Source organism: Eubalaena glacialis, chromosome 18 (assembly GCF_028564815.1).
Source record: "Eubalaena glacialis isolate mEubGla1 chromosome 18, mEubGla1.1.hap2.+ XY, whole genome shotgun sequence".
Lineage (NCBI taxonomy): Eukaryota > Metazoa > Chordata > Mammalia > Artiodactyla > Balaenidae > Eubalaena > Eubalaena glacialis.
The window spans coordinates 29346887-29628142 of NC_083733.1; the positions used below are offsets into that span (position 1 = coordinate 29346887).

Sequence of the window (281256 nt, forward strand, 5' to 3'; positions counted from 1 at the left end):
GGGAAGTCACACTAGAAGAAAACTGGAACAGATATTCTGAGCCAAACCTCCATAATTGCATTAGACTTCACTCTCACTTCTCCACATTCAGCTCTGAAAATTCCAAACGGTTTTTTGTTATACAGAGAATTATATATATGGCCCATCTTCGGACCACAGTCTAGAACATTCCTACTGTAAATGAGTTCTTAATAAGTATATATTCAATAAAATGACGTGAGGTTTAAAAAAAAGGCGCACAAATTGAATATCCATATTTTTGTTTTTCTCCACATAATACAAATGGTTTTATGCAATTCTGATACGGTGGTGATTTCACAATCAGTCAACACATAGTGCAACACCTTTAAATTTTAATGAAAAAGTAGATAATCTACTTCAATTACAATTTCAAGAAAACAGATGCAGCTACATACTGACTTTACATACGTACAGAAAAACTGGACTTTGAAGCCCTAATGTTTCAAAAGTATTCATTTCCCTCCATACAAACCTAGTGTATTCTGCAACAGTACTACTGATTTTAAAAAAAAGTGAATACACTTTTCAGATGCAACGCTTTGTGTTTCATTTGTACAACTCACCAAGGTGGTTTTCGCTCTCAGCACCTTGGGTTCACCAGGACGTGATCCAAAGCAAACCAGCCTAGAAGTTTAAGGAAAAACCCCTTGTAGCAACCTAGTTACCTATTCTTTCCTCTCCTATGAAGAAGCTGTCCCCACCCGCATGATTCGGAACAGCGTGTTGATATTGTTGCTTCGAATCGCATCCCGACAAGCAGTGATCACCTGGTTCTTTGGTTTTCCAACTGTAAGAGAAGAAACATCAAATCCATATGAGCCAAAAGATTATTAAAACTGAAATTATGAATCAGAGGCTATCTATAAAAACAACATAAAACTAGGGTAGAAAAGAGTTATAGGTAACTACAAATTTAACCAATTTATCTTACCATTCCCTAAAAAAGATACATACCCTTGTAAGGGACTTTATCACAAACCAAGCTTAGAAACTATCTCACACCTAGACACCAAGAGTCAGTTTTAGAAATAATCTTTGCTAAGTGGATATGAGCTTTGATCCTTTTCTATAAAAGGAGGTCAAAGCACTGACCCAAAACAGCGGATTCCAGGTATAAATCTCTGGCTGATATTTCTGCTTCCTTTGGTTTATTCTGTTGTTCTTTTTGTAAATTTTAAGTTGGAAACTTAACTCATTAATTTTCAGTCTTTTTTATTTTTTTCTAATAGGAGTATTTAAGGCTTTCCTCTTGAGTATATGTCACCAGGTTTTTCTTTAGAGGATGTAGCAAGATCTAAGACAAGGAGCTGAAAGTGTTCTTTCCCTCTGAAGTCTGCAGACTAAAGCCAAACAATAGGCTGACTGAAACTCAAGTGAACGGTGCTAACTTCAGTATGAAAGGCATCTTTATAGATACAAGCCCTGATATGAATTCTTGAAGCTACCACCATCTTCAGTAGTTCTCACCCCAAAATTACAGACGAAATACAGTGCTACAAAAAGAGACTTACCACGTAGACGACCTGCTCTTTGAATCGCTTGATTTACTGCTTTGAGGCTTCCCAACAGCTCTGTGTGGTTGTTACAGCGAATTTTATATCCATTGAGCAAATCTTTATTAAGGTCATATAGTTCCATATACCGATTCTTCATTGTTTTCCTGTGTACATCAAGAGAAATTTAACACCACTGTACCTCAATATGGCAGGCTTAAATGAAAAGACTTGCAAACTTCTTAGACATTAAAAAAAGGAACAAACCAGATTTTTAGCTGTATTGTCATTAAAACAGGGTAACTGCTAAAGTCTGCTTTGAAAACATTGAGAATTTTCTATGAAATATTCTGTTTCTTCCAAATAAATGGAAGACAAGTGGCCTTCCTTGGTTATTGATCTATGGTTTGTTTGAACTTAGGAACCAAGAATTATCATGCCCATGATATGAGGAGTGGGGAAAAGTGAGTAAGGTGATAGACTACCTTCCAAGCTTCAGATTAATACTGACAGTTTCTTATAAAGTTAAACATACACTTACTATACAACACAGCAATCACATTATGCCACATTTCACCCAAAAGAAATGAAAATAGGTCTGCAAAAAACCTGTATGCAAATGTTTATAGCAGCTTTATTCTCAATCACCAAAGTCTGGAAACAACCCAAATGTCAATTAATTGGTGAATGGATACACAAAGTATGCATATCCATACAATAGAATACTATTCAGCAATAATAAGGAATGAACTATTGATAACTTGCAACGATATGGATAAATCTCAAAGGCATTATGGTAAGTGAAAGAAGCCAGACCCAAAAGGCTATATATTTGTATGATTCCATTTATGTGACATTTAGGAAAAGGTAAAACTATAGGAAGAGAAATTAGATCAGTGGCTGCCAGGGCCTGGAGGTTAGGAGAGGTACTTGATTCTGGTAGTAGTATAAATTTCCCCAAATTTATTGAACTGTAAACCTAAAAAGGGTGAATTATCTACATGTATATTATAAATTATATATCAACTAACCTGGCTTTAAAAAATACAAACAATGTATATCTGATAGTCTCTAAATGAAATATAAATAAATCAAGAAAAAAGGAATTTAGAGGTTGCTGGTCACTTCTCTCCAGTTTAGCACAGTCAAATACCTAAAGCCAGCAACATCTCTTTCACTTAAAAAAAAAAAAAAAAAGCCAGAGAGAGAAAAAAAGGAGGAGCCCTATAGATAAAGTTGGCCAAAAAAAGCAAAATTCTTATATACCTCAGAGAAAACAACTGGAAGAAAATGAACTGGAAAGAGGTAAAACTATCTCAATTTACAAATAATACAGTGTACCTCTGGAAAAACTAAACTATAAGATAATTCAGTAAAGTAGTAGACTATAAAAGCAACACAGAAAAATCAATAGTGTTCACATAGACAAACAAAAAACAGAAGATATAATGTGGAAGAAAGAGCCTATTTACAATTGCAAAAAGAAAATACCTACATCTAAACTTGACAAGCAATGTCTGATACCTACGTGAACAAAACCATACAACTCCTGAAACACATAAACATGCCTTGAACAAAATATAAAGACATACCGCATTCTTAGTAAGACTGAACATCACTGTAACAATGTCATTTCTTCCTAAGTTAATAAATTTAACTGATCCCAGTAAAACTACCTACTTTTTTCTGGAGCTAAAATAACTGATAAAGTTCACAGAACAAACAAGCATGAGTAGCCCAGAAAACCATGAAAAAGAAGAGCAAAAGGGTGGGGGAGGGGCACCTAGCCATACCAGACATTAAAACATACAAAGCATTTTTAAGAAAAGAATCGTACTGTCAAATGAAGAGATAAGACGGACGGATAGAGCAATATAGAAAATCCAGAAATAGACCCATTGCATATGGAAATACATTATATTATTATAAAGGCAGCATCTCAAATCAGTGGCAAAACAGGCTTTTAAAGTAGTATTACTGAAACAATGTGACAGTCACATAGAAAAAGATAAAACTGAATTTATAACTTACACTGAACACCAGGATAAACTCCAACTCTAACAGACTTAAATGTAAATATACAAAATACTAAAAGAAAGTATAGGTGAATTTCTCTACAAATGGGAAGTAAGGAAACTTTTGTAACTAGAACTCAAAATGTAGAAGTACCAAGGAAAAGACAGATCAATTTGACTACATAAAAAATTTTAAAAGCTTTTATACTCAAAACCAAAAATCTAAATAGGCAAAAGAAATAAACAATTTACAGGGAATTCCCTGGCAGTCCAGTGGTTAGGACTCCAAGCTTCCACTGCAGGGGGCATGGGTTCAATCCCTAGTTGGGGAACTAAGATCCCTCATGCTGCCTGGCGTGGCCAAAAAAAAAAAAAGAAAGAAAGAAACAATTTACACACAAAAAGAAACACAAATAAGCCCTTAAAATAATGAAAAGATGCTCAATACTGCTCATAATAAAATAAATGAAAATTAAAACAACAATGAGACCATTTCTCACCCACTGAATTGGTAAGTATCCAAGAGTTTGCCAAAAGACTCCACTGACAAGACTAAGGGAAACAGGCACTCTCAGAGGAGAATGCAAAATGGTATGACGGCTATGGAGGGGAATTTGGCAAAATCTTGCAAAACTGTATACACATTTATCATTTTCCCCAGCAATCCCATTTTAGAACTTTTCCCCAAAGATACCTGAGTAAAAATATGAAAAGATTTATGTAACAAAATTATTCACTGCAATATAATAGCAGAAGAGCAACCCAAATGTGGAGAACTAGCTGAATAAACATCCAGAGAATAGAGTACTGGGTAGCTGTAAAAACAAATGAGAAGTATCTCTGTGTACTACTGTGGAATGAACTCCAAGCTATATTTTTAAGTGTAAAAAGCAAGGTGGAGAAGAGTAACTTGCTATGATTTACTTACCATGTGAGGAGATGTGTGTGTGTATATTTAAATTTTTGATTGGTTATTTATAGTGAAAGGGAGGAAACAGGATGGAGGTGACAGGAAAGAGAAGTTAGACTTTTCTGCACATGTTTTATAGGACTGACTTTGGACCCATATAAGGTTTTAATAAATATGTAATAAAATCAAACCAAAAAGGAAAAAATGTCAATCCCCTAAAATTGACAGCAAAATGAACCAAATGAACCTAACTGTGTATCACACTTGTAGCATGATCAAAAAAAGAGGAGTTATTTCAAATGACTTTAAAATATAGTAATTTGACTAAAACTCCCTACTAGAACACACTCTAAAGACACAAAGAACTAGAAAAAAAGTCTTACACCATTTTCGGCAATCATATTGTTGACAGTAATATTGGTATTATCCTTAAATGCTGTGTGTGTACCATAAGATAAAGCCAATAGTTATGCTGACAGTGGTTAGAGACATGATTTCCAATGTGAGAGAGAAGAGATATACCGTTAACATCAAAATTAAGTAAGAGCCTGTATTCATAAATTTGAAGTGGAAATAGCATGAATTCATGATATATTTGCTCATTGAAAAAAATATATACATTTCCTAGCTTTATCTATTGAAAAGGTCTCAAATCAATATCCAACCCAGTAGCAATGAGCATCTCTAATGCTCAGACTATGATCTCCATTTCCCACTATAAAGGACCAGGACTGAAGAAATAGCTGATTCCAGATTCAGAAGAGGATATATACCAGATAAGCCTAAAACACCTTGACAAGAAAACAAACTAATGAAACTAATAGGTCTGTCCAAAGGTATTGATAACTGCAGCCAACCTGAAAAGGCTTCTACTGGCCAAAGACAGGACAACTGAGCCATCATAAAGAATAACTGAAATGGACTGAAGCACATTAAAAATGTTAATAGGATTTTAAAAATCTCATTGGTCAACTTGGAGATGCTAGGGAACCAGCTCATTATTTTAAAGCTGATAAATAGTGTGTCATTCCAGTACAAACTGTACCTCAGGGAACCAAATAATTCATTAATTCATGAAGGAATGTTACTCTTTATAGAAGTACTTCAGCCAATTTACAAAGAAAAAATAACAATTAAAATATCACTATTTTGCAAACCCAAAAAGAAATAATTGATTTCAGCAGTGATCATCAACAGCTGATAACATAATAAAAAGAGACAACCAGACGTTACATGCATCCTCACAGAAGTACATAGCACCACTTATGAAGCATTCTTGCTAAAAAATTGAACCTGAATCTGATCAATCCTCTATATCTAACTACCATTTTCACAGAAATACAGGGGACAGAAGAATACTACTAAACATTACCACAGGATACAATCAACAAAATCCAAAGTGGGAAACTAAAGAAGAAGGAGAGAGTTAGGAGAAAAAGTGAGCAAGCAAATATATGGATTAAAAGAGATTTATCAACCAAATTCAATGCATGATCTTTGGTCTTTGAATCTTGATTTGAACAAAACAACTTAAAACACACAAACACACACACATACATTTGAGACAACTGGGGAAATTTTAAACACCGACTAGATATTTTGTGATATTAAGAAATTATTTTAGGGCTTCCCTGGTGGCTCAGTGGTTATGAATCCGCCTGCCAGTGCAGGGGACACAGGTTCAAGCCCTGGTCCGGGAAGATCCCACATGCCACGGAGCAACGAAGCCCGTGCGCCACAACTACTGAGCCTGCACTCTAGAGCCCGCGAGCCACAACTACTGAAGCCCGCGTGCCTAGAGCCGGTGCTCCGCAACAAGAGAAGCCACCGCAATGAGAAATCCATGCACCGCAACGAAGAGTAGCCCCCGCTCGCCGCAACTAGAGAAAGCACGCACGCAGCAAGGAAGACCCAACGCAGCCAAAAATAATTAATTTTTTTTTTAATTATTTTACATTTTTCTAAGTGTGATAATGGTATTGTGGTTATTGTTTTTTAAAGGTTCATTGTCTGAAATATTTGTGGCTAAAATTATATGATGTCTGGAATTTGCTTCAAAATAATACAGTACCTAGAAGAGGAAGAAGGTGAATGTGGAGATGAAACAAGATGAGCCCTTAGTTGATGACTACTGAAGCTAAGTAGCTGCTATAGAGGAAATCATATAATTCAATCTACTTTTGTGTTTGAAATCTTCAACAATATAACTTTCAGAAATCACTTACTTCTGAGCAAGACCATTTTAACTATCTGCTAATGATTCAGGCCTTTCAGGAAAAAACAAGCAGCACCTTAGGCGAACTCTTGCCTCTAAAATGCACACATAAACTTCACCTATCATTGGTGAACTATTTTACTGAATCCACCTCAGTACATTTTATTGCCAAGATAAATTTTGCATCTTAGCAAGAAGCTAGACGTGCACAAATTTGTTTTTAACTTTTTATTCTAAAATATAATACATATTCAGGGATTTCCCCAGTGGTCCAGTGGTAAAGAATCTGCCTTCCAATGTAGGAGACATGGGTTCGATCCCTGGTTGGGGAACTAAGATGCCACATGCCGCGAGGCAACTAAGCCCACACACCACAACTACTGAGCACGCGCGCCTCAACTAGAGAGCCCGCATGCCGCAAACTACAGAGCCCACGTGCTCTGGAGCCCGTGAAAGATCGCCACAATGAAAGATCCCGCATGCTTCAACGAAGATCCCGCGTGCTGCAACTAAGACCTGATGCAGCCAAAAGTTTAAAAATTTTAAAAAATATAAATAAATATTAAAATATAATACATATTCAGAAAAACTCACAAAACAAATGCTTGTTAACTAGGTCAAGAAATAGGACATTGCCAGCATTCCAGAAGCTTCCTAATGTGTTCTCTCTGAACAGAGTCCCCTCCTCCCCTAGGAGAAAATACTATCTTAATAATCTCTTCCCTGTATTTCTTTATATTTTTATCATCTATGTATGCTTCCCAAATGATATAGCTTAGTTTTGTCTGTTTCCAAACTATATAAATGGAAGCATTTTGTACATATTCTTTTGAGTCTTACTTGTTTCAATCTCCATTATGTTTGTAAGATTTGTCCATGTTGTCACATGTCATCCAGATACATGCATTCTCATTGCATGTAGTATTCCATTGTACAGACATATCATAATTTATCAGTTATATTAGTATGGATTGTTTCCACTTTGGGGTTCATATGAACGATGCCTTTATGAACGTTCTTGAACTAATATCCTGGTTTATATGCACAAATTTCTCGAGGTTATAAACCAGGAGAATTGCTGGGTCATAGGGTATGCACATTTTCAACTTTACTGATGATGCCAAGTTATTTTCCAAAGTCTCTGTACCTATTTACACTCCTACTAGTAGCATCTGAGAGATGTTACTCCATATCGCTGACGCTTTCAACCACGTACCTGTCCTGGCCATGGTAAATACTCACATGTCCCTCATCAGACGAGCATCCTCAGCTCGAACCAGCAAACTTCGGATCAGATTAGAATTATCAGCCATGTCAGCACTGAGCTTCTGATGCACTGAGTGATACTCATCCACCTGGAGACCATGAACACCCAGGAATTAAAAAGACCTCACAGGGACTTCCCTGGCAGTCCAGTGGCTAAGACTCTGCGCTTCCACTGAAGCAGGCACGGGTTTGAGCCCTGATCGGGGAACTAAGATCCCGCATGCCACATGGTGGCCAAAAAAAAAAAAAAAAAGCCTCACAAACGTCTTGAAAACTAGATAAATTGAAAAGACGCTATGTATTATATACCGAGGCCCTTTTCTTTTTTTTTTTTAAATTTATTTATTTATTTATTTTTATTTATTTATTTTTGGCTGTGTTGGGTCTTCGTTGCTGCATGCAGGCTTTCTCTAGTTGCGGTGAGCAGGGGCCACTCCTCGCTGCAGTGCGTGGGCTTCTCATTGCGGTGGCTTCTCTTGCTGTGGAGCACGGGCTCTAGGCGGGCAGGCTTCAGCAGTTGTGGCACGTAGGCTCAGTAGTTGTGGCTCGCGGCTCTAGAGTACAGGCTCAGCAGCTGTGGCACATGGGCTTAGTTGCTCCGCGGCATGTGGGATCTTCCCGGACCAGGGCTCAAACCCGTGTTCCCTGCATTGGCAGGCGGATTCTTAACCACTGCACCACCAGGGGAGCCCCGCCCTTTTCTTTCTGCCATTCACTTGCCCCATCTTAACTATCTCCTGGGTTTCATCTCCTCCTGTGCTGCCTCCAACACTCAAAATGACATTCGAATGTGAATCTTTCCCATGTCTTAGCAGCGTGAGCCCAAGCAACACAAATATTAACATTTTAGAGATCTGGGGTGGGGATGTTGTTATAAGTGGGGACAAATCACAATCCTTTTCTTTTTTGATTTTGGGTTCTTGGAAAGCACTAAACCAAAAAGCAAAGTAGATACAACAGATAAGATGAAAGGCTAGCAAAGGAAAATGTTCATTTATTGTTTTTAAAGTGTCCCTCCAAACCAAACACAGAAAGCAGGGTGGTCAAGAGCTAACCACTCACTTTTATAAAAGATATCCTTTTAATTCATGAACTCCCCAATACTAGCTCAATTTTTATTTTAAGAATTTTCAAAAGTTCTTTAAAACATGACTATCATGTAACATATGCACATTTGTAGTACCACTAATTTAAGAGAAACATTTCAAACATTATTAGACCACAATGTTCTCTCAAATGCATCCACCAGGTGCCCTCACCTTAACTAGCACCTTTCGTAATTCCTCGAAATAGACAGGGAAATCGGCTTCTACCTGAAGGTCCTCAATAGCAAAAAATGATGCCATCGACTGGACGATATCACCAGCCAAATCAATATCATCAGTATTTATAGTGATCTATCCAGAGAAAAAGAGACAAGTTAGCATCCTTGGACATTAAAGACAAACTTGGCTGAAACTACCTGAAATTTCCCATATTCAACACATTAATTGAACATAAATGTATATGTGGTGATAAAGATAAGGTCTAGCCCTCAAGGAAATTACAAACCAAATTACTTCTAGCAGCAGGCAAAAAAAAAAAAAAAAAAAAAAAAAATCAATCCTCTTGCCTTATAAACTGAACAGCAAGGTCATTCAGACAGTGAAAATGTTTTGTCCTCCTCTGTGTTCCTAAACCATCCCAAATTAGGCAAGGAATGGGTGAAGGGAAGGGGGGAGAGAGGCAGAAAACCGCTGTTCTAGATTATACGCCCATGTCAGAGATGATAACACTAACAGACTAGGCTGAAACACGTGGTTTTACGACCTTGAGATTGGTTTCACCTGCCTCACTTTACACTGAACGTTAAATGTTACGTGAGAAATCTGTGCCCGTGACAGTAAAAATTACCTCTCCACTAAGTTTTATTTTTATACACAGCTGGCCACCATTCCGTAAGGATGTGAAACACACTTGAAATGGAACATTCTGAATGTTAGTGTCCTCTGGTAACAGAAAGTTCTGGTTGAGCCACATAACAACCTTAAAGATGAACAGGATGAAATGAATTTCCATTTTTAAAGTACAGTCATTATTAAGAGTTATCCTGCTTTTTAGTTTTACTACTTGGAAAAACAAAAACAAACAAACAAACAAAAAAAACCCAAAGAATTATACTTCACCCCCACCAAGAAAACACTATTCACACTCCTTTTTCCCACCCCATGCATGTTCTTAAGTAACATTCATAAATTATGTCCGGTCCCACAGCATGTGTAATCTTATATGCAACGTGGAAATGATTCAGGTATGAGGCTAATTCTGTTTACATGATAGCTCTTCTGTGGCTATATCCTGCTTAAAATCATTCCATTCCACTCTTTAAAAAATTTAAATGAAGTTTGCACACATACAGCACAAACACAGAGATACATCCACACTATAAGTAAAGAATTAATTTTAACATAAATAGTAATACTTTACAGTGGTTTGCAACACAGGTTCCACATAAGATCCACCTGTGAGGCCTTTTGGAAGGGGCCACCTGTAGAGTTTCATGTTTCACAGGCCAGGAAGAGGCCTGAGAATCTACATGACTAAAAGCCTCACTGAGAATTCCAAAGTCCAGCCAAGGTTAAAATCCACAGGTATTAGTCCTTTAAACTTTACAAAATGCTATTATACCAATTATGTAATCCTCAGGGGCCCCCTTGTGAGGTAAGACTATCCTCACCTACAGATAAGAAAACTGGGGCTCAGACTGGTGAGGGGAATTCCGTAAGATCACTAAGAATTTACTAGTTAAGGTAGCACTTGAACCCCAAAAATGTTCCCATTTCCAAGTCCCCACTCTCTTTCCATTCTGATGCACGCTCCTCTTGGAACACTAGATCCAACCACACTAAGACTGTAAGAAAGAAAGGAATTGAAAACTGGGAAGAAGTCACCTGTGACTAAGGATTGCTTAGGTAAGTAACTTTGAATAAATTATTCAAAATAAATATTTCTGAATTGATTATCCAAAATAAATATTTTTGAATAATTTTTCAAAATGGGAGAAGATATTTTAGCAACATTTTTGGTACAGGTTATAAACAATCCAACTCCAAGCTACATAACTCTTTCATGTCATATTTACTGCTACCAAATAACACATTCATGTAATTTCCCCCTTTCTACAAAAAAACATCCAAAGGATTCTAAAGTGCAAAAGTGTTGAAAGAGAAAAGCCAGACACTCACCCTCTGTGCCCGTTCTGCGATGATAAAGTTGACGTAACTGAGCGGCTCACTGGCAGAGTCCGGGCTGGTCAGCGCATACATGGAGAAACGGGGGAGTTGTCTTGTCAACTCAAACACGTGAAACTGGGTGCTGTGGCCAACCAACGGAACACAAGAGAACTGTTTGTGTAGAATTTATTTCAAAGGGCAAGGCCCAGAAAATAAATGTAACGTCACTACCAGGTCATCAAGCTGACATTTAAGGGTTTCAATAAAGAAACTCCCCCCGCCCAAAAAAAAATTGAGGGTTAAAGTCCCATATGTAATGGTGTTTGGGATTTAGTGACATCATGAGTCTGTGTACATATTGGGTTGGCCAAAAAGTTCATTCCGTAAGATGTTACGGAAACCCCGAACGAACTTTTTGGCCAACCCAATACATGCCTGCACCAAGGGTTTAAAACACTCTAAAAGGAATGTGAAAAGGTTTTTATCTTCCAAAAATCTACTGGCTTTCTTTCACTAGCTGAGGTTACATATGACTCTCATGTAAAGGTGCAACCTAACCTTGTAGTCTTAGTGGCCAAAACTAAATCATCCTTTAAATGTACTTTTGGAACTTTTGTGGATATGAGATCATCTGACTAAAACCAGAAATAACCATCTTAAACTTATATACTCGTTATTTTTTTTGAAAGGTTTCAAATTAGAGAAATAAGAGGTCATAGGAAACCTTGCCTGGGTGGGAAGAACCCTTAAACGGCTTCTCCGGCCCCAGAGAATCCATGACATAATGGGAAATCTACACATTTTGCTCTCTAACTGCTCTCTGGAAATGAACTGTGGCTTGCAAAGGGTCACCTGCTCCTGTAACCCACGAAGGTTTTCAAGTGCAGATCCACAGGGACATCTTTGGGAGGTGTAATTGGGATGCGGATGGAGCTGGAAAGGTTGTGAATGCTGGGATGCACCACGTGGCTTTCACCTAGAAAAATTCCCTCTGCAAAAATCAATACTGCTCGGATGATGGTGTCTGCAGGGAAGAGAGAAGACAGCAGTCCAAGAACCACTCCAAGATGGCACAGGTGCCAACACACCAGCTCTAAGTAACGACTTACCATTAGAAGTGGAAATGCACAACTCTGCATGGGCAGCCTGCGCCTCGCTCCCCAGATTGACGGAGAGGGCAGTGTGGAGCTTGGTGTTGGCCGGGATGATGCCCCGATGCCCATCAGCCTCATTCAGTGGACTGCTCAGTTCGGCCTGCAAAACACCCCACCCACTTCCAACTCAATCAGCAGAACAGTGAACTAATGTTAATTTTAAATAACATGGCTATTTAGCTTCAGAAGACAGATCCCCCATCATCTCATTCACCTGATTCTTTAGACTTCAGAGGACTCACCTCATTAGTGCTCTCGCTCTAACCTGGCTTTTTCCCGAAGGAAAATATTCTCATCCCTTCCTGTGGTTAGGGTCTGCTGTCCCCCAGCATGTCTTTTACATTTTTCTGCATTTTTTTTAGTAACTAAAGAAATTCACTTAGTATAGCAAATTCAAATACAGTTATGCATAATGGGACAAATTAAAATCCTACTCCCCAGCTCAGCCTCCAGCCAGTTTGGTACCTACATGTACATATACACACATGCGCGTGCACACACACACACACAGAGCTTCTGCAGTTGTCAATTTTTATGTTATTTGTTGTTGAAAAAGATAAAAGTTACTCTATACATATTGTTCTCCCTTCCTTTCATTCAGTAACACCACAGATACCCTTCCGTATCAGTCCCCATATATATACTTCATTCTTTTGAGCTGCTTAATATTCCCCAGCCCACAGTCCCTACTACTGATCAAAAGTTAAGTTGCTTCCAACTGTTCCCTGCTACAAATAGTGCTGCAGTAAATGTCTCTGAACACTCATGCAAATATTTCCATAGTTTAGCTGCCCAGCAGTGGAATTTCTAGGTTAAAGGATACACACCCTCTTCATTCTGACACTAGCGAAAAGGCAAACCGTCTGTGCTTCCACCAGCGGGGAGGGGGAGCCCACACCGTGGCAGATGCTGAAACTCTTCTTTCACAGCTGCCAATCCTCCTGGTCATTCTCAACTTCTCAGACTCCCGTGGGCCCTCCACATTAGGTCCTACCTTGGCATTGTCCTCATAGTTACGGAGCTCCAGCAACAGGTTCTGCTTTTTCTGACTCAGCTCTCGGATCAGGTCCTGCTCTACGCTGGTGTCCATGAGGTTCCCTCTCATCTCGGCTGTGCCTGGCAGGTAGCCCCGGACTGACAAGAGGAAAAAACAATCACCAGACTGAGGGATAAGCCCAGGTACAGCCAGGTCTACTTTTAAGTCATCAATTACCTGCTCTTAAAACCTAAGTTTTCATTTCCCCAACTTAGGTGAATTTATTAGGATGAAAGGATATCAACACAAACACTTTAGAGTGGAATTTTCCCGGTATTCGGACCCAAATCAAAATCTGACTTTTCAAGGATTTTTCCTATCCCGATTTACTTTCCCCATCCACCGAGCAGCAGATTAACTGAATATGGCCATCCATCCGGTAATCTCCCTCCACCACACCAGCAACTGCAGAAGAAAAGTTGTCCTTAAAGATGACCTCCCCAGTTCGGTCACTTCGAGCATCGACCTAAAAATAAAACAAGAACTTGAAAAATAGCTTATGCTACAGTTTTTTAAAAATAACACAAAATTTTAAAGTTGAATCAGCTTTAAAATCAGCTATGGTCTAGAAGTTTTCAAGACTATTCCATGGGACCCTGTGGCTTCTCAGGACGTACCTACAACCATCAGGGCCAAGGGGCCGCAATCAGCTCTGTTTTCTTTTTCTTATTAAGTAAAAGCTGTTTTACATACTGGCCTGCACATAGTATTTCCTTTGAAGAAGTGGGTTGCCTGAGAGGCAGTACATTTAGAATATACAGAACAGTGCAAAAGTCCAAACTGCCTGGGTTTGAATTCCAGCTTCGCCACTGGGATCTTTTTTTGCCTGTGGGATCTCGGACCAGTCTCTTAACCATTCTGTGCTTGGCCTCCTCATCTGGAGATCAATAATAAGAACATGAGGAAAATAACTGTATCCACACCTCAGAGTTGTAATGAGGCCTAAAGGAATTAACACGTGGTAAGCACTCAGAACAGGGCCTGGCACATAGAGGCATACAAGACATGTTAGCTCTATATACAAATTTTATCTTTACTATATATAAATGTATACAATATAGTTATAGCTAAAGTTTGAAAAATGCCAACCTAGCCCAATCTTCCACCATATAACCTTTTGTAATAGCCCTGTTTAAGAGTCCCTCTTCTGGGACTTCTCTGGTGGTCTGGTGGTCTCAATGCAGGGGGCCTGGGTTCGATCCCTGGTCAGGGAACTTAGATCCCACATGCCGCAACTAAGAGCCCGCATGCTGCAACTAAGACCTGGTGCAGCCAAATAAATAAATAAATATTTTTTTTAAAAAAAAGAGTCCCTCTTCCACGTACACTACTGAGACACCTCAGAGAGCCCTACTATCCTCTGAGTCTCCGCTTCCCAAGGGAGGCAAATAACTAACCAACCCATCAGAAACAAAAGCATCTCAAAATGACAATGAAGGATAACCACTTAAAATGATGACTTTGTTCTAAGCAAGAACATATGCATTATATTAATAAAAGGCTAGCTACAGAAAATCTAATAGAGCAAGCATCTCAGTGACCACTATTTCTTTCTTTTCATAAACATCCTTCTGGACAAAACTTTGCAATGAAAAACTACACTAATTTAGGTCACAGCTTACTACTAGCTCCTACCCCTTGTCTGAAGAATACCATGCTCTTAATAACAACATCAGTTAAGCCTGAAAATTATGGATGCTAAAGCCTGTGAAGTAATGAACGGCCCGTATTAACCAAAGCTCTTCGCACATTAACAGAACCCTCGAACTCAGATTGAACTGAACTTGCTTCTTTCTAACTACTCCATGGCCTTCAGCATTGCATTTCCACAATATTTAGCAAACAAGAGGGTTCATTTGCTAACTAAGAAACAGGACTACGAATTTATATTTCTGTGGATTTTCTATTCTTTTGCTTTATCCAACATGACGGTTTTGCCTTGGAAGAGAAGATGAGCTGCCAACTCAACAAATGACCTACTAAAGAAAAAGTCAGTTGGCTAGTCACATTTAATTTAGCAGTTTTGTACCTATATTCACCTATTGGATCTGTATATTTTCCTTTTAATGCTATTTCTGTTAAGTGCAGATATCAATTTTTCTACTTATATAATGAACTGTATAGTTTTCTTATCTTTTTTACGCCCTACAACAGATTATATAATAGAAATTTCTTAAAATTTTGAAAGCATTTAACGAGAAAAATATCTAGGTCCCGAGTCAGATCTGAATGTTACTTTTGATAACTTCTCAAGTCAAGTAGTTTCTAATTCTCAAATCAACCATAATAATTTATATTCCTCCAGAACAGGGTCCACTTTATGGATTTTCAAGTTTCTTAATCAACTACATGGTCTTTATCATTTTTAACACCCATTACCAAAGACAAAACCAAGTGGAGAAGTAGCAACCAACGTAACAGTTTTTTAGAATCTGTTTTTCACACAACACCAAAGGAAGGTTACAAGGCACTGGCCAAAAGTAAAGAAAAATCAAAGAAGAAAAGATACAATTAGCTGATCTCCTCCAGGCAATTGGCACTGACAGATGAAAGAGCTAGGGCAAATGGTATCCATGGAGATCCGACAGCTACTGAAGCAGTTGCTAACAAGATAATCCTGACTTGCCAAAAGACTGTAGGAAATTCTGATTTGAAGTTAAAAAAGGAAAGAAGCAAAAAAATTCTATTTTGAAGTTCTAGCTCAGAAAACAATATGCTAACATAATTCTTCCCATTAATTCTGTTTTTAGTCAGACTTGAAGATTTACTAGAAAAGAGCTATACACACAGTTCACTATTAGCTTATTAAAAATCCTTTTTTTAACGTGCTTATGCCTAGGATCAACCTGATTAAATTGATTCTCATTCCTTCAAGGAAGAGAAAGAACCTTCCTAGAGATTTTCCCCCAAATAGCGCTTATGAGACGGAAAGGACACTCACTCACTCTGCAGTGTTGATAACTAGAGCAAGGATAAAAAAACATGGGAAGATTATGAAGTTACATTTGAAAGCACAGCCAAGGAACTCAAGTTTATATTCTCGTGTTACTGCTCTGAGTCATACAGCCAATGTATCTCAGACAATTATTACTTTAAATCATACTTGAACTCTACTGTTTAAACTTACCTTCCCATTGGACCAACCGGTTATCAGTTCACACACTCCATCAGAATTAAGGTCAAAAGCATGAATGCTCATGGCATGATTTTTGGACTGAAAAGGAATTTCAACAATTAGTACATAAGTCTCTCAATAAGTATAAAATCCCTGAATCTCAGAGGCTTAATCATACTAACTTTAATTCTCCAGTATCGGGCTGTTTTGTCATAAACTCCAACTGTGCCATTGGAAAGGGCATAACCAAATCGACTGCCATACATGGGACAAAGAGAGGTGATTATCTGCAAAAAATAATGATTAAACACACAGTTCATTAAGGCTCAATTTAGTGCAAAGTGTGGCTTTATAAAACTGCATGCCTTGCTATAAGTATGTTAAAATTAGATTTAAATGCACTTCCAATCCATTAGAAGGGAATGCATTCCCCTTCTCTATGATCCATGTCATCTATTTCAGAGTTGGATAATCAGAATTAAATAAACTCACAAAATTTACTGTTTTAGATTGAGCATATGTAGCAAGTTTCAACAAATTAGTATTTTTTAAATAATAAAACTAAGGAATTAAGGAGGGAATAAGCTGTGTACACAAGATCTGGAATATGTACAATAGATGTTACACACACTAACTCAAAATGTTTTAATGATTATTCCAGTTTCCTTAACTTATGATATCCTACAGTCTAAATTTTAAAAGGACTTGTAAAATCCACAATTAAACATCCTTTAAGTGTATACTTTTCTATGACATAATTTATTGTTTGCTAGAGATGAAAGACATTTTTTAGAAGAAAACATAATCCTTTGAAAAGCAAAACCCCAGCACATGGATTTCTGTATGTATCTAACAATATATATAATGTATATATTATACTGAAATATTTACAGAATTATTAGAGGATTTAACATACTTAAGAGGATAAAATTTTAGATACTGAAAAAAATTATCCTTAAAAGTTAAAACCAAAGTTTAATGATATCTATGATCCTGCAGATCTACTTTCTAATTCTGACATTAATACAAGAGATATAAAGAAATAAATTGTATAAAGCAGAGAATAGTTATGTAATTTCTTCTACACCTACAGCTTTTCTATAAAACCACCCACTTCACTTAACTCTGAATACAAAGTGCTGGGTAGGACTCCAGAATTATTATAGCTCAAGGCATTCTTTTGGCAGTGCTGTTCAACTGCCAAATAAATTATAATTTTGCTGATGTGTGAAAAGACATTTGAACTAGGAGCAAAATCAAACCAAGAGGACGGGAAAACAGCCCTGAAATGAACAATCTTATGAAGTCCACATTTTTGTAAATTTAGCCCGTTTCCCTCGGTCCCTTAGTCCTTCATTAGCTCACTAGTTTCTTCTTTTGCGGACTAGAGGATCAAGAGGCACCTCAAATCCCTTGCTCTATTTCATGTTCTTCTGTCCTTTTCCAGGATTTAGGAAAGAGGTGTTTCAAAAAATGCACTCCTCTCACATCTAGTATTGACAATAAACAGAAATCCAACAACACCTCAATGATTCCCTAAAAGAGAAAAGATTTACTACAAATTTTTTTTTTAAACAAAAAAATTTTTTTTAATTTATTCATTTATTTTTGGCTGCGTTGGGTACTCGTTGCTGCTCGCAGGCTTTCTCTAGTTGCGGCGAGCAGGGGCTACTCTTCGTTGCGGTGCACAGGCTTCTCGTTGCGGTGGCTTCTCTTGTTGCGGAGCACGGGCTCTAGGCGCGCGGGCTTCAGTAGTTTTGGCACATGGGCTCAGTAGTTGTGGCTCGCGGGCTCTAGAGCACAGGCTCAGTAGTTGTGGCGCACGGGCTTAGTTGCTCTGCGGCATGTAGGATCTTCCCGGACAAGGGCTCGAACCCGTGTCCCCTGCATTGGCAGGCGGATTCTTATCCACTGCGCCACCAGGGAAGTCCCGATTTACTACAAATTTGAATGAAAGGGAAATGGTAATGCAAGACACAGCGCCTACAGGCCAGTGATTCTCAAGTTGTTTTTTTAACAGGGTGGTGGCAACCCCCTTCAAGAATCTAATGAAAGCTAAGGATCTTCTCTCTAGAAAAGCACACATTAAACACATACACATAAACAAAACCGCCCCCATATGGACACACATGTTCAGACTGTTGCTTTGGCACTCACTTCTCCCCTTCATTTTCCTCCATCCACAGCTATTAGTTTACAACCATAATAACTATAACTGCATAAAAAGTATAGTAAGTCGAAGTAAAAATCTATAATAAAGGTAAACCAGTTAAAATCATTGGTAACACTTTTATATATCAATATCCACGTTTTGCTTTGTGGTCTCCCTTTTGTAGTCAGGGAAATAGAAGCCTGACGTCCCTAGACAGCTTTGTAAGTGGCGACAAGCGAGGATGAGTGGCCAAGGTGAGTTCTGAGGCTGGTGCCCTCAAGCTTTTCTGATACAGACTCCCGAACACCACCTGATTCAATTTTGCACAATCCCATCATTTTGATCTCCAAGACTTCCTTCTGTTGTTGTTTTTTTTTTTCTGTCCATTTACAATGGTCACAAGCCATTGCTCCTTTATATCCCTTTCTCCTTCCTTAATTCAGAATATCCTAATTCTTTTTTCTGTTTCCATCTTGCCCAATCCTGGAAAACCAGCAGCAAATAAATATCCTAAGAATACCAAAACTACAAAGGATAAGAGTAATCTTCACTGTTTAAAAAAAAAAACTCTTTAAGAAACATCTCAGGTTCAATTACATGAGTCATTCTAATCACAAAGAAACTAGTCAAGTTCTCTAACATCTGATTTTTAAGTTTACCTACAGAAATGTGCCTAAGAAGTACTTAATTTGAATTAAGAGAATAAGTATAAAAATCTCATTTACACACTTTATTCAATATTCAACCCCATTTAATACACATGATGATGAGGAGGAGGAGGAAAAGGCACAAAGCTTCAAATCCTGACCATGCCACCTACTAGCCATGAGCTTGTGAGAGTAACTTAACAGAGAAACTTAACATGTTCCCTCATCTGTAAAATGAGAACTAATAATACCTTCATAACAGGGTTGTTGTAGGATGAGTAAGTTCAGTGCCTGGCATATTTCAGGTGCATATTTCAGGTGCATATTCAGGTGCATATTTCAGGTGCATATTTCAGGTGCATATTCAGGTGCATATTTCAGGTGCATTTTCAGGTGCATTTTCAGGTGCATTTTCAGGTGCATTTTTCAGGTGCATTTTTCAGGTGCATATTCAGGTGCATATTTCAGGTGCATATTTCAGGTGCATTTTCAGGTGCATTTTCAGGTGCATTTTTCAGGTGCATATTCAGGTGCATATTCAGGTGCATATTTCAGGTGCATATTTTAGGTGCACAATAAATGGTTGCTATTATTATCAGTAGTATGTATTAGCTCATTAAAAGAAATACCTTTATGTGCTCAATAATTTTTCTCTATTTAATCAGTCTTTTCAAGATATATCTTGATAAAGGATATTTAAATGCTTCTTTCCCTGTAATGCACAGCTCTGTTTAATCTCCACAGTTTTTACCCTAAAACTGTCTGGGTTGTGAGAAGATGTCCCAGCACTCTCCTTTAATGTTACATTTGACTATGCTAATCTGTCAAGGTTATCATAATTCTGATACCTTCTTACACTTCTTACCTCTGTTTCTGTCATTTCTGCCACAATCTCATCTTCTTTAAAAACTCGGATATCAAAATCCTCAGATCCAACAAGAAGCTGAAAGGAAAAAAATCATACATATTTAGTTCAGCGAGTGAACACAGCAAAATTTCCAAAAATAAAACAAAAAAATCGCATGATACTTCATATGTTGCTACAGCCACCCAGGAGTTCCAACTTCCCAGTAATGTGATGCTCAGAAAGGTTCCTTCCACTGAGAAGGTCAAGATTCAGTCAGTGAAGAAAAAGTGGTTACTATAGATCCTGCCATGTGGGCTGCACCTCCTACCCAGAACAAGTTCTTTCACCAGGCACCTGAAAATGTTCTTGGTTTGGTGTCTGTCTGCCTGCAGGTGGAAGCCCTGTTTCAAAAGCCAGAGCCCAGCATCCGTGGACAAGTGGAGGGTAAGTCAATGCCCAACACAGTACTTCACTGGCTGCTCAAGAAGTTAATTTCTAGAGAAACCATTAGAATAGTTTAAAAAGGCTAAGAGCCAATCTCTAAAACTTTCAGATTCCTGAAAAAGTTGGCCAAAACTGAGAACTAGGTACGATTTAAAAGCATTGGAATCAAGTTATAAGACTGTGAATGTGACTGCGATCCCATCAAATGTTCTGCCTTCTCTCCCTGTCAGGTGTCTTTGAAACATCATGGTCTTGATCTCTGTATTAGACAAACACAAGTAAATTATTGCTGAAAAGAGAGGAGAAAGACAAATGAGGCCAGTTAGCTCAACATTTAGGCAACAAGCACCAAAATCAACTGTGAGAAGCTAACAGCTCTCTCAACACTAATGTCACCGTCATGGGAAAATGTATGTACTCAGCTGAGAAGTATATACAAGTGAAGTATCTCCTCCCGCACATACCTCTTTCTTCCCATCACCATCAAAGTCACACAAGGCCAAGGAATGAACATTATCTCCAGTAACCTGAAAATAAAACCAAAATCATTACTATGCCATCTTTTTTCACTTAATCCAAACACAGGAGCTACATGAAAGAGAGGATGATACAAACCACTAACTTAAAACTCCAATTACTCATATCCTGTTTTTAATGTACAGAATTATAAACATTGTTCTATTTTGTTTCTATTATTCATTACAGTTAGTGGTAAAAAACAAACAAACAAGACCTAAAGAACATTAAAAGTAAAAACGTTTAAGAGTACTAAAGAGAGTATTTCGTTCTTCATACCGTCCAAAAGAGATCATTTCCTTCATGATCGAAACCCTGCAGAGCACAATTTCCACCAATAATTGCAAGAGGAGAGGAAATGTCTCCCAATGTCCCCAGCACAATTGCACTGGCCCCATCTGCTACCTAAGAAGGGAAAAAAGACAGAAACTCTCAAACAATGCTGCACGGGCACACTGGAGGTAACATATATCTCTCTTTTTATTTAGATACTCAAAGTCGTCTGTCATCATTTCTGAGAAGCCACATGGTCTCCTGAGAGGCAGGCCAGGGCTGTCCACTGAGGACCGTGTCTGTGGCTTATGCATGCTCATGCAAGGATGAGCACAGACCCAGGATAAACTCAGGCCCTTGGTCTCTCACACTAACCTGCTACGATAACCTGCTACAAAATCCCAGGCTCTCTTGGAACACCAGGTTCTAAAGGCCAAATTCCCCAGAGAATCAAGACTTATGCCTTTAAACACCCAAACTTTTGTAACCTATTTTAACTATTTCAGATGGAAATCTTTTTAATACTTATTACTCAGTTCTCTTACTACTGCTCTTTTTAATCGTAAATTATAAAGTACTAAAAACTACAAACACTTATAGACCCACCATCCAGAACTAATAAATGTCTTGACTTCTTGAATAAAGTACATAAGCATAATTTAATTTATTTTTGGAAGATTCGAGGACATCTTTGTAAACACTGTTTATTGTATAGGAAAATAGTCCTTACTTACATAATCTTTAAGTAGGAAAACTATAAAAAATAGATTGGCTATAAAAGAGAGAAAAGAATTCATAAGAAGCCAAAACTACTAACTGGTCAATCAATCAATCAAGTTAAAAGGTAAAAAAAATAAACTGGGAAAAATAACTGCAATATATAGGACAAAGAGTTAATATTTCTCGTTAATAAGAGAGTTAATACAAAGTAAATAAATAAGAAATGGGTAAACACACTCCAAGCAAAAATAAATAAATAAAATAAACAGGAAATTCACAAGAGAAGAAATACAAATAGCCAACAAGTATGAAAAAATGTTCATTCTACAATACATCATTTTTCACTTTTCAGATTAGCAAAGATGAAACCTATTGTTCGTTAGGGTGTGATAAAACAAGCACTCTCATATTCTGAGGGGGAGGTGGGAAAACAGTAGTCTTTCTAGAGAGCAGTTTAGCAATATCTAACAAAAATTTCACTTAGAAAAGGTTTTTAACTCAGCAATTGTAAAGTTGAATTCTTGTGATCATTAATTTTATGTGTCAACTTGGCCTGGCCATGGTACCCAGATATTTGGTCAAACGTTATTCTAGACGTTTCTGTGAAAGTATTTTTTAGATGAGATTAACATTTAAATCAGTAGACTCTGAGTAAAGCAGATTACCCTGTAGAATGTGGGTGGGCCTCATCCAATCAGTTGAAGGCCTAAATAGAAAAAAGACTGACCTCCCTTGAGGAAGGAAGGATCCTGCCACCAGACTGCCTTTGGACTTGAGCTTCAACATCAGTTCTTTCCTCTGTCTCTAGCCTGCTGGCATACCCTGCAAATTTTGGACTTGCCAGCCTCCACAACTGCATGAGCCAATTCCTTAAAATAAATCCATCTCCACTCCCTCTCTCTATATATATACACATCCTATTGGTTCTGTTTCTCTGGAGAATCCTAATACAGTCCTAAACTCAATTTCAGTCTTATACAAAAATGCAACAGTATCTTTGTCACATTGAAATAGGCAAAGATTTCTTAGGACAGAAAGAGCACTAACCATTAAAGAAAAAATAGATCAGCAAGACTTCATCAAAATTGAAAACTTTTGCTCATCAAAAGATACCTACCGATGGGAATAAGCCATGTATTGAGAGAAAATATTTATTTTACATGAATCTAACAGAGAACTTGTACCCAGTATATCCAAAGACCATCTACGAATCAATAATACACCCAAACTACCAATAAAAAATAGGCAAAAGACTTAGATGATTCACAAAAGAAGACATACAAATAAAAAATAAGCACAAGAAAAAGTGTTCTACATCACTGGTCACAAGGAAAATGCAAAATGAAACCACAGTAAGATACCACTTCACACCTACTAAAATGACTCAAATTACAAAGACTGGCAACACCAAATGCTGACAAGAAATGTGGAGCAACTGGAACTCTCACACATTGCTGATGGAAATGTAAAACGGTACAACTACTCCTAGGTATTTACCTAAGATGAACTAAAACATATGTCCACAAAAAGACTAGGACAAAAATGTTTACAGTAATTTTATCCATAATTGCCCCAAACTGGAAACAACCCGAATGTCCATCCCACATGTCCATTATCAGAAGAATAAACAAATTGTGGCAAAGTCACACAATGGAATTACTATTCGGCAACAAAAAAGAACTACTGCTAGGAACTTCCCTGGTTGTCGAGTGGGTAAGATGCCATGCTCCCAATGCAGGGTGCCCGGGTTCGATCCCTGCTTGGGGAACTATAGCACGCACACATGTAGCAACTAAGAGTCAAAATGCCACAACTAAGAGCCCACATGCTGCAACTAAGAGCCCACGTGCTACAACTAAGACCCAGCGCAGCCACAATAAATACTAAAAAAAAAAAAAAAAAAGAACTACTGCTAAATGCAACAACAAGTATGACTCTCACAGACGTTAAGTGAAAGAAGCCAGACACCAAAGAGTACATTCTGTATGATTCCATTTGTATGAAGTTCAAGAACAGGGAAAACTAATCTAAGGTGACAGAAATCAAAACAGTGAATATCTATAGGGAATAAGAATTGACTGGAATGGGGCACAACAAAATTTTCTGAAGTGATGAAAATGTTCTACTGGGTTGGCCAAAAAGTTGTTCCTTCCGGTTTTTCCATAAGATGCTTCCATAACACCCCCAATATATTTTTATTGGGGGGTGTTGACTACAGGGATCAAAACACATTGAACTGCACACTTAAGGTTTGTGTATCTCACTGTATGTACATTTTACTTCAATAAAAAAATACCAAAGGAAAAAAATTGCATTTCTAAGAACTTACCCTTAGGAAATAATCAGAGAAGTTGGCAAAGACATATGCTTATTAAATTATCAATTGTAATAGAGAAACTATGGAAATAACATAAATATGAAACAATATGGAAAGGGTTAAACAAATTATGATATATTTTAACACAATGAAATACTATAGAGCCAATAAGAATAAAGCATAGATATATAGTAACTTCAATATAAAGCTGAATACAATACAAACTTCAATATAAAGTTCAATACAATACATATATTTCTGAATAAAAAGGCCACATGTACTATCCAGGGAGTAGAAACAACCCAAATGTCTATTAACTGATGAATGGATAAATAAAATGTTGTTTATATATACAATGGAAAATTACTCAGCCATAAAAAGAATGAAGTATGATACATGTAACAAAATGTCCAGAATAGGGCTTCCCTGGTGGCGCAGTGGTTAAGAATCTGCCTGCCAGTGCAGGGGACACGGGTTTGAGCCCTGGTCCAGGAAGATCCCACATGCCGCAGAGCAACTAAACCCGTGCGTCACAATTACTGAGCCTGCGCACCACAACTACTGAAGCCCGTGCGCCTAGAGCCCGTGCTCCGCAACAAGAGAAGCCACTGCAATGAGAAGCCCACGCACCGCAACGAAGAGTATCCCCCCTTCCCCGCAACTAGAGAAAAGCCTGCGCGCAGCAACAAAGACCCAACACGGCCAAAAATAAATAAATAAAATAAATAAATTTATAAAAGAAAATGTCCAGAATAGGCAAATCTATGGAGATAGAAAGTAGACTGGTGGTTGCTTAAGGATGAGAGGTTGGGGGAAAATGGGGAGTGACTACTAATGGGTATGGGTTTCTTTCTGGAATAATGAAAATGTTCTATAATTGATTGTGGTGTAGTTACACAACTCTCTGAATAAACCACTGAATTGTATACTTTAAATAGGTGAATTGTATGGTATATGAATTATATCTTAATAAAGCTATTATAGAAAAAAAGTAAAAGGCTACATGTATATAGTATGATCCCATTTTGTAAAAAAAAAAAAAAATTCACTCACAAATACTTAGTAAAAAGTTGGGATAAATCAATTCAAGAGTTAAATGCTATTTCCAAATGAAGAAACCATGCGTAATTATTTTTATTTTGCTTCTATATCTTTTCTATAATAAATTTGGATTATCTGAGTATTAAAGTTGCCTGTAGATGGCAGGCTACAGTAAGTGCTTCTCCTAGAAACTACTATACTAAACTTTAATGCAAAGCCACCAGGAGACCTGTTTGCTGGCTCCCTGGCTGTTGGCAGAACTCTCAATGGCAAATCTTGACAGATGGTAGTAGCACAGATATACCTCCTGAGAGATAAGCTGGAGTGTCAAAAAGTGGTTACCAACCATGACCAAATAAATAAGTGTCAAGTACACAAAGGAGATGTAAATGGCAAAATCCGCATGTTTTTTTTAACTACACTACAACAACCACATAAAAAACCAAAATAAATGTCTGATCTCTTTTAATCATAAAAAAGAAAAAGTGGACACTAATGGGTAATGGAAGTTTTATGGTTATAAAGGGGTATACTTGCCTCTCTGTAGAACAAATCTGAATTATTGTAGACGTCATAAGCCAGAAGATTAGTCTGTGTCCCCACTAAAAGAGCATCATAGCCGAGTTCAGGGTTCAGTACTCCTGCAGCCAGGCAGCTGACTGCCTGGTTAATGTTGAGAAGCGAAATATCAGACTCCAGGGGGCTCTGGAGGACCCTGGAGGCACTGAAATGCTGGCTCTGGGCATGAGGGTTGTGAATAAAAACCTAAAACAAAAACAGTTAATTACATCCCCTTAAAATACCAAAAATGTAAAATTAACATACATCTTTTTAAAAAAGACTCAGGCTGTTAACAGATATCAACATTAACAAGAAGTGACTTTAATCATCTACAAAACTTAAAACACCCATACACAGTTCTGTGCATGGCTGGCCTTCAATCACTGCAAACTGTGGAAACCCAGTGGTTCTTAGCCTTATAAAGAACAAGGTAATAGCCAAGATCTAGTTGTTGCTTCCCAGGGCAGCTTATATACCACCCACCAGTAGAGTGTTAAAGCACTCTTACAAACCATCATTTTCCTGGTCAACCTATAGGAAGCTGCTACCAGCTACAATGTGATTGCTACACACGAAGATCAGAGAAAACAGAATAATAAACACTTCCTTTAGTATCTTCCATCCAAGCACCTAACTAATTCACTTCCTAACCCTTAAAACTGGTAGTTTTAAGGTCTGGTAGGTAATAAATTTGTCTTAAAAACCTAAACTGTGTCACACAAAGCAAGCTTCTTGAAGGCTTTCATACTCTATACTAGTAAGACAGAATTAAATAATTAGCTCAAAGTTAATTAATTTAGCAGTTTCAATTATCATAAATATAATCATCTGAGTATCCCTACAAATCTTTAAATTTCCTTGGGCTTCTGTAAAAGGAGGTTTAGACTAAAACATGCATTCTCAAGAGGGGTGATACTGCTCTCAGGACAGGTAGTTGGGTTTGGGGTTGGGGGGGATCTTAGACATTAGAATGGCTTGTAGCCTCCAAAGGGTCTTTATAAAAACAGATATACTGTATATCTGTAGTATGAAAATTTCATTAGGGAAACTTTCATTTTCTGAAAAAAGCTCCATGGGAGGCAATATGGAAAAAAAGAAAAGGATGAGAAACTGCACTAGAGATGCCTTAAGCCCCTACCAGTTCTAAAATTTGCTAATTTTAAATGAGCATTTCACCCCTTGGTATAAATCTGTAACCAGGCGAGGCCAGTTTGGCTGCTCACCACTCAAAAGGCCAATACTCGAGAGGCAAGTGTTGGTGGAAAAGGAAACTTTGCTTTACTCAAAGAGGCCAGCAACCTGGGAAGATGGTGCACTAATGTCCTAAGACCATCTCCAAGTTGCCAGTTAGGAGACAAAGGTTTTAAAGGCAGTGTGAGGGAGGGGTCCACAGGGTGCATGAACAGCTCGTGCACAATTCCTGGATTGGTTGGCATCAACCTGAAGTTTCAAGCATCACCTATCTTCTGGCTTCAACCGGTCTGGGGTCTACGTACTTGTGATCAGCAGTTTTCATCTGGTAGGAGTCTGCTCCCTGTAAAAACAGCTTAGGATTGTGTGTCAGACTTTTATAGCTTTCAGGGAACTGGGAGTTGGGAGTTCCGGTGACTCTTTATGGCTGGTTTAGAGTCTAAATTGTTGCCAGTTTCCCAGCTCAACAGCTTGTTTCTCCATCTTCACATTCCTAACCATTAACTCTTGAGCCAGCCTTCTGAGACTCAGGGGAGGCCTGGGAGACTAAAGCTTTTCTACAAACAAGAGGCAGGTAGAGGACATGGAGGGGAGGGGTCTGTCCCAGGAAGGCCCCATAGGGTCCTGCTTGGTTACAATGCCTGCTTTTCTTTGATAATCCTCAATCCTGAGGAGGAACAGGTGTGGACCAAGAAAGGAAACAAAGTTTGGGATAGAGAAGTTAATCATAAACTCAGCAGAGGAACTCAGTTTTAGGGGACTCAGTTTTAAATCCAAGCAGGATTAGTTTTAAATTATTATCTAAACAAGGTAACCTATTCGACAAAAAATAATTTTTAAAAGATTGGTTAGAAACATAGAGATAATGTGTGTAGCTACTGAATATTGTGTTCACGTTCTCATTTGTGTAATACTTTACAACATGCTTTTATAAACATTACTGCATTTGGTCCTCACAACAACATTTGGTCCTCCTGATATACAGAGGAGGTCAGAGGGGTTAAGGCCCTTTCCCAAGGTCTCACCACTGATAAGTGACAGGGCTAAGATGCAAGCCTGGTGTCTGGCTCCAGTAATCTCCAGCCACATCTTACTTCCTTTTATAACAGTTCTGAACAAAAGAATTCTTACAGAGTCTTCTAGTAGTTAGACAGGCTGAGAAAGAACAGGAGGAAAAATAACCTATGGACTTCATGTTCACTGTTATTGGGATGAAAAGAGTTTGGAGGTTGCTGGCAAAAGCAAGAGTCCCAGGAGTCTGGTTTCTCCCTAGTTCCCCTCCTGCTTTTCGCTGCATACAGCAATCAGTGCCCTAGAGACTCACCTGTCCTTCAAGCTCAGCCACACAACAAATAGACCACTCCCAGTGCCTTCAGCCAAAGGACTGGCTGAAGTTCACATATCTGTTCTGGCTGAGGGGGTGTTGCTGACAGTATAAATTCCAACTAGGCCCTCCAACTTCATGGTGAGAGGAAACATGTCCCCCGATGAACTAATGTTCATCCTGCAAGAAACCCCTTTTTAAAACATCCTTGCTCAGGTTCAGAGACCAGATCCCAATAAGTCAGCCCCCCATTCACAACAGAGTCCCACTGAAAATGACAAAATCCTGTTTCTAGAGACATGGGCCCCGACAGTCAAGGAGGGCTTTAGCCTTACCTGCAATGTTTGTTTTTAAAGGAAAATGTATTTGTGTATTATTTGGATCATAAAATAGTACCAATTTTTTCTTTAAGTCTAAAGATAAAAGATCAGGTCAGAACTTTTCAGATTTGTTTTTGAAGTTCTGAATATAAAGTGTCCAATTACACAGGACATAGGAACTTCTCTCTCTCTCCCTTTTTTCCCCCGCATCTTCAGAAAGAGCCTTAGAATCAAGTGCCCCTGCCTCCCACTCTAGGTCACATTCTAATGAAAGTGGTTCCATAGAAACCTCTGCCTGATCTTCCCACTTCCACTCCTACACTCCCCTCCCTGCATCTCTGTTGCAGCACCAGCCAGTAATCCTTTATCTAAAACATAAACCGAATCCCATCACGCACTTTATTAAAACCAAGGTCTTTACCGTGGCCTACAAGGCCCTATATGACCCAGCCGCTGGCTACCCCACTGCTTCCCTCAATCCATTCCAGCCCCAGCAACTTTCTTGTGTTTCCGGAACACACCAAGTATATCTCTACCTCAGGGCCTTTGTACTTGCTGATACACTTACTCCACCTATCTGCAGGGCTTGTTGCCTCATTTGCTTCAAACCTCTGATCCACAGTTATCAGAGGCCTATCTCATCACCCTGTCTAAAATAGCAATCTCCCATCACCCCCAACCCCTGACTCTGTTTTTCTCCCATGGAGACAGTGTGTGTGTTTCTGTTAACTATCTGGCTCCCCCTCTCAAAGTAACCTCCAAGGGGATGAGACTTGTCTGTCACCTTCACCGTTGTAACTGCAGAGCTAAGAACAGTGCCCAGCACATAGAAAGCCCTCAATAAATCAGGGGCTGAGCTAATATCAATGGGATCTTTTCAGCCCACTTATGTAGCTGCTATGCACCTACAGCAGAACCAATACGAATTTTTGGTATTTGTCAGTGCCTACTAACATTATTACGTACGAGGCTCTGTGCTAAATGCGTTCCTCCATTATACAACTTAACGAAAATGAATCATTACTTTTTACTTATGTATCCCAAGGCATGGCATATGAGAAAACATACAACATAGGTGGCAGTGTCTCGAGAACTATAAATCATTATATAAATGTTAGCTTATTAAATCCACACTGGGTCAGAGAACATGCACTGTAATCTCATTTCTACCGCTTTCCAGTTGAACAGCCTCAAACATTGCTTTGAACCTCTCTGAACCATTATTTCTAATCAGTAAAGTGGGAGTAATAAGAAAATAACAGCTAACAGTTAGTGACCACTGCCTAAATGCCAAGCGCATGACATGTATCAGTAGTAACTTACTTAATCCTCTTAGCAACCCTATGTGGTAGATACTAAGTACCTTGCCCAAGGTCATGAACTTAGTAGGTACCGGAGCCACAATCTACGACACCTGTGCTATATGGCAGCGGTTGGCAATTTAGCAAGGATGCTGAGATGATTAACGTAATAAGGCTTTGTACCTGTTAGAAGTTATTACACTTGGTGTCATAGTAGTCCATGTTTTGGGGGCATGCCTCCATCAACACACAGTATCTTGATTTGCCTTGTCTGCAGTCCTTCTGGACTATAAGCTTTCTGAAAGTCAGGACTCCAACTTTATCTCTGAATCCCCAAGATCTAGCACGAAGGAGGTGTCCAGTAAGTCTGGTGAATGCTGAATGACCATATCTTTTTCGTCTCTGTGATTCCCACACCTTGCCCAGCACCCGGCACACAGTAAGCCCCTAAAAGGTACTTAGTAAATAAATTATAGGAAGAGACGCGACTGTACATAGATAAAGGTCGAAAGTGCAATTTGAATCACTTAAGTTAAGGGTCTTTGTGATTTTTTTTTCCCCCGTAAAGTTGTTTGGCTCTGAGAGGCAGTCTGAGATAGTAGGAGTTCCAGAGCGAAGGGCAGAGGCCCTGGGCTCTAATCTGGGGTCTGCCATTACTGCTAACCCTGACCAAGCCATTCCCCCTCTGGGGTCTTCTCTTCCGTAAGCTCCCTGTCTGTAGAGAGACACCAACATTGTCCGAGTCTAAGTGCCTGAAGACAAGTTAACTGCTCAGAAAAGCCGTTCTGCGTGATTATTCATGATTTGTGCGCAGGACGGAGAGCTACGGAGGCTACCAACCCGTTGCCGGGCAACCCTGGCTGGGGGCGGAGCCTGAGAATGAGGAGCTGGACTGCACGGACCTAGCGGGCGGAGGTCGTGGGGACTCCAGGGGCCCGGGCCCCGTGCGGGTGGGAACGTGTGGGAGCGGTTACCTTGCCTGCTTGGGTAGCGGCCGCCAGGCACGGGTGAGTCCCGTCGTAGCGCCCTACGGCCACCATGCGGGGGCTGATTTTGTGGCGCAGTTTCAGGGTGAACACAGGCAGCAGCATGATGGCGACAGCTCAGGAGAAGAAGGCTAGTGGTCCGTTACCGGTGCAGCGAAGCCGGCCTCACCCGCGGCGATGAAGAACGCGGGGACCAGGCCGGGCGGGAAACAGCGGGACTGAGCTAGACCCCCAGGCCGCCGGCTTTTTCTGCGGCTGCGCAGGCCCGCCCACCTAGTTCTGCGGCTGCGGGGTCGGACGTCAGGCTCGGCTGAGACTGAAGCTGGGGCTCGGTGGTGGAGTCGTGTCTCTTGCAGCTGTAACTTAACCCGCGTTGGATTCGACTCAACTAACAGGTCTACAGTGGCGGTGTCTGAGCCAGCGCACCCCTGGGGCTTCTTCTAGCACTAAACCAAGCTGCTGCACCGTTGCAGACTACGCGCACGTCAACCACACTCCAAAGGGTCATTAATTCAAGAAATATGCCTTGAATGCCTACTCTTGTCCTTACTTTAGCTGTTATGTTGATGCCCACAGTAGTCACTAAATATATCGACCCTTTAAAAAAAATGTTTTAAACTCTTACCTTTAAATGGTCCATGGCCCTTTGTAAGATGCTCTTAAGTTTTAAATGCGAACACGAAAAATTGAAAAGTCATTAAACTTATCGACATTCATTCAGATAATTTTTGAGGGTTTACTATGTGTCAGGCACTGTTCTAGACAACAGAGGTATGGTAGTTAACATGAGACAAACCTCTGCCCTCCCGGAGCTGACCTCCATTTCGGGGGAGACAAACACTAACTGAGAAATACATGTGGGAGGTCTTTTGGTAGTAAGTGGTAAGGAGGGAAGAGGGATAGAAGTTTGGAGGGAGTGCAGTTTTAAATAAGGTGGTAGGGAAGAGACCTCACTGAGAAAGTCACGTCCAGGCAAGAACTTGAAAGAAGTAAGGGAGTCAGTTTTGAGGAAGAGTGTTCCAGCAGAGGAAATTCAGGTGCAAAGGCACTGAGGGATCGCTCTGGCTGCCTTCTGGAAATAAACGTTTAGGGCTGAGGGACAAGATGAATGGGAAGCAACAGACGAGACTGAGAAGGAAGCCAAGTGAAGAGAGTGTTGCCAGGAGTAGGAAAATAACCGTGTCAGATGCTGTAGGTGGGTCTTGAAAGATGGGTTCTAGAATATTCTTGATATTTGCCTTTTGTAATTACAGCCGTACAAATGAGCATCTTTTTTCAAGCGTACTGGGTTGGGGGGGGGGGGTCTGTGACTAGTTGTAATCTCTTCTGGAGATAATGTCAAAAGACTAAACTTGGGCTTCCCTGGTGGCGCAGTGGTTAAGAATCCGCCTGCCAATGCAGGGGACACAGGTTCGAGCCCTGGCCCGGGAAGATCCCACATGCCACGAATCAACTAAGCCCGTGCGCCACAACTACTGAGCCTGCACTCTAGAGCCTGCAAGCCACACTACTGAAGCCCGCACGCCTGGAGCCTGTGCTCCACAACAGAAGGCCACCGCACTGAGAGGCCCGCGCACCACAGCGAGGAGTGGCCCCCGCTCGCTGCAACTGGAGAAAGCCCGCGCACAGCAAAGAAGACCCAACGCAGCCAAAAATAAAATAAATAAATTCAATAAATAAATTTATAAAAGACTAAATTTGAGGGCCTCGATGGAATGTAAGGCCTGAGCCAATAGCCCGATAAACCCCGTCTGATAGGCCCTGCCTCTGACTTCTCCCAGCTCCTTTCTGCCCCAGTGTCTCTGCTTCACTGCCTAGACCCCACAGTCCTGTAGCACTTACCCAACCAGCCCTGTAATGGAAATTGCCCTGGGTCTGTCCTCCTGCCTTTTACCATCAGAACTTTGTGAGGTACCCCTCCCCTCAGCCCCTAGACTCTGCCTCCAGGGAGGCATCAGCTCACTGAATCCACTCCATTTTGCTAATAGCTGATCACAAGGCTGACAGGCCACCCCTCCCAGGAACAGCTTGAAAGGAATAAATCTCTAATAGAGGTCATCTCACAGTCTTCATTATTCTGACAAACATGTATTGAGGGTCTCTGTGTGCTAGTCAGTGTTCAAGTAGTTAGGGACACCATGGTATACAAGAAAGACATAATCTGTGCCCTCATGGAATTTACATCTAAGAGTGTATTCATTTGCTAATATACCACCATAACAAAATACCACAAACTGGGTAGCTTAAACAACAGAAATTTATGCAATCACAGTTCCAGAGGCTGGAAGTCCAAGATCAAGATGCTGAAACAATTGATTTCTCCTGAAACCTCTCTCCTTGTCTTGCTGCCTCTTCCCATGGTTGTCCCTCTGTGCATGCACCCTTCTCTGTGTGTCCAAATTTCCTCTTCTCATAAGGACACCAGTCTGATTGGATCAGGGCCTGCCCTAAGGGCCTCATTTTAACGTAATCACCTCTTTAAAGGTCCTAACTCCAGATAGTCGCATTCTGAGTACTGGGTGTTAGGACTTCAACAAATGAATTTGGATGGAGGGGTACACAATTCAACCTGTAACAAGGGGACAGGGAGAAACAGACACCGAACATGAAAGCAAATAAGATCACTTTCTCTGAAAAGGCTGATGTGCTGAGGCTCAGAAAAGGCTTTTCAGAGGAAGTGACGTTTGAACCAAGAGCTTTATGACAAGAAAGTAGCAACCATTAGAAGATGTGAGGGAAGGGCATTCCAGACAGAGGGAACAGCAAGGGCAAAGGCCCAGGCTGCGCACGTTTGAAGATCAGAAGGAAGACAAGGTGGCGGGAGCCTAGCGAGTGAGAAAGAGAGGCCAGGAGGGGCCACAACACACAGGACCGTGAGCCACACCAAGGAGCTTGGGTTTTAGTCTTTAGCAGGCAGACAAGTCCATGGCCTGCTGGAGATCCACGTAAGGCTGGTCTTGGCCTCCATCCACCCGGTGAAGCCTCGCTCACTCAGTGTACTGCCTTGGGGGCCTGCAACTTTGCTTTCACTCTTCCCAACAGGATAGTACCAGCAGCAGTGGCAGCCATCACTAACATTTAATGAGCATTTTCTAGGTGCCATTCTGAGTACTTTATATGGATCACCTCTCTTAATCCTCCCTATGAGGCAGATACCACTGTTATCCCATTTGACAGATGACAAAACCTTCCCAGAGTCACCTCCTCCCTTCATAACTCTTCACTGGCTCCCCATTTTCAGCTACAGTAAGTTCAAGCTCTTTGACAGATTACACAAAGATCTCCAAGTTCTGACCACTGTTGGCCTCTGCAGCCTCTGCTTTTGCTGCCTCTTGCCTCAAGCTCAGTCCCTTCTCAGCTGCTTTCTTAGCCTCTCTGCCTTTGCTCACACTAGCCCTCTGCCTGGAATGTCCTCACCCTCACCTCATAGGTCGGACAGCACGACTCCAGGGAGTCGTGTCTGACGGTCTCTCTCACAGCAGCTACCACACTTGGGAGGGAGCCTCCCTTCCTCTCTGTGCTTTCATGGGTCCCCCAGCAGTCATATCATTCGCCATACTGGGGGTATTTGAGTCTTTGCATCACAACCCTAATTAGGAACAGCATGGATCCCCAGAAGGGTAGAGAATCCCCATCCTCCCTGCCAAGCGCTGATCAGGGCAGGGACTTGGAGGCCTTCCAACCACAGCCAGGAGAGGCTGGCCTACAGTCTTCTCTACCTCTCACCACCCACTAGGGATCACTGGCTTTTCAGAGGGGACACATCTTCACATCAGGGAGATCTGAGGCTCCTGAGAACCCAAGACTTGGAGGGGAGGAGCCTGTGGGCTCTAGGTTGGCAGCATTCCATAGCAGGTAAGCCCACAAGCCTTGAGAGCCTGCAGACCTGGGTTTAAATTCCTCGTCGGTCAATCACTAGTTGAGACTGGGGCCCATCATTTAATCCTCACGCTCACATTTATTGAGTGCCTTCTCTGTGCCAGGCACTTAACACACTCAATGAATCCTCGCAGCCACCCTGAGGGCGATTCTGTCATCATCCCATTGTACAAGAGAGGAAACTGAGTCATGGGCAGTTTTATAACCTAAGCCCAAGGTCACACAGCTGGGAAGTGGCAGAAACAGGAGGGCCCGCCCAGGTGGTCTGGGCTCCAGAGCCTGAGCTGCTAACCACTGCACGTCCTGTCTCCTTCAGTCAACACCCTAAGCCCCAGTGTCTCTTCTAGAAAAGAGAAAGATTAATAGTACTACTTCTGGGGAATGTTGTTGTGAGAATTAGACCAACGAATATAAATAAAGGACTTGAAGCAATGTCTGGCACTTAATAAGGGATCCCATAAATGGTTAATATCGTCGTTATTATAAGGTTATTATTATTACCTATAGCTGAAAAGGCTGCTTTTGACTTGTTAGGGTTGCTATTGTAATAAAGTTCGTGTCTTTTTTCTTTTTTTAGCAGGTAGCTTTGTTCCAAATATCCTCTCAGCACTGGGGTTAGAAAAACCAACCTCACTAGTCAAGGTCTGGTGGACCTAGGTGAGACCAAGAATTTAGATCCTGACTTCCAGGGGCCATGCCTGCCACCTGCCTCTACCTCTGTGTCCTCACTTCGCCTATGCAAAGCACCCACACTAGAGGGTGTGCAGGTGTAAAGAATGGAGGCTCTCACACATTAGGACTCAGGATTAAAGGCCTAGACAGAGGCGGGGTGAGAGGGCCCCCAGGACCTGTGGCCTCCACTAGCCTAGTCACAGGGTTGACGTCTGGGAAGTGGACTGGGGCAGGGGAGCAACTGGAGAAGGATATTTGCCTTCATCTTTACGCACTGTGGTGTTGGCTGTTTTTATAGTGAGTTTACTTTACTTTTGTAATTAACACGTACGCACAACTTGAAAATAAAGGAGTGTGAGGGTGGGGACTGTCTGTGAACTTCAGAGATCCACAGCCTCTCCCCCACCCATTGCCCCAGAACCTGCTGATAAAGGACCCCAGCTTTAAGTTTCCCCAAACTTAAAGGGAGTGACCATTAGGCCATGGAGGGGCAGGGGCCGGGGACCACTGGGGCACAGCAGACGGCACAGAGCCTGGCTCTGTGAGAACGGTTCACAAGCAGCCCTCCTGGACGCTCCGTCCCTCCGTCTTTCATCACATGACTCCCTGGTAACTCTGGGAGGCGTCTGCTGGGGGCCGTGAAGGTGAGGCCATTCATGTGGGTCTCTTCTGTCAGCCCATTTCACACATGTGAAATGAGGAGTAGAAGACTCACGTGCAAAGCCACTTCACAGCATGTCACTTACACAGAACAGAAACAGCTAACCTTTGGTCAGCAGACAGGGAAAAGCTAAATAATAATAATAATAATAGGAGCTAACATCTGTTGGACACTTACTATGTGCCAGACTCTAAAATATTTACTTGTATTTTTATCTCACTTAATCCTCATAATAACTCTATGAGAGAGGTAATATTTTTATCCCCATTTTACAGTTTGCACAAACTAATTTCAACTCCAATTTTCCTCTACTCCCCACCTTATTCCACCCCAACCTGCACATTTCACTGAACTGGTAGGAAATGCCATCCATCAGTGTTAGGTACCCCCCCATCACCCACTTTACCACACCCCAACCTCAGAGACCCATCAGAACCAGGGAGGCCTACTGATGCCAGAAAATGGGGGGAGGGGTCTCCGACCCCCAGTCTCCTGTGGTTGCTGCCAATATCCTTGTCCAAGGTCTCAGTGGTTTCTTGTTACGGGGGGTTCTCTGATACTTCCATAGGACTTGAAACGCCCTGGAGAGGCCAAAAATCCCAGCACCCAGGGTCCCATATCCCTCGAAGCATCATTGCCTTCTTCTTGGGGCTCTTGCCACATCCCCAGGTGAGGCCGGGGTCCACAGTGGTGCTCAGATGCTTGTAGCTTAAGTCTGTGAATAACCTCAGGAAGAGATGCTGAAAGTCAGACTAAGTGAGAAACACTTATATTAAAATGGAACTTTTTCATCAAAATTCATCAGCTGTACACTTAAGTAATTTTATGGTATGTAAATTATGCCTCTAAGAAGTAGATTTTTTTTTTTTTTTTTTTTTTTACGTTTTGAAATCAAAATATAAGATCATGTCGCTCCCTTACATAAAATCCTCCAATGGCTTCCCATTACAAGTTGAACAAAATCCAAACTTTTAACTTGGCCTACAGAACTCTGGTGTCTGTGAATCATCCCAACACACCTCATGGTCTCACCTCAGGGCTTTTGCACTTACAGTTCCCTCTGCCTGGAATGCTCAGCCCCCAGATCTTGTCAAGCCTGGCTCCTATGTGTCAATCAGATCTCAGCTCAAAGCTCCCCTCCTCAGAGAGACCTGCCCAGTGCCCCAGCCCTCGCTTGCTCCATCTCTCTCACTCTCACATCATTCTGCTTTATTTTCTTCATAGTGTTTCTCTCTTTCTGAGATGATCTTCTTTATTTATTTCTTTACTTGTTTTTTTTTGTCTCTCCACATTAGAATTCAAGTGTCTTGCCCACTTTTGGTAGGGGAGCCCAGTACATCCCCACCCACACCTCAAGAGAAAGAAAGAGAAATCAGGCAGATGGAGGTCAGTGTATTACTTTTTCCTTTGTAAGAAGTGATAATGGAGGGACTTCCCTGGTGGCACAGTGGTTAAGAATCCGCCTGCCAATGCGGGGGACACAGGTTCGATCCCTGGTCCGGGAGGATCCCACAGGCCGCAGAGCAACTAAGCCCGAGTGCCACAACTACTGAGTCTGCGCTCTAGAGCCCACGAGCCACAACTACTGAGCCCACGTGCCACAACTACTGAAGCCCGCGCGCCTAGAGCCCGTGCTCCACAACAAAGAGTATCCCCCGCTCGCCGCAATTAGAGAAAGCCCATGCACAGCAACGAAGACCCAATGCAGCCAAAAGTAAATAAATAAATTTATTAAGAAAAAAAAGAAATGATAATGGAGAATGTGACTTCTATTTGCCAGAAAATGGGCTTCCTAATCCTGAACGCCAGAATCAGGAGATTTGTTCATCACTGGAAAACTACAGGCCAAGTCCTGGGGGCAAGCCTCTTTCACCATCCTTGGGGGAGTAGGCAGGCCAGCTCTCGGGAGGCGGCTGAGCTGCACACCCCAGGAGACAGGGCAAAGCAGCAGAAGCAAAGGACACCAGGACTGTTGTGCAATGTTCTTGCTGCCTCCGCAAAGGATGCTCCAGCCTAACGTCGTCCAAGTGTCTTCAACAGTTCCTGGCACATAATGGATAATACTAAATATTTGGTGAATGAATGATGTCTATTCAAGTATGTCAACATTCACGTCTTAAACAACTCACTTGGCAGGACTTACTAAACCGCCTTACAGTTCCTTCCACCCGGAATGCTCAGCCCCCAAAGCATTTCAAGCCTGACTCCCATGTGTCAATCAGGTCTCAGCTCAACGCTTCCCTCCTCAGAGAGGCCTGCCCGGAGCCCCCATCTCTCTCTCTCATGACCCTGGTCCAATCTGTAGGACCGGCCTACATAGCTTCTCCCCACTGAAAAATTCAAAACAGATTGTATGGTTTTGTACTACTGGGCATTGAGAAGTGACGCCTCTTCCTTTTTCTTATTTTGTACCATGACACCCACAAGACCATGCTTGACATTCTGGGCGTGATCTGAGCACGATTCATGATTCTGGGTGAGCCAGACGCTCCTGAAGCGAAGAAGGGAAGCCATGAGGGAATGATTACCATTTGCACACATATGAGGACCAGAGTTATTATTTTTTTATAGAAACAACAATAAAGCAATGCTTTAATGCATCACATTCTCAGTTATTCAAAGACTTAGTAAGTTACATTTAAAGACCCTTTAAGAAAGTAAAGATTTTTGTCTAGCAGGATTCAAATATTATAACAGCCTTGCCAAACAATTCGCTCAAAGAAACAGATTTTGATTAATTTTTGTTGATGTTCTTTCTAATACTCTCTGGCTTTAAGCATAAACTTCTGATTTTGAAATCCTTATGTAACCTACATGAGTTGTGATTTTTTTTTTTTTAATCTGCAAATCTACTCTCCTTAATCTTTTTGTTGTTGTGATTGATGAAAAACTACTCCCACTTTCATCTCCACCTGCCAAGCCCACGGTGGCAAATGGTATTGATTGATGGGGAGGCGTGACCAGAGGTGAGCTGACAATGACAAGTCAGCTCTGCCAGGGCAACGAACACCCAAGAGTCTTCAAGTTACTTTGAAATTAGAGGAGGCCACACAGGATGCAGGAAGCCCAGCATCCAAGGAGCAGAGGAACCGGTTCCTGGCCCAGCCCACCCCCAGGGTTCAGATCAAAGCTGATGGCTGGAGTCTGTCCCAGTTTCCAAGGAGTGTGGTCTTTATAGCCTCCTGGAGCCATACGCGGGTGTGGGCACTGGACGCTGGCTAAGGCTTGTCTCAGCTTTCGTAACCACCTATTTGGGCAGGAAAACAACCTCTGGGGCACCTGCTCTGGAAAGTTTGAGTTTTTCTACCTTCTTAGGAGCTCCTGTAGCTGAAAGCAGTGTGCAGCTTTGCAGATCTGAGCATTCTTTTTTTAATATTTATGTATTTATTTGGCTGCGTCAGGTCTTAGCTGCGGCAGGTGGGATCTTTCCTTGTGGCGCGCAGCCTTCTCTCTAGTTGTGGCACGCGTGGGCTCCAGAGTGTGCGCGGGCTAGTAGTTGCAGCACGCGGGCTTAGTTGTCCCACAGCATGTGGGATCCTAGTTCCCCGACCAGGGATCAAACCCGCGTCCCCTGCGTTGGCAGGTGGATTCTTAACCACTGGACCACCAGGGAAGACCCCGTATCTGAGCATTCTATCTTCAGGGAGCAGAGCAAGCGGAAGGGAACTCCAAGTTCCATTTCTACAATCATGGCATTTCCCAGTAGGAAGAGGCCAGAGGGATTGCCAGCCCGGGCTTCTAACCAAGGCAAGAATCACCATCCAGCCCCTATTTGAATACTTCCCGTGATTGAAGGGCTTATGACTCACATGGAAGCCATTACATTTGAACACGTTTCTCAGAAATCTCTTACTTATATTGGGTCACGTATCCGTCTCTCTATAGAAATAGACAGATTGACTTCATCACTATCCCCATGTGGGCTCCTCAGGTGTTTGAAGATTTATCATCTTCCCTCCATGGCTTCTTTATGCTGAACACCCCCAGGTGGATCCTTCAAGGGTTTGGGAGTTTGGGGGGATGAAATTCCTAGCTCCTTTACCTACCTGGACACACTTAACCATTACTTCTTCCTTAAGGAGCCTGCTTTGAGAGGAACTTTAAAGCAAATGGGACATATTGTGAACCCTCTCCTCTTACACACAGACGTCCTTTCCCTCCACCTGCCTCAAGCTCCCAGGGACAAGGCCAAGGTGTACCACACAGAGAACAGGGGTGTACCACACAGAGAACAGGGGTGTCAGGCAGCCGTGAAATTCTCCAACAGCGACACCAGGAAACAAAGATCAGGGCTATTTTTTTGAAAAATAGACAAAAGCAAATGACCAGAGTGCTAAGGCTTGATGGGTCCCTGCAAGACACAGAAGACATGCTCAACTGGAATGGCGAGAAACTGAATGACGGTGTGGACAGGACTTGGGAAACCAACACGGGAAAAGGAGGCACCTATTATGGGCTGAATTGTATCCTGCCCCCCGCCACCAAAAAAAGGTATGTTGGATTTCTAACCCCCAGTGCCTCAGAATGTGACCTTATTTGGAGTTGGGGTCTTTGCATAGATAATCAAATTAAAAGAGGTCATTAGGACATCATAATCCAATATGACTAGTGTCCTTAGAAGAGGGGGAAATTTGGACACAGACACATCCAGAGAGAACGCCATGTGAAGATGAAGGCAGAGATCAGGGTGATGCTTCTACAAACCAAGAGACACCAAAAATGGCCAGCAAACAACCAGAAACTAGGAGAGAAGCATGGAACAGATGCCACTCTCAGACCTCAGAAGGAACCAACTCTGCCGATACCTCAATCCCAGACTTCTGGCCTCCAGAGCTATGAGACAATATGTTTCAGTTGTTTAAGCCCCCCAGTTTGTGGTACTTTGTTATGGCAGCCCTGGAAAATGAATACACCACCTCTAGGCCTAAAGACACAAGGGAAGGAAACTACGTCTCAGGAGCCCAGTGAGGGTGCACCTGGCAGGAGCTGTATTCATAGAGATGGCAATGCAAGGAGGGAGCCAAGCAATAAAGATCCCCACTGCTCTCACCCCATCCACCAAGTCTCCTGCAGCGCCTAAGCCAGTGGAAGCCATCGGGCAAGGGCGATGGGAGATACACATGGAGAATCTACCTACAGGGGGGCGTTGTCCACACTTCTCTTGGGACCTATCTATGTGGGATCCTCAGCTCATAGAGCAGGAAGGGTACTCAGGGGTACCTAATCCAATGCTTTTATTTGACCCCCAAGGAAACCAAGTCCCAAAGAGGGGTGTAGCAATGCTGCCAATTAAATGCAGAGACTAAAATTCAACCCTCTGGATTCTGAGTCATGCAGTCCTTCTGAATATCAGGGCTGCTTTTGGTTTTATTGTTGTTGTCTTGTCCTTTGACTCGCATACCCTAACCTCTTTAGCACAATGTCTTTTTTAAAATGTTTATTTCTGATTTGAATAGGTAATACTTTGATATCATAACAAATTAAAATCTATCAAAGCATATGCAGAAAGATGTGGACAAATTGGAATCCTTGTGCACTGCTGACGGATATGTAAAGTGATGTAGCCACTATGGAAAACAGTATGATGATTCCTCAAAAAATTAATCATAGAATTACCATATGATCCAGCAATTCCTCCCCTAGGTATATATCCAAAAGGTTTGAAAACAGGTACTTAAACAGATACTTATACATGAATGTTCATAGCAGCATTATTCACAATAGCCAAAAGTGGCAACAACCCAAGTGTCTACCAATAGATGAATGCATAACTAAGATGTGATAAATATGGCTATATGTGATAATATATGACTGAACATTATTCAGCCGTAAAAAAGAATGAAGTACCAAAACATGCTACAACATGGAGGAACCTTGAAGACATTATGCTAAGTGAAATAAGCCAGACCCAAAAAGACAAATATTATATGATTCCACTTACATAAGGTACTAGAATAGACAGATTCATAAAGAGAGAAAGTATAATAGAATAAAGGTTACCAGGGACTGGAGGGGAGGAAAGAATGAGGAGTTAGTGTTTATTTATTTATTTTTTAAATTAACACTTTTGCTCTTTATTTTTTTTAATATTTATTTATTATTTATTTATTTATTTTGGCTGCGCCAGGTCTTAGTTGCAGCATGCGGGCTTCTTAGTTGCTACATGCGGACTCTTAGTTGCAGCATGCATGTGTGATCTAGTTCCCCAACCAGGGATCGAACTCAGGCCCCCCGCATTGGGAGCGCGGAGTCTTAACTGCTGGACCACCAGGGAAGTCCCGGGGAGTTAAGAGTTTAATGAGTATAGTTTCTCTTTGGAATGATGAAAAAGCTCTTAAATAGTGGTGAGAATTACATAGCACTGTGAATGTGCTTAATGCTACTGAATTGTATGCTAAAAATGATAACATTTATGTTACGTATATTTTACCATAATAAAAAATACATATATTTTTTAAAAGTGTCATACAATAAAAAGGAAGTCCCCCTCTCACCCCCATCCTCGCCAAAATCCCCTCCCTGGAGACCTCCCTGAGACCAATTTCCTGGGTCTCCTGAAGATGGTCTGTGACTGCATAGGTAAGTCCTCTCTTCCTATGTATACCCCTCTCCCTAGCTTTTGTTTTCTCCATAAATGGTAGCATACTAGACTCAGGGTTTTATATTTTGCTTTTTGCACTTAACAATATGCTTTGGAGAGCATCCTCATTTTCCTTTTAAGACCACAGAGGGTATTCCTGCGCAAAGCCTTTTACACAGAAAGTGTTCACATAACATTTGAAGAGGACAACATTTGCATTTTAATAAGGCACAATGTCTTCACTCCAGAGAATGAATTAGGAATGAGAGAATTTCAGAAACCTGCCGAGTATATAATGAGAGGTGAGGATACAGTCTTTTCAGTTCAGCTTAACAAATATTTATGGGGAATTCCCTGATGGTCCAGTGGTTAGGACTCCACGCTTTCACTGCCAAGGGCCTGGGTTCAAACCCTGATCAGGGAACTAAGGTCCTGCAATGCCATGCAGCGCAGCCAAAAAACCTTCCCCCCGCAAAAAACAAACAAAAAACCCCACAAATATTTCTGGAGGCCACACCAGGAAAAAGGTCCTTTGTGAGATGCTGGTGTAATAATAGCCAACAGCTATAAAACTCCTAACATGTGGCAGCTTCTGTCCTGCGCACATTAACTTATCTAATCCTCAACCTTATGATGTAGGTGCTATTATCAATGATTTCCATCTTACAGGTCAGTACTCCCAGGCATGAAGAGGTAAGTGACTTGCCTAAGATCACATAGCTAATGAATGACAGAACCGGGACTGCACCCACAGAGCCGGCTCTAGGGCCCTTGTTCTTTTTCACTATGCCCGCCACCCTGCTGCCTCTCAGGCACACAAACATCTATGGAATTTCTTGCCAGGCCCTGGGCTTTCTCCCCAGAGAGATATAATGATACCTTTGACAAAAGCCCCAAGCTCAGGGAGTTAATTGCAACAGAGAACTGATGCAATTAAAACAAAACAGAGAACTGATCGGTGTTAAAAGAGAAGAACATATGGAATGTTCTGGAAGTTAGAGGGGGGATGATGAGGAACCCCGAAATGCCCCATGGAGGAAGTGGCGTCTGGCTATGAAAGGAAGCAATGTTTATGGACCAGCTGTCCCACACCAGACGCTTGATATGCTGAGTGCTCCCAACAACCTTACTATCACCCGCATTTCATAGGTGAAAAAAACGGAGGCTCCCAGAGATGCTTTAAAGGGGTGAAGGGACTTCCCTGGCTGTCCAGTGGTTAAGACTCCGTGATTCCAATGCAGGGGGCACAGGTTCGATCCCTGGTCGGGGAACTAACATCCCACATGCTGTGCAGCGCGGCCAAAAAAATTTAAATAAATAAATAAATAAATAAATACTTAGAGAAGTTGACTGTTTGGGGATTTTCTTCCAAGGTGATAAATATTATTTTTAAAACAGTGGGGGTGAAGCCAGGATACTCTCCCAGGCTGGTCTCTAGGGTGGGGTCTGGCTACCAGCCTGGCAGGGTGTTCCCGATGCCACTGACATCAGCCCTCCTCTGTAGGGCTATGTGGGATCTTAAGTCAGCTTGGTGTGAATCACAGCCAACTAACAAGCCAAAAGCACTTTGAAGATGACATTGCCCATAAAAAGGGCTGGTTCCCACAGTGCAGAGACGGTTTGGCTGCGGTGATGACAATGTAGGAACAGGGTAGGGTTTCCTAGGAAGAGCAGCCTTGAGCCAGGAGGCTCAGCTTCCAGGCTGTTCCAAAAATTTTCTTCTCTGGCCCCAGAGGTAGCCACAATCTAGGGCAGAGTTGCCCAAACTTCAGTCTTCCGTGCATACTCCCCCCAAATTTTGCCATAACTGCATTCTGCCTGTGCTATAATTTACTTAGTCTTTCCATTACATTGATTCAGTTAAAAATTATTCATCCTGGGACTTCCTTGGTGGCGCAGGAAGTCTTATCCAGACTCTGCGCCCCCAGTGCAGGGGGCCCAGTTTCGATCCCTGGTCAGGGAACTAGATCCCACATGCATGCTGCAACTGAGAGTTCACATGTCACAGCTAAGGAGCCTGCGTGCCGCGACTAAGGAGCTGGTGAGCCGAAACTAAGGAGCCCACCTGCCACAACTAAGACCCGGTGCACAGCGGTAGCCAAGAGCTGCTTGTCTGCTCTGCATGGCTAGGTCTGGAACAAGAAGGCTCAGACTTCAGCTTCCTGGTCTCCTGTGCTTGAGCTCTGGTTCCAGGGCCAGTGCTGCCAACCTTTGCCTAGATCCTGAGGGGCACAGAACCGTGGCGGTCTGCCCAGTGTGGTGTGTCTTGGTGTGGCTTTTCAGCATTGTGCAGCCCAACTGGATCTGACCCTCCAGGTGACAGTGACACACACATAGCCCTAGCAGTTTGCAAGTCAGGAGAGGGGTATAGGTTTAAATGCAGGTGGTTTGAAGGAGAGATGTTTAATAAAGGCTTTGATTTAATCTTGAAAAAGAAAGACCTGGAGCAACCTAATTAATTAATTATTCATCCTAAGCACAAACCTTGTGCAATTACAAATTCCATGTGTTAGTTGCATTTCTTTCTAATACGCATTAATGTCAATTAAAACTACTAAAACAACAACGTTTTTCAGCACACCATCTTAAAGCCTCTCCCTTTTGGGAACCCCAGGCTAGAGCACCTCTCTCCCTGGTGAGCAGAGGATTCACTAACCCCACTCCTCCTCTTGATCTTGAGCAAGTCCCTTTGATTTCTCTGGGCCTCAGTTTCCCCATCTCCAGGTTCCTTATAGCTCTTACATAATGAGGTGGTGAAATGCACAGATTCAAGCCATTCAGCCTGGGTTAGAATTCCTGCCTTCCCTTTCTTGGCAGTGTGAGCAAGTCACTAAACTCACCTCTGGCTCAGTTGCACCATCTGTGAAATGGGGACTACTGCACAGGGCTGTTGAGGGACCTTCTCTAAGGACCCTACTCTGACCACCTTATTGTATATGCCACGTGTCCCCTGCCCCCAGCAAATTCTGGTCCCTCTTATACTTCTCTACTTGTCCTTTTCTCCATAGCAGTTATTACCTCCTAACAAACTGTAGGATCGATTGATTGATTATGTTTATTCTTTTTTTTTTTTTTTGGCCACACCACACAGCATGTGGGATCTTAGTTCCCCGACCGGGAATCGAACCCATGCGCCCTGCAGTGGAAGGGCAGAGTCTTAACCACTGGACCGCCAGGGAAGTCCCATGTTTATTCTTATTTTCCTCCTGCTTTTCTCTGAGAATGTAAATTCCCTGAGAGCTGGAATATTCATCAGTTTTGTTCACTGATGTATCCCAAGCACCTAGACACACATGTGCTTTTTAAATTTGGGGAGCTATTGTGGTTATCCTGCAGTTTGCATGTCACCATCCATGACAGAGCACACCTGTTTCCTCACCGCCCTCCCACACAGCATACTTCACATTTTGGGATCCCTGCCAATCAAATAGATTTTTTTAAAAAAAATGTTATCTGGTTGTAGTTTGCATTTGCATTTCTATTAGTATAAGTGTAGATGAGTATCTTATCATTTGCTCTAAGAGCCATTTGTATTATTTTTTCTATCATCTCTGCCTGCACTTATATGAATGGTCTAAGTTTTCTCCCACAGATCCAGCCCTCCCACAGGGAAACCCATGGCATCGATCTCAGGCTGAGCCCTCTTTGGACCCCTCAGAGGACTGAAAAGAAGAGGATCCATATCTTCTGGTACATCCAGATCACAATCATGCTCAGTGACTCAAGTCTCCTTTTGGGTTTTCTAGCTGTAAACCAAGGGTGATCATTTACCACGGGTACCAGGAAGGTGACTCAGCCCAGGCCCAGGGCAGCCCCCAGCTCTCCAACCAGCAGGCTGCAGGTGCCTGTCCCACTGGCAGGCCTGTCCTCAGACTTTGCAGCACTCCTGCCGGCTCACCCCAAGAAACAGAACTTCTTAGTCCTTCTGGGTTTCTATTTTCTCCCCACGTCTTTAAAAAGCTGTGGTGGGAACAGAACACTTCATTCAAAGGAGGCCCTGAATTGCCCCTTTGTGCTGCATCAATTCCAGGAACCAGCTCAGTATTCTCTGAAAGAGAAAAGACTTGGACAAAAGCTGGCATCCTAAGAACCCTGGAGGCCAGGTCCTCATTAATTAGCCACTGGCATCTTTGCCTCCTTAATATGCAAACAGAGCTTCTGCTCCTCGAGCTCCCACTCAACCCAGCTCTGCGTAGATGTTGATTTTAGAGGGGGATATTTTTCCCTCCAGCATTTGCAAGGAGAGTTCCACAGACCAGGGCTTTTTCTACCTGGGGACGTACGTGGCTGAGGATGGTATTTCCAGGTGTCAGTCATTATCTTGACCATGCACACATGGTGGACAAAGCCCGGGGTTCGGAACAGATAGACCGGGGTCCAAATCCTTGCTCTGCCCCTTCCTGGCTGGATGACCTTGGCGGATGACCTCTCTGAGCCAGTGTGTTGTCATCCCAATATGGATCTACAATATAGTACCTACTTTGCAGGTGAGATGCTGGTGTCTTGGGATGAAGAAAAGATGCAGAAAGGGTGTTCGGAGATCACAGAAGAGGTATTCATTGGCCAGGCTTTCCTCGAAGGAGATGAGACCAAGGGAGTAACCACTGAGTTCTGGAATGATACAATCAAATCCTATTTTTGGGGGGGTGAAACTCATCAACTTCTTATAACCCTATTATTCTCAAGGTAAAAAAAAAAAAAAAAAATCCTTGCCCTGGCTCCTAAGACCCATGTAAGCTGGACCCTGTACCCTCCTAACCAGCAATCCACAACTTGGCCTTGGGCTTTGAGGTGCCAGAAGTGTGGGCCTCAATTCAGGTCTAGGAAAATTTAGAGCGCCCTCACCCCTCCTCCAGCCTCTGATCCTGGAAGCTCCCTTGACCTGGAATATTGCCCCACTCTTGTCTCCACTCTGGCTAACCCTTGCTCAACATTCAGCTTTCAACTGAAGCATCACTTACTTGGGATCAGGGGTGGGGTTCCTGAAACCCAGAGTGGATTATTGGCTCCTTAGACCCCCTGCAATTTCCATCTTGTAACGTGCACTGCATATGTCATTTCTGACTCTCCGTTTTCCTTGCTGGGCTGCAAGTTCCGCAAGGATGCATTCCGAGAGCCGACACTGTGACTCCCTGCGACTGGACCCACTGAGTCTCTGGGCAAGGACAGAAAGGGAACAGAAGGGAGGGAAGGAAAGGACAGGCTGCTGGGGAAGACAGGGAGGTACTGGGGCTTCCCTGGAATCCCACAGCACTGCTATCTGGGGAAGGTCCCCTGGAGATGGGGGGGTGGATATACAACTTGGTGGCACTTTAAGGAACAGTCCCATTCTGAACTTTGGTGGGTATTTCACTCTTGGAAGCCTCAAAATCATTTTCAAACCCTAATTACCCCACACATTAGAGCCCCAGGGAGCCACCAAACTTGGCCTCAATCCTCCCATTTGCAAATTAGAAAAACTGAGCCTCACAGTTAAAAGCTTGCCTGGAGCCAAAAAGGAAATCAGCCTAAAAGGCAGCTCATTCCTCAGGAAACCACCTGGCGGAGCAAGAACTGGAAGCAGAGAGTACTAGGGGCCTCAGTTTACTTCCCTGGGTGAGGAGATACCCCGCACTCTATAATCCCTTAATTCGCTACTGTGGATTTACTTAGCTCAGGGGCCACCGAGAGGCAGCACCCAGGCGGGTCACATTCGGCCCTCAAACATGTGTTGTGAAGATCTCAGTGTTTTTTATTTTTATTTTTTATTTTTTAAAAAATATTTATTTATTTATATTTTTGGCTGCGTTGGGTCTTTGCGGCACGCGGGATCTTCATTGCCACGTGTGGGATCTTTATTTATTTATTTTTTAAAGATTTATTTATTTTATTTATTTTTGGCTGTGTTGGGTCTTAGTTGCGGCACGCGGGATCTTCATTGAGGCATGTGGGATCTTTCGTTGCGGTGCGCGGGCTTCTCTCTAGTTGTGGCGTGTGGGTTTTCTCTTCTCTAGTTGTGGCGCGCAGGCTCCAGGGTGCGTGGGCTCTGTGTTTTGCAGCACACAGGCTCTAGTTGAGGCGTGTGAGCTCAGTAGTTGTGGCGCACGGGCTTAGTTGCCCCGCGGCATGTGGGATCTTAGTTCCCTGACCAGGAATCGAACCCGCGTCCCTTGCATTGCAAGGAGGATTCTTGGACCACCAGGGAAGTCCCGTACGGGATCTTTAGTTGCGGCATGCAGGCTCTTCCTTGCAGCATGCATGCAGGATCTAATTCCCTGACCAGGGATCAAACCCAGGCCCCCTGCATTGGGAGTGCAGAGTCCTAACCACTGGACCATCAGGGAAGTCCCCTCAATGTTTTTTAAAGATAAAAGATTTTTTAATAAAAATCTAGATTTGAGAGTTCTCTTGAAAAATCAAAAGGTCTTGCAATACTGGCCAGGATTCCATTTTCACATGTGCAAGGCTGGCTAGAGCTGAGCAGTGACTGCCTCCTTTACACAGGGGGTGTGTTCACCAATTTGCCACAGTCCCCACTGCTCCCTCTTGTCTCCCATCTGGCTCACTTCTCTCATTCATGAAACCTGCTGAACCCCGTAGGTATTCGAATCACAGTTCTTGAAGTATCTCCTCCCCTTTAGTCACTACCTGCTAGCTACACTGGCTTTCTCTGGGTTTCTCAAAAAAGTCAAGCTCTTTTCAGTCACAGGGCCTTTGCATAATCTGTTCTCTCTGCCTGCAACACACTTCCCTCCACCAGTATCAGCTGAAGGTTACCTCCTCTGTCTGAATTGGGTTCCCCTTAATGGATTTGTGATTATCTCTCATATCACATATCACAACTTATAATTATTCATGTGTGTGCTTATTTATTTGTCTCTGTCTCCCCTACTAAAATAGAAACCCAAGGAGGGCAAGGATTGCTTGGTGTTATTGATTGCTGCATTTGCAGCATGCAGCCCAGAACCTGGCCCACCTTATGAACTTGGTAAACATTTGTGGTATGAATGCATGAATGAATGCTGGAATGCATGAGTGGGACTCTGCCAGCTCCATGAGCATCCATTCAATGACAAGGGGCCAATCCTCCCTGTCTTCCGGCAGGGTTAGTAAGAGGATAGCATTTTTCCAGCCTCCCTGTGGGATTCACTCAAGCCCATGTTGGGCAGGCCCATGTGTTCCCTTTTTCCAGAAGCTCTGGGATGAAAGGTGAGTGAAAGCACTTAGGGGCATTTGCATTCAAACCCAGGTACATTTGTCAGGCAAGTACAGAGGACTAAAGTGATCAAAGGGATGATGAGATGACAGAGCTTCAAAACGAGGCTTCTTCCAGATCGAGAAAAGGAGACTTGAATTAAATCTATAAAATCCCAACTGGATGCAGAGGGAGGGATGATGGACACCCAACCTCAACTGTTAGAAGGAGAGGTTCCACCTTGAAGTTTAAAAGAGTTTAAGGCAAATAAAAGCCACACACACACCCCAACCTATTTTGCTCAGAAGGACCTTATGATGTTTCCTACCCCAAGGCAGAGGTGGGATGGGCCAACAATAAAAACAGGTTTAAGAAGGCTTCAAATTGCTTCAAATCTGTCAGTAGGTGACAGATCTGAGGCTAGGTTGGAGGCCCTTTTACAACCGTGTGGTCAATGTTTGGCCAATGTTGAATGAATGGGATGGCATGAATGTCACAGCAGCATTCCTCTCCTGCAAGTGCCCACTAGACCCTGATCAAAGCGAGAGTACTGAGCTAAAGGGATTCAAGTGATCGCATATTTGATGCTTCTGGTATCTCCAAGCTGTACCTGACTCATGTTGAAAAAGTTCATCTCCCAAGCTTGGGGGTCAGCCACTCCAAGAGAGACAGCCACAGGGAAAGGTTCAGGGAGAGGATTGTGACGATGAAGTAGGTTTGACATTTCGTGCTGGATTCACGGAGAGGGGTCTCTAAAGAGGACAAAGGGATGAAGCGTCAGGAATAGGAATCACCAGGATCTGGTCAATGATCTGCTCCTGAAGTCTCAAATCCCAAGAGGAAGAGCTCCTCATCCTTGGCCACCCCTCAGCTTCTCCTGGCCTCCTATGGCAGCTCTCCCCTCTAAACCCCAGTAAAACCAGAAAGATGAGCCAGAGGACGAATGTGGGACTTGCAGGTGAAAGCCAGGGGCGCTGGAGAAGGCTGCTTGTGAGAAGAGACAGCCAGTTTCTGCTCACCACAAAAAGGACTTTACTGAAGACTAATGCTCCCCAAAAGGGGATAGACCTTCTCCAAAGGTAATGAGCTCCCTGTCACTGGAGGAGTACAAGTGAGACCCCAGAGGCTATTTTCATGGCACTTGTAGATGGGATTCCAGCATCAAGTACTGACAAGGTTCTTAATGGGTGGTCTTGGATGGCCTTCAGAGGGAGGGTATTCAGAATCCCTGACATTGTATGCAAAATTTTTTCTGGGTGAGCATCTTTTTTTCCCTAGGGAAAGTGTTGATAACTTTCTTCAGCTTCTCAAAAGTGTTTAAAAAAATTTAAAAACACTAAGAAGAACTGATGAGGTCACCATTTCCCAAAACTGGCTGCACACCAGAACATCTGAGGAGTTAAAAAAAAAATAGGAGACCCTCCCCAGATCCCACTCCAAGCCCACTGAATCAGAATCCCTAAATATTCGTTTTTTTTAAAAAGTTTTTCCTGGATAATTCTGATACCCTCAACCAGGGACTGGTCTGAAGTCTCTAGAAAATAGTAACCAAAAGTCTTAGTGAATTTTAAGGGACTCTGCACTCCTGAAGCTTTAGAACTCTGAGACAGAGGTCACAAAATAGGCCTATGGGCTGCTCTGGCCTATGGATGTGTTTGTACATGAGGAGAGTATTTTAAAACAATAAACAAACAACTTTGATTACTGTTTAAAAATTGCAATATTTCACACATGTACACAAAATCCAGTTTTCCATTTCTCCTAAAAAATTAGAACAGATGGCAAAATTTGACCCTCATTCCCAAATCCCAATATTCAACTGGAGCTTAGACAATTAGCCACAGTCCCCAGCACTGTCTATGACTATAATCAGTTGACTTTGCTCTCATGCATTAACTACCTAGCTCCCAAAGTCACTTCAGTTTGAGACCCCTATTTGAGGTTTCCCCAGAAAATCACCAGCTTGGGAGATCCTACGGTGATTCCCCAGTTGAGACAGGGGCCGTCTGCTCCTGGCTGAGCTGGGGCTTGAGGGGCCTCAGGTCCACACTTTCCCCAGCCCCCTGCCTTCCACCCTGCTGACATCTAGGAGTTGTCCTGTCACTCCAGCACTGGAGCCAAGGACTTCAAAGCCAAACAAGATCCAAATTGAATTGGCACTAATCCTCTTCAGTCTCGACCTCTTTTCTTCTGCCAGGCAGAACCTTCCTGCCTCTGCTGGCTTCCTATTAAAATTAACAAGCATTGCAGGCAGGCATCAAAGGCAGGGTTGTGCCTTTAATATTCCAGGCAGGCCCAGGCTGTGATCCCAGCCCCTCCCCCTCTTGCCCTCTTCCAACTGAACCAGGGAAAATGGTTCCGCTGGGAGTGCCAGAATCAGAACATTGGCCATCCTCGTCTGTTTGATATTTGCACCAAGGAAAATTCCAGGGCCAGCAGAACATCTTCACAGCAATTTTTTTCAAAGTGCCCTGCAAAAACTGGCCAATTATTCTTAAGAGGCACCATTAGAAAAGTGTGTTATTATCCCCATTTTATTAGCAGGGAAACTGAGGTCAAATGGCTTGTCCAAGGCCATACAGAGAAAGAGGGAGACGGAATCAAAGCAGTGGCAGCGTAAGTCTATGTCCATCTAAGGCTCTCTCAGACCTGTATCTGGCCCAGGAATTCAAGCACACCTAGGCGCTCCTGCCCAGCTGGGTTGTCATGGCCACCCCTCCTGGTTCTCACGCTGGGTTTCCCAGACCCAAACTTCACAAAGACATTAGTAACCCCACAGGTGCTGAGGGGAGGTGACATGCTCTGTCATCAACCCCTGACAATGCAGGAAATGACTGCAGTGGATAATTATTCTCCTCTATACAACCCTCAAACTGTTGTCTTTGTTTTTTCTCGCTAACATTAATTGGGGATGAGCCGATTATTTTCAGAGAACTATGTATTTATACTGGAGAAACCAACAAATTCAATAACTAGGGCACTACGGTTCTGAGTTGTTAGTGAAATCCCTGCCAGGTGTGGGGGCCTCTGTAGGTTGAGCCTTGGCTCCTCTATCTAAGGGGCCTGTTCAAACAGAAATCCCCAGACCCCAAGGATTTTGGAACTGGAGAAAACATTGATCTGGCGAGCCCAGAACACACTGCAGGGGCTGCAGGGCCTGGGCTGCTGAATTGGCTCCCACATCTTTGGAGGAAAAGCACAGCTAAAAGTGCCTGCAGACAATTAACAATTAGGGAAGTTTCTCCCAAATGTGGCTTTGATCCCAATGCTGTAGACATTTACAGACTGCTTTGGTGCTGGCTGAGGGGTTACTCCTTTAGAAATCTTAGAGACAGGCATCTTCTAAACAGCTGTCTCTTTACCTGCACCCGGAACAGACCACCAGCTATGGCACCTCGTCGCTGTTTCGGGGAAACTGTGGCCCGGGGCAGGGAAGTGAACTTGTGAGTGAGCAATCCCAGTGAGTGAGTTTAGAGGACTCAGTTGCCCTGACTCCCCGGCTGGGCTTCTTGCCCCAGGAGAGAGAAAAGAAGAAACAAGAGAAAAAGTGAGATGTGCAAAGGTAAAGGGGGAATGAGAGAAAAGAAGGAGGAAAGAGGAAGTGGAAGAAGAAAGGCAAGCAGGAGAAGAGGCAGAGGGAGAGATGGGCACAGAGGCAGCCGCATTTATTTCACCATCTGAGCACACACGTCTGTGATGCTCACCAATGGTTTCTTCTCCGGTGTCTCAGCTCCCCAATTACACAATTCTTCTTTGTACCCTTGGGTAAGGCAGGTGGCACCGTGTGAGGCCCTCGGCGGATGCTTAACCCAAGCAGGTGGTTCTGCGAATGGCCTCACTCCACAGTCACCTAAGAGGTTTCGAAGGCCCTGGGAAGTTTTCTTCCTCAATTCATCACGTGGCCCAGCTGATTCGCACTGTGGATGGACTGGTGGCCGGGACACTTCCCCTCTGGGGCCTCAGGCTCCCAATCTGTAAATGGGGTTGGGATTGAGACAAGGTCTGCACCACATTATTGCCCTTACAGCTCTGGCACTCTAGAATTATGTTAATTCCAGTAATTCTTCTGTTTCCCTCACTTCTTTTTCAAGAATTCTCCAGGGCTTCCCTGGTGGCGCAGTGGTTGAGAGTCTGCCTGCCAGTGCAGGTGACACGGGTTCGAGCCCTGGTCTGGGAGGATCCCACATGCCGCGGAGCAACTGGGCCCGTGAGCCACAACTACTGAGCCTGCGCGTCTGGAGCCTGTGCCCCGCAACAAGAGAGGCCGCGATGGTGAGAGGCCCGCGCACCGCGATGAAGAGTGGCCCCCACTTGCCGCAACTAGAGAAAGCCCTTGCACAGAAACGAAGACCCAACACAGCCATAAATAGATAAATAAAGAAAGAAAGAAAAGGAAAAAAAAAAACTTTAAAAAAAAAAAAAAAGAATTCTCCAGAAGCATTACAGAGCAAATCCAGAACACCTTGCTAGGAATCAATTTCAACCCGAAGGAAGGGTTCCTACACAAAGGGGATAAAGTGCAGAAGCCTGAAATGAGCTTTGCCAACTGGGCCCCAGTGGGCTTGCGGAGGACTTAAGGCTGAAGATGCAGCCCCCTCTACTCTCACCCCCTGTCCCCCAACACCTTGAGTGGTTTTCCTGAGTTCACACCAGATGTTCATCTTTATCAACCAAGGTCACTTTGAGCCTCCAACAGGGGAATTATTAAAAACCAGCAATGTGGGAAGACAGAGACTTGCCACATGTCTGAGAAAATAATATATAGACTGATGCCAAAGTGGGATTGCTCAGCGCTACGTCCTACCGAACGATGGAGGAATGCAGCATTTTAGGAAGAAGAGCGGACCACGTAGAGAAGATATGAGGGACCAAAAGTCTTATGATAGTATGCTCAACCTTGGTAGTAATTAGGGAAATGCAAATCAGCAGCCAAGGATATGCCATTTCACATCTGTCACACTGGCAAAAATGAAGGCTGGCGGTACCAAGTATTAACAAGGCCATGGAGAATTGGGCACTTGAGTACATTGGTCATGGGAGTGTAAACCCCTGTGGTGAGCAATTTGGAAAGACCTAGTAAAGCAGAACAAGCATGTCCCCTTCAATCCAGCAAGTCCACTCCTATGTATACCCCCTACAGAAACTCTGGCACATGTCACATACAGAAACACTACACGTGGATATTCACTGCAGCAGTGTTTATAACAATGAAAAAGTGGAAAGAAACACCTAAATGCCCATCAACTGGATAAATTGTGAAGTAGTCATATAATAGAATAATATAAAGCAGTTAAAATCATAAATCTCAAAACGCTGAGCCAAAAAATAAAATAAAAAATTGTAAGAGGCTACAAAGAGAATGATGCCATTTTATAAAAGGTTTATAAACCTGTAAAACAAGGGTGTGTAATTTTTATAGATACATATGCAGTAAAACTAGAAGAACATGCATGGGCATGATAAACGCTTCATGAAATTTGTTGCCGGGTTTGGTGATGGAGTAAGAATGAGATTTGGAAAGTTTACACAGGGGCTTTCCACTCTGATTATTTTGTTCCTTTAACAATTGAAATGAACAGGACAATGTTAATATCTGATAACATTGGAAGGTTCTGTATTTAATTTTCTATTCTTATCTGTTTTTGAAATCATCCCGAGTTTAAAAAATAATTTTAAAAAGAGAAAACACCACTATGGAGAACAGTATGGAGGTTCCTTAAAAAACTAAAAATAGAACTACCATATGATCCAGCAATCCCACTCCTGGGCATATACCCAGAGAAACCCATAATTCAAAAAGATATATGCACCCCTATGTTCACTGCAGCACTATTTACAATAGCCAACACATGGAAGCAACCTAAATGTCCATCGGCAGATGAATAAAGATGAAGTATACATATATAATGGAATATTACTCAGCCATAAAAAAGAAATAATGCCATTTGCAGCTACATGGATAGGCCTAGAGATTATCATACTAAGTGAAGTAAGTCAGACAGAGAAAAACAAATATCATATGATATCACTTATATGTGGAATCTTAAAAAAATGATACTAATGAACTTATTTACAAAACAGAAACAGACTCACAGACTTCGAAAACAAACTTATAGTTACCAAAGGGGAAACGTTGGTGGGGAGGGATAAATTAGGAGTTTGGGATTAATATATACACACTACTATTTATAAAATAGATAATCAATAAGGATCTACTGTATAGCACAGGGAACTCTACTCAATATTCTGTAATAACCTATATGCGAAAAGAATCTGAAAAAGAATGGATATATGTATATAACTGAATCACTTTACTGTACACCTGCAACTAACACAACACTGTAAATCAACTATAATATAAAATTTTTTTAATGTTATTTAGATTCACATGTAATAGGTTTATTATTGTTATTTTAAAGAATTAATAAATAAATGTTTTGAGAAAAAAAAAAAAGAAAGCACACTGGGCCTGAGTTCCAATTGGGATTCCAGGGGCAGATCTGGAAGTTCCCACTGTTCCCCTGGGCAAGGCCCCTAACCTGGAAGGCAGGGCTTGTGTTCAGTGGTTTTCCAACTGGTCCTAGCAGCAGCAAACCACGCTCCCCCGAGCCCCCAGATAAAATCATTATAAGAGGGATTGAGGGGGTGGGTTGCATAAGACAAAACAGACTTTAGAAAGAGGAGCTGCCCTGTTTAAATAGGGGGAGGGCAGAGGGATGGGACCTAGCATCCCATCCACAGAAGCCCCGGCAACACACCTCTGTGAAGCCCTGGGGCTCCGAGCCTGCACAGTGCGAAAACCTCCAGTCCAGCCCCAATATTCCATGAGGAACCCAGAGGTTACCTAGACGGGGAGAAATGAAGGGCTGAGACTAGGGTGAGGCAAGGGAGGCACCTCGGGGGCAACGTTTAGGGAGATACTCACTTTCAGGGCCGTTCAAAGGCCGCCCTGAATTTGTGTGTCCTCACAGAAACCCTGCTTGCTTTCTCCTTTTCCGATAGCTATGGACGTGCTCACCACCCCTCCTGGAAAGCACGCTTGTGAGGACCAGGCCCTGTGTCTGGCTCTCTTACTCCATCCGGAGGGCTAACCCAAAGCTAGGCACATAGTAGGCCCCAAATATGTTTGCTGAGTAATTGATTAAGGAAGGGAGGGAGGGAGGGAGCGATGGAAGGAGGGACGGAGGGAGGAAGGAAAGAAGAAAGGGGGGGGAAGGGAGGAAAAGAGGGAGGGAAGGAGGAAGGAAGGAGAGGATGAAATAAGGAAGGATGGACGGACCCGAGTCTCCTGCCCCCTCTCCAAAGCCCTCATCTGGGCTGCCAGCCAACCTGGACCAGCCACTTTGCTGCTAGGGGCAATGAGTGTGAATAATTGTTGACTGTGGCTTTACTCATCCTTCCTTGGGGCCGTGTGCAAAGCAGAGGGTTTCACTTGCCCAGTGGGTACTGAATTACAGCTGTGGAGCTGGAGTCCTATGTAATTAACCAGCAGCCTCCAGCCCTGGAGACTCTGTGACGCCTGCCCAGGACGCAGGTGGTTGGGCACCGAGCAAAGGAGCTTGTCTGAGGTTGTACAGCAATCAGACGGAGGACCCAGAGTGGGAACCATGTGTGAAGGACAGCAGCCCACGATCTTCACTATGCTCTCTCTTGCTAGAGTGTGAAAGACTGATGAGACGTGCAGTCAGCGTGAGGACAACTAGACCAGGGTTCACTTTCTGGATGTTAATGGACAGTGAAGCTGGGAGGCAGGGACATGCAAATTATACCTCAGGGAGGTACCATTACACTTCTTCACACTTACCAGATGGGCAAACATTTCAAAGTCTGAATATAGTAAGTACTGAAGGAAAAGGTAGGCAAATGGTGAGTCTCAGAAATTGCTAGAGGGAGTGTAAATTAAGCTCTTTGGAGAGCAATTGCCCCTTATAACCTAGCCATCCTCCTTCTGGGAATGAGTGAGTCTTGTACACTCATGTACATGACATGAATGGGCATGTTCCTTGCAGCATTTGTTTTAGAAAGATTTTATTTTTATTTTATTTAATTCATGTATTTATTTATTTTGGCCGCACCTCGCAGCTTGTGGGATCTTAGTTCCCCGACCCGGGATCGAACCCCGGGCCCTCAGCAGTAAAAGCGCGGAGCCCTAACCATTGGACCACCAGGGTATTCCCCAGCAGCATTTTTATAATAAAGAAAATGTGGTATAAAGGGCCCAGGGCAAGGTCAGATGCAAGAAAGCCAGTCAGGAAATGAGTCCTGAATCTTCACGGGAGGTGATGGTGGCTCAAACCAGGTGGCAGAGATGGAGGCAGACAAGACATTGGTGTGCTTGGAGGTGATGCCCGGAGCAGGAGCTCATCTGGGGAGTCTGAGATGCTGTCTGACATCTACGCGGAGATGTTGAGTAGCAGTCAGAAATATGAGCCTGGAGTTCAAAAGAGAGGCCCAGGTTGGGGGTGTAAATGGGGAGTCTCCAGCACATAGGTGGTATTTAAAGCCATGATCCTGATAATTTTTTATGTCATAAATAAAAGAGCTGAAGCAAACATGACCATGTTGACGAGCTGAAGCAAACATGACCATGTTGACATCTGTTAATTCCAGCTGGTAGATACAGTGGTGTTTGTAATACTGTTCTTTGTACTTTTTAGTATGCTTGAACTTTTGTAATAAAATTAATTAATAAACAGTAGAGAAAGCCACAAGGTTCCAAACGGCTGAACAGTCCTGCCTTAGAACTCAAGAGTGAGTGCTGGCAATGAGTCAAGGAGCCAGGTTCAAATCGCCCCACCACGAACCTAAGCTGGGTGACCAGGGCTTGACTCTGTCTCTCTGGGCCTCTGTTTCCCCATTTGGACAAGAAGCTGGCCCATGACTTCTCAGGGTTCTTCCAGCACTGACCATCTTGATTCAAGCTGGTGTCCCCTGGGGCCCCTGCCTGCTTTGATTTTGTCCACCCATGTCTTATGCCTAGTCCTACAGAGGAAGCTAAAAATACCCTATAAGAGGGCCTTGTAGGTGGAAGGTCAACTCTGACTCCAAACAGATGCAAACTGCAGCAAGGGAAGTCAGAAAGGAAGGGCAGTGCCCCATGGTCCCCAGGCCCTGGGACCCAAAAGGAACTAGGCTGAGCTTAAAAGCTGGGAACCCAGAGACTAAAACTCTTCACAATATTTACTGCTGATGAATGCATCCCACTCAGGACCCTGGGACCAGTTGTAGAAGAGTCTATGAGCCTGAAACATACAAATGGGTGAGTGGCTGAACCAATCTGTCAGCTGTATTAGGCACAGATAATAATAATATTAATAGTGAAATAATGATAATATTTATGTGTCAGATTCTGAACTAAGTGCTGAATATGCATTCTCTCATTTAACCCTCACAATGACAGTGCCATGGGGTTATCGTTTTCCTGAGCCACACTTTGCAGATGAGGAAACCGGGGCTCAGAAGGGTTAAGCAACTTGCCCCCAGTCAGGCAAAAGAACCGGGATCAGGACCCAGGCAGCATGATTCCAGATCTCAAGCTCTTGACTGCTCTTGGTGAGCGACAAGACCCTCTACATCTCTTCAACAAGAGCTGGAGAAGACAGCCTACATGTAACTCTACTGAGTCATTTATTCATCCTCAGCTCAATATTTATGGAGCACCCACTGTGTGGCAGCACTCAGTGTGCCTGGCCACACGGCTGCTGAGATGAATAAGCACAGCCTCTGTTTGTGAGAAGACTGTGGTCTAGAGAGAGGCCAATTTATAAACCAGCGTTATAAAAACCAATGGCTCCAGGCTGCTCCTGGGGAGACACCTATGTCCAGAGGGCCCTGTACGGGAAAGGGTGGTGACCCAAGCGCAAAACGTGAACCAGGGTGTGGAGTGACGGCACAGGACCTTTCTCTGCCGTCATCGTGGCTGAACCTCCATTCCCAGGCCACGAGTCCCAGAACTTCTGGCAGAAACTGCTGGATGCAGGAACAGCGGGTGTCTAGCTTTGACCTTTGTGGGAGGGGGAGAAGATGACAACGCAGTCATTTAGGTTAAGAGGTGGAGTGTTAGCTGCTCCTCTGGAACAACCCATTTCATCGTTCTGAGAAAAACCACTTGACTTTTCGTATGGAGAGGCCGTAAGTGGAGAAGGAGATATTTAGGGCTCAGTGGCTCAAAGGAGCTACAAGTGCTGTGTGGCCACAAAACAGCTGCCCAAGCAGGACTGCTTCTTTGCAGAGGAGCTCTTACCTCAGGGCCCCCGGGGGGAGTGGGAGGAGGCCCAGCAATGGGATTTCAGAGATCCACAAGTCCCTTGAACTTGCGGGGGGGAAATGTCATGTATTTGCATTTTTTTTTTTTTCCTAGGTAGAGCTTTCATCAGATTTTCAAGGGCCCCTTGAATCCCCTGAGAAGGCTAAGGATCACGCCCCTGAAGAAATACAGTCATACCTCAGTAGCCACAGGGTATGGGTTCCAGGACCCCAGCGGATATCAAAATCCACGGATAGTGAAGTCCCGAACAGAAGATGGCGAGTTCAGTCCACCCTCCGCAGCTGCGGGGTTCACCGCTGTGGGAATGGAAGGCCAGTTGCACTGATACTTATTTTCTAAGTGCGGATTTAAGCCGTGTCCCCCAGCCATTCCATGTTCCTGGGGTGGCGTGTGTGTTCTTGTTTTCCTGCTGCCATGCAGAGATCAGGAGCTGAGACCCAGAAGATGGCCAAAAGGGCAGACGGGGTCTGTGGATGCGCTTCCCCAGGCCCTAGGGGACACCATGTAACAGGAACTGGACAGCCCAGGTGCAGTCAACACGGACTCTACCACCTGATGCTACACATGGTTGTTTCAATCCACACAGCCCAGAAACTGGGAAATAGCTTCATGCTTGGGGATTGGATTTTGATACTATCATTCAGTTGAGGCCTTAAGCAACACTGCAGTGTCAGTCATCCAAGGAAGAAGCAACTCCTGGCTCACAGAGTGGGCAGGGAGGAGAGACGGCTTCGATACGGGGGAAGGGAAATCCTTTCCTTTCTCTGGGCTCACTTAGTTGGGCCAGACCTTCCAAGGCATTCATATCTGCTACAGGGCACACTCAAGAGTGGGGGGCAAGGGGGAAGAAGCTGGGCCTTCCAAGAGATGGGCTGGGACTGGGTTGGGAATGCAAGCGCAGGAAGGCAGATCCAGCCTCTGGGCTCTGAGAGCAGCCCTGCCGGGTCGTGGGTTTCCTGGGCTGAGATATCCTCCAGCCCTTCTGCACCATTTGCTGTTTTTTGTTTTTTTGGTTTTTTTAATAAATTTATTTTATTTATTTATTTTTGGCTGCGTTGGGTCTTCGTTGCTGCACGCGGGCTTTCTCTAGTTGTGGCGAGCGGGGGCTACTCTTTGTTGTGGTGCGCGGGCTTCTCATTGCGGTGGCTTCTCTTGTTGGGGAGCATGGGCCCTAGACGCAAGGGCTTCAGTAGTTGTGGCATGAGGGCTCAGTAGTTGTGGCGCACAGGCTCTAGAGCGCAGGCTCAGTAGTTGTGGCGCACGGGCTTCGTTGCTCTGCGGCATGTGGGATCTTCCCAGACCAGGGCTCGAACCCGTGTCCCCTGCATTGGCAGGCGGAGTCTCAACCACTGCGCCACCAGAGAAGCCCTTTTTTTAAAATAAATTTATTTATTTTATTTATTTATTTTTGGCTGATTAGCTCTGTTTTTACTCACCCCTGGCTCCCCAGTGCCCAGCACAGTGCTGGCCCTTGGAAGGTGCTGAATGAATGAATGGGCCTGGATCCCCGACTATGTTGTGAACTCCTTTGGGGCAGGGACCATTTGGGGACCACTACAATGTTGCCCCTCCCTACCCTTCCCCAGTGCCCTGATGACCATGGGGCTGAATCCCTTTCTCCTCACTAGAAGTTCTCAGCTCAAACCCATGGCTCCATGGGTCAGGCTGAGGCCCTGGTGGTCCTTGCGGATGAGTAAAGGAGAACCCACTAACCTACACACGGGAGGAACTATCTCCACTGGTGGTGGCCAGGACCACTTTTTGGCCTTTCAGAGTGAGGAGGAGGGGGCGAGAACACAAGAGGCTAGTTCCAGGCCCCTCCTAATGTTTAGGGGGGCAGAGCAAGAATACAAGTGGGAGGTCCACATACTACCCGGCTAAAATATTTTAAAGTTATAAATCAGATAAACAAATAAAATACTTTCTATCCTCCTACCTTAACACTGCAACCTAGAATGCAGAGGTGCCTGGAGATCTATCCTATGGCCCCAACCCCCAATCTGTGGCCCCCCTCCCTTCTCTCCCCACTCCTAGCTCCTTCCTTCACACACCCCTGTGAGCACCAGCCCACACATCCAAACTCTGTCTGTACCCCCAGCAAACAGCCACCCACGGCCACCCCTCAGGCCTAGAGGGACACACACTGGCTGCACATCTGTCCTTGGGAGCCTGGGGAAGAGGACTGAGCAAATCCTTAGAAACAAGCAGGCTTGGGAAGACAGAAGATTCCAGCATCCAGGGCGCTCCACATGTGGTCTAGAAAGAGAGGTTACAGGCTCTGAGTGGGCACCTGCCCCTGACTTTTGGGGGCATGGCCAGGAGGGGGCCTCAGCGGGGCCTTCTAAAGCCAGGGCCCAGAATAGGGGCCCCCGCCTGCCCATGGTAAGGGCTTTTATAGTCAACCAGGGGAGACAGATGAGACCCCAGGCCAGGACAGGAGCAGCCCCTGTGAAGGAGGGAACAGAAATGGCAGATAATCGTATGTGTAGGACTTGGAGAGGGGACACAGGTAGCTCCCAATCTGCACGATGTGACTGCAATCTGAGCCTGAGCCTGGCTCCCTGACACCTCAGCAGGTGGCGGGTACAGCCACCTGCACCCTTTGTGAAAAGCCACCTAAATGACTGTACTGCTCGCCCTCTCCTCTGCCCTCCTCTGCCGACACCCAGCCCATGGCTGGGCTGTGTGCAGGGCGTCTGGCCCCAGGGAGAGGTGGGGTGAGCCCAAGTCTACACCCACACAGCCATAAATAAGAAGCCTCTGGCAACTGCTCACTCAGCCTCATTTCCCCAGCTGTGACAGCGCCGGAGCCTCTCAGACACCTGGACCATGGACCCTGGGGAATGCACCTGCATGTCTGGTGAGTAAGGATGCCCATCCTGGGATTCTGCGACCTCTCGCCAGCTTCCCACAGGGAGCCTGCAGGACTGTGATTAATGCTTCTCTTCTTCCAATTAGAAGTACCAATGGGGTTTGTGTCAGACTGGCCACCTCTGCGGCAGCTCCCGCTCTCTGTTGGATACCAGCTTGATTTGCTAGAATTAATAACCTGGCTTAGGAATGACTGTGGTGGGACCTAGCGGCGAGTCTCTGGGAGCAGCCACCAGAGCGGGGGAAGAGCTCTGGCCCAGACCAACCTGCTTCTGGTCCATTGCTCCCATCCACTCCTGACACTTATTATTTCCAAGCCTCAGTTTCTTCATCTGAAAAATAGGGTTACTTATCCCCAGCTGCCCACCTCCTAGGGTTGCTGTGAAAGGGTTAAAATCATAAAGCATCTGCAGATGCCTGGGGAGTTATTAGAAGCATATGTGGACCCCCCAAGTCTGAAACTGCTTAATTCCATGGAAGCACGTTGGCCAGGAGAAGTGAGGTCAGGGTTCAGAGCCACCTTGGGTTTTATGACCTTTGGAAAGGGCATCAAGTAGTCTCACAAGCCTCCCTGGTTCCTAACAGGACATGTCTGTCCCCAAAATTTGCCAGAAAGACAGAAGCTTCCAGCATCTTGAAACTCAAAACAAGAAGCGGGATGATTTTTTTTTTTAAATATAGATGGTTTTATGATATGGAAACAAGTGGTAGCTGTGACTCTCACTTTGGGCTTGTTTATATCCTTTGCCCTTCCTCCTACACGTTCAGGATTTCCATCTTGCCTAATACCTTGAAAAGGTGAGGAGGTGAGGATTTCCATCTTGCCTGATACCTTAAAGTTTTCGACAGTCCCCAGGGGACCTTGGGCTTGGCCTAACTTAGTGGTTCTCAAACCTGATTGTACATCGCATCATCTGGGTTGCTTTTTTATTTTTTTCTATTTTTTGTCCACACTGCGCAGCACGTAGGATCTTAGTTCCTTGACCAGGGATCAAACCCATGCCCCCTGCAGTGGAAGCGAGGAGTCTTAACCACTGGACCGCCAGGGAAGTCCCTGGGTTGCTTTTTAAAAAATACTGATTCAGGCTTCCCTGGTGGCGCAGTGGTTGAGAATCTGCCTGCCAATGCAGGGGACACGGGTTTGAGCCCTGGTCTGGGAAGATCCCACATGCCGCGGAGCAACTAGGCCCGTGAGCCATAACTACTGAGCCTGCGTGTCTGGAGCCTGTGCTCCGCAACAAGAGAGGCCACGACAGTGAGAGGCCCGCGCACAGCAATGAAGAGTGGCCCCTGCTTGCCGCAACTAGAGAAAGCCCTCGCACAGAAACGAAGACCCAACACAGCCAAAAATAAATAAATAAATAAATAATTAAAAAAAAAAAAAATCTCAAAGGCTGGCCCTAGGAATCTGCATTTTAATAAGCACCCCCAGGGACTCTGATGTGGCCCCCCAGTTTCTGCCCATGGATTGGGACTGGGAACCACTGGACGGTCTTCACCACTGGGGTGATTCTCAGCAGCATCTTCAACCTCTTGTCCCTCCACTGACCAAGGGCAGCCCAGACCCCCGGTCACCAAGACGGCCTGCAGCACGCCTGTGCGCCCGCTCCACCTCGATGCTCACGTTTGTGGCTCTGTCCTTTCTCCTAGGAGGAATCTGCATCTGCGGAGACAACTGCAAATGCACAACCTGCAGCTGTAAAACATGTCAAAAAAGTGAGTCTGGTGACCGGGGCCATGCACTGCTGGCGGGGAGCTGGGAGTCTGTTTCTGCCATCCTCAACCCTCCAGCCACGGTGGGATTGAGGGGGTCCTGGATGGCTTTACCCATTTGGGAGGGATCTGAAATGAAAGCTGAGTCCCCCGGGCTGCAGCTGACCTGGGGGTGAGGGCATCCTCAGTGTTTCAGGGGTTTGGATAAGAAGAGGGCTGAAGGGAGGTTTCAGCCTGCCCAGTAGTGAAGGGAATGGCCTGGCGTCATGAGCCCTTGGATCTGCCACTGTCCAATGGCGGTGGGCCAACCCCTTCCCCTCCCTGGCCTCTGATGGACTCTGGGTGACCCCTGAGGTCCCTTCCAGCTCTAACATCGCACCACTTCCTGTCCCAGGTTTTTTGCTCATGTGGATCGGAACCTGTGTGTAGCATGCTCTTGTTTTTCTACTTCCTTCTAAGTGGTGAAGGGGGAAGTGGTCAGATAAGAGTGTTGACCCAAAGCTGATCTGTCCATCTCCTGCCCCTTCCAGGCTGCTGTCCTTGCTGCCCCCCGGGCTGCACCAAGTGTGCCCAGGGCTGCATCTGCAAAGGGGCCTCGGACAAGTGCAGCTGCTGCCCCTGAAATGCATCCACCGTGCTGGGGACAAGGCCTGGGAAGCATCTGTACAGTGCATTAGTCGAAGAGTTGGAATGACTGTACAATAGGTTTTGCTTTTTATATATTTGCCCAAGTCAGGTGGCGGTGACATTCATATAAAGTGCTTGGAGCAATAAAGTTTTCACTCGTGGTTGTCTGGTGGCTCAGAGCAATGTTTTACCCTAGCCCAGCAGGACCAAGAAGGGCTGGTCCCATGAAGATACAGTAGGCGCCAGCCTGTACCCATTCTGCAGATGGCTGCTAACCCCGAGATCCTACCGCTCCGCCTGAGGGTTTTCTCGTGCAGCACGAGCTTGCCTGACGCATGCACAGGGCAGGCCGCTCCTGGGAACAGCCCTTAACGGATGACAAACAGGAGTTAGTGAATTCATAACATCAGCATCTTTACCCTTACAAGGGGACAAATCTGAGTCATGTTCTACACGGTCCTCCAGAAGTCCTCAGCAGCAATGAACTCCGACAGCCCACGGAGGTAACCTGCTCATTAACATACTCCTTACTGGCTTCCTTCCTTCTCTGCCTCACTTCTCCATCCTCTTTCCAGGGCTTCCTGGGATCCCCACGCAAAGAAACTACTTGTACAGGGTCCGCTTTCGGGGTAACCTAATTTTTTTTTTTAAAGTAAGGTTTTATTTATTTATTTATTTTTAATTTATCTTTTGGCTGCATTGGGTCTTCGTTGCTGCGCGTGGGCTTTCTCTAGTTGCGGCGAGCGGGGGCTACTCTTCGTTGCGGTGCACGGGCTTCTCACTGCGGTGGCATCTCTTGTTGCGGAGCACGGGCTCTAGGCGTGCGGGCTTCAGTCTACAGGTCAGGCTCAGTAGTTGTGGCACACGGGCTTAGTTGCTTTGCGGCACGTGGGATCTTCCCAGACCAGGGCTTGAACCTGTGTTCCCTGCATTGGCTGGCAGATTCTTAACCACTGCACCACCAGGGAAGTCCAGGGGTAACCCAATCTTAGCCAGGTTTGCCTGGAAGAGTGTTGGCCCTGAATGCCTTGTGCTAGTGGTACTGTTTAAGGGACTTCAGCACTGAACCCGCCAAGAACTGGTAAGAGGTCTGGGCAGATCTAAAGAAAATCCCCATCGCCAAGGCAGTGAGGGTATTAGCTGGCTCAGTTATCTGGGCTCACCTTTAGCACAGGGTGACTGGGCAGACATGGACACTGACATTCTAGCATCTCAGAGAAGTCAATGTAAAGAGAAACGGAGGTCTTTATTATATCTCCCCCATCCTCCCAGATTGCTGACATACGTATCAGCGTTTTCATTCCACCAGCACGATTCCAATTAAGTTTGACGGTAATTAGTGCTGCCATTTTGCAACACTTAAATGCACCAGCCCCCGTGCTGAGGGCTGCACACACATGCTCCTCACTTAATCCCTACAATAGCCCCACAAAGAATGGGCGGTGTGGAGGAATCCTTGATTTTTTTTAAAAAACTATTTTTATTTATTTTAAAAATTTAGTTATTTATTTATTTTTGTCTGCGTTGGGTCTTCGTTGCTGCGCACGGGCTTTTCTCTAGTTGTGGCGAGCGGGGGCTACTCTTCGTTGCGGTGTGTGGGCTTCTCATTGCGGTGGCTTCTCTTGTTGCAGAGCACGGGCTCTAGGTGCGCGGGCTTCAGTAGTTGTGGCACGAGGGCTCAGTAGTTGTGGCTTGTGGGCTCTAGAGCGCAGGCTCAGTAGTTGTGGCGCACGGGCTTAGTTGCTCCGCGGCATGTGGGATCTTCCCGGACCAGGGCTCGAACCCGTGTCCCCTGCATTGGCAGGCGGATTCTTAACCACTGTGCCACCAGGGAAGCCCCCCCCCAAAAAACAAACCTATTTTTAAATAGGTCTCCATACACAATGTACAAAACAGAAAAGATACAAAGGGTGTAAGACTACTTTCCCACCTTTGCGCCCCAGTCCCCCCCTCCCCAAGACAACTGTCACCACTTACTGGTGTGACCTCCCAGGGATATTCTGTGGCTGCACAAGCACCGATGATACACAGCATCCCCCCCGCCCCGAAACACACACTATTTACCTTGGAAACTTGGCAAGTGTTTTCTCTCATATAGTAAACTCTCTGCCAGGTCCCTTTTTCCATTTAAGAGAAAAGAATAGGTAGATGGAAAAAATTAAGAGCTTAAACAACCAAAAAATAAGGTGACAAAAGAAAAAATAGATGAAACAAAAGGGTTAAAGAAAACATGGGAGGGCTTCCCTGGTGGCGCAGTGGTTGAGAATCTGCCTGCTAATGCAGGGGACACGGGTTCGAGCCCTGGTCTGGGAAGATCCCACATGCCGCGGAGCAACTAGGCCCGTGAGCCACAATTACTGAGCCTGCGCGTCTGGAGCCTGTGCTCCGCAACAAAAGAGGCCGCGATAGTGAGAGGCGCGCGCACCGTGATGAAGAGTGGCCCCCGCTTGCCACAACTAGAGAAAGCCCTCGCACAGAAACGAAGACCCAACACAGCCATAAATAAATAAATAAATAAATTAATTAAAAAAAAAAAAGTAACAAATGTTCAAGTACAATTGGTGTCTTTAAAAAAAAAAAAAAGAAAATATGGGAGACGAGAAAACTCCACACACATCTCTGCCATGGTGGCGCTGCCCAAGGCAGCTGAGGCTGTGACTACGTCTTTTGGTCTTTTTCTGACCTGCCAAGCCTAGCACCGTGCCTGGGACCCCTCAGAGCAGGGGTCATAAACACCCATAAAAATTCACCGACAGCAATAAACCTTCCTCTCCCTAGAAATACCCATATGAACAACCTCAGTCAATCTTACATATGATCTTAGGGAATTCACAGGCCGTCCCAAAGCCATCTCTGGAACCCCCAGAAGACCCTGATTAAGAATCTAAGGTCCATGTGATCTGTTACTTAAAAGAATAAAGTAGTCTAATAATAGATTAAAATACTGAGCACTTAAGACCTGCCAGGCACTGGGTCCAGCACTGCCTACACATTACTTCATTTGATTGTCACAACACGACCCCACAAGGTCAGTACTGTTATCAACCCCATTTCACAGATGAGGAAACCAAGGCACACAGAGGTTAAATGACTTGCCCAAGGCCACCCATCTAGTTTTGTAGAACTGAGATCTGAACCCAGGTCCGACAGACTCCAAAGCCATGCCCTGAGAGTGCAGAAACAACTTCCAGGATGGAAGGCGGTCAAGGCTGAAGTCCCTGAGGCTGGCCCTGGTGAGGAGGCGGAGATGCAGCCCACACTCACCCACACCACCACCCTCAACAGAGCAGAAGGTAAACTCAAGCTCTGGGAGGTTGTTCATTCATGCTGCCAAGGGCCTGACACCAGGACCCAGAAGAGGCCAGGAGCAGCCTTCTCCACCACCGGCCTAGGTCAAGGTGACCCAGAAGCAGGAGCGGGTGAGAATGGAGCCTTCTCCAAGGGTGCCCTGTGGGGCTGGGCTCAGTGGGCCAAACAAGGAGCAGGACTTACTGTGTGCTTCCTGGCACTGGGCACTTCCATAATCCACACTGTCATCCTCTCCGTTTGGAAATCATTTGCGGCCTCCCTGGGAAGGTTTCCCCCTCCGTCCATGAACTGTGCTTTAGATGCAGCATCACAGTGCAATGGAAAGGGCTCAGCCTGGGGAGTCAAATGCTCTACCCTCCCTGGCTGCATGACTTTGACCAAGTCACTTACCTCTTGAGGCTCAGTTTCCACATCTGCAAAGTGTCCCTCCCTCATAGGGAAAAACCATAGCATAGGGTCTATGCACATAGTAGGTGTTCCGTAAACAGGGATTCATAGGGCTACAGCCTTTCTTAGGCTTCTGTTTATGAATCTCTGAGAAGACCCCTGCCAAGTCCTTCTCTGTGACTGCAGAGCTCTGGGGCCCCTTGGGAAGGACACGATGCTGGTAATGACACCTTCCAGGGGGCAGAGAGGTCCCCTGTGTCTCCAACAAGCAGGCTGGCCACTCTCTGTGCAACCTCAGCCCCGGTGCGCACAGGGCTGCCGTCTCATCTCACCCAAGTGCTTCACCTGAATAATCTCTTTTATTTCTACCACATCTTGAGGGGAGAATCAGCCCTCAGAGTCTCACTTTAATAATAATAATAATAATAATACCAACAACTAATATTTATTGAGCACTGAGTGCTGAACACTTAACAAGTGCCAAGCACTGGGCTAAGCAGTTTATAAACATCATCTCATGGACCCTGCACCATCAGGACCACTTTAGAGCTGGACAATCAGGGCCCTGCTATGGACCCCCTGCCTTAGAGGGTCTGACTCTGGCCCCCCTCCCCACAGGTGAGGAGTCTGAGGGTCCAAGGAGACACATCCACCTGGAACTCTCATACCTGTCCCTCCCCCACTGTCCCCATCCCACCAACTAGACAAGGCTTTGGGTACCTGGGACCAATTCCAGAGTCTGTGTGGGCCTCCTCCCCAGGTTGGTCCTGCCTGAGGGTAGACCATGCCATCAGTCTGTGTACTCCTAGGCCTGAGGGATGGCCAAGGGGCAGCTGTATTCAAGGATGGGAGATGTGTGGATAGGGACTGAGCACTTGCACTTTGATGTTTACAGTGTGGAATGGAGGCAGGGGTGGGAAGAGAAGGGATGAACTACAAGCTAATCCTCCACCTTTGCTCTTGCCCTAAGCCCAGCAAGTGTTCGGGGGGAGGCCTCCACTAACAACCCTGGAGAAGAATCCTGTTATGACCCCACTTTACAGATGACGAAGCCGAGGCTCAAGAGATTCAATGGTTTGCTCAGAGTTATGAGGCTAGTAAGGGGCAGACCTGGGACCTGAATTTAGGGCTGCATGACTTAGAGGCCGTGCTCATGCCTATGCTAGATGGATGGGGCCGAGAGAAGGCTGCAGATAATCCTGCCCCACACTCAGGCATAAGAGGTCCCTGTCCTGGGCCTTGTGCTTTAGAGAGCCTACATATCCAAACACTCAAAACACAAATTTATTAAAGAATACATGGGGGCCTCTGTCGCTCACGAGCTAGTACTTGTTTGGTGCAGTGTGATCAATTAACCTTAAACCCTGGTCTGCTCTTGTGTCTAACACTGTTCCCTAAGAAAATACTCCTCCAGCTCTTGTCCTATGTCCTCAAATCAACAAAAAGTGAGTCAAAGACCTTAACAGATGTCTCACTAAAGAAGATATACAGACGCCAAAGAAGCATATGAAAAGATGCTCCACATCATATGTCTTCAGGGAAATGCAAATTAAAACAACAAGGAGATACCACTACACACCCATTAGAATGGCCAAAATCCAGAAGACTGACAACACCAAATGCTGGCGAGGACGTGGAGCAACAGGAACTCTCATTTGTTGCTGGTGGGATGCAAAATGGTACAGCCACTCTGGAAGACAGTTTGGCAGTTTTTACAAAACTAAACATACTCTTATATAATCCAGCAATCGTGCTCCTTTGTGTTTACCCAAAAGAGTTGAAAACTTATGTCCACGCAAAAGCCAGTACATGAATGTTTTATAGCCACTTTATTCATAATTGCCAAAATCTAAAAGTAACCAAGATGTCCTCCAGTAGATGAATGGATAAACTGTGGGACACCCACAGTGTGAATGGAATATTATTCAACACTAAATAGAAATGAGCAATCAAGCCACGAAAAGACATGAAGGAGATAAATGCATATCACTAAGTGAAAGAAGCCAATACAAAAAGGCTACATACTGTATAATTCCAACTAGATGACATTCTGGAAAAGGCAAAACTATGGAGACATTAAAAAGATCACTGGGGACTTCCCTAGTGGTCCAGTGGTTAAGACTTCACCTTCTAATGCAGAGGGTGTGGGTTCGATCCCTGGTCAGGGAGCTAGGTAGGATCCCACATGCCTTGGGGCCAAAAAACCAAAACATAAAACAGAAGCAATATTGTAACAAATTCAATAAAGACTTTAAAAATGGTCCACATCAAAAAAAAAATCTTAAAAAAAATTAAAAAAAAAAAGATCACTGGTTGCCAGGGGTTGGTAGAGGGAGGGATGAATAGGCAGAGCACAGAGGATTTTTAAGGCAGTGAAACTACTCTGTATGATACTCTGATGGTGACTGTATGTCACTAAACATTTATCCAAACCCATAGAATGTACAACACCAAGAGTGAACCCTAATGTAAACTATGGCCTTCAGGTGATTATGATGTGTCGATGCAAATTCACCAGTTGTAGCAAATGCACACTCTGGTGAGAGATGTTGATAATGGGGGAGACTATGCATGTGTGGGGGCAGAGAGCACATGGCAAATCTCTATACTTTTCTTTCAGTTTTGCTCTGAACCTAAAATTGCTCTAAAAAATAAAGCCTACTTTAAAAAAGTATCTGTATGCCAAGAGAGTTTATGGATGGTCACAGTGCCAATGTCAGAGATCGAAACTGCTTTCAAAGTGCAGGATGGGGACTTCCCTGGTGGCGCAGTGGTTAGGAATCCCCCTGCCAATGCAGGGGACACGGGTTCGAGCCCTGGTCCGGGAGGATCCCACATGCCACGGAGCAACTAAGCCCGTGTGCCACGACTACTGAGCCTGCACTCTAGAGCCCGTGAGCCACAACTACTGAGCCCGTGAGCCACAACTACTGAAGCCCATGTGCCTAGAGCCTGTGCTCTGAAACAAAGAGAAGCCTCCACAATGAGAGGCCCGCACACCACAACAAAGAGTAGCCCTCGTTCGCCGCAACTGGAGAAGGCCTGCGCGCAGCAACGAGGACCCAACGCAGCCAAAAATAAAAATAAATAAAAATAAATAAATTTAAAAAAAACCAACAAAGTGCAGGGTGGGTCTGAGCGGAAAAAGTGACAGAAAGGACAAATTAACTCATAAATCTTTCTCCTCAAAAAGCATGAATGCAATAGATTCTTATGTCATAAAGTATCATTTCCCATTAGTGTGACACATGAATTTCTCTTAGTTTTCTTTGTGTTCTAACTTGTGTTTCCAGAACATTCATTAGTTTATGCTATTTGTAGAAGTTTCACAAGGCAACTGAGGAATATTTTGTAATATTAAGCATTTCATATTACTCTTAAATTTATATATCTATACATGTTTATAAATTGTCAGTTAGATACACATTGAACTCTAGGACTATGAACAATTTTATTTTTATAAAAATTCTTATTAAAATTTCATTAACTCTTTATAAAATTAAATAATATAGGACAGTGAAGCTAGATGGAAAAAACTAGATGTCCTTGGTAGCCTCCTTCAGCAAGTGCAACCATTTCTGGTCCTCTTGGAACAGGGGGAAAATAACCTAATTTGCCTAAGCCACTGTGCAGCTGAAAGCAATCTGATACATCGTCTAAGTATGATTAAGTCCTCCATGCTCTGTCTGTAGATTGATTATGACATTTGAAATCAACAGTTCTTACAATATTATGAATAAATAAACACTCTTTACTGGAGAACTAAGGGTGAATGGATCCACAGAGAAGGATATGTAACTCAATGTCACTGAAATTGAGCTACTTGAAGGAGAAAGGAGATAAGAAGGATACTCTCTTCTGAGACATGCTCAGAATCAGAATACAGGATACTTTTTAATTTGCTTCATACTTGGACTACCATTTTCTTACAGGGCTTTTGTTTTTCCTGGCATTTCTAATTGCCAGGAATTTTCTCTCCTGCTATTTGTTAAATGATCTAATATCCATTACCTTCTTTCCTGATCGTCTGTCCGACTGTCATTCTGGGTTCCCTTTACATTGCTCTCCTGGGTTGGATTCACTGCTTCTTGGATACCCTGTCATCCTCTATCTTGGACTCTTATTTGCTGGAGTACATCCTCAAGCAATCTTTTACCAAAAGGATGAATTAGGGGAAACTTTCAGAATCCCTAAATGTTGGAAAACACCTTAATTTTTCTCTCATGCCTGATTGATAATTTGGCTGGATGTCACATTTTAAGTTCAATAACATTTTCTCTTAGCCCTTTTGAAGGTATTGCTCCATTGTTTTCCAGCATTCAGTGTTGCTGCTATGAACACTAACATGACCTTTATTTCTCACTGTAAGTCTGTTTTTGAGGAATTTCTCAGCTTTTTTGCAATAGTTTTATTGATCTTTAAAAATGTTGTCAATCATATTTTTAATATATAAGAACTCCTTCTCTGAATGTTTATCATAATACCCAGGTTTTATTTTTCCTGAATGGAGTCATTTCCTGAATCTCCCTGATGAGTTAAAGGTTTTTTACTTTTATTATTAACTTTTCTGATAGTTTCTTGAGCTATTTCTGCTTCTTTGAGCTGAAAGCAGGCTCTGTGGGTGTGAGTGAGACTTGTTGGCTGGCAGACTTGGTTCTAGCATGCCCAGGTAGGCAGCTGGCAGGAAGTTCTGGCCTGTGCCTCAGTGTCAAAAGAAGAAGGGCGGGCTTCCCTGGTGGCGCAGTGGTTGAGAATCTGCCTGCTAATGCAGGGGACACGGGTTCGAGCCCTGGTCTGGGAAGATCTCACATGCCGCAGAGCAGCTGGGCCCGTGAGCCACAATTACTGAGCCTGCGCGTCTGGAGCCTGTGCTCCGCAACAAGAGAGGCCGCGATAGTGAGAGGCCCACGCACCGCGATGAAGAGTGGCCTCCGCTTGCCACAACTAGAGAAAGCCCTCGCACAGAAACGAAGACCCAACACAGCCATAAATAAATAAACTAATTAAAAAAAAAAAAAGTGGGACTCCTGATATTCATCCCACTTTAAAAAACAAAAGAAACAAAAAAAACAAGAAGGGCCCTCTTCTGTCCCTCACCTGGGAGCTTGGCCCCTGTTAGACTGGTTACTTCATTTCTTTGGAGAATATCTCACAGTCTCAGTCTGGGGGAAAATGGTGGACCCAAACAAGTAGAAGTGAAGGAAGCCATGTGGCAGTACTACAGCCTCTTCTCCCATCAGTCACCACCCTGGTTTCTACACCTCCTTCCTCTTCTTCTCTCCCAGTTTGACTCCCCAGCTAAAACGGAACAAAATACCCACCCCTACCCTGTAGACTTCTCTACTTCTTGATCTGAGCTGTGGCTTCCTCTGTTCTCATTTACCCATAAATGTGATTCGACCCCTTCCGCTATTCCAGAAAAATGTTAAAATCTGATTCATTGATCCAAGTCATCCTCCCCCACACCAATTCTCTGCTGTTCTGAGTTTTTCTTTCTATCTGTCTTTCTTTAGTTTCTTTCCATGGATTTTCAGGAGGAAGGAGAGGTAAACGCACGTGCTCAGCCTTCTATCTTGAACCAAACATCTGGGCTCGGCTTTTTATTGGTATTATTTGAATGTCTGCAACAACCCTGCAGGATAGAGATTATTATCTTCATTCTACAGGTGAAGAAACTAGACTCAGAGAAGTTAAGGACGTTTTTGCTCACTCAGGCAGGACCAGCTGAGAGGGAAGCTTGAAGACCGTAAGGGAAAATGAGCTGGGGAAAAGGCAGAAGTGAAAAGGGAGCAGACTGGTTACACGTGGCCCTGAATGGGTAACACTTGAGCAGTGCAAGGAAACCACCAAGGAAAGCGATTTTAGGTCAAGAAAAAGAAGAGCTTTCTCATGGCAGAGCCATGTGGAGGAGGAAAGCACTGTGTCAGCAGGCTGACACATCATGGATTGGGCTCCTGTGTTGCCTAAGGGACAATGGAGACCTCAGAGAGGCTGACGACAGACGCTGCACCTGCTCAGGCCACACTCCAACTTGGATGGAGACCAGAAGAGGGTTTGGTGGGAAAGGAATGGAGCCCAGGTCCCAGGGCGGGGAGGGAAGTTCCTCACGTGGACTGCAGGGGGGCGCTCCAGACCCAGAGGCAAGTGCGGCCTGGGTAATCCCTGAGTCCCAGGGAATTGTACCTGGGGGTGGGAGCAGGGAGGCGTGTTTGAGGATCTGTTCCCACCTCAGTCTGGCTGGGTTTGGAGCCCAAAAGATCCCAGGAAGGGACTAGAACTCTCAGACACCGCCGCCGGAGGATAAATCGGGACAAGTTCTCCAATGGCCGATTAGGCCTTAGGTGGAAAAGGCCTTAACAAGGTGCAAACCACCCAGATTCACAGGGCATAAGGCTTTTAAAATAATTTGGCAATGTACGTCAAAGACTAAAATCGTTCCCATTTGTCCCAGCAGTTTCACTTCTGGAAATCTATTCTAAGGAGTTCACCACAAATTCAGGGGGGAAAAAAAAAAAAAAAGCCTCACTCACTCACAAAAAGGTTCATTTTCACTATTTACAATTGTGAACAACTGGAAATAACTTTAAGTCCACGAAGCTGCTCAAGTAAGCCATGGTCTGTGCACACAACAGGATATGATACAACCATGAAAAAATGCAAAAACACAGGAAATGATTATGGTAACAGTCTTAAATAAATATTAGGCTACAAATGCATTATGCAGGAATTTTTTTTGAAAACAGAAGCCATACAAAATATGGAAATGAAATATACTAAAATGTCAACAGTGGTTGTGTTCAGATGGTAGATAAAGATAATTCTTTACTTTTCCTTCTTTCTATTTTTCTGAATTTTCCAAAATTTACTGAAGTAGCATTTTAAAAAATAAATAAATACTGTTTGAAAAAGAAAAAAATATGTGTACTTTGAGCCAGAAATTCTACTTCAAGGCATGTTGTGTCCTAATGAAAAAATTATGAATGGACACACACAGAAGATATCAAGATGTTTATCACAGCACGGAGTATAATAGTGAAGATTTGGAAACAACAAAAATGTTTCAAAGTTGGGGATTGGTTAAATAGATTGTGGAATGAATCTACTAAGATAAAATTGTAGAAGTCAAACTACTTTCATGGACAGATGTTCATAATCTACAGATAAGCAAGGGAAAAGTCATTTATAAAGCAGTGTTTATTAGCCTTCTATTTTTATATTTGAAAGGATTACATATGTATTTTTTTAATTTTTGAAAAATTTCTACAATAAACAAAAAAGGGAAAAGAAGGGAAGGGGAGCTAGATCCAGGTGTCTTTTAATCTGAGGCACAGATGGCCTGATTTGTACAATTTATTTTTGAAGACAGGGGAAGGGCAGAGTATTTGAAATTGAAACTGTCTTAGAAAATTTGGGCCAAGTGACTGCAATAGACATTAGCTAGATGGGGGCCTCCCACCCCCTCCAAGCCCAGCCTCATCATCCACCTTCCCTGGCAGGTGCTCTCAATTGCTTTCGCATGTTTCAGCCCCCAAATATCTTCATCAAGGAGGCAGGGCTAGCCCTGACTATCCACATTTGATGGAGGATGAACCAGAGGTCCAATACAAGTTTGTGATAAGGCAGGGGTTGGAAAGCAGGCTTTCTGATTCCCCTGGCTCCCTTCCCTACATGTTTGAGCTGCTAAAACTCATCTCACAGTTTTATAGGGTAAACGTAAAGCAGGGTTTCTCAACCTCAGCACTACTGACATTTGGAGCCAGGTAATCCTTTGTTTTGGGAGGTTATCCTATGCACTGTAGGATCTTTAGCAGCATCCCTGGCCTCTACCCATTAGATGCCAGTGGAATAGCTGCCTCTCCCCACCCAATAGGTTGTGACCACCAAAAATGTTTCTGGACATTGCCAAATGTCCCCTGGGAGGCAAAATCATCCACAGCTGAGAAACACTGAAGTAAGATGATATGTGAAATAGAATGTCCCCAGGGTCATTCCTTGGATTAGGCGATGCCACTTGTCCCCAAACTAGGGCGGGAGGTGGAGGGGGTCCAATAAGGAAGGAAGAGAGGGGAGATTGGTTTATGTAAAAAGGCATAGGTGCTACTACTCTACACAGTGCTCATCTAACTGTGTGTTGACTTTTCATTAAACGGCTCCTTACCCACACGGTGGGTTCTCGGAGAAGACGGACACTGTCCTACTCACCTTTGTGTCTGCTGTTCCTAGCACAATGTCTGCATTAAGGCAGGGCTCAATAAATATTTGTGGTATGAAATGAAAGAATTCACCACCACATGACTCACTAGGCAAAGCAGGATGCTGGGGACCATAGGATAACTTCATTAATACATATTTAATTCCACCTGAGTCTTTCCCTGACCCAGTCTTCAACAATGTCCCACAAAAACTGAGCCCAAAGTCGGGCTCTCTTGGTTCTCACATTGATTCATTCACTCAACAATCAAAGGACAGGGCTTCCCTGGTGGCACAGTGGTTAAGAATCGGCCTGCCAATGCAGGGGACACGGGTTCGAGCCCTCGTCTGGGAAGATCCCACATGCCGTGGAGCAACTAAGCCCGTGCGCCACAACTGAGCCTGAGCTCTAGAGCCCACGTGCCACAACTACTGAAGCCCGCGGGCCTAGAACCTGTGCTCCACAACAAGAGAAGCCACCTCAATGAGAAGCCTGCACACCGCAACGAAGAGGAGTCCCCGCTCGCCACAACTAGAGAAAAGCCCGCTCACAGCAACAAAGACCCAGTGCAGCCAAAAATAAAATAAATAAAATAAATTAAAAAAAAAACAATCAAAGGACATTTCAGGTGTGCAGGGAGCTTTGCTAAGCACAGAATCAAGAAGAGAGGAAGGAATCGCCTCTTTCAGCCTCGGCCTTCTGGGACCTCAGAGTCGGCTAGGGAGACTGTCAGACTAACTTGTCCCCTCTCCTACAGGGTAGAAAGTATCTAGACAAACCCCCATAGAAGTTCCAAAGAGGGCAATTACATCTGGCTGTAGGCAAGACTGAAGACTTCCTGAAGGAGGTGGCCTAGAAGGATTTTAAACAGGTAGAAATTGTGGGGAGGAAATTCCAAAAAGAGGCAACAGCATAAGCAGAAGCATGGAGGCAAGAGAGCTTGGGGCATATTTCTGGGTTAGCATGGATTACATTTGGTTGCCAGGGGAGGTGGGGGCCAGACAATGAAGAGATTGGAAAAGTAGGCTAAGGGGAACCGGCATCCATCATTTAGCAAGTTCCAGATCCTAGAAGACTTCCGAACAGAGAAGTGTTCACTGAGCACTGTTTATTGAGCACATATTATGTGTTAGGCAATCAGCTTGAAGAACCTCACTTAATGTGCTGGAGAGGGTGTGGAGAACAGGAAACCCTCTTACACCGTTGGTGGAAATGTAAATTGGTGCAGCCACTATGGAAAACAGTATGGAGGTTCCTCAAAAAACTAGAAACAGAGTTGCCATATGATCCAGCAACCCCATTCCTGGGCATATACCCAGACAAAACCATAATTCAAAAAGATACATGCACACCTATGTTCATAGCAGCACTATTTACAGTAGCCAAGACATGGAAACATCCTAAATGTCCATCAACAGATAAATGGGTAAAACAGATGTGGTATATATATATATATATATATATATATATAAATATATATATGTGTGTATATATACATACAATGGGATATTATTCAACCATTAAAAAGAATGAAATAATGCCATTTGCAGCAACATGTATTGACCTAGAGATTATCATACTAAGCAAAGTCAGAAAGAGAAATACAAATACCATATCACTTACATGTGGAATCTAAAATACAACACAAATGAACATATCTACGAAACAGAAACAGACTCACAAATATAGAGAACAGACTTGTGATTGCCAAGGGGGAAGGAGGGTAAGGGAGAGAAGGATTGGGAGTTTGAGATTAGCAGAGGCAAACTATTACATACAGGATGGACAAACCACAAGGTCTTACTGTATAGCACAGGGAACAATATTCAGTATCCTGTGATAAACCATAATGGAAAAGAATATGAAAAAGAATATATATATGTATAACTGAGTCACTTTGCTGTACAGCAGAAATTAAAACAACATTGCAAATCAACTATACTTTAATAAAAAGTTTTTAAAAATCTCATTTAATGCTCACCATAACCCAAGAGGTAAGGAGTATTATTATCCCCATCGAATAGCTGAGGGGAACTAGGGAGATTCAAACTCAGGTCTGTCTGACACCAAAGCCAGTCGCTCTTAAGAACTGCAGTCTTCACTCACGGCAGTTCGAAGATTCGGGAAGTGGTGTTAGGGTGGTCTGGGTTATGTGGGCAGTGCAGAAACCCCCTTGTGCTTCTGCTGGGGGAGCCCAGCAGACACCCAAGAGCGGCCCCTGCAGTTCAGGAGCCCCTGCTAAAGAGGACCCTTCCCCCATCATAGCGCCCTCCCTCTGAGCCACAGAGGAGCAGCCCCAGCCCCGAACAAGAACTTCCGCGACAGGGTGGCCCTTGAATCCCAAACCACCAAGCCTCCAAGTCAGCTCAGCCTAAGCCTCTAACTCTCTCAGGGTTTAATAACTACTCCCCCAGGCCCCCCACCGAGAGGGGATGGCAGGCCCCCTCTGTCCCTACTCTACTGAGGAGGTTCAGCCTCTAGGGAACACTCCGAGTTACAATCCGTAGAGCCAGGCGTACACACTGAGCACCAAGATACTGGCACATATGCTGGGGTCATCCTGGCCACCTTATGAAACCTGAAAGTGTGGAGACAGCCCTTCCTCACCTCCTTCCTCCAACACCCCCATCCCATCAACAACCAAAGAAAAGCGCAGAATTTCCTTGTGGCGTTTAGACCCCACACAAAGGTGCCGATGTTCAGCTAGGGAGGACGCAGGAGGGGAGGGGAGACAGAACCAGCAGCCGGGTCGGCTTTGAGCACTCAGGGGGTCAGCCTGGTGTAGGGCACTATTTCCCCAACTGCAGTCCTTTGAGAACCACCTGCACTATTTTAGACATCACATATCACCTGGTCTATTATTATACTTAAATTTATCTGAAAAGGAAATCTTGTATCGCTATTGTAGAGGAGAAATTGCATCGTGTGCCATAAACAGGGGGTAACCATGGAGACAGAGAAGAAATGAAGCAAAGTTATGCCATTTCTAGCCAGGTTCTGTAGCAGGCTGAGGCTCCCTCCGCATCCTTTCCCTGACTCCTTACCCTCTCTCTCTGTTAAAAAGAGGAACAGGACAAGTGTGGGACAAGCACTGAAGACATCCTAGCACTAAATTGCATCTCCTTGAGGTAATTAGGAAGACTGATGGAGAACTGAAAGGGGAATAACCTTGTGTTTACATGTGTCCAGGTTGTTTTATAAATTCATCTCACTTTGGGAAGCTGGACCACTGGAATTAGACTTGGAGTCAAGAAATGGGGTTCAAGTTCTGGCTTCACTACATCCTTGCTGTGTGACTTTGGAAAAGACCCTTGCTGTCACTGGGTCTCCTCATCTGCTAAAATAAGGCAGATGGTACCCATGGCATAGGTTATTGGGAGGAGTCTCAACCACTGCTCAAACCCTGAGGTGAGTGGGGCAAGGATAAGACAGGGAGGGGAAGGGCACTTTGCCAAATCAAAGGTAAGACCCCAGGTGCATCAATAATCTGGTGGCAATTGGGAAGCAAATGTCACAAAAGGCTAGAATTCGGTCTCCAGAACCTAGTTATTGCAGCTCACGACTGCCCCAGGCTCAGATATGTGGTCCCCTGCAGATGAGAACTGGGCCCCTGACATTGTAGGGGTGGGACCTGGTCCAGGCTAGGGTTGGCTTAGAGTGGAGAGTCCATCTCCACGGGGAGGTCTAAGTCAGGGCTTTGATGGCCTCCTGCCGCTCTCAGGTGTGGAAAACCACTTGTATCGTTGGCCAGGCTGGGTTGACTCAGGGCACTGCACATCACGGAGGGCCTATATGGGGCATTTTCAGGGGCCTCAGACCTGCCTTGTGGGTAAAGAGGCAGGATGACTTTCTTTGTTGCAAACCTGAAGATTCTGCAATTCCACAAAGTTTGCTTGGGATATCAAAACGTAGTTGGCAAAAAAAACAAAAAAACAAACAAAGAAACGTAGTTGGCTATTCAGAAGCCTGGCACATAATAGGTGCTTAAAAACTGGAACTCATGGCAAATTGAATTAAAGATCTCAGAGCAGGCTGAATAGCATTGTGCTTAGATTCAAGTCCTGGCTCTGCCTCCAGGGCAAATCACTTACTCTCCCCAGCCTCAGTTTCCTCATCTACAAAATGGGTTCACAATGCCTACCATAGGGTTATTGGAAAGAGTCAGTGATATAATATGTGGAGTGTTTAGCTCCACATGGTGCTCAATATGGTGCCTCAATATGCATAGTAAGCACCCAGCAAGTGGTGGACGTTATCCATATTAGCCACTAGCAGTCATCTGGTCAACCTATGTGAAAACTGAAGAGACACTTCTGTGAGTTCAGAAAGCTAGTTATTGGAAGAGCTGGAACTAGAAACCATGGGGCTCTTAGACCAGTGTCTCTTCCCCTGCTTCAGTTGCTCCTGTGAATAACATTGCTCATTCAACAATCATTCTACTAATAAGTCTCCAGATCTCTCCAAGAAATGACTTTATTTGCAGATAAGCAAGTTTGCAAACTCTTTTGGTACACTACTGTTTACCCAGGCTTCTAAACTATTGCCCAATTTTCAGTCGTAGGATAATAAATTGGGAAAGTCTTTTTAAGTGCAACGCCAACAGTCTTAATCCTGCACTGAACCAGTTTCAGCCAGGGGTGGGACTTGCTGGACTCCTTGCTTTTTTCTGAGATCACCTGGGGATTTTCCATCCATTAGTTGGTGTGACCCTGAATGATCTCCACCCCTCAACCTACCTGATCCTGCCTCCTGGCCCCAATCTAATTAAAAAGATAAGCATCTCCATGAGCTCCCTTCTCCCAGGAAGCACTGGGATTGGGTGCAGGGCCCAGGGTGAGGATTGATGTTTGCAACCTAGCTGGTCCAAGCCGACACCTGGAACCCATGTTAATCAGAGGCGGTTGCAATTCACGAAGCACAGAACTGAGGCCAACACTGAAACTGGGTGTCAGGTAGGAGCTGTAGGGATCCCAGGCTCCTGCAGAGTCCTCCCCTGACCTCCTGAGTCTCAGACTTATTTGCATGGTTGGTAAGAGCCAACATGGTTAGGGCCGTGCTCTGAGAGCTTTCCAAGTGCCATCCGATTTAAGCCCCTGACAAACCTGTTCCCATTTTACCCTCGAGCACTCCAAGACACGGAAATGTTAGCAACTTGCTAGTAACTTGTCACATTACTAGTAAGTGGCAAAGTCAGACTGTGAACGTGAGACAGGCTGGGACCTGGGACCCTTTGCTGCAGTGCTGGCACCTGAACAAACCTCTCCTTGAGCAACAAAATACAAAGAAACTGTAGGGGACTAAAAATAACTGCATGCATGCACAGTTGGGGCAAATTATGAACAAGATACAAAAAGACCAAAAACCCACACAGCACCAGCAAAGGGGTGGGCAGACCACCTAAGCCACCCCTTGGGCCGACCCCCGGACCCACCCCTACCCTCACCCCATATAAGGAACCAGCTCACCCCCCTTCAGGGAGCGAGCAAGGGAACCCCCCTCCTGCTGCAGCAGGAGCCCCAATAAAGCCTTGCCTGGGGACTTCCCTGGTGGCGCAGTGGATAAGACTCCGTGCTCCCAATGCAGGGGGCACAGGTTCGATCCCTGGTCAGGGAACTAGATCCCACATGCATGCCGCAACTATGAGTTCTCATGCCACAACTAAGGAGCCCTCGAACCGCAACTAAGACCCGATGCAACCAAATAAATAAATATTAAAAAATAAATATAAAAATAAAAGCCTTGCCTGAATTTCTTGTCTGGCCTCTTATCAATTTCTATTGATTAAGGAGGCCAATAATCCTGGTCGGTAACAAAGGCAACAACTTGGGGCTTCCCTGGTGGCGCAGTGGTTAAGAATCCTCCTGCCAATGCAGGGGACACGGGTTTGATCCCTGGCCTGGGAAGATCCCACATGCCGCGGAGCAACTAAGCTCGTGCGCCACAACTACTGAGCCCGCATGCCACAACTACTGAAGCCCACACGCCAAGAGCCCGTGCTCCACAACAAGAGAAGCCCGCGCACCTCAACGAAGAGTAGCCCCCGCTCGCCACAACCAGAGAAAAGCCCGTGCGTAGCAACAAAGACCCAACGCAGCCAAAAATAAAATAAATAAAATAAATTTTTAAAAAAAGGCAACAACTTGACTTCAGAGCCATTCATTCATTCATTCATTCAATAAATATCTCCTGAATGTCTCCCATGTACAGGACACTGTTCCAGGCACTTCATATGTCAGTGAACAAAAGAAATGATTCCTTATCAGATCATGGTGCTTAAATTCTAGCAGGGGGAGACAGCACATAAGCTTTACAAATAAGTAATTTACTTCATTAGAAGGTGTTAAATGCTATGAAAAAAGAAAAGATAGAGCAAAGTATGGGGGATCAGGAGTCCTGTGGGTTTGAGGTATGTGTTGCAATTTTAAACAGGGTGATCACAGTGGGCTTCATGGAGACAGCAAGATTTGAGCAACAGTTTAGAATAAAGAAAGAAGGGAATGAGCCATGTGGATATCTGGGGAAGGAGCTCATCACTGGCAGAGAGAGCATGGAATAAGTCTACATTGTGAGAATTAACAAGGGGTCAGAGGGAAATAAAGGTGGGGGTGATGGGGAACCCTCTGGAGTGACACATCTACATGAAATGCTCTTCCGAGGTCACAGAAGCTGAGAACTGAAGGATGAGGGGCCTGGCCATGTGAAGAATTGGGGGGAGGGTGTTTCCGAAGGATGTTGTGGTTTTCAAACCTCTCAATACCCTGGCCACCCTTGGCTGTGGGGTGATATAGAGAAACAGAACAGTGGGAGATATACATATACACAGAGAGAGAGAGATGTTAGGAATTGACTTACATCATTATGGAGGCTGAGAAGTCCCACAATCTGTCGCCTGCAAGCTGGAGACCCAGGAAAGCTGGTGGTGTAATTGAATCCGAGTCTGGAAGCCTGGGAATGGAAGAGCCAATGGTGTAAATCCCAGTCCAAGTCCAAAGGCCGGAAAGCCAGGAGTCCGAGGGCAGGAGAAGATGGATGTCTCAGCTCAGCCAGAGAGCGAATTCACCCTTCCTCTGCCTTTTTGTTCTACTTGGACCCTCAGCAGATTGGATGATGTCCACCCACAATGGTAAGGGTGATCTTCTTTACTCAGTCTTCTGATTCAAATGCTAATCTCTTTTGGAAATATCCTCACAGACGTGCTCAGAAGTAATGTTTAATCAGCTATCTGGGCATCCCTGAGCCTGGTCAGGTTGACACATAAAATTACCCATCACGGTGAGTGGGGGGCGGAGATTTTTCTCCCAGCTCAAGCCTCAATCCCGAGGAAATCTGAGAGGCCCGAAGGGAAATGGCGGGGAGGCAGCTTTGGCCGAGTGTGTTGGGATACACATCTCACCCGGCACTGAAAGCACGAGATAGTGAGGCTTTGAGTGGGGTCAAGGCTAGGGCCTAGGCCAGACAAGTCTGAGGCTGGAGTGCCCTCAGGCAAAAGAAAAACAAACAAGCAAGAAATAAACAGTAGTGCTAGAGATGGTGAGCTCTGCTCTCTGAAATTGCATGAAGCCACAGTTGAGAACCAACCCAGGCTTCACGTTAAATACCTTGGGATATAAGATTATATCATCTCCTCTTTGGACTCTTCTTTCTTCCCTTTTTCCCTTCCTTCAACTTTACTGAAACTTAAGACTTGTGGGGCAACACGTAGCAAACTTGCAAAAGTCTGGAGAAAGCTAGCTCAACCCCTTATTGGAGGCCACTTGGAAGCTAATATTTTGGGGGTGGGGAGTTTCCAACCAACATTTTAAACTGCTTTGTCCAGCTCAGATTTAGAAGAGGCTCAGCTTTGCATGGGGGAGATTCGGAGCAAGGTCCACTCTCTCCTAGCGAGTCTCAGTCTCCCCCGCTCAGCAGAACCAAAGCCTGGGGACTCACCAGACCTGCCTTCCTTGGGAAGCAGCCTTGGGACCACCTCCAAAGAGGGAGGGCTGCAAATCCTACACAGGTATTGACTCTTTAATCAAGAGAAATTGATAAAAGGCCAGATGAGAAATTCAGGCAAGCTTTTACTGGGGCTGGTGCTGCAGCACAAGGGAGTGAAAACGAGAAACAGGTGCCCTTGCTCGCTCTCCAAGGAGGGTGGGCTCGTTCCTTAAATGGGGTGAGGGTAGGGGCCGTTTGGTGGGTTGGGCCGGAGGGGTGGCTTAGGTGGTCTGCCCACTCCCACGGTGGTGCTGTGTGCAGAGATCATGCGCAGTACCCTGATTTTACTCTCGGCACTTAAGAAATGGCAGTTGGTTTGTGGCCCTTTTAAAGTATCCTGCTGTTCACCATTGCCCCGACTGCGCATGCGTGGTTATTTTTCGTCTCACGGTTTCTTTCTTTTCTTTTTTAAATTTTTTGGCCACGCCGTGCGGCATGTAGGATCTTAGTTCCCCGACCAGGGATCCATCCTGTGCCTCCTGCACTGGAAGCGCAGAGTATTAACCACTGGACAGACAGGGAAGTCCCTCTTATAGTTTCTTTGTAAATGAAGAGACGTTTGTCCAGGTTCAAGTGCAAGCACTCTGGTAGAGAGTCCCAGGTCCCAGCCTATCTCAGTATCTCTTTTAAAAAAGTGGAAATTGGGACTTCCCTGGTGGTGCAGTGGTTAAGAATCCGCCTGCCAATGCTGGGGACACGGGTTCGAGCCCTGGTCCGGGAAGATCCCACATGCCACGGAGCAACTAAGCCCGTGCACCACTACTGAGCCTGCGCTCTAGAGCCCGCGAGCCACGACTACTGAAGCCCGCACGCCTAGAGCCTGTGCTCCGCAACAAGAGAAGCCACTGCAATGAGAAGCCCGCGTACCGCAACGAAGAGTAAACCCCGCTCGCTGCAACTAGAGAAAGCCTGCGCGCAACGAAGACCCAACTCAGCCAAAAATAAATAATAAATAAATAAATTTATATTAAAAAAAAAAAAGTGGAAATTGGGTGTGAGAGGTGATAAGATCCCTTTGGGAGGGCTTGTGGAGGAACTTCCATTCTTGGGAAGGCAATAGGTGTTCCAACCAAATGCCAGATGCTAACCTCTCCCACCTTCACCTTTCAAATATTTTATCGCAGGAGTCCTGGGATAATTTTTTTTTTTCACTGTCTCTAGATGAGCCTTGCCCCTGTGAAGCCCAATACAACCATGTGAAAGGTGCTTGCACTACAAGCAGGAAAAGTGAGGCTTCCCCATGGGGGTCGCCATGTGACTGCCCTGTCTGAAATGCCATTAGCAATCCTTTCTCCTGCTTCCTTAACCCTTGACCAGTTGTCTAATGCTGTCCTTTGTTCCTCTGTTTCCTAGGGACTAAGTGTCTTGATTTGCTGAGTGAGGACACAGACTTATTAGCAAAGGACATGAACTGCTCTGTGTCCAGCTTCTGTGGCTGCCGGCAACATCACTTCAATCTCTGCCTCTGTGGTCACGTCGCCTCCTCCTCTTCTATTCTCTGTGCATCTTCTAAGGATGCTCATCACTGGATTTAGGGCCTATCTGGATAATCCAGGATGATCTCACCTTAAGATCCTTAATTTTGGGCTTCCTTGGTGGCGCAGTGGTTGAGAATCTGCCTGCCAATGCAGGGGACACGGGTTCGAGCCCTGGTCTGGGAAGATCTCACATGCCGCGGAGCAACTAGACCCGTGAGCCACAACTACTGAGCCTGTGCGTCTGGAGCTTGTGCTCCGCAACAACAGAGGCCGCAATAGTGAGAGGCCCGCGCACCGCGATGAAGAGTGGCCCCCGCTTGCCGCAACTAGAGAAAGCCCTCGCACAGAAACGAAGACCCAACACAGCCAAAAATAAATAAATAAATAAATAAACTCCGATCTCTTTAAAAAAAAAAAAAGAGCCTTAATTTAATTACATCTGCCAAGTCCCCTTTTCCAAATAAGGTAATAGTCACAGATTCCAGGATTTGACATGGATAGCTCTTGAGGGGCCATTTTTCAGCCTACCACAAGTACAAGGGACTCAGAAACCCAGCAGAAGGAACAGATAAAAGGAGATCCGCTTCCCTCTGAAGCTGAGATGCAGCCACCTAGCACCGCTACCCTTCCTCCGTCCCAAAACTCCCACTAGTCACCCCAGACCTGCCCTCTAGGCCTCCCAGAGCAGGTCTCTCCCGAGGCCAGTTTGCGAGGGCCCTTCCGGTGGTGTTCTCTCCCCATGAGACACACAGGGAACGGAGTCCTAAAGCAGCACGGTGGCTCAGCAGCCCACTTGGATGAGGAATCCTAGAATAAGGGATAATGGGGGGTGGAAGGGATAAGAGGCAGGGAAGGGCTGGGGAATAACAAAGCCTTTTTCCCTTCCTCCGCTTTCAGAGGCGGGAAGTGCGCACTGTCTGCGGGTAGGCAGCTGCGGCGGTACACACGGGCGGGTAGGCGGGCGGGGCAGTGTCCCCCCTGCACACGGTGGGAAGTGGGTGGCTGCGCGCACCCGGCTGTGCGCGAGGCAGCGGCGGGGTGGGGGGTAGGGGCAGCGCCCGGCCGTGCACACGGCGGGGGAAGGGGGAACCGCTGCCGCAGTGCGCGCTTCCGCCCAGGCTGGTGCTCCCAGACGGAGAGAGGAGGCGCGCGCGCCTGAAGCGCTGTGCCTACGCGCCCCCGCCTGGGGCTATAAAAGCCTCGCCACCTGCTGCCGCTAGTGCGTCCAATTGCCCAAGAAGCCAACTCACCTCCTCCGGCGGCAGCTCCTCTCGACATGGATCCTGAGACCTGCCCCTGCCCTACTGGTGAGCCCCCACCCCCATCCTGCGGCACAGCGCGCCCCTTTACTTGCAAAGAACCCCGTGCCCTACGCTTTTGCTCAAGGACATTTGGGGAAAGGGAGCCTTATTTCCCCCAAGGGGCCTGGCCCCACCCCAAGTTTTACCACTTTAACCCTTCCTGTGGCACCTCCCTCTCTAGGCGGCTCCTGCACCTGCGCTGACTCCTGCAAGTGTGAGGGATGCAAATGCACCTCCTGCAAGAAGAGTGAGTGTGGGGACCCCTCTGCCCTTCCCCTCCCCGCTGTGCTCTCCGGAGCACAAGGCCTGTCCACGCAATACAGAGCGACCCCTAGGCCCCCTGTTACATTGCTTTGACTCTTACTGTAACAGAACCACCCGGGAGGCCTTAAGACTCAGTTGCAGGGGCCCCTCCCTCAATGATTGTTACCTTAGGCCCGCCCGTGGCAAGATGTTTTTGTAAATTCCCGGAAGATTCTAATGGGCAGTTGGGATTGAGAACTGCTGTCCTGGTCCAACTCCTCCCCTCAAAACCTCCAGTGCCTGGGGAGCCATTAGTGAGGCTGGGAGTTAGCTCTGGAGTTGGGGTCCCTTGGGCCATCTCGGGCCTTTGTGGATCCCCTCGATTTTACCTCCCCTGAATCTCCCCAAAGCAGTTGAACACGCAGGGGGAGAAGGAGGTGGGGGGAAGGCGCCCTTCTTCTTTGCGTGTTAGACTAGGCGTGGAGCACCCCACCCCACCCCCCGGCCATGAATCTCCTGGACCCCCTACACCTGTACCATCTCTGCTCCTGCAGGTTTAGCCTTCAAGGCCACTTACCCTGGATGTTTTCTCCTCCAGGCCTACAGCTCCCCAGCGTGGGCCTAATCCCCCCATCCCCGGGTCCTGTGCTCACAGAAGGGGCTGTGGGCTAGTTACTAGGTACCCCTCTCCCAGGGTAGCCCAGAGCGTAGCTGACACAACAGAGATGCTGAGTCAACCCAGGTGTGAGACGAGGAAGGGGGCAGTGACCTCTGGCACCCCTCCTTTTCCCCCTCCCTCTTGATGGGGACAGATGGGGAGGAGAGGCCATCAGACTGGGTGCCCCTATTTTATCTGCAGGCTGCTGCTCCTGCTGCCCCACAGAGTGTGAGAAATGTGCCAAGGATTGTGTGTGTAAAGGCGGAGAGGGTGCCGAAGCTGAGGAGAAGTGCAGCTGCTGCCAGTGAGGACGTGCCCCGTGCGAAACGTGTGTAAATAGTGCTGGGTGGCCCAGCGCCACCTGTCCCCGTGGTGAGGCTCGGCAGTGTGTCCCCTTCCCCTGCTAGCCACTGGCAAGTGACAATAAATCCTATGAATGGCATAAACCAAGGACTGGTCTCTTCTTAAAGGGGAAGGACATGGAGGGTAGAAGGAGCCTCATCTGATGGGATGGCTCAGTTGGAAGATAAAATCCTGAGATTGGCCACTGGTCTTTCTGGGACTCGGATGGAACTTCGGGGGCTGAGGACATCCTCCCACACCTTCATATGGCACTTGACCCTCTTGCCAAGTCAAGCTTAACTCTGGGGAAAGAGGGGAGACCAGACCCATATGGGTCTATCTCTTTCTCCTGCCTCTCAGCCTCACTCTCTGCATCTGTACAATGGGGTTGGGGGAAGTTAAAACCAGCCCCCAGCCCCAAAGGCCCGCGGTTTCTGTAATTTTCTAGCTGCTCCTGCAAAGCTGCCTGTTTTCAGGGTCATTAGAGGAGAGGCCAGGAGGCCTGGGCCCTGCCTTGGCAAACCGTCAGCTGCGTTTCCAAGGTCACCGCCCTAGCAGCCTGTCTCCCCGAAACAGATTGTTCAGCTCCTTTTCAAACCTTCTCATTTGGCAGTTTGTGTCCAGCTCCTTCCTTCTTCAAGGGGAAGTAGGGTAATGAGTGCTTTAATCCACGGTAGTTGTGGTGCAGTCCTTGATAAAAGGGAACACGCAGATCTACCTGGGTTGAATGGAAAAGAAAAATAGAATTCTGGCAGAGAAAAGTTTCCCAGTTAAGACAACACAGTGCTGCAAACATGTCAGTTTTCCTCCAAGTTACTTTATCAGGACAGTCCATTCAAAAGCCCACCAGGATTTTGTATTTTAACCTAACAGGCTGAGTTTCAAAAAACAGAGTGCCAGAAAAGCCAAGCCAGTTTTGGAAAGGAACAACAAAAAAGGCTTGTTCTAACTGCATACCAGTACTTGTTCTAAAGCTCTAGGAAGTGGTGTCAGCTCAGAATAGATCAGTTGGACAGAGAGGATAATTCAAAAATAGACCCCAGTGCAGCTGCAAGTAAGAGACATGAAATCAGCAGTGAAAGGATACACTAGTTAGTGAAAAGTGCTGAAACAATGGGCTACCCCTTTGCATATCAGTTAAAAAATAATTTTCAATTGACTTAAACACCCAGGAGCGAAATCAAATCTGTAAAAGATTTTGGAAGAGGAAAATAGGAGAATGCTTATTACTTTGGGGTGGAGGTACCTCTTTTAACTAAGACACCAAAAAGATTGATAAATGTGAGATTATCTTGTACAAAGTTCTCTTAAGTACATTATCTTACTTGATCCTTACAACTCTAGAAGAATGGTATGATTATTAAACCCATTTTACAGATGGGGCAATAGGGCTTAGGGTAATCTGCATGCAGTCTACTGAGAGATAAACTGAGGCATATTAAAATTTTTAAGAGTTGATTTGAGCAAATATCTATTCAAATCGGGCAGCATGCAATGTAGCAGATAGAAAGGAGCTCAGAGGAGCTGCACAAAACGAAAGACTTTTATAGCTAGAAGGGAACAAGGAAGTCATAACAGGCAAAAAAGCAGGTTGGTTATTGCAGTTACTTTCCTTCAGGGGATGGCAGGGGCCTCTCAGGCAGATTACCTAACAAGTGCTGATCAGGTGATTTCTGATTGGTTAAAGATTTCAGGGAGAGCCGAAGTCCCTGGTGACATGGGGCTTAGCATAAGCAACTCCATTTTGAGCCTGCTGTCTTGTGCTTAACAGGCGACAAAGCTAGAATGTGGTAGAGCCAGGATATGAACCCAGGCTGTCTGACTAAAGTCTAGGCTCTTAAACCTAACCATGCTTGTCTTCTCTGTTTGTTTCTGGCTTGCCTTGTGTTACAAGAAGCATCAAAACAAAGCTAAATTACCTCACACCCATTAGGATAGTGTCTGTCCCTTTGGGCTGCTGTAACAAAATACCACAGATTGGGCGGCTTATAGACAACAGAAATTTATTTCTTACAGTTTGAGAGACTAGAAGTCTGAGTTTAGGGTGCCAGCATGGTTGGGTGAAGCCCCTTTTCTGGGTCAAAGACTTCTCATTGCATCCTCACATGGTGGAAAGGACTAGGGGCTCTGTGGGGTTTCTTTTATAAAAGCACTAATCCCATTCATGAGAGCTCTACCCTCATGACCCCAAAGGACACAAATATTCAGACCGTAGCAGATGACCAGTATCAGGAAGACAAAAATAACAAAAAAACAGAAAATAAGTGTTGGCAAGGATGTGGAGAAATTGGAACCTTTGTGCACTATTGGAGGAAATGTAAAATGGTGGTTCCTCCAAAAATTAAAAAGAGAATTACCTTACGATCCAGCAATTCCACTTCTGGGTATATACCCAAAAGAAGTGAAAGCAGGGTCTTGAAGAGAAATTTGGAGGGTATTTTAACAGTAGTTACTCAAGTTTAAAACGTACATACCTTCAACCCAGGAAGTTCACTGTCCCATCGTTGGTATCAGCAGAAGCCTCAAAACAAGCTAAATATCCTTCAGGAGTGAAGTATAAAAATGGTCATAATGAACATCTGATAAAAACGCATCTGCAATGGAAAGACCACCACATCTTACCATTCAGTAGGGAAAAAAACCCGAGGTATATGTATAGTATAATGCTAATCACATTAAAAGGGAAATTTAAACTATATATGTGTATATGTGTGTGTATATATGGGCAAGGGTGTCTTTCATGAGCGTGTGCATGACGGTGGTGACAGAGGTGCTCAGGGCGTCGGTGATTTGGAAGGAGATCTTGCAGAGGTAGGCTAGTTCATCACCTCCACGATGTTGATGATCTTTTCACAATAAATATATCTATTCTTTCTATCCCACCATCTAATGCCAGAATCCACCAGCCTCTGTTCCTATTGCCATGGTGACAGGAAACTATCTCCCAAGGCGGTCCCTTCCAAGTTGTCACCAGCTCTAATTGCAAGAAAGGCCTTTCCCACCCAGAGCAGAATCTTTATTCCTGGTACTGCCCTTGGGACCACAGAGCACAAGTCTATTCTCTTCTTTTCAGCATGCCATAAACATGTAGGTGTGGCATCAGGAAGTCCTGGGTTCAAATCCCCACACTGCCACTTACAGCTGTGTGACCCTGAACAGGCCATGTAACTCTTCAGTGCCTCATCTGTAAAATGGAGATACTAACAGCATCTGCCTTGTAGGACTGTGCCGAGGTCTAAGTGAAATAAACTCAGAATGTCCTGATGCATAGTACGTGCTCAATATTATGCCCCATGACTACTATGGCAGATGAGAGATAATTGCAAACATGTTGACTCCTTCCATCAAGACCTGGGGTCTTCATCCTTTCCCCTCGAATCTGGGCAGGCTCTGTGGCTTCTTGACCAATCGAAAGTGGTGAAAGTGACCTGTGCTAGTTTCAGGGCCCAGGGCTTAAGAGACTCACAGCTACCACTCCTGTCTCTTGGGACTCTCACCCTTGGCGCCCTGAGCCAAATGTAAGGAATCTAATTGCCCTGAGGCCACCATGCTGAAGAGGCCACATGAGGGAGCTCTGGTCTTTAGTTCCAGCTGAGCTCAGCCCTCCAGCCACGCCTGCTAGGGTGCCAGACACGTGAGTGAAGCTGTCTTAGATCCTCCAGACCAGCCCATCCACCAACTGAATGCCACCAAGTGACCTCAGACAGTGACACATGAAAACAAAAGAATCACCCAAATGAGCGCTTCTCAAATTCCTGACCCACAAAACCAGGAGCGACAATTAATTGCCTGTTGTTTAAACTGCAGTTTTGGGTGATTTGTTGTACGGCTACAGGAGCAACCACTGTCCACATATCTGAAGGTAACTGTTTTCTTGCAGATTGAACCTGCCCACCCCTCTCAGTTGTTGCTCACATGATGGGGTTTTGAGTCTTAGGACTATTGTGATCAACTGTCTTCTGGACTGTTGAAGCCCAATAATGAACACAGCCCTCAGGGTGGTCTGCCCAACTGTGCCAGTTAAGAATCTATCCAGAACGATTTAAACAAAAAAGGAAATTCTGGACTCACAGTGGCTTCAGGCTTGGCTGGATCCAGGTGCTCCAATGATATTGTCAGGCTCCATTTCCTTTACGATAAATTTATTCTCAGGCTCTTTCTCATGGAGACAAAGGCTCTAGAAACTCAGCTTCACACCCTTTCAGGTTGAAGCCTAGATGGAAAGAGTATCTGTCATTCTCCTAGCATTTCCAGGAGGAGTTCCATTGATTCTCTCCGGTTCATGGCTCGGTGACCCAATCAGAGCCAATCACTATGTCCAGGAAGATGGAATTTCCTGGGAGCCCACGAATGGGGCCGACTCCATCCATCCATCTTAGCCTACGTGGACTAGGAGTAGGGAAGAGTGATTCTACAAAGGAAGCCTAAGGGTACCGTCACAGGGTAAGGATGAATGGATGACTCAGCAGCAGAACTAAAAATATCCACATTTGCAGTTAAAAAGAGATGAAAAATCACCTCCCTCATTCTGGATGGCATACTTCTATTAATGCAGACTAGGGCCACATCATTGCCTCATACTGATAACTCACACCAAATTTGCAGAGGGGTGTTTTTCCTCATCTTATGCTGCTTGGCTTCATTTTCCTCACTTCCTACCACATGAGGACTGCAGGCATTAGAAAGTCCTTCCTCTCCACCTCTGTCCCACAAGGCTTACAGGGGTACAGAGATGAGCAAAACTGGGCCTGGGCTGCCCTTCACCTTTGCCGATTGGTCATCCCTCTCCTCTCAGAGTCAAAATGACTTAAGAGAGACAGCTTAGAACTGAAAACAAATTTTACTGCCAACACAGATGGCCCAAACCCAGGGCTTGATTCAATAATTTACAGGGCAAAAACAAGCGTTATTGTCTCCTCATTGAGTTGGATTGTTTCCCCTGAGTGGACAAGTGACCATCTGATTTATAAGAAACCAGGAATTTTGCATATAATGTGGGTGCGTATGTAACAACAACAACAGCAAAATCTGCCCACCATCCAAAGAGCAGCCCTTCCGTGCTCTCGGTCCACGGGGCTGCCAGACACAGCGAGATTTCTGAGACCTTGGCTTTAAAATCAGAGCATGTTTGCATGTGACCCTCAAATTCTAGTACAATCTGATCATTTGACAAATGAGTAAACTGATGCTCAGGGGAGCCCTGGCCCATAACAGCCCCAAGGTCACTCAGCAAGTGGGTGGCAGAGTGACAATTAGAAATTAGTCCTTCTGACAGTTCAACTCTCCTGCCCTGCTTGGAGTTTCTGAGTGACCACACAGGTCCCAGAGTGGTGAAAAACAAGTTTTTTACTTTCATTTTGTAATCGGCCCTAATGCCGGGGGGCAGGGCTGGGAAGGGAGGACACATCAGGGGATTTACCCCTATTAATTGATTTGACAAATATTTATTAAGCACCAACTGTAAACTTGGCCCTGGGCTGAGGGCTGGAAGCACATTTCAGGGGCAGTGAGTGCTCTTGGTGTTTTCAGTGGCAGGTAGGTGTGGAGGGACAAAGATCCCAGAATCACACACTTTCCTATGTATTACAGACATGGAAGGAAGGAAAAGGACAAGCTGTTTACCAGCACATTCCACAGGCATCCTGACCTAGCACAGGGGTCAGGACGGGCTCCCAGGAGAAAGTGACGTCTGAGCTGAGCTGTGAAGACATTTCCACAGGACTTTACAGTAAATGCTGCGAGGACGGCCTGTCCTCCGCCCACCTCCTCACTAAACTCCCCACTGCAGCAACCAGCATTCCCTAAACCTGCCACCAACCTTCCAGTAACCTGCTCATCTGATGACACACTCTGGGCAATCCCAGGATAATGATCTAAGATCCATTTCACAGCAGCCAGACATGTGCCAGCAGGGAAGCAGGATGTACCTCCCCAGAAAGGAATTTGGACCGCACTTCCACTCTTCCCCTCTGCATCCACTGGGGAAGAAAGTTCTTGTGAGGTTTTCCCTTCCAAATGTTCCATGGGAATGCCAACTTTCCATCCGGCTGCTTCTTCCACGGGCTGGAATACAACTCCTTCCTCTTCCCCTGCCTGGCGAAGACTTTCTCACCCTCAGGCCCAAGGCAATGGCCCACCTGACTGGCCCACCTCCTCCCAGGCTGGACTGGGTCTCCCCTCTGTTCCCCCTGCCTCCATCCTAGCCATGACCCTGGTATTACTTTTCCCACACACCCATGAGGCTGCCCCCATGACTATGAGTTTCCTGAGTACAAGGCTTGTGGCTTCTTGATCCTTATTCTCCCCTGTTGGTGATGTCTACCCTTAGAGGGACTTCAGCATCTGCTGGGCCCACTGATTTGAACCAGGCTCTGCCACTCACTAGCTCTGTGACCTTGGGCAAGTTACTTAACTTCTCTGGGCCTCCATACTCTAAAATGGGAATGATGACTAGTCCTTACCTCACAGGGTTGTTAGAGGATTAAATGAGAGCTCGCACATAACACGCTTACACCTTCCCTATCGCATGCTAAAGCACTCGATATACAGTATGTCATCAATAACCATCCCACGGGTTTAATATGATGCTACACAATCTTTAAGCCTTGACGGGTGCAGAGTTTTTTTTTTTAATCTGTCCTGACTTCCCACCGGTTTTCCGCCAGAGCAGGATCCGCAATACCCACTCTCTTAACTACTCAGGTTCAAGCACAGGGCACCGGACGCGGTGGGGAGAGTGGGGGTAGGGCGTGCTGGGGCAGGGGGAAGGCGGTGGCGGGAACTGCGCACACAGCGAAGGGCAGGGGTCAGGGTGCTCCGCGCACAGCCCGGGCCAGCCCTGCACGCGGGGTCCGCGCTCTGCACCCGGCCCTCCCTCGCCGAGGCGCACGTAGGGCGGCTACTGAGAACTGGTGCCGGGTGGCCCGTGTGCACAGCTCGGGGCGCCGCGCGGGCCGCCAGTGACTCAGCGCGGGGCGTGTGCAGGCTGCGCCCGCCCCGGAGGGCTTTTGCACTCGCCCCGGCTCCTTCTCGCTATAAAGGCAGCCCACGGCGCCCTCCGCCTCAGCACGCCCCCTCGACGTCCTTGCCATCCTTCGTGCCGCAGTCTCCGGACCCCAGCCTCCGCTTCCTCTCGCCATGGATCCCAACTGCTCCTGCGCCGCGGGTAAGGAGATCTGGTTCGGGGTTGGGTGTCGATTGTAGAACTAGAGAAGCAATTTCTGACTCATCACTCACGTTCCGGGAACAAACTGCCCCTTTCGAAAGTGTTTTGGTGTACCCGCCTCTATTCTAAGTTAAACTAGGAGATCCCGTTTGACCGATAAGGAGATCAGAGTTCGTGGCTTGCCCAGGTTTCCACGAGTTGGTTGTGGAACTGGGACTCAAACTCGGGCTCCTAGCACCCATGCCCGCGTTCGAGTCTCCGGGAACCGTTTTTATGTCGGCCGTTCTCTTTGCAGGTGGATCCTGCACGTGTGCCGGCTCCTGCAAATGCAAAGAGTGCAAATGCACCTCCTGCAAGAAGAGTAAGTGGAATTTTCTCTACATCTACCCCTAACGCGCCCACCCCCCCCGCCACGCCCCCCCCACGCCCCCAGCCCCCAGCCCTCTACAACACGGAAGGGAATTTAAATAGGGCAGTAGTTGCCCCTTCCCTAGGGACGGTGGCGCCTCCACTGGAGAGGACGGGAAGCCTTATTAATCCTTTGTTCCAAGCGCTCATTTCTGCCGCCTCCTTCCCTTGCCCAGGCTGCTGCTCCTGCTGCCCCCCGGGCTGCACCAAGTGTGCCCAGGGCTGCGTCTGCAAAGGGGCCTCCGACAAGTGCAGCTGCTGTGCCTGATGTCGCGGAGAGCCTGCCCCGGGTGTAAATAGAGCAATGTGTACAAACCTACATTCCTCTTTTTTTTTTTTGTCCTATAAAATACAAGAATGATAATAAAAGTGGTTGGCTTTATTCTGGCTGTTTTCCTCGACTTGACCAGGGCTGGGGTGAGGGACTGGGCTAGAAGTACAGAGACTTGGTTTCTGGACCAAAATGTTAGCCCTTAACAAACCCAGTGCCTTGTTCAAGCCACATTACCCCACTGGGCTTCATCTTCTGTAAAATGCAAGAGCCTTAGGCCAGATGCTATAAGGACACTGGGCACATAAAGGGTCCCCTCTGTTTTCAAGTCAAGGGTTGGTGGCACAGAAACTTCTCATTCCAGAATTCTCATTCTCCATGGTTTCCCTGTTCAACTTCAGTTCCTCGCTGGATTTTAGTCTTGAAAGTGACTAAAGGGGTGGAAAACTCCCTCACCTGCTTGAATCTAAATGGGGCTTCTAAAAAATCCCTGTGGTGAAGGAACATTTCATTATAAAAATGCCATAGAACAATACAAAGCCCATGTTTTTAGATTCCACACACATAATTTCAATCAATATATGAAAAACAAACAAAATCAGAGATTTAAAAACGTCGCACACATGTTCATCGAAGGTGTCCATTGAGCACCATTGCAATCTGTCCTTCCAAAATCCAGCCCTTGGCTACTTGAAAGCAGCAAAATAACTAGGGATGTGGAGGGAATTACACAGTCATTTCCCATGAAGAGGGCGTGTGCCTGAGAATTGGTTCCAGATGGACTATTTCATGTCCGCCCGTGCGTGCTGGGTGATGGCAGATTCTGCAGTTTGGAGGGTGTGGTGGTGTTTATTAGGCAGGGGTGAGGTGCCCTGTGACTTGTAATTAATGCCAACAGTTAGTCCCCCTGGCTATTTGTGGAGGGAATGGCTATTTGATGTAAAATAAAAGAGAAAGACAAGTCACGTGGCCCAAGAGTCAAGACCGTGCTTGCCCACAGATGCCCTGTGTGAAGAGGGGATTTCAGAAACCAGCCTGTGCTGAGTGCGTGGGCGTCTCAGTTCACAGCCTGTTTTGCCACAGGTGGTATGGCCTGGGCATGTTACTCAACATCTGAGTCTCTATTTTCCCATTTGTGAAAAAGAGATGATATCTCTACGTGGGGATTAAATGATAGTGTCCTGCCTTAATAAACAGTGGCCATTATGATCATTCTGTCCACACTGACATTCGTGGAGAGAGAAACCTTTTAGCTCCCAACAAGCTCTTGGGGAAAAGCTCATTGGTTTAGAAGCATTGTTCTGGGTTGGAGGTTAAGGATGGGATTGGAAATTTGCTGATCCGGTGCCAAAGGGAGTATGGATGACCTCCAAAGAGACTCCCCAGGACAAGATGCTGCCACAGCATTTGGACAGACTCAGAAGCCATTCCCATGCTTCATGTCGTTTGATCTGCACAGGAACCAGTGAGAGAGTGAATGTGCAGGGGTTGGAGTGATTGTGCTGATTCCAGAGAGGTTAAGCAACCTGCCCAAGGTCACACAGCTCAGAGGTCAGAGGTCTGAACCTACACTACAGCTGACCTCACCCCCTGGCCACAGCTGGCAGATAATGATGTCACTGAATGCTAAATCCTGCCTCTCACTATTCAGAGTTAGAAGGACCTTTCGAAAAGGACAGATTGTGCTCCTGGCTTGACACATGGGAAACTGAATTCCAGAGAGGTCACAGAACTATACAGACTGCCTGCTCAGTGCTCTTCCCATTGCTGCCTCTGTGTCAGCTTTCAACATCCTCATCTGTCATATGAAGTCCTGGTGTAAGATCGTGGGTGAGGGCATGATGCTGCAGTCAGCCTGCATGAGTGCCAATCTCACCTGCGTCACTTATAGCCACAGGACATAATCTCTCTGTGGCTCAGTCTCCTCCACTTTTAAAGGGGCAAAATAAAAGCATATGATTCAGAAGATTAAAGAACTAGTACATGTAAAGAACTTAGTATGGTGCTTGGCACGTGGTGAGTGGTCTATAATGTTAGCCATTTATTATTATTATTATTATTATTATTAACATAGGAGGTATTTATTTACCTCTAGACACAGAAGCAGTGGTGGTGTGCCTAGCTGTGTGTCCTGTGTTGTCCTCAACTGATCAGCACTGGGGATTTATAACCCTGAGCACAACAGTCTGTGCCCTTTGCTACCACTTGCACCAGTATTTTACTTAACATTTTTCCTTTAATGATTTATATGTTTTAAAATATATTTGTATTAGCATTCTCCAGAGAAACAGAACCAGCAGGGTGTAGGTAGGTAGGTAGATAGAGAGAGAGATAAAGAGAGAGTGAGAGAGAGAGATTTATTTTAAGAAATTGGCTCATGCAACTGTGGAAGCTGGCACGACTGAAATTTATAGGGCTAGCCAGCAGCCCGGAAATTCCAGTAGGAGTTGATGTTGCTTGCAATCTTGAGTCTAAAGGCCGTCTGGAGGCCCAATTCCCTCCTCTTCAAGAGACCTCAGTTTTTCTCTAAGGCCTTCACTGACTGGATGAGGCCTTCCACATTATGAAGGGTAATCTGCTTTTCTCAAAGTCTACTGATTTAAATGTTAATCACATCTGAAAAATACCTTCACAGCAACATCAGGCTAGTGTGTGACCAAGGATTGGGCATGACAGCCTAAAACACGTTGGTACATAAAACTAACCATTATAGACCACCACTTATCAAACTAGCACCCACACAACTTCGTAAACCGTACTTAATCTCCCAACAAAGACAATAACAAGGTCATACTTCTGCCTAACATGACACAACTATCCTACCTACAACTGAAAATGTATAACACTGTTCCCAAAGAAGGACGCAAACTCCTTGGGTGATGGTCACTTTTGTACTTGATATCATGTAACAAATACTGTGATGTTAACAATACGTAAATACTACAATGTAAAGTCAATACATTCTATGTTATATGAGAAGGGGATAAAAGAGGGAAGAAAACAAAGATATTTGCTGTATATATAGAAACATATTTATAACAAAATAATGAAGAAGTACTCCTAACAATTACAGTTGTCATTTCTGTTCTGTTTCTGGAACTGGTCATGTGGTCACAGCTGACATTTATAAACATCTTCTTATACTACCTATTCTGTATTCCCTTTGCTCCCTGCATGCACCTCAGTTGGTCATGGTTCTTTAGGATGCTGGGGTGACCCAAACCTTCATTTTTGAAGGGTCTGAGCCTTTATCAGTCCTGCCTTGATTGGCTTGTTATAGTAGTTTTTCACTGACTTTAATCACAGGGCAGGGTAGTACTAAGAGATGCCCTAAGGGATCTCCTCTATTCCACAGGCTTTTTTACAGCCATTGCAGAGTCTTAACCAATAAGCCTAGAGTAGTTGCTACTTCTTGCAACTAGCTCCGAGCAGCATAATATCATCAGTGTACTGGACCAGTATGATGTCTTGCAGCAGGAAAAGGCAATCTAGGTCCTTGAAAACAAAATCATGACATGGGCCTGAAGAGTTGATAAGCTTGAGCCTTATCTCTGTTTAAAAGATTTCAAGCAGTACACTGATGTTGAAGATACATAAAAGGAAAACTCTGGGCCAAAGGAAAACTTTATCTTTGAACTTCTTCCCTTGGGAAGCTGACTGGATTCAGATCCAGTGGCACTACTTCCCAGCTCTGTGACCCTGGGCAAGTTATTTAACATCCTTGTGACTTACCTTTCCCACCAGCCAAATGGGCTCATAAATAACAGTATTCCTCTTTTTGAGTCATTGTGAGGGTTGAAAGATCAAAAAATGATTAACCAGGTGGGACACACACACACACACAATGCTGTCTAATGGTCAGTAATATTGAAAGGGAAACAATTATTTTTCTTGATATGCAGATGCTAGATCTGCCTATCACCTAAAATGATCCCTCTCCTGGAGGCATCCCACTTTCTGAACAACTTCCCTGGAGTGAGGTGGGCTGGCTAGGCTGTGGAGAGTCTCTGGAGAGTTTTGTGCAAAGGATCCAGACATATGTGCCCGTACATCCCTTCAAACTTAGAGAGTGGAGGAAGGATGGAGCAGACAGAGGCCAGCGTCCGCCTTGAAACTGAGACAGAAAAATAGGGCCTAAGTCCCTCTGGGCACAGGGAAAGGAAAAGTACTGGGAGGCAAACGTCACATCCGCCGCTGGGACGCTGCACACAACTCCCTCGGCTCTTTCCACTGCCCCCTTCAAGCCAGGGACGTGAGCACAGGCCGGGGCGGGGTGGCGGTGGGGGTGGGGGTGGGGGAGGGCGGGGTGGTGCACACGGGCTCCGGAAAGGACGAACTTGAGCACAAAGGCAATGGGGCCTGGGGTGGCAAAGAGAGGGGGGACTGGGTTCCTGGAAGATCCCGGAACAAAGGTGACTGCCTACCTTGGGAAAATTGGGAAGGGGCGGGCAGGGAAGCTGGGACACCGAGAGCCGCCCGGCACACCGTCCCTCCGCGAGTTCTAGCGCCAAAGGGGCGGCCGCAGCGCTGCACACCGACCCAATCCTTGCTCACGGAACCCTGCGCTCGGCCCGGCCAGCTGCGCACAGCCAGAATGGGCGCCGCAAGCTGAACAGGCGCAGATCCGCGCGCCGCGTGCAAGGCGTGGGCGGGGCCTTTGCGCCCGGGCCGCTTCCTCTGCGTATAAACTGAACCCCCCGGCTCCTAGGTTCCAACACGCCCCCAACCAGCCCAAGACCCTGTTCTTCGCCACTTGCTTTGGACCTCCCGCCTCACCTCGCCTCCAAATGGACCCCAACTGCTCCTGCTCCACTGGTAAGGGACTTCTGGCCCTGGAACTTTGGATGCCCCTTCCCCAATACCAAGAAGCATCCCTGGGTTTGAAGGAGGGAGGAATATTTTGAGCTTGAGCTGAAGTGGGCTTGTGTAGTTAACCCGGCACGTGCTTTCTCCCTGGTCAAGCGCCTTCATGCCCCATTAGAGCGTTTCCATCCAACTGGGGCTTCCATTTCAGAGGCGAGAGGCCTGAGGCGCAAGGCTGTTCTGCACCACACCATCCAGGTGTCAGGGGACTTCTGGGTCGGCCGCAGTGCTCTGTCCAGGCCTCTGCATTCCCTGTGCTGGGTGCGAGGGGACATTGCCTCTTCTGGGCTCAGACAGAAGGTCCTGGCCACCAGACCCAGGCATCCTGAATGGGCTCTGGAGCCTGGGACCATACCTGTGGGGTAAATACAAGGCAGTACACAGCCCTTTGCATAGAAGGGCAGAGAAGGAGGGGTGAGACTTCTGTCTGTTCTATGCTGGACCGGAGTTCCTAGCACTGGGCCCTGCACCCAGGAAGAGGTTGCAGGGAGGGATTGCTGACCATCTGCTGTAGCTCCTGCATCCCCCTCCCTGCTCACTGTTGGCCTTTCCCTTCCTAGCAGGCGGCTCCTGCAGCTGCGCTGGCTCCTGCACCTGCAAAGCCTGCAGATGCACCTCCTGCAAGAAGAGTGAGTGTGGGGCTTTCTCTGGGAACCTGGGGGCTGCAGCTAGGGTGAGGGAGGGAACCCAGAGCGGGCTCTGAGTGTATGGCTCTGGGGCGGGGGCTGGTCTTCCTTTGCCCTTCGGCACCTGTCACTGCTGCTTCTGACTTTCTGCCCTGTCCTGGGCTTAGATGGGGCAGGGCAGCCATTTCCTAGTGGAAGCCAAACCCTAAGGTGCTCCCAACTGTCTTGGAACAGAGCATGTTTTTCTGTACTCAGGGTCCTTTGGATCTGAGGGCTTGTGGCAGGGGGCTGCTGTTGGGCAAGGAGGAGCCTGGGAAAGTCATCACTGACATCCGCTTTCCCCCATCTCTCCCCAGGCTGCTGCTCCTGCTGCCCCGTGGGCTGCGCCAAGTGTGCCCAGGGCTGCGTCTGCAAAGGGGCCTCGGACAAGTGCAGCTGCTGTGCCTGATGCCGCGGAAAGCCTGCCCCGGTGTCAATGGAGGAACACGGGCCGACCTGCGTTTTTATACAACTCTGACTTGATTGCTACATTCCCTTTCCTATGAAATATGTAAGTGGTAATAAAAGTTGTTGAGACTATTCCGACTCGGCTTTCTTTTCTGTGCATTGGGAATAAGGACTTTTGTGCCATCCAGGGCTGGTGTAGGAGACTGGATGAGAAGTGCAGAGACTTGGGTACAGGAACAAAATGGGAGTCCCTAACAAACTGAGTGCCTAAGACAAGACACACTCCCTCACTGGGTTCATCTTCCGTAAAATGGAAGAGCATTAGACCAGATGCTCTAAGGGTGTTGAGCAGATACAAGGTCCCCTCCATTCTCATGTCAAGGGTTGGTGGCATGGCAAGGGTTGGTGACTTCTCAATGCCTCATTTTCCATCCTCTGATTTCCCTGGCTAACTTCACTTCCTCATAGATTTTAGGCTTGATAGACTCTAAAGAAGTTGGAATCACACCTCCAGTTACCTGAATCCCTACCTGGAAGTCTCAAACTCCCTGCACTGAAAGATGTGTGAATTTTCTAGCTGTGGTTTTTATTTTCTAACTTCACAAACCTAAACTTTGGTAAAATAAAATTAAGTGAATTACTAAGAAAAATTTAAAAGGACACAAAATATAAAACCCAATTTTTGATTCAATAAATTTGAATAAATATATGAAGAACAGTAATACAGGAAAAATTTTAAAAGTAAAAACATGTTTGTTCACTTGAAACTAACAATATTGTAAATCAACTATACTTCAATTATTAAAAAAAACCACATGTGTTCATCAAAGGAGTATGTTGAACACTGAAAACACTTTCAAATGCCCCACTGTGTGGACCACCCACACCTGGAGTAGCTCTTCCCCCCATCCCCACAGGGAACATCCGTCTTGGCTGGCCCAGTGCCAGTGACAGGACACCTGCTACCCCTGAGAGCTCCCTGTGGTGAGTTGGCTCTGAATCTTTGGAAGTTCCTTTAGGTCAGGCTGAACTCTGCCTTCAAAATCCAGCCCTTGGCTACTTGAAACCAGCAAAGTGACTAGGAATTTGCAGGTAATGCCCAGCCATTTCCCAACAAGAGGGAGAGTACCTGGAAATTGGTTCCAGATGAAGGACTTCATGTCTGCCTGTGCAGGGTAGTGTCAGATTCTGCATTTACAAAGTTGTGGTATTTATTAGGAAGGAGTGAGGCGCTGAGTGACTTGTAAATAATGGCAATAGCTAGTCCTCCTGACAACTTTTGGAGGGATTTGCTATTTGATGTAAAGTCAAAGAGAAAGACGAGTCACGTGGCCCAAGTGTCAGGACCACACTTACCCACAGGTGTCCTGTGTGAAGAGGGGATTTCAGGAGGCGGCCTGTGCTGGGTGCATGGGTGCTGGTGTCAGGCAGTCTTGGTTCACAGACCACAGTGGCACTTACCAGCCGCGTATCCTAAATGAGTCGCCCAACCTAAGTCTCCATTTCCTATAAAAAGGAGATTATATCCCTATGTGGTATTGAGAGTGGCCTAGCTCCTCACTAGGGCTTAATAAACAGTGTCTATTATGATGCTTCTGTTCACAGTGACTTTACTGGGACAGAATCTTGTTGAATTCCAACAAGCTCTTGGGGAAAGGCTCATGGTTTTGCAAGCTTTAATCTCCAGGCTGGAGGTTAAAGTTTGATTGCAAATTTACTGATCCATTGGCAGGGGAAGTGTGGATGCCCTGCAATAGCCCCCCTAGGATAAGATGCTGCCACACCATTTGGAGAAACACAAAATCAATGCCCACCCTTCATATCACTTGATCTACACTGAACCAGTAACAGAGTGAACTTGCAGGGGCTGGAATGATTGTGCCAGCTACCCAGAGTTTAAGCAACCTGCCTAAGGGCACACAGATCATATTCAGAGGTCTGAACCTATAGCAAGGCTGTCTCACCTCCTTGCCAAAGGTCGCTGATTATGAGGTCACTGAATGCTGAGTCCTGCCTATCATTATTCAGAGCTGGAAGCGTCCTTTGAGACAGTCTAGTTGTGCTTCTGGCTGGAGAGATGGGAGACTGAAGTCCAGAGAGGTCACAGAGCTATGCAGAGGGATCTGACTGCCTGCTCAGTGCTCTTCCCACTGCTGAATACTGAAAGGGAAATAACCACTTTTCATGCTTTGTTATTTAATGCCAGGTCTGCCCATCACTTACAATGATCCCTTCCATGGGGTGGGATCTCATGCTTTGGAACCTCCATCCTGAAGCAGGGTGGACTGGCTAGGATCAGGAAAACCCCTGGCAAGTTTCGGCCAGGAGCACCGGGACAAATGTGCCCATCCATCCATTCAGTAGTGGAGAACAGAAGGAAGGATGGGAGGCAGAGGCCTGAGTTGGTCGCGGTGCTCTTACGGAGAAACGTTAGAGAAACGCTGCCTAAGGACCATCGTGGGGACCAGGACGGGAAATGGTGGGGGAAGAGGGAGTCGGAGGATTGGTGGTGAAGCTCACATCCACCACCGGTCTCTGCACACAACTCCCAGGATCCAGCCACGCCTGGGACGTGAGCGCGACACTAGGGTTGCACACGGGCTCCGGAAACGGTGAACCTGAAGACAACAGCGCGGGGGGCGGGGGTGGGGAACACGGCGAGGACACAGAGGCTGGGTTGCTGGAAAATCCGGGAACAAGGTGGCTGCCGCCCTCGGGAAAATCGGGAGGGGCGGACAGGGAGGCTAGGACACCGCGTACCTCCCGGCAAACAGTCCCTCCCCGCGAGCTGGCACCAAACACGACTCTTCGTGCGCAGAGCGGACCCATGTGCACTGGGAGAATCGTGCGCTCAGCCCCGAGTGTTGCTCACAGCCCGGCCCCGGGCGCTGCGGGCGGCGCGGGTGCAGATCCGCGGGGCGGGTGCAAGGAGGAGGTGGGACCTCTGCGCCCGGGCCGCCTCCTCTGGGTACAAACACTGCAAGCAGGCTCCTAGGCTCGACACGCCTCCCACCAGCTCAGGTGCCTCTTGGCCGCTTGCTTTCGACCCCCGGCCTCACCTTAGCTACAAATGGACCCCAACTGCTCCTGCTCCACTGGTAAGGACCCCCTGGCTCTGGGCCTTGGATGCCCGCTTCTCAGGCACAGGACAGAGGGTCCCTGGGGTTAGATGAGGAAGAATTTTGAATTTGAGCACACAAGTGGACGCCCGCGGTTCACCCAGTGCTTGCTTCCTAGCAAGGGTAGCGACAGCATTTTTTCAATCTATTTTTTTTTTTTTTTTGGCCGTACCACTCGGCTTGTGGGAGCTTAGTTCCCTGACCAGGTATTGAACCCAGACACTAGGAAGTGAAAGCGCAGACCCCTAATCCCTAGGGCGTCAGAGATTTCCAGCCTCTATTTTTGAATGGAGAGTAAAGAGGCTCAAGACTGTCTTTGTTGAGGTCACCGAGCAGGTCAGGGGACTGCTACACCGGGACCCAGTGTTTGGAGGAGGCCTCGGAGCTGCCAGGACTTGATGGGAGGAGGGGACATTGCCTCTTTGGGCTTCAGGCCATGGGCCCTGGCCCCCAGCCCCAGTCAGCCTGGGCTGGGTCTGGAGCCTGGGACCTTCCCTGTGGAGTCCATCAGGAGGGGACCTACTCTCCTTGGACCAGAAGAGAGGAGCTGGGGCTTCTCTGTCCGCCTGAGTGGACACGAGCTCCCAGGGCTGGGTCCTGACAGAGGAGGAGGGCTCAGGGAGGCATTGCTGACCGTCTGCTGTAGCTCCTGCATCCCTCTCCCTGCTCACCGCGGGCCTTTCCCTTCCTGGCAGGTGGCTCCTGCAGCTGCGCTGGCTCCTGCACCTGCAAAGCCTGCAGATGCACCTCCTGCAAGAAGAGTGAGTATGCGGGGCCTTCTCTGGGAATGCGGGGTCTGGGCTGAGTGCGAGCAGGGAGCCCAGAGCTCAGCAGGCAGGAGCAGGACAGTGACCAAACTTCCCGGCACCACCACCCCCCCCCCCGCCCGGTCACCAGGAAGGGATTCACAATCAGAGCTGGAATCGCCTTCGAGATGACCGAGACCCAGGCGCTCACTAGAGAACAGGGAGACTGAGGCTCCGACGGATCATTAACAAACAACCTCAGACCTGTCACTAGAACTAGTCCTCCTGCCTCCTGAGTCACGCTTCTGAATCCTCTCAGGGACTGAAGCACTTTAGGGACATGAACTAGTGACCGTGTGTGGCTTCTCGGACCTGGGGCAGCCCCTTCCTGTCGAAGCAGCCCAGAGCTTCCCTATCCCGAGCGGGAGCTGCTCTGTCAGGGGTTTGCCTCCACTTTGATCCTGAGGACTTTGCTCACATCACTGATGGTGCTGGGCGCTGGCTTTCTCTTGTCCCCAGAGGCCCTGCTCACTGTCTCTCCAAGGCTCTGTGCCCTGTCCTGGGCACAGATGGGGCAGGCAACCTGAACCTAGTGTCTGAGAGCAATTACCTCAGGACAGAGGACACCGTCCTAAACTCAGGGTCTGGGCCTGAGGGCAGCTGGGGCCAGGCCTGCTGTTGGGAAGGGTGGTTCCGGAGAACGCGTGGTCCGACCACACGCTGCCCTTGCTTCCCCAGGCTGCTGCTCCTGCTGCCCCGTGGGCTGCGCCAAGTGTGCCCAGGGCTGCGTCTGCAAAGGGGCCTCGGACAAGTGCAGCTGCTGTGCCTGATGTCGCCGAGAGCCTGCCCCGGCTGTCAACAGAGCAACCAGGACGAACCTGCATTTTACCGATTTTCACACAACCGGACCTGACGCTACATTCCTTTTTCTATCAAATATGTGAGTTGTAATAAAAGTTGTGGACTTTATTCTGGCTCTGTCTTCCTTTGTCTGTCTTGGACAAAGAGACTCCGTGCCCATCAGGGCTGGCGTGGGGAACTGGACCGGAAGTGCAGAGACCTCGGCTCTGGACCAAAGAGTACCCCCCCACCCACCCCCCCACCCCCCAAAACACACACACACGGAGCGTCTTAGCCGCTAAGGTTAATTTCAGCTTCACTTTCTCAGCTCCAAAGGAAAGCCTCGCCCGGATGACACAGGGCATCGGACACACAGAGGACGCGCTCCCTCTATTCCCCTTAGGAGTATGGATTGCAGAGAAAGTTGTCCGTTTCTCACTTTCCTTGTCTGGGGGCCCCTGCCAAACTCAGTCCTCGGTGATGAGAGCCTGGAAAAGTACCCAGAGGGGATGGAATCCCACACCCCTCTTGTTTGACTTCTACACGGGGCTTGCGTCTAACACACCCTGGAAAGACCTATTTGTATTTTCTGCCACAGTTTTAACCCTGGTCAGTAAAAAGAATCGCTAAGAAAAAATGTAAAAGGACACGATATGTGAAACCCATTTTTCCCTTCAACACGTAAAATCACCTTAACACGTGGAGGAGCAATTCTGAAAATTAGAGGCTCTCATATGCTGCACATACATTGAATGTGTGCTTGAGTCCCGGCAACACTTCACAGATGTCCCACTGTGTGGACCACACACGCCTGGAGCAGCTCTGCCCCCTGCCTCCCCACAGGGAACATCAGTCTTGGCTCGCCCAGGGCCACTGACACCACACTCGCCACCCCTGACAGCTCCCTGCAGGGGCTTGGCTCCGAATCTTCGCAAGCTCCTCCCTAGATCAGGCTGACATCTTCCCTTCCCTCAAAATCCAGCCCGTGGCTACCTGACACCCCGAAAGTGATTTGGATTTGTTTGGTGGGAATTTCCCAGCCGTTTCCCGGAGACTTGGTTTCAGAAGGAGGACTTCACGTGTTCCTCTGCAGAGTGATGGTGCCGCTGCAGTGCGGAGGGCCTGGTGGTGTTTATTAGCGAGACGTGTGTGCTGAGGGAACAGGTAATATATTTCAGGTGCTGGGCCCCCTGGCGGTCTGGGGAGGGAATTCCTATTTGATGGGCACTCCAAGAGAAAGAGGAGACAAGAGGCTCAGAAGTCAGGACCAAGATGGGCCACAGGTGCCCTGTGTGAAGAGGGCATTTCGGGAGCCGGCCCGTGCTGCGTGCGTGGGTGCTGGTGTCAGGCACCCAGGTTCACAGCCACCGTGCCACTTCCTGACCTGGCAAGTCACTGATACTCTCTGAGATTTCATTTCCTCCTTTCTATAAAAAAGATTAATTTCCAAGAAGGGGAATAAGCCAGATAGTGGCCTGGCTCCTAGCTGGGGCTTCCCGAACGGTGTCCTTTATGATCCCTATCTCCACACTGACATTTGTGCACAGAGAACCCTTTAGCTCCCAACAAGCTCCTGGAGGAAGGCTCCCTGGTTTGCAAGCAAGCTCATGGTGAGGGCAGAGATGGATAGGAACCTTGCTTATCCAGTGCCAGAGGGCGTGGGGATCTCCTCCAACAAGCCCCATGGAACGAGTCACCGCCACAGCATTTGGACAGACTCAGTGAACCTGCATGGTCTGGAGCGATGGTGCCAATTCCAGAGAGGTTAAGCAACCTACCCAAGGGCACACAGCCTATACTCAAAGGACTAAACCTACACTGCAGCTGTCTCACCTCCCGGCCACATGGTGCCGCTTATGACATCACTGGAGGCTGAATCCGGCCTCTCCTTTTTCAGGGCCGCAAGGGTCTTCGGAGACAGTCCAGCTGTGCTCCTGGCTGCAGAGGTGGGAGGCTGAAGCCCAGAGAGGTCACAGAGCTGTGCAGAGGGTTCTGACTGCCAGCTGCTCAGTGCTTTCCCACTGCTGCCTCTGGGCCAGGTGTTCAGTGTCCTCACCTTTCATGGGATGACATGGTGTCCGGTTGGGCGGGGGGCTGCAGTCAGCCTGCAGGAGGGCCAGTCCCACCTGGGTCACATATAGCCATGGGACATAACCTCTCTGTGGCTCAGTCTCCTCTGCTCTAAAGGGCAAAAACATAGTGTCTGGCTCTCGGGATGAAAGAATTGAATACACGCAAAGAATGTCAGAATATACTGGGCACTCAGTGAGTAATCTATCGTATCACCTATTTATTTATGTATTTGTTATCATTAGCCTAGGAGACATTGTTCTCCTTCCAGACACGCAAGCAAGGATGGTGTGTTTAGCTCTGTGTTCTGGCTCGTCCTCATCAACCCTGTGAGCATGGGACCACTTCCCCTGAGGGAGTTATCCTCCCTTCACGCAAAGAGCCATTGACAGACACTACAGATAGAAAGCCGTGAGCAAGACAGTCGGTGTCCTCCTAACAGATACAGAAGGATCCTGCCATCTCTGCTGTCACCTGCACCAGGATTTCCTTACCATTTTCTTTTCAGTGATTTTCTGAAATATGTTATACCAAAAGAAACCTCCTGAACACTACTGAAGGAGAGAGTCAGAAGGTAGCCACAAAATCATAAATACATTCCTATTCTGTCACTTCGGTCCCCCCCCCCCCCCCGCCCCAGGATTGAGCTGGACACGGTAGAGCCGGGCTGAAGACACAGCTCTGGGCCAAAGGGGAGCTTTCTCACTGACTCTCTCTTTCAGCTGCGAAGCGACAAAAACACAGAAGCAGGGCACCACTCCCCAGCACCGTGTGCCTGCCTTTACGGTAGCCTCCTCGTACTGTAGGTAGTTTGGCCTTTGGGAAACGGGCTCCTGGCTACTATCTCCCTTCCGGGTTGGTGTGCCAATGCAAAGAGCAAAAGTGATTAACAAGGCTTGGCATGGACTCCATGGTGTGTAACTGTCAGGACTACTCAAAGGGAACTCTCCACTTGTCTCGCTTTGTTATTTCATGCCAGGTCTGCCTATCACCTACAATGATGCCTTCCCTGGGGAGCATCCCATGATCAGGGAACCTCCACCCTGGCGTGGAGTGGACCGGCTACGGTGAGGAGCGCCCCTGGAAAGTTTAGGCAAAGGAGCCCCCGGAGAAATGTGCCATGATCCCTCCAGGAAAGGAAAACACAAGTGACGACGAGCGGCTGAAGGCAATGTTCATCGCGGGGCGGTTACAGGAGACGGTAGCGGAAAAATGCTTCCAAAGGACCGTGGTGGGGACCGGGGCTGGCAACGCCTGGGGACACACGGGGTGGGCGAAACGGCGGTGAGGGTCACATGCGCCTGCGGTCCCTGACACCGCTCCCCGGCTCCGGCCAAGCCAGGGACACGAGCGTGGAGGCGGGGGCTGTTCTCAGGCTGCAGGAAACGGCGACCCGGAGGCCGGCGGCGCGGGGCCTGGGGCGGGCAAGACCGGAGGACGCGGGAGCTGGATTCCTGCACAACCCGGCAACAGGGTGGCTGCTCCCGTCGGGCACGTTGGGAAGGGGCGGCCGGGGGGGGGGTGGTGGGACACCGCTTACCGCACGGCACCCGGTTCCTCCGCTCCAGCCGGCACCGAAGTGGAATCGTGCGCTCGGCCCCGCGTGTTGCTCACAGCCCGGCCCAGGGCGCTGCGGGCGGCGCGGGCGCGGGCGGGGGCGCGGTCGCTGATCCGCGGGGCGGGTGCAAGGCGGGGGCGGGGCCTCTGCGCCCGGGCCGCCTCCTCGGCCTATAACTGAGCCCACGGGCTCCTGGCTCCCACACGCCCCCCACCGGACCAGTGAAGCGGCTGCGCCCCTTGCTTTGGACCTCGGGCCTCACTTCTCCTCCAGATGGACCCCAAGTGCTCCTGCCCCACTGGTAAGGGAGCCCTGGCTTTGAGCCTTAGGATGCCCCCCCTTCCCAGGCACAGGACGAGAAGGGAGGGTTTTGAGTTTGAGCTCAGGAAGACTCCTGTCACGGGTCCAGGGCTTTCTTGGTAGCCAGGCTCCTGACAGCATGTCAGTCTCCCTTTGCCTCTCCGTTAACACTGAGGGCACGGAGGCTCCAGGCTGTCCTTCTTGAGGTCACCCAGCTGGTCAGGGGACTGCTAGACCGGGACCCAGTGTTTGGAGGAGGCCTCGGAGCTGCCAGGACTTGATGGGAGGAGGGGACATTGCCTCTTTGGGCTTCAGGCCATGAGCCCTGGCCCCCAGCCCCAGTCAGCCTGGGCTGGGTCTGGAGCCTGGGACCTTCCCTGTGGAGTCCATCAGGAGGGGGACCTACTCTCCTTGGACCAGAAGAGAGGAGCTGGGGCTTCTCTATCCGCCTGAGTGGACACGAGCTCCCAGGGCTGGGTCCTGACAGAGGAGGAGGGCTCAGGGAGGCATTGCTGACCGTCTGCTGTAGCTCCTGCATCCCTCTCCCTGCTCACCGCGGGCCTTTCCCTTCCTGGCAGGCGGCTCCTGCAGCTGCGCTGGCTCCTGCACCTGCAAAGCCTGCAGATGCACCTCCTGCAAGAAGAGTGAGTGTGCGGGGGCCTTCTCTGGGAATGCGGGGTCTGGGCTGAGTGCGAGCAGGGAGCCCAGAGCTCAGCAGGCAGGAGCAGGACAGTGACCAAACTTCCCGGCACTCCGCCCCCCCCCGCCCCCCGCCCGGTCACCAGGAAGGGATTCACAATCAGAGCTGGAATCGCCTTCGAGATGACCGAGACCCAGGCGCTCACTAGAGAACAGGGAGACTGAGGCTCCGACGGATCATTAACAAACAACCTCAGACCTGTCACTAGAACTAGTCCTCCTGCCTCCTGAGTCACGCTTCTGAATCCTCTCAGGGACTGAAGCACTTTAGGGACGTGAACTAGTGACCGTGTGTGGCTTCTCGGACCTGGGGCAGCCCCTTCCTGTCGAAGCAGCCCAGAGCTTCCCTATCCCGAGCGGGAGCTGCTCTGTCAGGGGTTTGCCTCCACTTTGATCCTGAGGACTTTGCTCACATCACTGATGGTGCTGGGCGCTGGCTTTCTCTTGTCCCCAGAGGCCCTGCTCACTGTCTCTCCAAGGCTCTGTGCCCTGTCCTGGGCACAGATGGGGCAGGCAACCTGAACCTAGTGTCTGAGAGCAATTACCTCAGGACAGAGGACACCGTCCTAAACTCAGGGTCTGGGCCTGAGGGCAGCTGGGGCCAGGCCTGCTGTTGGGAAGGGTGGTTCCGGAGAACGCGTGGTCCGACCGCACGCTGCCCTTGCTTCCCCAGGCTGCTGCTCCTGCTGCCCCGTGGGCTGCGCCAAGTGTGCCCAGGGCTGCGTCTGCAAAGGGGCCTCGGACAAGTGCAGCTGCTGTGCCTGATGTCGCCGAGAGCCTGCCCCGGCTGTCAACAGAGCAACCAGGACGAACCTGCATTTTTACCGATTTTCATACAACCGGACCTGACGCTACATTCCTTTTTCTATCAAATATGTGAGTTGTAATAAAAGTTGTTGACTTTATTCTGGCTCTGTCTTCCTTTGTCTGTCTTGGACAAAGAGACTCCGTGCCCAGCAGGGCTGGCGTGGGGAACTGGACCGGAAGTGCAGAGGACCTCGGCTCTGGACCAAAGAGTACCCCCCCACCCCCCCACCCCCCAAAACACACACACACGGAGCGTCTTAGCCGCTAAGGTTAATTTCAGCTTCACTTTCTCAGCTCCAAAGGAAAGCCTCGCCCGGATGACACAGGGCATCGGACACACAGAGGACGCGCTCCCTCTATTCCCCTTAGGAGTATGGATTGCAGAGAAAGTTGTCCGTTTCTCACTTTCCTTGTCTGGGGGCCCCTGCCAAACTCAGTCCTCGGTGATGAGAGCCTGGAAAAGTACCCAGAGGGGATGGAATCCCACACCCCTCTTGTTTGACTTCTACACGGGGCTTGCGTCTAACACACCCTGGAAAGACCTATTTGTATTTTCTGCCACAGTTTTAACCCTGGTCAGTAAAAAGAATCGCTAAGAAAAAATGTAAAAGGACACGATATGTGAAACCCATTTTTCCCTTCAACACGTAAAATCACCTTAACACGTGGAGGAGCAATTCTGAAAATTAGAGGCTCTCATATGCTGCACATACATTGAATGTGTGCTTGAGTCCCGGCAACACTTCACAGATGTCCCACTGTGTGGACCACACACGCCTGGAGCAGCTCTGCCCCCTGCCTCCCCACAGGGAACATCAGTCTTGGCTCGCCCAGGGCCACTGACACCACACTCGCCACCCCTGACAGCTCCCTGCAGGGGCTTGGCTCCGAATCTTCGCAAGCTCCTCCCTAGATCAGGCTGACATCTTCCCTTCCCTCAAAATCCAGCCCGTGGCTACCTGACACCCCGAAAGTGATTTGGATTTGTTTGGTGGGAATTTCCCAGCCGTTTCCCGGAGACTTGGTTTCAGAAGGAGGACTTCACGTGTTCCTCTGCAGAGTGATGGTGCCGCTGCAGTGCGGAGGGCCTGGTGGTGTTTATTAGCGAGACGTGTGTGCTGAGGGAACAGGTAATATATTTCAGGTGCTGGGCCCCCTGGCGGTCTGGGGAGGGAATTCCTATTTGATGGGCACTCCAAGAGAAAGAGGAGACAAGAGGCTCAGAAGTCAGGACCAAGATGGGCCACAGGTGCCCTGTGTGAAGAGGGCATTTCGGGAGCCGGCCCGTGCTGCGTGCGTGGGTGCTGGTGTCAGGCACCCAGGTTCACAGCCACCGTGCCACTTCCTGACCTGGCAAGTCACTGATACTCTCTGAGATTTCATTTCCTCCTTTCTATAAAAAAGATTAATTTCCAAGAGGGGGAATAAGCCAGATAGTGGCCTGGCTCCTAGCTGGGGCTTCCCGAACGGTGTCCTTTATGATCCCTATCTCCACACTGACATTTGTGCACAGAGAACCCTTTAGCTCCCAACAAGCTCCTGGAGGAAGGCTCCCTGGTTTGCAAGCAAGCTCATGGTGAGGGCAGAGATGGATAGGAACCTTGCTTATCCAGTGCCAGAGGGCGTGGGGATCTCCTCCAACAAGCCCCATGGAACGAGTCACCGCCACAGCATTTGGACAGACTCAGTGAACCTGCATGGTCTGGAGCGATGGTGCCAATTCCAGAGAGGTTAAGCAACCTACCCAAGGGCACACAGCCTATACTCAAAGGACTAAACCTACACTGCAGCTGTCTCACCTCCCGGCCACATGGTGCCGCTTATGACATCACTGGAGGCTGAATCCGGCCTCTCCTTTTTCAGGGCCGCAAGGGTCTTCGGAGACAGTCCAGCTGTGCTCCTGGCTGCAGAGGTGGGAGGCTGAAGCCCAGAGAGGTCACAGAGCTGTGCAGAGGGTTCTGACTGCCAGCTGCTCAGTGCTTTCCCACTGCTGCCTCTGGGCCAGGTGTTCAGTGTCCTCACCTTTCATGGGATGACATGGTGTCCGGTTGGGCGGGGGGCTGCAGTCAGCCTGCAGGAGGGCCAGTCCCACCTGGGTCACATATAGCCATGGGACATAACCTCTCTGTGGCTCAGTCTCCTCTGCTCTAAAGGGCAAAAACATAGTGTCTGGCTCTCGGGATGAAAGAATTGAATACACGCAAAGAATGTCAGAATATACTGGGCACTCAGTGAGTAATCTATCGTATCACCTATTTATTTATGTATTTGTTATCATTAGCCTAGGAGACATTGTTCTCCTTCCAGACACGCAAGCAAGGATGGTGTGTTTAGCTCTGTGTTCTGGCTCGTCCTCATCAACCCTGTGAGCATGGGACCACTTCCCCTGAGGGAGTTATCCTCCCTTCACGCAAAGAGCCATTGACAGACACTACAGATAGAAAGCCGTGAGCAAGACAGTCGGTGTCCTCCTAACAGATACAGAAGGATCCTGCCATCTCTGCTGTCACCTGCACCAGGATTTCCTTACCATTTTCTTTTCAGTGATTTTCTGAAATATGTTATACCAAAAGAAACCTCCTGAACACTACTGAAGGAGAGAGTCAGAAGGTAGCCACAAAATCATAAATACATTCCTATTCTGTCACTTCGGTCCCCCCCCCCCCCCCCGCCCCAGGATTGAGCTGGACACGGTAGAGCCGGGCTGAAGACACAGCTCTGGGCCAAAGGGGAGCTTTCTCACTGACTCTCTCTTTCAGCTGCGAAGCGACAAAAACACAGAAGCAGGGCACCACTCCCCAGCACCGTGTGCCTGCCTTTACGGTAGCCTCCTCGTACTGTAGGTAGTTTGGCCTTTGGGAAACGGGCTCCTGGCTACTATCTCCCTTCCGGGTTGGTGTGCCAATGCAAAGAGCAAAAGTGATTAACAAGGCTTGGCATGGACTCCATGGTGTGTAACTGTCAGGACTACTCAAAGGGAACTCTCCACTTGTCTCGCTTTGTTATTTCATGCCAGGTCTGCCTATCACCTACAATGATGCCTTCCCTGGGGAGCATCCCATGATCAGGGAACCTCCACCCTGGCGTGGAGTGGACTGGCTACGGTGAGGAGCGCCCCTGGAAAGTTTAGGCAAAGGAGCCCCCGGAGAAATGTGCCATGATCCCTCCAGGAAAGGAAAACACAAGTGACGACGAGCGGCTGAAGGCAATGTTCATCGCGGGGCGGTTACAGGAGACGGTAGCGGAAAAATGCTTCCAAAGGACCGTGGTGGGGACCGGGGCTGGCAACGCCTGGGGACACACGGGGTGGGCGAAACGGCGGTGAGGGTCACATGCGCCTGCGGTCCCTGACACCGCTCCCCGGCTCCGGCCAAGCCAGGGACACGAGCGTGGAGGCGGGGGCTGTTCTCAGGCTGCAGGAAACGGCGACCCGGAGGCCGGCGGCGCGGGGCCTGGGGCGGGCAAGACCGGAGGACGCGGGAGCTGGATTCCTGCACAACCCGGCAACAGGGTGGCTGCTCCCGTCGGGCACGTTGGGAAGGGGCGGCCGGGGGGGGGGGGTGGTGGGACACCGCTTACCGCACGGCACCCGGTTCCTCCGCTCCAGCCGGCACCGAAGTGGAATCGTGCGCTCGGCCCCGCGTGTTGCTCACAGCCCGGCCCAGGGCGCTGCGGGCGGCGCGGGCGCGGGCGGGGGCGCGGTCGCTGATCCGCGGGGCGGGTGCAAGGCGGGGGCGGGGCCTCTGCGCCCGGGCCGCCTCCTCGGCCTATAACTGAGCCCACGGGCTCCTGGCTCCCACACGCCCCCCACCGGACCAGTGAAGCGGCTGCGCCCCTTGCTTTGGACCTCGGGCCTCACTTCTCCTCCAGATGGACCCCAAGTGCTCCTGCCCCACTGGTAAGGGAGCCCTGGCTTTGAGCCTTAGGATGCCCCCCCTTCCCAGGCACAGGACGAGAAGGGAGGGTTTTGAGTTTGAGCTCAGGAAGACTCCTGTCACGGGTCCAGGGCTTTCTTGGTAGCCAGGCTCCTGACAGCATGTCAGTCTCCCTTTGCCTCTCCGTTAACACTGAGGGCACGGAGGCTCCAGGCTGTCCTTCTTGAGGTCACCCAGCTGGTCAGGGGACTGCTAGACCGGGACCCAGTGTTTGGAGGAGGCCTCGGAGCTGCCAGGACTTGATGGGAGGAGGGGACATTGCCTCTTTGGGCTTCAGGCCATGAGCCCTGGCCCCCAGCCCCAGTCAGCCTGGGCTGGGTCTGGAGCCTGGGACCTTCCCTGTGGAGTCCATCAGGAGGGGACCTACTCTCCTTGGACCAGAAGAGAGGAGCTGGGGCTTCTCTATCCGCCTGAGTGGACACGAGCTCCCAGGGCTGGGTCCTGACAGAGGAGGAGGGCTCAGGGAGGCATTGCTGACCGTCTGCTGTAGCTCCTGCATCCCTCTCCCTGCTCACCGCGGGCCTTTCCCTTCCTGGCAGGCGGCTCCTGCAGCTGCGCTGGCTCCTGCACCTGCAAAGCCTGCAGATGCACCTCCTGCAAGAAGAGTGAGTGTGCGGGGCCTTCTCTGGGAATGCGGGGTCTGGGCTGAGTGCGAGCAGGGAGCCCAGAGCTCAGCAGGCAGGAGCAGGACAGTGACCAAACTTCCCGGCACTCCGCCCCCCCCGCCCCCCGCCCGGTCACCAGGAAGGGATTCACAATCAGAGCTGGAATCGCCTTCGAGATGACCGAGACCCAGGCGCTCACTAGAGAACAGGGAGACTGAGGCTCCGACGGATCATTAACAAACAACCTCAGACCTGTCACTAGAACTAGTCCTCCTGCCTCCTGAGTCACGCTTCTGAATCCTCTCAGGGACTGAAGCACTTTAGGGACGTGAACTAGTGACCGTGTGTGGCTTCTCGGACCTGGGGCAGCCCCTTCCTGTCGAAGCAGCCCAGAGCTTCCCTATCCCGAGCGGGAGCTGCTCTGTCAGGGGTTTGCCTCCACTTTGATCCTGAGGACTTTGCTCACATCACTGATGGTGCTGGGCGCTGGCTTTCTCTTGTCCCCAGAGGCCCTGCTCACTGTCTCTCCAAGGCTCTGTGCCCTGTCCTGGGCACAGATGGGGCAGGCAACCTGAACCTAGTGTCTGAGAGCAATTACCTCAGGACAGAGGACACCGTCCTAAACTCAGGGTCTGGGCCTGAGGGCAGCTGGGGCCAGGCCTGCTGTTGGGAAGGGTGGTTCCGGAGAACGCGTGGTCCGACCGCACGCTGCCCTTGCTTCCCCAGGCTGCTGCTCCTGCTGCCCCGTGGGCTGCGCCAAGTGTGCCCAGGGCTGCGTCTGCAAAGGGGCCTCGGACAAGTGCAGCTGCTGTGCCTGATGTCGCCGAGAGCCTGCCCCGGCTGTCAACAGAGCAACCAGGACGAACCTGCATTTTACCGATTTTCATACAACCGGACCTGACGCTACATTCCTTTTTCTATCAAATATGTGAGTTGTAATAAAAGTTGTTGACTTTATTCTGGCTCTGTCTTCCTTTGTCTGTCTTGGACAAAGAGACTCCGTGCCCAGCAGGGCTGGCGTGGGGAACTGGACCGGAAGTGCAGAGACCTCGGCTCTGGACCAAAGAGTACCCCCCCACCCCCCCACCCCCCAAAACACACACACACGGAGCGTCTTAGCCGCTAAGGTTAATTTCAGCTTCACTTTCTCAGCTCCAAAGGAAAGCCTCGCCCGGATGACACAGGGCATCGGACACACAGAGGACGCGCTCCCTCTATTCCCCTTAGGAGTATGGATTGCAGAGAAAGTTGTCCGTTTCTCACTTTCCTTGTCTGGGGGCCCCTGCCAAACTCAGTCCTCGGTGATGAGAGCCTGGAAAAGTACCCAGAGGGGATGGAATCCCACACCCCTCTTGTTTGACTTCTACACGGGGCTTGCGTCTAACACACCCTGGAAAGACCTATTTGTATTTTCTGCCACAGTTTTAACCCTGGTCAGTAAAAAGAATCGCTAAGAAAAAATGTAAAAGGACACGATATGTGAAACCCATTTTTCCCTTCAACACGTAAAATCACCTTAACACGTGGAGGAGCAATTCTGAAAATTAGAGGCTCTCATATGCTGCACATACATTGAATGTGTGCTTGAGTCCCGGCAACACTTCACAGATGTCCCACTGTGTGGACCACACACGCCTGGAGCAGCTCTGCCCCCTGCCTCCCCACAGGGAACATCAGTCTTGGCTCGCCCAGGGCCACTGACACCACACTCGCCACCCCTGACAGCTCCCTGCAGGGGCTTGGCTCCGAATCTTCGCAAGCTCCTCCCTAGATCAGGCTGACATCTTCCCTTCCCTCAAAATCCAGCCCGTGGCTACCTGACACCCCGAAAGTGATTTGGATTTGTTTGGTGGGAATTTCCCAGCCGTTTCCCGGAGACTTGGTTTCAGAAGGAGGACTTCACGTGTTCCTCTGCAGAGTGATGGTGCCGCTGCAGTGCGGAGGGCCTGGTGGTGTTTATTAGCGAGACGTGTGTGCTGAGGGAACAGGTAATATATTTCAGGTGCTGGGCCCCCTGGCGGTCTGGGGAGGGAATTCCTATTTGATGGGCACTCCAAGAGAAAGAGGAGACAAGAGGCTCAGAAGTCAGGACCAAGATGGGCCACAGGTGCCCTGTGTGAAGAGGGCATTTCGGGAGCCGGCCCGTGCTGCGTGCGTGGGTGCTGGTGTCAGGCACCCAGGTTCACAGCCACCGTGCCACTTCCTGACCTGGCAAGTCACTGATACTCTCTGAGATTTCATTTCCTCCTTTCTATAAAAAAGATTAATTTCCAAGAGGGGGAATAAGCCAGATAGTGGCCTGGCTCCTAGCTGGGGCTTCCCGAACGGTGTCCTTTATGATCCCTATCTCCACACTGACATTTGTGCACAGAGAACCCTTTAGCTCCCAACAAGCTCCTGGAGGAAGGCTCCCTGGTTTGCAAGCAAGCTCATGGTGAGGGCAGAGATGGATAGGAACCTTGCTTATCCAGTGCCAGAGGGCGTGGGGATCTCCTCCAACAAGCCCCATGGAACGAGTCACCGCCACAGCATTTGGACAGACTCAGTGAACCTGCATGGTCTGGAGCGATGGTGCCAATTCCAGAGAGGTTAAGCAACCTACCCAAGGGCACACAGCCTATACTCAAAGGACTAAACCTACACTGCAGCTGTCTCACCTCCCGGCCACATGGTGCCGCTTATGACATCACTGGAGGCTGAATCCGGCCTCTCCTTTTTCAGGGCCGCAAGGGTCTTCGGAGACAGTCCAGCTGTGCTCCTGGCTGCAGAGGTGGGAGGCTGAAGCCCAGAGAGGTCACAGAGCTGTGCAGAGGGTTCTGACTGCCAGCTGCTCAGTGCTTTCCCACTGCTGCCTCTGGGCCAGGTGTTCAGTGTCCTCACCTTTCATGGGATGACATGGTGTCCGGTTGGGCGGGGGGCTGCAGTCAGCCTGCAGGAGGGCCAGTCCCACCTGGGTCACATATAGCCATGGGACATAACCTCTCTGTGGCTCAGTCTCCTCTGCTCTAAAGGGCAAAAACATAGTGTCTGGCTCTCGGGATGAAAGAATTGAATACACGCAAAGAATGTCAGAATATACTGGGCACTCAGTGAGTAATCTATCGTATCACCTATTTATTTATGTATTTGTTATCATTAGCCTAGGAGACATTGTTCTCCTTCCAGACACGCAAGCAAGGATGGTGTGTTTAGCTCTGTGTTCTGGCTCGTCCTCATCAACCCTGTGAGCATGGGACCACTTCCCCTGAGGGAGTTATCCTCCCTTCACGCAAAGAGCCATTGACAGACACTACAGATAGAAAGCCGTGAGCAAGACAGTCGGTGTCCTCCTAACAGATACAGAAGGATCCTGCCATCTCTGCTGTCACCTGCACCAGGATTTCCTTACCATTTTCTTTTCAGTGATTTTCTGAAATATGTTATACCAAAAGAAACCTCCTGAACACTACTGAAGGAGAGAGTCAGAAGGTAGCCACAAAATCATAAATACATTCCTATTCTGTCACTTCGGTCCCCCCCCCCCCCCCCGCCCCAGGATTGAGCTGGACACGGTAGAGCCGGGCTGAAGACACAGCTCTGGGCCAAAGGGGAGCTTTCTCACTGACTCTCTCTTTCAGCTGCGAAGCGACAAAAACACAGAAGCAGGGCACCACTCCCCAGCACCGTGTGCCTGCCTTTACGGTAGCCTCCTCGTACTGTAGGTAGTTTGGCCTTTGGGAAACGGGCTCCTGGCTACTATCTCCCTTCCGGGTTGGTGTGCCAATGCAAAGAGCAAAAGTGATTCACAAGGCTTGGCATGGACTCCATGGTGTGTAACTGTCAGGACTACTCAAAGGGAACTCTCCACTTGTCTCGCTTTGTTATTTCATGCCAGGTCTGCCTATCACCTACAATGATGCCTTCCCTGGGGAGCATCCCATGATCAGGGAACCTCCACCCTGGCGTGGAGTGGACCGGCTACGGTGAGGAGCGCCCCTGGAAAGTTTAGGCAAAGGAGCCCCCGGAGAAATGTGCCATGATCCCTCCAGGAAAGGAAAACACAAGTGACGACGAGCGGCTGAAGGCAATGTTCATCGCGGGGCGGTTACAGGAGACGGTAGCGGAAAAATGCTTCCAAAGGACCGTGGTGGGGACCGGGGCTGGCAACGCCTGGGGACACACGGGGTGGGCGAAACGGCGGTGAGGGTCACATGCGCCTGCGGTCCCTGACACCGCTCCCCGGCTCCGGCCAAGCCAGGGACACGAGCGTGGAGGCGGGGGCTGTTCTCAGGCTGCAGGAAACGGCGACCCGGAGGCCGGCGGCGCGGGGCCTGGGGCGGGCAAGACCGGAGGACGCGGGAGCTGGATTCCTGCACAACCCGGCAACAGGGTGGCTGCTCCCGTCGGGCACGTTGGGAAGGGGCGGCCGGGGGGGGGGTGGTGGGACACCGCTCACCGCACGGCACCCGGTTCCTCCGCTCCAGCCGGCACCGAAGTGGAATCGTGCGCTCGGCCCCGCGTGTTGCTCACAGCCCGGCCCAGGGCGCTGCGGGCGGCGCGGGCGCGGGCGCGGGCGCGGGCGCGGTCGCTGATCCGCGGGGCGGGTGCAAGGCGGGGGCGGGGCCTCTGCGCCCGGGCCGCCTCCTCGGCCTATAACTGAGCCCACGGGCTCCTGGCTCCCACACGCCCCCCACCGGACCAGTGAAGCGGCTGCGCCCCTTGCTTTGGACCTCGGGCCTCACTTCTCCTCCAGATGGACCCCAAGTGCTCCTGCCCCACTGGTAAGGGAGCCCTGGCTTTGAGCCTTAGGATGCCCCCCCTTCCCAGGCACAGGACGAGAAGGGAGGGTTTTGAGTTTGAGCTCAGGAAGACTCCTGTCACGGGTCCAGGGCTTTCTTGGTAGCCAGGCTCCTGACAGCATGTCAGTCTCCCTTTGCCTCTCCGTTAACACTGAGGGCACGGAGGCTCCAGGCTGTCCTTCTTGAGGTCACCCAGCTGGTCAGGGGACTGCTAGACCGGGACCCAGTGTTTGGAGGAGGCCTCGGAGCTGCCAGGACTTGATGGGAGGAGGGGACATTGCCTCTTTGGGCTTCAGGCCATGAGCCCTGGCCCCCAGCCCCAGTCAGCCTGGGCTGGGTCTGGAGCCTGGGACCTTCCCTGTGGAGTCCATCAGGAGGGGACCTACTCTCCTTGGACCAGAAGAGAGGAGCTGGGGCTTCTCTATCCGCCTGAGTGGACACGAGCTCCCAGGGCTGGGTCCTGACAGAGGAGGAGGGCTCAGGGAGGCATTGCTGACCGTCTGCTGTAGCTCCTGCATCCCTCTCCCTGCTCACCGTGGGCCCTTCCCTTCCTGGCAGGCGGCTCCTGCAGCTGCGCTGGCTCCTGCACCTGCAAAGCCTGCAGATGCACCTCCTGCAAGAAGAGTGAGTGTGCGGGGCCTTCTCTGGGAATGCGGGGTCTGGGCTGAGTGCGAGCAGGGAGCCCAGAGCTCAGCAGGCAGGAGCAGGACAGTGACCAAACTTCCCGGCACTCCGCCCCCCCCGCCCCCCGCCCGGTCACCAGGAAGGGATTCACAATCAGAGCTGGAATCGCCTTCGAGATGACCGAGACCCAGGCGCTCACTAGAGAACAGGGAGACTGAGGCCCCGACGGGTCATTAACAAACAACCTCAGACCTGTCACTAGAACTAGTCCTCCTGCCTCCTGAGTCACGCTTCTGAATCCTCTCAGGGACTGAAGCACTTTAGGGACATGAACTAGTGACCGTGTGTGGCTTCTCGGACCTGGGGCAGCCCCTTCCTGTCGAAGCAGCCCAGAGCTTCCCTATCCCGAGCGGGAGCTGCTCTGTCAGGGGTTTGCCTCCACTTTGATCCTGAGGACTTTGCTCACATCACTGATGGTGCTGGGCGCTGGCTTTCTCTTGTCCCCAGAGGCCCTGCTCACTGTCTCTCCAAGGCTCTGTGCCCTGTCCTGGGCACAGATGGGGCAGGCAACCTGAACCTAGTGTCTGAGAGCAATTACCTCAGGACAGAGGACACCGTCCTAAACTCAGGGTCTGGGCCTGAGGGCAGCTGGGGCCAGGCCTGCTGTTGGGAAGGGTGGTTCCGGAGAACGCGTGGTCCGACCGCACGCTGCCCTTGCTTCCCCAGGCTGCTGCTCCTGCTGCCCCGTGGGCTGCGCCAAGTGTGCCCAGGGCTGCGTCTGCAAAGGGGCCTCGGACAAGTGCAGCTGCTGTGCCTGATGTCGCCGAGAGCCTGCCCCGGCTGTCAACAGAGCAACCAGGACGAACCTGCATTTTACCGATTTTCATACAACCGGACCTGACGCTACATTCCTTTTTCTATCAAATATGTGAGTTGTAATAAAAGTTGTTGACTTTATTCTGGCTCTGTCTTCCTTTGTCTGTCTTGGACAAAGAGACTCCGTGCCCATCAGGGCTGGCGTGGGGAACTGGACCGGAAGTGCAGAGACCTCGGCTCTGGACCAAAGAGTACCCCCCCACCCCCCCACCCCCCAAAACACACACACACGCAGCGTCTTAGCCGCTAAGGTTAATTTCAGCTTCACTTTCTCAGCTCCAAAGGAAAGCCTCGCCCGGATGACACAGGGCATCGGACACACAGAGGACGCGCTCCCTCTATTCCCCTTAGGAGTATGGATTGCAGAGAAAGTTGTCCGTTTCTCACTTTCCTTGTCTGGGGGCCCCTGCCAAACTCAGTCCTCGGTGATGAGAGCCTGGAAAAGTACCCAGAGGGGATGGAATCCCACACCCCTCTTGTTTGACTTCTACACGGGGCTTGCGTCTAACACACCCTGGAAAGACCTATTTGTATTTTCTGCCACAGTTTTAACCCTGGTCAGTAAAAAGAATCGCTAAGAAAAAATGTAAAAGGACACGATATGTGAAACCCATTTTTCCCTTCAACACGTAAAATCACCTTAACACGTGGAGGAGCAATTCTGAAAATTAGAGGCTCTCATATGCTGCACATACATTGAATGTGTGCTTGAGTCCCGGCAACACTTCACAGATGTCCCACTGTGTGGACCACACACGCCTGGAGCAGCTCTGCCCCCTGCCTCCCCACAGGGAACATCAGTCTTGGCTCGCCCAGGGCCACTGACACCACACTCGCCACCCCTGACAGCTCCCTGCAGGGGCTTGGCTCCGAATCTTCGCAAGCTCCTCCCTAGATCAGGCTGACATCTTCCCTTCCCTCAAAATCCAGCCCGTGGCTACCTGACACCCCGAAAGTGATTTGGATTTGTTTGGTGGGAATTTCCCAGCCGTTTCCCGGAGACTTGGTTTCAGAAGGAGGACTTCACGTGTTCCTCTGCAGAGTGATGGTGCCGCTGCAGTGCGGAGGGCCTGGTGGTGTTTATTAGCGAGACGTGTGTGCTGAGGGAACAGGTAATATATTTCAGGTGCTGGGCCCCCTGGCGGTCTGGGGAGGGAATTCCTATTTGATGGGCACTCCAAGAGAAAGAGGAGACAAGAGGCTCAGAAGTCAGGACCAAGATGGGCCACAGGTGCCCTGTGTGAAGAGGGCATTTCGGGAGCCGGCCCGTGCTGCGTGCGTGGGTGCTGGTGTCAGGCACCCAGGTTCACAGCCACCGTGCCACTTCCTGACCTGGCAAGTCACTGATACTCTCTGAGATTTCATTTCCTCCTTTCTATAAAAAAGATTAATTTCCAAGAGGGGGAATAAGCCAGATAGTGGCCTGGCTCCTAGCTGGGGCTTCCCGAACGGTGTCCTTTATGATCCCTATCTCCACACTGACATTTGTGCACAGAGAACCCTTTAGCTCCCAACAAGCTCCTGGAGAAAGGCTCCCTGGTTTGCAAGCAAGCTCATGGTGAGGGCAGAGATGGATAGGAACCTTGCTTATCCAGTGCCAGAGGGCGTGGGGATCTCCTCCAACAAGCCCCATGGAACGAGTCACCGCCACAGCATTTGGACAGACTCAGTGAACCTGCATGGTCTGGAGCGATGGTGCCAATTCCAGAGAGGTTAAGCAACCTACCCAAGGGCACACAGCCTATACTCAAAGGACTAAACCTACACTGCAGCTGTCTCACCTCCCGGCCACATGGTGCCGCTTATGACATCACTGGAGGCTGAATCCGGCCTCTCCTTTTTCAGGGCCGCAAGGGTCTTCGGAGACAGTCCAGCTGTGCTCCTGGCTGCAGAGGTGGGAGGCTGAAGCCCAGAGAGGTCACAGAGCTGTGCAGAGGGTTCTGACTGCCAGCTGCTCAGTGCTTTCCCACTGCTGCCTCTGGGCCAGGTGTTCAGTGTCCTCACCTTTCATGGGATGACATGGTGTCCGGTTGGGCGGGGGGCTGCAGTCAGCCTGCAGGAGGGCCAGTCCCATCTGGGTCACATACAGCCATGGGACATAACCTCTCTGTGGCTCAGTCTCCTCTGCTCTAAAGGGCAAAAACATAGTGTCTGGCTCTCGGGATGAAAGAATTGAATACACGCAAAGAATGTCAGAATATACTGGGCACTCAGTGAGTAATCTATCGTATCACCTATTTATTTATGTATTTGTTATCATTAGCCTAGGAGACATTGTTCTCCTTCCAGACACGCAAGCAAGGATGGTGTGTTTAGCTCTGTGTTCTGGCTCGTCCTCATCAACCCTGTGAGCATGGGACCACTTCCCCTGAGGGAGTTATCCTCCCTTCACGCAAAGAGCCATTGACAGACACTACAGATAGAAAGCCGTGAGCAAGACAGTCGGTGTCCTCCTAACAGATACAGAAGGATCCTGCCATCTCTGCTGTCACCTGCACCAGGATTTCCTTACCATTTTCTTTTCAGTGATTTTCTGAAATATGTTATACCAAAAGAAACCTCCTGAACACTACTGAAGGAGAGAGTCAGAAGGTAGCCACAAAATCATAAATACATTCCTATTCTGTCACTTCGGTCCCCCCCCCCCCCGCCCCAGGATTGAGCTGGACACGGTAGAGCCGGGCTGAAGACACAGCTCTGGGCCACAGGGGAGCTTTCTCACTGACTCTCTCTTTCAGCTGCGAAGCGACAAAAACACAGAAGCAGGGCACCACTCCCCAGCACCGTGTGCCTGCCTTTACGGTAGCCTCCTCGTACTGTAGGTAGTTTGGCCTTTGGGAAACGGGCTCCTGGCTACTATCTCCCTTCCGGGTTGGTGTGCCAATGCAAAGAGCAAAAGTGATTAACAAGGCTTGGCATGGACTCCATGGTGTGTAACTGTCAGGACTACTCAAAGGGAACTCTCCACTTGTCTCGCTTTGTTATTTCATGCCAGGTCTGCCTATCACCTACAATGATGCCTTCCCTGGGGAGCATCCCATGATCAGGGAACCTCCACCCTGGCGTGGAGTGGACCGGCTACGGTGAGGAGCGCCCCTGGAAAGTTTAGGCAAAGGAGCCCCCGGAGAAATGTGCCATGATCCCTCCAGGAAAGGAAAACACAAGTGACGACGAGCGGCTGAAGGCAATGTTCATCGCGGGGAGGTTACAGGAGACGGTAGCGGAAAAATGCTTCCAAAGGACCGTGGTGGGGACCGGGGCTGGCAACGCCTGGGGACACACGGGGTGGGCGAAACGGCGGTGAGGGTCACATGCGCCTGCGGTCTCTGACACCGCTCCCCGGCTCCGGCCAAGCCAGGGACACGAGCGGGAGGCGGGGGCTGTTCTCAGGCTGCAGGAAACGGCGACCCGGAGGCCGGCGGCGCGGGGCCTGGGGCGGGCAAGACCGGAGGACGCGGGAGCTGGATTCCTGCACAACCCGGCAACAGGGTGGCTGCTCCCGTCGGGCACGTTGGGAAGGGGCGGCCAGGGGGGGGTGGTGGGACACCGCTTACCGCACGGCACCCGGTTCCTCCGCTCCAGCCGGCACCGAAGTGGAATCGTGCGCTCGGCCCCGCGTGTTGCTCACAGCCCGGCCCAGGGCGCTGCGGGCGGCGCGGGCGCGGGCGCGGGCGCGGGCGCGGGCGCTGATCCGCGGGGCGGGTGCAAGGCGGGGGCGGGGCCTCTGCGCCCGGGCCGCCTCCTCGGCCTATAACTGAGCCCACGGGCTCCTGGCTCCCACACGCCCCCCACCGGACCAGTGAAGCGGCTGCGCCCCTTGCTTTGGACCTCGGGCCTCACTTCTCCTCCAGATGGACCCCAAGTGCTCCTGCCCCACTGGTAAGGGAGCCCTGGCTTTGAGCCTTAGGATGCCCCCCCTTCCCAGGCACAGGACGAGAAGGGAGGGTTTTGAGTTTGAGCTCAGGAAGACTCCTGTCACGGGTCCAGGGCTTTCTTGGTAGCCAGGCTCCTGACAGCATGTCAGTCTCCCTTTGCCTCTCCGTTAACACTGAGGGCACGGAGGCTCCAGGCTGTCCTTCTTGAGGTCACCCAGCTGGTCAGGGGACTGCTAGACCGGGACCCAGTGTTTGGAGGAGGCCTCGGAGCTGCCAGGACTTGATGGGAGGAGGGGACGTTGCCTCTTTGGGCTTCAGGCCATGAGCCCTGGCCCCCAGCCCCAGTCAGCCTGGGCTGGGTCTGGAGCCTGGGACCTTCCCTGTGGAGTCCGTCAGGAGGGGACCTACTCTCCTTGGACCAGAAGAGAGGAGCTGGGGCTTCTCTATCCGCCTGAGTGGACACGAGCTCCCAGGGCTGGGTCCTGACAGAGGAGGAGGGCTCAGGGAGGCATTGCTGACCGTCTGCTGTAGCTCCTGCATCCCTCTCCCTGCTCACCGCGGGCCTTTCCCTTCCTGGCAGGCGGCTCCTGCAGCTGCGCTGGCTCCTGCACCTGCAAAGCCTGCAGATGCACCTCCTGCAAGAAGAGTGAGTGTGCGGGGCCTTCTCTGGGAATGCGGGGTCTGGGCTGAGTGCGAGCAGGGAGCCCAGAGCTCAGCAGGCAGGAGCAGGACAGTGACCAAACTTCCCGGCACCACCCCCCCCCCCCCCCCCGCCCGGTCACCAGGAAGGGATTCACAATCAGAGCTGGAATCGCCTTCGAGATGACCGAGACCCAGGCGCTCACTAGAGAACAGGGAGACTGAGGCTCCGACGGATCATTAACAAACAACCTCAGACCTGTCACTAGAACTAGTCCTCCTGCCTCCTGAGTCACGCTTCTGAATCCTCTCAGGGACTGAAGCACTTTAGGGACATGAACTAGTGACCGTGTGTGGCTTCTCGGACCTGGGGCAGCCCCTTCCTGTCGAAGCAGCCCAGAGCTTCCCTATCCCGAGCGGGAGCTGCTCTGTCAGGGGTTTGCCTCCACTTTGATCCTGAGGACTTTGCTCACATCACTGATGGTGCTGGGCGCTGGCTTTCTCTTGTCCCCAGAGGCCCTGCTCACTGTCTCTCCAAGGCTCTGTGCCCTGTCCTGGGCACAGATGGGGCAGGCAACCTGAACCTAGTGTCTGAGAGCAATTACCTCAGGACAGAGGACACCGTCCTAAACTCAGGGTCTGGGCCTGAGGGCAGCTGGGGCCAGGCCTGCTGTTGGGAAGGGTGGTTCCGGAGAACGCGTGGTCCGACCGCACGCTGCCCTTGCTTCCCCAGGCTGCTGCTCCTGCTGCCCCGTGGGCTGCGCCAAGTGTGCCCAGGGCTGCGTCTGCAAAGGGGCCTCGGACAAGTGCAGCTGCTGTGCCTGATGTCGCCGAGAGCCTGCCCCGGCTGTCAACAGAGCAACCAGGACGAACCTGCATTTTACCGATTTTCATACAACCGGACCTGACGCTACATTCCTTTTTCTATCAAATATGTGAGTTGTAATAAAAGTTGTTGACTTTATTCTGGCTCTGTCTTCCTTTGTCTGTCTTGGACAAAGAGACTCCGTGCCCAGCAGGGCTGGCGTGGGGAACTGGACCGGAAGTGCAGAGACCTCGGCTCTGGACCAAAGAGTACCCCCCCACCCCCCCACCCCCCAAAACACACACACACGGAGCGTCTTAGCCGCTAAGGTTAATTTCAGCTTCACTTTCTCAGCTCCAAAGGAAAGCCTCGCCCGGATGACACAGGGCATCGGACACACAGAGGACGCGCTCCCTCTATTCCCCTTAGGAGTATGGATTGCAGAGAAAGTTGTCCGTTTCTCACTTTCCTTGTCTGGGGGCCCCTGCCAAACTCAGTCCTCGGTGATGAGAGCCTGGAAAAGTACCCAGAGGGGATGGAATCCCACACCCCTCTTGTTTGACTTCTACACGGGGCTTGCGTCTAACACACCCTGGAAAGACCTATTTGTATTTTCTGCCACAGTTTTAACCCTGGTCAGTAAAAAGAATCGCTAAGAAAAAATGTAAAAGGACACGATATGTGAAACCCATTTTTCCCTTCGACACGTAAAATCACCTTAACACGTGGAGGAGCAATTCTGAAAATTAGAGGCTCTCATATGCTGCACATACATTGAATGTGTGCTTGAGTCCCGGCAACACTTCACAGATGTCCCACTGTGTGGACCACACACGCCTGGAGCAGCTCTGCCCCCTGCCTCCCCACAGGGAACATCAGTCTTGGCTCGCCCAGGGCCACTGACACCACACTCGCCACCCCTGACAGCTCCCTGCAGGGGCTTGGCTCCGAATCTTCGCAAGCTCCTCCCTAGATCAGGCTGACATCTTCCCTTCCCTCAAAATCCAGCCCGTGGCTACCTGACACCCCGAAAGTGATTTGGATTTGTTTGGTGGGAATTTCCCAGCCGTTTCCCGGAGACTTGGTTTCAGAAGGAGGACTTCACGTGTTCCTCTGCAGAGTGATGGTGCCGCTGCAGTGCGGAGGGCCTGGTGGTGTTTATTAGCGAGACGTGTGTGCTGAGGGAACAGGTAATATATTTCAGGTGCTGGGCCCCCTGGCGGTCTGGGGAGGGAATTCCTATTTGATGGGCACTCCAAGAGAAAGAGGAGACAAGAGGCTCAGAAGTCAGGACCAAGATGGGCCACAGGTGCCCTGTGTGAAGAGGGCATTTCGGGAGCCGGCCCGTGCTGCGTGCGTGGGTGCTGGTGTCAGGCACCCAGGTTCACAGCCACCGTGCCACTTCCTGACCTGGCAAGTCACTGATACTCTCTGAGATTTCATTTCCTCCTTTCTATAAAAAAGATTAATTTCCAAGAGGGGGAATAAGCCAGATAGTGGCCTGGCTCCTAGCTGGGGCTTCCCGAACGGTGTCCTTTATGATCCCTATCTCCACACTGACATTTGTGCACAGAGAACCCTTTAGCTCCCAACAAGCTCCTGGAGGAAGGCTCCCTGGTTTGCAAGCAAGCTCATGGTGAGGGCAGAGATGGATAGGAACCTTGCTTATCCAGTGCCAGAGGGCGTGGGGATCTCCTCCAACAAGCCCCATGGAACGAGTCACCGCCACAGCATTTGGACAGACTCAGTGAACCTGCATGGTCTGGAGCGATGGTGCCAATTCCAGAGAGGTTAAGCAACCTACCCAAGGGCACACAGCCTATACTCAAAGGACTAAACCTACACTGCAGCTGTCTCACCTCCCGGCCACATGGTGCCGCTTATGACATCACTGGAGGCTGAATCCGGCCTCTCCTTTTTCAGGGCCGCAAGGGTCTTCGGAGACAGTCCAGCTGTGCTCCTGGCTGCAGAGGTGGGAGGCTGAAGCCCAGAGAGGTCACAGAGCTGTGCAGAGGGTTCTGACTGCCAGCTGCTCAGTGCTTTCCCACTGCTGCCTCTGGGCCAGGTGTTCAGTGTCCTCACCTTTCATGGGATGACATGGTGTCCGGTTGGGCGGGGGGCTGCAGTCAGCCTGCAGGAGGGCCAGTCCCACCTGGGTCACATATAGCCATGGGACATAACCTCTCTGTGGCTCAGTCTCCTCTGCTCTAAAGGGCAAAAACATAGTGTCTGGCTCTCGGGATGAAAGAATTGAATACACGCAAAGAATGTCAGAATATACTGGGCACTCAGTGAGTAATCTATCGTATCACCTATTTATTTATGTATTTGTTATCATTAGCCTAGGAGACATTGTTCTCCTTCCAGACACGCAAGCAAGGATGGTGTGTTTAGCTCTGTGTTCTGGCTCGTCCTCATCAACCCTGTGAGCATGGGACCACTTCCCCTGAGGGAGTTATCCTCCCTTCACGCAAAGAGCCATTGACAGACACTACAGATAGAAAGCCGTGAGCAAGACAGTCGGTGTCCTCCTAACAGATACAGAAGGATCCTGCCATCTCTGCTGTCACCTGCACCAGGATTTCCTTACCATTTTCTTTTCAGTGATTTTCTGAAATATGTTATACCAAAAGAAACCTCCTGAACACTACTGAAGGAGAGAGTCAGAAGGTAGCCACAAAATCATAAATACATTCCTATTCTGTCACTTCGGTCCCCCCCCCCCCCCCCCGCCCCAGGATTGAGCTGGACACGGTAGAGCCGGGCTGAAGACACAGCTCTGGGCCAAAGGGGAGCTTTCTCACTGACTCTCTCTTTCAGCTGCGAAGCGACAAAAACACAGAAGCAGGGCACCACTCCCCAGCACCGTGTGCCTGCCTTTACGGTAGCCTCCTCGTACTGTAGGTAGTTTGGCCTTTGGGAAACGGGCTCCTGGCTACTATCTCCCTTCCGGGTTGGTGTGCCAATGCAAAGAGCAAAAGTGATTCACAAGGCTTGGCATGGACTCCATGGTGTGTAACTGTCAGGACTACTCAAAGGGAACTCTCCACTTGTCTCGCTTTGTTATTTCATGCCAGGTCTGCCTATCACCTACAATGATGCCTTCCCTGGGGAGCATCCCATGATCAGGGAACCTCCACCCTGGCGTGGAGTGGACCGGCTACGGTGAGGAGCGCCCCTGGAAAGTTTAGGCAAAGGAGCCCCCGGAGAAATGTGCCATGATCCCTCCAGGAAAGGAAAACACAAGTGACGACGAGCGGCTGAAGGCAATGTTCATCGCGGGGCGGTTACAGGAGACGGTAGCGGAAAAATGCTTCCAAAGGACCGTGGTGGGGACCGGGGCTGGCAACGCCTGGGGACACACGGGGTGGGCGAAACGGCGGTGAGGGTCACATGCGCCTGCGGTCCCTGACACCGCTCCCCGGCTCCGGCCAAGCCAGGGACACGAGCGTGGAGGCGGGGGCTGTTCTCAGGCTGCAGGAAACGGCGACCCGGAGGCCGGCGGCGCGGGGCCTGGGGCGGGCAAGACCGGAGGACGCGGGAGCTGGATTCCTGCACAACCCGGCAACAGGGTGGCTGCTCCCGTCGGGCACGTTGGGAAGGGGCGGCCGGGGGGGGGGGTGGTGGGACACCGCTTACCGCACGGCACCCGGTTCCTCCGCTCCAGCCGGCACCGAAGTGGAATCGTGCGCTCGGCCCCGCGTGTTGCTCACAGCCCGGCCCAGGGCGCTGCGGGCGGCGCGGGCGCGGGCGCGGGCGCGGGCGCGGGCGCTGATCCGCGGGGCGGGTGCAAGGCGGGGGCGGGGCCTCTGCGCCCGGGCCGCCTCCTCGGCCTATAACTGAGCCCACGGGCTCCTGGCTCCCACACGCCCCCCACCGGACCAGTGAAGCGGCTGCGCCCCTTGCTTTGGACCTCGGGCCTCACTTCTCCTCCAGATGGACCCCAAGTGCTCCTGCCCCACTGGTAAGGGAGCCCTGGCTTTGAGCCTTAGGATGCCCCCCCTTCCCAGGCACAGGACGAGAAGGGAGGGTTTTGAGTTTGAGCTCAGGAAGACTCCTGTCACGGGTCCAGGGCTTTCTTGGTAGCCAGGCTCCTGACAGCATGTCAGTCTCCCTTTGCCTCTCCGTTAACACTGAGGGCACGGAGGCTCCAGGCTGTCCTTCTTGAGGTCACCCAGCTGGTCAGGGGACTGCTAGACCGGGACCCAGTGTTTGGAGGAGGCCTCGGAGCTGCCAGGACTTGATGGGAGGAGGGGACATTGCCTCTTTGGGCTTCAGGCCATGAGCCCTGGCCCCCAGCCCCAGTCAGCCTGGGCTGGGTCTGGAGCCTGGGACCTTCCCTGTGGAGTCCATCAGGAGGGGACCTACTCTCCTTGGACCAGAAGAGAGGAGCTGGGGCTTCTCTATCCGCCTGAGTGGACACGAGCTCCCAGGGCTGGGTCCTGACAGAGGAGGAGGGCTCAGGGAGGCATTGCTGACCGTCTGCTGTAGCTCCTGCATCCCTCTCCCTGCTCACCGCGGGCCTTTCCCTTCCTGGCAGGCGGCTCCTGCAGCTGCGCTGGCTCCTGCACCTGCAAAGCCTGCAGATGCACCTCCTGCAAGAAGAGTGAGTGTGCGGGGCCTTCTCTGGGAATGCGGGGTCTGGGCTGAGTGCGAGCAGGGAGCCCAGAGCTCAGCAGGCAGGAGCAGGACAGTGACCAAACTTCCCGGCACTCCGCCCCCCCCCCCCCCCCCCGCCCGGTCACCAGGAAGGGATTCACAATCAGAGCTGGAATCGCCTTCGAGATGACCGAGACCCAGGCGCTCACTAGAGAACAGGGAGACTGAGGCTCCGACGGATCATTAACAAACAACCTCAGACCTGTCACTAGAACTAGTCCTCCTGCCTCCTGAGTCACGCTTCTGAATCCTCTCAGGGACTGAAGCACTTTAGGGACGTGAACTAGTGACCGTGTGTGGCTTCTCGGACCTGGGGCAGCCCCTTCCTGTCGAAGCAGCCCAGAGCTTCCCTATCCCGAGCGGGAGCTGCTCTGTCAGGGGTTTGCCTCCACTTTGATCCTGAGGACTTTGCTCACATCACTGATGGTGCTGGGCGCTGGCTTTCTCTTGTCCCCAGAGGCCCTGCTCACTGTCTCTCCAAGGCTCTGTGCCCTGTCCTGGGCACAGATGGGGCAGGCAACCTGAACCTAGTGTCTGAGAGCAATTACCTCAGGACAGAGGACACCGTCCTAAACTCAGGGTCTGGGCCTGAGGGCAGCTGGGGCCAGGCCTGCTGTTGGGAAGGGTGGTTCCGGAGAACGCGTGGTCCGACCGCACGCTGCCCTTGCTTCCCCAGGCTGCTGCTCCTGCTGCCCCGTGGGCTGCGCCAAGTGTGCCCAGGGCTGCGTCTGCAAAGGGGCCTCGGACAAGTGCAGCTGCTGTGCCTGATGTCGCCGAGAGCCTGCCCCGGCTGTCAACAGAGCAACCAGGACGAACCTGCATTTTACCGATTTTCATACAACCGGACCTGACGCTACATTCCTTTTTCTATCAAATATGTGAGTTGTAATAAAAGTTGTTGACTTTATTCTGGCTCTGTCTTCCTTTGTCTGTCTTGGACAAAGAGACTCCGTGCCCAGCAGGGCTGGCGTGGGGAACTGGACCGGAAGTGCAGAGACCTCGGCTCTGGACCAAAGAGTACCCCCCCACCCCCCCACCCCCCAAAACACACACACACGGAGCGTCTTAGCCGCTAAGGTTAATTTCAGCTTCACTTTCTCAGCTCCAAAGGAAAGCCTCGCCCGGATGACACAGGGCATCGGACACACAGAGGACGCGCTCCCTCTATTCCCCTTAGGAGTATGGATTGCAGAGAAAGTTGTCCGTTTCTCACTTTCCTTGTCTGGGGGCCCCTGCCAAACTCAGTCCTCGGTGATGAGAGCCTGGAAAAGTACCCAGAGGGGATGGAATCCCACACCCCTCTTGTTTGACTTCTACACGGGGCTTGCGTCTAACACACCCTGGAAAGACCTATTTGTATTTTCTGCCACAGTTTTAACCCTGGTCAGTAAAAAGAATCGCTAAGAAAAAATGTAAAAGGACACGATATGTGAAACCCATTTTTCCCTTCAACACGTAAAATCACCTTAACACGTGGAGGAGCAATTCTGAAAATTAGAGGCTCTCATATGCTGCACATACATTGAATGTGTGCTTGAGTCCCGGCAACACTTCACAGATGTCCCACTGTGTGGACCACACACGCCTGGAGCAGCTCTGCCCCCTGCCTCCCCACAGGGAACATCAGTCTTGGCTCGCCCAGGGCCACTGACACCACACTCGCCACCCCTGACAGCTCCCTGCAGGGGCTTGGCTCCGAATCTTCGCAAGCTCCTCCCTAGATCAGGCTGACATCTTCCCTTCCCTCAAAATCCAGCCCGTGGCTACCTGACACCCCGAAAGTGATTTGGATTTGTTTGGTGGGAATTTCCCAGCCGTTTCCCGGAGACTTGGTTTCAGAAGGAGGACTTCACGTGTTCCTCTGCAGAGTGATGGTGCCGCTGCAGTGCGGAGGGCCTGGTGGTGTTTATTAGCGAGACGTGTGTGCTGAGGGAACAGGTAATATATTTCAGGTGCTGGGCCCCCTGGCGGTCTGGGGAGGGAATTCCTATTTGATGGGCACTCCAAGAGAAAGAGGAGACAAGAGGCTCAGAAGTCAGGACCAAGATGGGCCACAGGTGCCCTGTGTGAAGAGGGCATTTCGGGAGCCGGCCCGTGCTGCGTGCGTGGGTGCTGGTGTCAGGCACCCAGGTTCACAGCCACCGTGCCACTTCCTGACCTGGCAAGTCACTGATACTCTCTGAGATTTCATTTCCTCCTTTCTATAAAAAAGATTAATTTCCAAGAGGGGGAATAAGCCAGATAGTGGCCTGGCTCCTAGCTGGGGCTTCCCGAACGGTGTCCTTTATGATCCCTATCTCCACACTGACATTTGTGCACAGAGAACCCTTTAGCTCCCAACAAGCTCCTGGAGGAAGGCTCCCTGGTTTGCAAGCAAGCTCATGGTGAGGGCAGAGATGGATAGGAACCTTGCTTATCCAGTGCCAGAGGGCGTGGGGATCTCCTCCAACAAGCCCCATGGAACGAGTCACCGCCACAGCATTTGGACAGACTCAGTGAACCTGCATGGTCTGGAGCGATGGTGCCAATTCCAGAGAGGTTAAGCAACCTACCCAAGGGCACACAGCCTATACTCAAAGGACTAAACCTACACTGCAGCTGTCTCACCTCCCGGCCACATGGTGCCGCTTATGACATCACTGGAGGCTGAATCCGGCCTCTCCTTTTTCAGGGCCGCAAGGGTCTTCGGAGACAGTCCAGCTGTGCTCCTGGCTGCAGAGGTGGGAGGCTGAAGCCCAGAGAGGTCACAGAGCTGTGCAGAGGGTTCTGACTGCCAGCTGCTCAGTGCTTTCCCACTGCTGCCTCTGGGCCAGGTGTTCAGTGTCCTCACCTTTCATGGGATGACATGGTGTCCGGTTGGGCGGGGGGCTGCAGTCAGCCTGCAGGAGGGCCAGTCCCACCTGGGTCACATATAGCCATGGGACATAACCTCTCTGTGGCTCAGTCTCCTCTGCTCTAAAGGGCAAAAACATAGTGTCTGGCTCTCGGGATGAAAGAATTGAATACACGCAAAGAATGTCAGAATATACTGGGCACTCAGTGAGTAATCTATCGTATCACCTATTTATTTATGTATTTGTTATCATTAGCCTAGGAGACATTGTTCTCCTTCCAGACACGCAAGCAAGGATGGTGTGTTTAGCTCTGTGTTCTGGCTCGTCCTCATCAACCCTGTGAGCATGGGACCACTTCCCCTGAGGGAGTTATCCTCCCTTCACGCAAAGAGCCATTGACAGACACTACAGATAGAAAGCCGTGAGCAAGACAGTCGGTGTCCTCCTAACAGATACAGAAGGATCCTGCCATCTCTGCTGTCACCTGCACCAGGATTTCCTTACCATTTTCTTTTCAGTGATTTTCTGAAATATGTTATACCAAAAGAAACCTCCTGAACACTACTGAAGGAGAGAGTCAGAAGGTAGCCACAAAATCATAAATACATTCCTATTCTGTCACTTCGGTCCCCCCCCCCCCCCCCCGCCCCAGGATTGAGCTGGACACGGTAGAGCCGGGCTGAAGACACAGCTCTGGGCCAAAGGGGAGCTTTCTCACTGACTCTCTCTTTCAGCTGCGAAGCGACAAAAACACAGAAGCAGGGCACCACTCCCCAGCACCGTGTGCCTGCCTTTACGGTAGCCTCCTCGTACTGTAGGTAGTTTGGCCTTTGGGAAACGGGCTCCTGGCTACTATCTCCCTTCCGGGTTGGTGTGCCAATGCAAAGAGCAAAAGTGATTCACAAGGCTTGGCATGGACTCCATGGTGTGTAACTGTCAGGACTACTCAAAGGGAACTCTCCACTTGTCTCGCTTTGTTATTTCATGCCAGGTCTGCCTATCACCTACAATGATGCCTTCCCTGGGGAGCATCCCATGATCAGGGAACCTCCACCCTGGCGTGGAGTGGACCGGCTACGGTGAGGAGCGCCCCTGGAAAGTTTAGGCAAAGGAGCCCCCGGAGAAATGTGCCATGATCCCTCCAGGAAAGGAAAACACAAGTGACGACGAGCGGCTGAAGGCAATGTTCATCGCGGGGCGGTTACAGGAGACGGTAGCGGAAAAATGCTTCCAAAGGACCGTGGTGGGGACCGGGGCTGGCAACGCCTGGGGACACACGGGGTGGGCGAAACGGCGGTGAGGGTCACATGCGCCTGCGGTCCCTGACACCGCTCCCCGGCTCCGGCCAAGCCAGGGACACGAGCGTGGAGGCGGGGGCTGTTCTCAGGCTGCAGGAAACGGCGACCCGGAGGCCGGCGGCGCGGGGCCTGGGGCGGGCAAGACCGGAGGACGCGGGAGCTGGATTCCTGCACAACCCGGCAACAGGGTGGCTGCTCCCGTCGGGCACGTTGGGAAGGGGCGGCCGGGGGGGGGGTGGTGGGACACCGCTTACCGCACGGCACCCGGTTCCTCCGCTCCAGCCGGCACCGAAGTGGAATCGTGCGCTCGGCCCCGCGTGTTGCTCACAGCCCGGCCCAGGGCGCTGCGGGCGGCGCGGGCGCGGGCGCGGGCGCGGGCGCGGGCGCTGATCCGCGGGGCGGGTGCAAGGCGGGGGCGGGGCCTCTGCGCCCGGGCCGCCTCCTCGGCCTATAACTGAGCCCACGGGCTCCTGGCTCCCACACGCCCCCCACCGGACCAGTGAAGCGGCTGCGCCCCTTGCTTTGGACCTCGGGCCTCACTTCTCCTCCAGATGGACCCCAAGTGCTCCTGCCCCACTGGTAAGGGAGCCCTGGCTTTGAGCCTTAGGATGCCCCCCCTTCCCAGGCACAGGACGAGAAGGGAGGGTTTTGAGTTTGAGCTCAGGAAGACTCCTGTCACGGGTCCAGGGCTTTCTTGGTAGCCAGGCTCCTGACAGCATGTCAGTCTCCCTTTGCCTCTCCGTTAACACTGAGGGCACGGAGGCTCCAGGCTGTCCTTCTTGAGGTCACCCAGCTGGTCAGGGGACTGCTAGACCGGGACCCAGTGTTTGGAGGAGGCCTCGGAGCTGCCAGGACTTGATGGGAGGAGGGGACATTGCCTCTTTGGGCTTCAGGCCATGAGCCCTGGCCCCCAGCCCCAGTCAGCCTGGGCTGGGTCTGGAGCCTGGGACCTTCCCTGTGGAGTCCATCAGGAGGGGACCTACTCTCCTTGGACCAGAAGAGAGGAGCTGGGGCTTCTCTATCCGCCTGAGTGGACACGAGCTCCCAGGGCTGGGTCCTGACAGAGGAGGAGGGCTCAGGGAGGCATTGCTGACCGTCTGCTGTAGCTCCTGCATCCCTCTCCCTGCTCACCGCGGGCCTTTCCCTTCCTGGCAGGCGGCTCCTGCAGCTGCGCTGGCTCCTGCACCTGCAAAGCCTGCAGATGCACCTCCTGCAAGAAGAGTGAGTGTGCGGGGCCTTCTCTGGGAATGCGGGGTCTGGGCTGAGTGCGAGCAGGGAGCCCAGAGCTCAGCAGGCAGGAGCAGGACAGTGACCAAACTTCCCGGCACTCCGCCCGCCCCCCCCCCCCCCCGCCCGGTCACCAGGAAGGGATTCACAATCAGAGCTGGAATCGCCTTCGAGATGACCGAGACCCAGGCGCTCACTAGAGAACAGGGAGACTGAGGCTCCGACGGATCATTAACAAACAACCTCAGACCTGTCACTAGAACTAGTCCTCCTGCCTCCTGAGTCACGCTTCTGAATCCTCTCAGGGACTGAAGCACTTTAGGGACGTGAACTAGTGACCGTGTGTGGCTTCTCGGACCTGGGGCAGCCCCTTCCTGTCGAAGCAGCCCAGAGCTTCCCTATCCCGAGCGGGAGCTGCTCTGTCAGGGGTTTGCCTCCACTTTGATCCTGAGGACTTTGCTCACATCACTGATGGTGCTGGGCGCTGGCTTTCTCTTGTCCCCAGAGGCCCTGCTCACTGTCTCTCCAAGGCTCTGTGCCCTGTCCTGGGCACAGATGGGGCAGGCAACCTGAACCTAGTGTCTGAGAGCAATTACCTCAGGACAGAGGACACCGTCCTAAACTCAGGGTCTGGGCCTGAGGGCAGCTGGGGCCAGGCCTGCTGTTGGGAAGGGTGGTTCCGGAGAACGCGTGGTCCGACCGCACGCTGCCCTTGCTTCCCCAGGCTGCTGCTCCTGCTGCCCCGTGGGCTGCGCCAAGTGTGCCCAGGGCTGCGTCTGCAAAGGGGCCTCGGACAAGTGCAGCTGCTGTGCCTGATGTCGCCGAGAGCCTGCCCCGGCTGTCAACAGAGCAACCAGGACGAACCTGCATTTTACCGATTTTCATACAACCGGACCTGACGCTACATTCCTTTTTCTATCAAATATGTGAGTTGTAATAAAAGTTGTTGACTTTATTCTGGCTCTGTCTTCCTTTGTCTGTCTTGGACAAAGAGACTCCGTGCCCAGCAGGGCTGGCGTGGGGAACTGGACCGGAAGTGCAGAGACCTCGGCTCTGGACCAAAGAGTACCCCCCCACCCCCCCACCCCCCAAAACACACACACACGGAGCGTCTTAGCCGCTAAGGTTAATTTCAGCTTCACTTTCTCAGCTCCAAAGGAAAGCCTCGCCCGGATGACACAGGGCATCGGACACACAGAGGACGCGCTCCCTCTATTCCCCTTAGGAGTATGGATTGCAGAGAAAGTTGTCCGTTTCTCACTTTCCTTGTCTGGGGGCCCCTGCCAAACTCAGTCCTCGGTGATGAGAGCCTGGAAAAGTACCCAGAGGGGATGGAATCCCACACCCCTCTTGTTTGACTTCTACACGGGGCTTGCGTCTAACACACCCTGGAAAGACCTATTTGTATTTTCTGCCACAGTTTTAACCCTGGTCAGTAAAAAGAATCGCTAAGAAAAAATGTAAAAGGACACGATATGTGAAACCCATTTTTCCCTTCAACACGTAAAATCACCTTAACACGTGGAGGAGCAATTCTGAAAATTAGAGGCTCTCATATGCTGCACATACATTGAATGTGTGCTTGAGTCCCGGCAACACTTCACAGATGTCCCACTGTGTGGACCACACACGCCTGGAGCAGCTCTGCCCCCTGCCTCCCCACAGGGAACATCAGTCTTGGCTCGCCCAGGGCCACTGACACCACACTCGCCACCCCTGACAGCTCCCTGCAGGGGCTTGGCTCCGAATCTTCGCAAGCTCCTCCCTAGATCAGGCTGACATCTTCCCTTCCCTCAAAATCCAGCCCGTGGCTACCTGACACCCCGAAAGTGATTTGGATTTGTTTGGTGGGAATTTCCCAGCCGTTTCCCGGAGACTTGGTTTCAGAAGGAGGACTTCACGTGTTCCTCTGCAGAGTGATGGTGCCGCTGCAGTGCGGAGGGCCTGGTGGTGTTTATTAGCGAGACGTGTGTGCTGAGGGAACAGGTAATATATTTCAGGTGCTGGGCCCCCTGGCGGTCTGGGGAGGGAATTCCTATTTGATGGGCACTCCAAGAGAAAGAGGAGACAAGAGGCTCAGAAGTCAGGACCAAGATGGGCCACAGGTGCCCTGTGTGAAGAGGGCATTTCGGGAGCCGGCCCGTGCTGCGTGCGTGGGTGCTGGTGTCAGGCACCCAGGTTCACAGCCACCGTGCCACTTCCTGACCTGGCAAGTCACTGATACTCTCTGAGATTTCATTTCCTCCTTTCTATAAAAAAGATTAATTTCCAAGAGGGGGAATAAGCCAGATAGTGGCCTGGCTCCTAGCTGGGGCTTCCCGAACGGTGTCCTTTATGATCCCTATCTCCACACTGACATTTGTGCACAGAGAACCCTTTAGCTCCCAACAAGCTCCTGGAGGAAGGCTCCCTGGTTTGCAAGCAAGCTCATGGTGAGGGCAGAGATGGATAGGAACCTTGCTTATCCAGTGCCAGAGGGCGTGGGGATCTCCTCCAACAAGCCCCATGGAACGAGTCACCGCCACAGCATTTGGACAGACTCAGTGAACCTGCATGGTCTGGAGCGATGGTGCCAATTCCAGAGAGGTTAAGCAACCTACCCAAGGGCACACAGCCTATACTCAAAGGACTAAACCTACACTGCAGCTGTCTCACCTCCCGGCCACATGGTGCCGCTTATGACATCACTGGAGGCTGAATCCGGCCTCTCCTTTTTCAGGGCCGCAAGGGTCTTCGGAGACAGTCCAGCTGTGCTCCTGGCTGCAGAGGTGGGAGGCTGAAGCCCAGAGAGGTCACAGAGCTGTGCAGAGGGTTCTGACTGCCAGCTGCTCAGTGCTTTCCCACTGCTGCCTCTGGGCCAGGTGTTCAGTGTCCTCACCTTTCATGGGATGACATGGTGTCCGGTTGGGCGGGGGGCTGCAGTCAGCCTGCAGGAGGGCCAGTCCCACCTGGGTCACATATAGCCATGGGACATAACCTCTCTGTGGCTCAGTCTCCTCTGCTCTAAAGGGCAAAAACATAGTGTCTGGCTCTCGGGATGAAAGAATTGAATACACGCAAAGAATGTCAGAATATACTGGGCACTCAGTGAGTAATCTATCGTATCACCTATTTATTTATGTATTTGTTATCATTAGCCTAGGAGACATTGTTCTCCTTCCAGACACGCAAGCAAGGATGGTGTGTTTAGCTCTGTGTTCTGGCTCGTCCTCATCAACCCTGTGAGCATGGGACCACTTCCCCTGAGGGAGTTATCCTCCCTTCACGCAAAGAGCCATTGACAGACACTACAGATAGAAAGCCGTGAGCAAGACAGTCGGTGTCCTCCTAACAGATACAGAAGGATCCTGCCATCTCTGCTGTCACCTGCACCAGGATTTCCTTACCATTTTCTTTTCAGTGATTTTCTGAAATATGTTATACCAAAAGAAACCTCCTGAACACTACTGAAGGAGAGAGTCAGAAGGTAGCCACAAAATCATAAATACATTCCTATTCTGTCACTTCGGTCCCCCCCCCCCCCCCCCGCCCCAGGATTGAGCTGGACACGGTAGAGCCGGGCTGAAGACACAGCTCTGGGCCAAAGGGGAGCTTTCTCACTGACTCTCTCTTTCAGCTGCGAAGCGACAAAAACACAGAAGCAGGGCACCACTCCCCAGCACCGTGTGCCTGCCTTTACGGTAGCCTCCTCGTACTGTAGGTAGTTTGGCCTTTGGGAAACGGGCTCCTGGCTACTATCTCCCTTCCGGGTTGGTGTGCCAATGCAAAGAGCAAAAGTGATTCACAAGGCTTGGCATGGACTCCATGGTGTGTAACTGTCAGGACTACTCAAAGGGAACTCTCCACTTGTCTCGCTTTGTTATTTCATGCCAGGTCTGCCTATCACCTACAATGATGCCTTCCCTGGGGAGCATCCCATGATCAGGGAACCTCCACCCTGGCGTGGAGTGGACCGGCTACGGTGAGGAGCGCCCCTGGAAAGTTTAGGCAAAGGAGCCCCCGGAGAAATGTGCCATGATCCCTCCAGGAAAGGAAAACACAAGTGACGACGAGCGGCTGAAGGCAATGTTCATCGCGGGGCGGTTACAGGAGACGGTAGCGGAAAAATGCTTCCAAAGGACCGTGGTGGGGACCGGGGCTGGCAACGCCTGGGGACACACGGGGTGGGCGAAACGGCGGTGAGGGTCACATGCGCCTGCGGTCCCTGACACCGCTCCCCGGCTCCGGCCAAGCCAGGGACACGAGCGTGGAGGCGGGGGCTGTTCTCAGGCTGCAGGAAACGGCGACCCGGAGGCCGGCGGCGCGGGGCCTGGGGCGGGCAAGACCGGAGGACGCGGGAGCTGGATTCCTGCACAACCCGGCAACAGGGTGGCTGCTCCCGTCGGGCACGTTGGGAAGGGGCGGCCGGGGGGGGGGTGGTGGGACACCGCTTACCGCACGGCACCCGGTTCCTCCGCTCCAGCCGGCACCGAAGTGGAATCGTGCGCTCGGCCCCGCGTGTTGCTCACAGCCCGGCCCAGGGCGCTGCGGGCGGCGCGGGCGCGGGCGCGGGCGCTGATCCGCGGGGCGGGTGCAAGGCGGGGGCGGGGCCTCTGCGCCCGGGCCGCCTCCTCGGCCTATAACTGAGCCCACGGGCTCCTGGCTCCCACACGCCCCCCACCGGACCAGTGAAGCGGCTGCGCCCCTTGCTTTGGACCTCGGGCCTCACTTCTCCTCCAGATGGACCCCAAGTGCTCCTGCCCCACTGGTAAGGGAGCCCTGGCTTTGAGCCTTAGGATGCCCCCCCTTCCCAGGCACAGGACGAGAAGGGAGGGTTTTGAGTTTGAGCTCAGGAAGACTCCTGTCACGGGTCCAGGGCTTTCTTGGTAGCCAGGCTCCTGACAGCATGTCAGTCTCCCTTTGCCTCTCCGTTAACACTGAGGGCACGGAGGCTCCAGGCTGTCCTTCTTGAGGTCACCCAGCTGGTCAGGGGACTGCTAGACCGGGACCCAGTGTTTGGAGGAGGCCTCGGAGCTGCCAGGACTTGATGGGAGGAGGGGACATTGCCTCTTTGGGCTTCAGGCCATGAGCCCTGGCCCCCAGCCCCAGTCAGCCTGGGCTGGGTCTGGAGCCTGGGACCTTCCCTGTGGAGTCCATCAGGAGGGGACCTACTCTCCTTGGACCAGAAGAGAGGAGCTGGGGCTTCTCTATCCGCCTGAGTGGACACGAGCTCCCAGGGCTGGGTCCTGACAGAGGAGGAGGGCTCAGGGAGGCATTGCTGACCGTCTGCTGTAGCTCCTGCATCCCTCTCCCTGCTCACCGCGGGCCTTTCCCTTCCTGGCAGGCGGCTCCTGCAGCTGCGCTGGCTCCTGCACCTGCAAAGCCTGCAGATGCACCTCCTGCAAGAAGAGTGAGTGTGCGGGGCCTTCTCTGGGAATGCGGGGTCTGGGCTGAGTGCGAGCAGGGAGCCCAGAGCTCAGCAGGCAGGAGCAGGACAGTGACCAAACTTCCCGGCACTCCGCCCGCCCCCCCCCCCCCCCCGCCCGGTCACCAGGAAGGGATTCACAATCAGAGCTGGAATCGCCTTCGAGATGACCGAGACCCAGGCGCTCACTAGAGAACAGGGAGACTGAGGCTCCGACGGATCATTAACAAACAACCTCAGACCTGTCACTAGAACTAGTCCTCCTGCCTCCTGAGTCACGCTTCTGAATCCTCTCAGGGACTGAAGCACTTTAGGGACGTGAACTAGTGACCGTGTGTGGCTTCTCGGACCTGGGGCAGCCCCTTCCTGTCGAAGCAGCCCAGAGCTTCCCTATCCCGAGCGGGAGCTGCTCTGTCAGGGGTTTGCCTCCACTTTGATCCTGAGGACTTTGCTCACATCACTGATGGTGCTGGGCGCTGGCTTTCTCTTGTCCCCAGAGGCCCTGCTCACTGTCTCTCCAAGGCTCTGTGCCCTGTCCTGGGCACAGATGGGGCAGGCAACCTGAACCTAGTGTCTGAGAGCAATTACCTCAGGACAGAGGACACCGTCCTAAACTCAGGGTCTGGGCCTGAGGGCAGCTGGGGCCAGGCCTGCTGTTGGGAAGGGTGGTTCCGGAGAACGCGTGGTCCGACCGCACGCTGCCCTTGCTTCCCCAGGCTGCTGCTCCTGCTGCCCCGTGGGCTGCGCCAAGTGTGCCCAGGGCTGCGTCTGCAAAGGGGCCTCGGACAAGTGCAGCTGCTGTGCCTGATGTCGCCGAGAGCCTGCCCCGGCTGTCAACAGAGCAACCAGGACGAACCTGCATTTTACCGATTTTCATACAACCGGACCTGACGCTACATTCCTTTTTCTATCAAATATGTGAGTTGTAATAAAAGTTGTTGACTTTATTCTGGCTCTGTCTTCCTTTGTCTGTCTTGGACAAAGAGACTCCGTGCCCAGCAGGGCTGGCGTGGGGAACTGGACCGGAAGTGCAGAGACCTCGGCTCTGGACCAAAGAGTACCCCCCCACCCCCCCACCCCCCAAAACACACACACACGGAGCGTCTTAGCCGCTAAGGTTAATTTCAGCTTCACTTTCTCAGCTCCAAAGGAAAGCCTCGCCCGGATGACACAGGGCATCGGACACACAGAGGACGCGCTCCCTCTATTCCCCTTAGGAGTATGGATTGCAGAGAAAGTTGTCCGTTTCTCACTTTCCTTGTCTGGGGGCCCCTGCCAAACTCAGTCCTCGGTGATGAGAGCCTGGAAAAGTACCCAGAGGGGATGGAATCCCACACCCCTCTTGTTTGACTTCTACACGGGGCTTGCGTCTAACACACCCTGGAAAGACCTATTTGTATTTTCTGCCACAGTTTTAACCCTGGTCAGTAAAAAGAATCGCTAAGAAAAAATGTAAAAGGACACGATATGTGAAACCCATTTTTCCCTTCAACACGTAAAATCACCTTAACACGTGGAGGAGCAATTCTGAAAATTAGAGGCTCTCATATGCTGCACATACATTGAATGTGTGCTTGAGTCCCGGCAACACTTCACAGATGTCCCACTGTGTGGACCACACACGCCTGGAGCAGCTCTGCCCCCTGCCTCCCCACAGGGAACATCAGTCTTGGCTCGCCCAGGGCCACTGACACCACACTCGCCACCCCTGACAGCTCCCTGCAGGGGCTTGGCTCCGAATCTTCGCAAGCTCCTCCCTAGATCAGGCTGACATCTTCCCTTCCCTCAAAATCCAGCCCGTGGCTACCTGACACCCCGAAAGTGATTTGGATTTGTTTGGTGGGAATTTCCCAGCCGTTTCCCGGAGACTTGGTTTCAGAAGGAGGACTTCACGTGTTCCTCTGCAGAGTGATGGTGCCGCTGCAGTGCGGAGGGCCTGGTGGTGTTTATTAGCGAGACGTGTGTGCTGAGGGAACAGGTAATATATTTCAGGTGCTGGGCCCCCTGGCGGTCTGGGGAGGGAATTCCTATTTGATGGGCACTCCAAGAGAAAGAGGAGACAAGAGGCTCAGAAGTCAGGACCAAGATGGGCCACAGGTGCCCTGTGTGAAGAGGGCATTTCGGGAGCCGGCCCGTGCTGCGTGCGTGGGTGCTGGTGTCAGGCACCCAGGTTCACAGCCACCGTGCCACTTCCTGACCTGGCAAGTCACTGATACTCTCTGAGATTTCATTTCCTCCTTTCTATAAAAAAGATTAATTTCCAAGAGGGGGAATAAGCCAGATAGTGGCCTGGCTCCTAGCTGGGGCTTCCCGAACGGTGTCCTTTATGATCCCTATCTCCACACTGACATTTGTGCACAGAGAACCCTTTAGCTCCCAACAAGCTCCTGGAGGAAGGCTCCCTGGTTTGCAAGCAAGCTCATGGTGAGGGCAGAGATGGATAGGAACCTTGCTTATCCAGTGCCAGAGGGCGTGGGGATCTCCTCCAACAAGCCCCATGGAACGAGTCACCGCCACAGCATTTGGACAGACTCAGTGAACCTGCATGGTCTGGAGCGATGGTGCCAATTCCAGAGAGGTTAAGCAACCTACCCAAGGGCACACAGCCTATACTCAAAGGACTAAACCTACACTGCAGCTGTCTCACCTCCCGGCCACATGGTGCCGCTTATGACATCACTGGAGGCTGAATCCGGCCTCTCCTTTTTCAGGGCCGCAAGGGTCTTCGGAGACAGTCCAGCTGTGCTCCTGGCTGCAGAGGTGGGAGGCTGAAGCCCAGAGAGGTCACAGAGCTGTGCAGAGGGTTCTGACTGCCAGCTGCTCAGTGCTTTCCCACTGCTGCCTCTGGGCCAGGTGTTCAGTGTCCTCACCTTTCATGGGATGACATGGTGTCCGGTTGGGCGGGGGGCTGCAGTCAGCCTGCAGGAGGGCCAGTCCCACCTGGGTCACATATAGCCATGGGACATAACCTCTCTGTGGCTCAGTCTCCTCTGCTCTAAAGGGCAAAAACATAGTGTCTGGCTCTCGGGATGAAAGAATTGAATACACGCAAAGAATGTCAGAATATACTGGGCACTCAGTGAGTAATCTATCGTATCACCTATTTATTTATGTATTTGTTATCATTAGCCTAGGAGACATTGTTCTCCTTCCAGACACGCAAGCAAGGATGGTGTGTTTAGCTCTGTGTTCTGGCTCGTCCTCATCAACCCTGTGAGCATGGGACCACTTCCCCTGAGGGAGTTATCCTCCCTTCACGCAAAGAGCCATTGACAGACACTACAGATAGAAAGCCGTGAGCAAGACAGTCGGTGTCCTCCTAACAGATACAGAAGGATCCTGCCATCTCTGCTGTCACCTGCACCAGGATTTCCTTACCATTTTCTTTTCAGTGATTTTCTGAAATATGTTATACCAAAAGAAACCTCCTGAACACTACTGAAGGAGAGAGTCAGAAGGTAGCCACAAAATCATAAATACATTCCTATTCTGTCACTTCGGTCCCCCCCCCCCCCCCGCCCCAGGATTGAGCTGGACACGGTAGAGCCGGGCTGAAGACACAGCTCTGGGCCAAAGGGGAGCTTTCTCACTGACTCTCTCTTTCAGCTGCGAAGCGACAAAAACACAGAAGCAGGGCACCACTCCCCAGCACCGTGTGCCTGCCTTTACGGTAGCCTCCTCGTACTGTAGGTAGTTTGGCCTTTGGGAAACGGGCTCCTGGCTACTATCTCCCTTCCGGGTTGGTGTGCCAATGCAAAGAGCAAAAGTGATTCACAAGGCTTGGCATGGACTCCATGGTGTGTAACTGTCAGGACTACTCAAAGGGAACTCTCCACTTGTCTCGCTTTGTTATTTCATGCCAGGTCTGCCTATCACCTACAATGATGCCTTCCCTGGGGAGCATCCCATGATCAGGGAACCTCCACCCTGGCGTGGAGTGGACCGGCTACGGTGAGGAGCGCCCCTGGAAAGTTTAGGCAAAGGAGCCCCCGGAGAAATGTGCCATGATCCCTCCAGGAAAGGAAAACACAAGTGACGACGAGCGGCTGAAGGCAATGTTCATCGCGGGGCGGTTACAGGAGACGGTAGCGGAAAAATGCGTCCAAAGGACCGTGGTGGGGACCGGGGCTGGCAACGCCTGGGGACACACGGGGTGGGCGAAACGGCGGTGAGGGTCACATGCGCCTGCGGTCCCTGACACCGCTCCCCGGCTCCGGCCAAGCCAGGGACACGAGCGTGGAGGCGGGGGCTGTTCTCAGGCTGCAGGAAACGGCGACCCGGAGGCCGGCGGCGCGGGGCCTGGGGCGGGCAAGACCGGAGGACGCGGGAGCTGGATTCCTGCACAACCCGGCAACAGGGTGGCTGCTCCCGTCGGGCACGTTGGGAAGGGGCGGCCGGGGGGGGGGTGGTGGGACACCGCTTACCGCACGGCACCCGGTTCCTCCGCTCCAGCCGGCACCGAAGTGGAATCGTGCGCTCGGCCCCGCGTGTTGCTCACAGCCCGGCCCAGGGCGCTGCGGGCGGCGCGGGCGCGGGCGCGGGCGCGGGCGCGGTCGCTGATCCGCGGGGCGGGTGCAAGGCGGGGGCGGGGCCTCTGCGCCCGGGCCGCCTCCTCGGCCTATAACTGAGCCCACGGGCTCCTGGCTCCCACACGCCCCCCACCGGACCAGTGAAGCGGCTGCGCCCCTTGCTTTGGACCTCGGGCCTCACTTCTCCTCCAGATGGACCCCAAGTGCTCCTGCCCCACTGGTAAGGGAGCCCTGGCTTTGAGCCTTAGGATGCCCCCCCTTCCCAGGCACAGGACGAGAAGGGAGGGTTTTGAGTTTGAGCTCAGGAAGACTCCTGTCACGGGTCCAGGGCTTTCTTGGTAGCCAGGCTCCTGACAGCATGTCAGTCTCCCTTTGCCTCTCCGTTAACACTGAGGGCACGGAGGCTCCAGGCTGTCCTTCTTGAGGTCACCCAGCTGGTCAGGGGACTGCTAGACCGGGACCCAGTGTTTGGAGGAGGCCTCGGAGCTGCCAGGACTTGATGGGAGGAGGGGACATTGCCTCTTTGGGCTTCAGGCCATGAGCCCTGGCCCCCAGCCCCAGTCAGCCTGGGCTGGGTCTGGAGCCTGGGACCTTCCCTGTGGAGTCCATCAGGAGGGGACCTACTCTCCTTGGACCAGAAGAGAGGAGCTGGGGCTTCTCTATCCGCCTGAGTGGACACGAGCTCCCAGGGCTGGGTCCTGACAGAGGAGGAGGGCTCAGGGAGGCATTGCTGACCGTCTGCTGTAGCTCCTGCATCCCTCTCCCTGCTCACCGCGGGCCTTTCCCTTCCTGGCAGGCGGCTCCTGCAGCTGCGCTGGCTCCTGCACCTGCAAAGCCTGCAGATGCACCTCCTGCAAGAAGAGTGAGTGTGCGGGGCCTTCTCTGGGAATGCGGGGTCTGGGCTGAGTGCGAGCAGGGAGCCCAGAGCTCAGCAGGCAGGAGCAGGACAGTGACCAAACTTCCCGGCACTCCGCCCCCCCCCCCCCGCCCGGTCACCAGGAAGGGATTCACAATCAGAGCTGGAATCGCCTTCGAGATGACCGAGACCCAGGCGCTCACTAGAGAACAGGGAGACTGAGGCTCCGACGGATCATTAACAAACAACCTCAGACCTGTCACTAGAACTAGTCCTCCTGCCTCCTGAGTCACGCTTCTGAATCCTCTCAGGGACTGAAGCACTTTAGGGACGTGAACTAGTGACCGTGTGTGGCTTCTCGGACCTGGGGCAGCCCCTTCCTGTCGAAGCAGCCCAGAGCTTCCCTATCCCGAGCGGGAGCTGCTCTGTCAGGGGTTTGCCTCCACTTTGATCCTGAGGACTTTGCTCACATCACTGATGGTGCTGGGCGCTGGCTTTCTCTTGTCCCCAGAGGCCCTGCTCACTGTCTCTCCAAGGCTCTGTGCCCTGTCCTGGGCACAGATGGGGCAGGCAACCTGAACCTAGTGTCTGAGAGCAATTACCTCAGGACAGAGGACACCGTCCTAAACTCAGGGTCTGGGCCTGAGGGCAGCTGGGGCCAGGCCTGCTGTTGGGAAGGGTGGTTCCGGAGAACGCGTGGTCCGACCGCACGCTGCCCTTGCTTCCCCAGGCTGCTGCTCCTGCTGCCCCGTGGGCTGCGCCAAGTGTGCCCAGGGCTGCGTCTGCAAAGGGGCCTCGGACAAGTGCAGCTGCTGTGCCTGATGTCGCCGAGAGCCTGCCCCGGCTGTCAACAGAGCAACCAGGACGAACCTGCATTTTACCGATTTTCATACAACCGGACCTGACGCTACATTCCTTTTTCTATCAAATATGTGAGTTGTAATAAAAGTTGTTGACTTTATTCTGGCTCTGTCTTCCTTTGTCTGTCTTGGACAAAGAGACTCCGTGCCCAGCAGGGCTGGCGTGGGGAACTGGACCGGAAGTGCAGAGACCTCGGCTCTGGACCAAAGAGTACCCCCCCACCCCCCCACCCCCCAAAACACACACACACGGAGCGTCTTAGCCGCTAAGGTTAATTTCAGCTTCACTTTCTCAGCTCCAAAGGAAAGCCTCGCCCGGATGACACAGGGCATCGGACACACAGAGGACGCGCTCCCTCTATTCCCCTTAGGAGTATGGATTGCAGAGAAAGTTGTCCGTTTCTCACTTTCCTTGTCTGGGGGCCCCTGCCAAACTCAGTCCTCGGTGATGAGAGCCTGGAAAAGTACCCAGAGGGGATGGAATCCCACACCCCTCTTGTTTGACTTCTACACGGGGCTTGCGTCTAACACACCCTGGAAAGACCTATTTGTATTTTCTGCCACAGTTTTAACCCTGGTCAGTAAAAAGAATCGCTAAGAAAAAATGTAAAAGGACACGATATGTGAAACCCATTTTTCCCTTCAACACGTAAAATCACCTTAACACGTGGAGGAGCAATTCTGAAAATTAGAGGCTCTCATATGCTGCACATACATTGAATGTGTGCTTGAGTCCCGGCAACACTTCACAGATGTCCCACTGTGTGGACCACACACGCCTGGAGCAGCTCTGCCCCCTGCCTCCCCACAGGGAACATCAGTCTTGGCTCGCCCAGGGCCACTGACACCACACTCGCCACCCCTGACAGCTCCCTGCAGGGGCTTGGCTCCGAATCTTCGCAAGCTCCTCCCTAGATCAGGCTGACATCTTCCCTTCCCTCAAAATCCAGCCCGTGGCTACCTGACACCCCGAAAGTGATTTGGATTTGTTTGGTGGGAATTTCCCAGCCGTTTCCCGGAGACTTGGTTTCAGAAGGAGGACTTCACGTGTTCCTCTGCAGAGTGATGGTGCCGCTGCAGTGCGGAGGGCCTGGTGGTGTTTATTAGCGAGACGTGTGTGCTGAGGGAACAGGTAATATATTTCAGGTGCTGGGCCCCCTGGCGGTCTGGGGAGGGAATTCCTATTTGATGGGCACTCCAAGAGAAAGAGGAGACAAGAGGCTCAGAAGTCAGGACCAAGATGGGCCACAGGTGCCCTGTGTGAAGAGGGCATTTCGGGAGCCGGCCCGTGCTGCGTGCGTGGGTGCTGGTGTCAGGCACCCAGGTTCACAGCCACCGTGCCACTTCCTGACCTGGCAAGTCACTGATACTCTCTGAGATTTCATTTCCTCCTTTCTATAAAAAAGATTAATTTCCAAGAGGGGGAATAAGCCAGATAGTGGCCTGGCTCCTAGCTGGGGCTTCCCGAACGGTGTCCTTTATGATCCCTATCTCCACACTGACATTTGTGCACAGAGAACCCTTTAGCTCCCAACAAGCTCCTGGAGGAAGGCTCCCTGGTTTGCAAGCAAGCTCATGGTGAGGGCAGAGATGGATAGGAACCTTGCTTATCCAGTGCCAGAGGGCGTGGGGATCTCCTCCAACAAGCCCCATGGAACGAGTCACCGCCACAGCATTTGGACAGACTCAGTGAACCTGCATGGTCTGGAGCGATGGTGCCAATTCCAGAGAGGTTAAGCAACCTACCCAAGGGCACACAGCCTATACTCAAAGGACTAAACCTACACTGCAGCTGTCTCACCTCCCGGCCACATGGTGCCGCTTATGACATCACTGGAGGCTGAATCCGGCCTCTCCTTTTTCAGGGCCGCAAGGGTCTTCGGAGACAGTCCAGCTGTGCTCCTGGCTGCAGAGGTGGGAGGCTGAAGCCCAGAGAGGTCACAGAGCTGTGCAGAGGGTTCTGACTGCCAGCTGCTCAGTGCTTTCCCACTGCTGCCTCTGGGCCAGGTGTTCAGTGTCCTCACCTTTCATGGGATGACATGGTGTCCGGTTGGGCGGGGGGCTGCAGTCAGCCTGCAGGAGGGCCAGTCCCACCTGGGTCACATATAGCCATGGGACATAACCTCTCTGTGGCTCAGTCTCCTCTGCTCTAAAGGGCAAAAACATAGTGTCTGGCTCTCGGGATGAAAGAATTGAATACACGCAAAGAATGTCAGAATATACTGGGCACTCAGTGAGTAATCTATCGTATCACCTATTTATTTATGTATTTGTTATCATTAGCCTAGGAGACATTGTTCTCCTTCCAGACACGCAAGCAAGGATGGTGTGTTTAGCTCTGTGTTCTGGCTCGTCCTCATCAACCCTGTGAGCATGGGACCACTTCCCCTGAGGGAGTTATCCTCCCTTCACGCAAAGAGCCATTGACAGACACTACAGATAGAAAGCCGTGAGCAAGACAGTCGGTGTCCTCCTAACAGATACAGAAGGATCCTGCCATCTCTGCTGTCACCTGCACCAGGATTTCCTTACCATTTTCTTTTCAGTGATTTTCTGAAATATGTTATACCAAAAGAAACCTCCTGAACACTACTGAAGGAGAGAGTCAGAAGGTAGCCACAAAATCATAAATACATTCCTATTCTGTCACTTCGGTCCCCCCCCCCCCCCCCGCCCCAGGATTGAGCTGGACACGGTAGAGCCGGGCTGAAGACACAGCTCTGGGCCAAAGGGGAGCTTTCTCACTGACTCTCTCTTTCAGCTGCGAAGCGACAAAAACACAGAAGCAGGGCACCACTCCCCAGCACCGTGTGCCTGCCTTTACGGTAGCCTCCTCGTACTGTAGGTAGTTTGGCCTTTGGGAAACGGGCTCCTGGCTACTATCTCCCTTCCGGGTTGGTGTGCCAATGCAAAGAGCAAAAGTGATTAACAAGGCTTGGCATGGACTCCATGGTGTGTAACTGTCAGGACTACTCAAAGGGAACTCTCCACTTGTCTCGCTTTGTTATTTCATGCCAGGTCTGCCTATCACCTACAATGATGCCTTCCCTGGGGAGCATCCCATGATCAGGGAACCTCCACCCTGGCGTGGAGTGGACCGGCTACGGTGAGGAGCGCCCCTGGAAAGTTTAGGCAAAGGAGCCCCCGGAGAAATGTGCCATGATCCCTCCAGGAAAGGAAAACACAAGTGACGACGAGCGGCTGAAGGCAATGTTCATCGCGGGGCGGTTACAGGAGACGGTAGCGGAAAAATGCGTCCAAAGGACCGTGGTGGGGACCGGGGCTGGCAACGCCTGGGGACACACGGGGTGGGCGAAACGGCGGTGAGGGTCACATGCGCCTGCGGTCCCTGACACCGCTCCCCGGCTCCGGCCAAGCCAGGGACACGAGCGTGGAGGCGGGGGCTGTTCTCAGGCTGCAGGAAACGGCGACCCGGAGGCCGGCGGCGCGGGGCCTGGGGCGGGCAAGACCGGAGGACGCGGGAGCTGGATTCCTGCACAACCCGGCAACAGGGTGGCTGCTCCCGTCGGGCACGTTGGGAAGGGGCGGCCGGGGGGGGGGTGGTGGGACACCGCTTACCGCACGGCACCCGGTTCCTCCGCTCCAGCCGGCACCGAAGTGGAATCGTGCGCTCGGCCCCGCGTGTTGCTCACAGCCCGGCCCAGGGCGCTGCGGGCGGCGCGGGCGCGGGCGCGGGCGCGGGCGCGGTCGCTGATCCGCGGGGCGGGTGCAAGGCGGGGGCGGGGCCTCTGCGCCCGGGCCGCCTCCTCGGCCTATAACTGAGCCCACGGGCTCCTGGCTCCCACACGCCCCCCACCGGACCAGTGAAGCGGCTGCGCCCCTTGCTTTGGACCTCGGGCCTCACTTCTCCTCCAGATGGACCCCAAGTGCTCCTGCCCCACTGGTAAGGGAGCCCTGGCTTTGAGCCTTAGGATGCCCCCCCTTCCCAGGCACAGGACGAGAAGGGAGGGTTTTGAGTTTGAGCTCAGGAAGACTCCTGTCACGGGTCCAGGGCTTTCTTGGTAGCCAGGCTCCTGACAGCATGTCAGTCTCCCTTTGCCTCTCCGTTAACACTGAGGGCACGGAGGCTCCAGGCTGTCCTTCTTGAGGTCACCCAGCTGGTCAGGGGACTGCTAGACCGGGACCCAGTGTTTGGAGGAGGCCTCGGAGCTGCCAGGACTTGATGGGAGGAGGGGACATTGCCTCTTTGGGCTTCAGGCCATGAGCCCTGGCCCCCAGCCCCAGTCAGCCTGGGCTGGGTCTGGAGCCTGGGACCTTCCCTGTGGAGTCCATCAGGAGGGGACCTACTCTCCTTGGACCAGAAGAGAGGAGCTGGGGCTTCTCTATCCGCCTGAGTGGACACGAGCTCCCAGGGCTGGGTCCTGACAGAGGAGGAGGGCTCAGGGAGGCATTGCTGACCGTCTGCTGTAGCTCCTGCATCCCTCTCCCTGCTCACCGCGGGCCTTTCCCTTCCTGGCAGGCGGCTCCTGCAGCTGCGCTGGCTCCTGCACCTGCAAAGCCTGCAGATGCACCTCCTGCAAGAAGAGTGAGTGTGCGGGGCCTTCTCTGGGAATGCGGGGTCTGGGCTGAGTGCGAGCAGGGAGCCCAGAGCTCAGCAGGCAGGAGCAGGACAGTGACCAAACTTCCCGGCACTCCGCCCCCCCCCCCCCCCCCCCCGCCCGGTCACCAGGAAGGGATTCACAATCAGAGCTGGAATCGCCTTCGAGATGACCGAGACCCAGGCGCTCACTAGAGAACAGGGAGACTGAGGCTCCGACGGATCATTAACAAACAACCTCAGACCTGTCACTAGAACTAGTCCTCCTGCCTCCTGAGTCACGCTTCTGAATCCTCTCAGGGACTGAAGCACTTTAGGGACGTGAACTAGTGACCGTGTGTGGCTTCTCGGACCTGGGGCAGCCCCTTCCTGTCGAAGCAGCCCAGAGCTTCCCTATCCCGAGCGGGAGCTGCTCTGTCAGGGGTTTGCCTCCACTTTGATCCTGAGGACTTTGCTCACATCACTGATGGTGCTGGGCGCTGGCTTTCTCTTGTCCCCAGAGGCCCTGCTCACTGTCTCTCCAAGGCTCTGTGCCCTGTCCTGGGCACAGATGGGGCAGGCAACCTGAACCTAGTGTCTGAGAGCAATTACCTCAGGACAGAGGACACCGTCCTAAACTCAGGGTCTGGGCCTGAGGGCAGCTGGGGCCAGGCCTGCTGTTGGGAAGGGTGGTTCCGGAGAACGCGTGGTCCGACCGCACGCTGCCCTTGCTTCCCCAGGCTGCTGCTCCTGCTGCCCCGTGGGCTGCGCCAAGTGTGCCCAGGGCTGCGTCTGCAAAGGGGCCTCGGACAAGTGCAGCTGCTGTGCCTGATGTCGCCGAGAGCCTGCCCCGGCTGTCAACAGAGCAACCAGGACGAACCTGCATTTTACCGATTTTCATACAACCGGACCTGACGCTACATTCCTTTTTCTATCAAATATGTGAGTTGTAATAAAAGTTGTTGACTTTATTCTGGCTCTGTCTTCCTTTGTCTGTCTTGGACAAAGAGACTCCGTGCCCAGCAGGGCTGGCGTGGGGAACTGGACCGGAAGTGCAGAGACCTCGGCTCTGGACCAAAGAGTACCCCCCCACCCCCCCACCCCCCAAAACACACACACACGGAGCGTCTTAGCCGCTAAGGTTAATTTCAGCTTCACTTTCTCAGCTCCAAAGGAAAGCCTCGCCCGGATGACACAGGGCATCGGACACACAGAGGACGCGCTCCCTCTATTCCCCTTAGGAGTATGGATTGCAGAGAAAGTTGTCCGTTTCTCACTTTCCTTGTCTGGGGGCCCCTGCCAAACTCAGTCCTCGGTGATGAGAGCCTGGAAAAGTACCCAGAGGGGATGGAATCCCACACCCCTCTTGTTTGACTTCTACACGGGGCTTGCGTCTAACACACCCTGGAAAGACCTATTTGTATTTTCTGCCACAGTTTTAACCCTGGTCAGTAAAAAGAATCGCTAAGAAAAAATGTAAAAGGACACGATATGTGAAACCCATTTTTCCCTTCAACACGTAAAATCACCTTAACACGTGGAGGAGCAATTCTGAAAATTAGAGGCTCTCATATGCTGCACATACATTGAATGTGTGCTTGAGTCCCGGCAACACTTCACAGATGTCCCACTGTGTGGACCACACACGCCTGGAGCAGCTCTGCCCCCTGCCTCCCCACAGGGAACATCAGTCTTGGCTCGCCCAGGGCCACTGACACCACACTCGCCACCCCTGACAGCTCCCTGCAGGGGCTTGGCTCCGAATCTTCGCAAGCTCCTCCCTAGATCAGGCTGACATCTTCCCTTCCCTCAAAATCCAGCCCGTGGCTACCTGACACCCCGAAAGTGATTTGGATTTGTTTGGTGGGAATTTCCCAGCCGTTTCCCGGAGACTTGGTTTCAGAAGGAGGACTTCACGTGTTCCTCTGCAGAGTGATGGTGCCGCTGCAGTGCGGAGGGCCTGGTGGTGTTTATTAGCGAGACGTGTGTGCTGAGGGAACAGGTAATATATTTCAGGTGCTGGGCCCCCTGGCGGTCTGGGGAGGGAATTCCTATTTGATGGGCACTCCAAGAGAAAGAGGAGACAAGAGGCTCAGAAGTCAGGACCAAGATGGGCCACAGGTGCCCTGTGTGAAGAGGGCATTTCGGGAGCCGGCCCGTGCTGCGTGCGTGGGTGCTGGTGTCAGGCACCCAGGTTCACAGCCACCGTGCCACTTCCTGACCTGGCAAGTCACTGATACTCTCTGAGATTTCATTTCCTCCTTTCTATAAAAAAGATTAATTTCCAAGAGGGGGAATAAGCCAGATAGTGGCCTGGCTCCTAGCTGGGGCTTCCCGAACGGTGTCCTTTATGATCCCTATCTCCACACTGACATTTGTGCACAGAGAACCCTTTAGCTCCCAACAAGCTCCTGGAGGAAGGCTCCCTGGTTTGCAAGCAAGCTCATGGTGAGGGCAGAGATGGATAGGAACCTTGCTTATCCAGTGCCAGAGGGCGTGGGGATCTCCTCCAACAAGCCCCATGGAACGAGTCACCGCCACAGCATTTGGACAGACTCAGTGAACCTGCATGGTCTGGAGCGATGGTGCCAATTCCAGAGAGGTTAAGCAACCTACCCAAGGGCACACAGCCTATACTCAAAGGACTAAACCTACACTGCAGCTGTCTCACCTCCCGGCCACATGGTGCCGCTTATGACATCACTGGAGGCTGAATCCGGCCTCTCCTTTTTCAGGGCCGCAAGGGTCTTCGGAGACAGTCCAGCTGTGCTCCTGGCTGCAGAGGTGGGAGGCTGAAGCCCAGAGAGGTCACAGAGCTGTGCAGAGGGTTCTGACTGCCAGCTGCTCAGTGCTTTCCCACTGCTGCCTCTGGGCCAGGTGTTCAGTGTCCTCACCTTTCATGGGATGACATGGTGTCCGGTTGGGCGGGGGGCTGCAGTCAGCCTGCAGGAGGGCCAGTCCCACATGTGTCACTTACCGCCAGGTGACATAACCTCTCTGGTCATTCTCTGCTGTAAAAGTGTAAAATAATAGCGCTTGGTTATTTAAGAATTTATTCTTGTAACAAATTAGGATGTCAGAATTTAATATGATTTAAGAATTTAATAGATGCAACAATATTAGTTGTATGCCTGGCACACAGTAAGTAACCAAAATATTAGCTATTACTTTATTATTATCAGTCATATTTTAGGCGATATTTTCCTACTTACAAACCAGTAAGAAAGGGCTGTTGTGCATAGCTGTGTGTCCCGTGTCGTCCTCATCAATCATGTGAGCATGTGCCAATTCCCAGAGAGGGTTATCATCTTTCCCAGAAAAGAGGAGTTGGCACTTAAGATATAAAGCCAGGATCAAGACTGTCCCTGTCCTTCAAAAAGTTGCAGGAGGATGCCTACCATTTCTGCTGCCACTTGCACTAGGATTTTACTTAACATTTTGTTTTCCTTTTTAAAATAAATTTATTTATTTTTATTTATTTATTTTTGACTGCATTGGGTCTTCGTTGCTGCATGCGGGCTTTCTTTAGTTGCGGCGAGCAGGGGCTACTCTTCATTGTGGTGCTCGGGCTTCTCACTGCGGTGGCTTCTCTAGTTGAGGAGCACGGCCTCTAGGCACTTGGCCTTCTGAAATTGCGGCTTGTGGGCTCAGTAGTTGTGGTGCGCGGGCTTAGTTGCTCCGCAGCATGTGGGATCTTCCTGGACCAGGGCTCGAACCCGTGTCTCCTGCACTGGCAGGCGGATTCTTAACCACTGCGCCACCAGAGAAGCCCAAAATTTTGTATATGTATATAAAGTTCTAAAATTTTCCTTTTCCTCAGCCACAACAGGTCTTTCCCTGGGCCTCAAGGGAAGTGCGTTTGCTGACCTTTCTTCAGTGGTTTGGGGATTTTATTTTTTAAGGGAGAAGTGTCTGAGCAGAGCTTGAAGCATGCACCCTTGAGGCAGGTTTTCTCTCATCTTACTACCTGTTCCCAGTATTTCTCACGGGTCCCTGATAGAGGTCCATGGAGAAGGGCCTGTAACAAGTGTAAATTCCCTGTGGGTGTGTGGTTTTTAGGATTTCATACTCTCATACTTGCCCACATTTGGCCTTTAGCCTTTGATTCGAATTTTTAGAGTAATTGTACTCACACATATGGTGACTCCATCTTCCACTTGTGGCCAGACGGTAAGCCAGTGTTCACTTCCCATCTCTCCTCCAAAGTGCCCGTCTTCCCCGAGATGTCAGGGTAATTGTTTGCCTTGCAACCTCTTTGAATGAGTCCGAGAAAGTCATGATTTTGAGGATAATCCACTTTTTTCTTTCTGTTAAGGTGGGAGTGGCATTCTTTAGAGCTTTCTATATCCCAGGAGCCAGAAGTCACCCCAGGGATTCTGAAAGAGCCAGTTTTCAGGTGACACTTCAGGGACTCACTTCAAGGTGGTCACTGCTTGGACCTGATGTGGTCCAGGCTGCAGAAAGGGTTCAGAGGAATTGCTGGAAGAGACGGCCTCAGGGAGGGGCCTGGGAGGATACTGTGTAAGTTGAAGAAAGAATTGTAGACCTGTGGGAGGGTCAGTAAGGGCCACACAACAGTGCCACAGTGTCACCATGGCAAGTCCCCCTCTTTCCCACTCCAGGTACATCCTCGGTCTGTGCCCCCTCCACGTCTACAGGCGGCTCCACATGGAGGAGAGGGACACTGCACTCTGGTTCCCTCACATCCACTTACTGCAGCTGTTGATGGCCAGAGACATGGAGCAGATGCAGTGTCCCCCTCAGCCCCTCCCAGGGCCCAGCCTACTGGACTCTTCCTGTCCAGAGGCCAAGCCAGAGCTGCCCGAGACACCTTCCTGCCAGTGGTGCCCTCTCTCATCCTTCTCTCGCTAATGAGGATGACTTAATTCCAGCCCAAGACAAAGACACTGACTTGGTCTCCAAAAGAACATTTATTTCCAAAATTGAGGCCACAGAAACAGAAATTCCCCCTCCCTGACCTCTGCTACTCCCATCAGATAATTCCCCAGCCTCCACAATAAGATGCCTCTTTGGCCCACAAACACCTTCTACAGAATACCCGTCTGGGGTCCCACAAGCTCCCAAGGCCAGCTGAGCCTCCCGTTCACAGCTCAGCATGTTTTAACTGGGGTGGCTTCTTTGCCGCCTCCTCGGACAGGAGCTCGTTCCAGAAAGCCACTTCCTTGTCTTTCAGCTTCTCGGCTGCCTGGGTGGTGACGCCAATCTGAAGGTACCCTTCTTTCTGGTCATATACTGGCCAATGGGGAAGCCCCTCCCCGTTGGGATTCCTGGGAACAGAATCACATAGAAATTCCCCAAAGCTACTGTGTGGTCCCAACAACCCTCAGAGATTGTCAGGGACCCCCTGGCTTCATCTCTGCCAAAGGCTCATATGCCTCCAGAGACAGGAGGCTGCCCATCTCCTGGGCAGCCTGTCCACTGAGGGAGCTCTCACGTCAGAGGTCACAGGGCGGGGAGTTTGACCATCACACGTTGGAAGCTCCTCCCACCCAGCAGACACGCCCTGCGCCTTCCCAACCCTGCTCGTCTTTGCCACCAGCTCACCCGTTCCGAGCAAAGTTGGCCCAAAATTTCATCACCATCTTGCTGAGATTGGTCTCCTCTTCTGAGGCACCACCTGTGGGGAGGAGACAAAGCCATTGCTACTCAAAGTGTGGTTCAGGGGCAGCAGCAGCCCTTGAGAACTTGTTAGAAATTCAGAAACGGAGCCCTTACTCCAGACCTACTGAGTCAAAACTGCATTTTAAGAAGATCTTGGGTAATTCGAGTGCACTTTAAGCTTGACAGTTACTGACCTAGGTCGGGCTCAGTGAAGGGTTGTAGTCAATCCATAAACTGGCTGGGTCACAGGGCCACAACCCAGGGTTTCTGCTACAGTAACCCCACCTCCCAGGATGCTCTCCTTTGGGTCTCTTCTCAATCTCCTTCACCCACACACATTTTCATAGAATCTGAAAAATAACCAAGCTGCAAGGTCCCCAAATAGTCATCCATCCAGAAAGTGCCCAGAGGCACTGGGTGTCATGAACAGCCCTGGGTTGTGTCACACACAAGTTGTCGGTAACTGCTGAGGGTTAAGACATTGAAGACATCTGTGAAAAGTTTTTCCTTAAAATATTATACTCTTAAATGTATTAAAATATTAAAAGATATGAGTTTTAGATAGATAGATAGATAGATGGTTGGAGAGACAGACACATATTAGTCCTGATTCAAGGTTAAGAGCAATTCTAACCTTACTCTCACGTACATTCTGATATGCTCTTGTGAGTGCGAAGTGAGTGGTGGCATTCTAGCCCTGAGCAGGGCCCTGCAGGTGACCCACCTCCTGTCTTACTGATGCCCAGGTCTGGATTCTTAGAGTGACCATGGATGAGGGCGCAAGGATACACATTATCCATCGTGCACATTAGAGCAAGAGAAAGGTTGGGACTCTTTGTCCTTCAACTCTGTTATGGTGAATTCAGGAAACTAAGACCTGGAGAGAAGGAGGAACTTGCCCAAGGCCACCAAACCAAGACTTGAACCCAGATCTCCTAACTCCAAGTTTGTCGTCACCAAAGGGCCATCACCTTTCAAAAATGGAGCCCCGAAGACCGAGAAGAGCTCATCCCCATGGTCCCCTATCACCGTCTTGGGTTTCATCTCTGATGAGAAGCTTGGGCGATACTGGAACTCATACATGTAAGTGGGGCCTCCGGCATCTGGAAGACATGGATTCATGCACAGTTCACTTCAGCAGACGCACACCTGGATGGTATCAAGGGCTCCAGAGGTGGGTGGGAGGGGCGCTGTGAGCAATCAGGAAATTGGGGGCATGCCTGGTCCTGAGTGAACAACAACAATATTAACAGCAGCTGCCCATTGTGAGAACCAACTGTGTGCCAGACCCTGTGTGTCCCTGCAGGAAGCCCCTGGTTATCAGCATAACAGAGAAAAACAGTTTGGGAAAAGTTCTATGACTTGCTTAAGGGTGTACTGGTGGTGGAGGTGTAACTGGATTTGAGCCGGTTATTGAATGAATGAATGAATGAATGTTGAAACTTTGGGGAAATTGATTCAAAATAACTATCGTTATAGAGGCATTGGGTCAATACATATCAACCTCTTTGCCTACTGATGCATTCACACACCAGAACATCTAGATACACAGTTTATGTACACAGAAATACCACGACATTTCATTGCTAACAGGTTAGTCTTCTTTCCCTTGGAGAATACCTGCAGCCTGACAGGTGTCTTCTATTATGCCCATTTTTGAGCGTTTCTGGTGTTTTTCACACGTATTCCAAGAAGAGTGAAGTAAATCCAAGTTGCTGGTCTGAAAGGGCAGATATTTAAATACAAGCCTAGGCAGAAAGGGGAGAGTCTATTCCTTGTGTCTCAGGAAACCACAATTCAGCATTTCCTTTTTCTCTGTCATCTCACATGTCTTGCTTCCTGCTTGGCCCAGGGAGTGTTAAGGTGGTGGCAGAAGGAAGAAGGGGCCGAGGAAGGGTAAAGATCCTCCCTCCTCCTCTCCCCTGCCCCTACTCTCACCACCCCCTCTCTAAGCCCCAAGAAGATGTCAGTTTTCCTGCTGATGCTTCATCAGAGTTGCCCATCTGGCTCCTTCAGGGCTAACTCACGGGCCACCCGCCTGGGGAGCTCTGTGCTTTGCATTGATCATTAGGCCCAGAGCGAGTGACTCTACCAGGGAAGGGTCAGGCCCCAAGTCAGACTGGCGGGGCAATATCACACTTTTTCCCTTCCTGGGGACAGAATCACATTTGGAAAATGCAGAAAAAAGGAATAAGAACAAAAAGATCACATCTAATCCCACCGCTCAGAGAAACCTCTGTTAATATTTTAGCACTTATCCGACTTATGTATATAAAATTAGGATACTATTGTATATGTTATTTCATATGACTATAATAATTGCTTCATATCATTAAATATGTGCCCACAAAGTAGCTTAACAATATATGCCATCCTGACAGGAGGATGTAGAATTATTTATTTAACTGCCTCCCTTCCCCCCACTCACTGCACTCTTGCTTTAGCAAGAGGCATTGTGTGGAAGAAGCAATCCGTCTGTGGTTCCATAATCCACTTGCTAAACAGCTGCTTCAGGGTCAAGCAGAACTCACTGAAAGGAGGGTGTTTACCCTTGCCTCTGCTACTCAGAAGTGTTAGAAAGGAACTCAGAACCCAACCATACAAAGAAAGACCTAGTGTGAATGAGAGAACTTAATTATGGCAGCATGCTGCCCAAAAGATATTCTTCTTTTCATTCCTCTTTTTCTTCTTTTTTTTTCAGTGTTTTGCCTTAAACCACTGAGATTTATAAAAAAATTCCTACGGGGGGACTTTTCTGGTGGTCCGGTGGTTAAGACTCCATGCTCCCAGTGCAGGAGGCCCGGGTTCAATCCCTGATCGGGGAACTAGATCCTACATGCCGCAACTAAAAATCCCACATGCTGTAACTAAAGATCCCGCATGCCATAAGTGAAGATCCTGTGTGCCACAACTAAGACCCGGCTTAGCCAAATAAATAAATATTTTTTAAAAATTCCTACAATCACAACACACGTCTTCAAAGGAAAGTAGGGTAGACATTTCAATAATAACAATTAGGAGCAACAAGAAAAGCAGGGGGAAGGAGACAGCTAGTAATAAAAAATATGCAAATTAAAACAGTGTGATGTTCTTTTTTTGGTGAGGAAGGACTTATATAAAATTGGCAGCATTATTTTTATTCTTTTAATCTGACTATCCCAAGTGAGAGAACTAAGAAATCCACACTCTCATACACCAGAAAGCAATTTCACAAAATGTATCAAGAACTTTAAAATTCTCCTACAGCTCAGCTTAATAATATCACTTCTAAAAACCAACTCTAAGAAAATTATTTGAGACTTGGTTAAAGATTTATGCACATAAGGCTGAGTATGATGTTTTCTATAGCATCAAAATGAGCAGCCAGGCTAAATACCCAATAGGACAGGAATACTAAAGTAAATTTTAATCCATCATACCATGAAATAATTGATATTTTCCATGAATTTTTATTGACATTGAGGAAATGCCTACAATATAGTTGTCTATGAACATAAAATTAATTTTAAAATTATGTGTAAGACATGGAAAGGCTAATAGAAAAAAATGTCAAAACTTTATAGCTGATACTTCTAGGTGAAGGAATTGTGAGTAATATATAGTTGCTTCTTTTTTTTTTTTTAAGATTTATTGATTGATTGATTGATTGATTGCTATGTTGCTTCGTTTCTGTGCTAGGACTTTCTCTAGTTGCGGCGAGCGCGGGCCACTCTTCATCGCGGTGTGCGGGCCTCTCACTATCGCGGCCTCTCTTGTTGCGGAGCACAGGCTCCAGACGCGCAGGCTCAGTAGTTGTGGCTCACGGGCCTAGTTGCTCCGCGGCATGTGGGATCTTCCCAGACCAGGGCTCGAACCTGTGTCCCCTGCATTAGCAGGCAGATTCTCAACCACTGCGCCACCAGGGAAGCCCTACAGTTGTTTCTTTAACATGTTCCCATATTTTCAAAACTTTCTACAATGGTAAGATTAATTTTATACTCAGAAAACTACTTTATCAAAAAGAGATTGAGAGAAATACAACAATGAAAAAATAACATTGATAAACTCTGGGAAGTGCTGGCAATAAGACCCTGAATTCAAAGTCATGGGATGTCAGATAAAAAACTCAAGTCCAGTATGGCTGGGAGCAGCATGGATGCTGAAGGGGACACTACAAATCAGACACGTAGCAAGAGTCAAGACCAAATTTATGAAAGAACAGATTTGACCCCAGGCAGCCCCTGGCTGGTCATCAGGACCCTAGGGAGGAAGAAATGGTAACTAGCACCTCCAAATTACTGTACTGAGTGCTTGGGGACAGAGTAAGTCAGCCACAGCTACGTTTTATCATGCTTATAAAGTCTCAAAGTTTAAAACCCTTCTAGCACCGTTAGGCAGAGAGGTCTGGACCACAGAACCATCTCCTGGCTTGCAGACTAGGTGAATGAGGTCTCCAAGAAATGAAGGGTCCTGTGAGTAACTCAAAAGGTACCCAAAAGGGACACCTCCTCTCCAGGTGAGCTCATCCATCCCTGACCTCACACCCTACACACAGTCTTGGGTCAATGTTGGAAGGTCCCGTGGTAGACACAGCACACACTGGGAGAGACAACAGCCAGCCACAGACATTGACATTCTCTAGACCACGTGGCCCCACTCTTCCAATACTCACTCCTTTCAGCTTTCTTGGTCCCAGACAACACTCCTGATCCTATGCTTGGCCTCACTCTACCCCCAGCTCCACTGGTTAACAAACTAGTTTGCAGATAGCTCTGACCTTGGAAACTTTCCAAGACCTATCTTCCAAGATTTCCCCTCTAGCCCCACAGACCACCGCAATTCAGGTGAGGAGCCCTGTGGCAGATGCTGTCGGTGCCTCCCCATATCCCCTGCTTCCGGGCATGCCAGCCTGAGTTCCACCTCCTGCATCCGTAGCTCTTTGCCTGAGGTCTTTGGCAGCCAGAGACCACTCTGCCCATGTGTGCAGCAGGTCAAAGCACCAGGGAATTAACTGCCCTTGGGAACAGCCTTCAACCAATGACTCGTCAAAGTTGGAGGATAAATACCCCAGCTCTCTTGCCACTCACTAGGGATAACCTTGAGACATGTGTTCTGCTGGTTTCCCAGAGCTCCCCAGGTCCACGTGTCCACAGTGGATGCTTTCTTGACAGTGCAGTGTGGACTGGCTTCCTCTCCATTCATGTCACTTTTCCACTCTTCTACTGGTGTTTTCTGGGATCACCCCCCAAATAAACTCTTTGCATTTGGATCCTTTTCTCGGAGTCTGCTTCTGGTGGAAACCAAAATAGGACAGTGCCCCACCCCAGGCCAAATCCAATCAGCCTTGGATGTACGACCCTCAGCAATTTCCACATGTGTTTGTGCTGAGGGCTGGGCAGGACAGTCAGTGAAGCTGGAGCGGTCAGTATCCCTCTCCCATCCAATGTCTGGGACTCACCTCTGTGGTGACGGGCCACATTCACAGATGGGACACCAAACACCCCATCTGCAATCAAGTCCAGGAACAGGTCTTTCTTTCTGGCAGGGTCATCTGTTCCTCCTAAATACGTGTCAGCGGCCACCGCGGTCAGTTCCTCAGGGATGCTCTGAAATAGATCGAATGAAAGTGACCACTGTTAAAGTTAAATATAAAATGGAGACCAGACTTATGAATTATCTGTGCAGACAAAACCATTTAAGCCATGTAAGCAAAACTAACTCTAGCTTATTTCATGCACATAAGCAAAACCTAACTTAGGTTATTTTTTGTAAATCCCTCTGACAATCACAAAATAAACTTAAGTCATCTCCCTAAAATAGTATGAGATAATCACTTTTAACCAATCCCTTGCCACCTGAAAACCTCTATTGTAATAAGCAATCACTGAAAATGTTAACAACGTCCTCATTTTCACTTTATAAGCCATCCTGTTACTTCATGCCCCCAAGCTGCCTACCAGTCTTTGAAGTTGGAAGCCCCCAGGGCGTGAACTATTTTTTATGTACCATAAACTCTTACCAAATACTCTTCATTCATTTGGTGGTTTTAATTTTGCTATTTCTGGATTTTTGACTTCACCACCCCTGGTGAGTGACACAGTTTCTCTTCTTGTGTTAATGGTGAACTTTCTGAGCCCAGTGCAAACTTTCCCCCTCCCTCAACCCTGGGTAGTGATAAGAAAAGCAGAAAAAGTGGGGCAGAACCCCCTAGCCCCAGTATTCATTCTGCCATTAGTTGCTTTGCAACTGGGGACAAGCCTCTTCCCCTCTTTAGGGCTCAGCCAGTTCCTGTGATTCCTAGACTCTTACAAGGATGGGGTAGGACTTCCACATGAGTGATGTGGCTGTCTTCTGGTCCAGCTTGCCTTCAGAGAATGAGTAGCCCATGAACTGTTAAAACAAAGGTTAAGCAATTGTGAATCATCCGGTAATGGCAAGAAAAACCGAAGTGACCAACAAACCAAACCAATGCAGGCTGAAGGTCACTGTCATATCTTGATGGGCATGGGTCTTTTTTTTGAGTCTTTTATTGTTTATTTATTTATTTAACATCTTTATTGGAGTATAATTGCTTTACAATGGTGTGTTAGTTTCTGCTTTGTAACAAAGTGAATCAGTTATACATATACATATATCCCCATATCTCTTACCGCTTGCGTCTCCCTCCCACCCTCCCTATCCCACCCCTCTAGGTGGTCACAAAGCACCGAGCTGATCTCCCTGTGCTATGCAGCTGCTTCCCACTAGCTATCTATTTTACATTTGGTAGTGTATATATGTCCATGCCACTCTCTCACTTCGTCCCAGCTTACCCTTCCCCCTCCCCATATCCTCAAGTCCATTCTCTAGTAGGTCTGCGTCTTTATTCCCATCTTGCCCCTAGGTTCTTCATGACCATTTTTTGGTTTGTTTTTTAGATTCCATATATATGTGTTAGCATACGGTATTTGCTTTTCTCTTTCTGACTTACTTCACTCTGTAGGGCATGGGTCTTTGATGAGTTGGGCAAAATCAATGAATCAAATGGACTTTTATATCTAGAAATCAAGGAATGCAAAGAAGATAAAGTAATTGTTAAGGGAAGCTGTCCCAGTCTTTGTGTGTGTGTGTATGTATGTATATATATGTATATATATATGTGTGTGTGTGTATATGCGTGCATATATATGTGTGCACATATATATATATTTAGGCTAGAGTCTCCACAGTGGTCATCAAGACAGAGAGGGAAGGTTCCAGCCAGCCAAGTGTTGAAGTGGAGGGCTCTGGGGCAGATAACACAGACCTCACAAATACCCCACCTGTGTCAGATAGCAGAGAAAGCCCCAAATCCTGCCATTATGGTTTTGGTCCTTTGGTATAACCTCTGAAATCATTCTGAAGAACTGCAGAACTTTGCACATAATGACTCCATCAAAACTCTGCACTGGGCTTCCCTGGTGGCACAGTGGTTGAGAATCTGCCTGCTAATGCAGGGGACACAGGTTCGAGCCCTGGTCTGGGAAGATCCCACATGCCGCGGAGCAACTAGGCCCGTGAGCCACAATTACTGAGCCTGCGCGTCTGGAGCCTGTGCTCCACAACAAGAGAGGCCGCGATAGTGAGAGGCCCGCGCACCGTGATGAAGAGTGGCCCCCGCTTGCCGCAACTAGAGAAAGTCCTAGCACAGAAACGATGACCCAACACAGCCATAAATAAATAAATAAAAATTAAAAACAAAAACAAAAAAAACCTCTGCACTAAGTGACTTGACCAAACTCTAGCACGGCTACAAGCAGCTTAAGGCCATGTCCCCAGGATGACCCCAGGCCCCCTTAAAAAGCTCTGCGCTGCCAGGAGATTTTACTGTTTGTTCTAGCCAAAACCTGGTGATAGGCAGGTATGTCCCTGAACCCTTTCTTAGTGCAGTTACTTTAGAAACCTTGTAATTATAAATCCTTTTTCTGCCCTTTGGGATGTAAAACCACTGCTCCAACCTGTTTTCTCAAGGACCTGAGAGCCATCTTTTATGAAAAGCAAACATTCAGGGGATAATTCTTGCTCTCTCCCCCAGTCCCTGTGGAAAGATAATGCCTAACTTCAGTGGGAGACTTGCTTCTACTTACACCACGGCCTCCTGTCATAAAGACAGAAGTTTGCTTCTTCTCCAGATAAATGCCAGCTAACAAATCCAGGTGGCCCAGTTTCACGGACAAATCCCCCCTCCCCGCGCCCCCAGCCGTAAATAGGCTCCAGCCTTTTGTTTCAGGGATTTGGGTTCAGTTTACAATTGATCTTTTCCCTATAGCAAGAGTGTCACTGAATCAAACTCATTACCACTTCAACTAGTGTCTGGCTTCGTTTATCTTTGGCAGAAGGGAAAGCTCTTCCTAACTTTTAGAAGTCAATTTTAACTCAGGAGGAAGCAGGCTCCTTCGAATCTTTCCAGTTAGACGACTGAGAGTGTGGGGTGTGGGTGGGTGGAATTTATGGAGAAACTAAGAAAGCACCAAGCCCAGGGGAGAGGCTGCAGGTCCCAGGCCTCACTCTCCTTAACTCCCAAGCCCCTTCCCCTTTCCAGGCCTTGGGTTTCTCATCTGCCCAATGATTATCTCTACCAGCCCTCCTGGCACTGACATTTCAGGATTCTTGGATGGGAGGACAAGCAGAGAGTGTGTGGGGGTGTGGGTCCCCAGGGCCGCACCACCCAGGTGACAGCTGGGCCATCGTGGAGAAGGTTTCCACGGAAACGTCAAGGTGTATGAAGGCCCCAGAGGGGGGTGCGTAGAAGGAGGGGTCCTGTGACCAGAGATGGGAGGGGTGATGTGACGGGCAGGGGAGGCGAGTCTAAGAGGCCTGCACTTTCTCACCATTGGCAGAATCCAGCCACACTCCTGCTTGTTGATTCCCACGATGTAGGGAACGGGGTGGAAATTCTTTTCAGCCAGAATCTCTTTGGGCGTCTTTGGCAGCAGCACTCCGTCAAGCACGGTGGGCAGGAAAGGAAAGCTCTGGGGAAGAGGGCAGCGTCGTGTCTGTGCTTCCCCTTCGAGGTCACACCCGCGTCCCCCTCTCCACCTGCCTGAGCTCACAGCCGCCATCGCAGACCTGTATGCCCATGGGCGGTGGCCACATACTCAGGGTCCTAACAAAGGGGACTAAGTCTGTGGACCCCAGAGGGCAGAACTCTGACCAGGGCCAGCAGTGGTTAGGTGATGCGGGCAAATCTTCACTCAAGTTGGTATAAACTATATAACATAACGTGTATTTAATTTGAAGGGTATGTATATCTATATGCATCTCTCCATCTATAGTCAGTTCTTGTAAGCATCTTACCTCGCTGGGGTCTCCATGTAAATCAAGAGTGAAAAATTTCTGTGAAGACAAAGGCAGAGGTTGCGGGTGAGAAGGCTTCCTGGGAGAAAAGCTGATCCTTGTGAGCTGTGCGTCAAAGGTATCAAGTCCTCCCTCCTGGTGCCACCCTGGCTGGGCTGAAAGGAAGTGGGCAGGGCACCAGCTCCCCTGGGCATGAGCACAGGGTGTAGGTATGGGACGGGGGAGGGGAGCTCTGGAGAGGAATGTTGCTTGTGCCTGCCCTGCCCTCCATCCATCTCCCCTTCTTGTTCCTCCAGGCAAAAACACCCCAATTTTCCTTTGGGGGACTCCCTCTTCCCCAGTCTCACTCCACGATTCCAGGCATCTATATGTGACCTGAGGTGCACCATCTCCCTGAAGACAGGGATTACTTCAGGGATGGACATGTGCCCATGTGAGTTCAATAGAGTTTACCCAAAACTTTTGCTGGAATTATTGGGAAAGAGGGTTTCTAAGCAGATAGGATGTAAGTCTAGAATACTGTTCTTGTCTAACCTCCCCAGGGGACAAATCTCCCTGAGAGTGAAGCCAACACAGAGAGGTAAAAAGCTGAGGGATAGAGACAGAGTCTTAATAATATCATATGTGCATCTGGATCCGGACATGCCTGAAGTCATCAACTCCTGGACTTTTCAGTTAGTAACCTGAAGATTCTGTTACAACATACCCCTTTCTAGTTTTCTCGTCTTGCATTAGAAAATCCTGACTCATACAAGCTCACTGAAATTCACCCCACCCCACGCTTCTCTTTGTTGTGAGTTCACCAAGATTGTGCTGATTTTATTGTGACACTGTAGCTAACAGGCCTGACCAGTATGCAGGAAGTCCCAGTAAGGGTCCCTCCGTTATGGGTTGTAGCCCCGCAATCCAGGGGTGTGTGTGTGTGTGCGCGCACCCGCGTGTGTTACTGGGGAGAGAGGATAATCATGGAAACACCTCTACGTGATCTCAGATCTCAGAAGGATAACATGGGCTCTTAGGTTCTCTGGATTTTCCCAAAGTCACCGACTCTCCCCTTATAAGCGGATCTCTTGTGCCACATGGAGAATTGCTGAAATAAATTTACCTCTTGCCAGGCATCAGGAAACAGTTGTGTTTTTGTCTTTGAACACATTGGTCACCTTATTTGAGCCTGAGAAACCAGGATCCAAGGCTACGTTTGACTTAACCCATGGAAACAGAGCAGAGTCCAGTGCTGGAGGCTGGCCACTGGGGGTCCAGGAGCATCCGCAGGTGTCCAGGGTCCAGACAGAGAGGCCAGGCACTCGGGCTACTCCAATAGTTCCCACTGGCTCTAAATGTGGTGTTCTCTGGGTATCTGTTGTGCTGTAGCTTCCTGTGATGACCCACTACCATAGCCATCCACCAATCCTGAAATGCACCTTCTCTGTGAAGCATCCCTGCTTACTATAATGAATACTTCCCCTCTCTGTATTCCCACCACACTTAATCCACTAAGTATATGGGTGTGTTTCTCCTTGAATAGTTCCTTATGAGCAGGGACTACATCCAGTTATGTCTGCATCACCCACTCTGTTACCTCCCCCCATACAGTTAACAAAGACAGATGGATGGATGGATGGAATTAGTCAATACTTGGAGTATGGGTGAATTGGGGGGATAAGTGGATAGATGGATGATAGCTAGCAGATTAGGTGATGGATGGATCATTGATTTTAGAGAGATGGATGATGAAATACAGATATATGAATGATTGATAACAGATGAATGAATGTTATAGATGAATTGATATTAGATTGATGAAAAGATATTGATGAATTGGATTCATTGGTGGATGGACAGATGTATAATCAGATGATGAATGAATGGATGGATGAATAGATGGATGGATGGTTGGATGGATGAATGGGTAGATATATGTTTATGTGAGTCACTATTGAGGCAGACATACAGAAAATCTAAAAATTGGGCCACCACTGGATTATAATTGAGGTGGTTTCTAAATTAACCAAGACAATTGTGACAACCTTTCTGAAAATCTTTGTTCTAAATAACCCCATTCCCCAAATTCAGGATGGTAATCACCTCTGAGAATATGTAATGTTTAATTTCTTAAAAATCTATCAGATTCCACTTATGAGAATGAATCTAGGATGGGCAAATTCATAGACAGAAAGTAGATCAGAGGTTTCCAGAGACTGGGGGGAAGGGGAGAATGTAGAGTTACTGTTTAAAGAGGTAGGGATTTTTTGTTTGGGATGATGAAAATTTTTGGAAATAGTGGTGATGGTTGCACAATACTATGAGTATAATTAATGCCATTGAATTATACACTTAAAATGATTAAAATGGTAAATTGTATGTGACATGTATATATATTTACAGTAAAGAAAATAGTCACATATAAAAAAATCTATTAGAAAAACAAGATTGGAAAAAGTAAGTTTTGATAGATATGAGGAGTTATTACACAGTTGTTCATTATGTTATTTTTTGTCTTTGTTAACATCTGAGATATTTCATAATAAAAAAGAAAGAAGGAAATTCCCCATTCAGATCCAGTCTGACACTACTCTTGAGAGGTGAGAAACTGTCCTAGGTAGTTTTTCCAGGGCAAGGGGACAGCTGAAATGATGAAGCCTGGGGCCATGTTTACAGGACGGGGAGCTTGTGTGGCCATGAGAGTGGATGTACTTACCATCTTCAGCGTTATCTCCAAGAGCTCGTCCTCTGTCTTCTGGCGCAGGCAGTGAACAAGGACAGCTGAGGTGGTGCTTTTACACCCAGCAAAGACAGCAATTTTCTGCAGAGATCACAGGTGACAGCAGAATTCAAGAGCCCTGTCTCTTCCCTCCATCAATAACGAAGTGTTCTGTTCCAACCTCAATTTCTAAAGTCAACACATGGTAGCAGAAGATACTCTAGACCAGTTTGTCCTGGATCCCAGACGTGCCAATTATACTCCTCAGCCTCTGCTGCCTTATCTCTGTTCAAGTGGCCATAATGATCTCAAAGCTGAACATCTAAAGAGAGGCAGCATGGAGTGGGGCTTAAGAGCATGGAATCCAGAATCCACTGTCTGATTTCAAATCTCGGCTCACCCAGTTAATAGCCTTTTGGCCTCAGGCTAGACACTTGCAAAGTGCAGCCAGAGGGGAAGATGCAGAAGGAGAGAAGTCAGGCTCCATGATGGTGGGACCATGGAGAGTGCACATGGGCTGCCCAGAGCCTGGTCCAGTGTCTGACATACAATCAATGCTCAGTATGTATTTGGTGAAAAATTAAATAAAAAGGCACATGAAGAAGTAGAGGGGGGAGAGAGGGAGGGAGAGAGAGAGAGAGAGAGAGAGAGAGAGAGAGAGAGCAAGAATAAGAGTCTTGGATTCTTCATTCTGCCAATTTCTGGTCCTGTTTGATAGCAAAATCCAGCACCATTTCTGCCACCTTTGTTTCCTTTAAATAAACTCCCCCTTCTTGACTTAAGCCTGATCAATGGGCTTCTGCTGTTAATAGCCAAAGAATTCTGAAAAACAGTCTCAACAATTGTTTAAATTCTTGGTGTCTTATCTCCTCCCCTCCTGCTCACCAGGCAGTCCCTTTAAGTCTGCCTGCTGCCCCCACCCGTCCACCTAACCAGCTCTCACAGCCCGACGAAAACGCTCCACATCATGACTCCAGCGCACAGTCCTCAGCAGAGCCTCCCTGTTGCGCACCCTTCCTTGGCTTCCTAACACTCCCCAAATAAAGACAAAGTCCTCACCAGGTCCTATGCAGCGTGGCCCTGCCGACGGCCCCATCCTCACTTCACTCCAGGTTCCGCCTGCTCTTTCTGCTCGGGCCGCAGCAGCCTTTCTCACTCTCTCTCACTTGAGATACCTGCTCCTGCCACAGGACATTTGCACAGGCTGTTCCCTCTTCCTGGATATTCTTTTCTTACCAAGTAATTTACTGTTCATCCTTCTCATCTCAACTCGTTGATCACTTTTTTTCATGAAGCCTTTCCTGATAACCTCCCCCTATCCACTGGACTAAGTGCTCCTTTTGGATTCTGTTATGACATCAGGTATCTCTCCTCTATTGCTCTAGTCACAGTTGACATTTTGTAAGTTGTGCAATTATATAATTATTAATCTGTCTCCTCAATTATAACAGAAGCTTCATGAGGTTGCAAGATGTCAGATTATATCAAAACTATTTGTTGAGTGAATGAATGAATCAATGAATGAATTCTTCAGGAACCCACCCCAGTCACAAGCCCCCAAGGAGAATCCACTCCAGGCCCACATGGTACAAATGAGTTCACCAGACCTCAGACCCTGAGAGAGGCAAGACACAATGACAGTCCACCAGACACATCCAGCCCAGCACCCCTCTTTTAGGAAATATGGTCAGTGGACCGTGCATGGGGCTGGCAGCCCAGAGTCATGAGCTTGAGTCCGGCTCTGCCCTGATCACTCGCTGACCTTGGCAAGTGCTTCCCTCTCTGCCCCAGTTTGCTCAGTGGTAGAAGGTGGAGGTGGGCTGAGGTGTGTCCTTGCCCTCCCTGCTCAGCCACCCTCACTTCTGTGATTCTTTGAGGATGTCAGCCGGCTCCCACAGCAAGAAAGACCCTGACAACTCCAGGAGAGCAGAGCAAAGGGTGTGGGGACAGTCCAGTGTGAGACCTACCTTAGCTGCAGCCTTCACGTCTGTCTTGACCAGGATAGAAGTGAGGGCCACACCACTCTCAGAGATGGCCCGGTGGAAGAGATTCTTGGCCAGGGGAGATAACACCTGGGAGGAGGGTGGCGAGAAAGGGAGTTTATGCTCACGGGGAGGGGTCTTCAAGAGCTACCCCGATCCACAGCCCTGTCCTGGGCTGTTCCCCTGGAGACCTTGGGGCCCGGCTTCTGCAAGAAAACCTCAGCTGGAAGGAGCCAGGAGCAGAGTGAAGGACAAAACAGGAAGTATGTGGCACACACTGATTATAACAATCAAAGTATCTGAAAGGCAGCTCAGCAATTCCTAGCAACACTTTAAAGGCACAGTTCTGATTCCCCATTTCCATTACTTAGGATTTATTTTAAGGAAAATGATCATGGAGGCACACAAATATCTCTAAAATGTTCGTGTTATTTATAACAGTAAAAATTGGAAATAACACAAGGTTCTAATATATGACATTGGGTAAATAAGGTATTTTTCATTCTTACAATGAAATACTATACTCGACTATACACACAAAAAATGTGAAAGAATAACTAATGGTTAGGGAAATATTTGTGTTATAATATTAAGGAAGTTTTTTTGTTTAAAAATTCATAGACACAGATAGATAGGTAGATAGATGATAGAGGATAGATAGATAGATTCATGGAAAAAAGACTAGAAAAATAAAACTGTCCATGGTGACAATCCCGGGCTAATGGGATTGTGGATGAATTTTTATTTTGGGGGAGTTATCTATGCTTTTCTTTTTTCTCCATTTTATAAAATAAAAACATTTTCCTCTGAATATTCAACTATGAATCCAACATATGTTTTAAAAATGCAGTAATAGCACTGACCTTCTGCTCAACTGTGAGGCAGCTGGAGGGTTTCTAACAGCTCCCAGCGCCTTCTAGTCTGGTTTTCCATCTTTGCTTCCCTCAGTGTCTCCCTATTCCCATTCCCCACATCAGGCTCCCAGGTTGTGTCTGTGTTCCATATCCGCGGTCCCATCCCCCCTTCCATCCTCCTTCCTCTCTCTACCCCTCCTCCCCCAGCCCAGCTCCATCCTCAGTCCCAGAGACTGCTGCCCTCCTTCCTGAGCATGAACAAGCCATCAGACCTCCTCAGAGGAGGCCTCTGACCTGTTCTTAGTGCTCGTGTCCCCTTGAACTGTAGATCTGGCTTCAAGCCAAATAATGACGTTGCACCCAACTTCATGGTTGCCTCTTTTTATTCAGAATTTACACCCACCCCTACTTCCCAAGGGGAGTGAGGTGAGTACTAATGGTAAAATGATTAGGAAGGAGAGTAAGAGCTCAACCAACACAGGACAGGAGGAATGTCTCCGTTGCAGCCGTGGCTGGAGATGATATGGCCCCAGGATGCTAAGCTGAGCTCTGAGCTTCCTGGGGGCCAAGGAAAGTTTGGCCATAACTTTCCACCATCTGACGCTGCACAGAGTAGGGTCAGCCTTGAATCCAGGTCTTGTAAGTAAAGGTCCCATGACTAGACTGGCTGGTCTGCAAGGGGGTCCCATCGGTAGCCACATCAGGGCCAGGAACACTTACAAGAATAGAGACACTTTCCCCTCCTGCTGACTCTCCAAAGATGGTCACAGAGCCTGGATCTCCTCCGAAGTTGGCAATGTTCTCCTGGACCCAGTGCAATGCGGCCAACTGGTCCAAGTGACCCCAGTTCCCCCGGCTGTGTTCATCCCCTGTGCTGTGAGTAAGAGAATAGGGTGGGGTTGAGAGCAGAGATGTCACAGCAGGGCCCTCAGGACCACAGATGGGGCTAGGTGTCTGGGTGAGCCTTCTGGAAAAGGCTGGGCTTCCACAGCCCTGACACTGGGGTCTTCACCTGCCTCCCATCCTGCAGCATTGTTCCGCTGTATCACTCTACACATCCATCCCACATCTATTTATTGAGCATCTACTATTCTACAGTTCCAAAGGGAATTCCAGGCAGAAGAAACAGCACAGGCAAAGGTCCCGGGGTCCAGTGAACAAAAGAGTGAGTCTAGGACATACAGCTACAGAGGGCCCTGAGGGCCTCGGTAAGGATGTCAATGTCATCTTGAGTAAGTTAGGAAGCCATTGCAGGGATGACATGATTCCATTTATGTCTTAAATGATCACTTTGGCTACTGTGTGGATCAGACATGGTGTAAAATAGCAGGGTTATAAAAGTAGGTGTTATGGGACTTCCCTGGTGGTACAGTGGTTAAGACTCACGCGCCCAATGCAGGGGGCCTGGGTTCGATCCCTGGTCAGGTAACTAGATCCCACATGCATGCTGCAACCAAGAGTTCACATGCAGCTACTAAGGAGCCTGCGAGCCACAACTAAGGAGCACACCTGCCACAACTAAGAACCAGCACGACCAAATAAATAAATAAAATATTTTTTTAAAAAGTAGGTGTTATTACAACAATCCAGAGGAGAGACACAGAGTGCTTTGAACAGGGTGACCACAAGGGAGGAGGTGAGAAGTGGTTGGATCCTGAATATATTGTAAAAGTGGAGCCAAGAGGATTTGCTGGTGACTGGATGTGGGGTGTGAGAAAAAGAAAAGAATCCAAGTGGCCACAGGCTTTTATCCTGAGTAACTGGAAGGGTGGAGCTGCCTGCAGCTAAGCAGGAGGCCCTGTGGGGAAAGGAGGAGTGTTTGGGGGGAGGGGCCTCGGGAGTCAAGGGTTAAGTTTGTCCGTGGAAGGGAGAGGTGCCCTCAGATGTCCCGTGCGGATGGCAGGAGGTAGTTAATGATGTACCTGTGGGTTTCAAAGGAGAAATGGGCTATAAATAGGGAGCTTGGAAGTGCCCCGAGGTCACTCAGGGAACCAGTGGGACAGAGAAGAAGATGCACACAGAGGCTGAGACGGGGAGGGGGAGGGCCCGGGAGGGGCCGAGAAGGAGTAGCCATGAGGGAGGAGGTGGCCAGGAGCCAAGAGAAGGAAATTTTTCAAGAAGATTTGAGGGATCACGTGCGGTTGCTGCCAAGGCTGGGCCGCTGGTGACCTGGACCAGAGCAGTCTGGTGTCTGGTTGGGGTGAAACCCTGACTGACGAGGTAGAGGAGAGCCTGGGGGAGAGGAAGGGGGGAGAGTGTACGCAGTTATATTGTAACTGGGAGCAGCCGTGGGCCGTGGGAGAAGGAGATGAGGAGTCTCAGTGAAGGCGACACATCCCGGGACATGACTCGCCTGGGACAACCCTCCTCCAGCCCATAGGTCTTTCCAGTGAGATGACCACCCCTCCCCCAGCCCACCCACCAGCCATCTGAGGGTAAGAGGTCCTGCGGCTGGTGCATTCAGAAAAGGCTCAGTAACTGTGCCTGCAGGAAGGCCGGTTCCTGCCCCCACGGAGACTCCATGGAGGAGACTCGAGCCTTCGCTCACGCATGTGCCAAGCTCCACGAAGGAAATGGGGTGAGTGGGCACTATGCTCCTCTCAGTAGATGTGTCCACTGGAGTCAGGTGCTCGTTACAACCTCCCAGTTCCAGCCACCCGTTCCCCCACCTACAAGAATTTACGGAGCTTCCACATGAGTCTGCTCCTTCTTTACTTCCCCATGAGGTAAGATGTATAAGCCTCTAACTGCTGCGCTGCATGTTAACTGTCATCTTAGAGGTATGCAACATGCTGGGCAGCACAGGTGAAAAAGAGATGAGTATTTCAGACGAGGTAACATTTGGGTTGGGCTTTGCAGGAATAATAGGAGTTTGTCAGGCAGATTAGGCATTTTACATGCAAGTAAGTGGACCAGGGTGGCTGGGGAAGGAGAAGGTAGGTAGAGCCCAATTATGAGGGGACTTGCACGTCTTAGTAGGGAACCTAGCAAAGATCCCTTTGAGGGCTTGCATGACCAGAGTGGGGTCCTAGCACTCCCACACTGAGGGTCAGTGTGCCGTGAAGAGAGTCCAGTGTCTTACCTGAAGAATCCCCAGATGCCCAGGCGGTACTGAATGGTCACCACCACCACGTTTTCATGGGCAGAGAGGGCCAGCCCATCATAGGTTGATGCCCCGCCCAACATCAGACCGCCTCCGTGGATCCACACCATCACCTGGATGGGGAGGAAGCAACCATACAGGTCACAGGAAGCAGAGCCGGGAAAGACCTCAAGAGGCTGTCTGGTTTGGTCATCTACCCGTTCTCCCAGCTGTGGCCCAGGCGACCACCCCACTCAGTGCGCCCTGGCTGCCCCTGCCTGTCTCCCCTGCCTCAGTGCCACCTCCTGCCAGGGTTCTTCATGCTGAGAACATCATCATGGAAACAGCCAAGGCTAAGAGCGTCATCTTCTCCCCAACACTCCCACCGCCCTCACTCCTGGACCCCTCACGCAGCTCAGCACACTCCGCATGCAACAGCCCTTGGTCAGAAGCTTATTTCAGCTTCACCTTAGTTACCTTTCGTGTGGTGAAATAAACTTCTCACGTGAATGATGATCATGTCAAGAAGCACACGCCCCGGGTGGTACCTCTTCTTAATAGGCCTTCCCGCTGCCTCCTCTGCTCCCCAGATCTCACCCATCCTCCAAAGCCCAGCCTAAAAGCCACCTCCTCTAAGAGGTCTTCAATCATTTGATGAATATGATTTGAAAACCTACTAGGTGCCAGGGACTGTGGTAAGAATTGAGGCTGAGAGTGGACATGACAATTCATAATGCGTGACCCTGAATTTAAAGAGTTCACATAGCAAGAAAGTGAGAATGGCTAAAATAATAGTATAATGATTTTGTTAGGGCTTCCCTGGTGGTGCAGTTGTTAAGAATCCACCTGCCAATGCAGGGGACACAGGTTCGAGCCCTGGTCCGGGAAGATCCCACATGCCGCGGAGCAACTAAGCCCGTGTGCCACAACTACTGAAGCCCAGGCACCTAGAGCCCGTGCTCTGTAACAAGAGAAGCCACCGCAATGAGAAGCCCGTGCACCACAACAAAGAGTAGCCCCCGCGCGCCACAACTAGAGAAAGCCCGCGCGCAGCAATGAAGACCCAACGCAGCCAAAAAAAATAAATAAATTAAATAAATAAATTAAAAAAAAAGATTTTGTTAATTAAAAAAAATCAAAGAACTCATACATGAACTATGTGTCAAGTACTGCTCTAAGCATTTAAAAATAAACCATCCACGAGATAGGGACTACCATTGTCCCATTTTACAGACAGGAAAACTGAGGCACTTAACCACCCTGAGGTCACACAGCTAATAGGTGGTGGAGGCAGGACTTGAACCCAGGCAGTCTGGCTCCAGAGTCCACATGTTGAGCTGCCCAGCACACGGCAGCCAACGGCCACGGTGCAGTAGGCTGGCTGTTGGGGCAGGAGGAATTTCTTCCCTTCAACTCTAACTAATGCATCAGCAAGACTTGCCTCATGTGCTGTGTCAGACACTGACATAAATCTTGATATTCATCATTGAACACTTGTGTGTGATTATCCCTGATTTGAGGAAACAGAGCCAGGTCTCTCAGCTAGTAAAAGGCGGAACCAGGATTTACACCCAGATCCTGCGGTTCCAGAGCCTGTGTCCATAGTAGAGGTTCTCCAGCTTCAGGTTCCTGGAGCCCCTGCTCCTCCTACACCTCTGATCCCTGCCTCCCTCCGGGCGGAGGGACTGAGTGTGCAGTCATCTCTGAGTCCAGGCTGAGCCAAGGGCTGGTCAGCAGTGATTTGCTGAAGAAGCTAGTCCAGCTCTGTGCAACTCAGACGCTAAGATCCTCGAAGGCAGGGGCTGTGTGGTCATGGTTTTATGTTCCTCCTTTCTCTTAACTCCCAATTCCAGCTATGCATATGGGGGCGCTGAGTATGTACTAGGGGAATGAATGAATGCATGAATGAATGAATTAACAATTGTCCCCACCTCTTTGAGCCAAGCATGTGTAGGGCCACCTTCTACTCACAAGTTCACAGATGCCCTCCTCCACATCTGGGCACCATGCCAGGGGTGTTCCTGGGAGATGGCTGGGTGCTCACACCCCTCCTGTCTCTACCCCACTGACCCCTCCTTTCCCAGCAGACCAGCGACACCCTCCAGCCTGAGTCTGGAAGGCTGCCCCATCTCTGGGCTTCCATTTATTCTGGAAATGCTGACTCACTGGGTCATCAGCTTGTGCCAAAGACAATTAGGAAGTGAAATTATCTACAATAAAATCTTGATAGTTGGCAAAGGCAAAGGAAAGTGCTTCTCTGTAGCTCCAGGCTCTGCACCCTCCACCTGTGACACTGAGACACTGAAAGTTTGTCAGAGGAGGTCTTTGTGTGCTGAGGAAAGGCCACACACAGGCTCCACTTGCTAGTGTGTGAGCGTGACTTGAAGATCAGGAGACCCATGCTCTAGTCCTGCCAACCCTACTCTGTGACCTCGCCTTCCCCTCACTGGGCTTCAGTTTCTCTATCTGTAACGGAAGGGTTGGGTTGTTGGCTTATCTCTAAGATTCCTTCCAGCTCTGACTTTATTGGAAATTATGTCTTAGCCACCCTGGGTATCAGATTCCTAATCTAACAATTAAGAGTAATCCTTCTTGTCCATCTATTAGCATGAGAGACCTTAGAAAAATTAAAATGTGCATTACAGATGCACAGCAAACTCCCCCAGAGGCCCTATGTCTGTCACTATGGGAAACTGAGGTATGGAAAACCGGTGTTCCCCGATGTCAGGTTTGGCTGTGGTGGTAAAGAAAGCCCTGGGGCCCCTGGGGAACAGCCTGGGGACCCTGGAACAGCCTTGGTCCAAGACGCCCCAACCCAACACTGCCTTCATCCCCTTCCAGTCTACAGCAGCCTTGACCATTTGTTCCCACTGCTTACCGGCAGCCTGCTTCTCTTCCTCAAGTCAGCAGGAGTGTAAATATTTAGGTAAAGACAGTCTTCGGAAAACTTGAGATTAATGTTCTCCTTTCTGTTGGTAAAGAACTCTGAGAGTCTCTGCCCCACCACTGGGTCTTGGGAGCACCTGGGAGGGGCAAGGAGAGAAAAGAATTCTTGAAGTTCAATCAGAGCTGACCAAGAAGATGTCTCCTGCGGTCAGGCCAGGTCTTGCACTGGCAGGTTTAGGGCAGTAAATAGAGCTGTTCTCACCAGACTCAAGACACTGGGTTAGGTAGGAGGCTACCAGGGGCATCCGATGGGGGCTTCTCAGGCTCACCAAGGTCTCCCAGGACCAGGTATGGTGAGGCCTGACTCTCTTCCCTTCCTGGGGCCTTTGGGATGCCCTGAGTCAAGGAAGGAGGCTGCCTATATGCTGATGGGCCTGGGAAAGGACCATTTCCTGCATGCCCTGGGTCCAGACCAGCTCTCCACTGGGCGCTGTATGATGCCCGCTACAGGGTGACCATATTCTGCCAACAGGGAAACATGTTCTAGTCCACGGGAGACTTCCACAAACCAGGAGAAATCACTCAAATGGCAGTTATTTACGGCCTACAACAGGTCAGGGGTGAATATTTGTGGGGCAGCTTTAGGAGAACTACGTTCTAGTCCTGCCTCAGCCTAATTTGCTGGGTTTCCTTGGGTGAATTCTTTGCCTGCTCTGGGCCCCAGTCTGCTCCTCTGTGTAAATGAGGGGAGTGATTTCCATAAGGGTCCTGCAGCACTGACATGCTAAAATTCTATCATCAACCCATCACAGGCAAGAACTATTGGTTGGCCTAATAGGAGATTTTTTTTTTAATCATTTAAATTTTATGTTATTTATTTTTTTATACAGCAGGTTCTTATTAGTTATCTATTTTATACATATCAATGTATATATGTCAATCCCAATCTCCCAATTCATCACACCACCACCACCACTCCCCACCATGCTTTCCCCACTTGGTATCCATACGTTTGTTCTCCATATCTTTGTCTCTATTTCTGCCCTGCAAACCAGTTCATCTGTACCATTTTTCTAGATTCCACATATATGCGTTAATATACGATATTTGTTTTTCTCTTTCTGACTTACTTCACTCTGTATGACAGTCTCTAGGTCCACCCACGTCTCTACAAATGATCCAATTTCGTTCCTTTTTATGGCTGAGTAATATTCCATTGTATATATGTACCACATCTTCTTTATCCATTTGTCTGTCGATGGGCATTTAGGTTGCTTCCGTGAGCTGGCTATTGTAAATAGTGCTGCAATGAACATTGGGGTGCATGTGTCTTTTTGAATTATGGTTTTCTCTGGGTATATGCCCAGTAGTGGGATTGCTGGGTCATATGGTAATTCTATTTTTAGTTTTTTAAGGAACCTCCATACTGTTCTCCATAGTGGCTGTATCAATTTACTTTCCCACCAAACAGTGCAAGAGGGTTCCCTTTTCTCCACACCCTTTCCAGCATTTGTTGTTTGTAGATTTTCTGATGATGCCCATTCTAACTGGTGTGAGGTGATACCTCATTGTAGTTTTGATTTGCATTTATCTAATAATTAGTGATGTTGAGCATCCTTTCATGTGCCTCTTGGCCATCTGTATTCTTCTTTGGAGAAATGTCTGCTTAGGTCTTCTGCCCATTTTTTGATTGGGTTGTTTGTTTTTTTGTTTATTTAATTAATTTATTTTTTTAACATCTTTACTGGAGTATAATTGCTTTACAATGGTGTGTTAGTTTCTGCTTTATAACAAAGTGAATCAGCCATACATATACATATATCCCCATATCTCTTCCCTCTTGCGTCTCCCTCCCTCCCACCCTCCCTATCCCACCCCTCTAGGTGGTCACAAAGCACCGAGCTGATCTCCCTGTGCTATGCGGCTGCTTCCCACTAGCTATCTCTTTTACATTTGGTAGTGTATATATGTACATGTCACTCTCTCACTTTGTCCCAGCTCACCCTTTCCCCTCCCCGCGTCCTCAAGTCCATTCTCTAGTAGGTCTGCGTCTTTATTCCCGTCCTGCCCCTAGGTTCTTCATGACCATTTTTTTTTTCCTTAGATTCCATATATATGTGTTAGCATACGGTATTTGCTTTTCTCTTTCTGACTTACTTCACTCTGTATGACAGACTCTAGGTCCATCCACCTCACTACAAATAACTCAATTTCGTTTCCTTTTATGGCTGAGTAATATTCCATTGTATATATGTGCCACATCTTCTTTATCCATTCATCTGTCGATGGACACTTAGGTTGCTTCCATGTCCTGGCTATTGTAAATAGAGCTGCAATGAACATTGTGGTACATGACTCTTTTGGAATTATGGTCTTCTCAGGGTATATGCCCAGTAGTGGGATTGCTGGGTCGTATGGTAGTTCTATTTTTAGTTTTTTAAGGAACCTCCATACTGTTCTCCATATGGCTGTATCAATTTACATTCCCACCAACAGTGCAAGAGGGTTGCCTTTTCTCCACACCCTCTCCAGCATTTATGGTTTCTAGATTTTTTGATGATGGCCATTCTGACTGGTGTGAGATGATACCTCATTGTAGTTTTGATTTGCATTTCTCTAACGATTAGTGATGTTGAGCATCCTTTCACGTGTTTGTTGGCAATCTGTATATCTTCTTTGGAGAAATGTCTATTTAGGTCTTCTGCCCATTTTTGGATTGGGTTGTTTGTTTTTTTGATATTGAGCTGCATGAGCTGCTTGTAAATTTTGGAGATTAATCCTTTGTCAGTTGCTTTGTTTGCAAATATTTTCTCCCATTATGAGGTTTGTCTTTTCGTCTTGTTTATGGTTTCCTTTGCTGTGCAAAAGCTTTTAAGTTTAATTAGGTCCCATTTGTTTATTTTTGTTTTTATTTCCATTACTCTAGGAGGTGGGTCAAAAAGGATCTTGCTGTGATTTATGTCATGGAGTGTTCTGCCTACGTTTTCCTCTAAGAGTTTTATAGTGTCCGGTCTTACATTTAGGTCTTTAATCCATTTTGAGTTTATTTTTGTGTATGGTGTTAGGGAGTGTTCTAATTTCAATCTTTTACATGGAGCTGGCCAGTTTTCCCAGCACCACTTATTGAAGAGACGGTCTTTTCTCCATTGTATATCCTTGCCTCCTTTGTCATAGATTAGTGGACCATAACTGCGTGGGTTTATCTCTGGGCTTTCTATCCTGTTCCATTGATCTATATTTCTGTTTTTGTGCCAGTACCATATTGTCTTGATTACTGTAGCTTTGTAGTATAGTCTGAAGTCAGGGAGTCTGATTCCTCCAGCTCCATTTTTTTCCCCTCAAGATTGCTTTGGCTATTCGGGGTCTTTTGTGTCTCCATACACATTTTAAGATTTTTTGTTCTAGTTCTGTAAAAAATGCCACTGGTAATTTGATAGGGATTGCATTGAATCTGGAGATTGCTTTGGATAGTAGAGTCATTTTCACAATATTGATTCTTCCAATCCAAGAACATGGTATATCTCTCCATCTGATTGTGTCATCTTTGATTTCTTTCATCAGTGTCTTATAGTTTTCTGAGTACATGGCTTTTATCTCCTTAGGTGGTTTATTTCTAGGTATTTTATTCTTTTTGTTGCAGTGGAGAATGGGATTGTTTCCTTAATTTCTCTTTCTGATCTTTCATTGTTAGTGTATAGGAATGCAAGAGATTTCTGTGCATTAATTTTGTATCCTGCAACTTTACCAAATTCATTGATTAGCTCTAGTAGTTTTCTGGTAGCATCTTTAGGATTATCTCTGTATACTATCATGTCATCTGCAAACAGTGACAGTTTTACTTCTTCTTTTCCAATTTGTATTCCTTTTATTTCTTTTTCTTCTCTGATTTCTGTGGCTAGGACTTCCAAAACTTTGTGGAATAATAGTGGTGAGAGTGGACATCCTTGTCTTGTTCCTGATCTTAGAGGAAATCCTTTCAGTTTTTCACCATTGAGAATGATGTTGGCTATGGGTTTGTCGTATATGGCCTTTATTATGTTGAGGTAGGTTCCCTCTATGCCCACTTTCTGGAGAGTTTTTATCATAAATCAGTGTTGAATTTTGCCAAAAGCTTTTTCTGCATCTATTGAGATGATCATATGGTTTTTATCCTTCAGTTTGTTAATATGGTGTATCACATTGATTAATTTGCATATACTGAAGAATCCTTGCATCCCTGGGATAGATCCCAGTTGGTCATGCTGTATGATCCTTTTAATGTGTTGTTGGATTCTGATTGCTAGTATTTTGTTGAGGATTTTTGCATCTATATTCATCAGTGATATTGGTCTGTAATTTTCTTTTTTTGTAGTATCTTTATTTGGTTTTGGTATCAGCATGATGGTGGCCTCGTAGAATGAGTTTGGGAGTGTTTCTTCCTCTGCAATTTTTTGGAAGAGTTTGAGAAGGATAGGTGTTAGCGCTTCTCTAAATGTTTGATAGAATTCACCTGTGAAGACATCTGGTCCTGGGCTTTTGTTTGTTGGAAGATTTTTAATCACAGTTTCAATTTCATTAATTGTGATTGGTCTGTTCATATTTTCTATTTCTTCCTGGTTCAGTCTCGGAAGGTTATACCTTTCTAAGAATTTGTCCCTTTCTTCCAGGTTGTCCATTTTATTGGCACAGAGTTGCTTGTAGTAGTCTCTTATGATGCTTTGCATTTCTGCGGTGTCTGTTGTAATTTCTCCTTTTTCATTTAATTTTATTGATTTGAGTCCTTTCCCTCTTTTTCTTGATAAGTCTGGCTAAAGGTTTATCAATTTTGTTTATCTTCTCAAAGAAGCAGCTTTTAGTTTTATTGATCTTTGCTACTGTTTTCTTTGTTTCTATTTCATTTACTTCTGCTCTGGTCTTTATGATTTCTTTACTTCTACTAACTCTGGGTTTTGTTTGTTCTTCTTTCTCTAGTTCCTTTAGGTGAAAGTTTAGATTGTTTATTTGAGATTTTTCTTGTTTCTTGAGGTAGCATTGTATTGCTACAAGCTTCCCTCTTAGAACTCCTTTTGCTGCATCCCATGGGTTTTGGATCATCATGTTTTCGTTGTCATTTGTCTCTAGGTATTTTTTGATTTCCTCTTTGATTTCTTCAGTGATCTCTTGGTTATTTAGTAACGTATTGTTTATCCTCCACGTGTTTTTTACGTTTTTTTCCCTGTAATTGATTTCTAATCTCATAGCGTTGTGGTTGGAAAAGATGCTTGATATGATTTCAATTTTATTAAATTTACTGAGGCTTGATTTGTGACCCAAGATGTGATCTATCCTAGAGAATGTTCCATGTGCACTTGAGAAGAAAGTGTAAATCTGCCGTTTTTGGACGGAATGTCCTATAAATATCAATTAAATCTATCTGGTTTATTGTGTCATTTAAAGCTTTTGTTTCCTTATTTTCTGTCTGGATGATCTGTCCATTGGTGTAAGTGAGGTGTTAAAGTCCCCCACTATTATTGTGTTACTGTCGATTTCCTCTTTTATAGCTGTTAGCATTTGCTTTACGTATTGAGGTCTTCCTATGTTGGGTGCATATATATTTATAATTGTTATATCTTCTTCTTGGATTGATCCCTTGATCATTATGTAGTGTCCTTCCTTGTCTCTTGTAACATTCTTTATTTTAAAGTCTATTTTATCTGATATGAGTATTGCTACTCCAGCTTTCTTTTGATTTCCATTTGCATGGAATATCCTTTTCCATCCCCTCACTTTCAGTCTGTATGTGTCCGTAGGTCTGAAGTGGGTCTCCTGTAGACAGCATATATACAGTTCTTGTTTTTGTATCCATTCAGTGAGCCTGTGTCTTTTGGCTGGAGCATTTAATCCATTCACATTTAAGGTAATTATCAATATGTATGTTCCTATTACCATTTTCTTAATTGTTTAGGGTTTGTTTTTGTAGGTCCTTTCCTTCTCTTGTGTTTCTCACTTAGAGAAGTTCCTTTAGCATTTGTTGTAGAGCTGGTTTGGTGGTGCTGAATTCTCTTAGCTTTTGCTTGTCTGTAAAGCTTTTGATTTCTCTGTCAAATCTGAATGAGATCCTTGCTGGGTAGAGTAATCTTGGTTGTAAGTTCTTCTCTTTCATCACTTTAAATATATTGTGTCACTCCCTTCTGGCTTGTAGAGTTTCTGCTGAAAATCAGCTCTTAACCTTATGGGAGTTCCCTTGTATGTTATTTGTCATTTTTCCCGTGTTGCTTTTAATAGTTTTTCTTTGTCTTTAATATTTGTCAATTTGATTACTATGTGTCTCAGCGTGTTTCTCCTTGGGTTTATCCTGTCTGGGACTCTCTGCGTTTCCTGGACTTGGGTGGCTATTTCCTCTCCCATGTTAGGGAAGTTTTCGACTATAATCTCTTCAAATATTTTCTCGGGTCCTTTTTCTCTCTCTTCTCCTTCTGGGACCCCTATAATGCGAATGTTGGTGCGTTTAATGTTGTCCCAGAGGTCTCTTAGGCTGTGTTCATTTCTTTTCATTCTATTTTCTTTATTCTGTTCCGTGGCAGTGATTTCCACCATTCTGTCTTCCAGGTCACTTATCTGTTCTTCTGCCTCAGTTATTCTGCTATTGATTCCTTCCAGTGTATTTTTCATTTCAGTCATTGTATTGTTCATCTGTGTTTTTTCTTTAATTCTTCTATGTCTTTGTTAAACATTTCTTGCATCTTCTCAATCTTTGCCTCCATTCTTTTTCTTACGTCCTGGATCATCTTCACTATCATTATTCTGAATTCTTTTTCTGGAAGGTTGCCTATCTGCACTTCATTTAGTTGTTTTTCTGGGGTTTTATCTTGTTCCTTCATCTGGTACATATTCCTCCGCCTTTTCATTTTGTCTCTCTTTCTGTGAATGTGGTTTTCGATCCATAGGCTGCAGGACTGTAGTTCTTTTTGCTTCTGCTGTCTGCCCTCTGGTGGATGAGGCTATCTAAGAGTCTTGTACAAGCTTCCTGATGGGAGGGACTGGTGGTGGGTAGAGCTGGGTGTTGCTCTGGTGGGCAGAGCTCAGCACAATTTTAATCTGCTTGTCTGCTGATGGGTGGGGCTGAGTTCCCTCCCTGTTGGTTGTTTGGCCTGAGGTGACCCAGCACTGGACCCTGCAGGCTATTTGGTGGGGCTAATGGTGCACTCTGGGAGGGCTCACACCGAAGAGTACTTCCCAGAACTTCTGCTGCCAGTGTCCTTGTCCCTGCAGTGAGCCACAGCCGCCCCCCACTTCTGCAGGAGACCCTCCAATACTAGCAGGTAGGTCTGGTTCAGTCTCCTATGGGGTCACTGCTCCTTCCCCCTGGGTTCTCATACGCACACTACTTTGTGTGTGCCCTCCAAGAGTGGAGTCTCTGTTTCCCCCAGTCCTGTCAAAGTCCTGAAATCAAATCCCGCTAGCCTTCAAAGTCTGATTCTCTGGGAATTCCTCCTCCCATTGCCGGGCCCCCAGGTTGGGAAGCCTGACGTGGGGCTCAGAACCTTCACTCCAGTGAGTGGACTTCTGTGGTATAAGTGTTCTCCAGTTTGTGAGTCACCCACCCAGCGGTTATGGGATTTGATTTTATTGTGATTGTACCCCTCCTACAGTCTCATTGTGGCTTCTCCTTTGTCTTTGGATGTGGGGTATCTTTTTGGTGAGTTCCAGTGTCTTCCTGTCAATGATTGTTTAGCAGTTAGTTGTGATTCTGGTGCTCTCTCACCAACTGTTGCTTTAAATACTGCTTATATATTAACTCATTTAATCTTCACATCAGCCCCATGATTTAGGTTCTATTATTATCCCCATTTTTCAGTTGAGAAACTGAGGCACAGAGAGGTTAGAGAATCTGTCCAAGGTCACACAGCCAGAAAGAACCATACTATGTAGTGTTTATGTTTCCAAGGACATTATAAGCCACATTTCCAGATCTCAGTGTCCCCAGAAAACAGCATGACTGCTTCCAGTATGTTGATGAGGTAACTGAAGCACTGAGGTGCTTGGATGACACAGCTGTCAAGTGGCAGAGTCAGAGCCCCAAAGATAAACTCTTGATTTCCATCCCGGGGGAACTTTCCCCAGATCACCAAGGCAAGGGGCATAATATTCATAAAAGAAGACAATCAAAAGTTTAAAAAGAGAAAATAAGTCAATGTCACTAGTATTCAGATAAATGTAGAATAAAGAGAATAATCATATATATAATAAAAATTATCGTTATTTTGCCTATTCAATAGCCCAAAATCATTTTTTTTTTTAATAAGGAAGTTTTAAATTATTATTTATTTATTTATTTTTGGCTGTGTTGGGTCTTCGTTTCTGTGCAAGGGCTTTCTCTAGTTGTGGCAAGCGGAGGCCACTCTTCATCGCGGTGCGCGGGCCTCTCACTATCATGGCCTCTCTTGTTGCGGAGCACGGGCTCCAGACGCACAGGCTCAGTAGTTGTGGCTCACGGGCCTCGTTGCTCCGCGGCATGTGGGATCTTCCCCGACCAGGGCTCGAACCCGTGTCCCCTGCATTGGCAGGCAGATTCCCAACCACTGCGCCACCAGGGAAGCCCCCAAAATCATTTTTAATAACCCAAAACATTGCTAAAAATTAAGTTAATGGAGGTTTTCATATATTAATTAAAGGGATGCAGTTGGAATATTTCTAAACGGAAATTTTTTAAATACTCTTACTCGGAAATGTTATTTCTTAGAACTTATCCAAAAATATTTATGAACATGCATGAAGATTTAGCTACAGGATATTCATCATAGTGCTACTTATATTATCAAAATCATCAAGAACAATTAATAATCCCAAATAAGAGATGTGGTAAATAAATTATGATTCAATATGCAATGTAATGCAGCTATTAAATGTCAGGGTGTGATAGTTAATGACATAGAGTGATGTTCATGATATACTTTCATGAGTAAAACAGGCATCTAAAGTATCTGTCTTGGGGTTTCCCTGGTGGCGCAGTGGTTAAGAATCCGCCTGCCAATGCAGGGGACATGGGTTCGAGCCCTGGTCCGGGAAGATCCCACATGCCGCGGAGCACCTAAGCCTGTGCGCCACAACTACTGAGCCGGTGCTCTAGAGCCTGTGAGCCACAACTACTGAGCCCATGCGCCACAACTACTGAAGCCCGTGTGCCTAGAGCCTGTGCTCCACAACAGCAGAAGCCACCGCAATGAGAAGCCTGCGCACCACAACGAAGAGTAGCCCCCGCTGGCCGCAACTAGAGAAAGCCCGCACGCAGCAACAAAGACCCAACGCAGCCAAAAATAAATAAATTAAAATAAATTAAAATAAATAAAGTATGTGTATCGTGTAATATGATATTGTGATATAAGAAGAAATATGTATTTGATCTTTGTCCAGTTTCTGCTGAAGAGCTCTTAAAACCCTTGAAATCTCCTGAGTGGTGTATACTGTTGGGTTAATGAGGTGACTTTTGGATCTCATCTAAGGGCAGGAACTGGTTGCCAGAGGAACAACCATGTGATTAGAGGGTTGGAACTTTGCGCCACAGCCCCCTGACCTCTGGAAAGGGGAGATGGGCTGGAGAGGAATCAATCACCAGTGACCAATGCTTTCAATCATCCTGCCCATGTAATGAAGGCTCCATAAAACCCAAAAGGACAGGGTTCAGAGAGTGTCCTGGTTGGTGAACCAGAACTCTTCTAAGTGCCACCGTGCTGGGTCCCAAACTCCAGAAGGATGGATGGATGCTCCTTTGTTAGGGACCTCACCTTATGGATCTCTTCATCTGGCTAATGGCTTGTATCCTTTAATACCCTTCATAATAAACTGGTAATCTAGTGAGAAAACTGATTTCCTGAGTTCTGTGAGCTGCAACGGCAAATTAATAGAATCTAAGGAGGGGGGGTCACAGGAACCTCTAATTTATAGCCAGTTGGTCAGAAGCATAGGTGACAACTTGGACTTGGAACTGGCATCTGAAGCAGAGGGCGTTACTGTGGAGCTGAGCCCTTAATCTGTGGAATCTGATGCTCTCTCTGGGAAGAGAGCATCAGAATGAGCTAAATTGTTGGACACACATATGGTGTGTGAGAATTGCTTTTTGGTGCGGGGGAAAAAACACACACATTAGAATTGGGTACAGAAAATTATGTGATTACATTTTAAGGGAGAAATCATGCAACAGATAAAAGACTGGAAAAATAGAATCTAAAATATGAACAGCAGTTCTTGCTAGGTGGTGGAGTTGTGTATGATTTTCATTTTCTTACCTTTACTTATCTATACTTTCTCACTTTTATGTAATAAGTATGTATTACTTATTACTTACAATCAAGAAATAAAGTGTATATTTGCAATAAAAATAAATAAAACATATTAATTGCAATCAGGAAATAAAAAGAATGAATATTATTTTAAAAGAATGGAAGAAGTAAGGAAGGAAGGGAGTAAGGAGAGAAGAGAAGAAAATTCAGCAAGAGGCAGGACCCTGGAAATTATTAGAAATCTCTTGCTGAGATAAATAAGGTCTGAATCAATGCTTGTAGACATCTAAGGTGCCTTGGGGGACAGTTGTGAGTCTTCTTGCCCAACTTGACCAGCTAACTAGAACACATCAACCATTGTTCTGCTTGTGGCTAGGTAGCTAGACACACTTGGGAGTTGAGAACTTGCCCAGTCAACACCCCAAAGCACTATCCACCCACACATCTCCTGGCCCACCTCACTTCCCACTATGGTAAAGTTCAAGAAGGAAAATGAATAGAACTGTGAAAATTAATAAAGAGAACCCTCACTAAAATGGAATCTGGAGGTCAGGAGGGGGAGATCTCAGGAAGATATCACTCCACCTCAATACAGATCCCCCTAGGAAGAGACATACTGTGCACCTCTGACCAGAAGTGACACGACTTTACTACAAGAAAGATTTCCTCCTTGCCTGGCAACAGCTCAGCCAATCAGAGACTGTCATTACTCAGCCAATTAAAAGCCACTACATAACAAACTCTCAGTTTCCTCCAATGGACTTTTTGTTTATAACAGTGCCTCCTAATTTCCCCTTCGCCTCTATAAAAGAGTTTCCTTTCCTTTTACCAGACTTGCATGTGGTTTGCCATAGTTGCATGTCCCCAACTGCAGTTCTTTGCTGCTCCCAAATAAATCTCTGGTTTTGCTGGTAAAATATCTGGTTGTTTTATTGTTTTAGGTTAACAGAATCATTACTTTTGAAACCCCTCACCTGCTCAACTTTCTATTTTTTTCCACAGCACTTATCATATTCTAACATATTGTATAGTCTATTTATTAATTTGCATATTGTTTACTATCTATCTGCCCCTGCTAGAATGCAAGCTCCATGAAGGTGGGATCTTTGTTCTGTTCACTAATAGATTCCAGGAAACTAGAAAATGCCTGGCAAATTTGCTCAATAAATATTAGTTGAATAAAGGGCTCTAGAATGCTATGAGAGTTCTGGAATGTTTTTAACGATCTACAATATCTTGAGGATTCCAGGATGAAGTATGAACCACTCAGAGGATTGCCTTGGCTCCTTCCTGTATCCCTTTGAGGCTAACATCCCCACTGGAAGATGCCAAAGTCACACGTTGACTTACATGGGAGGGTAAGAGGTGGTATTCTTCACGAAGATCCATGGTTCTGCAGGCTGCGGTGGAGCAAACCTCAAGGATCCAAGAGGGGGCTTGGCAAAAGGGACTCCCAGGAAAACGGCCACAGGCTGTGCAAAACCTTCTAAGCTGACATATTTCCCCAGGACTCTGCCCTGCGCGGTGTCCACAACAGGCGGTGAGGGTGGTTGCCCTGCTGGACATTGAGAGGAAATGAGGACACGTCAGTGGTGAAGGTGTGAACTGGATTCTGGGTGGATTTTGTTACTTTTGCCACGTGATCTTGAATGTGCCCTCAATTCTCTAAGCCTCAGTTTCTTCTTATGTAAGAGAGAGTGAAGCTAACTGTCCTTCCTAACTCACAGCGCTATCTGAAGGAGCGAATTGGAATTGGAGGTATAAGAGCATCAAATAAGACATAAATGCAAAAAGAAGAGCCACTGCGAATGAAGAAGGCATTCAGTTTCCACACTCAGGAGCATGTGGAAACAATCACTGGATGCTGGTGCCGAGCTGCACGCTGGATGAGAGGATGAACAAGAGCCGGCTGCTCTTCTCAGAAATCTGACCTTATGTGGAGGATGAGCCACATACACACCTGACCCTACTGCTGGGAAGAAAGTGGTCCATGTCCTGAGAGAGGTACCAAGTAAGGTGCCATAGGAGACAGAAGAGGGAGCGAGGCCTTCTGACTGGTGGCTTCATGGAGGCAGTGACCTTGGAGCTGGGACTTGCAGTAGTGGAAGGAGTGACAAGGGGAGATGGAAGAGGGTGTTTAAAGGTATAAACAGAGATGAGATTGTGCAGAGGTGAGGCTCTGCGACAGCAAAGTGCAAGACCTGCTTGAGGAACAGTGATGGGCCCATTTGGGTCAGGAAGAGTAATGGGGGTGGAACATAATCCTGGATGAGACAGGTTCATGTCTGGGAGGGTCTCAAACGCCAGGCCAGTGATTCGGGCTTTATTTAGTGGGTAAATGAGCAGCAGTGAACCGTCCTGGAGTACAAGAGAGTGACACAATCAGCTTGAAGAGGCCCCTTCCGCTGGCTCTGAGCAGGGTCATCCAGAGGCAGAGAGACTGGGGCTCAGATTCCGTCTGTCCCCTTCTCATGGAGCAGACAGTTCTTTCTCACTGAGCTGAAATGCGTCTCCCTGAAGCTGCCACATCAGTCCTGGTCCTACCTGCTCTGGGACATCCTGCACCTTCATGTGACAGGCAGCCTTAGTGACCCATGTTCATACCCATCCCTCAAGTCTTCTCTTGTCTGTCCTCAACAGCTTCAGTTTGTTTAAGCATCCTAACAGGAAACGATTTCCAGCCTCTCATCCTCCCAATTGTTCCCCTTTAGATATAGACAAAAGGTCAACCTCTCCCTCAAAGTATGTGGCCAGAACAGAAAAGAATAACCCAGATTTGGTCTTACAGACAAATCCAATGATAACCTTCAAGAGAGATGAAGTGGACAGACGTCTAACTGGCAAGGGTGAAAAAGTGGGTGATTGGCTGAGAGGTATAGGCAATCCTGGTAACAGCAGCAGTTACCACTTGTGTTATATGTAATGTTTGTATATTGAGCACTTATTATGTGCCACATGGGCATTCCAGTTCCTTTAAACTAATCTTCACAAAAGCCTTGCTAGGTAGACATCAATATGCCCATTTTTCAGATGAAGTAACTGAGGAAATGGAGGCAGCCAGTATGGACTTTCTTTTTTTTTTTAATTTTATTTATTTTTGTCTGTGTTGGGTCTTGGTTTCTGCACGCGGGCTTTCTCTAGTTGCGGCGAGTGGGGGCTACTCTTCGTTGCGGTGCGTGGGCTTCTCATTGCAGTGGCTTCTCTTGTTGCAGACCACGGGCTCAAGGCACGTGGCTTCAGTAGTTGCAGCGTGTGGGCTCAGTAGTTGCGGCACGCGGGCTCTAGAGCGCAGGCTCAGCAGTTGGGGCGCACGGGCTTAGTTGCTCCACAGCATGTGGGATCTTCCTGGACCAGGGCTCAAACCCGTGTCCCTGGCATTGGCAGGCATATTCTTAACCACTGTGCCACCAGGGAAGTTCCCAGTATGGACTTTCTAAAGGTGGAACTGGCGTGGCCCTGCCAGGGGGTAAACAGCAGTAAGGGAATAACCTGCCCCTAATTTGGTTCTTACTCTGCTCTTACCCTCAGTTCCAGGCCTCTCACAGTGTCATAGGCCCAGGAAGAAGATAAAACCCAGTGGAGCCTGGGCTGTCAGTGAACTCAGGAGATAGAGATAGAATTCAGAGCATGATTTTCCAGTTGACCTTGGGCATGTACATGTCCCTCTCTGAGTCTCAGTTTCCCCATCTATAAAATGGCACAGATGCATTCTGAGGTCCCTTGCTGCACCCTTGTATTAACCAGGTCTTTTATGTTCTGTATTCTGATGCCTTGACATCTGGGGCCTTGCTGATTCTGGAGGGACTGCCCCTCCCAGAGTTCGCCAATCCCTAATGATAGGAATGAACTTCCCCTTCAAGCGTGCCAGAGCCTGTACCCCAACTACCTCCATCAGGCCCTCCACATCTGGCCACTATCATCCTGCCCTAATCACTCCAGGCCAAGTACCTGACAACTGTGCAGTCCCTAAGCCCCAGAACCTGTTGAAATTGGCTACTTTGCTTATCCTGCCTCACCTCTTCCTTCCCCCCAGCAACCAAGGTAAAGCCCCTTACCCCTAGTTCCTCCTTTTTCCCTGTGCCTCATGACCCACCCAGGGCTTCACCTCCAGGCCCACCATGGCAGTTCCGTACTCCTTCCTCTGGGGAAATTGAGTCATAAACCATCTTTTCCATGACAGTTGGCTCCTGATCTGTGGGCCTTAGAATACCCCAAATTGTCTATTAATACACTGTCTTTTTTTTTCTGGCTGCCCCGCGAGGCATGTGGGATCTCAGTTCCCCGACCAGGGATCAAACCTGCGCCCCCTGCAGTAGAAGTGCAGAGTCGTTAACCACTGGACCGCCAGGGAAGTTCCAATACACTGTCTTTTAAAACAACTTCTTTATCCCTTTTTTGCACTCTCTCCATTCCAGGCACTCTCTCAGAAACAACAGCCCATTTCAACCTCACAACAGCCTAATGATGTAGATACAGCTGTCACCCCCATTTTATAGAGGGGGAAACTGAGGCACAGAAAAAGGAAGTCGTTTGCCTAAGCTCACAGTGCTAGTAAGTGCTGAGCTGGCATGCAAACCCACACACTCTGCCTCCAGAGGCGGTATTAATATTCTGGTAAGCTAAGCTCCAGGATTTGGCCACGTCCGTATTAGTAATCAAGAGGAAAAGATATGGAACTCTCCAGAGTCCTCAACTGGGATGCAGGAGGTTAGCTGGTGGTCCCCCTCCGGTGTGGCGGCGTGCAGCCGAGCCTAGGGTGTTTATCGTCCACTGTGTCTCCTGCCGCGGGGGACCGGCTGGGCTAGACGGTCCAAGTCCACAGAGCGCGCGCTGCTGCAGAACCGCGCCTGTCACTCCTTCCCCTTGTCCCCCACAAGGACTTCCAAAGGTCCCCCGCTATTTGAATTTAGGAGGACTCACCCCAAGCCGTGAAAGTGGTGAGGGAGGACAAGACCAGAGCGAAGAGCCACATCGTGGAAGGACAGCAGCTCCTGTGCCCGCAGGTCTCAGCACTGCTCAGAGGGGCTGTTCCAGTCCCCGCCCCCAGCTCCCGCCCCCAGCTCTCCGCACGGGCTCCCGCCCCAGTTGCTCAGTAGCCTAATCCGGAAATAACAGAAAAGCTCTCCCACCCTTCCCTGTGGGCTGCTGTTTAGGCCTGTAAGCCATGCCCACCCAGAATTTACCTTCTTTTAAATCAAGAGCCCGGACTTTACTCTCCAATTACAGGTAGCCACCTACAGGTTCAACGATTTGTTTCATTAAGTGTTTTTCCCTTCCCGGACTCTAGCCTTAGTGTGCTGTGAGCTACCCAAGGCAGACACCAGCACACAGAGGCCTTTGGACAAGGGGAGGCTGTGGTCTGGGGTCCTCAGAACAACTTGAAAACTTTCAGAGCAACTCCCAGACCCACAGCTGCCCAGCTGGGGAATTAAGGGCAAATCTTTTCATTTCCCTGGGCTTCTATTTCATAGAGTTCCATGCTCTTATTTTGGAAACATCTTAAATTTCATTCAGTCTCCCTTCTGATGCCTAAATTAACTTTACAATATTCCTGCTAAGTGACTCAGCCTCCTGTTGCACACCTGCAGGGTCAGGGAACTCATTACCTCTCCAGGCAGGGATCTTTGAACAGAATGTTCTTACAATAAAGGGACTCCATCTCTCTATAGTCTTTGCCTCTAATTATTCATTCATCCATCCCTCCATCCTTCCTTCCATTTATTCATTATTTCACTTATTCATTCATTCTCCAAACATTTACCAAATACTTGGCACTATGCTAAGTGCAATGGATACAAAGATAAATTCAAGACATGTTCCATCTCCTGGAGGAGCTCACCATGTAATAAATAAGACAGATGCAGGGAGAGGTGATAGGTAGATTGCAATGCAATCTGAAAGCACCAAAGTAGAGGGATACAAAGTGCTCTGAGTACACCTGTGAAAGTGCCACTTACCCACTAGGGACACAAGGAAAATGCTCAAAGCCTGTTTTATAGAATTATTAAATGTTGAACAACAGGACATTCTCTAAATACGTTCTGGTACAGCTGCCTAAGGAAATACTATGCTTTCACTCAAACTAGTGATGCACACCTCTATTTATTTATTTATTTATTTATGGCTGCATTGGGTCTTCGTTGCTGCGCGCGGGCTTTCTCTAGTTGTGGCGAGCGGGGGCCACAACTCTTTGTTGCAGTGCGCGAGCTTCTCACTGGGGTGGCTTCTTGTTGCAGAGCACAGGCTCTAGGCACGGGGGCTTCAGTAGTTGTGGCACGCAGGCTCAGTAGTTGTAGCGCATGTGCTTAGTTGCTCTGTGGCATGTGGGATCTTCTCTGACCAGGGCTTGAATCCGTGTCCCCTGCATTGGCAGGGGGATTCTTAACCACTGAGCCACCAGGGAAGTCATACACACCTCTATTTATTGACAAGGAAAGGCAGTCATGATCTACTGTGAAGGGGAAAAAACCAGATTATAATATAGTTATGACTGCTTTAGGAAACAGTTTGGCAATTCCTCAAAAATCAAACACAGGGACTTCCCTGGCGGCCCAGCGATTAAGATTCCATGCTTCTGCTGCAGGGGGCGTGGGTTCGATCCCTGAGGATCCTGCATGCCACATGATGAGGCCAAAAAAATTTTAAAATTAAAAAAAATCAAACACAAAGTTACCAGATTTCCCAGCAATTCCACTCCTAGGTATATACCCACAACAGCTGAAGACATAACCATACAAAAACTTGTACACAAATAGCTGCATTAGTCACAATGGACCGAAGTGGAAAGAACCCAAATATCCAGGAACTGATGAATGGACAAATAAAATAATATCTATCTATACAATGGAATATTATTCAGCCATAAAAAGAAATGAAGTACTGGTACATGCTAAACATGGATGAACCTTGAAAATACTATGCTAATGAAAGAAGCCAGACATGAAAGGACATATACTGTATGATTCCATTTGTATGAAATGTCCAGATTAAGCAAATCCATAGAGGCAGAAAGTAGTTTAGTGGCTGCTGCAGGCCTGGGGTGGGGGAATGATGTGCGGCTGCTAATGGGTAGAGGCTTCTCTTTGAGGTGATGAAAATGTTCTGGGATTACATAGTGGTGATGCTTGCACAACTCTGTGAATATACTGAAAACCACTGAAGTGTACGCCTTAGAAAGGTGAATTTTATGGTGTGTGGATAATCTTTTAATAAATAAATATTTTTAAAAATCTAGGGCTTCCCTGGTGGCGCAGTGGTTGGGAGTCCGCCTGCCAATGCAGGGGACACGGGTTCGAGCCCTGGTCTGGGAAGATCCCACATGCCGCAGAGCAACTGGGCCCGTGTGCCACAACTACTGAGCCTGCGCTCTAGAGCCCGTGAGCCACAACTACTGAGCCCGCACGCCACAACTACTGAAACCTGCGAGCCTAGAGCCCATGCTCCGCAACAAGAGAAGCCACTGCAATGAGAAGCCCGCCCACCGCAACGAAGAGTAGCCCCCGCTCGCCGCAACTAGAGAAAGCCTGCGCGCAGCAACAAAGACCCAACGCAGCCAAAAATAAATAAGTCAATAAATAAATTTATAAAAAAAATTTTTTTAAATAAATAAAAATAAAAAATCTAGTCATGTACAATATCCCATTATAATATAAAAAATATCTTTCTTTGGGGAGGAAAAATTTTGGAAGGTTATACCTCTAATTTGTGTTTCAACAGCCATTTCCTGGCTATAATATTGCGAGTGTTTTTATTAGTATTTTCCACTTTTATTCACTCAGACATTCATTTGACAAATATTTACCGAGCACTCACAGTGTAGGAACGACCGTGCTGAGGGTTTTGTATGTAGGATCTCACTTAGCTCTCAAAATAAACCTGTGAATTGATACTATGATCTCCCCGTGCGCAGTGAGGACAAGGAAATGGCCCACAGTCACACAGCAAGTAAGAGGAAGAGCTGAGGATTGTACAAAAGCTGCACAGTGTTATAGACCTTACTCTGAACATGGTGTTAACCGGAGTCGTGAGATGTGAAATTTGTTCTTGTCCGTGGAGAGGGAGCAGATGTGAAGGGGTTGTCTCTAGGGCAGCAGACTGAAGAGGCAGCTGTGCCTTCTCCATGCTTGCACTGTTTTCCAACTGTCATTTGTCAAAACTGACCTTGTCCAGGCCAGACCAATATTAACATTAGGAAGAATTGGGCAACCATAAAGCACACGACAATCTTAGAAAAGCTCATGGGTTCTTGGCCAGCGTCGTAGGTTGGGGCTGAAATGAAGCTTCTGGAGACCTAAGCTCTGAGAGTGATGCTCCTGTGCACCCATTCTAGCCACTGTGGCAGGCCGGTGAGGGGTGAGGGGTGAGGGTTTGGGACAGCAGTAGAGTCAGGCCCCAGGGGCGACTGCTTCTGCGAAGATTGACCTGGGCTGGGCTCCTCCCTTTTACCAGGAAAGAAACATGGGTCCTAAAGAACACCCTAATAAAGAACACCCCTATCCCCCTATCTCTATCCACACTGAACAACCCAGGCTGTCTTCCTAAGCAGAAAACAAAGCTGTTTCTAATCACTTTGCACTCATACACTCACACACGTGTGCATGCACACACACACACACACACACACACAAAGAGCTGTTAAGGCAAAACCATCCTGCCTTTTGCCCTGGCCAGCTGGCCTTTGCAACTTGAGACAGACCTGGCTCTTAGACTATGAAGACTGCAGGATGCTGTCTTAGCAAAATATAAAAGGTAAGGATGAATTATTCTCCCAGCCCCACTCTTCCATCACATGCCCTCTTGTGACACCCACAGTTCCGCAAACACGCGCAGCTATGCCCAGACCTTGAAGTGTCTGCAGCCTGCATGCCCACTCCTGGCTCATGATGACTCTGCAGAAATGGGTGAGGCATCAAGCCAGACCTCAATTTGCTTAACCTGTGCCCGCTCCCTGGGTCGCACCAGCTGTAAGTGATACAGCTCTTGTTTCAGTGGCATTTGATAGAGATTACAGCTTTTAACTTGGGAAACTGCCATATGGAACTAGTCTGAAAAGGAAAATCCTATACTGGCCTTAATGCCTAAGTAGCTGGGCAGGTCTTGGGAAAGAAGACACCTCTAAGCTCCAAATCAGACCCCTGCCATCTTCATCAATTCACTAAACAGATACATGGAGAGCACATACTAGAACAAGCACTGGACAAGTCTGAGCCCATGTCCTACTGGACCATTCAACTGGACTCTATCCATTAATCATGGGATTAATCAGGCAGAGTCTTCATGGTGGAGAACGCTGCACTGGGGGACCAGAGGTCTGGAAACCCACAGGGTGACTTCGGACGTCCTTTTTGGAAAGGGAGTGGTGAGAGGCAGGGGTGGCGATGGCTGAGGTGATCCCTCATGCACCATCCACCTTGGATGAACATTCTATGAACCTGGAATTCTATGAAATTTTTCAGTGCAGCCTAGACATATACAGTGTTTCTGGAATCTGTTATTCTCATGCTAACATCACATTTTTAGCCATATCAGCATACCGTCTGTACTATTTTTATTTATTTATTTATTTATGTATTTATTTATGGCTGTGTCGGGTCTTCATTTCTGTGCGAGGGCTTTCTCTATTTGCGGCAAGTGGGGGCCACTCTTCATCGCAGTGCGCGGGCCTCTCATTATCGCGGCCTCTCTTGTTGCGGAGCACAGGCTCTAGACGCGCAGGCTCAGTAATTGTGGCTCACGGGCCTAGTTGCTCCGCGGCATGCATGTGGGATCTTCCCAGACCAGGGCTCGAACCCGTGTCCCCTGCATTGACAGGCAGATTCTCAACCACTGCGCCACCAGGGAAGCCCCCCGTCTGTACTATTATGAGTTTTCTTTTTTTTTTTAAATTTACTTATTTTTGGCTGTGTTGGGTCTTTGTTGCTGCACGCAGGCTTTCTCTAGTTGTGGCAAGCGGGGGCTACTCTTCGTTGCGGTGCGTGGGCTTCTCATTGTGGTGGCTTCTCTTGTTGCAGAGCACGGGCTCTAGGCGTGTGGGCTTCAGTAGTTGTGGCGCACGGGCTCAGTAGTTGTGGCTCACGGGCTCAGTAGTTGTGGCTCATGAGCTCTAGAGTGCAGGTTCAGTAGTTGTGGCGCATGGGCTTAGTTGCTCTGCAGCATGTGGGATCTTCCCCGACCAGGGCTCGAACCCATGTCCCCTGCATTGGCAGGCGGATTCTTAACCACTGCCCCACCAGGGAAGTTCCTATGAGCAGTTTTCTTATATGAATTAATTCTTTTTGTTTTAATGCAATTGTTCAAAAAGAAAATTTTACCCATTTCCATAAATGGAAGATGATAAATTGTCATGAATTAAAGGTGTTAAAAAAGTAAAAATTCAACTGAGTAAAATTTAAAGATCTTATTGGCTCTATTCAATGATTCATGAATCGGGCAGTATCCCATATAGCAGAAAGAAAGATGTTCAGAGAGCTATACGAAATGAAAGACTCTTATAGGCAGAAGGAGGTGGGACAAGGAAGTTACTAAATAAGAGTGGATTTTTTGTGGCATGGTCACCTTACATTAAGGGGTGGCAGGGGTCTATCAGGCCAATGACCTCACTGGTTCTGACCAGGCAATTCCGGATTGACATAAATCTCAGCAAGATCTTTTTTGACCCATCTCCTAGAGTAATGAAATAAAAACAAAAATAAACAAATGGGACCTAATTAAACTTAAAAGCTTTTGCACAGCAAAGGAAACCATAAACAAGCCGAAAAGACAACCCTCAGAATGGGAGAAAATATTTGCAAACGAAGCAACTGACAAGGGATTAATCTCCAAAATATAACAACAGCTCATGAAGCTCAATACCAAAAAAACAAACGACCCAATCAAAAAAGGGCGGAAGACCTAAATAGACATTTCTCCAAAGAAGACATACAGATGACCACGAGGCACATGAAAAGATGCTCAACATCATTAATTATTAGATAAATGCAAATCAAAACTACAATGAGGTACCACCTCACACCCGTCAGAATGGCCATCATCAAAACATCTACAAACAATAAATGCTGGAGAGGGTGTGGAGAAAAGGGAACCCTCTTGCACTGTTGGTAGGAATGTAAATTAATACAGCCACTATGGAGAACAGTATGGAGGTTCCTTAAAAAACTAAAATAGAATTACCATATGACCCAGCAATCCCACTCCTGGGCATACACTCGGAGAAAACCATAATTTGAAAAGATACATGCACCCCAATGTTCATTGCAGCACTATTTACAATAGCCAGTTCATGGAATGCCCATCAATAGACGAATGGATAAATAAGATGTGGTACATACATACAATGGAATATTACTCAGCCATAAAAAGGAATGAAATTGTGCCATTTGCAGAGACGTGGATGGACCTAGAGACTGTCATACAGAGAGAAGTAAGAAAGAGAAAAATAAATATCATATATTAATGCATATATGTGCAATCTAGAAAAATAATACAGATGAACCTATTCGCAAAGCATAAATAGAGACACAGACGTAGAGAACAAAGGACACCAAGGGCGAAAAGGGGGTGGGATAAATTGGGAGATTGGGATTGGCATATATACCCTACTATGTATAAAATAGATAACTAGTGAGAACCTATTGTTTAGCACAGGGGGAAAAAAAAGAAGGTACAATCCGTTTGTAGGACATATATTAAGTTAACCTTAAAAATGCATTCCAATATACAGTAGGTACAGACAAATACTGTTTGGTTCCACTTACACAAGGTACTTTGAATACTCAAATTCATGGAGTACGAAAGTACATCGGTAGATGCCAGCGTCTGGGGGGTTAGGGGGATGGGGAGGGGGAATGGGGAGTTAGTGTTTAATGGGGACAGAGTTTCAGTTTAGGAAGGTGAAAAATGCAGTAGATGGATGACGGTGAGAGTTGCACAGCAATATGAATGTACTTAGTGTCACTGAACTGTACAGTTAAATACGGTTAAAACAGTATGTTTTATATTATGTGACTTTTACCACAATAAAAAAAAATTTAAAAAGGGGGGGATGGCAGGGGTCTAACAGGCCAATGACCTCACTGGTGCTGACCAGGCAATTTCAGATTGACCGGTTTAACATTTCACTCCTGGGAGAAGTTGAACTATAATTAAGTTAGATATTAAACCTGTTTGGTGACGTGTGCTTAGCGCAAGTGATTCCATTTTGGGACCGTTGTCTCTTCTGACAATTTTCCGCTTTTGGTCAGAGTCTCAGCTTAACTGAGAGACGTGATAAAAATTTAAGGCATCAGTGCCACGCCCAGCTACCACTCTGAAGTTTCTGATGATCCTCTGTGTGGTATTCACAGGTCATGATGTTCTTTGCCGAATCTCTGTTGTATTCAGAGGTCATGATTTTCGATTTACATTTTTTTAGTTGGTTATTCTCTTTGTTCCTTTTCTGATGTTCCAGTCTTTGGGAGATTAGCTACGAATATGTATTTAAAGATTTTGAGAGGCTACAACACACCAGGGAGATTACTATGATTATTAGAAGCAGGATAATTCCCAATGTCTAGAGTGTATTTTAAAGCCGTGGTCCCCAAGACCTAAATCAATCAAAATCAAATAAGTCAAGGAAAGACCCCATTGAGTCACTTGCTTAAGGCATGTGGCTTGATCAGTGATCTCATGCTCAACTGATGTTCAACTTCCCCAGAAGTGTTAATCCAGGTGCCTCAAGTGTCGTGGTCCACGGCAAAGACACCTACTTGTTCAGCTAAAAGATAATCAATGGCAGTTTTATTATCAAAAACAACCTGTCCAATATATACACTACCAAATGTAAAACAGTTAGCTAGTGGGAAGCAGCAGCATAGCACAGGGAGATCAGCTTGGTGCTTTGTGACCACCCAGAGGGGTGGGATAGGGAGGGTGGGAGGGAGACACAAGAGGGAGGGGATATGGGGATATATGTATACGTATAGCTGATTCACTTTGTTATACAGCAGAAACTAACACACCATTGTAAAGCAATTATACTCCAATAAAGATGTTAAAAAAACAAAACAAACAAAAAACAACCTGTCCAGAGAGTCTAAGGATTTTTGTTGGGCAACCATTATGTTAGCAGAAGATCCTGCAATACTTTTAAGAGTCGAGGAGAGGTTTCAGATCATAGCCTCATTTGCACTTACTCCTACCTGGAGAGTAATCTGCCAAAGGAAGCTAATTTTGAGTAATGAATGCCTTCTGATAATTCCCACTTGAGTCTGTGTCTCAGGGCTGGAAAGGCATCAGCCATGGAGGTCAATAAAATTTGAGGGTTGACAGACCACACAGGCATATTTATTCCAGTTATCCTCGCCTAGTGTCCGTCTTTTTGTACACAGTTTGGGATCACAGGCAGGGAATCAGAGACAGGGAAATGGACCCCCAGGGTCACATTGCCTGACACAGTACAGAGGGGACTGAGTTTGTTCCAGGGAAACTGAGGCATTGGAAATCAGGGTAAGTTTGTGACAGGAAAAACTACAGAATCACCACCATCGTGGCAAATCTATCAGTCATTTGGAGGTTGGATTACCATTATTTGCAATGTCCTGAGGTATTTGAGCAATGGCATTATCTTTCCAGGCCAGAGCAAAGCAAAAGGTGGACAAAAGAATCATAAAATATTTTCATGGTGTAAGAATTAGGAAAAGAATGGTCAAATAGCAAAGGAGAAACGGAATGAAACTTTCTGGATCCAATGTCTTGGTAGGAAGTAGTCTACCTCAATGTTGGCTACTTCTTTTCCTAGTCAATTTGATTTTGAGGTCTCCAGCAGGTGTGCAGTTCCTAGCGTCTAGAGGAATCCTTTTAAGTTGAGAAATGAGGACCCAAAGGACTTCCCTGGTGGCGCAGTGCTTAAGAATCTGCCTGCCAATGCAGGGGACACGGGTTCGAGCCCTGGTCCAGGAAGATCCCACACGCCACGGAGCCAATAAGCCCATGCGCCGCAACTACTGAGCCTGCGCTCTAGAGCCTACGAGCCACAACTACTGAGCCCGCGTGCCACAACTACTGAAGCTTGCGTGCCTAGAGCCCATGCTCCACAACAAGAGAAGCCCCTGCAATGAGAAGCCCGCGCACCGCAACAAAGAGGTGCCCCTGCTCTCTGCAACTAGAGAAAAGCCCACGCGTAGCAACGAAGACCCAATGCAGCCAAAAATAAATAAATAAAACAAATAAATTTATATATTAAAAAAAAAGAATCTGCCTGCCAATGCAGGGGACACGGGTTCGAGCCCTGGTCTGGGAAGATCACACATGCCGTGGAGCAACTAAGCCCGTGCACCACAACTACTGAGCCCGCGTGCCACAACTACTGAAGCCCGCGTGCCTAGAGCCCGTGCTCCGCAACAAGAGAAGCCACCGCAATGAGAAGCCCACGCACCGCAACGAAGAGTAGCCCCCGCTCGCCGCAACTAGAGAAAGCCCGCGTGCAGCAACAAAGACCCAACGTAGCCAAAAATAAATAAATTAATTAATTAAAAAAAAAAAAAAGGAAATGAGGACCCAAGGTTTAAGTTCCTGATATTTGGCTGTCATCTGGGTAGTGAGGAGGACCTGTTATAATGGGTTCCCTTCCAAGGAGATTCAAGGACAGTCTTTGTGCTTAGCGATTCCAAATCAGAAGGGTGGGAAAAAACTTGAAACTTTAGTTTGGAGAGTCGTAGCCAGATATTTGAGGAAACTAGAAAAATTCAGGATCCAGTCCAGTTTACAGCAACATGTCTTGGATTTATCTTTGTATCCATTACACTTAGCATAGTGCCAGGTATTTGGTAAATGTTTGGAGAATGAATGAATAAATGAAATAATGAATAAATGGAAGGAAAGATGGAGGGATGGATGAAAGAATAGAGCCAAAGACTATGGAAAGATGGTGTCCCTTTATTGTAAGAACATTCTGTCCAAAGACCCCTGCCTGGAAAGGTAATGAGTTCCCTGACCCTGCAGATGTGCAGCAGGAGGCTGAGTCACTTAGCAGGAATATTGTAAAGTTAATTTAGGCATCAGAAGGGAGACTGAATGAAATTTAAGATGTTTCCAAAATAAGAGCATGGAACTCTATGAAATAGAAGCCCAGGGAAATGAAAAGATTTGCCCTTAATTCCCCAGCTGGGCAGCTGTGGGTCTGGGAGTTGCTCTGAAAGTTTCAAGTTGTTCTGAGGACCCCAGACCACAGCCTCCCCTTGTCCAAAGGCCTCTGTGTGCTGGTGTCTGCCTTGGGTAGCTCACAGCACACTAAGGCTAGAGTCCAGGAAGGGAGAAACACTTATGAAACAAATTGTTTGAAGAGCCTCTGGCTACCTGTAATTGGAGGGTTTAGTCCTGGCTGTCAGTATAAAAGAGGGCACACTCTGGGGAGGGGAGAGTGTGTCTTAGAGGTGGCCGGGGGGTTCGGGGGTTAGGAGCTTGCAGCCAGAGCTGGAGAGGGCGGGACTGGAGCGGGGCAGAGCTGAGGGGTGGGACCGCACTGCCCCTCCAAACTCCTAGAGACCTGTAGGCATGGGAGCTGCTTTTCTGTACTGTGGCTCTTTGCTCTGGTCCTGACCTCCCTCTCCACTTCCACAGCTTGGCATGAGTCCTCCTGAAATGCAAACAGCGGGGTGACATTTCAAAATCTTTGTTGGGGACGAGGTGCCAGAGATGCATACAGGGTAAAAGTTCCCTAGCGATGGCTCACCCTCTGGACTTGGAGCTTTGAGCCCAGCCAATCTGGTGGCAGGAGACACAGGGGAGGGTAAACACCATGAGACACAGCTGCACGGGCCATGTGCAGGAGGGAAATCAGCTGACCTCCCGCCTTGCTGTTGAGAACTTTAGAGAGTGCCTACTGTTTTCCTCTTGATTATTAGTATGGATGAGGCCAAATCATGGAGAGTGGCATACCAGAATATTAATACCGACTCTGGAGCCATAGTGCATGTGTTTGCATCCCAGCTCAGCACTTACTAGCTGTGTGTCCTGAGGCAAGAACCTTCCCTTTTCTGTGCCTCTGTTTTGTATTTCTAAAATGGGGGTGACAACTCTATCTACCTCATTGGGCTATTGTGAGGTTGAAATGGGTTGCTGTTTCTAAAATGTGTCTGGAATGGAGACAGTGCAAAAAAGGAATTCATAAATAAAAGGGTTGTTTTAAGATATAGTGTATTAATAGACAATCTGAGGTGTGGTAAGGCCACGGATCAGGAGCCAACTGCCACTGAAAAGATAGTTTGTTACCCACAGTTCCCCAGAGGAGGGGGCGTGACACCACCATGGTGGGCCACAAGGTGAGGCACCGGGTGCATCAGGAGGCAGAGGAAGGAAGGAGGAATTGGGCGCAAGAAACTTTATCTTGGTTGCTGGGGGGAAGCTAGAGGTGAACCAGAATAAGCAGGTTTGGGATTGGCAAACTAGACAATTGCAATGGGCTCTGGGAATTAGGGAGTTCCCACAGTTGTCAGGTACTTGGCCTGGAGTGATTAGGGCAGGATGATAGTGGCCAGATGTGGAGGGCCTGATGGAGGTAGTTGGGGTACAGGCTCTGGCACGCTTGAAGGGGAAGTTCATTCCTATCATTAGGGATTGGCGAACTCTGGGAGGGGCAGTCCCTCCAGAATCAGCAAGGCCCCAGATGTCAAGGCATCAGAATACAGAACATAAAAGACCTGGTTAATACAAGGGTGCAGCAAGGGACCTCAGAATGCATCTGTGCCATTTTATAGATGGGGAAACTGAGACTCAGAGAGGGACATGTACATGCCCAAGGTCAACCGGAAAATCATGCTCTGAATTCTATCTCTAACTCCTGAGTCCAGAGCCAGTGCTCTGGCTGTCAGTGCACTGACAGCCCAGGCTCCACTGGGTTTTATCTTCTTCCTGGGCCTATGACACTGTGAGAGGCCTGGAACTGAGGGTAAGAGCAGAGTAAGAACCAAATTAGGGGCAGATTATTCCCTTACTGCTGTTTACCCCCTGGCAGGGCCACGCCAGTTCCACCTGTAGAAAGTCCATACTGGCTGCCTCCATTTCCTCAGTTACCTCATCTGTAAAATGGGCATATTAATGTCTACCTAGCAAGGCTTTTGTGAAGATTAGTTTAAAGGAACTGGACTGCACATGCAATAATTTAAAAATTATTAAGAATTTCAAGATGGCAACAGCAGAGTGCTAAAGCTACCACGGAGCCTGGAGGCTTCTGAGTGGGTACTGTGTGACAGCACAGGTCTCACACCCATGACAGAGCTGGTGACAGAGCTGCGATATGACCCTTGCCAGTTTGCCTCTAGAACCTGAGTCCTTAAATGCAAAGTAATCCTTCCTTCCTACACAGAACATGGTTTAAAAATCTTTACCTGGGCTTCTCATCTTTAGCATCATCGCCTGATTCTGGCGAAAGGCACCCATTTGACTGATGATTCTCTGCTGTCCTCTTGTCCATATAGCCACACCTCCTTCAGGGATGGAGCTGGACCACAACCCCAGGGCCAGACTCCCAGCAGTCTTCCCAAATAATGGGGACTATGCCTGAGCTGACACATCCAGGGACAGCATTCGGACTGATCCCTTGGCTCTTGCAGCCTCTAGAGCCCCAACCATGCAGCGGCTGCTTGGGTGGGAGCTTCCCAAATCTTATTCCTCCTCTTCAAACTGAGATTAAATGCCTTCTGGTCCAGGTGGCCTCCCCAGCCTCCAAGATGGAACTAATCCAGTACCTGGCACCTTGGAAATGCTAAGGAGACTTCACTCACAGAGCATTTCTCTGAAGAGTATCTATCTTTTGCCTCTTACCTGGGCTAATCAGACTCTAACTAGTTCTCCCTGCTGCTGTTCTCCACCCTGCAGAGCCAGAGAGATTCATCTCAACGGCCACAGTCATTTTCACATCTCTCTGTACGTGCCCTTTGCCATGTGATTTTTCAGCTGCACTCACGAACAGTCTGGGCCGGCTGCTTGACTTGCTTTGATAATAAAACACAGCAGACGTGATGGTGTGCCAGCTCTCAGCTCTAGACACAAGAGGCCTTGCATGCGAACACTTACTCTCCTGCGCCTCTGTGACCGCCATGTGAACAAGCCCAGCTGAGCCTGCTGGAGAATGAGACAGCACCTGGAGGCAACAAAGACCAGCCAGCCTCTGGCTGACCCACAGATGCAGACACATGGGTGAGCCCAATCAAGATCAGCAGAGGCTGGTCCAGATCAGCAGTACTTCCTAGGTAGCCCACAGACTCGGGAGCCAAATATATGGTTGTTGTTTTCAGTTTGGAGGTGGTTTGTTACACAGCAACTGCTCACTGATACACTATATAACACCCAAGTCTGATCACATTACTCCACCAATCTAGAGCTTTTCCGTGACTCCCCACCACCCTCTGGAAAAAGTTCCATCTCCTTATCCAGAATAGGAGGGTCCTTGTCTTCTGGATTTTATGTCCCTCTGCAGCCCTTTCACTTAGACCCTTCAAATCTGCAAATCCCTGTATTCCCTGTACTGCTTCATACTTCTGTGCTGTCACTTTTGTGACTCTCACGATCTGGAATTTCCCTCATGGCTCAGCTCAAGTGCCATCGGTAATGGGGAGCCCTGTCTCCCTAGGTGGGATTCTGTGTGTGATTTCACTGCCAGGTCATGAAATGGCCTTGACTCATTCATCTGTAAACCCAACCACCTACTGAGGGCCGACCACATTCCAGATACTTGTCTAGGCACTGGATATACAAATAAAAGTAAGTGGTTATGACCTCCTGGCCCCCAAGTTGTTGGGCCCCTGAAAGATCAGTTTGACAAATTGTGGTAAATGCAGTGACAAGGATAGGTTCAGAAAGGCTTTTTTTAGAGCTGACATCTTGAGGGACAAATAGGAATTAGTCAGTTTCAGAGAAATGCACAGGTATGAGGCCCAGGGGGCTGGGTGTGCTTGGGGACACACCTGCAGGTAGCACAGGATGACTGGAGCAGAGAGGTAGGGTGGGCTGAGGAGGGGGAGTTTGGATTTACCTTGAAGGCAATGGGAGCCACTAGAGGGCTTTAAAGAAGCATGCAATAGGTGCTCAATAAATATTTCCTTATTAGCACACCATCTGTCTTCTCCATTAGACTGAGAGTTCCCGAGGACAGGGTTACTCCTTCTTTGTATTCTCTATTTCCTTCCTGGAATGGCTGGGTATGATTTTCTTCTTCTTCTTTTATTTTTTTAAAATTAATCTATTTATTTATTTATTTTTGGCTGTGTTGGGTCTTCGTTTCTGTGCGAGGGCTTTCTCTAGTTGCGGCAAGCAGGGGCCACTCTTCATCGCGGTGCGCGGGCCTCTCACTATCGCGGCCTCTCTTGTTGCGGAACACAGGCTCCAGACGCGCAGGCTCAGTAGTTGTGGCTCACGGGCCCAGTTGCTCCGCGGCATGTGGGATCCTCCCGGACCAGGGATCGAACCTGTGTCCCCTGCACTGGCAGGCAGATTCTCAACCACTGCGCCACCAGGGAAGCCCTCTGGGTATGATTTTGATCAATGAATGAATGAGTGAATAATGCCACCCAAGATATAACAATACAAAACCCAATGGGTCTTTTCATCCAAACAAGAACCACTTTTTACTCTCCTGGTCAGAGAGGTGTTGAGGGTTCAGACAGGCTCTGAGACAGGTACAGAGAGCAAAGACCCCTAGTCCTCTGGGCTTCGCTCAGCCATTGCTTGGCAGCAGGAGTGTGTGCTGGTGCCACCTGGTGGCCACAGTGCTCATGTTCTATTTTGATTGTCTTCCTCCATTGCCAAGGGGCCCCGTCAGGCCAGAGAAGGGAAGCAGGAGCCTGGAGTGGGCAGAAATGCTCTGCTCAGCATGTAACCAAAATTTTGGTCCCTGTTCCCAATGCCAAATGATAATGAGGACAAGTTTTTGAGAATAAAGGAAAGAGAAAAAAAATTTTAATATAACAACACTTAATGTACACATATCATTCTATCGTTTCACTAGCAAAACCAGGGTCTTCAGAACTCAGTATTAACTACAATACCATCCCACGTGGCTATATATAGCCTTAGAAACACTTTGTGCTCTTTAGATGTGGGGGCAGCAGGAGAAAATGGAAAAGAATAGTGGCTTCTCAGGATAGCTTCACCAAAGTGCCAGTTGATCCAACCCAATTGTTTGGAGTGAGAAAAATTTCTTGTCAAGTAGTTCATCATCCTTTCCAGAGTTTCACAGAGAACCTTGTACTCTTCTGCTCTTGGCACTTAGAAATATTCCAGTCTTTTAGCTCTTTGATTATTCCTTCATTCAACAAGCATATGTGTTTCACTCACATCACAGTCCAAATGAGTTTTGCCAACTGCAACTGGCCTTCCCTCGTGATTTGGTATCTGGCTTCTCCATCTTGTGATGCTGAGATCTTCCAGGGCCTCCTGAGTCACCTCTGCTGTTCTAGAAGAGTCTCCTGGAGAGGCGGGAAGCAACTGGAGCTCACCCTGGGGACACAGTTGCCAGCAGTAGCCATTTTTGGTAGCTCATTCTACCACAAGCACACTGGTGCTGGCCAGTGCCATTTTAGAGTCCTTGAGATATTTACTTATTTATTTATTTTTATTTATTTTTTGGTTGCCCCACATGGCTTGTGAGATCTTAGTTCCCTGACCAGGGATTGAACCTGTGCCCTCTGCAGTAAAAGCACAGGGTCCTAACCATTGGACTGCCAGGGAATTCCCTTGAGAAATATTATTTTGCCAGCAAATGAGGAGGGTAGGAGACTAACATCTTGAAAACTACTGTCCTACTCTCTGAAAGAGGGCAGGTCTATTTAAGGAGAATTTTGAGGGTAGGGGTAACAGGACTACGTGACCGAGACCTCGTTGGGCTGGTGCTGTTTCTTTCGATATATCTGTGATTCATGGCCATTGCAGTGGTCTGCCTCTGGTCAAGATGTTCTGTTTTTCTGCTCCTTGATCCTACACACCTGTGACTCAAATTAAGAAGAACTAGCCAAACAGGCTAGAACTTATCAGCATAGTTAGCAGACAGAAACAGCATGTGTACATTATTTGATTTAATGCATGAGTTAAAAGAGAAGGTCAGTTGTTAAATTTTTAACTCTATATTCAGCTACATATTCCCCACCGTCAGTTATAACCTTCCATATCTATGGGAGTGAGGACTAAAAAGTCATCTGGCTACTTCCTGCTGAACGGGGCAATGTTAAAATTGGGGAGGATTAGAAGAGAGAAAGTTCTGGACTTTCATTTTAAAGGATTCGCTTGTCCCAAAAGGTGCTCTAGAATCCTGCAAGATAAGCAGAGAGGCTTTTTCTTTCTTTCTGGCCTGATGTCACCTTTTGTTATATTAACACCTTGGAGGGCATAAGGTTGCAGTCGGCCGCCAGGTTCTCAGTAGTACAGAAACGTGTCTGAAACCACATCCATAACAGCCATCCAGCTCTGTATTCAATGCCTGAACCACAGTTACTCTACTTTGATTTTTAAATGTATACTTTTTCTTAATGGTTAAAGCAGATGTACAAGTATATGTAATAGGCCACAAACAGGCTGTTCTGGTTAGCCTAAAGTTCAAAATAATGTATAAGCCAGAATGACTTTCCCATACCTCAATATGTGAAAATTTCCTCCATCATTTTCCCCTTTTAGTTTCAAATCTCTCCATAGAAAGCATTGATAATCAATACATTTTTCCATTGTTGCTGGAGTGGTTTAGCTGCCTGCTCCAGGTCCGTTCACGTCCCTCAGTGCTAGGCTTACTCTTCGTTTATACCTTTGCCTAGTTCTCCATGTTGGGGGAAAACTAATCAGATAGGACAAACAAATACAGTGAGGTATGCTGACAGGGAAACACTTTATAGGCTATGCATTTAATCAATTATACCAAATTGTCATTCAAACATTGTATATGTGCTTTTAGCAGTACACTCAAAGCAAGCAGTGATACATGTCATGAATAGTTAGACAACTTCACTAGAGAATTTTCTTTCCATCCTGAACACTGGGGTTAAAAGTACGGTCAGAAGTAAAACAATAACTTTCCATTTTGATAGGAAGACAAACATTTGGTAAACAGTTCAATTAAATTAGTTGGATGGTTCTTCAGGGCTGATACAGATTCTTGGGTCAGCTGCCTACCACTGCTGTTGTCTTCTTATCCTGGTGTGGTTGTCATTTGGGGTCAGCAGTCTTTTCTATAGACAGTTCAATGCAGAGGCCCTTCGTAATTGGGAAATATGAATTTAAGAGTTGATTCCCTTCAGTTTCCTTGTGCATGAGGTACTTGAGAATACCTGATAAGAAGCCTTTCATGTAGGTTGGAGACAGTCCTTTAAATGATGCTTTTTCCAGTATGCATAACCCCTTGGTTATAGATCATGGGGCACCTGATCTTCATCCAAAGATAGAATACAGTGATCAGCTTCAGAAACAAGCTTAGGATATCTTCTTAATAACTCAGTTAAACTTTACAATAACGTAACATAGTAACAAAGAGCTATTTGGGAAGAGAGTTTTAGACGGTAAATACTGACCTCAATTAACAAAACTAGAATTTAACATCTATTGAAACAATCTTTTCTCTCTAAAAGTACCCTCATTTTTACCAAATATAGCCAAATTATGATTGTAGAAAGAACATCCCAAGTGGAAAACACATTTTCTAACCATTTCTTTTTTCATTGTGAGGGCATCAGTCTTGCAGTCAGGGAAGGCTTTAACCCATCAAATAAAAAATGGGGTTTGCCAGGGAGCTGGGACGATCCAAGTGGCTGTCTTGGGTTTCCCATAGCCCTGACTGTTTAACTCACAGCTGTTGTTTACCTATCTTAATTTCTCTGATTTAGGAGCAGACTGTTGCCATGTTATAAAGACATCAGGATGGCAATAAGGGGTTAATTTTCTTTGTAGAAGCAGAATGGACTTTATCTACATGTGCTATAATCTTTATAGATTCTGTTGTTGCCTTTGCATGAAAGTCAGTTAGGGCATTTCCCTAATACTCACGTTCAGTCCCTTTGGTGTGAGCCTCAATTTTGATGATGGATAACATTTTATGTCAGGTCATATAAGATTTTAAGGAATTTCATATAATTTCTGTAACACCCACAATATATTTATATAGACATAACAAAAAGAAGGCTTAAGGTTACCTTTTATTTGACAATGCTTCCCCTCTAATTTAATCTACCAAATAATCCTAGTTAGTTTAATATTTTTTTCTGAGATGCCTCAGGGGCCCTCTGAAGCACCTCAGAGTTAGCTGGAGGTCAGAAGAACCTTAACTAGAATTTGACATTTGGGAAGTTTGTCAAAAATATCAAAAAGTTTCAAAACACTTGGTGAACGGAATTACAGGTCATTTTGAAACAATACTTATTCACTCAACCAAAGTAATAAAAGATTTCAAAAGCAAATACAAGTCACTTAAAGGCAAAGAGATTCACACAATCTGTTCTCAAAAGCAGCATTTCAAGAAAACTTTGTTCTTTTAACAGAGAGAGAAAACCAAATTCTTTTTTTTTTTTTTTTGGTACCACCTTACTGTTAATAACAAAATCCATTTACTTAATTAAATTCAATCTAATCTTAATCAATCCTGACTATTAAAAAACCCTCCTTTTTTCAAGGTTCTTTTTCTGTAAACCTTCCATAACTTTATGTGTCCATATTAATTTGTCCCCTTTTTTAAAACTATAAACAACCAGCTCTAGGAAAAAATTATTCTTTTTTTTCCCCATGAATATATTTCCAGCCTTCATGTCTTCTGTCACTGACAACATATATCCTACTATCTTTACATATTGAAATGTTTCCCTTATTATTTTAGTAGCTTTAGTTATATATAATAATTTTTTAACTCTTAGAAACCTTAACAAAACCAAGAAACAAGTAATTTAACTGGTTGTGATATCAGCATTCCTTGATTAGCAAACTTAAGACCTTATTTCATAACCTCCAAAAACATAGTTTCCTCATAGTATGATTTCTCTGGCATGTGGTGTAAGATGCATGTCTAATAAACCCAAACATCTTTAGTTTCCCTCTCGTAAGAAGACAAGAGTAGGTAAACTTAGACCTCATAGTATGATTTCTCTGGCATGTGGTGTAAGATGCATGTCTAATAAACCCAAACATCTTTAGTTTCCCTCTCGTAAGAAGACAAAAGTAGGTAAACTTAGATTTGTTCAGCAATCAATGTTCCAGTATTTTACCTTAAAAATGATTTCGACATTTAATGTTATCATTTAATTTAATTTAGCAAAACTCTAAAATTTCAAGTTACCAGAAATCTGGAAAAACTATTTTTAAGTAGACATTTCTAGAACATAATTATTCCCAAAGTGTTCACTCAAAAGCTTTTATCCCATACCAAGTTAATTTTCTTGCTGACAGATTTTGCAGTAGATACACTGGGCTGGCCAAAAGGTTCGTTCAGTTTTTTTCATAAGATGTCTCTAGTAGCACTTAGTTTTCTTTAACTTCATTCGAAACAATTTTGTTAGATTGTACGTCACAGCTGTCATATCAGCATGCATTTAAAAAAAGACATCAAAATTGGTGAATTTTTGTATAGCCATTTTAATATTGAAGATGAAAGAAAAAAAGCAACATTTTTGGCATATTATGGTTTATCATTTCAAGAAAGGTAAAAACGCAACTGAAATGCAAAACAGATTTGTGCAGTGTAAGGAGAAGGTGCTGTGACTGATCCAACGTGTCAGAAGTGGTTTGCAAAGTTTCGTGCTGGAGATTTCTCGCTGGACGATGCTCCACGGTTGGGTAGACCAGCTGAAGTTGATAGCGATCAAATCGAGACATTAGAGAACAATCAACATTATACCATGTGGGAGATAGCCAACATATTCAAAATATCCGAATCAAGCCTTGAAAATCATTTGCACCATCTTGGTTGTGTTCATTGCTTTGATGTTTGGGTTCCATGTAAGTTAAGCGAAAAAAACCTTCTTGACCGTATTTCTGCACGTGATTCTCTACTTACATGTAAGGAAAACGTTCTGTTTTTAAAACAAATTGTGACGGGTGATAAAAAGTAGATACTGTACAATAATGTGGAATGGAAGAGATTGTGGGGCAAGCGAAATGAATCACCACCAACCACACGAAAGCCCGGTCTTCATCCAAAGAAGGTGATGTGTATATGGTGGGATTGGAAGGGGCTCCTTCCGGAAAACCAAACGATTAATTCCAACAAGTACTGCTACCATGTAGACCCACTGAAAGCAGCACTCAACGAAAAGCGTCCGGAATTAGTCAATAGAAAACGCAAAATCTTCCATCAGGATAATGCAAGACTGCATGTTTTTTTGATGACCAGGCAAAAACTGTTACAGCTTGGCTGGGAAGTTCTGATTCATCTGCCATATTCACCAGACATTGCACCTTCGGATTTCCATTTATTTCGGTCTTTACAAAATTCTCTTAATGGAAAAAATTTCAGTTCCCTGGAAGACTGTAAAAGGCACCTGAAACAGTTCTTTGCTCAAAAAGATAAGTTTTGGGAAGATGGAATTATGAAGTTGCCTGAAAAATGGCAGAAGGTAGTGGAACAAAAGGGTGAATACGTTGTTCAATAAAGTTCTTGATGAAAATGAAAAATGTGTCTTATTTTTACTTAAAAACCAAAGGCACTTTTTGGCCATCCCAATAGTATGAACTTATTGACTCTCAGTAAGCCCAAGTACAATAAAAGTACTATACTTAATGTTGATGATTCTAAAGATGTACCTTGCTAATTAACATACTTAAACAATGAACTTAAACTGACTGTAATACTAGATATTAATTGAATACTGAATATTCCTCAGATCACGTGAACTTGAAATTTATTTAGCTTAATTTCTCTTGTATTTAGAAATGTTTGATTTGTAAGCGCTTACTTTAAGCCAATTAAATAGGGCTCATTTACAAATTAACCTCAGCAATATTATCCAAAGACAAAGACACATAATGAGACATACATATATCCAGACAGACACAGAGATCTCATAGTTTCTGCTTGAGGTTAAAAATGCCTCTTTGCCTTTTTTCCCCCCTTGGCTTGAGGTTCTGTTGCAGCAAAAATAGAAATGAAGTTTCCCTTCTGAGAACAAGGAAAATAAAGGGAACAGTGAACGGGCTAGAGAAGAAACATAATCTGGCCTGAAAGAGTTAATCACTCCTAGTTTTTTGGGTTTTGTTCTGTTACTAGCATCTGTAGTTTCTGTAACTAGATTTGTACTTCACAAAGCTAACCTATTACTCTTTAACACTATGTGAATTACATCCTGCACTCCCTTGTAGTAAATCACCCCTTGCAGGATTTGCATTTCAGAAACAAAGGTCGCAGGCGGATAACCCAGAGACAAACGGACCCAATTACCCGACTGCCTGACGCCAGCTGTGACTGTTTTGAAATAATGCGGAAAGAAGAAGAATGCAAGACCTTCACTACTTTGATCCTTATCATCTACCCCGGACTGCAGCCCCACATATAAAATCTTCTCCGATTCCCGAAGGAGGTGGGGGGCACTGTCCTTGAGGCGCTAGCCTGCTGTGTCTTCCCTTGTGCCTGGCTGAAAAATCAAGCCATCTCTCTCTTCCTCCAAAATCTCTGTCTCCGAATTTCTGTTCGGCATCGGTGCACAGAGAAGCCGAGATTTCGTCCACAAAATGGGGCTCCTCCGCGATCTGCTCGCAGGCAGGCGGCTCCGCCGTGCCCCTCGGCTTGATCGGAAGCTTGGGGATCTCTCTCCACGCCCTTCAGGAGAGCGGAGGGTTCGAGGATATCCTTGAGTCCAGATCGCCAGGGACTCCCTGCCCCAGGGCTGTGCCCCATCACACCCGGCCCGCCGACGCGGCTGCGGAACTCCGAGGCTGCGGCAGAGAACGCGGGAGAGGCTGACCCAGCAGCTGCCAGGCTTCTTTTGCCTTAAGGACACCTTCTCTTCTCTTGCCCGTGCCGGCCTGGACTTCCACTCTGAGAAAACACTAAATATTGGAAGATCAGAAAGAGGGCATACGGAGGTCGCGACACACCCCGTCAGCATCTACGGTGAGTCTCCGGGAGTGCACTCCGTGACCTCTGACCGTCCCCGTAGGGGAACTTCGGTTCCAATTTGGGGGATTTTCCTGCAAAGGAAAATCCTGATGTGGAATTCTCCCTGCAAAGGGAGATTCTGATGTAAGGCGCCGCTTTGGGGCAACCGTCCACGTCGAGTGGGACTCAGAAGTCACGTTTGGGCAGGTCTCTGCCATATGTTTCTCTTTTTTCTTTCTGAGCATCCCTTTGCTGTTTCCTTCTATGGTTTATGTTTATGTGTGACTTCCAGCTGACGAGGTGAAGGTTTATGTTTTGATTTGAGCGCGCTAACATCTAACGTCTGTTACCAACTGCTCTAGCCAAAATGGGAAGCGCTTCCTCTAAGGTTCCACCCGCATCTGGGAACTTTTAGGGAAAATCTTAAATGACTGGTCGACCTGTAGCTATGATCCAATGACAAAGAAAAATGGCCTGAAAATGGGTCTCCTACAATTAGATCTTTATTGCCACAGGATGGGGAAAATGGACTGAGGTTCCCTTATGTTCAGGACTTTGTGCCCCTTTTATTATAATTCTGCTCTAGGTGGCTCCATAATCAAAAGCCGGAGGAATCAAAAAAAACCCAAACAAACCCAACAAAACTCCCCTGACATTCTAAATGATCCTCTTCTAACTTCTCCCAACTCTCAGGGCCGGGGGGAACCAAGCTTCCCACTCCTGCAAGTTCCCTTACTTCCTCAGATTCTTCTGATCAAACTAACCCCACCTCCCCAGAGGGACAGTCCCTGCTGGGACATTTTATCAGCCAGTCTGCCCCGGTTATCAGAGCCAATCTGAGCACTATCTGGTTTAAATTTTAGCTGTGAAAGCATCACCACAAAAAGAGAAAGATCATTTTTGACAGTATGGCTACAGTATTCTTTAGACTCTGGAGAAAACTGGTTAAAATAAAACTTTTCTTAAAATTGCAAAGCCAGTTCTTTTTGCATGTGCAATTAGAAAAGGCTAGCTTGTTAAAATACTTCTCTTCAAAATTCTGACCCTGAGAGAACAAAAATATGCCTAGGACAAAGCTTGAAGTTAACTCTTATCACGTCCTTGAGTTACAAACACAGCCCACTTTGCTTGAGAGTTCAGCCTTGGGTTAATTAGTAGAACTTCAAGCCAAAAAAAAAAAAAAAAAAAAAGAGGCAAAGAGACATTTTAAATCTCAAGTGGAAACTATGAGATTTCTGTCTGTCTGGATATATGTGTATGTCTCAGTATGTGTTTTTGTCTTTGGATAATATTGCTGAGGTTAATTTGTAAAGGAGCTCTATTTAATTGGCTTTAAAGAAAAGTAAGCGCTTACAAATCAAACAATTCTAAATACAAGAAAAGTTAAATAAATTTCAGGTTCATGTGAACTGGGAAATATTCAATATTAAATTAATACCTGGTATTAATGTTTAAGTTTGTTGATCTAATTAATCTAGACATGTCTTTAGAGCCATCAACATTAAGTATAATACTTTTATTGTGCCTAGGTTTAATATAAACTAAATAAGATCTTATTATATCTGCTACAAATTTGTCAGCAATGAAAATAACTCGATGTGAAGAAACTTTTAAGGAGAAAAACTGCAAATGAGATAAGAACTTTGGGTGAAGTTTTAGGAATAATTATGTTTTAGGAATATTTACTTAAGCATGATCTCTCCAGATATTCGACAACTTGAAAATTTAGAGTTGTGCTAAATTAAGTTAAAGGATGGAAGTTTATTAAATAACTAGGCCATTTCCAAATAAAATAAGATACTGAAACAGTAATTACTGAACATTGCCTTCCTTTTACAGAGAAACAAAAGGTTTAGAACTATTAAAAAATGTGTTTGGTGCCGCACTGAGATATTTTCTATAAGAAAGCACATTCTTCAAAAATTATTATTTGGATGTATGTTTACCAATCTACAGAGTGCTGAATATAAAGGACAGTTCATGGTTGCTTAAGGAAAGTAGAATGTGTGTTTTTAGTAAGGAAGGTATGAGGAATGGAATTGCATTTTATTAAGGGAAAAGGAAGTAGGTCTGACTTACAGGTGGCTGTTTCTGAATGGGAAAATAAAGTGATGGATACAGAAAGTGATAAAAATGGTTTGCAGAATGCGGACCCTTAGGAAAGAGTTTTATACATGGTACAAGTTTTCTTAAGATGTTGAACTGCCTTGGATGACAGATTTCAAGCTTGCTTGCTGGCTTGCTTATTTATTTATTCATTCATTCATTTTTGGCTGCATTGGGTCTCCGTTGTGTGCGGGCCCTCTCTAGTTGGGGCCAGCGGGGGCCACTTTTTGTTGCAGTACGTGGGCTTCTCATTGCAGTGACCTCTCCTGTTGCGGAGCACGGGCTCCAGGCGTGCAGGCTTCAGTAGTTGTGGCTCGCGGGCTCCAGGCGTGCAGGCTTCAGTAGTTGTGGCGCACGAGCTTAGCTGCTCCGCTGCATGTGGGATCTTCCCGGACCAGGGCTCGAACCCGTGTCCCCTGTATTGGCAGGCGGACTCCCAACCACTGTGCCACCGGGGAAGTCCCATGCTTCTTTACCTTTTAAGTGATCCGTTTGATATTTGCCTTTAAAATCGTTTATCATTACTTTGGCTAAGTGAATAACTACTGTTTCCCAGTGACATATGATCTTATCTGACTGAGTGTTCTAAACGCTTTTGATTTTTTTGATAAAACTTCCCAAATCAAATGTAATGAAGTTTCTTTGACCTCTAGGTAACTTTGGGGTGCTTCAAATGGCCCCTGAAACATCCCAAAGAGAGAGATTACACTAATTAGGTTCATTTGGTATGTTAAAAGTATGTGGGAAGTATTGTCAAATGTGTAATATATCTTCTTAGGTTATATTGTATGGTAATTGTTACTAATATAGATATTCTAGAAATTATATGGAGTTTCAAAAAAATTCTGATATGTCCTGGTAAAATGTTATCAGTCATAATTCTAGTTATTATCTTAAGTGTCATATGTCACAACAGTAACCAAGTTACCTTGTTAATTACATTGTAATCAGATTTTAAATTTGCCTTAAGTCTTTTGTCTTTATAGACACAGTTTCACTCTGATGCCTTTGCAAAAATGCTTCCTTTTCAAGAAGATTTATAAAAAGGACTTTTGGATAAATACAAGTTTCTGACTTTCAGACCATAATGCTAAATTGGATATAAAGAAGCTCTTCTCCTCAAGCTACTTATGGTTTACAACAATTTGGTGATTTACACTTACGGGTAAAATTAAAACATTTATCTTCTCTATCTGCTCCCTCCAGAAACTGGAAACTCTTAGGTCCCCAGCAGCTTTATCAGATAAATTAGGAAGGCTACCTCACTAACAGGTATAGAAATCTCATGGTATTTTCGGGACCTTGAAAAGGGAGGAATTCACTTACATCTGGTAAATGAAATCTGTGACAAGCCCTTGGTGTGACTTCCCTGAGAGGTCTTTTAAAAGTTCAGTCTGAGACTCCTATAAAAGTTTCAGCAAGCAAAAAGCCTATATGATCAATTACAGTTATATAAATCATCAGGCCAAGTTTATTGATACCAGACTAAAATTTGGTTCTCTCTCTCTGTTAAGAGAACAAAGTTTTCTTGGAATGCTGCTTTAATAACAGACTATGTAAATTTCTTTGCCTTTAAGTGATTTACATTTGCTTTTAAAATCTTTTGTTACTTCGGTAAAGTAAATAAGTATTATTTCACAATGATCTATAAAGATTATGATGGCACACGTAGATAAAGTTCACTCTGCTTCTACAAAAATTAACCCCTCATTGTCAGACTTTTGCCATCCTGATGTCCTGAAAACATGACAACATGTCTACTCCTAAATCAGGAAATTAAAAATGGGTAAACAATAGCTGTCAATCAAACAGTCAGGGCTATGGAAAATCCAAGATGGCCGCTTGGCTTTTTCCGGCTCCCTAACAAACCTCATTTTTTATTTGACGGGATAAAGCCTTCCCTGGCTGCAAGGTTAATGCCCTCACAGTGAAGGAAAAAATTTATGTTTTACTGAATATTAAATTCTAGTTTTGTTAATTGAGGTCTGTGTTTACCAAGACTCACTTCCCAGATAGTTTCCTTGCTGTTATTTTATATTGCTAAAAAGTTTAATTAAATTATTAAAGGCCACTCTAAGTTTGTTTCTAAAGCTTATCTCAGTAATCTATCTTTGGATGAAGATCAGATGCCCCACTACCTACAACCAGAGGATTATACATACTGGAAAAGACATAATTTAAAGGACTATCTCCAAACTGGATGGAAGGACCCTTATCAGGTACTCTTAACTAGCTCATACACAGTAAAACTAAAGGGAATTAATTCTTGGATTAATTTCCACTCACAAAGGGCCCCTGCACTGGACTGGCCTATAGAGAGGGCAGCTGACCTCAAAATCACCTTAAAACAATGCTCAAACAGAGGAGAAACTACACTCACACCAGGATGAGAAAAAGACAACATCAGAAGTAGACAGCTTACCCAAGATCCTGGACCTGACTCATATACCCATTTATAATGTTCTCTTGACTTCTTGGACCTTCGCATATGAATCAAATGTTTTTCCATCATAGGCACGATCCTATGCTAGTTTTAAAAATCAATCCAGTTGTTGGGTTTGTGGCCAATTACCTATGTCTAGTACTTCTGGATCACCTGAGTGGATTTCTCCACTCCAAGGCTCTAATTGGTTGACTCTTAAGAAATTAATCTTAAAAGGAAAATTATAATCATGTTCAGGCCACTACTGATATTACTAGATAAGATCCCCTCACCTGACCAATTAATAATACCTGCTCTGACCCTGACCATAAATATGAATTTTCCTCTATTACTCAAAGTTCAATCAGAGCAACAAGCAAAATTTCAGCCGAGGAATAAAACCTCCCACAATTACGGGATGGATTTATGTAATTAACACCAGGCTATGGTAATTTAAGGTTAAAGCCTTCTCTTTGTTGGGAACAATTAAATCATACTAAGGATAATCATTCTAGTAACACTAGGAAACTGGGCTGAGTACCTTATGGACAATGCCAATACATAATTTCCCTGAAGAATAGGGATTGGTATAGAACAGACTAAGTCAAGACAACCTGGGATATACTGGGCTGCACCTAATGGAAGTTCTTGGCTTAATTCTTACTTATGACTTTATTAATACTGCCAGCTATGCTATTTGTATTTTGCCTATTTCAAAAAAATTATTGTTTCTTACGTTACCAAATGTATGACTGAGCCTCTGATAAAATGAGGCTATATAGTTCCATAGAAGATCAAATGATTACCATAACCTAACTCTAGATATGAGAAGAAGCAACAAGAGGGAATATCCTGGACCATAAGAGACTAGGAAGACAAGTGGTCCAGAGACTTCTGGATACGAGTAAAGGCCTAGTCCAGTAATAGCACATGGAGTGGCCTATCAGCAAAATCTTCGCCGGACCTGGGAAAGAGCATTCCTAGTACTGTGGGACAAAATGGTCATGAAATGCCCCAAACCATGGTTGAAATTATGACCATAAAGGGGCCCTGCTGACTGATAACTGACACTTGCCATCTACTTCCACAAGGATTAAATCATGAGCTTCTGTAGCTGGTGACCTTCAACACCCTCTACAAGGAGTTCAGGGTGGAGATCTTAAATGAGGCACTCTGTGCTCTGGGAATAACAGACAGGACAGGCCTTCAGATAGTTAAATACTTTCAGGAGAAGAATTTATGAGACCCAATTCTTGCATCTTCTCATACCTAGAGAAACACTGACATCATTAACAGTGACACTAAGGTGTTATTTTAGGCAAGTCCTTTTATTGCTAAGAACTTGAGTTTTCTGAGCTGTGTTAGATTTGGGATGTTACCAGCCATTCTCAAAAGAACATCTGCTGGCAGCTGGTAACTGCAACCTTACTTCTTAAAGGTCTCCTCTGGTAACTATTACACTTTTAGATGAAAAACTTGCTTTAGATCATATGTTAACAAAAAGAGAAAACACATACGTAGTGACCAGTAGCTCCTGTTATTTATATGTTAATACCACATCAAAGGTTAAAACCTACTTTGATGAAACTAGATAACCGGCTACCTAGCTACAAGTCTCCCCAAAGCGCCAGGCCTAGATTGGGTTTCAGGCTTATTCTCCTAAAAAGAAATGAGATCTATTTTGTCTATTAACGTTTAGGTTGTCACTCCTCCAAATACTTCTAACAGGGTCTGTTACACCTACATCAATCACACTGGGCTAATAGAAGAGGACATAAAATTATATATATGACTACACCAAATGGCTCCGTTCCTTTAGACAGGGTAACCCAAATGCTGACTCTATCTAGACCAGGATCAAAATTACTACCGAATGTAACATGGCTCTTAGTCCTGCTTGGGCCCCTGGCTACAATAATTCTTTTACTAATCTTTGGCCTCTGTTTTTTTTTAAACTACTTGTTAAGTTCTGTCTCTTCCAGATTACAATAGGTTCACATCAAGATAATGATGATGCAAAGATTCCAGCCATTTCTCAGAACAGATCCTGCCAAAACAACAACAGAAGTCACCCCGGGGCCCTTAATAAGACAGGGTGAGAGCTCCGTGACCCCAACTAGGTAGGGTCTACCAGCCCCTTGCCAGCCTAAAGAAGCTACAGAAGACATACTGTTGTCCCTTATCCTCCCAATGAAGATTTCTTGGGGTTCACACCTCTCAGGGGGGATATAAAATAGGAGATAGATGGGCCCCTGGGCCGGATAGCTGGTGTTTGTCAAGTGGAGCAAAACTGAAGTTTTGTCCTCAGCCAGACAAGAATGATGCCTGTTTCCCTCCCTCCATTGATATGGAGGGAATGAACTAGCAGTGGGGAATTTGTTGCAGCAAAAACAGAAGTGAAGTTTTCCCTCTCCTGAGAACAAGGGAACACTGAACAGGCTAGAGAAGAAACATAACCTGGCCTGAAAGAGTTAATCACTCCTAGTTTTTTTTTTTTTTAACTGTTACTAATCTGTAGTTTCTGTAACTAGATTTGTACTTCACAAAGCTAACCTATTACTCTTTAACACTATGTGAATTACATCCTGCACTCCCTTGTAGTAAATCACACCTTGCATTTGCATTTCAGAAACAAGGTCGCCGGCGGATAACCCAGAGACAAACGGACCCAATTACCCGACTGCCTGACGCCAGCTGTGACTGTTTTGAAATAATGCGGGAAGAAGAAGAATGCAAGACCTTTACTACTTTGATCCTTATCATCTACCCCGGACTGCAGCCCCACATATAAAATCTTCTCCGATTCCCGAAGGAGGTGGGGGGCACTGTCCTTGAGGCGCTAGCCTGCTGTGTCTTCCCTTGTGCCTGGCAGAAATATCAATCCATCTCTCTCTTCCTCCAAAATCTCTGGCTCCGACTTTCTGTTCGGCATCGGTGCACAGAGAAGCCGAGATTTCGGCAACAGTTCTACTTATTAACCCAAGGCTGAAGTCTCAGGCAAAGTGGGCTGCGTTTATATTTCAGGGACATGTAAGAGTTCACCTCGAGCTTTCTCCTAGGCATATTTTTGTTCTCACAGGGTCAGAATTCTGAAAAAAAGTATTTTATCAAACCAGCTTTCTCTAACTGCATATGCAAAAAGAAACAGTTTTGGCATAAAAAAACTTCATCTTGGCCATTTTTCTCCAGAGTCTAAAGAACACTGTGGCCATGCAGTGTTAAAAAAAAAAAAACAAACTTCTCTTTCTAGGAGCATACTAAAAATCACCCAGTTTTATAAAATACACCCTAGGGAACAACTACAAGATGGAAATAGAGCTCTCATTACCCATTTTCCTTTTAGACATAGGCTTAAAGCTGTAAGTTGGTCATTCGGCCATAATCCTTCCCATGGGACTTTCAGATGGAATTGAAACGGCACCTCCCATGTTTAAAAGCAGACAAACGACAAAGGAACAACAAAGGAACCAAACCCAACAAGGCCAGCTAAGCAAACAGGAACCTTTCAAAACTCAAAAGAGAACAAAAGGGAACAACTTCCCCGGGTTCTCTGGTCCCACTCAATCGTGACCTCCATACCAACGGTGCCACAAACACCCCACAAAGGCCTGCAAGTTTCACAACCTTCCTTAAAAGTACGGAATCAAGGATCTCGGTGTGCACACCAGGGGACTTACCCAAATGGCCCAGGTGTCTCGACTCTTCCAAAATCTGTTTCCTTTTCCTCCAAGAAGGTTCAAGTTGCAGGAGACCACGTCCTATCTGGGGAGAGAGACCGGAGTTCCCCAGAGTTAAAAGGGGCTCCGGCAGCTGCTTGGACAGTCCTTCACTCTCTTCCCGGAAGGGGGCCCTCTTGCCGGCATGGGCTCCAAGTGCAACCTGGGGCGGGGCGGGGGCGGGGGCGGGGGCGGGGGCGGGCCCCCGGCGGGCCCCCTCCCCTCCCCTCCCCTCCCCTCCCCTCCCCTCCCCTCCCCTCCCCTCCCCTCCCCTCCCCTCCCGCTCCGACAGTGTTCCATTGGACTTGGGTAGGGGATGAACACCACCCCACTGGGGAGCCGAGGTGCCTCTGGCTGGCTCAGCCAATTTGTAACCGAAAATTTGGTCCCTGTCCCCGATGCCAAATGAGAATAACGAGGGCAAGGTTTTGAGGATAAAGGAAAGAAGAATTTCTTAATGTGCCAGCAAATGAGGAGGGTAACAGACTAACATCTTGACAACTACCGTCCTACTCTCTGAAAGAGGGCAGGTCTATTTAAGGAGAATTTTGAGGGTAGGGATCGCAAGACTATGTGACTGAGACCTCGCTGGGCTGGAGCCGCTTCTTTTGATACTTCCGTGATTCATGGACATTGTGGTGGTCTGCCTCCGGTCAAGGCAGACCAGACTGACTGTTTTTCTGCTGACTGCTTGATCCTACACACCTGTGATTCAGGATAAAAAGAAATAGCCAAACAGGCTAGAGCCTATCAGCATAGTTAGCAGAGAGAAGCAGCATGTGTACATTATTTGAATTAATACATGAGTTAAAAGAGAAGGTCAGTTGTTAGAATTTTAACTCTATATTTGGCTACAAGCAGACATACCTGCCTGCTCAGCCAGTTAGAGGTGCCTCTGTAAATGCCACCCCAGGTCAGTCTGTCCTCACCTGCAAGACCTGCATCCCGAATCCCCATAACTTGAGGCCAAGGGAGTCATTGATCTCACCCCATAGGACAGAGAAACCCTTTATCTGTGGCCACTCAGACCATGGTGCTTTCCACAAGGGCCCCTACCATTGTCAGCAGATGATGGAATTCAGGTGAGGAAGCCACGAAAGGGAGGTAATGACCAGTGTCCTCCCAATATCCTCATCCTCTTCCTAAGATCCTCTTCCTGATTCTGTCCAGAGAAGCAATGTATCCAGTTACACAGTCTTTCTCCCACCCCAGACTCTCTTACAGCTAAAGTTGCCAGGTTACATGAATCTGGCCAATGAGATGTAGATGAACATCCAGGTAGGTTTCTAGGAAATCTACTCTTCTTCAGAGTCAAGAGGCACAGATTCAGCAGGCCTCTGCCCTTTGCTCTTTCTCTTTATTTCCCTTCTACCTGCCTGAAAGGTGGGCAAGATGTCGGCAGGTGGATTAGCCATTTTTCTCCATGACTGTGAGAACCGCATGCTGTAGATGGTAGAACAGGAAGCCAGAAGGAGTCCAAATCCTTGATGACTTTCTTAGGCATCACCAGAGGCATCCTGGGCTTCTGGGCATGTCCAGGAGGAGATCCTCACTAAAGTCCTTCTCCAGAACCGGGGACACCTCTCCCTTTTCTTCCTGCTGAAGAACAATCTTCTCTCTGACTCATTGCCTATTTGTTACAAGAAAATGAGAAAAACTCATTGTTAAGAGACCATGGTTAGATTTCAGTTACATGCAGCCACTTATCATCCTAATGCATATGAGTATAACATTTTTGCTTTTTGATAGTGAGTCCAGATGGACATAAGAACCAGACAGCATGGGATTGGGGTGTGTATGGAGAAAGCCAACAAAGATACTTTCCTTGAGATACAGGAAAGGTCTGTTCAAGATGAAATCTCTTACTTTGTGATCTAGGGCAAGTCATTTACTTCCTAGCATCATGTAGGCAAATTATATTTATATATAAATGTATATAGATTTAAGTGCATGCATATATGCATATATAACATGTGTATATAAAGTATGTATATGTGTACAAATTACAAATGTGTATACATATAAATAAATTTATTTTCATATCTAGTACTTATTTGTAATTGAAGAGGGTGTTGGAACTAGTTGAGGACCCATGCCCCTACCAGCTGGACCATGGTATGCCTGGATGGCTGGGGACCAAGGAATATGGCACATCAGAGTGGTTAGAAGCTCAGACTGTAGCCAGACTTCCTGGCTTCAAATCCCAGCCCCACCAGCTAGTGAGTTGTCTCTTCTCTCTGTGTCTCCATTTTCCCCACTTACAAATGGGGATAATAATACTACCTCATTGACTCATTAAGAGGATTCAAAGAGTTGCAATTTGTAAAGCACTGGGAATAGTAACTGCGGCAGGATAAGCTAATGTGCTTGTTAATTGAATGTCAGCCCAGTGCATTGGCCTTGTCCAAGGTGCTGATGCTCCTAAGGTCTCAGTCCTCCTGGGAACCATGGCCTGTGAGACCTGGATGGCCCCATTTTCTATTTTAACAAAACCAGGTCCTGCTTGTGCCGTGCTCCCTTCCAATCCCAAAACTCCGGTGGGGAACTCTATACATTCAATTGCTTACATAAAAATTCTAGTCTTGGCTCTGACACTCCCTGATTTGATTCTGCAGCTCACTTGAAATGTCAGAGTGGCAATGTCCTTATCTGTGAAGTGAGTTTGCCTCATTTATCGGCCCTGCCCTCTCACTCCTCTCCATTGATAGGTTATTGTTACCATCAAGTGACTGGAGATGGGAGTCAGGGGTCAATGGCAACTACCACGGAAGTCTGGGGTGCTGTGGTGCAAGAAAAGAAATGTAGCAAGAACCTGGGAATGGACTCAGGGTGGGCAGTAGGCAGGTGCCCTGTTGTTGGCCTGACCATGGCCTTCACGTCTGCCCCAGCTCACCGTTGCCAGAAGCTGGGTTTTTGCTTCAGGCCTCTCCTCTTCTGACTCCACATCTTCCTGTCCTAGGCTGAGACTCCGGACTGGAGCCTGAAGCTGCAGTAGGTGGGGTGGCTGCTCCCTCTATATTCTTTGCTGTAGAAACAATCAACCGTGGCTCAAGGGTATGTTCCGGCCTTCTCTGGGGACAGAGATGGTTTCCCTTGATTTCCTGCAGCCCAACCCCTTACCTTCATGCCTTGCTAGGGGCCCAGCTCAGCCCCTCCCAGGCCTGATGACAAGCCAGTAGCTAATAAGAAAGACATCAGAAGCCAATCACTTGCCAGCTCTTTCAGGAGCCTCTGGTTACCACACTTCTGTCTCCAGCTCTTCTGGGTCATAGCTGAGGTCAGGGCTTCCCTGAAACATGGCCCAGCTGAGGGAGCATCTCCCTTGCCAGCAGCCTAATGGGGACTGACAGCAGAGGGCTTGTGAGGCAGCCAGGTCCTGCAGGAGGTTGGCTGCTGCCTGGCAAGGCCTGTGGAGGCTGGTATTTCCGAAGCTGGAACTTCCTGCCCAGTGGTCACATGGACTCGGGCCCAAGGAGACTCAGATTTGGCTACTCAGACCCCAATTCAAACCTCTGGGGCAGTTTCCTAAGGAGGGGACAAGGGAACAGAGACATTGTTTCGGCTACATGAAAACACAGCAGTAGCTGGGCTGCCTTTGAAATGGGCAAAGATGGGTGAGAAGGAGAAGAAATAGATCATCATTATGTAACTGACATGTACTAAACATATAACAACGAGCTGTGTAAGCTAGCACTATTCTGAATCCAATATTAATATTTAATCCTATCTATGATCCCATGAGGTGGTGGGGTCATTGTCATTCCCATGGATCGATGATAAACTGAGGCAAAGGGAGGTTAAGTAACTTGCCCAAGTCTTCACACAGTTGAGTGATGGAACCAGGATTTGGATCCAGGCACTGTGGCCCCAGAGAGGTTGCTCTTAAGTGTTCATCATCTTATTTGATTCTGCCGACCCTCTTGGCAGTCTTATCTCCACTCTTCAGAAGCTAGAGAGACTCAGATTTTACATACCTTGTCCAAGATTCCACAGGAGTAAGTAGTAGAGCTGGTATTCAAACCCAGGTCTAACCTGACTCAAAACCTTTGTTCTTTTCACTAATCCAGGGCAAACCACAGACCTCAGGCCAAATCCAGCCCACTACCTGTCTTGTAAATAAAGCTACTTTTATGCTACAACAGGAGAGTTGAGTACTTCTGACAGAGACCTTTACAGAAAATGTTTGCTGAAACCTACACTAAAAAGGTAGAATGGGTGAAAAGCAGCAACTCCCATTTCTGTCTATCAGCAGCTGCCTAGAAAGGTAGTCATTCACAGTTTAGTGTGAATTCACCAATCACATCTGTGGTCGCTCCCTGAGAGTATATCACAGAGTCAAAAACAGAAGGGGGGACTTCCCTGGTGGTCCAGTGGTTAAGACTCCACCCTTCCACTGCAGGGGGCATGGGGTTCCATCCCAAGTCAGGGAACTAAGATCCTGTATGCCACACAGTGCGGCCAAAAAACCCCCCAAACAAACAAAAAACAGAAGGGACTTTACAGAATCACCTAATCCAACCTTTTCATTTTACCGATTGGAAAGCTAAGGTTTAATAACAGTTGCCAGGAAAACATGAGATATTGGATCTGGGGTGGATTAAAATGAAAAGTCAACATAATGCAGGGCGATGGAGATTTAGAAATGAACTCTGTTGTCATACTAATTTCATTTGGGGTGAGGACAGAGAGAGATGCCATGTACTATCGGAAGAAAGAGGCCCCCAAAGGTAATATATAGCTGTGAGTCTTCAACATTTGAGAATCTGATGAATGTATCAATTCTCTCTCCCAGAAACATAGACACAAACTCATGCACACAAAAATTTGCATTTCATTTCAGAAGGTTCTGATACTTCTGAAGCCTATCCATGAACACTGAGTGTTAATAACCCCTGACCCATTGCACAGATGAACAAATTGAGGCCTAGGGAGAGACTCCACATATCAGGGCCTTTTGGAAGGAGATAAAAATGAACCTCTATCTCTCCAAACATAGGACAGGAGTGCGATTAAAATTGGGACATTTCAAAAGCCCACCAGTTTCTTAAAGTGAAGCCCACCTGTGAGGCTTCTCCAACTACATTTGTCAGCCTAGGGGACAGAGTGGCAGCCAGCCCCCCAGAAGAGCTGCCCTTTCCCCCTCTGCCCCAGGCTCCCTCCTCTACTCCCGCAGGGCCCCTCATTAAATGTCTGCAGGCGTGAGGGGAGGGCTGGAAGCAATGTGGCTGCCTTTTGTTTGATTCATTATAATAAACCCTAACTCCAATTCTGGAGGTGAAATTTAAATGATCAGATGATAATACCCCCTCTGGGATGTCTGCCCAACTCCAATTCAACAAGCCAAACCCACCCTGACATCTTTGGCATAAATGTATTTGACTTTCCCAATGCTGCTGTGCAAGGTTGGGTTCATGGCTATCCAAAAAAAAAAAAAAAAAAATTCCATAAGCTCCAAATGGAAGGGAACTTAGAGGTATGCAACCCCCTCTCACAGCCCTACCTGACACTGAGTTCCCTCTACAACCTCCCTAAGAGACATCACTGGGGTGCTCACTACTTCCCGCACCATCCCATGCTCTGTTTGGCCTCAATTCAGCCCTCGGGCCCACCACCCACTCCCTGACAGCCTTTACATACTTGAAGACATAGACTGAATTGCTGGTTGTCAATACCTCCCTTATATTGGTGTCACTGTCTATCTGCTTACTTGCGTTAAAAATAACAATGTAAGGTCACACCTTCCCCAAACAATACAATATAGCACTAAGGCCCTAAGTGTTAGTGTATCCCTCTTCCCAGAAAACTGCACACAAGTGCTAAATTGCACATTCATTTCCATCCAACTGGAAGTTCTGATGCCCTTGAAATTCAGCCCTAGAAACGAAAAAGCAAAACTACTAACTTGGTATCCACTTTCTACTTAAATAAAAATGTGTCAATCTCAGAGCTAGGATTACAGATTTAACTCCCCCCCCAGTCTTCTGTTCCATAGGTTATCAAAAGAGTTGTTTGGGTGAAAGGTGGGCCACTATGACCAGAAGCTCTACTTTACTAGCTGGAGGCTGATCACAGAAGGCCCATTGGACTTAATTTGTAGCATTTTACCTTCACGCCAGAAAGAATTCCACTACCAGATACATGGCACAGGAAATATCCTTTATTATTCTGTACACTTAATTTTCCATGAAGAGAACAGCTTTTAAAATAAACGCACACCAGATATAGAAATCTGCATGACATTGGAACAGTCCATGACACAGGGCACCACTGGAAGAGTCCTTATTTACATAGAAGTGGAGAAACAGAGGGATGAGGGCGGGAACCCCAAAAGCAACTTCACATTCACCAGAATTTTGGTGACTTCTATGATCGCAGCTATAGCCATGCTGCACATCGCAGAGCTGTGGATTTTGGGACTCATAAGAGCATGACAACTTACCCTCAAATTCCGCAAAACAAAAGGGTTGGATTTATTTTTTAAAATACCAAGTGTTTCTGGCATCAGTTGAAGAAATACTGTCGAAAGAGGAACTACTGAATGTCCAGAAAAATCATAGTTCTGATATGTCTCTGCTCAGTAGTAGATAATTGGTCACTAGATCATTCTGGAAAGTCCTACAGTAAACCGTGTGCTTCCTTCATTGTAAATTTACAACAATAACATTGTTACGGAGACAGGAAATTTTTTTTTACTGGATGGGACCTTTGATCTCTGATCCAACCCTTGCTTTTACAGACAGAGAACTCTGAAGCCCACGGAGGTGCAGCCCCTCTCCCCAGGTGACCCAGTAAGACAGCCGCAGACCCAGGTCTGTGCAACTCTAAATGCTGTGCTGTTTCCCCCACGTCACACTCCCTCTCTGTTCTTCTCCCTTCCATGGCTTTCAAAGGAAATAAAGAAATGAAATGAGCTCAGTGGGCTTCTTACTAAGAAATGACATCTTTGGTAAGAATGTTCGGTCTCACATTAATGGGATCATTTGGCAAGAGACTGGCTCCCACCTGGGCCGGAACCCCTCTGAGAATTAAGGCAGCTTTGAGGACCTTTATTTGGCACGATATTTGGCAAGAGTTGGCAGGTCCCCTTCTCCTCTGTCTCATTCGCATCTAGAATGAAGACCGACTCACAGGTCGACACTAAATGTTATAATTAGACATTGAGTAGATGTTAACGGGATGGTATTAAACAGATATTTTTACACTTCATGGAAAATAATAATTCTTTAAAAAATCTGGTAAAGTATCAAAAGTGCTCTATACAGTACACACGAGCACCCTTATCCCGGATAACCTCTACTATCAAAAAAAAGGCCTCAAATAAGAAGTCAAACATTACTTATGATAAAGCCCATGCTCCCTCTCCATCAAGTGTGGGTGAAAGGTGAACCCAGAAGATCTGCCAGCACCTCCTCGAAAATGTCCATGGGTGTCCCGGGTCCCCCCATCTCCAGAGTCCCTCCCCAGGCTCGGGAGCCAACTTCCCCCACAAGGCAGCACCACTGGGTTGTTTGTTGTTGGTTCAGCTAGCACCGCATCTCTGATTCGCCTTCGGACAAATGTCTGGAGGCAGAAGGGCCACGTGCAGTTGGCAAAGAGCAAACGTCAGGCTCTCTCTGAAGGGTGCCCCTAATACACAGACTTTTCTGACTCATTTCTGCCAAGTAGACTCAGCTTTTCACAACCCGCTGTTCCCTAGAGTGACTATTTTCATCAAAGGAGAGCAGCTAAATCATTTCCTCTCTAGCAACCAGCTAGAGGAGAATAAATGACATCCCCCCACCCCCCTTCTTCCAACACATTGTTCTTTTGCTAAGAAATATGCCTTGGCCACTTGACTGGATGGATTTTTGTTTATGTTTAATGACAGCCCTGGGTGGGGTGAACCATATTGTGCTGGGAATTTCAAAGTGCTCTCAGCTGAGGGTCAGGGGCTCTGACTTGAGGGTCCAACTGGATCCCTTAGTAGCTGGGGAACCTTGAGCAAGAATGACTGAAATGCTGGACCTTGGTTTTCTCACCTGGAGAATGGGGACACAGAAGCCAGCCCTGCAGTACTTGCTGGGCGGATGGGAGTGAACGTGGATGAAAGTGCTTTGTTAAAAACAAACAAACAAACAAAAAAACTGTCACACATAGGGAGGAATTATCCTTCACGGGCGGATTCAGTCACTTGTGAGGCCAAATTCCATCAGTGACGGGTCACCTTGCTCTCATTCCCAGACCCCTACCTGTCTGTCCCACTCTGTTGGATGCTCCCAGGCCCCATCTTTTTCAGGGTCCAAGACACCTGCCACTTGGGCTGTCTCAGATTTTGAACTGAACTTTTTATATGGAAAGATCCAAAGTCTCCTGATTTTCCTACTTTTCTTTAAAGAATGACATAAGGACCCTGTCCCTGGGAGAAAACCACCTCCCTGCCCCCAGCCGGCCCATCTTCCACAGACTGCATGATCAATAGATTAGGTTCAGTGACACCCCACTTTCCCCAAAGCACCTTTTGGATGTGTGTCACCCTCTACTCCCAGTGGAAATGATGTGGCCATTTTTTTTGCCCAAGATTCTGCAACAGGGGCTCCCACAGTCAGGACGATAACCCACAACTCTAGATTGCCAATGAGAGTGTAAGAAACTCAGACCATAAATAGAAATTCCAAATGGATGCCACTGACTTACCAAACTACAAATCGCTTCTCTGAATGAGCTGAGACTAGCCACCAGCACCACCAGAGGGCACCACTTACAAGTTTGTATCAGAAATCAACCTGAAATTCTCTACAACCGCCAACCTGCTCCGTCAATCGAGACTATTCTCCCCTCAACCTGAGTGACCGGGGTGCTATATGCTTGGTTCCATGCTGCCCTCCACGGTGCAAAGTATGGCCCATGAAGAGAGACAAAGGGAGTTTTCAGGGCCCACTCCCCATCACTCGAGACTCCTGGGCTGGGCTGGGTGGGATTCCCGGGGACAGGCTTTGCAGGTGTCTGTGAACAATACAGAAACAGACAGCCTGTCGGCTGTGCCCTTGGACACCCACCTGGCCCCGTGAGGACAGCAGAGGATCCCGTAGCGGAGACACGCAGCTGGCCTTGCTGGGTTCCTGTCCTGAGTCCCCCCAGGAAGGTCTCAGGAGCCACAGGTAGGTTCCTGAGCTCCGTGCATCTGACAGAGCGAGACCCGCATGTGGTCTCTACAGGCTTGTCTGCTTCTTCTGCAGAAGCCACTCACTGTGACACCCATAGCTCTGGACCCTCTGAGCGCCAGCAACCAGAAGAATACTCCAGAACACACACAAATCAAACCCAGGTCAACCAGAGTGAAAACTAATCTATGAAGATTTCTGCTCACGATCCCCCAGAGCTTCTATCCACGGACTTCATAACAGCGACAAATATCCCCAAGCTCCCCAACCCAGGTCCAAGCAACAGAGCACTGACCGGGGCAGACGACAGAGGCAAGATCTCTGTACCTCCCAAACTCAGCTGGGCTTTTTATTTGTGTTTTGGTTTTACGGTGTCTGACCAAAAAGCAACATCCTCTGTCTGATTTGGTGGACTGAGGATTTCTTCTGCGGCCCAAAGTACCAGCAAACGAGGTGGGGAGTTCTGCCCGAGCCCGTGGACGTCAGGTCGGGCCGGCTCCCACACTGGGTGAGACTTCCTCAAAACTAAAGAGGTTCAACAGAAGTCATTTTTTCCTGTTCCCTCCTCTCCTCTTCTCCCACAAGGCTTACCAATCCAAGCTCACAGCCCTCAGGCCAGGTGAACAGAAGGTGAACGAAAACCAGGTCACTAAATCAGTTGTAACTTGGAAAAGAGGAAGAGGGGGGTCGGAGAGGAATCCCCAGACAGTGTCTGGGGTGGTAGGAAGCCTTTGACCTGAACGTTGGTGCAGCAGGGTTCCTCCTCGGGGTCAGATTCAGATGGCCAGCCAGTGTTCCAACTGCAGAGGAAGACAGCAAGGCTGTTAGGCCAGGGCCAGGGCGGGCAGGGACCGAGGGACAAGGGCCAGCTGAGAAGGGCAGTAAGACACATGGAAGGGCAGAAAACACAGCTGCTTCCTTCAAAGACCCAGAGAACACGCAGGCCAATCCCCTAATTGTCACTGGCACCCAGAAAGGGCAAAGGAGCCTTCACAAAGTCACACAGTAAGTCTGAAGCAGGGGGGGCTCACCGGGACCCTCCTGGCTCCCCCACCCCCATATCTTATAGGGGAGAAGGGTAGGACTCAGGTCAACACGTTACTGATGTACCTACAGCACTTCCTTCAAGATAAGAAATCCTCAGCCTAATTTGGGGATACTACGTGGTCACAACTCAAAGAGGGAGAACCGAGTTTAGGAAAGTCTGGGCATTTGGTATCTCAGGACCAAGGAGTGGAGGGACAGGCGAAAGCTGGTAGAAGGCAGAAGACAGGCCCCTCTCCTCCGTTCGTAACATCACACCCCCAGGGGCTATAGCCCACAGCTGCTCTGGGTTTTCTGGAGTGTGGTGTGTGGTCTTGCCTCCGATGGCACAGCAGGGAGCAGTAGGGCCCCCGCCACGTGGCCCCCATCAAAATGGTCCAAGCTGCACGTACTTGGAACTGCCTGACGTCCCTCTGGGCCACCAGGTGATGCTCGTTCTCTGGGGTGATGCCATAGGCCAGTCTCTGTGAAAGGATGGAGAAGGGGAGGAGGCCTCAGCTTGGCCCAGGACACCCTTCCAGCAGCCCAGAGGACACCACACATCAGGGCCACCTGCTATTTGGCCCTGAAGTCTCACATGGACAGCAGGAGAGGTTCGTACAGGACACTCCCCACCCTGGTTTGTGGAGCTGCTTGGTTCACTTTGAGACATTCATCCAGTGAATGTTTATTGAGTCAATGACTGTAGTCACACACTGGCCTAGGCCCTGGGGATCCAGAGCTGAAGGTCACCCACACATTCTGCTTTGGGGGAGCTTACAGCTCATGGAAGGGGCTGACACTGAACAGAAACACACACAGGCAATTTTACAACCACGATTGGAGTCAGTGCTGCAGAGGACAAGTTCAGAGCACAGTGAGAACTCAGTGATGGGACCTCAGCCCTGCCTGGGGATTGGGGCCGCCTCCTTGGGCTGTAGACACAGGGTGGACCCAGGGAATGCGTCTGGAATCAATGCCTGATCACTAGAGGGGGATCCCAAAGTGTGGAGAATAAAAAGCTCAAAGCAGGTCCTGGTTCCACGTCCGGGATGAGCTCACGGAACATGGGTCCTCCCAGTGACCCAGAGGCTCCTGGACTTTGGGATTTCATGGACAGAAAACACGTCACAAGGGGGAGGGGGCGGACACAGCCCTGCCTGGGACCCTCTGCCCTAAGTTCCTGTACAGCTCACTCCGTTACGTCCTCCTGTGTCTTTCTGTCCCCTCATGAGAACATGAGCTCCGGGGAGCGTGTCTAGGGCAGAGGATACTGCCTGCCCCGTACAGATTCTCAGTAAATATCTGTGAAGGGAGTGGATAAAGGAATGAAGGGATGAGATCTTTATAAATAAGGACACGAGGAAAAGACTATCACCATTATTTATAAAAGAAAGGGCATTTAACAACCAAAGTATAGGAAAGACATAATTTTAGTTAAAAGGCAGATCATGCGTATATGTATCTGCAATGTACACAGGTCAAAGAAGAAAATGTATTTTGGAAATCTCTGGTTTAGGCTGATCAGGTATCAGGTTCACAACAGAAGCAGGTGAAAGCCAAGATACAAGGTCACGGTGAGTTTGGATGGGGAGAGTGGGGGACATCTGGGGACATGACAAACCTTAGGAGGTGGGACACAGGAGTGGGCACAGTTAATGCAGATTAACTGCCCCTTAGGGGAATGGAGGGCTGAGCTCCTCACATAAACCACGGTAGGAACAGAGTGGGAGCACACAGTGCATATGACGTTCAACACGAGAGCAGGTGCCGCGTGGTGACCATCTACCGTGTGCCAGGCACTGTGCCAAGCACTTCCTTTCACCTTTCAAGGTCTGTATGATTACCCCAGGTCACAAATGTGGAACCTGAGGCTTGGGGGTAAATAACGTGGCCAATGTGGCAGGTCCGTCTGACTCTAGATTCCGTGTCCTTCTGTCTCCCTCTTTCACCCCAGCGGGAATGACTCAGGATGCCCCCTCCCGTGCTGTCCCCCACCCTCCCCCAGGCTCGGCCCAGAGCTCACCTCGAGAAGGGAGCCCCGCGTGCTGAGGAACTTGTAGACGACGTAGGCAGGCACCAGGACCATGGAGGAGCCCGCGATGCCCCACCCGACCCAGTTGGCCCAGAGTGGGAAGATGTAGTCATCGTAGGTGAGCGGCTTGAAATTGATGATGCTCACGACCACCACAAACTGGGGGGAAGGGACAGAAGGAAGAGGGAGAGAGACAAGGAGAGGGGAGAGAGAGGGAAGGAGGTGGGAGAGAGGGAGAGGTGCAGAGAGGGACCAGAGGGAAGTGAGGACCAGCGTGTGAGATGGATGCAGGAATGGAGAAGATAAGGAAGGGGGGAGATCGAGAGAGAAAGGAGGAAGAATCCAAGTAAGGAAGGATAACAAAAAGGAGACAAAGAAACAGGAGCAATACAAAGAGAAAAAGACTAGAAAGGTGACCTTGGAACTGAGTGGTGGCACAGACAGCCCCCGGCCCAGACCTGGCCCCAGGCTGGTGACCCCTCTCATGTGCAGCCTCCTGGGAATCAACAGGGCAGAGCATCCTGAGCATCTGTCTGCGTGACCAGGGCCCTGCATCCCAACCTCCTCCCCTTAGAAGCAAAGACCCCCACCCCCACCCTCACCCCAGACACACAGCACCCCTCACCCGAGGATGACCAACCACACACTACACACCAGGAGGAACGCAGGGCTGACAAACTTCCAGCAGAGTCTCCAGTACAGGCCCGGCTTGAATCCCATCATCTGCTGGATGTCGTTGCTGAACCTGTCCACACCTGCGCACACACAGGGCAGGCCCATCACAGCGGCCCCTGCAGAGCCTGGGGCCACCCCTGCTGCCTTCCCAAGAGGGTGTGTCCCCAGGTGGAGAGCAGAACAGTATCTCCTAAGACAGGGATACCCTGGCACTTAGGAGACCTGGGGACAGGCACTTGGCTGGTTCAGAACAGGGGAGAGAACACACTCAGGGGTAGCATCCCCTTGTAGGTGCCGCCCCAATTCCTTTTTCAGAGGGAAAACCAGGGCTCGGGGAGGGGAGGGGACTTGGCCCTGGTTACACAGACAGGGTGGCCTGACTCCAAAGCCCAGCTCTTTCCTCCCGCTCCCTCTCTCTTAAAACAATGATGGCTGTGTATATAGAGCTTTCCCCAACTTTAATCTGGTAGAAGAGACCAGACTCTTTCCAATGAGTAGAAAAGAGTGAGTGACACATGGGGAAAAAATGAACAATGACAACACATTTCACTTTCTACCATGTTCTCCCCATTCAGCTCTGGAATAAGGTTCCCAGAGAAGATAGAGGACACTCAGTTACATTTGAATTTCGGAGAGACAACAAAAGTCATTCTAGTTTAAGTAATTTCATGCAATATTTGGGACATATACTAAAAAAAATGATTCATTATCTGAAATTCAAGTTTAACTGGATGTGTTGTATCCCAGATTTGCTAAACCTGGCAACCCTACTCTAGAATGAATTACATGGCTTGAGGAGCAGCGGCTTCCTCTGAGTTCCTCTCTAACAGCTGACACTGATGCCTTTGGGGCCTTTGTGTCCTCCTTTTAAAGGGAGCTCATGCAAAGATGAGCTGAGGGCTGGGAGAGCTGCGTCCAATAAGCAACTCATTCAACTCTGGGATCAGCCAGTGACTGCCCTGGAAATGGAAAGCCCCTTTGCACCTCCAGGTGAAAAGGCTCCAGAAGCACACGGGGCCCGAGGCTTTGCCACACGCTCAGGACCCAGCACGTACCATAAAACCAGGAGACGCCTATGGCCTCCATGAGCACAGCAAACAGAATGGAGGTCCCCGCCGCAAACGTGTCCAGCAGGGTCAGCACGTATATTCCACCCTGGGGCATGGACAGAGAAAGCCTGAGGCCATGATGGATAGAAATGGCTATCAACTGTTACATCCATCAAAATTTAGCTGTCCCCTGTCCCGCTCACTCAGAACTCACACCCACCCCCAACACAGGTAATGGGGTTTCTGGTGCTACTGTGTTGCTGCTATGTATTCACTGGGTCTGAGGGTGGGGACTTCAGCCAGTAAAAAGCAAGATGGATTTTATCAATGAAAAAAAAAATGTTGCCTGCCATATCAGTAAACAAAGATGTTGCAGCCATCACATTATAGCCTCCGCTTTGAAGGTGAGCTCTGAGGGAATCCAGGATAGAAACAGGATGCCCGCCATCTAGCAGTCAGCAAAAAGCTCGGATACTGGCCCTAGATAGCTGAGGTCCATATCAAAGGAATGATTTCAGTGAGCCCAAACTCTTGCATCTTCCCATACACTGAAAAGCATGAAATTCCTTAACTTGAGATGTCTGGTTTTCTTTAGTCAACAGTAATCTTTTGATGTAACAACTACCTGATCTTTGCTGCAAAAACTCACGTATCCTGGCTCCTCCCTTACCTCTCTGGAGCAGTCCCTCAGAGCTATCTGAGATGCTGTGTCCCAGGCTTAAGTCCTCAGTTTTGTCCACCGAATAAAACATAATTCTCAGCTTTCAGGTTGTGCACTTTTTTCAGCTGGCAGTTTAAAATGGACTTTTGCTGCCCCCCCAAACCAACAAGCAGTTGAAAGATTTGTCTGGATATCCCCAGGCTCAGAAGGGACAGATAACAACGGGGTGTAACTCTAGGGGACTGGGCCATGGAGTTCAGGATACCAGGCACTGCCATGGTTCCCCTGAGTTCACCCTAGCCCTACCCCCCAGCTTCAAGTCTGGGAATATCTGGCTGGATTGAAATGCAGCCTCAGAAGCCCCAGGTGACCCAGAGCCCAGCCCCCCTCACCTTGGTTATGCAAAACAGGGCCAGAAGGAAGGTTCCAAAGGAGACACCAAATGTGAAGAGTTTCCGGTGTCGTTTCAGGACCTGGAAGTCGTCGGCCAGGCCCGTGATGACCGCCTCCATGCCTCCCATCTGAAGGGAACCAGGCAGGTTGGACACAGGGGTGAGTGAAAAATGTTGCCCAACATGTCAGCAAACAAAGGATGCTGCAGCCATCAAGCCATCAGCCACTACCGCTGCCCCCGCAAAGATGCACCTGAGGGGACTCAGGATGGGAAAGAAAGGATACTGGCCCTAGATAGCTCAGGTGCATATCAAAGGAATGATTTCAATGAGCCCAGACTCTTGCATCTTCCCATATATAGAAAAGCGCTCAATTCATTAACTTGAGATGTCTGGTTTTGCTTAATTAACAGTAATCTTTTGATGCTCTGACCACCTAGTCTTTGTTGCAAAACTCCTACATATCCTGGGTCCCCCCTGACCTCTTCAGAGCAGTCCCTCAGAGCGATCTGAGAGGCTGCCTCCCAGGCTTGAAGTCCCCAGAAAGTCTGCCAACTGAAACATAATTCTCAACTTCTAGGTTGTGCTTTTTTTTTTTTTTTTTTGGCTGCACCACGCGCATGCGGGATTGTTAGCTCCCCAACCAGGGAGTGAACCCGTGCCCCTGGCAGTGGAAGCTCGGAGTCTTAACCACTGGACCACCAGGGAAGTCCCAGGTTGTGCATTTTTTTTTTTCAGTCAACACAGGAGTGAGGGACTCTCCGAACCCCAGTCTCAGGCCTCCCGGCTCCCTTGGACCTCCCGCAGCCCTGGACTCATGCACCCTGGCGGCTGCCTTGCTTCTCTAGAGAAATCAGCAGGTCCTCCCTTCTCCCCATCCTCTCACCCCACTTCTGCCCTGTTCTCAACCAACCTCAGAACTCAGAAACCATGTGGGAGAGGGTGAAGAGTTAACTCCTGTCTCCCCCTTATCAACAGGGACCTGACTGCTGTCCACTCACTCAGCCCGAGTGGATGCTGATGAAATACCGTGGGAAGAGTGGTTGGTTAGAGAACAAGAGTTCTTAGCCACGCCCTCTCTGAATTCAGTTTCCCATCTGTAAAAGGAGAGTATTGGGCTGGCTTATCCGAGGTCCCTTCTAATGTAGAGTTCCATGATGCCAAGTAGGTTTCTCTTGGTTCTTGGCTTTGGCCTAAATATTGCCTTTCTGAGTGAGTACTGATTTCCTTGTTTGCATCTAAATAAGGTCTTGTGCAAACAACTACTGATCAGGGGCTTGAATGGGGGGGAGCTTTAGACTGAGTAGTGTGTGTGTATTTAGGGGAGGGAGGGTCAGGTCTAGTGGTGTCTGTGGGGGGATGGTATCCCCAGCAAGGTCACTCACTGAGCTGTCAATTCCCAGAGCCAGGAGCATGACGAAGAACATGACAGCCCAGAATGTGGATCCTGATAGGGTGGAAATGGCTTCTGGGTACAGGATGAAGACCAGGCCAGCTCCTGTAAGAAACATCAAGGACCTCATTAATAGCTGGGACTGTTGGGCTGAGCTGCAGATGATAGGGGAGCATTTTGAGGCCCAACGAGCCCCAGCCCAGCCCCATGATATTTGGGCAGTCATGTGTAGATGGAGCAAACCAAGGTCTAAAGATGACCGATGAAGCCAGCTCCAGCCTGAGTTCACCTATGCACCAAGGAGGTTGACCTCAAACAGCCAAGCCAGAGGGCAGTGCCTCTCCTGGACAGCTACAGGCAATGGGCCTCAAACCCCACCTCCTGCACCCCATGAGGGATCCTCTTTCTCTCAAAACTTTGTGATTTTCAGAGTCCATCAGAAGCAGCCCCTCCCCAAGTCTCGGCCTGTTTGTGGCCATAAGAATATGAGAAGCAGCAGGGAAGGACACGAGCTGGTTGAACAACTTCAATCGCCTGAGTCTCAGCTTTCTGATCTTTAAAGTGGGTCTATTAACACTTGTCTAGTAACACTGCAAGAACTAAACCAAGATACGTGAAGTGCTTAGCACAGGGGCTGGTACAGAGTCAGTGCTCCAAAATCTATCTGGTCTGGCCTGACTCAGAAGATGATTCTGCCTGGACTTCCTACTGATGGCCTCAAAGAAAGTGGGCCGCTGGGAAAGCTCCGTGTCCAGTCCTCTCAGTCCCACAGCCACAGGAGAACTGCTAAGAAAGAGGTGAGTTTTTCAGCCCCCTCCTCCTCAGTGGGCGAGTCTGCCCACCCACCTTCAGTGGCAACATCCTCAATGTTGACCTTGTGTTCATGGGCCATGTAACCAAGGATGGAGAAGATGGCGAACCCAGAGATGAAGCTGGTGACACAGTTGATGGTGCTGGTGAGTAGGGCGTCCCTGAGGGGAAAAAAAGCACTGTTAGTTCAAGTGGCCTGACTCTCCCCAACCCCGCTTATGGACTGCTGGACCATCTATGGAATCCACGGCTTCAAATGCCAACCCCCTCTTCAGCGTCCCTGCTGCCACATGGACCCCCAGCACTCCACCATCACAGGGTCAGAACCTGTAGGTGCAGGAAATAGGTCAGCAGCTTCTGGATGAAACACTTTGATACCAGAGCCTGATATCAAACTCTTGTTGGGAAATCGAGTCACCAGCCTCCTTCCTCAACAAACTTTCTGTGGCTCCCCAGTGCCTCTCAACTTTTCACCCAGGCATTCAAGAGCTTTGCTGAGATGACCCAACCTTCTTTCCAGGCTTATTTCCCATGACTCCCCAACATGTACTCTCTGAGCAAACCAGTCAACTTGCTGGTTCACAAACATACCACCTCCCCTGGCTTTGTTCATGCTGTACGTTGTCCGCTCACTCCGTGTCTGCCTATCGCAACCCTAACTATCTTCCAAGGCTCACCTCAAATGCACCTCTATGCTCTTGCTGATCCCCCAGCAGATGGCTGATCACCCCATTTCCTTAGCCTCCCTAAAGCCTGTCCCACTGGTCTGCATTCTTCCTACTCTGTCTTGTACCAGGGAGGTTATGATTCTGTCTTAAGCCTTTGATAGAGAAGGATGGAAGCAGCCCCATCTGTGCCCATGTCTGAAGCCCTCACAGCACTGGGGCTGCGGGAGGCAGCATTAAATGCTTACAGGACCAGATGATCTAGAGCACGGTCTTCTGACTCCACGGCACTGAGCAGACCTCTCATTCTGCTGTGTGGTCTTAAGCTCTGACCCTGCCAGGCCCTCACCCCTCAAGCAACCAGCCTGGATATTCCAACCTTGTCTGCCTGGGCATCAGATGGACAGACAGGCAGTGCTGGCTGCTCTGAAAGCCACACAGTTCCCCTCTGTCCCAGCTACCCATCCTCATGATATCCCAGTGTTAGTGGCCTCAACTTTCCCAGCTCCTCACCCTGCATCTATTTGGGAGGTGTCCTGAACTGACATATGTTCATCAGGACCCCCATAGGCTATGTTGGAGTTCACAGAACATCCAGAATGGTCTACTGTGCTTCATTTCACAGGGAAAGAAACCCAAGAAGAAAATTTGACTTGTCCCAGACCAGAGCCCTCTCTCCCATCCCTGCAAGGGTTGATTCCCAGGATTTAGAGCTTTCCAGAGCCCCAGGAAGGATCTTACCTATAGCAGTTGTTGTCAAATTTGTTGTAACTAGCAAATGCAATCAAGACACCAAATCCAGCGCCCAAGGAAAAAAATATCTGAGTTGCAGCATCAATCCATACCTGAAATGGGCAGATAAAGGCCATCACCCTCTGTTTCCACAGAATTGGACTACCTCACTGCTCCAGAAGGGCTGGGAAGCCCCAGGGATGCCTTAAGACCTGAGGAAATGAGGTCTGAACTAGAGATGGGGAGCCACGCAACTCCTGCTCTCCAGCAGCCTGTACGAAATCACTGTGGAGAGAGGCTGGGGTCTCTCTAGCATCTCCCAGCCTTGGGTGGTCATGAGTGAGCTCACCCCAGAGGAACTCACTGGCTCAATTTGACATCCTGGTTTTCAAAGAAAGTTAATAAACAAAATGTTCTAGGCTAGAATGTGGATAGGGCAAGGGCAAAGGGTTATGACTATCTCAGGGGTTACGGAGACAACATCTTCAGAAAGGGGTAATGATTCCTAGTAGCGTCTACCAACCCATAGACAGTGGTGGTTCCTTGGTGGCCAATGGGGTCTACTTCCTTCATCTTTTGGATGATGAAACTGCATGGCTGGAAGCCCGGAGATCTGAGCTCCTCTCCAACCTCTCGGCCTCATGGTCTTGCCCTGGTCAATTTCACTGTCTATATCTCAGTTTCCTCATCTGTACAGTGGGGATAATTTTACCTAGCTCACCAGGAATAAGCCACAATTCGGATTTGTGAGACTTCTGTCATCTCCCCACTCGTGTTATTCTAGACTTCCCCTGCTTTGTAAGCAAAGAGTGTAATGAGAGAAGCAATCTGACGGAGGAAGATAGATCTGCTCCCTGAGACGGCACTCAGGCTGAGTTTCTACTGTCCAGAAAGACTTAGGATATTTAAACAATGCAGAACAGATAGAACTCTGACTTGCTTCACAATTTACAAGGCTGTTTCATGTCTTAACGCTCTGTTATTTTTCTGACAGTTACTAAGGAAGTAGGTTTTTCTCTTGGTTACTGGGCTATAACACTGAGCTGTGCTGGGACAATGGGAGGTGTGTACTGGGAGGTGTCCGTCCTAATCCTATGTTGATCTTGCCTGCCAGGATTATTATGGGTTCAAGTAGAGTGTGGGGAAGTCTTTGGGGATTATGAGGGGAAATACTGAGGTGTGGTCACTGAGGCAGACCGCGAGGGAGGAGGCTGGAAATAATCTCAGCTGTGATTTGAAGATGCTCAAGGCACTAGGAACCTCTAAGATTGTCCCTGCTCCCAGCCTCACCGCGCTACTTTGGACTCCACTCCACATTCACCCCACCTTCATTGTAATCTCTGCCTCTGGGCAGGACAGTGAGCTCGAGGGGCTGTGAGGGGAGAGTCAGCAGGGTCTGGTCTCCCTGTGGCTGACGCTGCTCCTTATGCCAACATCACAGATGGTACCAGAGGCCAGGGTTGGAGACCAGAGTAGAAATAGGGCTAGGGTGACTGGGGTGAGGCTGGGGCCACGGCACAGGGCAGAGGTAAGAACCCAGGACAGGGTATTGCTTTCCTTGAAAGGAGGGGTCTGCAAAGGCCACTCAACAGAACCACAGATCCCAAGCCATCAGAACCGGACAGGCTCACAGAGACTGTCAGGTGCAAATCAAACTGGCCTTGGTCAGGTGGAGAAGCTGCAGCCCAGAGTGGGAAGGATCCATCCCAGGCTACGCAGAGCTGGGACCAGATTTTCTTTCACTGCCTGCACCGAGAACCCTCCCCAACCCTGGCCCAAGGGTGGGTGGTCACTGGGCACTGACCGTGGCCTCTTTCAGACGGTAGAAGTCGATATGCAGGTAGGCGTTGATGCCATTGGAAGCGCCGGGCAGCGTGATGCCGTGGACCAGGAGCACAAACAACACGAGGTAAGGCAGCGTGGCCGTGATCCACACCACCTGGCGGTGGACAAGCTCGCAGTGAGAGCCTGACTCTGCTGCCAGCGGGGTGGGGGGCTGGCGGGGGGGGGAGCCAGTCACACCCTCCCCGCACCTTCCTTCACACAGTGCACGGGCTAAAAGCTCCACCTCCAGGCCAGGCCTGGGGCACTCCAGGACGCAGTGGACAGACCAAGGCTGCACCCAATGAGAAAGTCAGCACCCTGGGGGCACCGCTGCCAAGGAAGCCAAGGGCAGTGAGGACGCAGACTCTCCTGGTGCCCAGCGCCTCCTGCTCTACAAGCTTCCTGCACTGACTTGCCCCAGGTAGAACTAGCACCCTCACCTTTTCGCCCTCCTTCCTCCCTTCTCTCCCCCGCTCGTTTACCTTCATGCAAGTGTATCCTCCCAAGCTCACCGCCCAGGGAGGGATGCAGCTGGGCCGAAAGCAGAATCCCTGGCTGCTCTTTATTTGGGGATGGATTTAGGGTAAAGACAAACTGCCTCGTCCAGAAACCCATAAGGGAAGAAACTGTCCCCAGACTGAAAAGAGACACCAGCCCAGCCTGCCCACGATGAAGAAACAGAGAAGAGAAGTGGGGAAAGGAGAAGGTTGCGTAGGCTTCCTCGCTGTTCCTTCTCACCCCTGACTATACATTAGACTACTCTGCGGGAAGTTATAGACAAAAATGTCCAAGTTCAGACTCCATTTTTGGACTTTCTGATTTAATTGGTCTGGGATGGGGCTTGCACTCCATGCTTTAAAAGCTCCCTCAGGTGGAGGCAGGGGACAAAGACAGATGAGGATCACTTATTGAGCAATCTCCATCTGCTAGCCCAGCAGTGAGGACCTCTCACCCCATCCTCCCAACTGCCCTGGAGGCGGGCAGGATCAGGAACTGCCCTCATCTTGCGGGTGAGGACACTGTAGCTTAGGGGACATCATTCATTCCGAGGTCACCCATTAGGGAACGATGGTGCCTGGACTCCAGCCCAGGTGGTCTGACCACAAAGCCATGTGCTTGATCACTCACGCTACTGCATATTTGAGACCCAGGTTCAAGTCCTGGCTCTGCCAAGACGGCTGTGAAACCCTGTCCCTGTCTTGGCCTCAGCCTCCCCATCTGTACAAGCAGGCTGGAGTAGATGGCTTTAGAGAACCTTCCAGATCAACATTTAGGCGTTCGGTACAGGCTTGTAGTTGCTAAGTGCTGGTTCAGCCAACGCCTGTGAGCGGCGGGTGGGCAGACAGGACTCCAGGGCGGCAAGTGACAGTGTGTGCACACTTGCCCGACGCCCTGGGGGCTGACTGACCTCTGCCCTCTACCCTGCGGTGGTCGGTGGGCCAGGGTCACAGAGTGTGTGGTCTGCAGTAACCCCTTTCCCTGATTCAGACTGTACCTCGCACCCCAGTATCCCAGCTGCCAGCTGTGGAGCCATCTTCCCAAGAACAGAGCCTTCACTGGCCAAGACGGGAAGTGTGAACACTTGCAATTCATTTCAGGCCGGCTCTGTGGCTTTGGCAGCCTGCTAAGAAAAGATCCGTGTCCTGTTCCAGACGTAGTCTGGGAAGAAATAAGCAATGCTCTTGGTTTTCTCATGAGCCAGGGTATAAAAACAATTAAAGACAGGACACAGCAATGTCCTGCATGAAGTTCCTTATTCTAGAAAGCCCCTCCCCATGGACTGCAGGGGTCCTCGCCTGCTCTGGAGGCAAAATGTGGGCAGGGACTTCAGGCGACAAGTTTCCATCTGCGGGGGGCTTCCTAGGGCAACACTCCTGCCCCACTCGTCATTACACTCCTCAGGGGAGGGCGTGAATCCTCCTCCTCCACAGGTGACTTTGCACAAAGAAACGGAGCATGCGAGGCTCCACTCCTTTTCTCTTTAGCATCAGTCTCCCCATAGACAACTCAGGCCTGCTCCAGCCAAGTGCTAAACAAGGTGGGGCAGTCTGTATCCCTTTGGCGATGGCCACAGGAAACTTAATCTTGGGGTGTAATATTAGAAGCCTGTGGTGGCCCCGCACCCAGGCCGGCAGCAGTAGTAAAGTTCATACACCTTCTGCAGCTCTGCTGCCTGCAGAGGCCAGGAAAGCCCTGCTCCTGATACCCAGGAGAGGCGCAGAGAGGCTGGACAAGGCTGGCCTGGGGCTTCTGTAGTTTTGCTTGCAGCTCCTTCCACTGAAAACCCTTTCCCTCTGCCCCATCTCTACCTGACCTAGCCCAATGCCACCTTCTCCATGGTCTTTGCAGACCCTCTCAGTCTGAAGAGCTTCCTTCTTCCACTAATGTAACATCTTATGCTTTTTGGACCATGGGCACTCATGGTAAGAAAAACCTTATTTATCGAGACATATGGGTTGCTATAACGGAAACACACAAATTCCACAAGACAGCTCTAACTTTAGTATGTGCAATGCTCGCTGTTATTATCTAGACGATTTCATTTTGAAAAATTGTGGTGACCCACTAAATTGATCTAATGACACTTGAAAAACCCACAGTTTGTATCTCAATTAAAGTGCAACCTAGCTGATGTAAAACTGTCTTCAAGGTAAAGTTAAGTTTTTTAAAAAGCAAGATCTATAATAGTGTGTATAGTTTGTGACCATTAGTGTTTATTGAAAGGGGGACACACATATGTCTCTGAACGGAGATGCAAGAAACTAATAACATTGACCTACACCTACTTGGCTATAACACACATAATACTACAATCAATTGAATATGTCTTATTTCTTCTTGCATCACTAGTACTAGCATCAAGCCTGGCACATAGTAGGTATCCGTAAATGTTTAACGAGTTGAATTCAAAAGAACACTTAATGAAGTTCCCCAAACTTATTTACCCACCTACCCTTCTTCCTACCTTCCCTTCTTTCCTCACTAGTCCGTCAATAAATATTTACTGAAGACCTACTATGTGTCAGGTGTTGGGATGGTTGTGGTCCTAGCCTGGTTTTGCTCTATCTTAGAATTCCTCCAAGCCCTGGTATGCATTTCATTTGAGTTCTTCCTTGGGGCAGATACCATGTCTCCAATACGCTGATAGGAAGTTCCACTTCAGGCTCTTGTCAAGTTTCATTCCTGTTGGTTGCTGGTCCCCTGTCACTATCTTTGCTATCTATGGCATAACCAAGACTTTAGGAGAACCAGAGAGAACCCTGATGCACCCCACTTTTCAAAATCAGTTGCCTAGGGCTTCCCTGGTGGCGCCATGCTTAAGAATCTGCCTGCCAATGCAGGGGACACAGGTTCGATCCCTGGTCAAGGAAGATCCCACATGCCGCGGAGCAACTAAGCCCGTGCGCCACAACTACTGAGCCTGTACTCTAGAGCCCGCGAGCCACAACTACTGAGCCCGCGTGCCGCAACTACTGAAGCCCGTGTGCCTAGAGCCCGTGCTCCGCAACAAGAGAAGCCACTGCAATGAGAAGCCCGTGCACCACAAGGAAGAGTAGCCCCCACTTGCCGCAACTAGAGAAAGTCCACGCGCAGCAATGAAGACCCAACGCAGACAAAAATAAATAAATAAACTAAATTAAAAAAAATTCAAAATCAGTTGCCTAATGAAGCTTCTCATAAACTCATGCCTACCTGATTATTGTTGCCTTGTAACCCCCAATGAACATACACACTGTGTGTTCCACACTGACTCTGGGCTTTACCACAAGACTTATCCTGTTCATTGGGACAATAGCAAGCATGATGAAAACAGAGACTGGAAGAGCTACTTGTACATTGGGGCTTGTCTGCTTGGAACATGCTCTTGGAACCCAGCCATCATGCTGTGAGATACCCAAGTTACAGCGCGAGGCTATATGGAAACCACCCAAGGTGCTCTGGTTGACAGCTCCAGTTAAGCTCCCAGCCAGTACCAACTGCCATCCATGAGCGTTAGCCATCTTGGAGGTTCCAGCCCAGTCAAGCCCCCAGACATGTAGCTCAGGCAATATCACATGGAGCAGAAGAGCCACCTTGCTGAGCCCAGTCAACCCACAGAATCATGAGAGGGAATAAAGTGGTTGTCATTTTACGTCTCTACATCTTGAGGTATTTTGTTACACAGCGATAGCTAACCAAAACACTGGACAGAATAGTTTCCAGCTACAGCCTCTTTAATACAGCCAAGCTCCACGTGGACCCCATAGGGTCCACATGGAGCTGTTGTTCTCATGATATTCCTCAGGCTCAGAATCAATGTGGGCCATGACCTGAGTATACTCCACCCTGAGGTGCTGACTACGGGGGGCAGTGTCACCTAAGTCAGAATGCCAACTCTGGCAGGCTCTCCTACGTCATCGAACCCTGTGCTCCTCTCTCCGGGAAACGTAGACCCTTGCGAGCACTCCGCACTGTGTCAGAGGATGCCCCAGGATTCATCTAGATATCGTCTGGAGCGTTCTCATCTACTCAAAAATTCAGAGGTGGGAACAATCAATTTTAGAGTGAAGGAAATGGTTATATGCTAGACAAGGCTGCAATATTTGCATGCAGTTTTAGTCCAGAATTTAAGATTTATCAAACACACGTCAACAGGTTGCTTTGGGCTTTTTCCAGAGACCCTTGGGGTGTCCCATTCCCTGGTCTCTGCTATTAGGGAGGCTTTGGTGGGAAAGTGTGAAGAACCCTGATCCACTTACACTCCCTCATCCTACTGCTGGGGAGTCCTGGGCTTAGGGAAGGGAGGGGATTCGTCTAAAGTCTCCAGCAAGCCAGTGGCAGAGCTGGGGTGCAAACCCAGGTTTTGTACTTCTAGCACCACCTTTTCTTTTCACCAACTACCTGTTTATAGGTAGAAAAAAACATGTTTTTTGAGGTCAACCTCCCAACTGAAAGAGAAACAAAGATATTACCTTTCCTGATGTCTTCACTCCTTTCCAGAGGCTAAAAAACAGGACGATGACGACGACAATCAGACAGAGCAAGAGCTGCCACTGGGGCAGGCCGATGTCATGAATCCCACTACTCTCGTGGAGGTGCAGGACGCCACGCCTGCGGGGAGGAGAGGGGAGTGGACCAGGGAAGATGGTGTCGTCAGGGAGGATGACCAAGGCCTCGACCACAGGCCAGTCCTCGAAAGTGCACATTGATGGAGACAGGCCCTGGGCTGCCCCGGCTACAGCCCTGCATCACTTGGACCTGCCCTGCACAGTCATGGCCTGTGCCCAGCACCTCCCTGCCCTGGGCCAGCAACTCATCTGGGGAGACGTCCCCACACAAGGCTGCTTTTTAAATGGCAACAGAAGCTTTCAACATAACAAATATCTCTTGAGTGCCACCTGCAAGCCAGGTCCTGGGGAGATGGTGGTAAATAAACAGAGGAAAGGTCTCTGCCTTCATAGCACTCATGGTCTAAAGCAGTGGACAATGGAACATTTGGCAATGTCTGGAGATGTCTTTGAATGTCACGACTTGGGTAGGAGACATCTAGAGGACAGAGAAGTGGGACATCCTATGACGCACAGGACAACCTAAACATCCTATAAGGCACAGGACAGCCTCCAAAATTCCCATGTTGCTGAGGTTTAGAATCCCTGGTCTAGAGACTGAGATAAGAGTAAACTTTTCTCCTATTTGGGAATATCTACCCCAACTAAAGGTATGTGTATCCTCTGCTTTAGCAATTCCACTCCTGGGTATTTGCCCAGTAGAAACATGTACATATGTTCACCAAAAGACGTGGTCTAGAATGTTCACAGCAGCATTATTCATAACCCCAAATTGCAAAATAAATATCTATAAACAGTAGACTACAGGGACTTCCCTGGTGGTCCAGTGGTTAAGAATCTGCCTTGAAATGCAGGGGATGCTGGTTCGATCTCTGGTCGGGGAACTGAGATCCCACATGCCTTGGGGCAACTAAGCCTGTGCGCCTCAACTAGAGAGAAGACTGCACACTGCAACAAAAGATCCCGCGTGCTGCAACTAAGACCCAATGCAGCCAATAAATAAATAAATAAATAAATATTAAACAAAACAAAACAAAAACAGTAGACTACATAAATTATGATATATTCATAAATTGGAATATTATATAGCAACTAGCTCTGTATGGATGAATCTCACACACCTAATTTCGTGAGAAAGAAGTCAAAACTGAAAGAGGACTGCTGGGGGCAGGTGACAAGGCTGTGGACAAGTAGGTGATGGCTCCAGCCACATGGAGCTCCTGGGTGACAATAGCTGGTGCAAACATTCCCCATCTTGAGCCTTTTTCCTCTTCAGTAAAATGGCTCTCACGAGGCTTACATTGCAGAATGTGAGACAGTGCCTAGAACCCAGGAAATGCTCAGCGCCAATGGTCATTGTAACTATCATTCTGATTGAGTCCCAGCCTTCAAGGAGCAGCGGGCATTGGCAAAGAAGCTAAGGAGTGCCCAGAAAACTCAGCCAAGGGAGTCAGTGTGGCGGGCTCCACGGAGGGGGTGGCTGGTGCCTTCTCTGCGGGCCTGTGGGAGAGCCGGTGAGTTGAGAAGGGGTGCCCAGGTGTGGTAGGGGCGAGATGGGGAGAGGGAGGTGGGTGGTGACAGGCAAACAGAGGAGTCTGCAGTGAGCGCGCAGGAATGAATGAGCAGAGCTGTGTGGCTGATCAAGGCCCACAAAGACCCGTGTCCCCATCTCCAGAATGGCCTTCATCCCCACTGCCCCCAGGCAGGATGCTGTGGCTTTAAACTACTCACCCTGCATCAGCTTCCCTGAGCAATCAGTCTCTGTGTCTGGCCCCTCCTAGTCCTATCTCTTGATCTGCAACCAACACCCCCGTCCTCATGGCCCGATGCCAGGCCAGACCCATATTCTGTTCCTCCAGGACTACTGTAAAAACTTCCCCATCCTCCCGCCATCCCAGTCTCTGCCTCCAGTCGGCCTCCTTAAATCCACAGTCTGTGCTGCCGTAGAACCACCTGATTCATCTGAAGTTGTGTTCTAACTTTGTCACTCTTCTGCCCCCAAATCCTCAGAGGCTCCTTATCACCTAAAACAGTGTTTCTCACTGGGGGCAATTTTGCCCTTGCCTTCCCTGGACACTTGGCAACAGCTGGAGACATTTTTGGTTGTCACAGCTGGAGGGCAGAGGGGTGTTACTGGTGTCTAGTGGGCAGAAGCCCGGGATGGGGCTAAACGTCCAAAATGCACAGGACAGCCTTCCCACCGCAACACAGAATTATCCAGCCCCAAATGTCAAAAGCATCAGCATTGTGGAATCCTGGTAGAGAGGATAAAAACATAAGCCTTTCAGAATCGGAGGCCTTTCTCAATCGTCCTGTACCAAGTGCACCCTGTGCCTTGCCACACCATGCCTTTGGCTCCTGGCGACCACCAGCCACTTGTCATTCCCGAATTATATAAAGCTCTTGTCACTCTGGGCCTTGGAACTGTCTGTTCCTTTATGCCTAGAACACACTTCCTGGCCCAATGTGTCTGCCTGGTGAACTTCTGTCCCTGCTAGTCTCAGCTCAAAAATGAGGCCCTGGCTGAGGTCCCTCTCCTATGCTGAGAAGGAGGGAGAGAGAGGTAGTGGGAGAGGGAGGGAGAGAGTGGGAGAGGGAGGGAGCGAGAGAGGAAGAATAAGGAGAAGGAGGGGAAGGAGGAGGAGGGGGAAGAGTAGGGGGAGAGAGAGGAGAAGGGAGGGGAGGAGGGGGGAGGGGAGGAGGGGGAGGGGAGGAGGGGGAGGGGAGGAGCGGGAGGGGGAAGAGGAGGAGAAGCATGGGTTTGGGGAGGGGAGAGGGGAGGGGAGGGAAGCGAAGGGAAGGGAGGAAATTGGAAGAGAAGAGAGGCCGGGCATATCTAAAAAGATGGAGAACCAGAATCAGGTACTGAGCCCATCTGACTCTTAATCCTGCTTCTTCCCATTTCTTTCCATACGGGCCAAGTATTGAATGGTATCAATAACCATTTGGCCAATTTGACTGTTAAAATCATGGAAAAAAAAAAAAAAAGGCACTGAACCAACTGTGCTTGCCCTCAAACGTGCTAAAATGACTCTAGAATCCAATCAGATGGCCGAAACGCCTCCTAACCGGCCCAGGTGACCCACATGTGTGTGAGGTCCACTTTCAGCCTGGCAGTGGTTGTCTAGATATTTCATCAGTGAAAAAGCCAGACTCCAGAGCTGATTTCCAAGAAAAGTGAATCCAGCCTCTTCCCCCGTAACAGGCCCAAGCCTTGGGGGTTAGTACAAGTAACTTGGGTTTGTTGTAGTTTTCCAGCAGTTTAATGAAAATGAATCATCGTGGAGTACACGGTCCAGACTTTCCGAAGTCTACAGGCCAAACGGGCTCAGATCTCACTTTACATTTAAGTGCAAAGGGTTAGTGTTGGGGTGGAGGGAGAGTTCTCTTCCCCACCAGGAACAGGCAGGGGGTAGAAGTTTTCTATTCCCTGAGTGTGTTCACCAAGGGTGCCCTTTTACAGATTAAGTTACAGAGCCTCAGGGTTTCCTTCAGCCTTGGGCTATTTGGCTTCAGGCCTGGAGCCTGGGGAGTATCGAAGTTTTGTTCCCTTGAATGATATGTTCAATCTATCGGCTTAAATAAGTACAGGATGGCAAGAGAATCGGCCAGCAGGCTCTGAGGTAAGCAAAAAAACCAACTAATCTCCTCAGGGTTGGCCCTGGGAGTCCTACCTGCTGGGTCCCCAGACTGAGAGGGGGTAACTTTTAAAGCAGAAGCATTTAGATAAAAGGGCCATTAAAAACAAATCCAGAGGCAGCTCATGACTTAGATACTGAGAAGCACACAAAAGCAGCTTCAAGGTGAGAAAGAGATGCACGAGAAGGGCTCCGATCTCCCCACAGGGACTCCTGCACTCCTGTCCCGAATACACCCCACTGGAGACTCTGATGGGATGGAAGAGAAGACAGGGGAGAGGCCTGTGGATGGGGCGAGGGCCTTAACTCAGACGGCCCCGGTTCAGATCCCAGCTCTGCCACTTCCCTAAAACCTGTACCACTACATTCTTCTTATCTGTAAAACAGGAGTAATTCCCACCTCCATGAACTGCGAGGACTAAATGGGACTTAGATATGAGAAGATGCTTGGTGCCTGGCTCACGGCAGCTGTGAAGCTTGGGGTGGGGATGTACTTCAAAGGATGGAGGAGGGGAAGGAAGGGGGAGGAGGGGAGGGTACAGGAGCTCTGCGGAGCGGGAAGCTGTAGAAATAAGCCCTGGGTTCTGCTCCCCACTACACCCCCCAAGCCCCTGCGGCCCCATGTAAGAGAATGTCATCTTCTTCCACCTCATTCTGCTCACAGACAAGCCGGGAGGAAGTTTCAGGCTGTAATTAAAGCAACCTGGGTTTCAAAACCCAACTCACTTCTCCCTCCGGCTGGGGCAGATCTGCTGGCTATGAAGACGTCAGAGAAGGAATCAAATAATAACTAGACTAGAGACAAGGCTATCGTTTCCCATTTTAATTTATAAGGACGAGGGTTGCCAAGAGCAAAAAGAAAGATCCTGTTTTCTTCCTTTATCATGAGATGATAAAGGAGAAAGCACGGAACCAATTACATGTATCAGCAGCACCCTCAGCTCCACTATCCTTTACCGTCTCCTAGTCCAAACCACACTTATAAACTAGGAAGGCCTAAAACCTCCGCCTGCAAGGTCCCTAACGGTTCTGGGATTGTCCGAGGCTACACCCCTAAGGAGAAGAATAAAGGAGGCCCTAGATTTTCCATGACATGATACTGTAGGCATGTTAGCCTGAGCCCACTGAGAATCTTATTCTGTTTGAGATGGGAGAGTGCAGTGGCTAAGACAGGGGCTTTCAGCCTTGGCTGGATATTAGAATCACTGGAGGAGCCGTTAATAAAAATCTCCACGCCCCACCGGTTGCACCCAGACCAACGAAGTGAATCTCCGGGTGTGGGATCCAGGCATCAGTGTGTTTTAAAGCTCTCCAAGTGGTTCCAATGAGCAGCCAGTGTTTAGAATTGGTGGGCTAAGAGCCTGGACTTTGGAGCCAGACTTCCTGGATTCAAACCCACTTCAAATGTCACTTCCAAATGCATGGCTGGGATAGAATCTACGCTGGATAAATGTTAGTTGTGACTATGACGGTATTTTGGAATAATCATAGCCGTTTATAATGGCTAGAATCCAATATAACACAGAAGTTAAGCCTGCAGGCTCTGGAGTTTCACTGCCTGGCAAGGGAGGGGCCAGGGTGAGGAGAGTGAGGCTCCTGGGGGCAGAATGTAAGGGAGCACTCACTCTTGGAGTCCCATAGCTGCAAACAGTCTGGGTCCAAATCTTGGCTCTGCACGGGACTAGCCATGTGGCCATGGGCCAGTGATTAATTCATCTGCGAAATGAGGCCGCGTCATGTATGCAGTGAAGGTAAGAGTTACAGAAACCTCATCAGGTCGGTGTGAGGCTTACACTGAAATAACACACAGATAAGTTAGCAGAAAGCTTGAGGCACACGGTAAGTGATTAGCTGTTGATGCGATGAGGAGGAAGACAGGGATGGTGGTGTTACTGAGATGCTTGCCTTAAGTAACAGCAGTCCTTCAGATCCGTCTGGGGCTGTAGAAGGATTTCGAATTCCATGACAACTGTGGACCCTCTCCCCACAAAATTCCCAAATCTACATAATTGTGCACATGCCTGCTGGAAGTCTGCAGAAAACACAGATGGGGGCAGGTGGACACACAGGTCCAGGACCCTTAGCAAATTCTCCGCCATGGCTCATTGAGGGTAGTTCCTGGGTCCTGAGAACCCTGACTCCTCTGAGCCCCAGGAGGCAGCAGACTTTCCAGAGGCCACCTTTAACCACACCAAGACTCCTTGGTCATGCTGCACCGAGATGGCAGGAGTAGAAATGGTCCTCAGGAACCCCACTCTGGATAATCAGGACTTGTTCCAAGGTCCTTGGCTTAGGGAATACATAGGATCAAAGAAGAGTGGCCCTAAGGTTTTGGTGTTGGTGAATTTGTTGTTTTCCATCCTCTAGACCTGCACTGCCCAATACGGTAACCACGAGCTTTTTACACACAAATGAATGAAAATTAATGAAGTTAAAAATTCAACTTAGTCACGCTAGACACATTTCAACTGCTCACTAACCACGTATGGCACGTAGCTACTGCACTGGGCTGTGCAGACATAGGACATTTCTATCATGGGGAGTTCTCCTGAGCAGCACTGCTCCAGACCAGCAGTCAGCAAGCCATGCCCCACCCCCTGCCCCCAAATCCAGCTGTGGCCCATTGAGTTATGGCCTGTGAGCTAAGGATGGTTTATCTTTTTAAAGGGTAAAATCAAATAAAGAATATGCAAGAGACCTATGTGGCCCACAAGGCCCAAAATATTTCCTATCTAATTTTTTACTGGAAAGTTTTCCAACTACTACTCTAGACCATGTGTACCTTGAGAGTGAGGTTTGAGTGGGATTTACTTGTCCTGCCCCACAGCTTGTACCAGGGACTTTCTGCTTAGCTGCTAACACTTGTGTAGGGGTTGCTAAAATGGGACTCACCCCCGCCTGAAGCATAAAGACGATAGATGCTACATTCTGAAGAGACCACCATGCAAACATTTGAAATTAGGTGACTGAAAACAAGTTGACTATTACCGACCTCAAGGACTTAAAAGGATGGAGTAGAGGTTGAGAGGATTCTAGGGAGCAACAAAATAAATAATAATGGCTATGGGTTAAAACCACAGAATAAAATAAACACCAATGAGCCCATACTGATAGAAATGAATAAATGAGTAAACGAACAAATGAATAAATAGGGGAAAAGGGACTTTTCAATTAATCTAGAGGGAATGATGGGATTAGAAATCACTTTAGACCAACACTATAAATAATAATCCCCGTTTGCAAGACTCATTGAAGGATGGTAAGAACTGTGGGCAAAAGTCTGATGACAAATGAGATATTTGCATAACCTCAAAGTAACTTCCCAGAAGACACTTACTAATTACAGAGAATAATGCTACCTCTGCACAGGAGGAAGCACTTCAGCCGAGTGATCAAGGTCAACATGCCTAGTAATAAGAGACTGGCATCCTGTACCCCCTGATATGATATGCACCGAGAAGGACACAATGTCATTTCCAAGTTATTCTTGCCAAAAATGTCAAACTCAGTCTAATCAGGAGAAAACAATGACCAACCCACACTGAGGGCTATTTTATAGAAAAACTGACCAGTGCTCTTCAAAAGCATCAAGGGCATGACACTCAAGGAAAGACTAAAGAACTCTCACAGATTGGAGGAGACTAAGGAGATGTGACAATTAAATGCCACATGGGACTCTAGGTTGGATCCTGGACCAGGATACGACATTAGTGGGAAAACTGACAAATTCAAAAATAGTCTTCAGCAGGTTAGTTAATCCATGTTAATTTTCTGATTTCAATCATTGCACTATGGTTGTATACGGTGTCAACATTAGGGGAAACTGGGTGAAGGGTCTACAGGGGCTCTGTGTACTACATTTGCAACTTTCTTCTACCTCTAAAATGATTTCAACATAAAGTGTTTCTTTTTTTAAAAGACGTTCTGTCTTCTACCACCAGTCAGTGCCTCTCATGCACATAGTCCATATAATTTCTCTGAGCTGTACACAGCTGGCCTGCCTCCCACTTCCTAAATTTCACTCACAAACTCTGGCTACTTTCACCCATGGAAGCCCCAGAGAGACAGCAGCACAGGGGGGACCAGGTGACAGCTTCAGGATCAGATCGACTTGGGTTCAAGCTGCAGCTCCATCATCTACCAGCTGAGCCCTTAGGTGTTCCCCTGGCTGACTTCATCAATTCTTACGACACCTCCTCCTAGAAGCCCTCCCTGACCACCTGCACTAAAGTTCCTTTTCCCTACACAATCACTGTGTAGCACTGGTTTTAGTTCCTTAAGAGCACTTATACTCCCTAAAATGTGTTTGATTTCCTGAAGGGCATGTTCACACCGTACAGTGTTCTTGCTTCCTTACCTTTTTGCTAGCGTGTTGCCTCCCCACCCCCATTCTGTGCCAGAACACAAGCTCCTCAAGCTTTGTCCACGGCTGTATCCTTGGCTCCTAGCCAGGATCAGGCCTGTGGTGGCTGCTGAGTAAACATTACAGTGACTGGCGTGGCCCCCTCCCCTCCTGTGGTTTTCCTTAGCGTTTGGCTCAGGTCCTGCCCAGCACAGGTCTCGATGCACCCGTGTGAACAGGACAAGGGGTTGATGACTTACTCATAAAACTCTGCTGCCGGCGTGAACTTGTACTTGGAGTACGTGGTATGGTTGCCCAGCACGGAGCTGTTGAGGAGCTTGGGGTCGGTGCAGTTGGGGCTGTTCCAGGCATGGCCGCAGTCAGTCCAGGGCAGGTTAAGGGTGAAGGAGGAGAAGAGGTAGTAGAGTGACCAGGCAATGATGACATTGTAGTAGAAGCCAACGTAGAGTGCAATGAGGATCACAGCGTAGCCAACTCCTGGGTGGGGGGCAGAGGGGGTCAGGCAGGGGCTTCCCCAGAACCACCTCTCCTGGGGAGCTGGCTCCAACCATTGCACTACCCAACCCCCCACACCTCTCTTTTTTTCTGTAGCAGATTATCAGAGCCCTAAATCCCCTAGGGCCCCACCCTCCATTCCTTTGCCTGAGGGCTCTCTCTTGCCCCTGGAGCCCCTTCTATCCACTCATCAGGCAAGGCAAAAGTGCCAGGACCTTTAATGCCCCAGGGAGCAGCCGGGTCAGGTGTTGGAGCATAAGTATCCCAGCTCCCCCCACCCCTTGGGCAGGATAACACTGAGGCATGATAACATTCACTCCCAGCGGAATGAAGCCCCTTGCCCACGGTGGAAAGGCACGTGATCCATTTATCATGTCTGCCATGGGAGCAAGAGGGGAGAGTAGTGGTATGGGTGCTGGGTACTTCTGACACTTCTATGAGTTTTTCCCATTCAGGAAAACAGACTCCCTCTGGTCACTCAGCTGTACAGCCTGGACTGGAGCCCAGATTTCCAGACTTTCTAGGCTAAAGTTGTTCCTGACACCCCCAATGCGTTCCATGTTACTTTGAATGGTGGACGCGCTTGACCTTGCCAATAACTGTAAATCTCGAGAGAGTTGGTCTACCGCAGATCCCACCTTTGGAGCAGATTCTCCAGGGGCACACAGAAGTCTTGTAGAACAACCTTTGACTCCCCCAGATTCCTTCTTTACCTTTGAAAAATGGGCAGATCTTCCACACGGTGGCTGCCCCTTCCCGGTTGTACTGGCCCAGAGCCAGCTCCATGTAGAACAGGGGCATGCCAGCGATGATGAGGAATAGGGTGTACGGGATCAGGAAGGCACCTGGAAGACACAGAAGCAGAGCATGAGCCCCTAGATCCCTGCCCAGCCTTGGGCCTGCCCCTCAGAGTGTGTGGACCCATGTCAGCCAGAGCTGTGAGGGTCCTCATTCATGTCACCCGGCCACATCTCAAGGGATGTCTTGTGGTAGGTAAATCAGAGCAATTAATACAAATAACCATAACATAATAATAGTTATAGCAATAGTCATAATCATAATCATAATAATGAGGTTCTGTGCTCAAATTAGTAAAATCTGTGTTCATCAAAGCTAAATAGGCTTGGGCTTCCCTGGTGGCGCAGTGGTTAAGAATCTGCCTGCCAATGCAGGGGACATGGGTTCGTTCGAGCCCTGGTCTGGGAAGATCCCACATGCCGCAGAGCAACTAAGCCCGTGCGCCACAGCTGCTGAGCCTGTGCTCTAGAGCCTGCAAGCCACAACTACTGAGCCCGCGTGCCACAACTACTGAAGCCCGTGCACCTAGAGCCCGTGCTCCACAAGAGAAGCCACCGCAATGAGAAGCCCGCGCACCGCAATGAAGAGTAGCCCCCGCTCGCCGCAACTAGAGAAAGCCATGCACAGCAACAAAAGAACCAAAGCAGCCAAAAATTAATTTAAAAAAATAATTAAAAAAAAAAGCTAAATAGGCTTGTTTCTTGCAGGATTCTCCTAGCCTTTGATACACAAGCACAAGCTGTGACGGGCTATGAGGAAGATCAGGTGCAGTCTTTACCAAATTAATTTCAACATAGAACCCTTCCTTTCATGAATCACAACTCTGGGGAATGCCAATCACCCCAAACCCTTCCTTTTATAGGGAAGGCAATTGAGGCCAGAGAGGGAGAGACAGTGCCCAAAGTTACATATGACTGAGTTTTCATTTTGCTCATGTCTGTATCAGTTTAAGGTCACCTCGGGTTTTCCCAAACATGACCTCACTGGATTGTCCTTAGTCTCACATCAGCTCACAGAAATAATCAGAGAGGGTCATTATCTCCCCCCCAGGGGAAACTGAAGGCAGAGAAGGGAGTCGAATTGGTTTTGTTTGCACTGTTGCTAAGTGACAGAAGCAGGATTCGCATTCATGTCTTACAACCCATCAAGCTCACTCCGTTACTGCTGGCTGAAGGTAAACAAACACTGGAGCAAAGAGGCCAGAGGCTCAAGTCTCTGACCAGGGAAGATGCCCACCCAGAACACTGCCGAAGCTACAGGGAGCCCTTGGCAATGGGCAGCAGCAAATCCCTGGGAAAATTCCTGGTAGAATTAGACACGTCTGAGTTCCAGAGACAGTTCTCGGTATGCCTGGTAGCCTGGGGTGAGCTTAACGGGCTCTGACGCCGTGAGGTGACTCACAGGGGTACTTGCCACGTCAGCCTAGGCTGCTCCTTGGCCTGGTGCAACCGGAGGTGGCCAGGCCAGATCCACACTCCTCTCGCCATTGGCCTTTGGCTGAGATGTCGTAATCTTGGAAACCAAACACTCTCTGACCCGCCCACACTAGGAAAGTGCAGAAACCGGGAAATACGTAACGATGATAATATTAGGAATATAATATTCCCTGCTGTGTTCCAGGCACCGTGTTCCATGCAATGTCTCATTCCATCTTCACAACAACCCTAAAAGTATTACTACCGCCATTTTAGATGTGGCAACTGGGGCTCCAGGCTAGCAGAGAATTGTGGCAAAGTCGCATGCACCCAGAGTCAAACTCCCCCAGCTACTCAGACTGTCAGTCTCCACTTTCCTCCCAGGGCTTCTCCTCAGGAAGCCCAGGGCTCTTAGGGACAAAGCATGAAGTTTTGGCCGCAGTGCTCTGAGACCCAGTCCTTCTGAAGCAGGAGACGGACCAGCAGGGTGGGCAGTAGGGAAGAAACCACTGGAACATAAGTACCTCCTAGGTATCAAGCAGGGCACTGGGCGCTGGACACCTGTGATCCCATTTACCCTACCCAGAAACAGTCTCAGGTGGCAACTGCTATACCCATTTGTCAGAGGAGGAAACTGAGGCTTAGAGAAATTAAGTGACTTGTCTAAGTTCACCCAACTGGTCAGTGATAGATCTGGGATTTGGGCCCAGGTCTGCCTGGCTCCAGAGCTGCAGAGCCATTCCCCAAATATTCTGCTGATTCCAGAATATCCCAGCCTCGATGGAGGACGTGAGTCTGCATAGAGGCTTGGTGGAGGGTGATCTGAAACTGGGACTCTGGGGCCAGCTGAGCCAGCTGGTCTGCTGGTCATGGGCTGGTCCAAGCCTCCAGCCCCTGCTCCAGGCTGGACTTCTTTGAAACGGCCACATGCCAACCTCTCTCTTCCCCTCCTCATTTCTACTCTCAATCTCCACCCTTCTCTTTCCCCACACAGAGAGGGCTAGTCTGGCACTGGAACCCACGTCTGTTCACGCTGCTGATAGCAATGCTGGTGATGCTGATGGAGGTCGGGGTGGTGGTGGTGACGGTGGAGCTGGTGAAAGTAACAAGTACCATTTATTGAGCCTCCGTTATATGCCAAGCCACACACTAAGTTTTTGCATAATTATTCCTTTAAAACCATCCCTGAGAATTACCACCAATCCCATGTAAAAGATGAGGAAACTGAGGCTCAGAAAGGTCAAGATGCTTGTCCAAACTAGTAAGTATGCTTGCTTGGCTCCACATCTGGATCTGTCGGAGCCCCACTCTGCCTTGTGGCCGCCTGTCACTGCCCTTGGGGGCCTGTAGCCAGAGAGTAAGGGAAATAGACATATTAGAGTATTTAACAGGCCTGAAGACTGAAGTCAGTGGCCCAAGGGACAACAGGGAAGGAAAAAGCCAGGAGTCACGGCTCAGATCTTGGCACCGTGGTTTGCCGCTGTCAACTAGATGTTCTTTTCTACAACCAGAGGAATGAGCAATGCCAGCCAATTCACCAGGGATTTCACATTGGCCAGTTTTCTCAACTCTAACCCTCTGGGTGGCACTGCCAACAGGTAGGTAAATTGCCCAGTTTGAGATTCATCTCCTCTTGTGCTGGCTGGGAGTTCCAGTGGAAGGAGAGGAGGAAAGATGATGGGTCTGCACAAGCCCAAGACTCTTCCAAGTGCGTTTGATGCGGGCCAGCCAAAGCTTCAGGTGGTAACAGACGGGGAACGTTCAAGAATGATGGAATGGCTGAGTACGAATGAAAACCAGAAAGCTGCCCAGTGGCCAGTGTCTTATTCTAAAAGAGGACATCGACCAGGGAGATGGCCCAAGCCCCCTTGCAGAAAGATCTGGAGGAAGCCAGGACAGAGCTGAAGAGTCAGAAAGAGGTTTCGGGGGTGCCTGAGGTCAGCTAAGGATGCTTCTCCTAGAAACAGCCCTGCAGCAGCTCCTGGGACACCGAGGCTGGTTGCAAACTTCCTAGAAGGTACTGCTCTGCAAGGCTCATAACTGCCACATTCCCACGGCCCTGCCTCATCTCCATGCGTGGCAGTGTCAGCTTTATCCAGCCTCATGCAGGGCCAGAGAGCTGAGAACCTAAGGAGCTACAGGCCCAGAATCCTGGCTCTGGAATGCTCTGGCTGGGCTGACAGGGGCAGACCTCCTGAGGGTCTCAGCTCCTAGGAGTCTCCAACATCCACACACGTACACAGATGCGCACCTGTACATCTTCATGCAAAGGTACACACGGATTCTGCACGTCAACACACTCACACGAACACAGGAAGAAAAGAGTGTCAACTGCGAAAGGGACTCCGACCCGTGGCCTTGGGATGAATTCAGTGAGAAAAGCATCTGTCTGGCACACACTGCCTGATGCCCCACCATTAGAGAGGAACCCTACTGGTCAGAGAGGGGTTCTGGACTCCTCTGTGCAAATGCCAAGTCCTCAGAAAAGGGAAGCCAGCGGTCACTCAGTTCAGAGTGGGAAGTGCTGGAGCAGACCCCTGGTGGGTGAGGAGGACCCCAGGGGAGGGGACGGGATGCCTGTGGGAGGTGGCTCAGCAAGAGGAGGTGCGGGCCAGGCCTGGTGGGGGGGTGGAGAGACTGTGATCAGGGAGGGGCTGCAGGAGGGACAGGAGGGTCCCTTGAGACCTCACTGGACCAGCTTCCCAGTTGGTGGAGGGTAGGATTCCTCAAACTGGCCACATCCTGATACATTAAGAAGTGAAAACCCACAGAACTGTTCGCCTGGTGCCTGCAGCTCAGCTATGGGTTGTCACTGCCCGTGGCTTTCACCAGAATTCCAAGAAAACTTTGGTCAATGCCTACGGTAGCCACATTTGTCCCCGCTCCCCAAGTACCCCAAGGGTATAGACATCAGGGTCAAAAGAAGGTGAGATTTCAGTAGAGACAGGGCTGCATGCAGCAGGCCCACCCGACTTGCAGAAATGGGGACAAGAGCACCCGTGGAGACTTACCCTGTGATATCTACATATTTAAAGGTGACAACTCAGGCCACAGCTGTTGAACCAAACCTGCTCTATCATCCTACCTTGACAACTCAGCATGGTTCTATTATAAAGTTCAAATCTGGAATCCCCAGTTCTTGGAGCTTTGCTCTGGAGTGTGGAGGCCTGGGGGGAGGCCGCACCCTGCTTCATCACCACCTCAGCTCCAACCAGCAGTGTGTGAGGCCTTTTGCACGTACGTGTGGACTCTTGTGCCCACACGTCTAAGCTCTGTCCACAGCCTCTGCAGACAGGGGGCCTCTGGCTTCCCCTTGGGCCTGGGGCTGTGCAGACCTGTAACACAGCCCAGGCTGGGGAAGCAGGGTCCAGGTAAGAGGACCTTGTAGACTGGGGTGGGTGGATGTTGGAGTGTTTGGGCAGGGAATTCCAGAGTCCAGGTACCTGGAGTTTGATGGGGGTTAGAATCAGTGCTCTGGGTGGGCAGGCCCTCTCAGCCCTGGCCTGGGTGAGGCGGAGAGGAGGGCAGAGCAGGGCACAGGGCCCTCTCTGCTCTCCAAAGCACAGGGTCCAGGGCAGACCCCCTGTCTCTGCTCTGGACTCCTGACACAGAACTCCTAAAACCCTTGTAGCTTCCTGAGTGATGGGGGTGACAGGAGCATCTTACGCAGAGCTCCTAAATCCCTGGGGATTTTCTGGGTGATAGGAGTGTCTTTTGTTCTAATGAAGCCACTCTTGGTGGGCTTCTGGATGGGGGCTGGTCCCCAGAAAGATCAAGCCATGATTAGAGGCTTAGGACTTTCAGCCCCACGCCCACCCTTCAGGGAAGGAAGAGGGGCTGGAGATTGAGTTAATATCGATCATGCCTTTGTGAGGAGCCTTCATAAATATCCCGAATGTAGGGGGTTTGGAAAGCTTCCGGACTGACGCACTGGTGAGCACATGCTCGTACTGGGAGGGTGGCGCACCCCATCTCCACGGGCTCACACGCTCCTGCACTCAGGACCCTTCCATACTTCACCCTCTGTGTACTTCTTCACCTAGCTGTTTGCCTGTACCCTTTATACTATCCTTTATAACAAACTGGCAAATGTTTCTCTGAGTTCTGTGAGCTGTTATAGCAAATTATCAAACCTGCAGAGGGGGTCATGGGAACCCCTGATTATAGCCAGTTGGTCAGAAGCACAGGTGACATCTTGACCCTTGTGACTGGCATGTGAAGTGAGAGAATTCTTGTGAGACTGAGCCCTAACCTGTGGGGTCTGCACTAACTCCAGGTAGTGTCAGAATTGAACGGTAGGACACCCACCCCAAAGTTGGAGGATGGGTTGGTGTTAGGAAAAACCCCACAGATTTGGTGTCAAAAGACTGTAGAATGTGTACAAAAACGGAGTTTTCCTCTTACCCCCTTGCCTCGATCTGAGGCAATCCTGGCCCCCAACCATGCTATTTATGGCTTTGTGACCTTGAGCCAATGTGACTTCTCTGAGCTTTGGTTCCCCCTTTGTAAGGGGGGATAATACCTGCATCACTGGTTTGCTGTGATCGTTAGAGATAACGGAGGTGAAGTCCCTGGCACTGAGGTGCTCTGTAAATGGGAAGCATGTCCTGCCATCACATGTAAGAGCAGCTGGGATGCGCCTTTGTAGACTGGAAACCACAAGCAAGGGATCGCCCGTGAGGTTGAAGGTGGCCGGGTCCTCTGTAGAGCACAGCACAGAGGCTCCCAGCACAGAAGGATTTTGAGGCAAGTTGCTTGGGCAACTCATGCCCCCATCCCAAGTGAGGCTGGCTACTCCTCCTCGTGTCCAAACAAGATTGCTGACCACGAGGAATAGATCCAAGGATTCCCTCAGGCCACAGCCAGCCCCATGAGCAAAAAGGGCTCCGGCGATACTGCCCAGATTCTCCTTCAAGAATGAAGGACCTGTTCCCCCGCAGCTGGGACTGCTCAGCCCTTGGCTGCAGCCCTTTGGGAATTGCCTCGGCTGAAGCCAGCTGCCTCGCCCAAGGCCACATTCCCTTCCCAGGGCAGCTGGCATCCAATGACCGATGGACCCTGGGGCATACAGTCCTGGCCCCCTCACCCCAACTCAGGACCAGTCTGAAGGGCCATCCCAGCTTCAGAGGACACCATGGTCAGCTGAGGCTTTGCTGACCCTGGCAGCCCAACCTCTCCGTCTGGCCAGCTCTGCTTCTCCCTTCTCCTCAATCCCTCTCCCTGCAGCCTCCACCTACTGCCTTTATTCTGTCCTCCAGAACAAAACAAATCAGACTTTTCCAAAGCAATCCTTTGTGCCCTTTGGGTGCCAGGCATAGGGTCCCCCTCTGAATCTTTGCCAGTGGCCATTTCTGTAAGGAACCATGCCTGTTCCTATAACAAATCACGCCCAGGTTATTCAAGTTTGTCAACACAGACTCTCTGCCGTGGGTAGGGTAGCTGAGCCATGTGGTGTCAACTTGTGTCTTCTCTGCCCCAAGACCGACCTTCTCCTTAGGACCCTCAGCGACCACTGTGGGGCTCTGCCCACTGGCCTCAGAGTTCCCGGGACCTCAGCCCAAGCAGAGTCTTGCACCTCTTCACTCCATCCCCTGCACGCTACTGAGACTAGCCAGCAGCATCTATACACGCCTCTACATAAGCCCCTGCTATTCCAAGAGGGGATTCTACAGAATGATCTACCAAGTGATGAGGACCGGCTTTTCTGGTCCCACAAGGGGTTGCTCCCTCATCTTCACTTTGGGTTCTTCCAGCTGATCTCCGGACCCTAGCTCTGAGAGCAGGACAGTTCCAATGAGGAAACATTCTTGCTCCTCTGGTAGATTAAACCCCGCTCCTCTAAGGAGGTCAGTGGGGGTGAAATTCAGGGAAATTGGAGTTGAGGCTACCCCTCCTCCTGTGACAATTCTCCCTCCGTGTCAACTTTGCAGGATCTGACTTGATTCTTACTAATGAAGCTCCTCGAAGATTCTGGTTTCCCATCTCTTCCATCCTGATCTCTTTAAGAGGAACAAATTACAGGGTGTTTGGAACGGTCAGAACTATATTAGAGAAGGAAATATAACTCACAAAGAACAGAGTGGAACCTCACCTCTCTGATTTGGGATATAGTACCTCCAATAACAGAATTGAAAATGACATTAACTCGTAGAATATCTGTAATAGACTATGAGCTCCCTCAAGGCAGGGATTGCCTTTTGCTCACCTCTATATTCCTGGCATATGACGGGCATTTAGTAAGTGGGTTTTTTTGTTAGATAAATGGATCCCGGCAGTGACTCACACAGAGGATGCAACTAATGAAAGCCCCGGGGCCTTTCTCCACTTGTGCTGTGGCCTAATCCTTACTTAGGCAGTTGGGTTTGGGACCACAGGGCAGGATGTAACATTTATCCCTATGAAATCCCACCTTGTTGAAAACAGTCCCTCTAGATCTTTTTGGCCAGCTCAGAGCAATGGGCCAAATCATGCTGGTAATGCCAGATCACGGTCTCAGCTCCAGCCCCTGATGAATGCCTCATTCCTGCAAACCTGTTAGCCAAAGGGCCATACCAGCTGGCTGGCTCATGTACATCCGTGCTGAACAATCAGCATCAGGCTTGGCAAGCTCAGGGTGTAGACGGCCCCCTGCAGCCAGGCCCAACGTCAGGGCGATGAGTTTGCAAACTCCTGCTTTTTGTACCCGTCACCGCCTCTCGCTTGACCTCAAGAACCCCAGATATTTTGGCCAAGAGGATTCCCAAAGGTCTGTGGGTACCTGAGACCCTGAGCTCACTTGTGGAAGGAAGGGAACCCCATTTGGGACCCAGAACTACATATCTCATGCGACCCCATATAGGAATGTTAATCCCCATTTTCCAGGTAGGGAAAAAACAGTGGGATAAGGTTAGGCTGTTAGAAATCCCAGGCCCAAGTGTGACTACTTTCCAGCCTTATATCCCTTCTAACTTCCTCTTAGAATCAAATCTGCTCCAAAATCAGGACCCTGCCCTACTCCTGTATCTAGCCTGGGTCTAGCAGTTAAAAATCATTGAACAATAAAAATAACAGCAACAACTTCATTTATGGAGCCCCTACTACGTGTCAGACACTGTTGTAAGTACTTTGCTTATATTATATCAAATGTCATATCACCCTGTGGGAAGAGGCAGTCACCTTCCTTTTCTGCACAAGGAAACTGAGGTCCAAAAAGGACGAGTGCCTTGTCTGAGGCCACACTTCTGGGAAATGTCAGGCTCAGATTCAAACTCAGGTCTGTCTGAACCTAAAGGACATCTCTCTGACGGCTCAGAGCTGTCAGCCGGACACATCTCAAACAGAAGCTGTCATTTACAAAGGATAATTCAGAGTGGCCTCTTCCATGGCAAGGAGACAGACACGGGGATTCGATGGATCTGTCCACTCCTCCCTGGGGACCAACACAGGCCTGGCCCAAGACCACAGGAGCGGAGGACCTTGGAAAGAGCCCCACTGGCACCGCCTCCCTATTTGAGAAGGTTCTGAACAAAGCCTTGGAATTTCCAAGAGTGGCTTTCCCGGCTGGAAGGAAGCCACTTGCCCCCGTGCAAACCAGCAGCTGGCTTATGGGAAGATGTTCGGACAGGCTGATCTTTCTCAGTAATTCATTCAAAAAATATTAGCCAGGGGCCTAAACTATTGGCACCTTTATCATTTCAAAACATCCTCCAGTCTGGGCCAGCATGAACAGCTGGACTTGGAGGTTACCATGTTAATACTGGCACCAGAAGAGAACACAGCCTGTTAAATAACAGGGTGCGTGAGTCCTGGCTTGGGTGCAGTGCTGAGCCAGGCATTGGAGAGGGACGGATCTTGGGGGTCATCCAAGCTCACCTCTAGCTGTAGCGGGGAACTTGAGCTCAGAGAGAGTGACAGAGATGGGATTTGAACTTGGGTCTTTTGGCTGCTTCTAGAATTACAGGATATCCACCTGCCAACCTGCTTGCCCATCTCTAGGGCTGACTTTATAATTGCTGGATGAGAATTGATCCACAAGGAGCAGCCAGGAGGCCTCAGCAGAGACAAAGCCCAGAAGGGGCCAGCCAAGCATCCCCTGGAGGGGTGCGGAGTAAGTTAGAACAGGAGCTGCCTCAGACTCTGAGATGTGGGGCTGCACCGCTCCATTGTGCCAGCCATAGACATCCTAGGCAGAAATGGAAATTCACTCGTATAACTTCCCCACCCCGTAGCCTGCCAGCCAAGGTCTCCATAGCCTGGCCCCAACTTGCCTCTCCACCCTTATCTCTCCCGGCTTGCCCTTCAGCCAGTCTGCACTCCTAATCTCAGAGACGATCCCTCCTGCATTCTTGCGCAACTAGTAGACCTGCTCCCTTCCCCAGGCTTGTCTGTGCTCCATCCATCCCAAGGAGCTGAGTTCCAACCACACAGCTCACTTCCTCCGAGTCTTTCCTAAGCAGCCTCTACTCAGGCCTTTAGAGCACGACACCTCTCCCATCCATCTCACGCATCATCCCAAGGATGTGAATAAGAGGCGGCAGCTATCTTTACTAAGGCCGTACTTCATGCCAGGCCCTCCACAGCATTATCACATTGAGTCCTCACAACAACCCTCTGAGTTGAACACCACTGTTTCCATTTGACAGATGAGGAAACGGAGGCTTGGAGAGTTGCCCAATGTCACACAGCTAGAAGCTGGGACCCAGGACTCCACAGCCAGGGCTTCCGAACTCTAGGTGCCGACCCCGCCTCCCACCAGCACAGGCTGCCTCACTTTGTTAGTTCCTGCCGGTGGAGGCGGGGGTTCTGCTGTTCCTGGGTAGGCATTAGGTCTCTGAGGGCTTGAACCATTTCATTCATTTTTTTCATTCAACAGAAGTTTGTCAGGCACCTTCTACCACATTGCCAGGATCTAGCCGTTATCTTGGGCATTAGAAATACAGGCATGAAAAAGCCACAGTCTCTGCGCTCAATGTGCCCCAGTCTGTTTGGAAGACAGACCCACAAAGAGACAAATGACTCAACAACGCAGGATGGGTGACGTGCAGGGCTAGCAAGCCTAGGAGAGGGAGCTTCTGGCCAACTTCACCTAAAAATTGGAATGTGTGACAAATGTGCTGTGTTTGGTGCCCTGGGCCCCTGGTACAGACTACCTTGCATACAGCAGGCACTCTCAGTTGGTGGCGGTGGCCAAGTGAGTGGACAGTGTCAGTGAAAGCCCCAGAATATCCATCTAGCTGATGTGTTCAATTGGCCATCTGGGGTGCTTTTAGTTTCAACAAGTACTTATAACAATGGAAATGATGTGTAGCGCATGACAATGAAGCCCTTAGATGACTAGAGCTCCTGGCAGGCAGTAGTGGTGGTTAATACATCTAGGTGACCCCTGCAGAGCCTAGCACTGTACCTCATGCCAAGAGGAACCCAATAAATATTGCGGATTAATGATAGAACCTTCTGCTGTCTAGGGACACGCAGCCTCGGACAGTCATGGAGGACATGCTAGACAGAGTGTCCTAGGTTCTCTTAGTCTGTCTTTCATTCTTCATCTCCCTGTCTGCTAAAAATACAGAGAATCTGCATTTCCTCCCTCCTTGAGTCCAAAGGGCCAGAATGCTTAAACCTGACCAGAAACTCTTGAGAAGCTGCAGCAGTCAAATGAGGAAAAGTTTCACCTCTGGATCATCTGTTTTCCATTCCTCACCCAAAGCAAGAGTCCAGAGTACACACTGAAGCAATCAGCAGGGTCCCAGACCCTATGGAACAAGGTCATGAGCTTTCCCTCCAACTCCAAACCCTCACCCTACCTCCCTCTGACCCCCTGGAGTCCTGAGCCGGAGCCCCTGCCAGGCAGATGGCCCAGTGGATAGAAAAGTGTTTCGGTTGCTGGTGGCCCCCCCTTTGCCGACTTCTTCCTCTGGGTCATTTTCCCAGGCTCTCTACAGGGTACTCCTGAGCTCATTCCAACAAAGGGGGCAGGTCTGGGGTGGTTTGGGCAAAAGCTCCCAGGAAGGAGTTAGGGCTCTAGGCCCCAGTATCCTGCCCCCTGGGCTGCTTCCCCCAGGACTCTGCCCCCTGAGTAGGCTACAGTTGATTTCTAGGCTCTCATCCCAGGGCAGACAGTAATCGGTCACCCAGCAGGGGGAGGGGGAGAGAGCCTGGTTGCTGGACTGGGGTCTCCTCCAGGTCCTCCTCCCACTCCACCCTGCAACGTGGCCAGGACCCCGGGAGGTAGAGCCTTCATCCCAATCACCCAGGCCTCCTGTCTCAAGGACCAGGCCAGTTCTTGGTACCCACTGATGCAATCCCGCCTAGGCTGTGTGCTCTGGTCCCTCCAGCCAAAGGACCACCAACCTGAGAGTGGAGTTCTCTCTGCCACTAGCTTCTCTTTATGTGTCTCTGTTCCAGGGTTTCTGTCCCCAAGGGAGCAGGGCCTCCCAAGTGCCTTCAGGGTTCCCAAGTCCTTTATCAAACTTGGAGTGCTGGAGTTAGGGTCACCGTGCGCACTTTTGGCGCCCAGTCAAGAGCTCTCCAGACCTCCACCTCCCTTCCTGCGGACCATCAAAAGGTCAGAGTTCTTCACCCAACCTGGTCCTTCCACGCATGCGCCTATCACTGTCCAAAGTCATGCCTCGATTTCCCTGTTCCACAGGGGACTCCTTTTTCCGTGAGACCTATCCAGTCCCTTCCTGCGTCCCAGACTTGCCCTTCTGCCTCCTCTTCTCCTCCCGTGTGTGTATCCCAGCTCCTCTCCCGGCCACCGCTGTGGACTTTAGGTAGCCTCCCAAGTACAAACCCACAGCCCGTCAGGGGGCTCACCTCCGCCGTTCTTGTAGCAGAGATAGGGGAAGCGCCACACGTTGGCCAGGTCTACGGCGAAGCCGACCACCGACAGCAGGAAGTCGATTTTCTTGCCCCAGGTCTCCCGGGGCTGCTCATCGCCGTCGCGGGACGCCAGGAGGCACTGGACGCCGTTGCGCTCTTTCACCACCAAGAGTTCTGCAGCTTTGCGCTTCCGCTGGGGCTGCTCCGACCCCGGGCCCGCCCCGCTGTTCTCCGGCTGCACCTGCGGGTTCATCCGCGCCAGAAGCATGGGTGCGGCTGGCGAGAGGGGAGTCGGTGATACTGGGACCACGCCGAGGCTCTGCTGGAATCAAAGGAAAAGATGCGGTCACTGGGCCCTTCCACCCTGCTTGCGCCTCCCAAGGGCTCCCGGGAGCGTCGGGATACTGTGGTCGGCGCGCGCTGAGCGGACGCAAGGTTCCTAGAAAAGGGCGCGCGTCTGTTGGAAAAATTTGGAAGCAGAGTAGTGGGGCGCCCGACAGGGACGGCACTTCGAGGTGGAGACCGCCCCTGCCGCCCTAGGAATCCTGCTAGGCACCCCGCATTCACCCGCTCTCTCTTGTCCCCAAACGGCGGAGTTTGGACACGTCCAGGCAGAGGTTTCCCAGGACGGTGACCCGCCCGGGTGCAGCTGGCTGCCCCCTACCCTCGGCTCGGGTCTGAGCCACGTCCGAGAGCCCCAGGAGTCTCCCCGGACACTTATTACCTCTGCACTTCAAACTCGCTGGCACCCTAGCTCTGCGCATCCCAACCTGGGCCTCCCCGGCACACCTAGCTCGGTTCCGCGCGCAGGGCGCACTCAAGTGTTCGGCGGCGACGGGATCCCGGCTGCCGTGCGCCTTGCCTTGCCTGCTCCGGACCCGCCTCGCCTCGCCTCGCCAGGCTGTGGGGCGCGGGCTGGGGCTGGGCTCCGCCGCGTGGCGCTCGGGCGCGGCCCGAGGAGCGCTGAAAGCGCGGGGCGGCCGGCGGGGCGCAGGCTGGCTGGTTCTGACCGCGCCGGGTGGGGGCCGGGCTGGTAATGTAGCCTGTGCCCCAGGTAACGCGCCGATTGCATTAACCCAGCGCCGGGCCCGCTCTGTCTGGAGCCTGTTAGCGCTAATGGAGACTGACAGCGCGGCCGGGGATGGGCAGGGGAGGGAGCGCGGCGCGGGCTCGGGGCACGGCGGGAGTCCCGCTCCCGGCGACTCACGGGACCCGGGCGCCCATTCCCGTTCCAGCACGCACTGGGACACCAGACTCAGCTCCCGGGGGCACCAGGCTCTGACCTCTGACTACGGGAAGAGAGCGAGATTCTCAGAACTAGGATCTGAGTCGCGTTTGAGAGGGGACGGGGAAAGGACTGGGGAGATCAATGACGGTTCAGTACCAGCTCTGTCATCCGCCGCAGGCCACTTAAACTACCTGGCCGGAGTTTCTCCACCAACAAAATGGGAATATTCTGTTCAGTGCCTAGGAAGGCACACTGAGGGCCTGTAGGCCATTGGGTGGGTTTTGTTTAGCTGGCTCGAATTGAAAGGTCACAACTGGGCACTTACTCCTTCGTCTGTTTGTTATGGGCAGGCTAGCAAGGGATTTGAGGTTGTGACCCCGGTTGTATGAGGCTTAGAGTCGCTATTCATTCATTTATTCACCCATTCATGCACCCCCTTGCTCACGTGTTCCTACATATGCCTTTTATGTGCCAGGCGCTGTTCTAGGCTCTTGAGATACATTAGTGGACAACTCAGTCAAAAATCCCTTTAAAAAAAAAAAAAAAATCCCTGACATGATGGTGTTTACAATCTGTCAGGGGGAGTCAAGGGAAAACAAGAAACATAACAAGTAAACACATTATTATATAGTATATCAGAAGGTGATCTGTACTATGAGGGGATAGGGAGTGCTGTGTGGGGGGAGGGTGCAGTTGCAGTGTGACCAGGGAATTTGGGAAGGCGACGTTTAAACAAGTAAAGGAGTGAGCCATTTGGACCTGATATTCATTCATTCGTTTACCTATTGGTTAATTTATTCGTTCATCAGTAGATGCTGATCACCTGCTATATGCCTGAAGCGTGCTGGCTGGTGGAGCTATGGAGATAGTCCCTGGCTTCAAGGAGCTCTCAGTCCAGTGTGTAAAGAGTTGATCACAAATCAGCGTGGTCAGAATTAGTTGTGACCACAAGGGTGTGGAAATTGGGCGCAGCTGAATTAGCGAGTAAGGGGCGGGGTGGTGATCCAAGAAGGCCTCACAGAGGTGACAACACTTAAGCAGGATAGGTAGGAGTTTGAATAAGCCCAGGCACACCGACCTTTCTTTTGTTTAAACATTCCAAGCTCAAACCCACCTCAGGACCTTTACACTTGCTGTTTCCTCTGCCTGAGTTGTTCAGGTCTCAGTTCGGTGGTCCCTTCCTGACCACTCAAATTGAAAGTGTATGCCCATTCTCTATCACATCACCCTATCATCCTGTTTTATTCATTACATCACTATCCAAATTTTAAAATTTGTTTATCTATTATATGTCTCCTCTTGGTGGCTTATGAGCTCCATGAGGGCAGGGACCTTGGCTGTCCTATACACTACCATATTCCTAATATCTGGAACATACTAGGGCATCAGTTATGTAAGGTGAATGAATTAATGGTGGTGTATGAGGGTGTTTAGAGCATTTTCATCAGGGCGACCAGCATGACAGATGTCCTCTGTGAAGGATGCAGAGAGAAGAGAAAGGGAAAAATAGTGGGGTGGTGGGTCAGCCTTGGCCTTCTGGAGGCCGATGGTCAGAGAAAGGAGGAGGTTTCAGGAGGAAAGCCTGGAACCACGCCCATCAAGGACGTTCATCTCCTCTGACCCGTGGACCATTTTGATAAGCCTGTGAGGAAAGCAGGAATGGAATCATCTTTCCATTCTGGGGGTCAGGAAACTGTGGCTGTGAAGTCTCACAGGTTGGAAGTGACAGAGTTGAAATGAGAACCCAGGTCTCCTGGCTCCCAGCCTGTGTCTCCTCCACCAGCTTATGGATGGAGACACTCAGAATCTCTCTGGGAGTCATGTTCCCCTCCTGTTTTCTACCCCATGTCCCATCCAACTGGTCCTGAGAATCCCACCTTTAAACCTGCTACGAAGCCCCATTCCCACTGCTGCAGCATCCCCACAGAGGGTCCCCACCCATCGCCTTCCACTGCAGCAGCCTCCTCGCTGGTCACCCCGTGTCCAGTATCTTTCCAGCCACATGATATTCACCAGCTGCCAGAGCCTTTTCTAAAACTCATCTGATCACCTCACTCTTCTGCATAAAACTCCTCTGAGAGACAACAACACATCAACGTGATTTAATTAACCCTGGATTTGAGGTAATTTTATTTTCTTCTTTATACTTCTCTTTATCTGACAACTTTTCTACAATGAGCATTTGATACTTATGCAATCAGAAAAAAGATAATTTCTTAAAATCTTCCGATCTTTCCAAGATAATATCAAAACACCTTCAGCTGTACAGGCAAGATTCTGCCTGCCTATTTAACCACATCTCTTGCTATTCCAATTCTCTCCTCATTCTTCTTAAAATTCCTTTACCATCTCCAAAATGTGCTTTATTCTCCAGCAACATGAGAGATACTCAACTATTAATGGTTCCTTGGACACCTTGTGCCTTTGTACACTTCTGGATTTTTAAGTAGGCTGTCCATCTTCCTCTTGTCTACCTGGAGAACTCCTATTCATCCTTTAAAACCTCAGATGTCACCTGCACTGTAAAGCCTTCCCCGATAACCACCTCCCACAAGAGAGTAAACTCCTCCTTTATATTGCTTTGTATTTTTGCCTAGTACTTTATCTGTGTGACTTCCCTACTAGGGACAAGGACAGTACCTGATATATCCTGTTACATAGCTTGCACTCCAGAAATGTGTACACAACAGAACTAGGAGAGATCTCAATTGTTGGTTGGGTTTGGTGTCTTTGGTTGGGGTTTTTTCTGTTGGATTCTTCCAGAAACAGAACCTGAAACAAAGAATTGAATTCAAGAAGTTTATTTAGGAGGGGATACGGGAAGCACTGATAGAGGAGGGGGGAGGTAAGAAAGGGAAGGAACCCAACAGAGGGGACGTTAAAAAGCAGTTACTACCAAATGTAAAATCGATAGCTAGTGGGAAGCAGCCACATAGCACAGGGAGATCAGCTCGGTGCTTTGTGACCACCTAGAGGGATGGGATAAGGAGGGTAGGAGGGAGACGCAAGAGGGAGGAGATATGGGGATATATGTATATGTATGGCTGATTCACCTTGTTATAAAGCAGAAACTAACACACCATTGTAGAGCAATTATACTCCAATAAATATGTTAAAAAAAAAAAAAAGCAGTTATGGCTGTAGGCAGCTGTTGGTCAGTCCTGCTGGGAACTTCTGGGAGACAGCATTGACCGTGCCTCGGAGTTGTCCCATCCCCAGGCAAGGAAGCTGGAGTATTTATCCATGAAGGCTGCTCCCTTCAGCCTTCCCTAGAAGGGTGCTAACTTCCCAGCATTCCCAGCCTGTCTGGTGTGTGGGCTGAGCGACCTCCTGTTGCCAGAAAAAGGCTCCCATCAGAGTCCCAGGTACGGGCAGTAGGAAGCTGGTGGGTCAGGTCTGCGTTGGCAGGAATAGTGGATGACGAGTGGTGTTGGTGAGGCAGTGGAAGTGTTCGCTACAAAGATGGAAGGAGACACCCCCCCAGTACATGCACATCACTGGAGGGGCCGCCAGCAAGTCCTGAGGGTTCCACTTTGTGGTTTCAGAGACTTCTGGAGGACAGCAGTGAGGATACCAGCCTGCGGCTGTGATGAAGGGGAAGACATCTCTCTCCATCTCTGGCCCAGACTCCCTGCCCCTCAGTTCCAAGAGCCATGGGGCCATGTGGCTTCTCTCTGTGCCCTGCCTCCTGCCCCGCCAGGTGGCCTGAGGGCAAGTGGGTGGGCAGGCGGCTGGAGCATTATCAGAGCTAACGGGATCCCTGGGGAGGCGTCACTTCCACTTACCACGGCACTTGGTGACACAGGCCATGGGCACAAGGTGATGGCTGGTGCTGTCAGCCCAGCTCTGGCCATCTCCCTGCAGACACCAAGACCCTGACACACAAAGGCTGGTCTGGAGGTTATTTGGAATCCAAGTGGCTCGGTCCTGGAAGTGTCCTGAGGATACTATCAGAGCCTGCACCTCCATTGCACTGATGAGGAAAATAAGGCCAGAGAGGAGGAGAGGTTCGCCTGTACATTTCCTTCCTTCCTTCTTTCCTCCTTCGTTCCTTCCTTCCCACCTTCCTTCCCTTCCTCCCTCCCTCTCTCTCTCTCTCTTTCTTTCTTTCTGTTTCTTTTTTTTTTCATCTTTTGATCAGGGGCATTAGACTGATGTCCTTGCCACTGACCTGCCCTGGGTCATTGGTCATTGGTATAGGTTAAACTGCATTTACAAATAGCAAAAAAGTGTCCTCAGTAAAAGACCCCTAGGAGTTGAAATCAGTCTCCTTCAGGACACCTCCCACTAAAGTCCCCCAGGTGTCCTTGAGGCTTCCAACCTACCCAGATGGGACTCAGTCCTTAGACTCTTCTCTACGGAGCTCCTACCCCACCTGGGACCACATCCGGGCACTGGCATTAAAAAGCGTCTATCCATCATTGACGATGGATACAACCATTTACATCCCCTGCCTGGATCTAAATACAGACCAACATCTCCACACGGGTAATAAACGGCACCTGGAACTCCCATGTCCAAGATAGAATTCTTGATGTCCCCTTGCTGAGCTGCATGCACACCTGCTTCTCCTCATCTCCCTCACTCCAGGTGATGGCATATTTGTCCTTGTAGATCCTCAGAGGCCAAAAACCTTGGAGTCCTCTTTCTCACGTTCCCACAACCAATCCTACTGCAAACTCTGTTGGCTCCAAATCAGATCCCACCTCCACACCTCCAAGGTCACCACCCTGTTCCAGGCTATGTCATCCGTCACCTGGATTACTGTGGCAGCCTCTGAATGGCCTCCCTCACTTCTCCCTTTGCCCCCTGAAGTTTAAGCTCTACACAGCCACCAGGAAGACCTTTTGGAAGCGAGTTCAGATCCTATTCCTCCCTCTCTCCAATGGCTCCCATCTCATTCAGAATAGAATCTGAAGCCCTTCCACGGGTGAGATGGATGAATGAGTAAACCATCCTTTTGTGGATTTGCCAACACAAGCCCGGCCAAGCCTCATGACCCTCTGTGGGATGGACAGAGGCACTGGCAGGTGGGGTGGCAGAAAAAGCACAGGGCTGGGAGTCAGCACCCTGGGTCCTGACTCCTGCTCTGCTGCTTTCGGGCTTTCTGGTGAGGGCCAAGTCCATCAGCAAGATGGGGAGGGACAGTAGGAAGAAGAAAGACAGACAGAAATTATGTCAGGAGTGGAACTGCAGAAGGAGAAAGGAAAGGAGACGTTCGAGGCAAAGGAACTCAGTCTCCTGGGAGGAGAGGAGGACCTCCCTCTTCTGCATGAGCCACCGCATACCTCCTTTGGCCTGAGGTGGTCACGTGAGTTATGGGGACAGAGGACTCACACCTGGTTCATGTCCTGCTCCAAGGCAGAGGGGGGTTGAGGTCAGCTGACCAGGATGAGCCATAATCAGGCTGACACAAGGCCTCTGTCCATCATGGGAATGAATATCAGAGCAGGATGGGACCACAGAAACCTTCA

General features: G+C 48.5%; 15 protein-coding genes, 2 long non-coding RNA genes and 1 other non-coding gene across 23 annotated transcripts; 13 read left to right on the forward strand and 5 right to left on the reverse strand.

The window, feature by feature from the left end:
- Positions 1-336: 336 nt before the first annotated feature.
- Positions 337-31330, reverse strand: BBS2 (Bardet-Biedl syndrome 2). Its single transcript, XM_061173060.1, has 17 exons — positions 31066-31330; positions 25932-26159; positions 21323-21448; positions 20992-21054; positions 20102-20179; positions 16620-16724; positions 16450-16536; positions 13653-13788; positions 13281-13420; positions 12242-12386; positions 11985-12156; positions 11145-11274; positions 9814-9945; positions 9180-9317; positions 7897-8009; positions 1533-1681; positions 337-808 (listed from the first exon to the last, which is right to left on the reverse strand). Exons 1-17 carry the CDS (start codon positions 31180-31182, stop codon positions 702-704), a joined length of 2166 nt encoding a protein of 721 aa, XP_061029043.1. The 5' UTR covers positions 31183-31330; the 3' UTR covers positions 337-701.
- Positions 31331-49119: 17789 nt separating this feature from the next.
- Positions 49120-49192, reverse strand: TRNAG-CCC (transfer RNA glycine (anticodon CCC)). The gene has a single exon. It is a non-coding gene; the product is annotated as a tRNA-Gly (tRNA).
- A 4474-nt stretch (positions 49193-53666) lies between these two features.
- Positions 53667-111580, reverse strand: LOC133078151 (uncharacterized). Its single transcript, XR_009697839.1, has 6 exons — positions 111503-111580; positions 93479-93620; positions 91882-91948; positions 90006-90125; positions 84261-84353; positions 53667-54015 (listed from the first exon to the last, which is right to left on the reverse strand). It is a non-coding gene; the product is annotated as an uncharacterized LOC133078151 (long non-coding RNA).
- Positions 96443-97362, forward strand: LOC133078146 (metallothionein). Its single transcript, XM_061173061.1, has 3 exons — positions 96443-96572; positions 96868-96933; positions 97157-97362. The coding sequence occupies exons 1-3, from the start codon at positions 96545-96547 to the stop codon at positions 97246-97248; spliced, it is 186 nt and encodes a 61-aa protein (XP_061029044.1). The 5' UTR covers positions 96443-96544; the 3' UTR covers positions 97249-97362.
- On the forward strand, positions 101826-103319 carry LOC133078147 (metallothionein-1E-like). Its single transcript, XM_061173062.1, has 3 exons — positions 101826-102066; positions 102678-102743; positions 103097-103319. Exons 1-3 carry the CDS (start codon positions 102039-102041, stop codon positions 103186-103188), a joined length of 186 nt encoding a protein of 61 aa, XP_061029045.1. The 5' UTR covers positions 101826-102038; the 3' UTR covers positions 103189-103319.
- LOC133078149 (metallothionein-1E-like) lies at positions 106035-108021 on the forward strand. Its single transcript, XM_061173064.1, has 3 exons — positions 106035-106285; positions 107002-107067; positions 107791-108021. The coding sequence occupies exons 1-3, from the start codon at positions 106258-106260 to the stop codon at positions 107880-107882; spliced, it is 186 nt and encodes a 61-aa protein (XP_061029047.1). The 5' UTR covers positions 106035-106257; the 3' UTR covers positions 107883-108021.
- A 134-nt stretch (positions 111581-111714) lies between the features above and the next one.
- On the forward strand, positions 111715-113360 carry LOC133078148 (metallothionein-1E). Its single transcript, XM_061173063.1, has 3 exons — positions 111715-111821; positions 112399-112464; positions 113193-113360. Exons 1-3 carry the CDS (start codon positions 111794-111796, stop codon positions 113282-113284), a joined length of 186 nt encoding a protein of 61 aa, XP_061029046.1. The 5' UTR covers positions 111715-111793; the 3' UTR covers positions 113285-113360.
- A 3757-nt stretch (positions 113361-117117) lies between these two features.
- On the forward strand, positions 117118-118777 carry LOC133078083 (metallothionein-1E). Its single transcript, XM_061172975.1, has 3 exons — positions 117118-117224; positions 117801-117866; positions 118593-118777. Exons 1-3 carry the CDS (start codon positions 117197-117199, stop codon positions 118682-118684), a joined length of 186 nt encoding a protein of 61 aa, XP_061028958.1. The 5' UTR covers positions 117118-117196; the 3' UTR covers positions 118685-118777.
- A 3742-nt stretch (positions 118778-122519) lies between these two features.
- LOC133078073 (metallothionein-1E) lies at positions 122520-124179 on the forward strand. Its single transcript, XM_061172962.1, has 3 exons — positions 122520-122626; positions 123203-123268; positions 123995-124179. Exons 1-3 carry the CDS (start codon positions 122599-122601, stop codon positions 124084-124086), a joined length of 186 nt encoding a protein of 61 aa, XP_061028945.1. The 5' UTR covers positions 122520-122598; the 3' UTR covers positions 124087-124179.
- A 3737-nt stretch (positions 124180-127916) lies between these two features.
- Positions 127917-129576, forward strand: LOC133078069 (metallothionein-1E). Its single transcript, XM_061172956.1, has 3 exons — positions 127917-128023; positions 128600-128665; positions 129392-129576. Exons 1-3 carry the CDS (start codon positions 127996-127998, stop codon positions 129481-129483), a joined length of 186 nt encoding a protein of 61 aa, XP_061028939.1. The 5' UTR covers positions 127917-127995; the 3' UTR covers positions 129484-129576.
- A 3744-nt stretch (positions 129577-133320) lies between these two features.
- LOC133078080 (metallothionein-1E) lies at positions 133321-134983 on the forward strand. The gene is made up of 3 exons (XM_061172972.1): positions 133321-133427; positions 134004-134069; positions 134799-134983. The coding sequence occupies exons 1-3, from the start codon at positions 133400-133402 to the stop codon at positions 134888-134890; spliced, it is 186 nt and encodes a 61-aa protein (XP_061028955.1). The 5' UTR covers positions 133321-133399; the 3' UTR covers positions 134891-134983.
- A 3743-nt stretch (positions 134984-138726) lies between these two features.
- Positions 138727-140390, forward strand: LOC133078082 (metallothionein-1E). The gene is made up of 3 exons (XM_061172974.1): positions 138727-138833; positions 139410-139475; positions 140206-140390. The coding sequence occupies exons 1-3, from the start codon at positions 138806-138808 to the stop codon at positions 140295-140297; spliced, it is 186 nt and encodes a 61-aa protein (XP_061028957.1). The 5' UTR covers positions 138727-138805; the 3' UTR covers positions 140298-140390.
- A 3731-nt stretch (positions 140391-144121) lies between these two features.
- LOC133078005 (metallothionein-1E) lies at positions 144122-145786 on the forward strand. The gene is made up of 3 exons (XM_061172852.1): positions 144122-144228; positions 144805-144870; positions 145602-145786. Exons 1-3 carry the CDS (start codon positions 144201-144203, stop codon positions 145691-145693), a joined length of 186 nt encoding a protein of 61 aa, XP_061028835.1. The 5' UTR covers positions 144122-144200; the 3' UTR covers positions 145694-145786.
- A 3741-nt stretch (positions 145787-149527) lies between these two features.
- Positions 149528-151185, forward strand: LOC133078081 (metallothionein-1E). Its single transcript, XM_061172973.1, has 3 exons — positions 149528-149634; positions 150211-150276; positions 151001-151185. The coding sequence occupies exons 1-3, from the start codon at positions 149607-149609 to the stop codon at positions 151090-151092; spliced, it is 186 nt and encodes a 61-aa protein (XP_061028956.1). The 5' UTR covers positions 149528-149606; the 3' UTR covers positions 151093-151185.
- A 3742-nt stretch (positions 151186-154927) lies between these two features.
- Positions 154928-156592, forward strand: LOC133078106 (metallothionein-1E). The gene is made up of 3 exons (XM_061173012.1): positions 154928-155034; positions 155611-155676; positions 156408-156592. Exons 1-3 carry the CDS (start codon positions 155007-155009, stop codon positions 156497-156499), a joined length of 186 nt encoding a protein of 61 aa, XP_061028995.1. The 5' UTR covers positions 154928-155006; the 3' UTR covers positions 156500-156592.
- A 3987-nt stretch (positions 156593-160579) lies between these two features.
- On the reverse strand, positions 160580-227735 carry CES1 (carboxylesterase 1). Of its 3 annotated transcripts, none has more exons than XM_061174480.1 (14): positions 227560-227735; positions 193677-193884; positions 182081-182225; positions 179203-179336; positions 176841-176994; positions 175252-175356; positions 173282-173386; positions 170584-170622; positions 170118-170258; positions 167578-167658; positions 166727-166874; positions 162261-162392; positions 161233-161305; positions 160580-160955 (listed from the first exon to the last, which is right to left on the reverse strand). In XM_061174480.1, coding segments are annotated over exons 2-14 (1443 nt in total). In that variant the 5' UTR covers positions 193679-193884; positions 227560-227735; the 3' UTR covers positions 160580-160771. The 3 variants fall into 3 exon arrangements, with proteins under 3 accessions (XP_061030463.1, XP_061030462.1, XP_061030461.1); XM_061174479.1 differs by lacking the exon at positions 227560-227735 and adding an exon at positions 197247-197346 and having other exon boundaries at positions 193677-193881; XM_061174478.1 differs by lacking the exon at positions 227560-227735 and adding an exon at positions 197247-197346.
- On the forward strand, positions 218606-227085 carry LOC133079142 (uncharacterized). 4 transcript variants are annotated; one of them, XR_009698060.1, is made up of 5 exons: positions 218606-219369; positions 222542-222625; positions 223562-223679; positions 225865-225977; positions 226512-227085. It is a non-coding gene; the product is annotated as an uncharacterized LOC133079142 (long non-coding RNA). The 4 variants fall into 4 exon arrangements; XR_009698061.1 differs by having other exon boundaries at positions 223587-223679; XR_009698058.1 differs by lacking the exon at positions 222542-222625 and having other exon boundaries at positions 223552-223679.
- A 9779-nt stretch (positions 227736-237514) lies between the features above and the next one.
- Positions 237515-274876, reverse strand: SLC6A2 (solute carrier family 6 member 2). The gene is made up of 14 exons (XM_061172845.1): positions 274549-274876; positions 262255-262386; positions 261286-261523; positions 252950-253088; positions 247978-248112; positions 246183-246286; positions 244813-244937; positions 243959-244071; positions 242574-242702; positions 241527-241626; positions 240451-240551; positions 239788-239955; positions 238175-238246; positions 237515-237538 (listed from the first exon to the last, which is right to left on the reverse strand). The coding sequence occupies exons 1-14, from the start codon at positions 274820-274822 to the stop codon at positions 237515-237517; spliced, it is 1854 nt and encodes a 617-aa protein (XP_061028828.1). The 5' UTR covers positions 274823-274876.
- Positions 274877-281256: the final 6380 nt, after the last annotated feature.

What these genes read in the sequence shown, in the direction of transcription:
- LOC133078106 (XM_061173012.1), top strand. Translation starts at nt 155,007, where the DNA reads ATGGACCCCAAGTGCTCCTGCCCCACTG. An exon ending in CAAGTGCTCCTGCCCCACTG is followed by an intron (nt 155,035 to 155,610) that starts GTAAGGGAGCCC and finishes CCTTCCTGGCAG; the next exon opens with GCGGCTCCTGCAGCTGCGCT. An exon ending in ATGCACCTCCTGCAAGAAGA is followed by an intron (nt 155,677 to 156,407) that starts GTGAGTGTGCGG and finishes TTGCTTCCCCAG; the next exon opens with GCTGCTGCTCCTGCTGCCCC.
- LOC133078082 (XM_061172974.1), top strand. Translation starts at nt 138,806, where the DNA reads ATGGACCCCAAGTGCTCCTGCCCCACTG. An exon ending in CAAGTGCTCCTGCCCCACTG is followed by an intron (nt 138,834 to 139,409) that starts GTAAGGGAGCCC and finishes CCTTCCTGGCAG; the next exon opens with GCGGCTCCTGCAGCTGCGCT. An exon ending in ATGCACCTCCTGCAAGAAGA is followed by an intron (nt 139,476 to 140,205) that starts GTGAGTGTGCGG and finishes TTGCTTCCCCAG; the next exon opens with GCTGCTGCTCCTGCTGCCCC.
- BBS2 (XM_061173060.1), bottom strand. Translation starts at nt 31,182, where the DNA reads ATGCTGCTGCCTGTGTTCACCCTGAAACTGCGCCACAAAATCAGCCCC. An exon ending in CAGAAATGACAGAAACAGAG is followed by an intron (nt 16,725 to 20,101) that starts GTAAGAAGTGTA and finishes TATTTTTTGCAG; the next exon opens with ATAATCACCTCTCTTTGTCC. An exon ending in AAGAGCAGGTCGTCTACGTG is followed by an intron (nt 809 to 1,532) that starts GTAAGTCTCTTT and finishes CTTCTCTTACAG; the next exon opens with TTGGAAAACCAAAGAACCAG.
- LOC133078149 (XM_061173064.1), top strand. Translation starts at nt 106,258, where the DNA reads ATGGACCCCAACTGCTCCTGCTCCACTG. An exon ending in CAACTGCTCCTGCTCCACTG is followed by an intron (nt 106,286 to 107,001) that starts GTAAGGACCCCC and finishes CCTTCCTGGCAG; the next exon opens with GTGGCTCCTGCAGCTGCGCT. An exon ending in ATGCACCTCCTGCAAGAAGA is followed by an intron (nt 107,068 to 107,790) that starts GTGAGTATGCGG and finishes TTGCTTCCCCAG; the next exon opens with GCTGCTGCTCCTGCTGCCCC.
- LOC133078080 (XM_061172972.1), top strand. Translation starts at nt 133,400, where the DNA reads ATGGACCCCAAGTGCTCCTGCCCCACTG. An exon ending in CAAGTGCTCCTGCCCCACTG is followed by an intron (nt 133,428 to 134,003) that starts GTAAGGGAGCCC and finishes CCTTCCTGGCAG; the next exon opens with GCGGCTCCTGCAGCTGCGCT. An exon ending in ATGCACCTCCTGCAAGAAGA is followed by an intron (nt 134,070 to 134,798) that starts GTGAGTGTGCGG and finishes TTGCTTCCCCAG; the next exon opens with GCTGCTGCTCCTGCTGCCCC.
- LOC133078147 (XM_061173062.1), top strand. Translation starts at nt 102,039, where the DNA reads ATGGACCCCAACTGCTCCTGCTCCACTG. An exon ending in CAACTGCTCCTGCTCCACTG is followed by an intron (nt 102,067 to 102,677) that starts GTAAGGGACTTC and finishes CCTTCCTAGCAG; the next exon opens with GCGGCTCCTGCAGCTGCGCT. An exon ending in ATGCACCTCCTGCAAGAAGA is followed by an intron (nt 102,744 to 103,096) that starts GTGAGTGTGGGG and finishes ATCTCTCCCCAG; the next exon opens with GCTGCTGCTCCTGCTGCCCC.
- LOC133078069 (XM_061172956.1), top strand. Translation starts at nt 127,996, where the DNA reads ATGGACCCCAAGTGCTCCTGCCCCACTG. An exon ending in CAAGTGCTCCTGCCCCACTG is followed by an intron (nt 128,024 to 128,599) that starts GTAAGGGAGCCC and finishes CCTTCCTGGCAG; the next exon opens with GCGGCTCCTGCAGCTGCGCT. An exon ending in ATGCACCTCCTGCAAGAAGA is followed by an intron (nt 128,666 to 129,391) that starts GTGAGTGTGCGG and finishes TTGCTTCCCCAG; the next exon opens with GCTGCTGCTCCTGCTGCCCC.
- LOC133078005 (XM_061172852.1), top strand. Translation starts at nt 144,201, where the DNA reads ATGGACCCCAAGTGCTCCTGCCCCACTG. An exon ending in CAAGTGCTCCTGCCCCACTG is followed by an intron (nt 144,229 to 144,804) that starts GTAAGGGAGCCC and finishes CCTTCCTGGCAG; the next exon opens with GCGGCTCCTGCAGCTGCGCT. An exon ending in ATGCACCTCCTGCAAGAAGA is followed by an intron (nt 144,871 to 145,601) that starts GTGAGTGTGCGG and finishes TTGCTTCCCCAG; the next exon opens with GCTGCTGCTCCTGCTGCCCC.
- LOC133078081 (XM_061172973.1), top strand. Translation starts at nt 149,607, where the DNA reads ATGGACCCCAAGTGCTCCTGCCCCACTG. An exon ending in CAAGTGCTCCTGCCCCACTG is followed by an intron (nt 149,635 to 150,210) that starts GTAAGGGAGCCC and finishes CCTTCCTGGCAG; the next exon opens with GCGGCTCCTGCAGCTGCGCT. An exon ending in ATGCACCTCCTGCAAGAAGA is followed by an intron (nt 150,277 to 151,000) that starts GTGAGTGTGCGG and finishes TTGCTTCCCCAG; the next exon opens with GCTGCTGCTCCTGCTGCCCC.
- LOC133078146 (XM_061173061.1), top strand. Translation starts at nt 96,545, where the DNA reads ATGGATCCCAACTGCTCCTGCGCCGCGG. An exon ending in CAACTGCTCCTGCGCCGCGG is followed by an intron (nt 96,573 to 96,867) that starts GTAAGGAGATCT and finishes TTCTCTTTGCAG; the next exon opens with GTGGATCCTGCACGTGTGCC. An exon ending in ATGCACCTCCTGCAAGAAGA is followed by an intron (nt 96,934 to 97,156) that starts GTAAGTGGAATT and finishes TCCCTTGCCCAG; the next exon opens with GCTGCTGCTCCTGCTGCCCC.
- LOC133078148 (XM_061173063.1), top strand. Translation starts at nt 111,794, where the DNA reads ATGGACCCCAAGTGCTCCTGCCCCACTG. An exon ending in CAAGTGCTCCTGCCCCACTG is followed by an intron (nt 111,822 to 112,398) that starts GTAAGGGAGCCC and finishes CCTTCCTGGCAG; the next exon opens with GCGGCTCCTGCAGCTGCGCT. An exon ending in ATGCACCTCCTGCAAGAAGA is followed by an intron (nt 112,465 to 113,192) that starts GTGAGTGTGCGG and finishes TTGCTTCCCCAG; the next exon opens with GCTGCTGCTCCTGCTGCCCC.
- LOC133078073 (XM_061172962.1), top strand. Translation starts at nt 122,599, where the DNA reads ATGGACCCCAAGTGCTCCTGCCCCACTG. An exon ending in CAAGTGCTCCTGCCCCACTG is followed by an intron (nt 122,627 to 123,202) that starts GTAAGGGAGCCC and finishes CCTTCCTGGCAG; the next exon opens with GCGGCTCCTGCAGCTGCGCT. An exon ending in ATGCACCTCCTGCAAGAAGA is followed by an intron (nt 123,269 to 123,994) that starts GTGAGTGTGCGG and finishes TTGCTTCCCCAG; the next exon opens with GCTGCTGCTCCTGCTGCCCC.
- SLC6A2 (XM_061172845.1), bottom strand. Translation starts at nt 274,822, where the DNA reads ATGCTTCTGGCGCGGATGAACCCGCAGGTGCAGCCGGAGAACAGCGGG. An exon ending in CTGCTACAAGAACGGCGGAG is followed by an intron (nt 262,387 to 274,548) that starts GTGAGCCCCCTG and finishes TGTGTCTTCCAG; the next exon opens with GTGCCTTCCTGATCCCGTAC. An exon ending in TGAGGATGTTGCCACTGAAG is followed by an intron (nt 244,072 to 244,812) that starts GTGGGTGGGCAG and finishes TGTTTCTTACAG; the next exon opens with GAGCTGGCCTGGTCTTCATC.
- CES1 (XM_061174478.1), bottom strand. Translation starts at nt 197,298, where the DNA reads ATGTGGCTCTTCGCTCTGGTCTTGTCCTCCCTCACCACTTTCACGGCT. An exon ending in TGGAGATAACGCTGAAGATG is followed by an intron (nt 170,623 to 173,281) that starts GTAAGTACATCC and finishes TTGTCTTCACAG; the next exon opens with AAATTTTTCACTCTTGATTT. An exon ending in CGGGGCTCCATTTTTGAAAG is followed by an intron (nt 161,306 to 162,260) that starts GTGATGGCCCTT and finishes TCCTCCCCACAG; the next exon opens with GTGGTGCCTCAGAAGAGGAG.
- LOC133078083 (XM_061172975.1), top strand. Translation starts at nt 117,197, where the DNA reads ATGGACCCCAAGTGCTCCTGCCCCACTG. An exon ending in CAAGTGCTCCTGCCCCACTG is followed by an intron (nt 117,225 to 117,800) that starts GTAAGGGAGCCC and finishes CCTTCCTGGCAG; the next exon opens with GCGGCTCCTGCAGCTGCGCT. An exon ending in ATGCACCTCCTGCAAGAAGA is followed by an intron (nt 117,867 to 118,592) that starts GTGAGTGTGCGG and finishes TTGCTTCCCCAG; the next exon opens with GCTGCTGCTCCTGCTGCCCC.